Source organism: Vulpes vulpes, chromosome 15 (assembly GCF_048418805.1).
Source record: "Vulpes vulpes isolate BD-2025 chromosome 15, VulVul3, whole genome shotgun sequence".
NCBI classification, from domain to species: domain Eukaryota; kingdom Metazoa; phylum Chordata; class Mammalia; order Carnivora; family Canidae; genus Vulpes; species Vulpes vulpes.
This window is the reverse complement of record NC_132794.1, coordinates 69,305,936-69,591,207: the sequence shown is the minus strand read 5'-3', so window position 1 is coordinate 69,591,207 and position 285,272 is coordinate 69,305,936. Positions and strand designations below refer to the sequence as shown.

The 285,272-nt window shown below is 46.2% G+C and overlaps 5 protein-coding genes, 1 long non-coding RNA gene, 2 other non-coding genes and 1 pseudogene across 17 annotated transcripts in view; 6 read left to right on the top strand and 3 right to left on the bottom strand.

Annotated features, from left to right (window-relative positions):
* The window catches only part of IGDCC4 (immunoglobulin superfamily DCC subclass member 4), a 42,957-nt gene extending 11,073 nt beyond the window's left edge, over window positions 1-31,884 (top strand). For 3 of the 5 annotated variants that reach the window (XM_072738833.1, XM_072738835.1, XM_072738831.1), the window contains 19 exons: window positions 1,020-1,367; window positions 2,033-2,174; window positions 8,678-8,814; window positions 10,193-10,333; window positions 14,073-14,228; window positions 14,889-15,302; window positions 15,843-16,007; window positions 16,551-16,688; window positions 17,589-17,759; window positions 18,960-19,196; window positions 19,347-19,448; window positions 21,374-21,557; window positions 22,289-22,416; window positions 23,959-24,129; window positions 24,382-24,519; window positions 25,796-25,901; window positions 26,379-26,607; window positions 27,348-27,509; window positions 28,877-31,884. In XM_072738833.1, coding sequence (XP_072594934.1) covers window positions 1,020-1,367; window positions 2,033-2,174; window positions 8,678-8,814; window positions 10,193-10,333; window positions 14,073-14,228; window positions 14,889-15,302; window positions 15,843-16,007; window positions 16,551-16,688; window positions 17,589-17,759; window positions 18,960-19,196; window positions 19,347-19,448; window positions 21,374-21,557; window positions 22,289-22,416; window positions 23,959-24,129; window positions 24,382-24,519; window positions 25,796-25,901; window positions 26,379-26,607; window positions 27,348-27,509; window positions 28,877-29,287 — 3,680 coding nt within the window. In that variant the 3' untranslated portion in view covers window positions 29,288-31,884. Of the gene's footprint in view, window positions 1-1,019; window positions 1,368-1,603; window positions 2,175-8,677; window positions 8,815-10,192; window positions 10,334-14,072; window positions 14,229-14,888; window positions 15,303-15,842; window positions 16,008-16,550; window positions 16,689-17,588; window positions 17,760-18,959; window positions 19,197-19,346; window positions 19,449-21,373; window positions 21,558-22,288; window positions 22,417-23,958; window positions 24,130-24,381; window positions 24,520-25,795; window positions 25,902-26,378; window positions 26,608-27,347; window positions 27,510-28,876 lie in introns of all 5 variants that reach the window. The other 2 variants (XM_072738834.1, XM_072738832.1) reach the window with 2 other exon arrangements.
* Window positions 31,885-33,857: 1,973 nt separating this feature from the next.
* IGDCC3 (immunoglobulin superfamily DCC subclass member 3) lies at window positions 33,858-74,965 on the top strand. Of its 4 annotated transcripts, none has more exons than XM_072738827.1 (14): window positions 33,858-34,055; window positions 36,955-37,260; window positions 67,503-67,647; window positions 67,997-68,127; window positions 68,557-68,694; window positions 69,972-70,130; window positions 71,238-71,403; window positions 71,684-71,931; window positions 72,119-72,283; window positions 72,539-72,730; window positions 72,885-72,989; window positions 73,439-73,577; window positions 73,700-73,919; window positions 74,170-74,962. In XM_072738827.1, exons 2-14 carry the CDS (start codon window positions 36,987-36,989, stop codon window positions 74,389-74,391), a joined length of 2,304 nt encoding a protein of 767 aa, XP_072594928.1. In that variant the 5' UTR covers window positions 33,858-34,055; window positions 36,955-36,986; the 3' UTR covers window positions 74,392-74,962. The 4 variants fall into 4 exon arrangements, with proteins under 4 accessions (XP_072594928.1, XP_072594925.1, XP_072594926.1 ...); XM_072738824.1 differs by lacking the exon at window positions 33,858-34,055 and adding an exon at window positions 34,536-34,744 and having other exon boundaries at window positions 74,167-74,965; XM_072738825.1 differs by lacking the exon at window positions 33,858-34,055 and adding an exon at window positions 34,537-34,744.
* Window positions 66,227-84,486, bottom strand: LOC112927191 (uncharacterized). 2 transcript variants are annotated; one of them, XR_011997428.1, is made up of 4 exons: window positions 83,667-83,993; window positions 77,502-77,604; window positions 75,008-75,132; window positions 66,227-67,940 (listed from the first exon to the last, which is right to left on the bottom strand). It is a non-coding gene; the product is annotated as an uncharacterized lncRNA (long non-coding RNA). The 2 variants fall into 2 exon arrangements; XR_003236479.2 differs by lacking the exon at window positions 66,227-67,940 and adding an exon at window positions 84,267-84,486 and having other exon boundaries at window positions 83,667-83,884.
* A 15,983-nt stretch (window positions 84,487-100,469) lies between these two features.
* Window positions 100,470-100,929, top strand: LOC112917258 (prefoldin subunit 5-like; annotated as a pseudogene).
* A 7,707-nt stretch (window positions 100,930-108,636) lies between these two features.
* LOC112918291 (U5 spliceosomal RNA) lies at window positions 108,637-108,752 on the bottom strand. The gene has a single exon (XR_003234659.1). It is a non-coding gene; the product is annotated as a U5 spliceosomal RNA (small nuclear RNA).
* Window positions 108,753-115,682: 6,930 nt separating this feature from the next.
* On the bottom strand, window positions 115,683-115,800 carry LOC112918296 (U5 spliceosomal RNA). The gene has a single exon (XR_003234663.1). It is a non-coding gene; the product is annotated as a U5 spliceosomal RNA (small nuclear RNA).
* Window positions 115,801-127,082: 11,282 nt separating this feature from the next.
* On the top strand, window positions 127,083-202,769 carry CILP (cartilage intermediate layer protein). 2 transcript variants are annotated; one of them, XM_072738823.1, is made up of 14 exons: window positions 127,083-127,401; window positions 139,319-139,456; window positions 141,827-142,033; window positions 145,365-145,536; window positions 146,963-147,104; window positions 148,418-148,496; window positions 189,833-190,001; window positions 192,108-192,200; window positions 192,869-193,138; window positions 194,285-194,464; window positions 194,855-195,169; window positions 195,951-196,059; window positions 196,751-196,908; window positions 199,939-202,769. In XM_072738823.1, the coding sequence occupies exons 1-14, from the start codon at window positions 127,228-127,230 to the stop codon at window positions 202,248-202,250; spliced, it is 4,518 nt and encodes a 1,505-aa protein (XP_072594924.1). In that variant the 5' UTR covers window positions 127,083-127,227; the 3' UTR covers window positions 202,251-202,769. The 2 variants fall into 2 exon arrangements, with proteins under 2 accessions (XP_072594924.1, XP_025864144.2); XM_026008359.2 differs by lacking the exons at window positions 127,083-127,401; window positions 139,319-139,456; window positions 141,827-142,033; ... (1 more) ...; window positions 146,963-147,104; window positions 148,418-148,496 and adding an exon at window positions 187,893-188,379.
* Window positions 202,770-214,848: 12,079 nt separating this feature from the next.
* CLPX (caseinolytic mitochondrial matrix peptidase chaperone subunit X) lies at window positions 214,849-259,827 on the top strand. Its single transcript, XM_026008269.2, has 14 exons — window positions 214,849-215,218; window positions 227,148-227,308; window positions 228,874-228,991; window positions 237,466-237,620; window positions 239,224-239,383; window positions 240,775-240,816; window positions 246,129-246,305; window positions 246,920-247,084; window positions 247,896-247,984; window positions 248,976-249,140; window positions 252,766-253,065; window positions 254,697-254,789; window positions 256,567-256,673; window positions 258,079-259,827. The coding sequence occupies exons 1-14, from the start codon at window positions 215,140-215,142 to the stop codon at window positions 258,167-258,169; spliced, it is 1,902 nt and encodes a 633-aa protein (XP_025864054.1). The 5' UTR covers window positions 214,849-215,139; the 3' UTR covers window positions 258,170-259,827.
* A 3,593-nt stretch (window positions 259,828-263,420) lies between these two features.
* PDCD7 (programmed cell death 7) lies at window positions 263,421-277,098 on the top strand. Its single transcript, XM_072738829.1, has 5 exons — window positions 263,421-265,592; window positions 268,487-268,625; window positions 273,657-273,893; window positions 274,170-274,257; window positions 275,949-277,098. The coding sequence occupies exons 1-5, from the start codon at window positions 264,456-264,458 to the stop codon at window positions 276,070-276,072; spliced, it is 1,725 nt and encodes a 574-aa protein (XP_072594930.1). The 5' UTR covers window positions 263,421-264,455; the 3' UTR covers window positions 276,073-277,098.
* Window positions 277,099-285,272: the final 8,174 nt, after the last annotated feature.

The window sequence follows — 285,272 nt, the reverse complement described above, 5'->3', positions numbered from 1 at the left end:
ACATCCCCTTCCTCCTTTTTCCCCTACTCATCCCTTTTATGGCATGGGGCCATGTTGGAGCTGTAGGTTCCTCTGGGGCCCCTGGAGACAGGCTCTGGCGTGCTGAGTGACCTCAGGAAAATGAGCTGTAGAAAGGAAGGCTTAGCCCCTCCTGTCACCAAGCAGAAGTAGGTGGGGTGCTAGTGGTCAAGATGGTATGTAAGGTTCCAGGGAGGGATGAGGGATGACATTACCGAGTGCCAATTCTCTGCTGGACCAGACACGGTGGAGTATTCCTTTCCTACCCCTGGCTTACAACAGCACTATGAGGAAGGAATTCCTGTGTCCTTTCTAATTGAGATACAATTCACACACCACAGAATTCACCATCTACAGTGTACACATCAGTGGTTTTTAGTATGCTCACATAGTTGCACAACCATCACCACTGTCTAATTCCAGAACATTCCTATCACCCCCAAAGGAAACCTCATATCCTTTCACCATAGCTCCTCATTCTTGCCTCTCCCCAGCCCCTGGCAGCCATTAATCTACTTTCCGTCTCTGGATTTGCCTATTCTGGACATTTCACAGACATGAGATCATATCATATGTAGCATTTTGTGATTGGCTTCTTTCACTTGGCGTAAAGTTTTTCAAGTTCCTCCATGGAGCAAGTATCGGTATTGGTACTTCATTTCTTTTGATGGCTGAGTATGATATTTATCCATTCATCAAGCGATGGGCATTTGGGTTGTTTCTCCTTTTTTGCCTATTATGAAGACTGTTGCTATGAATGGTGTTTTTTGGTGGATGAGGAAGCTGAGCAGCCAGGGAAGGTGAGCATGGAGAAGAGCGGCAGATTGCCCAAGATCCCACGTGGTAGGGGCAGAGCCAGGATCCAGACAGCAGTCTCTCCATGAGACCTGTCTTTCCGTGAGCCGCCCTAGCCCCTCGGTGGGTGACTCAGGACCTGGAGGCTGTGGGAGGTGGTGGGAAGATACCCGCTGATGGCCCTGGTGTCCCACCTCTCTCTGCAGGGGAGCTGCCGTGGCCTCAGGAGACCACCGTGGAGCTGAGCTGTGGTGCAGGGCCACTGCAAGTGATCCTGGGTCCAGGGCAAGCTGCAGTGCTGGACTGTAGTCTGGGGTCTGCTGGACCCCCCACCAGCATCACGTGGAGCAAGGACGGAGGCGCCCTGCCAGAGCTCGACCACCTGCGCTTGCTACCCAATGGCTCCCTGTGGCTGTCCCAGCCACGAGCACCACCAGACGACAGTGATGAGGGAGCCCCTGGGGCCGTCGCAGTCATTGAGGGCAGCTATTCCTGCCTGGCCCACGGCCCCCTTGGAGTAGTGGCCAGCCAGGCTGCAGTGGTCAAGCTTGCCAGTAAGTGCCTGCATCGGGGGCTGAGCTGAGACCCAGGAAGCCTGGGGTATGGGAAGTGGGATCCCCATTACCTCCTTGCACAAAGCCTGTCTCTTGACCCCACTCCCCTTTCCCTGCCTCTTGTCCCACTCAATAGGTCCCTTCCTGGTCTGGCTACCTTCTTCCCACCTCTCCTTTTCTTCCTCCTTCTTTTGTTCCCCTTTGAGTTTGAGAGTCTAAGTTGTGTTCTCCCCCAGGAAGCCTGCCAGAAAGGCTGGTAAGAGACTGGGGCACTGGAGCAGGTGGACTGCCTGGAGTCAAGCCCCATCACCCTGCTCACCCCCTCGGGGTTCTCAGGAGGCACAGATCCTCATGAAATAACTTTAGGCCAGAAGAAATGTGCTTCTTACTGCAGGCTGACCATCATGGTGATGTTGGCGGGGGGGCATTGCAATTCATTCTGACACAGTGTCTGACCAGTAATCACCACTTCTCATCCCCCTGCTGCCTCTTCAACTGTCTGTGGGCTGGGACTTGCCCTGCCTGTGCTTCTGTCTCCCTGTGCTTCTGTGTGTCTGCACGTGTGCATATGTGCATGTGTGTATGTGTGTTTCACTGTCTGTGCCCCCTCTCTTTCCCGTGCTCCTCTGCTGTCCTTGCCCATGTCTCACCGACCTCACCCCCAGCACTCGCAGGCTTCTCTCTACACCCGGAGTCTCAGGTGGTGGAAGAGAATGGGACTGCTCGGTTCGAGTGCCACATTGAAGGGCTGCCAGCGCCCGTCATTACTTGGGAGAAGGACCAGGTACCAGTGGCTGAGGAGCCTCGGTGAGTGTCCTATAGGGGAGTGGGGAGTGGGTGGGCCAGAGAGGGCCCTGGGATGAGCTCTGGAAGCAGGATACTGAGGGTCACGGTGGCTCCATTTGTCTAGACTGACGTAGGAACAACCATGGCTGGACTCTCAGCTCACTTAGGCCCCAAAGAGAAGCTGGGCAAGCACTTTTTGTTCCCTGCAAAGAATGCCTCCCACTAAGCTATGGAGCTTGGATAGAGAGCAGTGATAGAGTCCTTCAGAGCTTATCTAGTCCAATCACTTGCCTTATTGAGGAGACTAAGGGCCAGAGAGAAGCTACCTTTATTCCACACAGTGAGTCAGTGGCAGGAAGTTTGTTCGTTAAGAGCACAAACACTGCTGGGAGGCTTTTCTCTCTGCCGGGATCCTCTGGAGGTGCTACCCAGGATGCATAACCTTTTTCCTCTCTCAATTCCAACCCGTGGGGTGCAGGATCTGATAAATAGGGTGGGGGGTTGGTTGTGGAGACCCTTCCCATTTTAACCTGCTCCCTCTTCATCAAGGTAGTGGGTAGGTAGAGTGATCCCAGGGAAGAGTTTCTTGGGTGAAAGAGAAGCAGAATCTAGACCCAGGACTTCTGTGGCCTCCTGGGAAGGCCTAGATGTACCTGCAGCACGAGCAGGAAGCACGAGGCTCATTTGCTTCTGTGGACTTCAAGCTGGCATCACAACAGGATTGTCGCCCTATGGATTCTTACATCTTTGGAAATGTAGCTCCAAGGCCTTTCCCAGCATTCCCCACCTCCCCAGCTCTCTAGCTGTAGTTACCAGCTTGCTCTCTCCTTCTCTCCTGGTGGACGTAGGGCTCCTTGGGCTCAGAAACACTGGTTTCCAGGTCTCCTGCCTTGAGACTCTGTCTTGAGTGTGTTGAGTTGTCCCAGCTCCTCTGACTTTTGCTCATATCTACATAGGGGTGGAAGTGAAAGAAATTTCTGGGTGGAAAAGTGACAGGGCACATCCCTGCAACAGTTGTAACAGAGGAAGAAGGGTAGGAAGTCAAGCTGCTGATGTGGATAATTGCTTAGCCTGTTGCTCTTCACAGAGTCCCTTCTCACTCAGCTTCATCCTCCCCATGTATAAAATTAAAGGAAAAGAAAAAAAATGAAAGCGTTGGATTAGGTCACTGTTCTTTGTAGAACATTAGTCACTAAAGGTGCTTCTTGAGGAAAAGTATTCTGTGGTCAAATAACGTTGGGAAAACTGCCTCTAAATCCCCCCCTTGGAGTTGACAAGGCTCTGAGAAGCCCTGTATGGAAAGCCTGTTAAGCTCATTGAACCCCGCACTTCCTAGACTCATCTGCCCACAGCCTCTCTTGCTGTGTTAACCCGGTTAACATCCCATGAGTGAGCATTCTAGGGAGCGACACCGGAAGTGCTGACCAGCCTTTGTAGCGCTGGCTGACGCTTTAACTTCTGTGCCTTCCAAATGTGGGGGTTGCTAAGTGAGAACCAAGGGAGAGCCTACTCTTGGCAGCCCCTGGAGAGAGTAGGAGAGAGCGGAGAAATTGCTGCATGTCGAAAGGCATGATAGGCCCCATTTAATGAGAGCTGTTTTCTCCCTTAATCCTTCCCATCATCTTTCAAGGTAGGTATTTCATGTTTTCCATATTTTCCTCTATTTACTTTTAGGTTATATTCCTGGAAGATGGATTTTTCACATTCACATATGCAAAACAGAAGAAACACTTACTGTGCATAGAAAGGCTCTATTAGTTTTGGTGGCTATCCTCTGGAATTTTTATAAATATCCTCTTTTATTTATTTTTTAAAAGATTTTATTTATTTATTCATAGGAGAGAGAGGGGGTGGGGCATAGACACAGGCAGAGGGAGAAGCAGGTTCCCCGTGGGGAGCCCAATGTGGAACTCCATCCCAGGATCCCGGGATCATGACTGGAGCCGAAGGCAGATGCTCAACCACCTGAGCCACCCAGGCACCCCAATATCCTCTTTTAAAATTTGTGTCTTACTGCACATACTGGTTTTTTTTTGTTTGCTTATTTTAAGTAAACTCCCAATGTGGGGCTCAGACTCACGACCCCTAGATCAAGAATCACACATTCTACCTACTGAGCCAGCTGAGGTGCCCCCATGCTGGATTTTTTTGCTCATTCACCTTTTTTCCCAAAACAAAAATGGAATTATAGAGCAACTTCTACTTTTTCTTCACTTAACACACCATGAGCATCCTTCCTGTGGTCTACACATATGGTTATGGCAGATATTATTATCTGGATTGTTTAGTGAGAGAATTGAGGACCAGAGACAGAAGAAACTCGGCCCAGGTCACAGAACTAGGACACAGAGTGTGGGATGCCAGAAACCTGGCACGGATGACACACAGGCCCCTTGTGATTTGGTGGTTGGGGTGGGGAAGCTGCAAGGTCTGAAGAAGTTCATGCTGCAGATGGGCTTAGAAGTCAGGTGGTCCAACTGTGGCTCCGAGCAGAGAAGTGACTTCCCCCGAGTTTCTCAGCAAACAGTAGGCCTCCCTTGCCTCTCAACATCTAGTTCAGGCATCATTCTACGAAGCCACAGGCCTCTCCCAGAAGTGTGGAGCTGCCAGTTCCTGGGCTCTCAGAATGTTTGCCCCCAAGTCCTCTGAAAAGTGATCCTTAGCTATAAATAAGCCAGGCTAGCATGTCCTAGCACATTGTGTGGGGGAAAAAAAGAAATGTCTAAAACAGCAACTTGATTATGCCCAAGGTATGTATTTTTACACATGCCCAGATATAGTACATGTACAAATATGCTATTCATAAGCTCAGCCCAGCGGTTTGGAGGAGACCATATGCCTTGGCGTTGGGTGCACACATGTGCAGTTAATAAACACACTCTGCCAAGGTATATATGCATATTTTTGGAGCTGATGGTGAAGATTAGACCCGAAGGCAATTCACTGGTACTTATACTAATTTCTAATGATAGGGGATAATTTTCTTTCCATGGGAACCAGTAATCAATGAGAGCAATGTTTCCCAAATCCCAGGAATTCACAAACCCCCTTTATAAATTTGGCCATTCTGAAGCCATTTATTCAATCACTTACTTAATACATTTCTTTAAATCGGCTCTCTTTTGTAACTTTAACACGTACTAAAAAGGAACATTATCTCACTGCAGTAAAATGGAAAACCAGCAAGACTTACCATAAATATAAGGTAGTCATAAAAATAAATACGCAACCACTGGGATAAAAAAATGTGTGTCTGGATCCACTTGAAGTCGTTTTGTTATCACCATTCACTCACACTTAAAAACAGAGCATCAATGGACCTCAGTACCTTAGGCTTCCCGGTCCAGCCTTCCACCCTACCCATCTCCCAGTACCCAAGGTGTCTGTCAACCCCCTGTGACCCTCAGCCAGGGTCCCTTTTCCCTAGGTGGATCTCTGAAGGGCTTGGGGTGGGGGCTCCTTGATCTTTCTGAAATTCAGAGCAGCTGTGTAGTTTCTACTGTGTACTTCTTCTTATTTATTTTTTTTTAAATAATCTCTATGCCCAACCTGGGGCTGAACCTCATGACCCCAAGATCAAGTGGCTTATGCTCTACCCACTAAGCCAACCAGGTGCCCCTTTGCTGTGTTTTTTTTTTTTTTTTAATTTTACTTATTTATTTGACAGAGCAGGAGGGAGCACAAGCAGGGGGAGCAGGGAGAGGGAGAAGCAGACTCCCCACTGAGCAGAGAGCCCAATATGGGGCTCAATCCCAGGACCCTGGGATCAGGATGTGAGCCCAAGCAGACAGATGCTCAATCTATGGAGCCACCCAGGCGCCCCCCTCTGCTGTGTTCTTGAATCCCTTTTGGGAGGCGGGGCAGCAGGCTCAAACTCAGGCTTGGAAAGGGAATGATCCTTTCCTTTTGGAGAGAGGTCGCTTTTCATTTTAGAAGTAGTTATTTTGTTTTATTTGAGGTTTGAATTAATTTTACAATAATAAAACATACCAATTCAATGGGAAAAAATTCACCTACCAACTGGACACAGACAGTTGTTACTGTATTGTGATTTTTCCCTTCCCAATCTTTTAAAATATGTGTACAGTTTATATCATTGTAAATGTGTGTTTAGAATCTGCAGTTCTTAGATAGTGTTTGTGTCCATTATCTAATGTGAGCTCCTAATACATTAGGGTTGGGATTTTGAATTAGGCAGGACAGAATTATTTAACCCATTTTTCAGATGAGAAACCCAAGGCTCAGACATGTGATGTCGCTTGGTAAAATCACATCTGCTGAAACCAGTTCTCTCCTCTATGTCACAGCTTCTTTTGTGTGAGAGCTGGGAGTTCCACAAAGTGTTCAAGGGCATATGCCTTTTTCAGTTTCAATTTTTAAAAGTTTTGTATTTCCAACCTAATAAATATTCAAGAAAAAAAATTTTAAACACAACAAATAAGCATTCCCGGTGATCGCACTGCCAGAGAAAAACCTCCCTGAATGATGTGAGCTTTACTGCCCTTGACTTTTTCTGTGCATATCCTAACATATCATTTATCTAGTTTCCAAACATAGAACTGCTTCATAAACACTGTTTTGTGACTCCCCCCGCCCCCACTAACCAATATATCTTGGACATCTTTCCAAGGACAGAGCTTCTAAAAACATATTTTAACAAAACAAAAGATTTTAGATGAATAGGGAAAGTGGTTTCATCCCACTTCTGTTGGCTCAGTGATGACCACGTCAGAAGAGAGCTATCCTTTCCTCCCTTTCCTCCCTCCCTCCCTTCCTTCCTTCCTTCCTTCCTTCCTTCCTTCCTTCCTTCCTTCCTTCCTTCCTTCCTTCCTTCTCCTTCCTTCCATCAAAGTTTCCTGGCCCAGGATTTTACCTCTAGCCACCCTTTCCTCCATGTGCCTTCTCCCCTGCTGGCCCCAGCACTGAGGCAAGCAGCTGCTGGAGCTGAGAGTGAGACACCAGGGCCATAGATGGGTTTGCCTGTGGGATGAGGGAGGGAGTGAAGCAGGTTTATGCTCATTCTCTAAGTCTTTGGGCCATAGCAGTTACCAGGTCTGTGGCCAGAATTTTCTCCCAATACCCCTGAGCTAGTTCTTCTCTCCTGTGTTTGGGTTGTTTCATACCCCGTTTCTCCATGAGCCATGGGACCTTCATCAGGCACGCTACTGCCTCATTCTCTCTCTGACCTTGGCCTAGCCTACATCCAGGGACCAGCAGCGTTTGCTCTATTGAGAAACTGGGACTCTCAAACATGGGCTAATCTTTCAAGGATCATAGATGGAGGATTCAGGAAGACCCACCACCCACCCCCTCCACTTAAACCAGAGCCCACTCCACTTACCATCACCCCAGTGTCCTCTGCAAGGATACAGCCTTGCCTCCATTGCACTATCTCCCAAGCAAGGGCTCCAGACCTTTCTAACCTGAGCTGCTTTCCAACCCTTTAACCAATAGGGCAGAGAATACCACCTTCATCCATCCTTACCACTCCTAGGTAGTGTGTGTATTGACTGGGGCTTCCCAGGGACCCCATCCCTTCCCTAGCCATCTGATGGCTGCTGAGACAGGCAAGTGGGAAGAACATGGGATTTGGCACCAGAAGACCTGGATTCAAGTTTCAACCCTGCTCCAGCTGTGAGTCCCTGGGAAAACACCCTAGTGCCTCTGAAACCTTAGTTTTGTCACCAGTAAAATGGAGGTTGTGATGCCTGCTATCTCTTCAGACTGTTTTGAGGGTCAGATGACATTGTGTGAATAAAAGGGATTTTTATCAGGGAGGGAGAAGGTAATATAGGCAGGGGATAAACAAGTTCATGTTGTATAGAAGGCTATATGATAAAAAGTAAGTCTCCCACCATCAGCCCCAGGATCCCAGGTCCCCTCCCCAGAGACAACCACCATTACCAGGGACCTTCAGTGCAAGCGTACAAGTGCGTATATCCCCACACACTGTTCTGTACCAAACATACTTTGGAAATTGTCCTGTTTCAGGACACATGAAGCTGCCTCCTTTTTAACAGCTGTCTAGCATTCCATTGTATGAATGTACCCAAACCGATTTAGTTAGCTCCCACCCCGCAGATGGACACTTGGATTATTCCCAGTCTTCCACCATTGTGTAACTGTGCTCTAGTGAATATCATTAAACATGTTTTTGTGTACATGCCTGAGAATATCCGCGGGAGAGAGTCCTCAAAGCAGTGTTGCTGGGTTGAAAGGCACGTGCAGGATTGATTCGGTTTCCGGCTTGCCCTTGCAGGCAGGTGTATCGATTGGCATGACCACCAGGACAGGGGGACCTTCCCCCATTCCCTCATCCACATAGGGTGTCCTTAAACCTTTTGATCTTTACCAACCTGATAGGTGAAAATGGTATCTCACAGCTTTAGTTTGTGTTTTTTAGTATGAATGATGCTTGAAAGTGAGATGCCTTGGGTAGTTCAAGCTGGAGGGGGAGGTGGGCCCAGGACCGCTCCCTGCGGAGCTCCTGCCCATCTCATAGGTGCCCTTTCCCCCTTCCCAAGGCTCATCACTCTTCCCAACGGGGTCCTCCAGATCCTGGACATTCAGGAAAGTGATGCAGGCTCCTACCGCTGCGTGGCCACCAACTCAGTCCGCCAGCGCTTCAGTCACGAGGCCGTGCTCAGCGTGGCCCGAAGAGGTATGCGGGCAGGCTGGGCGGGGGAATGGGGTCTTCTGACATCAGCCACGTCAGAGCTGAGAGGTACCTCCTGAGGCCCAGGCTCTGCCTTTAAACAGGTGACAGTGTAGGAGTGCTATTGGACAGGTGCGGTGAGGAAGCCCAGAGAGGGCAGTACCACCTAGCAAGTCAGAGATAGAGCTGGAGCTGGAACCTGAGACTTCAGACTCCCAGGCCTGGGCTCTCCCAACAAGATGCTCTGTGCTCCCTAAGGTTGAGTGGGGCATCCCCAGGTAGGGAGGGAGGAGGGAGGGAAGGCATCCGAAGAGGTATCAGTGCCCTGAAGCCCTGGTCTCCGCCTTCTGGGCATGAGCAGATTCACCCCTTGCTGCTGGCTGGGCACTGCAAATCCAGTTCCCTGCAGTCTGGTGCTCCTGTTCTTTCCATTTCTCTGAAGAGCTCTTGTCTTGGCGTGATGCAGTAGAAAGGGCACAGGCTCTGGGGTCAGAAAGATCTGGTTTGAATCCTGGCCTCTCTGCTTACCATCTGTGTGACCCTGGGCTGTTATCAAATGTCTAGCTCAGGGAGGTTGTGGGAATAGCTGAGATAAGAGTAGAAAGTGCCTGGCACCTAGCAGGTGCTCAATAGATCTCATCACAGGCCTCCCCCAGCGGCGCCTCACTTGCCTTCCTCTGCCATGACATCTCCCCCCATCCCTGCCCTTCTGCACATCTCTTCGCATCCCCCTCCTCACCCCTCCCACCTCCACTCCATCCTACTTTCCTGTGGTTTAGCTGGTAAGCAGGTCTCTGAGTCCGGTTCACTCTCCCTCCTGTGCTGGAGCCCTTATGGGGGGATGAGGGGGTCTCTGCCTCCACCTGCTGGACAAACCAGGTATTCACCATGCTAACCCTGGGGCCTGGGTCATGGGGAGAACTTGGCAGGGAATCCCTGCTCCTGGAGCTGTCAAGTGGAGGAAACTCGAGCCTACCTCCTCCTTTTCCCACAGGGGAGCCCAAAGCCCTTTGGAGAAGGGACTTGCCTAAGGTCGCACAGTACATTAATGGCAGTGCTGGAGCCAGAACCTATGACTGTAGACTCAAAATCCAGGCTCTAAGTCTACCCAGGACCCTGATGGTCCTCTGCCTGAAGGGTGGGTTCCATTTGGTAGGGGAGATTGGGGGTGGTATCCCAGAGGCCAGGTTATCCCTCTCCTGGCTCCAAGAGAAAGAGCTCTGAGTTCCAGTCCCAGCTCTGCCAAACTCTGCGGCTGCTTTTCCCATCTGTCCAATGAAACCCTGGTTGTTCCCCACCCCATGTGCCTCACCAGCTGACTGTGAGCATCAGGTGAAGGACACCTAATGGTAAGGCTGCTTGCTTGCCTGCCATCTCTCTCCAGGGTCCCTGGCGTCCACCAGGGGGCAGGACGTGGTCATTGTGGCAGCCCCTGAGAACACCACTGTGGTTTCGGGCCAGAGTGTAGTGATGGAATGTGTGGCCACCGCTGACCCCATCCCTTTTGTGTCCTGGGTCCGACAGGGTAAGTGGAGGGAGGTGACCTGAGGGCTTGGGAAAGGAGGACGTGGCATCTCATGTATCCTCGGGTTGGGAAGCTATAAGGGTGATCACTCCATGTCACAGGAACTCCTCTCCCAGGATTGAGGAACACCCGGACAGACTTAGTCCTCAATCAGTGTGGAGTATGTTTCCTTTATGAAGCACTTTGAGTCCACTTATTTAGAGTGGTCTTAATGGTGTTGCAAGTGAATGTGGGAGACTTAGAGTCGGGTGAGACCAGACCCCACTGCTGGTCCACTCGGATTGCTACTGCCTTGTGTGCTTGGCTTCATGCTGGGCGCAGTGAATTAAAAAAAAAAAAAGTCAGGTGAGAGAGACAGGAATCCTGCCCTCTCCTCTCATCGTCTGGGTGAGGGAGATAAGATACATACTTAGGAAGAGAGATTTGACAGTATCAGGCAGCAAGTGATAAGTGCTGGGGGGAACTGCGTTACATGAGATGCCATCAGGGTAGTGAGGATGCTGGTCACACAGCACCCTGCCGCCTATGGAGCGCTCCACCCAGCCTCCTGCCAGAGCCTGGAGGAGCCCTTTGAAGGGGGTAGGAGTGAGGACTCTTATTCCCAGTGGACAGATGGGGAAACTGAGGCTCAGAGAGCTTAATGCCCAAACTTTAGAGCTTGTTCTGTTTCTGGTACACCACTTTCTACAGTCCTGAATGGAAGAAAAGCAAGGATTTTTAAAAGATTTTATTTATTTATTTATTTGAGAGAGTGTGCTGGGGGGGAGGGCCATGCAAGAGGGGGAGCAGAGCAGAGTGGGAGGGGAGGGACAGGCAGGCAGACTCTGTACTGAGCAGGGAGCCCAACCCCTCTGAGATCATGATCTGAGTTGAAACCAAGTGTCAGACACTCAACGCACTGAGCACCCAGGCGCCCCAGCAAAGATTATCTTTGTTTCCTTTGTCAATGAGAAGTGACTTTTCCCAAGTTGATGGAAAAAGTAAGTTTTAAACCCCACTTTCTTTACCTTTCCTCTTTGCCTCAGTCTATTAGCCTACACTGTCTCCTTTTCGTAAGTTTTATCTCACGTTCAAAAGGGTATGTAATGATTATGTAGAGTTTAAAGAAAAAAAATTAAACTGAACAACTTCCCACTGAACTGATGAGATTGGACAGTGCTGGTATCTTTGGACTTCCCTGACCTGCACACCTCATTGAACTTGTGACACTTGCGTAGTTAGGGGGAGTCTGGCACCAGCAAGGCCCTATTATTAGGGTAGGTGATGTTGCCCAGAAATTCTGAGTGTTTCTCAAATCCTGACCTTGCATCAGGATGTTGCAGGGAGCTTGTTAAAACTGCAGACTCCCTCCCTTCGTGCCTGGACAGTTTGTGAGCCAAGAATCTTAATATTTAAAACTGCCCTAGGTCCTGCTACTGAAATTGTGGTCTTTGCACCCACCCGCTGCAGCTAGTTAGAAATGCAGAATCTGGGGCTTGCCCTAGGCCTCTGCATCTTAACAAGGTCCCCTGAGAGACTCTGTGATTCGAGTGCACACTGAGGATTTGAGAATTGCTGCCCCAGAGAATCCTGACACTGGTGGTCCTGGGAGCTCCCTCGAAGAAAGTCTGCTAATAGTACTCCTGGACAGGGACTGGGAAGAGAAAGCCTGGAAAAGGATGTCCTTCCTGATGCCAGTCACTGTTCCTTTTCTAGAAACTTACTCCACCAAGTCAGGGAAGAGGCATGGCTTTTTGTTTTGTTTTCTTCTGGTTACGAAGGTCATGTGTGTTTGTTGTAGAAAACCAGGGAAAAGCAGAAATTCCACCACCCAAAGAGATTAAAATAGTTAACATACAAGTGTATTTTCTTCCAGATTTTTTTTTCTTTTTTTGCCTTTTTAAAAGATTTTATTTGTTTATCTGAGACAGAGAGTGAGTGAGCAAGAGAGAGGGAGAGAGAGAGAAAGAGCAAGCACACGCATGAACAGGGAGGAGCAGAGGAAGAGAGAGAAGCAAACTCCCTGATGACCAGGGATCCTGGTGTAGGGCTGGATCCCTGTACCCTGGTATCATGACCCAAGCAGAAGGCAGACACTTAACTGACTGAACCACCCAGGCACCCCTTTCCAGATTTTTTCTATGTACATGTACATTTTTCCCAGAAATTGGGAGCATGCTATATTTACAAGTCCAAGTCTTACTTTAATTCAACAGTATATCATAACCATCTCTAAAACTGTCTCTTTTTTTAAAAAAATGTTTTATTTATTTATTCATCAGAGACACACAGAGAGAGGCAGAGGCAGAGGGAGAAGCAGGCTCCTTGTGAGGAGCGTGATGTGAGACTCAGTTCCAGGACCCTGGGATCACGACCAGAGCCAAAGGCAGATGCTCAACCACTGAGCCACCCAGGTGTCCCTTTAAAACTTTTTCAAAAAGCGGTTTTAATGACCATATTCCATCATTTGAATATAACTATAATGCAATCTGCCAGTTCCTACCGTTGAATTTTGAAGTCCTTTCCCAATGCCCACTATCAACACCACAGTAATCAGCCCTGTTCATACCTCCCTGGGACAGGTGCCCACAAATGGAATCCCTGGGTCATAGTCAAGGTGGAGCCCCTCTCAGCATTTACCCTTTCTCTGGCAGCTTACCCTTTTTATTTATTTTTATTTTTATTTTTAAAAAGATTTTATTTATTTCTTTGACAGAGAGAGAGCACATGTAGGGGGAGTGGTAGGCAGAGGGAGAGAGAGAAGTAGGCTCCACAAGGAGCAGAGAGCCGGATGCGGGGCTCCATCCTGGGACCTCAGGATCATGACCCAAGCCAAAGGCAGATGCTCAACCGACTTAGTGACCCACGTGCCCCAGCTTACTGTTTTTAAAAACTTTCCCAATTTGATAGGTGAAAATTAATATCTGTGTTTTGGTGTGCATTTCTCTGATTATGTGAAACTGAACACTTTTTTGTGTGTGTTTCTTGGCCATTTGCATTTCTTCTCCGGATTTTCTGTTCATGTTCAGAAAGCAGGGGCTTTAAAAATGGTTCTCAGTTCAGATTCAAGGTAAAAGTCTTGCATATATTCAAATCTTTGGTTCTGGGCAGACCTCTCAGCCATTAGGATAAGACCATACAGGAGGAGTGCGTCCTTTTTTTTTTTTTTTTTTTTTTTTTTAGATTTATTTATTTATTTATTTATTTATTTATTTATTTATTTATTTATTTATGTATTTATGTATTTATGTATTTATTTATTCATTCATGATAGAGAGAGGCAGAGACATAGGCAGAGGGAGAAGCAGGCTCCATGCTGAGAGCCCCACTCAGGACTCCATCCCGGACTCCAGGATCGCGCCCTAGGCCAAAGGCAGGCGCCAAGCTGCTAAGCCACCCGGGGATCCCCGAGGAGTGTGTCCTTCTTAAGAGAAATCCATTTAATCATAAGGGTAATAGTAATAACTGACTGGTGTACTGAGCACCTGTTAGGTGGCCGCATTGGGCCTGGCCTTCTCACAAACCTGGGTTCCATCCGCACGGCATCCCTCCAGCAAGGGACTCCCCTCTCCCCATTTCACAGGGGGAGACAGGAAGGCTCAGAGAGGGTCACTCCTCTAGCAAGTGGAGGAACCTGGCATTCAATTAAGGACTGTTAGCGGGTGGGAAGCCCCCCACCCCCCCATCCAGGGCGCAGTGGAGTAGATGGAGGGGCAGTCCTCTGGGCCCTCCTCCACCGCTCTTCCGTCTCCTCCCCCAGATGGGAAACCCATCTCCACGGATGTCATCGTCCTGGGCCGCACCAACCTACTCATCAGCAGCGCGCAGCCCCGGCACTCGGGCGTCTACGTGTGCCGCGCTAACAAGCCCCGCACGCGCGACTTCGCCACTGCGGCCGCCGAGCTCCGCGTGCTGGGTGAGGCGCGGGGGGGGGTGGGCACCGGGCAGTGGGGGTCGGGGGAGCCGGCGTGGGGCGGGCCAGCAGGGCCGGGGAACGGAAGCTGGGGACGGGGGATGGGCAGCTGGGTGTGTTGGGAGGACTGAGGGCCCACCCTGGAGGATGCGACAGGGCCAGCGCTAGGGGGCCGGCACTCAGGGGAGGCGGCTCTGCTGGGGGTGGTGGAGTGGAGGAGGGCAGGTGGGGGAATGGATGGGTGGGATTGGGTGCGGGTGGGGAAAGTTGAGACGGGGAGAGAAGAGGGGTGATCAGGGTACGGCTTGGGGGGAGGGGGGAGGGGGGGAGGGGACCTAGGTCACGGGACTGAGGGCTAGGGGAGACCGTGCAGTGGTCCGGGTGACGCTCGGGGACGGGGTTGTGCAAGGCTGGGCTAACAGGGCGGAAGGGTAAGTCTCTCGGGTGCGGGTCGCGGAAGGACACGAGAAGCAGGTCACGGTGCCGGCCGGGAGCGAGCGGGGGAAGCCCAGGAGGAGCCAGGGGGCTTCGGGGCGGCTCCGGAGGCCTTGGGGACGCCTGGGCGAGGAGCAGAGGTGGATTCGGCGGCCGGGGGACCTGGGGCGGCCTAGCCCCCGCGGCCCGGGCGCGCCGTCAGCGTGTCCCCCCATCCCCCGCCCCCAGCGGCCCCGGCCATCTCGCAGGCACCGGAGCCGCTGTCGCGGACGCGGGCGAGCACCGCGCGCTTCGTGTGCCGGGCGGCGGGGGAGCCGCGGCCCGCGCTGCGCTGGCTGCACGACGGGGCGCCGCTGCGGCCCAACGGGCGCGTCAAGGTGCAGGGCGGCGGCGGCAGCCTGGTCATCACGCAGATCGGCCTGCAGGACGCCGGCTACTACCAGTGCGTGGCCGAGAACAGCGCGGGCACCGCGTGCGCCGCCGCGCCCCTGGCCGTCGTGGTGCGCGAGGGGCTGCCCAGCGCCCCCACGCGGGTCACGGCCACGCCGCTGAGCAGCTCCGCGGTGCTGGTGGCCTGGGAGCGCCCCGAGCTGCACAGCGAGCAGATCATCGGCTTCTCCCTCCACTACCAGAAGGCACGGGGTACGTCTGCTGGGGACCCGCGAGGGGGCGCCCTGAGGGCGGCGCAAGTTAGGTGGCGGAAGGATTGCCGGGTGGGTACTTTTGGGGGTGGGGTGGGACGGGAGGGGGCGGGGTGAAAGCCTACGGGAGAGACCCGCCTAGATATGCCCTAGGCCGCAGTCTTCGAGGCCATGCTGTTAGGGTTAACGTGTGCGTGGCCCGTTTCCCCCTCAGCCACAGTCTGTTTTGATAGAGGGGAAAGAGGATGCCTTTCCTCCCAGGGAAAATGCCTTGGCATTCCGGGAGCCGGTTTATTAACTGCAGTAGGAGTCATTTCAATTAGACACGAGAAGGAACTTCCTAATTGGTGGAGGAATTAATACAGTGAGACTAGAAGCCAGGGAAGTCTATACTCTCCAGCTCATGTGATCTGGTGATTTAGTTATACACAGACTATTCTGGAGCCTGGGACAATATGAAGGATCCCTAGATAGCCTCCAGCTGGCAGACCTTTGGGGTGGCTCTCTGACAGTCCCTTTGTCCCCTGTGTCACTGCCCCAGGCATGGACAATGTGGAATACCAGTTTGCAGTGAACAATGACACCACAGAGCTGCAGGTTCGGGACCTGGAACCCAACACCGATTATGAGTTCTACGTGGTGGCCTACTCCCAGCTGGGGGCCAGCCGCACCTCCACCCCAGCGCTGGTCCACACCCTGGATGATGGTAGGGCCTCTAAACCTGCAAGAGGCACCTTGGGTTCCAAAAAATTCCCTGGGGATGGTAGCTCGCTTCTTTTTACCAGCATATGCCAAGGCACGTTTACCTGCCTCTTACCATCTTTTGTGCCACGTAAGGGGGTGGATATGGATTCTTCCCAATTTAGAGTTTGGGAAACTGAGGCCCAGAAAATGAGAGTGACTTGCCCAAGGTCAGTAGTACAGCTGGGACTTGAGTCCAGGTCTTGATTCCCTATGTCATATGGCCCTTTTCAATACCCATGTACCATCCAGTCAGGCAGGGGCCGGTGACGTGAACCCACTGGATGTAGAAGATTGTGCCCCAAACCTTTTTCTGGCTTTGGGGTGGGAAGGATATCCCCTCATATCCAGTTTGGGGCTCCCCTGAGAGGCTCCCTTTCCTCCCTCAGATCCTGGTCCTGGGCCTCCTTCTGACTTGCTGTGTGACCTGGGCAAGTCTCTGACCGCTCCTGGGCCTCACCTTCCACGTCGGTGGAGCAGAGCTCACCCTGATGTTCTTCTGTCTCAGTCCCCAGTGCAGCGCCCCAGCTCTCCCTGTCCAGCCCTAACCCCTTGGACATCAGGGTGGCGTGGCTGCCCCTGCCTCCCAGCCTGAGCAATGGGCAGGTGGTGAAGTACAAGATAGAGTACGGTTTGGGAAAGGAAGGTAAGTGGAGGCAGGGTGAGGGCTCCCCCTAGCTGGGCATTGTTGATAGGAAGGGCTGACCAGAGTAGCTGCGGACCCAAGCAGAGGTCAGGGGATGTCTGAGGCAATGAGGCAGAGCTGTGGAGTAGAGAAATAGGAACCTGGACAAGAGGAGTAAGAGAACCTGGACAAGGTCTGGGTGTAGGGAAGCCAAAGAGGCAAAGCTCCTGACAGAGGGAGGTCTGGGTTGTAGCCCCACCTCCTCTACAGCTATAGTGGATAATGCTGTTAAGTCCCTGCCTCAGTTTCCTCATCTGTGAAATGAGGCGAGTAGCCTAGGTAATCCCTGGAGTCCCTTCCAATTCAAAAAGCAGATAAGGGATGGGCAGTGGAGGGCATGCTTGCAGGTTTGAGGAAACAGCATTGGGGAGGATGTGTTAGGGCAGATGTAGGTGATTTAGGGGAGAGGATATGAAAGGTATAAAGAGTTAGGGGAAGACAAGTGGCTGGGGGCTAGGGTGAGAGTGAAGAAGGAGGGAAGGGTGAGGAAGGGGGCTTAGGGTGGTCACCAGGGTTCCAGAAGGTGGTGCCTGATGGCCTTCAGAGACAACCCCTTGCGCCTGCGGTCTAGTGTGTGCCTAAGGGGATGATGACAGCTCAAGGGGAAGTGTGCAGTCCATGCCATGGTTCTCTCCACTCTGAGCTGAAGCCGATGGCCTGCGTCAGCCCAGGCCAGAGGCACAGGAGTCAGCTCTGGAGCTGTGGAGTCCGTCTAGGCACCAGGGCTTCAGTGCTCAGAGGGCCTCACGCTCTCATGGGCACTGAGGAACTGGGATCTGGGGTAGAGTAGCTGGTATGGGGACGTTGAGGAGTCATGGTCCTAAGGTAGCCACCCTGCAGCCATATTTTCTGTCCCGGCAGATCAGGTTTTCTCCACCGAGGTGCCTGGAAATGAGACACAGTTTACACTGAGTGCACTTCAGCCCAACAAGGTGTATCGAGTCCGGATTTCGGCTGGCACCGGGGCTGGCTACGGGACCCCTTCCCAGTGGATGCAGCACCGGACGCCCAGTATGCACAATCAGAGCCACGGTATGGGGTTTGAGGGGAGAGGAAAGATAGTGTGTGTGACCATGTGGGTGTACATGTGCCTTTGGAACAGAGGCCCAACCACCCTCTCCAATCAGAGACCTTCCATGGCTCCCCCTGTTTGACGGGTAAGGGAAGCAGGTGTAGAGGTGAAGGCTGGCCTTTACAGACAAACCTGGCCTCCAGTGTCCCTTCTCTCTGGTGTGTGACCTTGGACAAACCATTCACAGCTCTGAGGCTTCCCTTTTTTTTTTTTAATTTTTATTTATTTATGATAGTCACACACAGAGATAGAGAGGCAGAGACATAGGCAGAGGGAGAAGCAGGCTCCACGTACCGGGAGCCCGATGTGGGACTCGATCCTGGGTCTCCAGGATCGCGCCCTGGGCCAAAGGCAGGCGCTAAACCACTGCGCCACCCAGGGATCCCTCTGAGGCTTCCCTTAATGCCAAAGGTGGCATGAGGATTAATAATGCATTGTAAACACATGTTTAGTACTTAATAAGAACTTGTTAAATAGTCGTTGCTTCCGCCAATTCGGATTGTCAATTTTGTCGAGAGGCCCAATAATGGAATGATTAAGGGCAGATAGAACCTGGCACCCATACTATCTGTATGACATTGGACAAGTTAATTAACTTCTCAGTTTTATTATCTGTAAGATGGAGACAATAGTATTTTTGTCATTTTATGGGTTTCTGAGAATATAGTTAAAACACACATACAAGGTCCTTAGAACGGTGTCTGACACATAGCAAGGCCCCACTCTTAGGCTCCACGTAGGCTCCTGACACCCATGGCTCCTTTCCAGCCTCAGCAACCCCTGTGACCCTCCCTTGCCTGTCCGTACCCATGCATTCATTCATTCATTCAGAAGAACCAGAGCCCTGTGCTGTGCCATATACTGTCACTCCTACCCCAGGGGTGCTCTTTGCTAACCTCTTTGCAAACACCCAGGAGACGTCCCTGCATTCTCAGCACTTGGCATGTAGAAGAATGAGTTCACCTCTAGCCTGAGCCCAGGCCTGGCACTAAGGGTGGTGGCTGAGTGCCGACGCACTGGGAGGAGGTTGGCAAGGCTCTCACTCAGTGCTGGCTTCCTGCTTTTGGCTTCTTCCTGCCTCATCCTCTTCTCCCATCCCTGCCTTCCTTCTCATTCCCCATTCTCTCACTCCTTCTTCCCATCCTGCTCCTCTCCCCCAGTCCCTTTTGCCCCTGCAGAGTTGAAGGTCCGGGCAAGGATGGAGTCCCTGGTGGTGTCGTGGCAGCCGCCCCCCCACCCCGCCCAGATCTCTGGCTACAAACTCTACTGGCGGGAGGTGGGGGCCGAGGAGGAGGCTGGTGGTGAGAGTCCCCCAGGGGGCCGTGGAGACCAGGCCTGGGATGTGGGGCCTGTCCGGCTCAAGAAGAAAGTGAAGCAGTATGAGCTGACCCAGCTAGGTGAGGAGGGCTGCAGGAGGGAGTGAGACAGATTTAGCCTTGGGTGGGACCTGGGCAGCTGGGCATGGGAGCTGGGAACGGGACGCTCTCTGGGATGAAAGGGTGGCCTCAGAGGCCCCTCTAGCCAATGACCCCCATGACCTTCCCCAGCCCCTGGCCGGCTGTACGAGGTAAAGCTTGTGGCATTCAACAAACACGAGGACGGCTATGCGGCAGTGTGGAAGGGCAAAACAGAAAAGGCTCCCACGCCAGGTGAGGAGGCTCAGAAAGCAGCGGGAGGAGGGCTCTGTCGAGGGGTCTGTGTGCTACTGCCTTCCCCTTTCCTCTGGGCCAGTCCTAGTGGTCAGCCATCCAGTACCTCAGCCTCCCCCAGTCCCATTCTCCAAGGCTCAAAGGGCCTCTTCTAGCCCCAGAAGCCTCTGCTGCAGAGAGAAGTTTCAGTTAGTGCAGTGCCTTACAGGCGTGCCACTGGATTTTCATCATCCATGGCAGTGGTAATTTGGAAGGTTTGAACAGAGAGAAATCCCATGGTTGATCAGTAACTCCTGACCCTGTTTGACCTTTAAACATTTTTAAAAAACACATCCACCTACATTACTATCTATCAGATTATCCCTCCACTCTATGCTGGGAGAGTGTCCCTCTGTGGCCCATCGGGAAACTAAGCCTCAGAGAAATAAAGGGATTTGCCCAAGGTGGCACAGAGCCTAGACTAGAACCAGGTCTCCTGACTGCCTGACAAAAGTCTGTCCGCTGTAGTATGCTGCCCCGTGGCTCTGCATGGGCTACCCCATTTGCCCATCATGACACCCCCTCACCCCTTACTTCCCAAGGCTGATTTTCAACCATGTATGTGGTTTTGCCAAAGGAGCACTCAACCAGGAACCAAGAAACCTAGCTTCTAATTCCAATTTGTTCACTCAGCAAATATTTTACTGTCTACTAACCGGTTCTGGAAATTTAGTGATGAACAGTGCAGATAAGGTACCTGCTGTCATGGAGTTTATTTTATTCTGTATTGATGTAATAAACACACCATCCTATAATATATAATACTTACTATATGTCTTAGTTCAAGCTGCCGTTAAAAATACCCTAGATTGGGTGGTTGAAACAAGCATTTATTTCTCAGAGTCTTGGAGGAAGTCCAAGATCAAGGCATCAGCAGAGACAGTGAATGGTGAGAGCCCACTTTCTGGTTCATAGACCATAAGGCATCTTCTCACTGTGTCCTCATGTGGCAGGAAGGGCTGGAGAGCCTTCTGGGGGGCTCTTCCATAAGGGCACAGTTATGGGCTGAACGTTTGCACGCCCTCCTTCCCCCCAATTCATACATTGAAACTACTCTCCAATATGGTGTATTAGGAGATAAGTAGGGTTAAATAATTATGATCTGGAGGGGGGGGGCCCTTAGGAAATTACACCCTTATAAAAATCACAAGAGAACTCGCTTCCTCTCTCTGCTCTCCTCCATAAGGTCATACAACGAGAAATTGGCAGTCTGTAACCCACACATGGGCTCTTTACCAGAACTTGAGCATGCTGGCATCCTGGTCTCAGACTCTGGCTTCCAGAACTGTGAGAGATAAATTTCTATTGTTTGTAAACTACCCAGTCTGTGGTACTTTGCCCGGAGGGACGAAGATAGGCACCAGTCCTGTTCATGAGGGCTCCACCACAGATTCCAGTCTCAACAGATGAACACAAACATTGAGTCCATAACAATGTGCCACACACTTTTCTATATCCTTAACAAGTATTGGCTAATTTAATGCTCATCACAACAGTATGAAGGAGGTACTGTTAATCGGCCCCACTGACAGAATAGGGAATGGAGGCATAGAGAGGTTAAGTAGCTTTTCCCAAGTCACACAGCGAGTCTGTGACAGAGCTGGAATTGGAACCAGGGCAAACCTGGCTCCAAAACTAGTGCTTTTAATCACCATAATTTGCTGCTTCTCTCTAGTACAGTTTGCTGTACATATGACCTTGGCAAAAATCTCTTTAATTCTTGGGAGCCTCAGTCTCCTCATCTGTGAAGTGGGAATGTTGCTACTCAACCCACAGGATCAGAAGACAGAGGGTGAAAAAAAAGTGCCTTGGAACTGTGAACCACCACCCATATTTCGGGATGAGTGTCCTTCCTCCTTTTCATACGCTCTGTTTTCACCTTCCAGACTTGCCCATCCAGAGGGGACCACCCTTGCCCCCCGCCCATGTCCATGCTGAATCAAACAGCTCCACGTCCATTTGGCTTCGGTGGAAAAAGCCAGACTTCACCACAGTCAAGATTGTCAACTACACTGTGCGTTTCAGCCCCTGGGGGCTCAGGAATGCCTCTTTGGTCACCTATTATACCAGGTGGGGAAGCCAGGGGGTTGGGGGCAGCAGATGTTGATGCGGGGAGGGACCTCGGGGATTCAGGAACCTTTCATGGTTTGCATGTTACCCTGGGGCACACAGAGTCTGATGCCCTGATGGTGCCAGGTGGAAAGGGGAGTCCATCCTATCCCATCCCCTCACAACAGAGCCTCACACTCAACCTTAGGGAACGTGATGCACAATGGACCATTTCTTCAATCTCAGAGGCCTCCTGACATGACAGGGAAGAGACAGCCCAGATGCTCTCCTGAAAGAGCCCCCCAGTCAGATGGAGAGGCACAGCCTCTGCCCTGAGGACCTGCTGGTTAGGCAGAAGAAAAATCACATAAAAGTATAATCAAAAACACAATAAAGCAAATAAAACAGAATATAATAGAGAAACATGGTAGATATGTACAACTGCAGCCAAAGTACATTAAGTCAAGGAAAAGATGCATCAGAGATGGATCCTTGGGTGGACGATGACTTGGATTAATCCGGGAAGGTTTCCTGGAGCAGAGGGCCTAGTCTGCAGATTGGACAGACTGCCCTGGGAGCAGCATGCATCCAGACTTCTCTGTAGGACTCTTGGGTGGTGTCAGTGGCCTCCAGGCCAGTGAGTAGATTCCCCACCCAGGGTAGGGGCTGGGGCTGGGCTGGGGTGGGCGAGTGGATTTGGACGGGCCTGCCCCGCTAGGAGGGTGTGCTAGTCACGTTTCTCACCTCCACAGCTCTGGAGAAGACATCCTCATTGGTGGGCTGAAGCCATTCACCAAATACGAGTTTGCGGTACAGTCTCACGGTGTGGACATGGACGGGCCCTTCGGTTCCGTGGTGGAACGCTCCACCCTGCCTGACCGTGAGTGGCCCTCTTGCCACCAACCCCCATCTTTTACCCCACTCCTTCTTACCCCAGTGGCCCTCTTTTCTAATTTGTCCCTCGGAACCCCATATCTCTCTACCCTTGGCTTTGCGTTTATGTAGGCCAGTCCTGTGCTGGTCTTAACCATTTCCTCATACACATAATGAGATTTAGAGGAGTGGCTTCTTTTATAAGACTGCCAAGACCTCACTGAGCTGGTGAAAAGGCACCAGGTTAGGGAGGCAGAGGTCCTGGATTCTGCATTTGGGTCTCCATCCTGTCCTTGGCACACAGGGAGGCTAGGGCAGGTGCCTTCCCCCTTGGGCCCCGTGTCCCCACCTGTAAAAAGAAGGGATGGAGCCATTTGTGGTGCAAGTCTGTGACTCTGGAACCTCTGAAAATGGCATTCCAAGACAAATGGACTTTTGTTCTCATAACAGAGGCTCTTTGGTTCCACCAGCCCTCAAACTGTCCACCTTCCCATTGACAGAAGACCTTGGTCTCAGGATCCGAAATAAGAAGATGTTTGGGGGGTCGGGTGTGAAAGCCCTGCACTCTGATGAATTTGCTCTTTAAAATACTGCTTACAATTTGTCTCTCACCCACTTCTCACTTCAGTTATTAGGGTCTTAAATTGCATAGGGAATTTAGGGGCTCCTGGTGTTTCATCAGAGGAGACTTTATGACCCTGGCTCCCTAGCACAACTGGCTGTGCTACAGACGGGGGATGTTTTCTCCTTTTGTAGATGGGGGGACTAGAGCTGAGATAGCTGAGAAGCAAGGAGGGTTCCGGCAGCCCGTGATCCTGTGGCTGTCTTATGCCTTAGAGCCCTGGGTCCCCATCCCACCCTCCGCTGGGCCTTGAAAACCTGAAACCCCAAATCTGTCCCTTTCCAAATCCCTAGTCATCTGGGTCCGTACTTCGTCTCACCCTTCCTCATTCACCCCTACCCCCAGGATCAGCTTCCTCTCTAAAAACAAAATACCAACAAAACAACAAAGGTTGTACTTCTTGTACTGGGATTGCCATGACCCTGAGGACCTGTGTCCAGGGCAGACATAGACAAAGGCTTCACAAGGCATCAACTAATTTTACTTGGATATTTGGAGGTAGCCAGGTGAGTTAGGAACTTTAAATGATAGTTATAAACACGATTTTTATGTTAAACTTTACCATGGAATAGAGGAGAAACTTAGTATGAGAGTTTGAAATGAAATTTAAGCCTTCCAGAAAATTCTGAACTCTGCCCCCAGGTCTCTGGAATCCCAGTCTCTTCCACCTTTGGAAGTATTAGGGTGTGGATGTTTGAGATCTGCTCCAAGGAGTAAAGAAGAGTTTCTGGGAGGGGGGGATGGTAGTGTTTTCCAGAAACTCCCCAGTTAGAGATCAGATCTCATTTTGCTTTGTGGTTTGTGGTTTGTTCCAGTGAAGGAGGAGGAAGGGAGGCCACGTCCTCATGCCCTGTCTCCCAGCTGCCCCCGCTGGAGCTGAGGCTCTCAGTGACCATACTTTTCCCCATCTCCTCCCCTGCACCCCAGGGCCCTCGACACCCCCATCCGACCTGCGCCTGAGCCCTCTGACACCGTCCACCGTTCGGCTGCACTGGTGCCCCCCTACAGAGCCCAATGGAGAGATCGTGGAGTATCTGATCCTATACAGCAACAACCACAGCCAGCCTGAGCACCAGTGGACCCTGCTCACCACGGAGGGTGAGAGCTCCCACACCAGGGTGTCTGAGCAAGAGGTTCCCCACCCTCTCTCCCTTTTCCACCCTCTCCAGTGGCTGGGTTAGCAGTGAGAGTGTGGCTGAGGGTTGTTCCCGGGGATCCTAGGAGGAGCAGGCAGGAGCTAGTGCCTGAGTGGGAGAGCAGACCTTCTCAGTCCTGCTTTCCAGGCTATCCCAGCACCCCACACCCACCCAGCCCCCTAGCCCTGCTTTCCTTGCTTCCCTCTGCCCCCAGGAAACATCTTCAGTGCTGAGGTACACGGCCTTGAGAGCGACACCAGGTACTTCTTCAAGATGGGGGCACGCACAGAGGTGGGGCCTGGGCCCTTCTCTGGCCTGCAAGATGTGATCACTCTCCAGGAGAAGCTCTCAGGTATGAGGGCAGCAAGGGAGTAGTGCGTCCATCCTGGGGGCAGCCTGAGGTCTTCTGAGACCCTTGGAGTTGACCTTTTTTTTCTTTTTTTTGGAGTTGACCTTTAACGCTAAAGTCATCTCTTCCGGGGCCCTACCCCTGGGCACAGATCCCCTTTCATCGTTTTGGACAGCTGGCTTCATGGTTTGGTGTGGAGAGGACAAATTTGAATGGGAAATGGGTGTAGTTCAGTGGTGATTCAGTCTAAGAGGTCAGATTTATGGGAGACCAACTTGGTTCTCTGGGAGATGGCTTTGATTGGAGGATTGGCTTGGAGAGGTGATGAGCTTTATAGGGTGGAAAGGGGTAGCAGGACTGGCTATATAATTTGCAGGGCCAACTGTGAAATGAAAATGTGGGGCCCTAGGCAGCCCGGGTGGCTCAGCGGTTTAGCGCCACCTTCAGTCCAGGGCGTGATCCTGAGGACCCGGGATCGAGTCCCACATCAGGCTCCCTGCATGAAACCTGATTCTCCCTCTGCCTGTGTCTCTGCCTCTCCCCGCCCCCCAAAGAAAATGTAGGGCCCTTATTAAAAAATTAGAATTTCAGCCTGGGTGGCTCTGTCTGTTAAACATCTACCTTCAGCCCAGATCATGATCCTGGGGTCTTGGGATCCAGCTCTGCATTGGGCTATTGGCTCAGTGGGAAGTGTGCTTCTCCCTTTCCCTCTGCTTGTGCTCTATCAAATAAATAAATAAAATCTTTAAGGGCAGCCCGGGTTGCTCAGCGGTTTAGCGCCACCTTCAGTCCAGGGCGTGATCCTGGAGACCTGGGATCGAGTTCCACGTTGGGCTCCCTGCCTGGAGCCTGCTTCTCCTTCTGCCTGTCTCTGCCTCCCTCTCTCTCTGTGTCTCTCATAAATAAATAAATAAATAATAAAATATTTTTTAAAATTAGAATTTCAAGATGGTGATAGCAGAGTCTTAAACCAAGCATGGCGTCCTTCTAAGTGTGGCCCCCATGTGACAGCTCTTGTTGCACACCCATGAAACCAGTCCTATTGTGTTTCACTGAAAGGCCAGGTTGATAGAGAGGGATCACAACTTCAGATGTCCAGTGGGAAGGACAGAGAGAGAGGTAGCAGTGTCCAGTCCTCCTTGCATCAGAAGATTTTGAGTGTCCAGAGGGTGACACTCAGACCAGCGGTCTCCTGAGGAAGCCACAGAAATCCTGACCTATGAACCCTGGACCTTCTCTTGGCCTTGACCTGTTCTGTCCCCTCTCTCTGCCCCACCAGACTCCTTGGACGTGCACTCGGTCACAGGCATCATTGTGGGTGTCTGCTTGGGCCTCCTCTGCCTCCTGGCCTGTATGTGTGCCGGCCTGCGCCGCAGCCCCCACAGGTGGGTGAAGGAGCCAGTCTGACTGCAGACAGGAGAGGTTTCCAGGAGGGCTGCAGATGAGAGGGCAGGGAAAGTGGCCATGACTTGCCCAAGGCACTCCCAGAAGCTCCACTAAAATTAAGACTCCGGGAAGGAGGGATTGGAGGTGATGCCCTAATGAGAATGGGAAGTGGGCTTAGGGGAGGCCCCCAGCCTACCTCTTCAGTAAGGGCGAGGCTGGGCAGAGGTGCCTTGTCTCATTGCCTCTGTAGCTGCCAGCATCTTGGAAAGAGGGACCCCAAATCTCAAGATACCTGGAGCCTGGGGAGGAAAGGTGCCATTTGCAAGGTCACAGCTGTTTTGAATGTAGTTTTTTAATCATCGCCCAGACAGGGAAACCAGACTCCCGCCCAAGGACACAGGCGGGACTAGACCCCAGGCCTGCCTCCACCCCTCACTTTTGGACCGCTGTGCCTGACTCTCTGTCTTCCCTTCCAGGGAAGCCCTCCCAGGCCTGTCCTCCACGGCCAACGCTGGGAACCCCGCCCTGTACTCTCGAGCCCGCCTTGGCCCCCCGAGCCCCCCAGCTGCCCATGAACTGGAGTCCCTTGTGCACCCCCGCCCCCAAGACTGGTCTCCACCGCCCTCAGACATCGAGGACAGGGCTGAAGTGCACAGCCTTATGGGTGGCGGTGCTTCAGACTGCCGGGGTCACTCCAAGAGAAAGGTAAGCCTGGAGCCTGGGTAGGTCAGAGCCCCACAGTACAGCTCATTCCCAAACGGGGCACCAGGGGGCGCAAGAGTACAATGCCTGACCCCTCCACTGTCCCCACCACCCCCCTCACCTGCCCCTCCTCTTTCCTGGGCCAGCTGCAGAAGAAAAGGCACTCCCTCCTTCCGCTGAAAAGGTTGGCAGGGCTGGGAAGCAGATGGGCCTTCATCCCTGGCCGAATAGGTCAGCCTGGTTCTCACGGAAGGAGGGAAGGGCCCCTCCGTGGCCACAGCCCCCAGACCCCTCATCATCCTGGGAGCTGGAGCAACCTCTAAGACCCAGCCTTCCCCAATAGGAAGACAAGAGGCTGGGCAGCTTGGCTGTGACCAAGAGAGCCCAGGACCTGGATGAGGTGGGCCCACGTAGGGCAGGTCTCTTCATGCCAGCAGGGGTGGCTCATCCTGCGCTTTTCTGCGAGCTTGCTCAAACCCTTGGGTGCTGCACCCCTCTTTGCCTGTGTGGCGAAGGAGACCCTGCCCTGCTCGGACACCTCTAGGTGTTCCCAGAGCCGGTGGTATTGGGCTTTTCTGCAGAATTTCTCTATCCTCACATTCACCTCCAGACTCTTGGTTCCTCCCCACAGCCTTAGTTGGGGGGGGTGGCCAGGAGGCCAAGAGCCTCCATCTACTTCCCTCCTTTACGCTCCCTTCTCCCAGCCAAGCGCCTGATGCTCTCATATCTTTCCCCCCTCGCAGATCTCCTGGGCTCAGCCAGGTGGGCCAAGCTGGGCAGGTTCCTGGGCGGGCTGTGAGCTGCCCCAAGCAGGCACCATGCCATCTCTGACCCGGGCGCTGCTGCCCCCTGCTGGAACGGGGCAGACGCTGTTGCTGCAGGCTCTGGTGTATGACGCCATAAAGGTCAGTGTCCTGGGAGGCAGGGGCAGGAAAGGAGAGGAAGGGCTCTGGGCTTGTGAAGAGCAAGTAGGGAGTTTTCTGGTGACCCCTGATGGTAACTTCCATGGGGATGGAAGTCCAGCTAGGAGGCCCCCTGGAACCTCTAAAGGCGTGTGGGTGGAGGGCAGACAGTTTGCAGGAATCTGTGTCTCACCAGTTGCTCCACTCCTGACACCTAAGTGGGCTCCAGCAGAATTACTATGGATCGGAGGATGGGCCTGGCCTGAGTGCAACCTGCCCTTCCCCCTATACACTGAGGCTCTGACTAAATCTGGTATTTCTGGAACTCTGGGCAAGGGCAAATGGGTAGTATTCTATTTTCCCCTGCCTTCACATGGGCCTGGTCATCATCTCTTGTAGGATAGTCATTATGCTCTAGGGCTTGGGGGAGTGGGTCAGTCCTTCTCTGCCCCAAGTATATTAGTCATTTTTTAAAAAAGATTTATTTATTTATTCATGAGAGGCACAGAGAGAGAGAGAGGCAGAGGGAGAAGCAGGCGCCATGCAGGGAGCCCGATGTGGGACTCGATCCTAGGACTCCAGGATCATGCCCTGGGTCAGAGGCAGACGCTCAACTGCTGAGCCACCCAGGCGTCCCTGTTAGTCGTTTTTTTAAGGTTTATTTATTGGGGCACCTCAGTGGCTTAGTCAGTTGAGTGTCTGCCTTCAGCTCAGGTCATGATCCCGAGGTCCTGGCATCAAGCCAGCGGGGAGCCTGCTTTTCCCTCTCCCTCTGCCACTCGCTTGTGCTTTCTCTTTTGCTCTCGCGCTGTCTCAAATGAATAAAATCTTTAAAAAAAATTTTTTATAAAGATTTATGTATTTATTTTAGAGAGAGAGCAAGAGGGATCCCTGGGTGGCGCAGCAGTTTAGCGCCTGCCTTTGGCCCAGGGCGCGATCCTGGAGACCGGGATCGAATCCCACGTCGGGCTCCCGGTACATGGAGCCTGCTTCTCCCTCTGCCTATGTCTCTGCCTCTCTCTCTCTCTCTCTCTCTCTCTCTCTCTCTCTCTCTCTGTGTGTGTGTGTGTGTGTGACTATCATAAATAAATAAAAAAAGTAAAAAAAAAAAACTTTAAAAAAAGAGAGAGAGCAAGAGAGAGAGAGTGAGGGGGGAGGGGCAGAGGGAGTGAATCTTAAAGCGGCTTCTCCGCTGAGCACAGAGCTGGAATCTGGATGCCAGTTCCGATCCCAGGAGAATCATGACCTGATCCCAGACCAAGAGTTGGACTCTTAGTTAACTGAGCCATCCAGGCATCCCTGTTGGTCATTCTTCTGACGGTCACTCTCAGTGATGGTCACCTTGTCTTTCTGTTCTCTGCTGTGACCAGGGCAATGGCAGGAAGAAGCCGCCCCCAGCCTGCAGGAATCAGGTGGAGGCTGAAGTCATTGTCCACTCTGACTTTAGTGCATCCAAAGGGAACCCGGACCTCCACCTCCATGACCTGGAACCTGAGGATCCCCTGCCTTCGGAAGCTCCTGACCTCACTTCGGGAGTCGTGGGTCTCGGGCAAGGGGTAGACTGGCTGGACAGGGAGCTGGGCGGATGTGAGCAGGCAACCACTGGGCCAGACAGACTTACCTGCCTGCCAGAGGCAGCCAACGTGTCTTATCCGTACCCAGACCTCCAGCCCAGTGAGGCTCTGGAGGAGACCCCTGGGAACAGCTGCCAGCCAAAGGCCCCCTGCTCTCTAGGAACCAGCCCGGGCCTGCCCAGAGCCCCAGTCCCCTCCTCTGCCTAGTTCCCCTAGGTGGTGCAGTTTGGGGCAGCCCAGTATGGATCATGGGACATGGCACTTGTGGCCAACCAAGTATGTACACATGTGTACCTGCAGTTTCTGAACACTATCAAGCCATCTGGAGCCTCCTGGGGTGCTGTGGCCGTGGGGAGAGGAAGAAGTGGAGTATTCACTCCCCCCCACACTCTGTGACACATGTTATATGTGAGGGACCTGTGAGGCACAGCTATACATGATGTACACATGTATGTGTGTTAGCTGGTGAGCTGGGAAACTCTGGCTAGGTAGTGGTCACAATGGCCTGATTGATCCTCCAGGTCAGGACGGTGCCCCAGAGTGGTCAGTCCCCAGCTCTGCAGGCCCCCCCTCCCCCTCCACCCCCCCCCCCCCCCCCCGCCTCCATCACCCAGCCGTTTATTACACACTCTGAGAGTGTCTGCGATGCCCTGTCTGACAAAGACAGCCCCGGCCCATATTCCGGTCCGGCTGGGTGAGTGCAGTAGGCTCTGAATGCCTAGAGTCTTAGTTGCATCACTACCCATCGCCCGGGGCCCTGTTGTCCAAACTGAGAGGGTGACTTGGGCTCCCCTCAGAGCAACTCTGCATTATGTCATTTTGTCATTTGGGAAGTGCCTGGTTTTGGAAATCCGCTTGCTCTGGCTCTCCTCTCCTCCCTTCCCCTTCACTACCCTTGTGCTCCGTCTCTGGGGTCAGGGTCAGCCGAGCTCCCAGTTCTTCTGCTCTTCCTCCCTGGTACTCTTTCCTTTCCTCTCGGCTCTTTCTCTGTCTCCTATCTCTGTTGTCTCCCACACCTCTGCCAGACCATGTGTCGTGTGGTTCACCTGCCTGGGTTCAATCTCTGCATCCTTCCCTAACAACATGACTACCTCATGTCTGCTTTGAGGCCATAGCGTGACTTCTGTGTCCGCCATTCACTTTACCGGCCATCCTCCTGCCCCTCTCGGCTCTGTGCTGCCATATGCCCCCTCCCCCAGGCACACTACCTGCCCCCAGTGTGGGTTCGGAGATCTTCCAGCTCCCCTGGCATTTTTCTCCCTGAGCTTGAGATCGGAGGGCTCTCCTTGGAGTTGATGGATCCAAGTCACACAAGGGGACTTCTGAGACAGGGAAAGAGGAATGTGACCCCCTCCCTTCAAGGCAGGGAAGCAGGGCTGCTGGATGGAGGGGGTTTGGGACCTGCCTCCCCCTGGCTGAAGCCAAATGGAGAGAGAAAGAGTGGGGATTAGGGGCATCACAGCCCAGCAGCTTCCCACTCTGTGTACCTGGAACAGGAGCTGATGGATGGGGGTAAGAGGAGTTTCACCCTCTGGGAGCTGGGACCGAAGCCTTTGCACAGAACAAGGGTAATTGGCTCATTTCATTTCATTGTTTCTTTTTTTTTTTTTTCCTTGAAATTCAATCCTAAAGTCATCTTCTGTTGACCTGTCACACAGGGACAAGCTGGACTTCTATTACCTGTGTAGAGAAGACAAGGTCATTTATTTGATTTTGCACCCCAGGCTCTCCTAGGAGCATAGCATATGGGAGCTTTTTCTCCCTAAATGTGTCTTTTTAACCAATTGGCACATCAATGGTTAACTCCGGCTTCTGGGCCAAATTAGAAATAACCAGTCTATCCTTTTTCTTTTCTTTTCTTTTCTTTTTTTTTTAATGGTGACATGTCTCTCAGCAGAGTTGCAGCTCCATCAGACCCTTTCAGCATCTGTGTTTATTACACTCGGGTGTCACTCCCGTCTGACATCCGCACCTACATTTCCTTCCCCTCCCCTGCTTCAGCCAGCCCGTGATAGCGCTACAGATTATTAATGCTGGTTTGTATCTCGTTTAAGATGGAATTGTCACTTGTACTCTTTCTGTGGCATCCAGCATCGCCGTGGCTGACGCCACTGTATGTGTTTTGCCATTGCTCTGAAGGTCAAAAGCCTCATTTTATTTTTGCTGGTTTGATTTCTTTCTTTTTTTTTTTTTCCCGAAAGAAAGAAAACTGCCCTGAATCCAATGGCTGTTTTAACAGTAAAGCTCTTAGCATTACACCACATAGTCATTTTTCATGTTCTTGTTTAACAGGCACTGAGGCTCTGGTTTAAATTAAATAGCTGCAAATGAGACAATTTATAACCCATTAGGTTGGGTGGAAAATTGTTTCTCAAAAGCAAATAAGTAATAAATCTGGTATCTGCCTATAACTCACAGTTGATAAGAAAGTGGCCATTACTCACTAGCATTATATATGATTTGGGCTCTGGGTAATTTGGAAGTGTTAGGTTTGTGTCTTTGTAGCAGTATTTTTATTAGAAAAGAGTCTGTTGGCCTTTTACAGGGTATTAATCCCTTTGTCACCTACCATCGATGCCTTACGTTTTTTGAGTCTTATTTAGAAACCTTCCTTTTCTTGATGCATGACAAGTGTAATCAGTACTGCTCATTTATTTGTCTGTATTTAGTTTATGCTATATTATTTAATTATTTTTCCAGCATTTTTTCTTCCTGCTCACAAATATGATATTTCTTTAGTGTTAAGCCAAGGCATTGATCATGTATCTGTCCCTATAATGAATTAATAAACTATTTTCCAGAAACGTGGAATGACTAGAATTTCCTCAGCCTCTCTGCCTTAGAGAACGTATTTCCTGCCAGGATGGGAAATGCTGGGTTTTGGAGGGCAGAGAGCAGGTGGGCATGGGAAAGAACTGGACCATCTTCTTCCCTTGACAGGCACTTAGGAAAAAGACTTAGGAAAGATGCTTTCTTTGACAGCACTCTTTTAGGCTGTCTGGGGATCTCTTTCAATCTGGGCACACCTTTTTTTTTTTTACCTTTCTTGGGTGCAAGGGAGGGGTGAATGAGCAACTCCAGAGATTTGGGCTTAAACGATTGTTCTTTTTCCTTTTTTAAAAAGATTTTATCTATATTTGACAGAGAGAGCACAAGCAGGGGGAGCGAGAGGGAGAGAGAGAATTAGGCCCCCTGCCGAGCAGGGAGCAGGACTCTGGGATCATGACCTGAGCCAAAGGCAGACACTTAACCAACTGAGCCACCCAGGCTCAACTACTCTGCATAAATCTGGTCTTCAGAGTTCCTCATGGCTGCATATTCACACATATGGGCACTGTGCCTACAAGCTTAGGGACCCATGCATGCACGCCCACCTTCTCAAACACCCTGTATCCATTAACTCAAACATGGGCACACAGCCACACGCAAAAGTCCACACCCACACCCCACATGCATCTCAGGATGAAGGTTGGCAGATGCTCCGCTAAAATCTTTACAGAGCCTGGTTGGTGCGTGCTTTTCTACGGAAGGAACCAAGAGCCAGAGGCTGCCCCTGCCCGGGACCACCCCTAAAGCGGCTGATGGGCCAGACTCGTGTTAATTGACAGATCACAGGGAGAGATACTGCACATTTTGCATGCAGCAGAATAGCCATTATTTGCATATCACTCTCAGACCAAGGGTTGCGTTAAAGAAGAATTAAACACTTGTCAAAATGAATTTAAAATGACAGCAACTCAGGACACCAATTTGACCTCTCTGAGTCTAGGACAAGCCACGAAGGGATTGTTGAGAATTCAAGCCCTGCAGGAGGGAGTTCCAGGACTTTGGGCCCAGGCAGGGCCTGCCCCCACTTCCCTCCCTTTCCTATGGCTAGTGGAGGCCCCGTAATGCCTGCCCTTCTTCACAATGAAATCAGTTTGGGGTTTCTGTGTGCATCCTGACCCTGAATTTCTCCACTGCCTCCCATAGCTTACTCATATGCCTCAAATCTTGCCTCTCAGACTCATCTTCTAGTTGCTACTGTAGAGTAAGGAGTCCCTGGGCTATGCAAACCCCATCAATAGTAAACTTCTCTGATCTGGAGACCTGCACTTTTTTACTCATCTGCACCAAAGTTAGGTTTATGTATGGTTAACACCCCTGATTCCAAGATTCTATAGTTGGTATCATAAGCGGGATGTAGTTATTCCTCTGTCATCCCAGTCCAATGCCAGAGGAAGAAAATAGCTGAATGAGGAAAAGACTAGCGTCTTTAAATGTCCTGCTCCTAGAACTTGGCAGATGGACTAGCTCACCATGCTGGACTCAACGGAAGATCATTTAATAACGGGTGGCCAAGGCTCAAGATGTCTGAGAGCTAGCCTGGGTACGGATCCCCAAGAAGTAATACATGCCTATCTTCCCTAAAATTCATGTTCGCCTTGCCTCGTGTGTCCTCTGACATGGAACGTTGGCAGCCTTCTTTGTGACAGAAATGTCACCGAGAATTCTGACTTTCAGTTTGCTTTCCCAGATACCAGGTCGTTTGTTAGGACCCGTGTCCTTTTAAATATCCCTAGCGGTGAGCGGGAGGGACAGGATTATGTTGATCTTTCGGATGAGCTCGGAGTGGCTGCCTGGGTTAGCTGGGCAGGACTGGGGTGGGAACCCAGATTCCTTTAGCGTTCTCATGGTCCCGCGGGGTTTGCTAGCTCAAGGCCCCCGAACCCGGGGCGGGGTGGGGCGGGGCGGGGTGGGGTGGGGTGGGGTGGGGGGAAGCTGCCCTTCGACCTCCGGTCCATCCCAGCGCCAGAACTCTGCAGTCTAGAGAGGCCAGCCTTGCAGCTAAACGTCCTAGCCTTTGGGTGGCAGGATCAGAAACCAGGGAACCCGAACCTTTGACAAGTTTGTGAAGCTTTTAGGGAATGATCTCGAAGATGCACACTTGGCGGCGGCGGAGGAGGGTGCAGCGGAGCGAGGCGAGGCGGTCGGGGCAAGTGCCACGGCTGCGAGTCTCCCTGCAGGGCGCGGGGTCTGCCCTGCCGCAGCCCCCCGCGTCCCAGGCCGGCCGCGGGCGGGGGTGCGGGGGTGCGGGGGTGCGGGGGTGCGGGGGTGCGGGGCAGCAGCCCGGGACGGCGCCGGCCGCTCCAGCCACAGTTCAAAGCGCAGGGGGCGCGTCCGCCGCGCAGCCGGGAATGTCCGGCCGCTTAAAGCGCTCGCCGGCTCTTTTGTTCCCCAGACCGGGCCTCCGGGGAGAGGGGCTGGGGGAGGGGACCGGGAGGGGCGGGGAGGGGGCGGCGGGCGCGGGCGGAGGGCGGGGCGGGGCGGCGCGGCGGGGCGAGTGCGAGTGCGGAGCGCGCTCCCCGGCGAGGCTGACAGATCGCCCGCGAGGGTGCAAGATGGCGCGAGCGGCGCTCCCCCCGCGCCCCCGGCGCTCCTAGGCCGGCATGTGGCCCCAGCCCGCCGCCGCCCGGGCCCGGCCCCGGCCGGAGCCCCGGCCCCGGCCCCGCCGCCGCCCCCGCGGGACGCTGTGAGCCCCCGAGGCCCCGCAGCCGCGCTCGCCGAGCCCCGCCGAGCGGACCGAGAGCCCCATGGCCGCTCCGCGCGCCGCGCCGCGCCGGCCCCGGCTCCTGCTGCCGCTGCTGCTGCTGCTGCCGCCGCTGCTGCCCGCGCCGAGCGACGGTGAGCGGGCGCCCCGGGCCGGGCCGGGCGAGGGCGAGGGCGAGGGCGAGGAGGGACCGGGTCCCGCGGGCGGAGCGGGCGGGGCGGGGCGGGGCCGCGGGGGCGGGCGGAGGGCGCGGCGGCGAGGAGCGCAGGACGCGAGCCGGGCCGGGGGCGCGGGGGCGCGGGGGGCGCGGAGGGGGCGCGGAGGGGGCGCGGGGCAGCCGCGGAGCGCGAGCCGGGACCCGCCCCCGGAGTGCGCGGCGGACCCCGAGGGACCGCGCGACCGGGGGCGCGGGGGCGCGGGGGCAGCGGCGGGGAGGGCGCTGCCCGGCGCCGCGGCACCCGCCCTGCGCGGGACCCGCCTCGCGGAGGGGCGCAGGCCGGAGCGTCCCCTCCCGCCCCAGAGGCTCGGCGGCCCCGCGTCCGTCTGCGCGCTCCGCGCTCGGCGCTCCGCTCGGCTCCGGGGCGGCAGCACCTCGCGCCCGCATCCGGGAGAAACTTTATCCCCGACGGCGCTGCGGGGCCGGGGCTGGGGGCCGAGGCTGCCGAGACGCAGGGGGCGGGCGGGAGGGGCCCAAGGTTGTGACCCTCGAACGTCCTAAAACACTACCTCTCCCTGGGACCGGCGCACTCGCCCGGCCCCCGCCCCGCCCCCCTCCTCCCCACCCACTTTCCGTCTCCCCCAACCAGGGAGGGCGCCGGCCTGCTGGGGCGGGGCCGGCTCCGGGACCGCTAGTGCCCTGCCGAGGGACGAGGGGTCTGTGGCTGCCCTTCCAGACCAGGTGGGCTCATGCCGCCCGGAGTGAGGTTGTAACTGGTCTGGTGAGTTGCTCGTGGCAGAGGCTGGGCCCTTGGCACCACGCCTGGCATCGGAGCGCGCGTCCTTTCGGCCGGGCTTCCGCCGGTCCCGGGATCACCCTCTTCCCTTTCTCTTCGCTCCCCTGCTGTTCTTGCGGCTCAGTTTTCTTCTAGGGAGCGGTGGGGTCGCTGGGAAGCAAAGATTCTAGAAACCTGCCCCTTCCTGAATTTGGGGAAATCTGAGTTGACGATTGGTACCCCTCAGTTCTCCTTATGACAAAGGCAAAAACAACCAGAACAAACCAAAATCCAGAGCCTCTTAGCGGGGAGGCAGTGGGGCTGGGCCGTAGCCTAACCCCTACCTGCTACTGGGCCCACCCGTCCCGCTCCCTGCCAGGCTTCAGACCAGGCCTCAGCTGGCTCTGCCAGCATAAAGAAGCAGTGGTTTATTACTTTTTCACTTTATCTTTGTTTAGAACTTCTACCTTTTTATAGTGACTTTGAGTCTGTTCATCTTGTTCAACAACTCTACCGCATAAGCCACATTATGTTTCTGACTTAAACAGATGTGGATGGGAAGCTAAGACAGGCCGCACACTTTACTTAAGGTCATGTCCCTGAAAGTCTGCGAAGGCTTCAGCATTTAGCCAGAGTGGTCACAGAGGTGGCAACAGCCATGTTGGGATCAGTTTTACTTTTTTTTTTTTTTTTTAAGATTTTATTGATTCACGAGAGACACACAGAGAGAGGCAGAGACACAAGCAGAGGGAGAAGCAGGCTCCCCGAGGGGAGTTGGATGCAATGTGGGAGTTGATCCAGGACCCTGGGATCATGGTCCCACAGGGAGATGCTCAACCACTGAGCTACCCAGGTGTCCCCAATCTTACTTTTTTGGATCTCAGATTTTTTTTTTAAGATTTTATTTATTTATTCATGAGAGACACACACAGAGAAAGAGGCAGAGACACAGGCAGAGGGAGAAGCAGGCTCCATGCAGGGAGCCCGACATGGGAATCGATCCATGGTCTCCAGGATCATGCCCTGGGCTGAAGGCGGCGCTTAACTGCTGAGCCACCGGGGCTGCCCCTGGATGTCAGATTTGTAACTATTAATTGTGACACCCTGGACAACTTGCTTAATATTTCTGGGCTCCCTTTCCCTTATCTGTAAAAAAAAAAGAAAAAGGAAATGGTACAAATAATATCTCCTTCTGAGATGGTCTGCTGATTGAGAAAAATACTGCATAGGACAGCACTGAGTTCTATAATACATTGAATTCTATATATAATAGAGATTCCTATTAACAGTATAGAAAGATGGGGTGGGTGCACAGATCCAGGGGATTTGAGACACCTGTACACGGAGTTCTTGCTGCCTGTTCATTCCACACTAACCTCTCCTTTTCCTCTCATCTCCCCTTCTCAATACAGGTCTTGGCCACTCTGCCGAACTGGCATTTGCTATGGAGCCAAGTGATGATGTTGCAGTCCCTGGGCAGCCTATAATGCTGGGCTGCAGGGTGGAGGGGACCCCTCCAGTGAGAATCACCTGGAGGAAAAATGGGATGGAGCTGCTGGAGAGTACCCACTCCACCTTGCTGGCCAATGGGTCCCTGATGATCCATCACTTCCAGCTGGATCGGGGAGGCAGCCCCTCAGATGAGGGTGACTATGAGTGTGTGGCTCAGAACCGCTTTGGACTGGTGGTCAGCCGGAAGGCTCGCATCCAGGCTGCAAGTAAGTGGACACCCCTTACCTTTTTTTCCCCCCAGACCGGGGGTCCAGGGTCAGCCCAGGGGTTGGGGGCAGGGAAAGCAGTTCCATCTTCTGTAGCTGCAGCCTTCTGGAGGACTAATTTCTCAGCCTGGGTCAGTTGAGAGGTACATAGTAGTCATTTGTGGTGGTGGAAATGTATCATATACTCATTTAATTGATTGGAATGTCATTCAACAAGAATATAGCCAAACACTGTTGGGGAGAGAGGGAGAGGATGAACATCTAACTCTTAGGTCCTTGTGTCTGAGTTTCCATATGCCTGTATACTGTATGCATCCCAGTCCATTGAGTAGGATTCTTGTGTCTCAAGAAAAAACTGTCATACTTTATGGGTGATTTAAGAGAATTTTGAAGGCTAATTAGGCTATATGCAGTTTTAAATTATGGGCTGACTTTCAAATCTTTTGGGTAGGATAATGATATTCTGAAGCTTGCCAACAATTTGTTTTACAAAAAATGTGGTAGGTTAACTTCAAGGTTATCACAATAATGACATTACTCCCACCCACCTTCATGCTAATGTGCCTTTTTAAAAAATTTTTTCGCGTTTATTGAGGTGTAATTGACAATAAAATTGTAAGATATTTAAAGTGTACATTGTGGTGACTTGATATCTGATGTGTCTTGCATGGGAGAGAAAGGGCCAGGTGAGGTGTGTCAGTTCTCGAATTGTGCTTTGCTTACACTGATGGACCACCAGTTGTGATGAAATGATGATTATGTTCTACAGCCCTGTCCTGCAAAAATTCTGTTGCTCTTTAATTTGTGCATGTTTGTGGGTGTGTAAACCAGAATTATCTATGGATCTTGAAGGTGGCAGGCCGGGGGTGGGGGTAGGGGGTAGGGGTGCGGTGTGGGGTATGTGTAATGGTTAAGAACTGCTGCTCTTGAGAGAGGGTAAAAGTTTTAGCAAGTGCTAAAGTGTTCTCTACCTCACAGCTTCCTACTTCTTCTGGAGGGGGTATTCCTTAAAGAAGCTGCACCTGTTTTTTTTTTGTTTTTAAAGATGATATTTATTTGACAGAGAGAGAAAGACCACAGGCAGGGGGAGCAGCAGAGGGAGAAGGAAAAGCAGGCTCTCCACTGAGTAGGGAGCCCAATGCGGGGCTCAGGCCTCGATCCCAGGACTCTGGGATCATGACCTGAGCCCAAGGCAGACAGACACTCAGCCGACTGAGCCACCCAGGTGCCCCAAGAGGCCACACCTTAAAGGTATTGGTGATAATTCTAGCGAACACTTACCAAGCACTTGCTGTGTGCTGGGTCCCCTGCCTAAGTGTTTTACATGAGTGATCTTGTTCAGTCATCACAATGACCCAAGCAGATAGGCAGTCTTTGCCCCCCTTTGCCAGATGAGAAAACTAAGACCTAGAACTGCATTCTAGGCAGCCTGAACCCTACCCCTCCTGCTTAACTCCTACGGCATTCTGCTTCCCCCACTGATGGGGGACAGTTTTCTTCCTGGCTCTGAGGGCATTTGCACAGTTGCTCGGAATGGCTGGTGAGTGATGAATCGCTCTGAGGCAGGAGCCCTCTCACTGAGTTTAAGATCCCCCTTTGTTCTAAAGAAGGCTGACTCAGGCCCCCATATGGAGCTCTCTGGGAGGCAGCCCTGGACCTTGAGACCGAATCACTTCTGGCTCAGCGACCCCTCAACCCCAGCCTCGGCGGTGTGGGGAAGGCTGGGGCAGCCTCTGAGCAGATGGCCGGGTGTGAAGTAGAGGAGCGTGGCCGTGGACACAGGGTGGGGCCCCCAGGAAGATTTGCCGATGAGAGAAATGAGATTTCTAGGGGAGGGGACCCCCACTCTCTCCCCACCTTACACCAGTACTGACCCCTGCGTTGCCAACCTAGAATTCTGGGAGATAAATCCCAGGTGTTTATATATAGCTAATTGTAAATGTACTTTTCTATAAATGGTAATACCTTCAAGATGTTTGGTTTCCTTAAACTCTTATGGTGTAAGAAACTGAGCTGTGGGCTGTGGCTGGGGGTAGGGCCAGTGGGTGAGGTCAGCCTGGTTAATCCTGTGGGGTCCTGGGGACAGCTCGAGGGTTGCCTCTAAGCACTGGCAGTCTGATATGGCCTCTCTGTTCACTGCAGGACTTGTGACCCCATGGGAGAATGCTTGGATACCAAGCAACCTGGTGGCTAGATCTCCTTTTCTCACTTCACAAGCTGATGTCCCTAGAAACCTCCAAAGCTGATTAGCTGCCTGAGTTTTCTCCTTTGGTATTAACTCCTGGCCCATGTGCCTGCAGGCACTGCAGATGTTGTGTGACATGGGAGGGTGCCTTGCTGAAAGGTGTGAGGAGCCCTCTGGAGCCCCCTGCTTCTCCTGCCTGCTCCCTAGGGGCTCACGGGGAGGGGCAGGCTAAGCACTGCTCACAGACATAGAGTCCAGGTGGATCTACCAGTGGGGCAGACAGGGGTCCAGGTCTGTGGGGGCAGCCCTGTGGGGCATGTGAGCTCTGGGCCAGAGGCAACAACTAGGAATGCCCCCTCTTCCCTCCCAGTGGTCTCAGATGCTGTCATTGAAAGGTTGGGCTGTACTGCAGGCAGATTCCTTGGAGGCTTTGGTTCCAAATATCTCCTTTTTAGGATGGAGCGACTCAGGATCCTAAGAATATTCATGCTTCTAGCACGTCTGCTTTCTCTGCCTTGCAGTTCCATGCGCTTGTAGTTTGGAAGCTGCAAATTGAGACACTCGTTAATAATGAGACAGAGGGATCCCTGGGTGGCGCAGCGGTTTGGCGCCTGCCTTTGGCCCAGGGCGCGATTCTGGAGACCCGGGATCGAATCCCACATCGGGCTCCCAGTGCATGGAGCCTGCTTCTCCCTCTGCCCCCCCCCCCCGTGTGTGTGTGTGACTATCATAAATAAATAAAAATTAAAAAAAAATAATGAGACGGACCCTGGACAAGTTAACCTCTCTGTGGCGCAGTTTTCTCACCTGTGAAATGTGCATATACTCCTGCGGTCGTGGGATGGATGTAAGAACTCACACACCCCATGAGCTGCCTGCTTCATAGGAGGCACATGGGAGCCAATACTTTATTCTTCATTTAAAGGTGATTTTACTGCCGTTGCCAGCAAGAACAAACTGCCTGACTCTATTCCCAGCCCCCAGCTTTCTCCCTCACCCCAGCTTTCTCCCTCACTGGGATTCAGTTAGGAAGCACTCCAGGGAAATCTACCAGGGAGTGGAATTATTGGAGCCAGAGTGCAACGTGGTTTGTTTTAACTCCTTCCTCGGAAGGCCTGGGGATTCTCATAAGCTGCGGAGTAGGGGCTGAAGCTGGGTTGGCCTGTGAGACCCTCTGCCATCCCCCTGGAGGGCTCCGGGTTGGGGGAGGGCATGGGGGAGAGGGTATATGCATTTCGTGACCCAGTGGGAACATGTGCATTGACTCACCTCTTAAGGTCTGTGCCCCTGGATGACCCCAAGGAAGGCTAGGCTATAGGGCATCTGGCTGGCTCAGTAGGTGGGGTATGCGACTCTTGATCTCGGGGTTGTAAGTTCAAGCCACATGTTGGGTATAGAGATTACTCAAAATAAAATCTTTTTTTTTTTTTTTTTTTTTTAAGAGGGAGGGATGGAGGAGGGGCAAAGGGAGAGAGAAAATCTTAAGCAGGCTCCACCCTGGGCTGGGTCTCATGACCCTGAGATCATGACCTGAGCTGAAATCAAGAGTGGGACATTTAACCAACTAAGCCACGCAAGTACCCCAAAAAGAAAATCTTAAAAAAAAGATGGTCTAGATACAAGGAGGGGAGGTGATTGGGAGACCCACCCCTAGGTCCCCTCAGACAGATGCCCTTAGTCCCTGTGCTTCACTTCCTGGTGTCAGGCCCCTTGGAGAATTGGAGCAAAGATCTATGGGATCTTTGAGCAGGACTTCTCAAATTCTGCTGTGCCCATGAAATACCTGGGGAACCTGATAAAATTCATATGGTGATTCAATAGATCTAGGCTAAGGCCTGGGGTTCTGCATGTCTAACAAGAGCCCAAGTGACTAAGTGGTTGAGCATCTGTCTTTGGCTCAGGTTGTGATCCCGGAGTTCTAGGATCAAGTCCTGTGTTGGGTTCCCTGTGAGGAGCCTGCTTCTCTCTCTCTGTCTCTCATGTATAAATAAATAAAATATTTTTTTAAAAGATTTTATTTATTATAGAGAGAAAGAATGAGCAATGGGGAGGAGCAGTGGGAGAGAGAGAAGCAGGCTACTTGCTGAGTGGGGAGCCCAATGTGGGGCTTGATCCCAGGACCTGAGCTGAAGGCAGACACTTAACGGACTGAGCCACCCAGGCATTCTGAGTTAATAATCCTCTTGAGTCTTTATGCCCTCATCTGAAACAAATGATCATAATTTCATCAGCCTATCAGGACTGCTGTAGGATTAAATGAGGTGATTGATATGAAACACCTGGCACAGGGCTTGGTTGTGAGGGTGGACTGCAGAAGCAAATATACCCCCACTGGATGGACTTGGGCAAGTCACTTAACCTCTTGAGTCTTTATTTTATAAATATATATAATATATATTCCTTATCTTTTTAAATTCCAATGCAAGTCATTTATACTTTTTTTTTAAGTTTACTTATTTATCTTCTAGTAATCCCTGTATCCAGTGTGGGGCTCGAGCTCATGACCTTGAGATCAAGAGTTGCATGCTCCAACTGGCTGAGCCAGCCAGGTGCCCCTTTAACCTCTCAGAGTCTTTAAAATGGGAAAACTACTTCTTACCAACAAACAATGCTATAAGGATTACCTGTGATGGTCTGGGTAAAGAACTTAGCCCAGTGCAGGGCACCTAGAAGGTGTTCCTTAAATAGTAACATTATTATTCTGAGAAATGTGCAGTTCTAAGCTCCTCTAGTTATGGTGATTCCAGAAAGGCCCCTGGTGAGCCCAGACTCCCAGAAAGAGGCTGTGGGGTATGGCAAGAGGGAGAAAGTTCAAGTCTAGTCTGCTGCCTCCACCTCAATGAGTCACCTATTTCTTAGGCCCTCAGGTACTCACTTCTAAAGTCCAATTCATTCTTAACCCGTCTGAGGGAAAGTAATTTAATCAGTTACTCTGGAACCCACTTTCAATAGCAAGATCCATGGTTGTGTGAATCTGGGATCAAGGTCTGGGCATAGATCTGTGGAACCGGGTTGGAGGGGGGTTGAAGGGGATTGGCAGGAGAACCATGGGCTGGGGTACAGTTTGTGGTGGGGCGGTGGCTCAGTGTATTTACGGGACCCCAGAGTGTTTTGGGGTAGGGCAGTGGGCTGTGGAGGGAAGTGGTTCCTGGTGCAGTGGCTGGTAACCCCAGAGGCCTATGTCACCTGCAGGTTGTACACTGAGGCCTAGTACATGGAGCCCAAGCTTTTCTCTTCTTGAAAGGCAGCTCAGCTGAGCTAGCCCTGAGGAAGTCTCCCCACTGTCTCACACATACACCTATCTACCCAGTGGAGCAGGAGGCAGGTGTTGCAGTGGAAATATCGCTGGTGTGATGAGTGGCTGGCACTGCCGAGGCCTGCTCCCCTGCCAGGCAGCTCACCCGTATGTATGCCAGAGTCAGGTGCAGGTGGGTGAGGGTCAGGCCATACCCCACACTGACACTCCTGAGCAGCTGTGAGGTGTGATGGAAGGGCCCTTGCCCGGACACCAGGGGTCCCATGTGGCTCTGGGCAAGTCACTTGCCCTCTCTAGGGTTTGCTTTTCTCATTGTAAAACTGGGTGCTTGGACTCCGGTTCTTCTCTGCTCTCAGGTGTGAAGGCCTGCTTGCCATCCAGCTGGTCCTCGGGACGTGCTTGCCTTTGCTGGGCCTTTCCCCAGTCTCTCGTCGTCCCTGTTTGTCCCTTAGCCGGTCCCTCCCCGAAGACCACTTAAGGGACAGTAATTTCTCCTGCCCCTTCCTAAGGCGGGGAGTGTTTGCGGTCTGCGGCATTCAGGATCAGCCTCGTCTCAGCGACGGCTGCTTACATTGTTAAGTAACTGTTTTGTGGCTGGCTATTCCATCTGTCTCCTCAACTAGATTTTAAGCTCCTAAAGGGCTTCTCTTTTGTATTTCTCACATCCTTTGCCTGTGGAGCTTGGTAAAAACTAAATGAACATGTGGCCCTCCGGGTGCAGAGCTGGGTCTCTCTTGTTTCTCTTGCTGTGCTTCTCTGCTCTGTGTGTATGTGCGTGTGTGTGTGTGTGTGTGTGTGTGTGTGTGTGTGTGTGTTCTCCTGGCTTTGTAATTGATAGCATAGCTCAAAGGAACAGAAGCTTGGGAGCAGGGCGGATTGGCAGGGGAATATAACACACTCAGGGCACGATCATGGGGTGGCGGCTGCTGCGTGTTTATCTCCAGAGAACTAAGACTCTTCCTCGCCAGATGGGGTGTGAAGCAGAGACCAAACTGCTTGGTACCCTTCATGCTGGGGTCTCGGGGTCTCTGGGTCTCCTGCCTCGGACTTTATTCCCTGGCTGGCTGAGGCCCCGTCCCTAGCCGCACTGGCCCCAGCCGAGGGGGGAGGGCCCCACTCAACTCCCACCCGCAGGACTTGAATGTGGAAGTCGAATGCTTCTGGTTCCCACACCTTGGCTCCGCTGTCGCAGGCAGCCAGCTGGCCCCTTGAACACAATGTGCAAATCTCCTCTGTTCCTGTTCCCGGCATTGTCCGTGGCCGGGCGCCTTGGCTGGGAATGTGGGCCCGTGAATAGGAGAGGCATTTGCAGCCTGCAAATGAAACAGGCCCCCAGCCCCCCTTAACCCCCTGTCCCCTCCCCACCCCCAGGGAGAAAGGACTTTTTCACTCCTGGCTTTCTTGTATTGCCTTTCCCTCTCCTCTCCAGAGTCCCTGCTGGAGAGAGAGAGAGAGAGAGAGAGAGAGAGAGAGTGAGAGTGAGAGTGTGTAAGAGAGAGAGAGAGACTTTTCACAGCAGCTCGAAGGCTGTTCTACACAGCCTTCAAAAAAGTAGAATGGAACAGAAGGGCACCCAGGATGGAAAACCAAACAGCTCACTGCTGTCTTTGTTTAAACTGGACCAAGTGATTCCAAAAATGTCTGTCTTGTACAAATAACCTATGGCACCCTAGATCCTGTGGCCATAGCCTTATTGCAACAAGGAATGTAGAGGCCAGTAGTGTATGAGTGTTGCCCCGTAGACCTGTGTGGCTAGCATACAGGTGTGTGCCTGAAGGATGTGCATGGGGCCCAGGATGGGGCTCTATCTCTTCTCCAAGGGCTTCCCTTGGGCACTGTGGCCAGACTGGAAGGCGGGAGTGGACAGAACGGGTGCAGGGCAAGAGGCAGTGGTGGATGATTTTTAGGTCCTGCAAGGACTGATACTTAATACTTGCCCAGCCAGCTGAAGTGAGAGAAGAGAGAGCCAAGCCCTAGGTCATGGGGGGGGGGGGGGGGGGCTTACCTCCTGGGCATGTGGTCATGGCCTTGGCACCTCAGGAGTCTATACCATGTTCTTATTTATTTATTTATTAAGTGGTGGTCAGCAATCTGACTGCAATCCGAGCCCGCTGGCCCGTGCCGCTCCATACCCCCACAAAGGACCACTCTGATTTCTGAGCTTGCTCTCACTTCACCCAAACTTGTTCACCGTGCTCCAAGAAATGCTAACTATTTGTGACTGCCCTCAAGTATAAGGGAAGAAGAGACGACAGACTGGAGTGGTCCCAAAGGCTTCCCAAGGAGGGGTGCCTGGACATGTGCTCTTGGGACCAGTAAAAGTGGAAAGGCAGGAGTTGAGCAAATGCCCGAAGAGAGGCAAGCAGGAGGACCTCCTGGTCAGACTCCAGACCCTGGGGAGATGGAGGGAGGGGGAGTATGGGCTTGCTACCAGCCAGCCACTCGATTCAGGCACAGGCAGGAAACCATGATGCACAGGGCTCACATCCCAGCTTCTCCCACCCACTTTTCTCTACCTCATCTCTGGATCTTGGTTCCTTTGACACTGTCCAACAAACTGGCCTCCACCTCTGCCTTCTTGTGAGGCCACACTTTAGGGTCTTTGTCTTTATGGCCCTCAGCCCTTGTTTCTCCTGCCCTGCCCAGGCCTTTCTCCAGCTCCTCTCTCTGTTGTTCTGTCCTTCCTCCTAACTGTTTCTCCATTGTGGCAACTCCTATGTCCACCATCCTCTGCTGTGCTGGAAGAGAGATCCCTCTGTTTGAGGAGCAAAAGTAGGTGAGCTCAGGCATGGGCACAGAGCAAAGAGATGAAGAGAGGAGAGACTGGGAGAAAGATGACCTCCCCAAGGGAGTGGTCCATGGCCTCCCCAGCAGCCTGGAGCCCCCTGGGGGGAGACCTTTCATGGGAGGAATCTGAGAACACTGGCCCCTGCTTGGGGCCTGTCTCTGAGCCCGGACACTGACCATGGTGGGTGGTGGGGGCAGCCCCAGGCCGCTCTCTGGAATGCTGGTGTTGGGTTGCAGTACAGATGCGAGCAGTGATAATGGGCAGGAACTGGACTTTCTGGTCTGGCTGCTGCCCCAAGGCCATTGGAATGTGAGGGGGGACCAGCAAGAGGCTCCAAGGCCTTAGGGTGGGCGGACGGAGACCAGACCACCTAAATGGAGAGGAGGGGCAGACCACCGTGAGAGAGAACCAAATCCTAGCCTTTTCACTGAGTGAAAAGCAAAAGACCCTCATATCCCAGCCTGGCTAAGACCTTGGAGGGCTTCCCAGCCTCCAGCAGGACCACAGGCAACCAAAGCAGTGGGACAATCTTTGGAGCTTCTCATCTGGTCCAAGCTTCTCATTTTGCAGACTTGAAAACTGAGTCCCTGAGTAGGTAACCTGCCCAAGGACATGGCTAGTTCTTCAGCCTTGGCAGGTAAGAGAGCCTCTTGGGTGTGTCACACCTCTCACCTGCCCTGGTGCCTCTCTGGTTGGGGAAGGGAGGGATCTTTTTATGTTCCCCACACCAAGGGGAAGCTGGTACACATGGACATAAATTTCTGCTTCTCTTAGCTGCCCCAGGCTTTCTCTGTGGTTGTAGTTGTGGATGTGAGTGTTAGCCAGCATGCCTTGAGTGTGGGCTCCTGACATCCAAGGAGTTTCCAAAGCTCATTGGATGCTGAGCCTGATGATTTGAGGGCCACCTACGTGCTGGCACTTGAAGTAAACTAACTAGTCGAAGTCTTCCTAGTAATATGGGGCTGCACTGTCCTAAGCCCTTTATGTGTCAATTTACTTAATTCCCACTACATTTCCTTTTTTTTTTTTTTAAAGATTTTATTTATTTATTCATAGACACACACACACACACACACACACACACAGAGGCAGAGATACAGGCAGAGGGAGAAGCAGACTCCACGCAGAGAGTCCGACATGGGACTCGATCCAGGGTCTCCAGGATCACGCCCTGGGCTGCAGGCGGCACCAAACCGCTGCGCCACCGGGGCTGCCCTCCCACAACATTTCCATTAATAAGTATCACTAGTTCTATTTTACAGATGAGTAAACAGAAGTCCAGAATGGTTAATTAACTTGCCCAAGGGCACACAGTGTAAGTAGAGAAGGTGGGTTTATACCCATGTCTTCCTGACCCATAGTTCAATGGCCTGAGGATCCTTAGAAGGGGTTAGAGTCCCTTGGGAACATAACCAGAATTAATGCCTCAGAAATAGAGCTGGGTACCTGAGCACATACAGGGTGGAGATGAGGAGTTTCTGGAGCAGAGCCTTGAACCCTGGCCAAAGTGGGAGCCACTTCCAGCTGGGCCAGGTTGGGCTCCATGCCCCCGGCCCCCGGCCCCCAGCTGCTGCTGGAGGCCCACGATGTGGAGGGCCATTTAGGCTGGGAGGTTCTGCAGAGAGATTTGTCCTACCCTGAATGCAGGGTACAGGTTCCTGGCAGGAAAGGAAGTTGGATGGGTCAGCAGCTGCGGCTGCTGTTGCTGCTGGTAGAGGTAGGTGGGAGTTGTTTCTTCCTGAGGAGGAAAGACAAGTTCCCCTCCCCCATGGGGCCCCCTCGGCTCCCTTTCCCTTTCTTGTTTCCGCATAATGACGCTGATTGCTCCACATCTGTCATAATTACTCTTTGTTTGAAAATTCAGAACAAATCACAGGAGAGGAACTGGTGTGGCTAGAGAAGGATCCTTCTCCCCAGGGGTCCTGTGGGTGGGGGGAAGAGGAGGAGGAGAAGAGAAGAGGCATAATCAGCCTACAGGAGCCAGGCTGCTGATTGTCCTTGTGCTGTCCCCTTGCCTGGGCAAGGTGGCCTAAGGCCTCATGGGGTTGCGTGCCTCTCCCCGTGCAACCCAAGGCTGCAGTCCCTGCCTGCTGTGGTGGCTAGAAGAATCTGCTCCCACCCCAACCTGGAGGAGGGGTCTACGTTTGGGCCTCTGCCCTCCTGGCCCCACTGAACAATGAGTTGGATGGCAGGCTTCATGAGGCAGGCTTCTTGGTAACCGGAGCAGCACAGCAGGGAGGGGCATGCTGTGTGTGCTAGAAGGGTGCAGGGGGCCTTACTGGCAAGGGGAGTGGATCCAGTGCCTTGGATCAGGGCGGGCATTGGGTCTGGGGTGACAGCCAGAAACAGGGACTAATATTTCTGGGAAGCACAGAACAGATCCTCTTGGGATCCAGTAGCAGCCCTGGGTGCTCAGTGCTTCCTATTAGTCAGTCCCCAGGAACCTGACTTCTGCTGAAAGTCATGCTCCTGCCCCCATGCCCAGCCTGAAGGCTCTTGGTTTAAGGAAGCTCATAACTCCTGGGGCATGTGCTCTGGCCCTGGTCATCCTCACCTGCCTGCCATGGCCATGTTTCCATGTCCCCCCTCCCAACCTAGCCCCTTCTCACCTGGGATTGTGTCTGCAGAGCCTCTGCACAATTTTGTGGGCAGAAATCAAGGACAAGCTGGAATTTATCCCCCCTCTACTTGCTCTTGCCATGGGGTGGTGGTGGGACTACAGACACCCTCAAGGAGCAAGAGCCAGTGAGCAATGAAGGTAGACTTACACTGAGGATTGGCTCTGGGTTCAAGCTTTCTTTCTCCCTTAAAGCTGCTGGGCCTCAGTTTGTCTTTGTGGGAAATGTGAGGGAGCACTGACTGCCCTGGCTGGCCTTTGGAGGAGAGAGAATGAGTAGGACCCAGACATTTGTAGGGTTTAGGGTCCTAGCTGCCCCCCAACCCCTAGCCACCAAAGGAGGCCCCCTTTACTGGGGCTTTAGTGTCAGCAGGGCAGGAAGCTGGAGGGAGGGAGAGACCTGAAGACAGGGCCCCACACGAGGTGCCTGGTTTGGACTGCCTTGGAGTAGACACCTGCGGCCCCACCACTACTAGATGAGGGCCATGGAAGGTGCGTGGATTGACGCAGATGCCATCATGCTTACTTCTGTGCCTTCCCCGGATCCCACCTCTAGCTTTTACAATGTAAAAGTTCAGCTCACCCTTGTGTGACTTTGGATTCAGCAGTTCGCCTTGGCCTCAGTTTCCTCATAGGTGGAAGGTAGTGTGAAAAGCACCAGATTTTTAACAAAGATTTTGTTTATTCATGAGAGACACACACAGAGAGGCAGAGACACAGGAAGAGGGAGAAGCAGGCTCCCTGTGGGGAGCTCAACAGGGAGCTTGATCCCAGGACCCCGGGATCACAACCTGAGCCCCCCCCCCCCCCCCACTTCCTGGGCAACGAAAAGCACCAGATTTAAAAATTCCTCAAGTCCTTGTCACTTCTAAGGTTCAAGACATTGACTGGCTTTTGTCTTGCACAGCGTCCCTCCTCCCAACCCTTCCCCTCCGAGCCTCTCTCCAGGCCCGCTCCAGGTCTCCAGCATCTCTCTTTTCTCTTCTCTCTTTCTCTCTCTGGCTCTCCTGGCACGCTGGGCTCGGCCTCCTCCTTTTTTTAAATGTCAGGATCAAAGTTTGGCTAGAAAAGCTCCCTGGTCGTGGTCATCCTCACCGTTTTTTGCCCCCCGGCCCTGCAGGTGCCCCAAGTCCGGGCCTGTGTGTGGGGGGGGGTTCCCGCGGCATTCCCGAGAACCCCCGCCACCAGCCCCCCAGAAACCCGGCTCCCAGCGGTGTCAGGAGGGACAAGCCCCCGCCCCCCCCCAGGCCCCAAGCGTGGCCAGCTGCAGAATCAACGTGCATTCAATTAACCCCGCACCCCGCAGTCGCTGGCTGGCGAGGCCGGTGCTGGATGCTTGGTGCCTGGTGCTGCTGTGGGACTGAGCGAGGACCCGTGTGCAAGTGTGTGAGTGTACGTAGTCTGTGAGTGCAGGGGGGGGGGGGGGGGGTTGTTCCTGGACTCTGAGCCTCACCCACCCCGGGGCTGCGCTGGCCAGGGTGAGAAGGGACATTTTACCGGGTTAACTTGGGAACTCACCCCCACCAACCCGGAGCCTGAAGCTGCTCTGGGGAACTAAGATGGAGCAGGAGAGCGGAGGGCTGGAGGTCCCCTCTCCTCGTCCTCCGCATTAGTTTCGGGTGCAGGCCAGGGATTTCTGATGCAGGGCTTAGAGCTAGGCCATAGTTTGTGGGCAAATCTTTAAACAGGCTAGCTCTAGGAGGAAAGGAAGCAGAGAGGGTCCCAGAGAGGGTGCCTTAAGGGGAGGGCAGACTTGAACACCACCGGGATGAGTGCTTGGCACCCTGTGTTGGGGGTGTTCTCACCCCAGGGCAGACAGGAATGGAGAGTGGAGGAGCGGTCCAGGTGTTGCTCATTCACCCTGACCCCACTTTCCCCTGCTCCTCAGCTTCCTACCCATGTTTCTCATATCACTGATGCTGAAATAGCCCCAGAAGAGAGGGCCTTGCCTGCCACCCCCCCCCCCCCCCCCCCCCCGCCACCCAGTCCTGGGTGTCCAGAGCTGGGACAGAAGGGGTCTGATGTTCTTTCCAACATGCTGATTGGCAAAATGGGATTTGGGCTCTAACTCAGCCAGGATCTTAGGGAATTGAAATCCAGTTTTTGGCTGGTGACAAACAATTCTTGGACCTTTTTCTGCCATCTTCACATCTGGTATGTTGTTTCCTCACCGCCCTTTTGGTTATTGTTTTGCCCCTCACATCCTGGCTTATCTGGAACGTCCCCCTCTTTCTGCAATAATTCCTTTCAGCCTAATTTTTGAGGTCTCTTAAAATGGTATTTCAAACCTCAAGCACCTTAGAGAAGCCCTAATTTAGTCTCCCTGGCAGATTGGATTAGAATATTCTTGATTCCATTATTGTCAGATCACCAGTAATATCACAGAGAATGAGCCTCACGATTGAGCCTATTTGGTATTCCTGCTCTCTTGTGTTTCTGGTTTTGCTTCTCAAATCAGTCATTTTCCCATCAAACTGTGACAAAAATCAAGATCATTGCAGGCAAGCTGGTAAGTGTAACGTTGATGGGATCAAGGCTTTCCTGAAATGAAACGATGTAGTTTTTATTACATCAATTAAAGAAGCATTCATGGGGCTGTATGCCCAGCTTTGTTTTGGGGGTGAATTCAGAGGCAAGCCCCTTTCTGGGACAATGAGTATATAGCTTGTCCCTCCCACTGGTCTGCAAACTCTTTGAGGGGAGGGACCAGCTCCTCTGTACATCCTCAGTGCTGGGCACAGTGCTTGGCCTGGACTTGGTGCCCGATGAGGATGAAAGAATGGGGAGCCGCTCCTGCCTGCTGGGGTCACTTTCCCTCTGAGGCTCAACAGCCTGGATTGGAGAAAGGCAGATATGTTTATGTCGGAGATTCCTCCTCAAGGGCCTACAGGTGTGGTTTTATCTATGCTATCCTCAGATAGCTTCCAAGTTCCTACTGTCAGGAGCAGACAGTGGGCATTTCTGCATCTAACTGTATCCCGTGTCTCCCATACCAGCCTCTTCTGGTCTTAAAAAGCACCCCTTTCTCCCTATTGTGTTTCTTTCCTTGAAAGATCCTGCTTCCAAGGTCCCACCACTAGCCACCTCAGGGAAGGGAGGGATTTGGCTGAGCCACCAGTGATACTCCTTAGTATTGGGAGGGGCTTGGCCTGGCAAATTCAGACCCTGGTCTTGCCATCACAGGCGAGGTGGCTACCAGTACTATCATCGCAGGGTGGGACACCCTCCCAGGCAAGCTGGAGAAAGTCCCAGAATGCCACACCAGTGGCCTTACCTCCAAAAGAGCTAACAGGCTAGGCCAGTCTCCATGCATCCCTCTGCCCTCCAGGTTCCTGTGATCCCCTTTGGAAGAACATTCCCTGCACGTACATGCCAACGTTCCTGTTATCTAGAAAATCATAACCATGATAACAAAGCCTCCCGTGAATATTCACATGTTGCTGTGGGAATGGATAAGGAGGAAAAAGCACACTATCATTATTATACTCCTTATCTTTCTATCAGAATTCTCACCCATGGAACACTTTTTAAATTTGCTTATGTTGTTTGGGGAAAGGAGAGAGATTAAGAGAAATAGGCTTCTTTTAAAAGCACTTTTTCAGGGATCCCTGGGTGGCGCAGTGGTTTAGTGCCTGCCTTTGGCCCAGGGCGTGATCCTGGAGACCCGGGATCGAATCCCACATCGGGCTCCCGGTGCATGGAGCCTGCTTCTCCCTCTGCCTGTGTCTCTTCCCCTCTCTCTCTCTGTCTGTGACTATCATAAATAATAAATTAAAAAAAAAAATAAAAGCACTTTTTCAGTTAAAAGTATGAAGTCTCTAGTTTGGGCCTGGAGGATCCTCTTGGTTTTTGAATAGTGGTGGATCATTTTCCAAAGTATAATTTATCTGGGGATTAGACATTCAGGTACTCGGACTGAAATCCGGGCAAACGATAAAGGCACACATATAGTAATAATTATATTTGTAGTTTGGTCATTTTAGTCTTTTAAAATGAAGCTAGTGGCCTACATAGCATTAGAATGATCTTTGATGTGCTACCTACCTTTTTTTCTTTCTTTCAAGTTTTTAATTCCACTTAATTAACTGCTACTATCTTTTGTTCCTTGGATAAATCCTTTTTTTCTCTAGATCAGGGGACTTTAAGCATCACTTTTTTTTTTTTTTAAGATTTTAGTTATTTATTCATGAGCGGGGGGCAGGCTCCACGCAGGGAGCTTGATGTGGGACTTGATCCTGGGACTCCAGGATCACGCCACGCCCTAGGCTGAAGGCAGGTGCTAAACCGGTGAGCCACCCAGGGATCCTCTTAAGCATCATTCTTGAGAGTCCCTGGGTCCTTAGAGTCCCTTTCGAGTGGAGGGGGCACAGGGGCTGGAGATGGGGAAAGAGGGAAGCCAAATTTGTGGGGCTTCAGGTCTCCCACTTTACCCCATCCACAGCAGCTCTGCTTTATTTTTGTGTTTTGTTGTTCTCTAAACCAATTAACTAGGCAGATTGGCCTAAGCAGGGAGTAGTTCAACAGCAGCAGGTGCTGTGATGCGCCTAGCAAGCTTGAGGTTCTAGAGCCTTGGGGTGTGTGTGTATAACCCTAAGATAAAGATTTAGGAGAATTATAAAGAAAAACATTATGACCACATCTGAAGGTAAGACCAGGGTTTAGATTAAAGCTTGTTTCAGGATTGAGTCAGAAAAACAATGAGCTATACCTAGAATTTCCTCTCAGAAAAAGCATGCTTTTTCTGTATCACTGTTAATAGCTACTGCTGGTTACCATTAAATATGGTTGGTTGGTCAGACAAGGCACAATTGTGGCTCAACAAGTGTTTTCCATTTTTTAATTTTATTCTCAAATAAGTGGATGAATGGGTAGGTAGATGGCTGGTCCTATTTAAGAGTCTGGCTATGGGCTGCCTATAATGGGTTTATAATCTAGTTGTGGTCACTCAGACATTAGAAGACTGTAGCCTTGGGGCACTGGGATGGCTCAGTTGGTTAAGCATCTGCTTTGGGCTCAGGTCTTGATCCTAGGACGCTGGGTCCTGGGTCCTCTCCCTCTGCCTGATGTTCCCCCTGTTTGTGCACACATGCTCTCTCTCCCAGGGAGGGAGGGAGGGAGGAAGGAAGGAAGGAAGGAAGGAAGGAAGGAAGGAAGGAAGCCTCAGAAAGAGCTCTACAATAGGCAATCAGTGATGCTAAGTAAGGGGTACTGATTCAGCCCAACAGCCTACTGTTGATCAGAGCAACAGACCAGACCCTTTTATCATTTGATAAGCCTGATAGAGCATTGGAACATATGTATAACATTCTTCCTTTAGGCAGAAAGGGTCAATCGGAAGGGATTAGGAAGTGTGTACTTCCAGGGAAAGGATATGTAGAATGGAGGGATATTAAAGCAGCTCAATTCTCAAATCAACAAATCTCAAAGAGCATCTGTCCTGTACCTACCTGCCTCTGACCTAAAGAGTCAGGGATAGAAAGGTAAGACACGCTTCCTGATATTGAAGGATGTAATCTCCTGCTCCCTCCCCTCTAAAAAGCAAACAAACCAAAAACCCCAACAAAACAACAAAAACACCCCACCTTATTTGGTGGTGATAGCAAAGAGCAGGCAGCCTGATAGAGCCCACAGACTGTTGAATGCATAAATAGTGTGCTCATCAGCCTGTCCATCTGCACAGTGATTTCCTTTAGTTCTGCTTCCCTAGCTGAGCGCTCCTGCATCCTTCTGCGTAAAAGGTGGGGGGAGACCGCCTGGGGCAAGAAGGATTTCTGCTGCCAGCAGGTTCCCCAGGCCTGTGGTTGGAGCTGCAGGTTCCGCGCCCGGCCCAGCGCTCTCCTCTCCTCGGATGGGAACGGCGGCCTCGCTGCTTGGGCGCCCGCTCTGACAGCCGCCCCGCCCCTGCCCCCCATTTCCCTCCGCGTCCCCGGGGAGGAGCCGCACAGCTCGCCCGCCTTCCCCTTCTTCCCGGAGTCCTGCCTCGGGCCTGCCGTCCCCGCGGCCCCCCAACTTCCCCGGGCCCGGGGGTGCTGGCACGCGGCTGGGCGCCCGGGGCCCAAGCTGCGGCTCCCCGCCAGGGGTCTCACGCGTCCCTGTCGGCGTCTCACGGGGGGGAGCCCCGTGCGCGCCCCGAAGGCCCCGCGGGGGGAGAGGGCAGGCGGGGAGGGGCGCGGGGAGGGGGCGCGCGCGGCTTCCTCAGTTTCCCCGGGCCGCGGCGGCCGGGCCCGCGGGGTGGGGGTGGGGGCGGGGAGCGGCGGGAAATGGTGCCTCGCTCGCCCCAGCGACATCAAACCCTCGTTTGGCGTGTGAGGACAATGGCTGTCTTATTTTCTCCATTCGCCGCGCACAATGCCGGATTCTCTCATTCACCCGCGGCGGTGCGAGCGAGGTAATTAGCCCGCGCCATTCAGCGCGGACACTGGCGCTATGCGGGGGGGCCGGGGCGCCCGCCCCGCGGGGATTAGCGGCGGCCCGGGGTGTGCAGCTGCGGCCACTTCAAAGGGGCCCGGCCGCCCGGCCGGCGGTGGGAACCGGCGCGGCCTCCCTCGGGAGCCGCCCGGCCCGGGCCCCGCGCCCCGGACCCCGGACCCCGGACGACGGACCCCGGACCCCGCGCGCCCCGCGCCCCGCGGCCGCCGTCGCTCCCCATCACGCCGCCACTTTCATCACGACCTCGAGGGCTTCTTTCTTTCTAGTCCCGGGAGTCAGAGGGCACGGGGGGGGGGGCGGGGAGGAGCGAGGGGGATGGGAGCTTGACACAAAGCGCTGACCTCCGCGGAGGGAGCAGATGGTCCCACTTACCCCGCCGCCGCGAGAGCGCCGCTCGGGGCCCCAGGCTCGCGGCGCTGACCCCGGCCCCGGCCCCCAGGACCGAGCCTCGAGGCTGCGCGGTCCCACCGCCTGGACCGGCGGGGCGGGCGGGGGGGGGGCGGGGTGCGGGCTGGGCTGAGACTCTGCCCCCGTGGGACGCCGCAGCCTTACGCGGATCACACTCTCAAGAACCTGCCAGACCTGGTTCCCGATCCTGGCTGTGCATTTGAGACGCCCTGCTGAGCTCTAATGGAGATCCAGATTCCTGAGCACGCCGCCGGGACGAAGGCTGTGAATCTCTGCCAGGGGAGTCCAGAGATCTGCGTTGTTGCCCAGCATCCTAAATTATTCTGCTCCGCAGCCAAGTGTGAGAACGGTGGCCCAGTCTAACTGCTTCATTTTCATCGCAGAAGTTAGGTAGAAGAGTAACTTGCCCAAGAACAGACACTGAATTACGGTGGGGTAGGGGCTTGCGTGGAAGATGGAAGAATGGATGAAGGGCGAGGATTTCCCCCCACCCCAACCCATTTGATCCTTAAAGTCAGCATTCAGGCAACAGTGCCTGAGGAATTATTATTTACCTAGTATTTGTTCCAGGTGCTCCAGGTAGAAAGGCACAGTAGGCTGTTCTCTGCCAGTAAGGGACTCCTAGGCTAGTAGGTAGATTGACGTGTGAACAATAGACTGTAATACAGATAAGGACAGGGAGAGAGGCGCAATACATCCTGCCTCCTTTGGGAGACCCGGAGGATGGATGTGCAACTAGAGAAAGGAGCAGAATGTTCCAGGAAAGGCAAACTTGTCTCACATGGTCAGAGTGCAAACCACATGAAAGCAGAATTAGCTGGGTTTTGAGGCTAGAAAGATAGAACAGGATTTGATAATGAAGACCTCAGATGGCATCCCAGGGCATTTGTGCCTTGATTCAAGGCAATGGAGAACCACCAAAGGTGTTTAATGATCATCTTGGGTGGTTGGGAAGATAATTATGGCTCTGGGATGGGGGAAGAAAAGGGAGGGAGGACTGCAGGTGCAAAGGCTGGAGAGGGGAGGCTCTTACAGGAACAGCTGAAAGTGCTAAGAGCCTAAGCAAAGGCGGTGGAATGCAAAAGAGACAATACACCAGGATTTAGTGACCAGTTAGTTGTGGGAGATAGGGAGAAGGATAGGGCAGTGAGCCCTTGGTTTGTTTATAGCTTGGGCAGCTTTTCAAACCCCTAAGGAAGATGATTCCTAGGGCTTTGGGAGACCTCTGACAACTAGAGGGCAGTAGTGGGGTTCCACAAAGAAGTATACTTCCAAGAATTGGCCCCATACCAACCAAGAAACTCTGTGATCCTCCTATGGAATATACTCCACCCTCTTCCCAGACAGTTAAGGCTTCTTCAGGAATATTGTTGGGGTGGGGGGTCTACAGGCCTTAATCTGTTGTGGTTTGGTGTTGAGCCATCAGAGATTCTGTAGAGCCATGAAACCTAAAAAAAAAAAAAAGCAGATCAAGGTTTGAGAATAGGAGAGGGTCCTTTCATGGATGCAGAGGAGACCACTTTACCCAGTTATCCTAGAATCTTAATGTTGATAAGGGCCTTAGGGATTATTTTGTCTATCCTGCACCACTCCCATTTTACAAATGTGAAGAACTAAGATCGCAATTGAAAGGCCACATAGAGAGTCTCTGACAGAGGCAGGCGTGAGCCCAGGTCACCTGTCCCATTACCTGACCCTGCCATATGAGTCTCCACAAATCCTAATATGTGACTCTGGAAATTTGGGAGAAGTATCTGTTTTTGTTGAGTTGTCCTCATGGTCATGTGAAAGCAATTTACTTAATAGCTCCAGCCTGGGCCACCTAACCAGACGCCCTTCCGGGAGGTGAGAGAGATCCGGTGTCTTGACCAGAACGACGGGAAGTTAAGGATGTTGTGGGCCTGGGCAGGTTTACACAAGGAAGATTGGTGACCCGGACATGGGCAGAGACGTGCAGTCTGTGGCGAGGGGCTCTGCTGGGCCTGGACATTCTCAAGTCTAAGAGAGGGATTCGCCAGTTGGCCCCCAGCCCCTGACCCTGTGCCCCTGGCTGGTGCACTTAGAAGCAAATGGCCTCAAAGGCTGAAGCTGGGTGAGCCTTTACAACCTGTCCAGCTCAACTCCCTCATTTTACGGAGGAGGAAACAGAGCCCCAGAGAGGGGCTCTGGTTTTATCAAGATCATCCATCCAGTTATGAAAAGGACTGAGTCCGGCTCACAACTCTTCCTCCCTTTTACATTTCCTCCTCCCTGCCATCCATCCCACAGAAGCCACTGGTATTTCATGGTGCTTTGCCCTCCTGCCCCAAGCCAGGAAAATAAGTTCCTACTGTATTGTATAAGGTACAATGGACAATGCAGGCCCCACCCTCTCCGGGCCCTGCAGGTCGGGGTCCTGGATTGCTGATTTGGAAATGCTGCAAGGAAGAGCTCTCCTGGGACGAGCATCTGGGTTGTTGATACAACCGTGTTCATAGAACTTAGGAAATGTGTGGGCCCAGGGATCATTAGTGAGTGGATAACATCACCTTATCATGGTGCTTATCTGCATGAGTTATACTTAGTAAAACCTGCCCCCAAGCCCTTGGAGGAGTTCCCTCCAGAGATACCTGCCCTGCTCTGCCATGGGTATCTCTGAACTTGAGTAGGCATGATGCTCATCAGAGTCTAGGATGTTGCATTTTTCTGTGTCTGCAGGAACCCCTGTCCTGTCTGAGAAGCATTTGAATAGGTGTGCCCACACCCCATCCCAGCCTAGTCATGATGCAGGGAGAGAGCACCTGGTGTGGGGTTAGACCACTTGAAGTTCAAATGCCTGCTGTAACATCAGTAACTGGCTATGTCACATAACCTCCCTGAGCCCAGAGGGGTTGCAGTCCTCATTTCTCAGGCTTATGTGATGTCACATGTAGCCTTTGACCATCAGTGGCTTCTGCAGGGCTGTTTTTCAGGGCTGTGTTATTGTGATAGTATCTGGGATCCTGGCCCTGTACTCTCACCCTTCTAATACTTAGGAACTGGGGTGGGGACAGCTAAGGACAGGGTCTGTGGGATGGAAGGCGTTTGCTCCTGGGGTCCCAGAACGTCTTCTCTAACATGTTAGCAGTCAGTAAGTATCTGTCAAATGAATACTTAGAGTTGATTCAGTGGGTCTGCTGTGTACACACAACAGATGACTGTATTTCCCAAACCCCAAACCAGGACACATCCTCTGACTCGTTGCCTGACCTATGAGATGAAAACTGGGCAAAATATTTGAAATGGGGACTGCTTTTGAAAACCTAGCAGTGGGGCAGGTAGGGTGGTCACAGGAGGTAGGTGACACGTCTCAGCCTTTCCCCGTCCCTGAATGTGCCACCAGTGTGAGCAGTAGGCACCCCCACCCAGAGGTCCATCCGCCAGGTTGTGTAAAGCAGGTGTGTGCCTGTCCCTCCGCATACTCTCCACCAGCGAAGGCTGGAGGGTGCAGAGAGGAGGACCTCATGGCTGGAGCTGGAGGAAGAACCGGATCCCTGCATTATGGGCAGAGTCATAAAAGTAGGGCTTTGAGAGGTTTTATTCTTCTTGGGTTGTAAAAGCTCGGCCCAGAGATGCAGAGAAGCCCCAGATTGCCTCCCCTGCAGCTGTGTCTTACAGTCCATTGGACTCAAAGATCAGGCCATAAAGGTTCGATGCTCCCCAGTCCTGCAGAGGCCAACAGCTGGATGCAGGGGCTTTCCCAAGCTGAGGCTGGCCTCCCACTGCTCCCCACCGCTCCCCATCCAGGCCCCCATTTGTCAGAGGTGGCTGCCAGGAGGGAGGGGAGAGATGTGGATTTATGGCTGCTGACTTGAAAGACAAAGTTGCCTTTTGTGTTAGAACTGGGGCTGGGGCGGGGGGTGGTGAGCTGGTGTTGGAGTTGCACAGGCTGGGGTTCGGGGCTGAGGCAGGGGGTAAGGGGCTTGAGGAGGCAAGGAGGCAGACAAAGGGATCCAGAGGCTTCTCAGAGCAGGGTCACCAACCAAAGGCCTAGAGGAATCAGTCACCGCTGGCGAAGCTGAGCACGCCCTCTGAGATGCTGCAGTCCTCTGGGGCTGTTTGTAAGCAGACACTGTGCACCCATACCATCTAACACGAAGTGCCCCAAGGTCCAAAAACATACTCTTTGGATTCAGAACCTTAATTGGACTCTCAGATTTCCCTTTGGAGGCTCAGAGAAGTAAATGCAGGTCTTCTAAGCTCATACTTTCCCCCACCCAAAATGGCAAGGGCTAATCAATGTGGGAACTGAGACAGTAGGACAACAGGGATAGATTTCTGGGGAAGGTAAGCCTGGGCCAGATAACCCCGAGGACAACACCAACATCCCGCTGGGGATTGTGGCCAATCCTAAGGACTCAAGGTCCTCTGCTACCACCTCCCTCCTTCCCATGGAAGGTTAGAGATAGGACATTCATAAGTGCTTTGAGGAGTTTGAAGAGCGTTTGAGGTGGGACTTGGCTGGCCTCCTTGCCCTCCAAGGGTCACTCTGCCTGCTGGGTCTGGGTGGAGACCAGAGTAGCCCTCGGGTGCCTGAGTTCAGCAGGTGCTTTAACTACACCTCAGAGAGCCACATCCATCCCCCGGAATGAGCCTGGCCAATAAAGGCATGAGTTTATGGGCTTCATAAACATTTTACTAGAAAAATCAAGGCCTCAATTACCCAATGGCCTCTTCCAGCTGACAGCTTGCCTACTGGGGCCTCTGTGAAGCCCCAGGCAAGAGTGAGCTAGAATGAAGGTAAGCTTGGTTTACACCTGGCTGCCCCGTCCCCTGGCACTGACACCCCCTCGCCATTCAGGCCTTACAAATTCTGTCTTTATTCATTTCTCCAGAGGACTTGAGGACCTACCACTGGCTCTCTGAGCCCTAGCCTCTCCGAGGGAAGATGGCTTCTTCTCCCTCTCCCCACAAGCCCACTGTGCTCTTCTGTAACTTCACAGCTCCCTTTAACTCCAAATTCTACTAGTTTCCCTCAGCAGTTGCTAGCAAGGATTTATTACGTGCTAAGCACTTTACAAGTATATCTCATTGGGTCCCCTGGTACAGCAGCATAGCAACATGAGCTATTATCCTCCCTGGTTTATAAGTGAGAAAGTAGAGGTTCCGAGAGATTAAGTAACTTGCCCAAGGTCACACAGCTGAGAGCAGTGGTGTAGGGTTTTGAACATTTAGCTCTGTATGACTCCAGAATCCATGCCATTTACTGTCCCACTAATGTCAAAAAGCTCTTAGCAACTATTTCCCCTTTAGGAGCTAAAATCTTGCTGTGTGAGGCCTTCTGTGTCACGCAGTGTGCTAGCCCTAGGGTATGATCAAATAAGGGCCCTGTCATTGGTCTGAGTCTGCATGGCCAAGAGGGGAGGGAGCCAGCGGGAGCACTGTGAGGCTGGTGCTGAAGGTGGTGAGGAAAGGAGGCTCTCAGCTGGGGGTCTGAGGCCTTCTAGTGGATTTAGACCAGCACTGTCCCATAGAATTTTCTATGATGCAAATATTCTATTGGTTCTGTCCCATAACGTAGCCAGTAGTCACTTGTGGCTGTTGAGCACTTGGAAGGTGGCTAGTAAGTCATAGGAACTGAATTTTTCAATTTGATGTAATTTTATTTATTTATTCATGAGAGACACAGAGGCAGAGACACAGGCAGAGGGAGAAGCAGGCTCCCTATGGGGAGCCTGATGCAGGACTCGATCCCAGGACCCCAGGATCATGACCTGAGCTGAAGGCAGATGCTCAACCACTGAGCCACCCACATGCCCGTCAACTTGATATAATTTTAACTTAAATGGCCACATGGGGCTAGTGGCTACCAAACTGGGACAGCACAGGGATATTCACTACAGTGACGGCTGAAATCTGCTCAAGATCCCTCGGTGATAAAAGGACTAGACCATCCCCAAGGGGCTCTGGCCATTTCTAGATGCCACACTTTAAGGGGGCCTTGCCCACCTAGAACTTGGCTAGATGAGAGTCTCCTGGCTCAAGGCATCTGAACATCCTTTCACATCACAAATGGCTGAAGGAGTGAAGGGTGTTTCACCGCAGAAGATGTTTCTCAGGGAACAACCCAGACCTCAAGTATTTGAAGGGTTGCCTATGAAGAACAAAACTGTCTTCTAGAGCAACACTATCCGTGGAAATATAATGTGAGCCACATAGGTAATTTTAAATTTTCTAGAGGTCGGTCACATTTACTAGAAAAAAAAAAGGAAAGAAACAGGCAAAGTTAATTTTAATAATTTTGTTTTACTTAACATATCTAAACTACTATTCCAACATATAATCATTATTTTTATTTTTTAATTTTTTATCATTTATTTATTTGTATTTTTTTTAAGTAATCTCTACACCCAAGAGACTGGTGGGGCTTGAACTCACCACCTCAAGATCAAGAGTCACGTGCTCTATGGAGTGAACTGGCCAGGTACTCCAATATAATCGTTATTTTAAAATTATTAATAAGGACTTTGGATTTTTGTGAACCAAGTCTTTAAAATATTATTTGAACTTGTAATCAGTATTTGAAATTATTAATTACTACTATCAATTACAATTTTTCCAATTTTTTAATTGTGGCAAAATACACATAAAATTTCCTGGGTTTTGTTTTTTTTATTTTAATTTTAATTATTTTTTTAAAGATTTTATTTATTTTTTCATGAGAGACACAGAGAGAGAGGCAGAGACACAGGCAGAGGGAGAAGGAGGCTCCATGCAGGGAGCCTGATGTGGGACTTGATCCCAGGTCTCCAGGATCCAGCCCTGGACTGAAGGCCAGTGCTAAACCGCTGAGCCATTAGGGCTGCCCTTAATTTTTATTTTAGAGGGAGAGCACACTTGTGGGGAGGGAGAGGCGGAGGCAAGAAGGGGCAAAGGGAGTAGAAGAATATCAAGCACACTCCTCTCTGGGCTCAGTTTCATGACTCTGAGATCATGACCTGAGCCAAAATTAAGAATCAAATGTCTAAGTAACTGAGCCACCCAAGCATCCCTAAAATTTAATATCTTAACCATTTTTTTAAAGATTTTATTTATTCATGAGAGACACAGAGAGAAACAGAGACATAGGCAGAGAGAGAAGCAAGCTCCCTGAGGGGAGCCCAATGAGGGACTTGATCCTAGGACCCCAGGATCACGACCTGAGCCAAAGGCAGATGTTCAACCACTGAGCCACCCAGGCACCCCTTTACCACTTTTGAAAGTATACAGTTCAGTGGTGTATTGATATTATTGTGTGAACCATCACTACCATCCATCTTCCAAAAGTGAAACAACTCCCATTTCCCTGTTCCCCCAGCCCTTGGCAACAACCACTTCATTTTCTGTCTCTATGAGTGTGGCCACTCTAAGTACCTCATCTACATGGAACCATCCAGTGCTTGTCTTTTTGTGTCTGGCTTATTTCACTTGGCATAATGTCCTCAAAATTTATCCATGTGGTAGCGTATGTCAGAATAGCCTTCCTTTTCAAGGCAGAATAATATTCCATTTTATGTATGTACCACATTGTGTTTATCCACTGATGGACACTCCAGCTGCTTCCACCTTTTAGCTATTAGGAATAATGCTGCCATGCACACAGGGATACAAATATCTCTTCAAGATCCTGCTTTTAATTCTCAGGTCTGTACCCAGAAGTGGAATTGCTGGATCATATGCTAATTCTATTATTTATTTTTTGAAGAACTGCCATACTGTACATACTACACCATTTTACTTTCCCACCAACAGTACACAAGGGTTCCAACTTCTTCATATGCTTGCCGACACTTGTTATCTTGTTATTTTTTTGTTTTCTATTTTTGCTTTGACAGTAGCTATGCTAATGGGTGTGTGAGGTAATATCTCACTTTGGTTTTGATTTGCTTTTCCCTAATGCAAGTGTCTTTTTAGTTTACACTCAATCTTTGAACTCCAGGGTGTATTTTACACTCACACCCCGTCTCAGTTTGGACTCGCCACAGTTCAAGTGCTTAATAGCTGGCTACTGTATTGGAGTCTGTGATTCTAGAGGAGATGAGGTATTGAGTAGAAGCAGTGGGGCTTCAGGCATGTCTGTAGTGTAAGGAAAAACATTACAGTCACCTGAGCTAGGCATCCAGGGTGATCCGGATCCTTGGGATCCTTGGCAGGAATGGATACAAGGAGGGGATTGCCTTGGTGGCCTTCAGAAGCGGCTGTTGTTTGTGGTTGTTCCTTTTGAATGGCTGGGGCAGGGGAGGGGAGGAGGTGGTGTCTCACACCCCTAGTGCCACCCGCTCTGTAAAGGCTGTGTTTTGAATTCTCCATCCCAACATGCCCACTGATCTTTTTGTCATCATATATATCAGATAGGAATGTGGCCATAGTCAAAGAGTGGGAGGCTGGGCTTGGGGGTTGCTGCCTCGACCCTTCCCTGCCCCCCAGCGTCCCCCTGGAGCCTGTCTAATCAGATCCAGGCCTGACCCTGCCAGAGGTCCTGGACCAGGAGGAAAGTCCTCCCTCCCCTCCCCAAGCTGGTCTAGATCTGGCTCTCAGGAGACCCCCTCCCCTTGGGTGATTTATAGGGGGTGTCCAGGAGCTGTTTCCTGCCTCTTCCCGCTCCCTTCCACCCCCAAGGATTGTTGGGCTCGCTCTGCCCATCTTGCCTCACCCCCGGCTGTACCCGCAGTGGGGGCAGAGAGGGACTGGGAGAAGACAAAGGTGCTTTCTCCACAATGGGCCCCAAGCAGGCCTTTGTCCGCCTGTCGCTCTGTCTGGCCCTCACACTGGAAGGGCCTCCAAGCCACTGCCCATTACCCAGCCTGAAGTGAGGTACCCGAAGCAGTTCCTGCCTAAGGTGCAAGTTACAGCACCCCCTTCATGGGTGGTGGGTCCCGCCATGGACACGATACTACCAACACTGGCCACAGTGTCTCCAGCTGCACCAGTAACCTGTGCACGCCATTACCCATCAGACCGTGGCCTCCAGGATGACTTGTTCAGGGCTCAGCATGCCTCCAAGCTGCCATCCTCAGGCACGTGTGCCCATGGTTGCCCAGAAATCCTGTCCCCAGAGAGACATGATAAAGGACGTCTTCCCTCTGACTCTGTGGCCTGCTAGCACAAGCCAGGGCAAAAACCAACTTGTGAACCAAATCTGCACCACCTCAAGAGGTGGGAGGAAGCCTAAGTGGCCCCTAGAAACTTTCTCCCACTTCCTAAAGAAAAAAAAAACGTTGCCTGTGAATGAGGAGTGGCTGCAAGATTGTGGGTGCAGACAAGGGCCTGTTCATGGAAGCAGTGGGAGTCCTGGCTGGAAGGGCCCTGAGGAGCACCAGTTCCCCTTTCTTTATAGACGAGTAGACTGGTGTCTGACACTGTGTACCCAGGGTCTCATGGCAACCCCCTTGGACATCTCAGGAAGATATAGGGCTGACCAAAGGGCTGGGTAGGGGTGTGAGGAAGGTGATGCAAGAAGGAGCCTCAGGTAGAGAGGACCACCCCTCCTACTGCACCCACCTCCCCCAGAGTACACCTGTGCACCCAGCTGGATTCCAAGGGGTGGGAGCCCCTCCAAGGCTTCTTATCTACCCTCAACCTGTAACATGGTGCCAACTCCCAACCAGTGAGAAGAGATTGGTCTGACCTGCAGTCCACTCTGGGGTTACCTGCCCTTGGAGAGTGACAAAGTGACAAAGTTGCCAGAGAGCTAAGGGACCCCTACAGAGGGCCTGGGCCTCAGTGGCCCCTTCATAAGATGAAGGGGTTGGCTTTCAGATGAGTGGTTTTCAAGTACTTTTTAATTATTTTTTTTTTTAAAGGTTTTAAATTTGGGGCAGCCCGGGTGGCTCAGCGGTTGGGCACCACCTTCAGCCCAGGGCGTGATCCTGGAGTCCCGGGATCGAGCCCCACGTCGGGCTCCCTGCATGGAGCCTGCTTCTCCCTCTGCCTGGGTCTCTGCCCCTCTCTGTGTGTGTGTGTCTATCTTTTTTAAAAAATCTATCTTTTTAAATTTTATTTATTCATGAGAGACACACAGAGAGAGAGAGGCAGAGACCCAGGCAGAGGGAGAAGCAGGCTCCATGCAGGGAGCCCGACGTGGGGCTCGATCCCGGGACTCCAGGATCACGCCCTGGGCTGAAGGTGGTGCCCAACCGCTGAGCCACCCGGGCTACCCTCAAGTACTTTTTCAAAGGCAAAGCTGCCCTTCAAATGAAATGTTTGGCAGTTAAATAAAGCTGATAGACGGTCTGGTGGGGGGCTGCTCTGGTGGAAGGGAAATGTAGAGCCCTGGGCAGAGGGGGCTCAGCGGCATCCAAGGGCCTCCCAGGGGACCCTTAGGAGTCCTGTTGTCCACTGTATGAATGTGGGCTGGCTTCTTACCTGTGCCCACGTCCTGCTTGAGCCTTTCCCTCCCAGCACACCTTCAACCCCTGCTGTTGTCCCTGTTTAGTTTTAGGGGGAGGTGAAGGGGGTGAGGCGGGGTGAGGCGGAGGAGCCCAGACTTTCTCCATCCCCAGCACCCTGCTAAGAAGCAGCTCTTCCCCTAGTACTCTCCTCAGGCCAGCCTCTGGCTCTAGGCGCCCCTGGGGAGCCTAGGCTGGGGCTAGAAACACAAAAGGAGTCAGTTCCTTAATGAGTCGGCATCTGCAGTCAGCAGAGCCATCAGTCCCCGCCCCACGTCCCTGGGGGGCTGCAAGCTTTTCTCCAGCTGGAGTGAGGAGGGGGAGGCAGCTCCCCAGCTCCTGAATGGACAGAGCCCAGGGCGCACAGGCAGCCAACCCGGGAGCCTGGGTGCCCTCTCTACTCCTTGGGCCCACCTCCAGCCCTGCCCTCCTGGAGGTTGAGGCCTGGAGGCAGCAAAGGGGACCCGCCAGTGCCTTGGCCCCCTCTCCCAAGCCCCTGGGCTGACCTGCAGGTCCTTGGCCAAACACAGCTTTGGCCTGAGACAGAGCAGGCTGACCTCACAGTGCTCTCTGGGGGATCCTCTCACCAAGCCGGATGGGGACACCAGCTAGGGTACTTGCCTCACCTCCTGCTCAGACAAGGGCCCCCAAGGTACACTTTATAAGGGCTGTACCTACATGAGGACACGTGTGATTATCTGCACAGTCCCAGATCATACACTAGCCACAGGAGGTGAGAGATACAAATCCCCATTCACACCCAGCCACAGACACTCAGACCACATACATGCAGACAGCCACATCCTCCCAGGAAACAGCCCTGCACACATGTGCAAGGACCTGCTCACACCCATCAGCTGCACTCCCAGGAGGCCCTGAAAGAGGAGGAGGCAGGGCGGGGGATTTTTATGCATGTTTATATTTAATGAGCCACATGCAAATGAGATGGAGAATGCGCCACAAAAGAGTCAGCCCCCAGAGACTCTGAGAGAGGAAGGGCACAAAGGCTCGGCCTTCTGGGGCGGCCTTGGAGTCCAGAACAAGCCGGTGGATTGAGGGGGCCTGAGACGGGTTGTGCCCACCCACACCAGGGAGCCAAGGGCAGGAGCCAGGACGGGCTCCAGTGCCCGTGCTACCATGGGGGGAGGGCTCCTTCTGGGAGGGGACAAGTGTCCCAGTTGATGGAGTGCCGGAGGGGAGGGGCTGCCTGCCTGGACAGATGGTGAGCCGCCTTCCCGCACTTGAAGCAAAGTGGATTTTAATGAAATGGCAGCCCTGGTGCTGAAGCTGGGAACCGGAGTGGGAGGGGCGCCTTCCCTGGGCTTATGGGGTGGGGTTGGGGATGGTGGGAATGACAGTGGGTAGGGACACTTAACCAGCCTAAAATGGGGTGTGTGTGGGGAGGCTGCACCACAGCCCCTCTACCCCGGCCTCTTCAGACCAGAGTTCAGAGCAGTTCAGATCCCCCAAAGGGTGGGGAGGGGTCCCTGAATATTTATGACACATTGAAATGTAGATTGTAGGTCTGACAGTCTTCTGAGAGGCTTGTCACCTTGGACGGATATACCACCCTCTCCGGGTGCGGGTGCGTCGAGACGCTGCGGAAGAACTGGGGATGCGGGTGCCCAGGAAAGGCAAAAAGGCTGCTGGGCACGGGTAACCAGGGTCTAATGACTGGTGTCTCTGCTGGGCGCCACTGGACTGACTGCTTCCCCTCCCTGGACCTGCTTCCTATTCTGTAAACCACGCAGCGCAATACTCGGGCCTTCGATACCTTAGGGGGAATTTATACAATAAATCTGAAAGCAGCTAAAACAGTGAGGAGTCGGACTTGGGGACAGGGTTTTCTCTGGCCTTTGTGGATCACCAGCCCAAGATCTCCTTGTTATGGGCTTGTTGTCCAAGAATGTGTCCAGCCAGACCTTTCTCAGAGTGTCCCGGCCACATAACCACCCCTTAGCGGGAGAGAGGCTTCTTATGGTGGGAGGCGGGGTAAGCGATGGTGTGTCCTCACAAGCTGTTGCCCAGCATGTGCCAGCTCCAGGAAAGTTCTCAGCCCCCTGGGCAGATGAGTTCTGGGGCTCCAGGACATGGGACCGTGACACCCTCCCCGCCACCCACCTCATGCCTCAGCAGTGTGCATCTTCCATACACACGTCCCTATTCTTTACCAGCCATGTCGGACTTCCACGTGCACCCCCAGGCCACTGTGGGCGAGGAGGGCGGTGTGGCCCGCTTCCAGTGCCAAATCCACGGGCTTCCCAAACCCCTGATCACGTGGGAGAAGAACAGAGTCCCCATCGACACGGACGATGAGAGGTGAGCCACGCGTGGGCAAGCTGCAGGGAAGCCAGAGAGGCGGGTCAGTGTCTGGGCCGGGAAGGGCTGCCCGCGGCCTCCAGGGTGGTGCTTCTGTAACGGCGTCGAGATCAAGCGTCCACGTGGCTGGCGGGGCCCAGACTGGAGGCTGGCAGATTCATCCGCAAGGACTGTGTGTGACTGCGGTCAAGGCTGAAATCGCCAGTTCCCTGGTGTGTGTCTGTGATGACGATGGTGACTTCGGGACAGCGCCTGGGTACCGGGCTGGGTCTGTAGCGTCAGCGTCCGTATGGCTGTTGGTGCAAGGGGTTGTGCTGGTGGTCAACTGTGCCCCTCCCCTCAAAAACAGGTACACACTGCTGCCCAAGGGGGTCCTGCAGATCACAGGACTTCGGGCCGAGGACAGTGGTGTCTTCCACTGCGTGGCCTCCAACATTGCCAGCGTCCGGGTCAGCCACGGGGCCAGGCTCACTGTGTCAGGTGAGCGTCTCCTGCTCTGACTAGTTCTGCCCCTAACCAGCCTCCCGACTTCTCCCCTGTTCAGCCAAGCCCTGGGGATTTGCCAGCCAAGTGCGTAGAGCAGCTTCGGAGCTTCGGAGCTCAAAGTCTGCGTTCCTTGCAGCGAGGGTCCGGAGGGAACGAGGCGGCTCCCTGGCTCCGCTCTACCTGGACCAGCCATCCTCTGCCTACCCTGGGCTCTCCCATTGCTGGAGGGCCCTGCGAGGCTGGGAGCAGAGGGCTGGCTGTGTGCAGGCCCTGGGGCCCCTAGCATCTCCTCTCTGCCCACAGGACTTGGTTTCAGGGCTGGATCTGGTTTCCTACCCCCCTTCCCCGTGTCCTGGCTTGTGGGTGGGATGAGGTGGGAAGGGTCACAGCTGAAGTGAAAGAAACATGGCATCTTCCTCCCAGGCTCGGGCTCTGGGGCCTACAAGGAGCCAACGATCCTCGTGGGGCCTGAGAACCTCACCCTGACGGTGCACCAGACTGCGGTGCTTGAGTGTGTCGCCACGGGCAACCCGCGCCCCATTGTGTCCTGGAGCCGCCTGGGTGAGCCTCATCCTACAGACCCTGCCTCTCCCACCCCATTCCACCCCCTGGGAGGGCGGTCTCATCACCCAGCTGTGGGGGAGGACTTTGAATCCTGTTTGTTCTCCATGGGGGTCCGTGCTCTGTGAGGCCTTAGGGAGGGGGTAAGTTTCCCTTCTTGGCAGGACTGGGGAGGTCGGCCTGCCCCCTACATTCTCCCTCCCCCTGCTCAATGGCTTAGCTCCCTGGGTAACCTCATCCCAAGCGTGGTCCTGCCTCGCTGCTGTCCGGCTCTCCTTCCCCGGGTCCTTCCTCCTGCGTGTCCCTGGCCTCTCTCCCCGGGCTGTGTTCCCCAGCAGCGCAGCTCCAAACCCCGCAAAATCTCAGCCAGTTGTCACACCCTGTCCCTGGGCCCCCCCAGTCTCTAGCCTGGCCCCCTAAATCCCCAGCCTAAATCCCTAGGCAGCTGAAGGAGAGAAAAGAAAGGGTGCAGATGGGCCCACATTGTCTGAGCGGAAAGGTCACTAGGGGAAGGAGAGTCTGGAGGGGATGGGGTGGGGTCGCATTCACAAGGAGACTGTGCCACATTGTAGCAGCTGAGTGATCGGGAAGGCGGGGGCAGCAGGCAGGATAATGGAGTAGATTTCACCACTTCAGCCACTGAATGGGGAGCTGTCTCCTTGCATTCTGACTGTGCTAATCTGATCCTGGAGTGGGGGGAGGGCCCAGTCCCTGGGAGAGGCTGGAAAGAGTGGCCTCACCATTAGGAGGAGCCCATAGGCACCGCAAGGACCATCTGGTCCAGCATTTCCCAAAGGGTGATCTGCAGGGAGGAAAGAATGGCTTGGTGGTCTAACGTCTAACAACTTTGGGAAACAGATTTAACCAGCTTCGTTTGCTGCGGGACTTCTCAGGGCCTTTATATTAAAGAGCTACATGACAGTCCCCAAGAAGAGTGAAAATTTGAATGTGGAACTTTTTTCAAGAGAGACAAACCAGCCTGGGAAACACTCATCTAATCCACAGCCCTCACTTTCCTGAAGGGAAGGGACTCGAAGGTTGTCAGTGAATCCGTGAAAATGCTAGACTTAGAGCCCAGGTCTCTGCTGCTAGGCACGTCTTCAGCACTGCTCCTGCTTCTTCCACAACGCCCTGATGCTTGGGCGGAAGGGTGCAGAGGCGCAGACTGAGGTTCCCTGGACACGGTGGAATGTCCATCAATCTGGGTCATTCACTTGCCCTCTTCCACGCTTATCTCCATGACCTCCCCCCTCACTCCTCCTCCCCTTCTCCCTCAGATGGCCGCCCCATTGGGGTGGAGGGCATCCAGGTGCTGGGCACCGGGAATCTTATCATCTCAGACGTGACCGTCCAGCACTCCGGCGTCTATGTCTGCGCAGCCAACAGGCCAGGCACCCGGGTGAGGAGAACGGCGCAGGGCCGGCTGGTGGTGCAAGGTACGAACTGCCCCAGCCCCAGCCCCAGCCCCGCAGCCCTCTCCCGGAGCCCTGTTCCTTCCTTGCTTCATCAACATCCGTGGCCCAAGCTCAGGGGCCTGCACTCCTCCTACCCCTGGCCCCTTGGTCTCCCCAGACCAAAAGGCAGTTCTCACCTCTCCCCCAGGAATGCGTGTGCTGAGAATAGGATCACATTCTTGGCTATTAGCCCCCCACATGTCCACCCCCCCCCAGTCATTCCCATTTTATAATCTCAGTTGCTTCCCCCAACCCCGTGCTCTTCACTTGTGTCCCTCTTGCCCACGTGCTGTTTTCATTCACACACATGTGGCACCTGCATGCTCACACCTGCCTGCACGCTCTCAGGTGTTTGTCATTCTCACACTCACACCCCAGCTCCTGCTGTGCATGCACAGGCGCAGCTGGTCTCTAACGCACAGGGTGGGTGCAGGGCCGAGGGGTGGTAGGCCAGTCAGGTGGTTCTGTCCATCCTCCTGCCCTGGGGCTCCACTGTCCTCATGAACTGGGCTGGGATCCTAGTCTTGGGTTTTCTGGGGTGGCTCCCCCGCAGAGAGCTGGGGAAGGGGTGGGAGGTAGGGGAATTAGGAACTTAAATGCCTGTTTGTTTAGCATTCCATGTGCCGTTAATCTGTCCAAATGAAAGTGATGGAGCATTTCATTTCTCTGGTGCTAATGGAAGCTGGAGGCTGGGGATTGGAGGAGGGGGGAATTGCATGTAGAGGCGAGGGGAGCTGGTACCAAGGGCCCATCCATCTCCTCGTCATTACGCGCCTTCGGAGGTGCAGCCAAACCTATTAGCACATTTATTTATTTAACAATTTCCTGAACAGGGAGCTCAGCTTGATTGCTTTCGGATACAAATGTCAGTCTTTTAAATAGTCATTAAAATGGAGTCCTCTCCTGGGTCTGCCTCTCTGGGGCCAGCAAGGTGGGGCCTGCCATCAGCTCCTGGAGCCTGGGCCAGGGCTCAGGGTGGGCCCCACCTTGAGGACTCTAAGGGGTGGACATGTGCATCCCAAGCCCACGCTATCCCCATACCCACCCGTTGCTTCACTCACAGCTCTCTTGCCCTGCCCCGCCCCCCAGCCCCAGCCGAGTTTGTCCAGCACCCCCAGTCCATCTCCAGGCCCGCCGGGACCACGGCCATGTTCACCTGCCAAGCCCAGGGGGAGCCACCCCCTCATGTCACATGGTTGAAGAACGGACAGGTGCTGGGCCCAGGAGGCCACGTCAGGCTCAAGAATAACAACAGGCACGTGTGTGGTGTGGGCTGGGGTGAGAACTGGGAAGATGCGGGCGAGGGGCCTGAGCAGGCTGTGCCCCTCCTGCCAGGAAAGAGCGCTTAATTAGCTCTGGAGACTTGAGGCAAGCACCAGCTCCGCTGCTGCCCTCCCAAGAGACCTCAGACTTGTTGTTTATCTTCTGGAGGGGGCTCAGTTTCTCCATCTCTCAAATGGGGTGGTTTGGCCAAATTGCAGGGACACGCGGGGAGGAGGAGGGGACCGGACCTGAGGCTCTCCCTGCCCCTGCAGCACCCTGACAATTTCTGGAATCGGCCCTGAAGATGAGGCCATCTACCAGTGTGTGGCCGAGAACAGTGCCGGCTCCTCGCAGGCCAGTGCCAGGCTGACCGTGCTATGGGCTGAGGGGCTGCCTGGGCCCCCCCTCAATGTGCAGGCGGTCTCCGTGTCGTCCACCGAGGTCCGCGTGTCCTGGAATGAACCCCTGGTCAACACCAAGGAGATTATTGGCTATGTCCTGCACATCAGGAAGGCTGCTGGTGAGGGGGGCTCTGTAGAGCCCCTTCTTTTTATTCACAGTTGATCATCTCTTTCAATTCTGCGTGTCCTGACCCAACCCCTTCCCTCCTGCGTCCGCCCGCCCCCTGCACCCCGATGCCCTCCTCTCACCAGTGCTGGTGGGACTCCCTCGTGCCCCTCACACAGCCCTCCCCTTCACCTCTCCAGACCCCCCAGAGCTGGAGTACCAGGAGGCACTCAGCAAAAGCACCTTTCAGCACCTGCTGAGCGACCTCGAACCCTCCACCGCCTACAGCTTCTACATCAAGGCCTACACATCGAGGGGGGCCAGCTCAGCCTCTGCTCCTGTGCTGGCCAGCACCCTGGGTGAAGGTGAGGCCCGGGCCTGGAGCGCGCTACCACATAGTCTAGGAGTTAGAGCAAAACACCTGCATACTTGTTCAGGGTGGGCCTACACCACCCGGCACCTGTCCCCACCAAGCCCACTTGGAGAAGGGCACATCCTTTTCCAATTCTTCATGCAAGCGGCGGTGGCCAGAGACCTGCCAGGCTTGTGGGGTGGGCAGGGCACAGGGTCACAGGTGGCAGGTGGCAAGCCCCCCACATCTCGGCCTCCTGTGCCCGCAGCCCCCGCCCCACCCCCGTTGTCGGTGCGGGTCCTGGGCAGCTCCTCCCTGCAGCTGCTGTGGGAGCCCTGGCCCCGGCTGGCCCAGCACGAGGGCGGCTTCAAGCTGTTGTACCGCCCGGCGAGCAGGGCCTCCTTCACCGGCCCCATCCTGCTGCCTGCAACTGTCTCCTCCTACAACCTCAGCCAGCTTGGTGAGGGGGACGCAGGTCGCGCTTGGGGAGCCGGGCAGGGGTGCGGTGGCTGGTGCCAGGCGGTGGGGCACAGGGGTCACCTCTCTCCCTGCGGCAACAGAGCTACCCCTGGGGGCTGGGGAGGGCACTCAGCACAGCGCTGCCTTTCCCTCAGACCCCACTGCAGTATATGAGGTGAAGCTGCTCGCCTACAACCAGCACGGGGAGGGCAATGCCACAGTCCGCTTTGTGTCTTTGAGGGGAGCATCTGAGAGGACAGGTATGTCGGGGGAGGGGCTGCCGGGCTCCTGCGGGGAGGCCAGGTGCTGAGGGAGGAGGGGGAACAGGGATGGGGAGAGGAGGAGAGTGTGATGGTGCATGCAGCCCTTGAGAACACAGGCTTACACCTGAGTTGGAAGTTCGGCAGTAAAGCACCCTGGCTGTGTGGCCATGGGCAAGTTACTCCACCTCTCTATAAAACAGGGATAATAATACCTACTTTACATGGACCATCTCATCCTTACCACAGCTTTATAAAGTGTCATTTCCAGTATCTGGCACAAAGGTGGTAAAGAGACCCAAAAAAAGTCAGGCTGGGGTCCCATAAGACAAAGGCAGTGCAGACATGGAAGTGGGTACAGCTGAGGAAGGAGGAGCCCCCAGAGGCTGGGTGTCCAGAGGTGCTGCAGGCCAGGAGAGCCACAGCTCCCAACCTGCCCCTGCCCCTAGCCCTGAGCCCACCCTGTGACTGCCGGAAGGAGGAAGCCACCAACCAAACGTCCACCACAGGCATCGTCATTGGCATTCACATTGGGGTCACCTGCATCATCTTCTGTGTCCTCTTCCTCCTGTTCGGCCAAAGGGGCAGGTGGGTCTGGGGCAGGAGGGTGGGGGACAGCGTGGGGAGAGAGAGTTGGGGGCTCACTGCATCCATCCTTGTTTTTGTTCCTCCCCCTGAACCCTCCCCCTAATTCTTGGCTCACCCCTTAGGGTCCTCTTGTGTAAGGATGTAGAGAACCAGCTCTCCCCTCCTCAGGGCGCCCGGAGCCCAAGGGATCCTGGCATCCTGGCACTGAACGGGGCGGGCCGGGGAGAGCGGGCCCAGCTGGGCCGAGATAAGAAGCGTGTGGATGCGAAAGAACTGGAACAGCTGTTCCCTCCAGCTGGGGCAGCAGGGGGGCCAGACCCCAGACCTGACCCCAGAGCCATGGTGAGTGCCCCCACCCCGAGCCGGCCTCCTGCTTCAGGCTCAGACCACCACCTCCCAATCCTGCGTTCCCTTCACCTTGGTCGTCGCCCTTCACCAAGCTCCAGGCACAGAACGTATGGCTGGTGCTGCCCTAGGAGCGCCTGAATCAGGCAGGGGGGCCTGGAGTCCCTGGGGATGGGGCCCAGGGCCTGACCCTGTGGCTGGGGGCTCGTGGGCTTGACGCCGGTGTGACTGGCCCTTTCCCTAGCAGGATCCTGGGGCCCCTGCGCTGTGTGAGGAGACCCAGTTCTCCAGGCTGCCGCTTGAGGGATTCAGCCTTCTGGAGGAGATGATGTCAGAAGCCAAGGCCCCCTGCCCAGGCCCGGCGGCTGCCCTGCCACCCCAGGATGCGGGCCCCAGCCTCCTCAGTGAAGGACAGGCTCCCCGGCCTTCCACAGCACCAGCTGCCCAGCCGACTTGCTCGGGACAGTAGCCAGTGTCTGGCAGGTGCTGGAGGGGGTGACCCCCCCACCCCATTCTCAGGTCAAAGGCAAGATTTCTCCTGTCATGTGGGACTCAGATGGGGGCTTCCCAGCATTTCTGTCCCAACTGCCCCTCAGGTGGTCAAGATCTAAAGTAGCCTCAGCAGGGACCCCCAGGACCTGGAGGGGTTCCTGGAGGAGCCCGTCCCCCCTCACTTCTGCTTGGTGTCCACATGACTTGGAACTGAACTAATGTTTTCCTTTAAAAAAAAAAAAGAAGAAGAAGAAGAAGAAGAGAGGACAGTGAATTAGACTTCAAAAATACGCCCCTGCTGTGGCTGGGCCCCTGACACTATCACCCTCCACCACCTTGTTTTCTCAGGATGGATTTTTGCTGTTTGGCTCTCAGTACCTACCTCAGCCGGAATGAATGTTCTTGGGGGAGCTGGGCCGTGGCCTCAGCCCCCCCACCCCACAGAGCCCCAAATGCACTCCTACCTCAAGCCCCTGTAGGGGCACCCCCTCTCCCTCCCCATATTGTCATCTAGAGTTTAAAAAAAAAAAAAAAAAAGAAAAGAAAAAAAAAAAGGCACTTCCCCATTTCCAGGTGTGAAAGAAAACCTCTACCTCAAGGCTCGCCGTCTGTCCGGGCCTGTGTTGTATCACTGGACCCTCCTCCTGCCCGCAGCCCTTCTATCGCCCCCCAGAGAGGAGGCCAGAGGCTAAGTCACCAACGGTGGGCCTCTCAGGACCTGCAGAAATAAAGATGGGATGAGTCAAAGAAAATGTGAAAAGAAGCCAAAAATTAGAGGAAAAGGTGTTCCTTGAAGTATAAATCGCTCCAAACCAGCCACCTTCCAGCACGCTGCTGCTGCCCCACCTGGTCTCATCTGTCCACTCCCAATTCTGACCCCTCGGCCAACTGCTCCTTGACTGGGATCCATCCCGATGACCTTCTCCCTGCCCAGGCCTTGGGGGTGGGGTGTCACCCCACAGCCTGCCTCCTGTCCTGCCCGGACACAGAGCCCTGCAGCAGGCTGGGCCCCGGCGGGCACCGTGTGTGTGACCGGTGTGCACGTGTTGGATCGGGGGGTTCCCTGGCAGAGGTGGCCCAGCCCTCTGTCCCATGGGACACAGCCTGCTTGACCCAACCCCTGGACAGTGAAATGACCGCTGAATGCAGATGTGGCTGGAAGATATTTTTATACAAGGTGTGTTTAAAGATTTATGTTCTTGTGACTTCTTGTTTTTCTTTTTCTGTCGTGGTGTTTTTTGAAATACTTAAAGTAGAAAGAAGAAGAAGAAAAAAACAACCAAGGAAACAAATACCTATTTTTGGTTAACTCATTTTTTTAAATAGAAGGAAAACTTTTTTTTAAAGGAAAAAAAAAAGTGTATCCCTTAAGTATGAGATTAGACCATAAAGTCCCTGACCCCCAACCCTCTAGGGAACCCCCCCCCTTAAGTTTAGTTAATTAGATAAAGAAGGTAGGATTTGTGGTGTTTTCCTAGAAGACTGGAGTGTCCATGTGGACTTGGGAAAAGGCAGTCCGCCCCTCCTCCCAAATGCTGGGCCTATGCCAAAGGCCCTCAGAACTCCCACTCGGTGCCCCCTGTGTCCCCGCATTGGCCTCTGTGCCCCCCCCCCCAATCCTGCAGACCCCTCTCCCATGGGAAGAGTGGTCTGGGGTAGGAGCGGGATGAGGAGCCACCTGGCCTGACTTGACCTGACTTTTGTCACATTCTACTCATTTTGACTGAATAAAAGTCCTGTTGCCAAAGTGAACCTTGAGTATTTTGGTGGCTGTGTCAGGTGCTGGGGTTAGGGTGGCCAGCGGTGGGCCAGGCCGACCCTCACAAATTCAGAGCCCAGAATAGAATAACAGCAGCCCCCCACCCCTGTCTGGCCGGTGTACCACTTAAGGCACCATGCATCCTGGGCCCTGCACACATATGGAGGTCCCCTAGGTCCCCACGACCTTTCTGGGGGGGTAGTCTAGTTATTATCACCTTATTCTACAGATGATGAAACAAGAGAAATGAAGGCTATGTTGAAAATCTCACAGCCACTCGTGGCAGGATCAGAGTTTGTGTCCAGACCAGGCCATCGGGTTCCAGGGTCTGGGTGCCGACCGCCTCTCAGCACCTCCTTAGCCCGCAGTGAGAATCTGAGGCCAGTCCCTCGGCTCTGTAGTGACAGCTCACCCATACTGAGCCAGGTACTCTTCATGCATTGTCTACCAGGAAGGACTATTTTCATCCCCAATCTAAAGTTGAGGAATGGGATCTGGCTGAGTGTCTCTCTCCAGGGCATACAGCCATAATCCCCATCCGGGCGTCTCCATTACTCCCTGTCTGCTCCTCAGTCCAGGCTCCCGAGCCAGGTCTGGAGCTGCCAAAGCTCGGGATAGGCCGAGAGAGACTCGGCTTAAAGGTGGTTGTGCTGACAAAGACCCGGAGGCCTCAGAGGGCCTCAAGCTTAGTAAAAGGCAGTGGTGCAGTGCAACTGCTAAGAAGGTCGGTGTTGCCTCTACCGGTGTTGCCTCTACCGCAGAAACAGAGTCAGAGCTCCCCCTGGGAAGCTCTAGGGGGCTGGGCTCCATACCCAGAGGCAGTTTTTTCAAGGAGCAAACCAAAATAGTGATTTGCAAGCTGGGCTTCTCCAGCTGTGGAGAGGGTATGGGGGTGAACCTCTCTGCAGGGGGATTCCACTCTCCCTGCTCATACTCAACGAGAGCAGCTCCACTTCCATCTGTCTTATATGTTGGGCTCTTCATGAGATTTCATTTGAAAACAGGGTTCTGGGGGTGCCTGGGTGGCTCAGTCAGTTAAGTGTCCAACTCTTGATTTCAGCTCAGATTCTGATCTCAGGGCTGTGAGAGAGAAAACAGAGTTCTGCTCCTAAGAGAACATTTGAAAGCCCCTGGCCTGGCACTTCTGGAAGAGGTGTGCAGGGGCCATTGGGCCGAGGCCAGGCCAGAAACAGTGATGGTGTGTGGACGCCAAACTGAGAAGCCTGACGCACCGCGGAACCTGTCCTGAGTCTCCAGGGGAGGTGGTTGACTTGCCCTGATTTTCCCAGAGAAAAGAGCTAAACCCCAATATAGACCTAAAACCTCACCTTTCTTGACACAGAACTTTGCAACACAGGAATTCTTCGACGCCGCCAGCCATCCAAGGGCTGCCTGGGAAGGTGATGGGTTTGTCATCTGTTCAAGCAGATCCTGCAGCAGACAGGAGTAGACCAGGTGCCCCTGTCCCCTCCAAGAGTCCAAGATGCTAGTACCCTCCCCAGAGACGCATCTGGAAACATTTAGAAACCACCTAATATGACCCATGTAGATGTATGCAAATTATACACAAATTACATGCAAATATAAGCAGGGCTGTTCTAACAAGGACGAACCAAGTAAAGGTAAAGGGAAGCAGGGTTCCAATTAGGAAGATTAGCAGAAATAGGCGTCAAAGTTGGGTGGGGGGTGGCGGGGGGTGCTGACTGGAATCTGGCTCCTGATCTCAAATAGTCCCATGGCCTCAGGCTGAAGACACTCGGCCCCATACACACGGTCTTTGGGCAGAGAGCCGCCAGGGCTTGCAACCTGCTCCGATTGTTAATGCTCTGTCACAAGCCACCCCTGACTTCGTGGCTTAATATAACATTTATTTTGTTCATACACTTGCGGTTTGGGCAAGGGCTCAGGAGGACAGTTGTCTGCTTTTCCGGGCACCAACGGGGGCAGCTTGAAGCCTGGGGCTGGAATCATCGGAAGGCTTACTGGCTCTCATGTCTGGTGGCTGATGCTGGCTGCTGGCCTCGACACCCCCACATGGCCTCTCCCTGTGGCCTCGGGTCCTCAAAGCATGGTGGCTGGGATCCAAGGAGGAGTGACTAGGAGCCAGGCCGAAACTGCATCATCATCTTGAATCCAACCCCGGACATCACGTTCTGCCCACTAGAAGCAAGTTGCTGAGGCCGGTCCTACTCCAGGGAGGGGAATTACATTCCACTTTTTAAAAAAAAATATATTTTAATTATTTATTCATGAAAGACAGTGAGAGGCAGGCAGAGACACAGGCAGAGGGAGAAGCAGGCTCCATGCAGGGAGCCTGACGTGGGACTCGATCCCCGGACCCCAGGATCACGCCCCGGGCTGAAGGCAGACACTAAACCGCTGAGCTGCCGGGCTGCCCCACATTCCACTTTTTGATGGGAGTAAAGTCAAAGTTATGGACAGATTTTAAAACTCTCCCAGGACCACTTCAGGGTACAGGTGGAGAACAAGTGCGAGCTGGGGGCTCCATGGACCAGAAGCCCCCGCCTCCCCGCCAGGAGGGCAACGGCCAGAAGGGGCTGCTGCTGGGGCTGCAGGAAGACAGGGGCGCTCCCCACTCCTGCACAAGCCCCACTTATTATTGATGAAGATGACCCGGGTGTTCAGTCTCGAAGCCACGGGGAGGCGGGACAGGCCCTGGGAGCAGCACCACCAGCTCTAACCTCGTGGGTGAGGGGCCAAGAAGGTGGGTGCAAGCCGAGAGCCCCACCAGCCTGGGTTGGTAGACCCCGGAATGATGTGCTGGAGCTGACCACTGTCTCTCTCATGAGACAGATGTGCCCACATGGGGCAGGAGTTGCTCAAGGGGACAGGGAAGTTAGAGGCAGGGCCAGGGCTGGCACCCAGGACGGCCACAGCCCAGCTGGAGCCCTTTCCACTCACCTCAGTCAGACTCCCAAAAGTGGCCTGTGCTCCAGAGCCTGGAGGGAAGGGAGAGGGAGAAGAACGGTGGTGGGGGAGGGATGGGGAAAGGGGAGCCTGGATTAGAAGCAGGAAATGAAGAGGTGGGAACAACCAAGAGTGGTCCAGGCCAGGGTCACGGACAGGGATGTCTAAACCTCTGCTCCTCTCACAAAGAAGTTTATAGGGTCTGATTTGGGAACTCTGTTGCTTCCCTGGCCCTCTTGGAGTCACCTGGGGCAGGAAAGGCGGGAGGAGAGGGGAGGTGGAAAGAAGGACTAAGGGAGCCAGGCTGACCAGGGAGGAAAGAACTTGCTCCTTGGGCTCGAGGGATGTACCTGGACTTGGTTCTCCCAAGGACACCGATGGTCACCCTGTGCCATGTGCCTACTGCCGCAGTACAGGGTCTGGCGCTGGCCCTCACTCCAAAATGTCCACAACCTGAGACTCCTTCTCCCCTGAATGCCTCTCATGTTCTGTGCTGCTCAGGGCTCTGAATTTACTTCCCTGCCTCCTGCTCTGGCTCCCCACTACATGAATTTGTATCCCCAGGACCCACTTAGTAACTGCTGAAGGCAGGCCTGCAGGAACAGGACCTCTAACTGGAATGCTGGGGACACTGTCCCGGAATCACAAAGAAAAAACCCTTTGGTCCAATCCCTGGCTACTATGGTACTATCTTGGGTTAAGTAACAGGAGAGTTTTGTGCCTGGAAGCTTGGGGTCACCTCTCCCTTGACTAAGCCCCCCAGATACTCAGGCTGAGACTAAGATAGGAAGAACTGGAGCCCCAGGAAAAGGAATGATTTCTCTTCCATGCCCTGCTCAGGTGCCACCATACAGAGGACCTTCTTTAATTCCAGCTGGTGGTTCACTGGCCATAAACCCTCAGGCTTTTGCCACCTGAGAGCTGGCCCAGAGCTCATGCTCTGTTCTTGAGAATGATGAGTGAGGAGCATGGCATCCCCTGGAGCTGGTGTGGTGGTCTGAACCCTGGGCTCAGCCATTTCCTAGTCATGTGACTATGAGCAGTTGACTTAACTTCTCCGGGCCTCAGTTTTCTCATCTGTAAAACTGGGATAATATGTTCCTACCTCAAAGGGTTGTTGACTCCGCTGGCTTCTTTACAGAAACTGATAAGCTAAGCCTAAAATTCATATGGAAATACAGGGAACCCTGAATAGCAAAAACAATCTTGAAAACAAAGAACAAAATTGGAAGATTCACTTCCTGATTTCAAACCTTATACAAAGCTACAGGAATGACTATAAGGACAGACATACATGCCAATAGGATAGAATTGAGAGCCCAGAAATAAACCCTCACATATACGGTCAATTGATTTTTGACAAGGATGTCAAAACCATTTATGGGGAAGACGATACTTTTCAATGAATGGCAATGGGACAAGTGGATCTTCCCCATGAAACAGAATGAATTTGGACCCCTTCCTCATACCATGTAAAAAAAAAATCACAATGGAGCAAAAACCTAAAAATGTAAAAGCTGACACATAGAAGAAAACATAGATGTACGTATTTGTAGCCTTGGATTAGGCAAAAATCAACATAATGCCACAGGTACAATCAAGAAAAGAAAAAGCAGATACATTCAACACCATCAAAATTAAAACCTTTGTGCTTCCAATGACGCCATCAAGAAAGTACCAAGACAAGTACAGGATGGGAGAAAATATTTGCAAGTCACATCTCTGATAAGGAATTTGTATCTAGAATATATGAAGAAGTCAGATTCTAGATAAAAAGAACTCAATGATAAAAAGACAAGTAACCCAATTTAAAAGTGGGCAAAGGTGGGGCGCCTGGCTGACTTAGCCAGTAGAGCATGTGATTCTTGATCTTAGGGTCATGAGTTTGAGCCCCACATTGGGCATAGAGATTACTTAAATATTAAAAAAAATAATAAAAATGGAAAAAGGATCTGAATACATATTTCTGCAAAGAAGATATGCAAATGGCCAATAAGCACATTAAACAAATAAAAAGTAAAACCCCAATGGGATCCTACTCTGTTCCCATTAGGATAGCTAAAGTAAAAAAAGTCATTTGATATCAAGTGTTGTTGAGGACGTAGAGAACTCCGAACCCTCAGACACTGCCAGTGGGAATGTAAAATGGTACAGCTGTCATGAGAAGCAGTGTCCACTCCTCTAAAGATTGGACATATGGTTATCAGATAACCCAGCAGTTCTATTCCTCAGTGTACATTCAAGAAAAATGAAAAGACAAACGTTTACACAAAAACTTGCACTTTGATGTTCATAGCTATAAGATTAGTGATAAATAGTAGAAATTATCTAAATGCCCCCCCAGCTGATGAATGGATAAACAAAATGGGGTATATTCATATAATAGGATATTATTTAGCAGTGAAATGGACGAACCTTGAAAACATCATGCTAAGTGAAAGAAGTCAGTCACAAAGGACCACATATCAGACGGTTCCATTTGTATGAAATGCCCAGAATAGGCAAATCTATAGAGAGGAGAGAACAGATAAGTGGTTGCCTAGGGCTGGGGGCTAGGGGAAATGGGGAGTCACTGCTAACAGGCACAGGTTTTCTTTTTGGGGTGAGGAAAAGGTTTTAAAATTGGTTGTGGGGATCCCTGGGTGGCTCAGCGGTTTGGCACCTGCCTTTGGCCCAGGGTGTGATCCTGGAGTCCCGGGATCGAGTCCCATGTCAGGATCCCTGCATGGAGCCTGCTTCTTCTCTGTGTCTCTGCCTCTCTGTGTGTGTGTGTCTCTCATGAGTAAATAAATTAAAAATCTTAAAAAAATAAATAAAAATAAAATTGGTTGTGATGGTGGTTACACAACTCTCCGAATATACTAAGAACTACTAAATTGCCCACTGTAACGGATAAGTTGTATGGTATATAAATTACATCTCGATAAACTGTCATTAAAAAAGAAAAAAGTAGCTGGGGGCACCTGGGTGGCTCAGTCGGTTGAGCATCTGACTCTTGGCTTCAGCTTGGGTCATGATCTCAGGGTGGTGGGACTGAGCCCGGTGTGGGGCTCCACGCTCAGTGGGGAGTCTGCCAGCGATTAGCTCTCTCCCTCTGCCCCTCCCCCTGCTCCCTCTCTAAAAATAAATAAATCTTAAAATTAAAATGAAAACATTTCTAAAAAGAGGCTGAAAAGACTCAATGAATTCATAATGAGGAAAGTATGCAGTTTGTGTTCGAATGATCCCATTGTCACAGGCAGAGAAATTGGGGTGGGCAGGGCAAGGTGACCCAAAGTGGGAGGTGAAGAGTGGGATCAAGAAGAAAGCAAGAGGGTCACCCGCGTGGCTCAGGGGTTAAGCGTCTGCCTTTGGCCCAGGGCGTGATCCTGGAGTCCCCACATCTGGCTCCCTGCAGGGAGCCTGCTCCCTCTGCCTGTGTCTCTGCCTCTCTGGGTCTTTCATGAATGAATAAATAAAATCAAATAAAGAAGAAGAATGCAAGGTCCGGCAGCCCGGGTGGCTCAGCAGTTTAGCGCCGCCTTCAGCCCAGGGCCTGATCCTGGGTCTCAGGATCAAGTCCCACATAGGGCTCCCTGCCTGGAGCCTGCTTCTCCCTCTGCCTGTGTCTCTGCCTCTCTCTGTGTGTCTCTCGTGAATAAATAAATAAAATCTTTAAAAAAAAAGAAGAAGAAAGCAAGTTCAAGGGGACCTCTGCCCCTGGCCAGGCCTCCTACAGCGGAGGGGGTCTCTGGACGCAGGTTTCCAGCCTGGAAGCCCCCCTTCCCGGGGAGGAGGGTCGTGACCAGAGGGCTTTGCTGCCACCCTGTGGACTTGGCTCCGCTCGGCTCTGGGGACTGAGGATTGCAGCTAGCGGCTGAGGTGCCGGGCCCACACCTGAGGGGCAGACCAGGCCCTCAGCAGGGCGGCAGCACAGGCTTGAACACAGTCACTGCCAGCCAGCCCGCCAGCCTAACGCGTCCTCGGACGGACGGTGGCAGCAACAAGCTGCGGGAACAGAAGGAAACGCAGCTCCTAGGAGTCGGGATTAAGGAGGCCTTGGAGGAAGGGGAGGGGAGGGCTCTGAGGCATGAAAGGGCACCTGGGACCTGCACCTGCACCTCGGAGCAGCCAGGAAGCTCTCATCTGCTGCACGGGGCTTGGCACTTAATAGATGCTCGAGAAAGAGCCGAGTGAACGGTTATGAGATTTCCAGAGCGGGCGCTGTTTTGCACAGGCTGAGGGGTCTGAGGAAAGCTTGATGTGGCCTTCCGGGTGGAAAGGGAGCCAGCCAGAGGGCCGGAGAGCCAGGGGCTTCCTGGGGAAGGGAAAGAGCCTTCCTGGAGTCCTGAGTGCCCTGGGATAAAGACATACCTCTGGGGATCCCTGGGTGGCTCAGTGGTTTAGCATCTGCCTTCGGCCCAGGGCGTGATCCTGGAGTCCCGGGATTGAGTCCCACCATCGGGCTCCCTGCATGGAGCCTGCTTCTCCTCTGCCTGTGTCTCTGCCTCTCTCTCTCTCTCTCTCTCTCTGTCTCTCATGAATAAATAAATAAAATCTTAAAAAAAAAAAAAAAAAGACGATACCTCTCTTACTGCTTCCGGTGGCTACTGTGGAACACCTCCACGTTCCCCATCTGAGTCTTCTCAAAGCCTTGCGGTGGGCAGGCAGGGCCCCTCCGTCATCCCTTCATCTAGGGGAGGAAACCGAGGCCCAGGGAAGCAGGGTCTGGAGCTGGAGCTGCGGCTGGAACGTGGGCCTCCTGTGCTGAGGCCATGCTGTCTGCTGACTTGCTGTCTGTGTGCTGAGGAGAAGGGGGCAGGGGAACGTGGGGAGCGAAGGGAATGGTCTAAACTGGCTCAGATGAAGTCTTTCTTTCTGAACGTTGAGGAGAGACCCAGAAATGTCAGACCCTGGAGTAGGGAGGGTGGAAGAAGTTGGGCATGTCCTAAAATGCAGGTTGCATCCGGAACCTGCCATAGCTTCTCGCTGCTCCCAGGGCAGTACAGCAGCTTTGAGCTGGCATTCAGGGTCCCCTCCCAAGAGGCAGTGGCATCCAGGGGCTCAGAGCCCAGGCGTGGATTGAAATCCCCCCTCAGCCGCTGCCCTGCTACGTGACCAGGACTATCCCTGAACCCCTGGTACCACTGCCTCCTCTAGAAACCATGGATGAGGACAGCACCTACCTCGCGTGCTGTGAGCAGTAAACGTCAGCTGTGGAAGGCAGCCAAGACCATGCTTGCTCCTCTTCTTGTTCAGAACAGAGCCTAATTCTTGGCTCCTGGCGCTGAGTCCAATCCGGAGCTGGGCTCCGGGCTTCTCCAGCACACGCCAGGCACAGTGGGGCCTCCTTCAGCCTGGAGGGGGACCAACCACCGGCCCCTTCTTTCCCAGATCCCTTCCCACAACCCCCCCCCCCCATGTCTTCCCTGATCCCTCCAATTAGAACCGCTTCTGCTTTGGCCTTTCCTCTGCACCTCGCTTAACCCTCTCATACAGGACTACTTCCTTCTGCAGCAAATATGCCCCACGGGTCTACCTGTCATCCCTGCTTGGGGCCTTGGCAAGCGAGCGTCCTAAGGACGAGCCTGGTATCTTCTCCCCTTGGAGCCTAGGAGCTGCCCAGAGTGGACGCGGAGCAGCACCGACACCCAGACCCCCAGACCCCCAGGCGCTGGTGGAAAGCAAGAAGGCAGGGGAGCAAAGCTGAAGGGGGTGGTGGGGAGGAAAAGGGAGGAAGACGGGAAGCCAAGGAAGACTGTAGAGCAGCCAGGGCTGGTTCCTCCTGAAGCCTTGGGATAGGAGGCTGGAGGCTGGAGGCTGGAGGCTGGAGGCCGGCCACCTGCAGCGTGCTGTGGCTCTGACCTTCACGCTGGACTTGCTGGGGAGCCCCCACCCCGGAAGCGCCACTGCCCCATCTGCAGCACGGAGAATAATGGGACTTAATCCAATTGGCTTGTTGTGGGGATGGAGGAGAGCAATCAAAGGATCCCTGACACCTGGGCCACCGTAAGTACTCGATCAATGCCTGTGCCCGGACAGGTTGGTGGTTCTGAGAATTCCAGACAGGTCAGAATAAAAGGCTGCTGCAGGCTGCTGGGGACCAGGGGTGCTTCCCAAGCTTGGAGAGAGCCTTTTGTCCTAGAGCCCTGCCCAGGGGCCACACAGGGGTCCCATGGTGTTTGGGGCCTCCCCCCCCCCCCCCCCCCCCCGACAGACAATAAAGCCTCCTGATTGCTTGATTAAAGGAAGCGGATACACAATTAATTTCAATTTTAGGCCTCATCCTCCTGGTCTTTCAAAAAGAACCGCACACCCCATTCCAATTTACACACTGAAACAATATGGAATCTTCCACCGGGTTCTGAAGCCTTTGAAGTGACCAGACCAGACTATTGATTTATTTCAAACTAACCTCTCTCTTTGAACCCAAAGAGGTCAAGGTTAATTATACAATAAAACACCCTGTGCCCAGCTGCCCCCTGTGAGGGGGCAGGGAGCCCCCAGACCTTTCCAAGCCAGCAAATGGGGGGGATCATATTTCTGATTCCTTTTCTGCATTCATTTCCTTATTCAGGGTCCATTAAGGAGAAAAAGAAGAAAAAAGCCCCTCAACCCCCTCATTTCCTCCCTGAGAGATAAATTTTAATTTGCTGGAAACCGACAAAAGGGATCTAAACCAGGTTGCACCCTGGGTTGAAAGCGCTGGCTGGGAGCATAGCACCTATTCTGGGGGTGGCAGAGGGAAGCGAAGGGTGCAAACCACCCCCTGGTCTGCCTCTCCCACACAGGGCGAGGGACTGGCTCTGTGGACGCTGCCAGTGTGACCACGGGTTGCAGCTCCCCCTGGGTGCGCTGACCAGCCCCCAACAGCCTCGCCAGGTGGGCACCACTGAGTCCCTGTTCCCACAGCTGAAACAGGCTCCACTGGTACCAACCACAGCAGTTTGCAGTTGTCACAGTCAGGCAGTGGTAGGGCCAAGACTGGAACCCAAACTTTCATTCCCCTTGTAAAATAATGGATCCTCTTCCCTGGCATCTCCCCCAACCCTAGGGAAACCACATAATTTTTTTAATTTCCATCATTAAAAGAAAAAAAATCCAAAGCTATTCTCTAATGCATGGACCATAATTAAGCGTCCCCAGTTATCCCAACATCATCCACCTGAGCTGTGTTTCCCAGATCCAGGATCCAACCAAAACTCACGCACTCTCTTGGCTATTAGGTCTCTTTACTCTGCTGTTCCAGAACAGACCCAGCCTTCTTTGTTTTCCTGACACTGATATTTCTGAAGAGATAAGGTCAGTTGACCTGCAGAGTGACCCTCAGTGTGCATTTGTCTCATGTTTCCTCCTGACTAGTTAGAGAATCAAATAGTACCTTGAGCTGCAAATCATTCACATGTGAGGCTGCAATTCATTTCAGGGCATCACATCTGGAGTCCCATGATGTTTTTGGTGAGGGGGCCAGGGTTTTCAGCCGATGCTTGTTCTTAGCCTCCTAGAAGCTTCTCAGCATGAGGGGCATCTTTAGCATTGGCCACCAGATGAGCATGCTCTCTGGGACTCTTCCGACCCACAGACTACAACCAGAACCTTGGAAGAAAGTCCACCAAACACAGCCTGAGATGCATTTTCCCAATTCTTCTTGATGGAACATTCCTATGTTTGCATCAAGACTCAGCAACCACATCTCCACCTCTGTGAGGCCTTCATAATTCCCAGAATCAATGCTCCCTCCTCTCTGATTCTACAACCCTTTGTTGCCTGGCTCCTTGAGTGATTCATCTCAAGGTAGTAAAGGTCACTGTGGCGGTCTCACTGCCCCCTATACATTCAGGGTTCACCATAGAAGGTTCTCCATGAATATTTGCCAAATAAGGCCAGTCTGCCTTGCGAGTGATCTCAGTTTTACATTTGAAAGAAGAGCCAATATCCAATAATGAATCGAAAAGCTGTTTGAGTCTTTGCTGAACAGCCTGGAAGAGGTGCTGGAGGATTAATTAGATTGCATGTCATTCACCAGAGTCCTAAATATCCTCTCCATTCATCTTTCTCCCTGTCATCTCATGGCTTCTCCTTCACCTCCAAATCTCTCTGCTTTCTCTCCTTTCACAATCCATCTTCTTTGGATTCAATTTTGTTCTTTTTAAGTATAAGAAAAATGTATTAATTTAGGTCAAACAAGCAATACACAGTAACATTCTCCTTGTTTAAAGAAAAAAAAAATGTTACAGAAGTCCCCTCTCAACTGCCCCAAGCCCAGAGCCCTCCTAGGGACAATACCATTATCAGCTTCAGGTACTCTTCCAAGCTTTTTTTCTATGGAACACAGACTTCCATATATGGATATGCTAAATAATGTTTCCAATGTCCAGTGCCTCACCGAACCTTACAGTCTCCTTGTTCTCATCAGCATGTGTTTCTGTAGAGTAGACATGAGAGGATTTGCTGGGCCTGGGGCATGTGCATTGTGAATCTAAAGGAGCCCGCCTAATGATCCCAAGACACTGTGCATCCTTTTTTTTTTTTTTTTTTTAAGATTTTTAAAATTTATTTATTCATGAGAGACACAGAGAAAGAGGCAGAGACACAGGCAGAGGGAGAAGCAGGCCCCATGCAGGGAGTCTGATACGCGGGACTCAATCCCGGGTCTCCAAGATCATGCCCTGGGCCAAAGGCAGGCTCACTAAACCGCCGAGCCACCTAGGGATCCCCGACATTGAGCATCCTTACTTTCCACCAGCAGTCTGTGATAGGACCAGGACTGTTTTTCTTCCATGCAGCTTCCTTCTCTCCCAAGGCTGCTTTGAGGACCCCAGTGCAAGGGTGGTTTAACATTTGTAAATCAATCAAGGTGACACACCACATTGACAAAAGGATAAAAATCAGAGGATCATCTTAACAGATGCAGAAAAAAAGGCATTTGACAAAAATCAACAGCCACTCATGATAAAAATTCTCAACAAAGTGGGGAATGTGGCAACGTAATAAGAGCCATATGTGACAAACCAACAGCTAATATGACATTCAATGGTGAAAAGCTGAAATCTTTGTCCCTAAGATCAGGAACAAGACAAAGGTGCCCACTCTTGCCACTTTTATTCAACATAGTATTAGAAGTGCTAACCACAGCAATTTGGCAAGAAAAAGACATAAAGCCCATCCAAATTGGAAAGGAAGAAGTAAAACTGTCACTATTTGAAGATGACATAACACTTATATAGAGAAAACCCAAAAAAACTCCACTAAAAAACTGTTCAAAGTGATAAATGAATTCAGCTGCAGGATATGAAATTAAAATACAGAAGTGTAAGATCTTTCTATATACCAATCATGAACTATTAGAGAAACTAAGAAAATAATCCCATTTACAATTACATCAAAAAGAACTAAATACCTAGGAATAAATTTAACCAAGTAGGTGAAAGATGTGCTCTGAAAACTACAAGACATTGATGAAAGAAGCTGAAGAAGACACAAATGAATAGGAAAATATTCTGTGCTCATGAATTGGAAGGATTAATACTGTTAAATTGTCTCAAAGCAACCTACAGAGTCAATGCAATCCCTACCAAAATTCCAAGGACATGTTTCAGAACTAGAATAATTCTAAAATTTATTTGGAACCACAAAAGATCCTGAATAGCCAAAGCAATCTTGAGAAAGAACAAAACTGGAGGTTAGGAAATCACACTTCCTGATTTCAAACTATACTACAAAGCTATAGTAATCCAAACAGTCTGGTTTGGCATAAAAACAGATGCATGGATCAGTGGAACAGCATTGAGAGCCCAGAATTAAACTCATACACATAGGGCCAATTAATTTATAACAAAGGAGCCAAAACATACAATGGTGTTGGGAAACCCAGACTGTCACGTGCCAAAGAATGAAAATAGTCCACTATTTTACAACATACACAAAAATTAACTCAAGCTGGATTAAAGATTTTTTAAAAAATAGTTTAAAGATTTGAACGTGAGACCCGAAACCATACAATTCCTAGAAGAAAACATAGGTGGTAAGTCCTCGACATCAGTCTTACTGACACTTTTGTGGATCTGACTCCAAAGGTAAGGGAAAGAAAAGCAGAAATAAATGAATGGGACTACATCAAACTAAAAAGCTTCCACAAAGAGAAAGAAACCATCATTACAATGAAAAGACAACCTACTGAATGGGATAAGATTTTTCTCAAATCATATATCTGACAATAATATTAATATCTAAAATATTTAAAGAACTCATACAACTCAACAACAAAAAAACCAAACAACCCAAACTAAAAAACGGGCAGAGGACCTGAATAGACATTTTTCCAAAGAAGACATACACATGGCCAACAGACCCACAAAGAGAAGTTGAACATCACTAATTATTAGGGAAATGCCATTTAAAACCATAATCGGATATCACCTCACACTGGTTAGAATGGGTTACCAAAAAACATAAGAAACAAGTGTTGGAGAGAATATGGAGAAAGCAGAACCCTCCTACCCCATCAGTGGGAACATGAACTGATGCAGCCACTGTGGAAAACAGTATGAAGAGTCCTTAAGGGATCCCTGGGTGGCGCAGCAGTTTGGCGCCTGCCTTTGACCCAGGGCGCGATCCTGGAGACCCGGGATCAAATCCCACGTTGGGCTCCTGGTGCATGGAGCCTGCTTCTCCCCTCTGCCTATGTCTCTGCCTCTGTCTCTCTCTCTGTGTGTGTGTGACTATCATAAATAAATAAAAATTTAAAAAATTAAAAAAAAAAGAGTCCTTAAAAAAAAAAAAAGAATAGAACTACCATATGATTCAGCTTTTCCATTTCTGAGTATTTATCCAAAGAAAATGAAAACACTAACTCAAAAAAATATCTGACTTCCACGTCCACTGCATCATTATTTATAATATCCAAGACCTGGAAGCAACCTAAATGTTGATGAATAGATAAAGAAGATGTGGTATTTATATACATACATATGATGGAATATTACTCAGCTAAAAAAAATGCAATCTTGCCATTTGTGACAACATGGACGGACCCTGAAGGTATTATGGTAAGTGAAATAAGTCAGGCAGAGAAAGTCAAATTCTGTAAGATTTCATTTATATATGGGATCTAAAGAAACAAAACAAAAACAAGCTCCTAGATACAGAAAACAGACTAGTAGTTCCCAGACAGGAGGGAGAGGGAGTGGGGAGGGAAGCAAAATGGGTGAAGGGGCTCCATTGTATGCTGATAATGGTAAGTAGACCTTTAAGTGGTGATTATATATACATGTTGAATTATAAAGTCCTATACTTGAAACATACAAGTTATATAACAATTTTATCTCATTTAAAAAGAAAAGAGATCCCGGGAGCTTTTCCCATTGGCAAACACCAAGTTCAACCCCAACAAACCCCTTCTGTCAATTTTAGCTGATTTAGAAGTGATTTAATCTCTAGATATTCTTGTTTCCAGGTTGGAATTAACCTCTTGTTAAAAAACAAAATTCAGGGGTCTGGGTGGCTCAGTCGGTTAGGTGTCCGCCTTTGGCTTGGGCCATGATCCCAGAGTCCTGGGATTGAGTCCCGCATCGGGCTCCCTGCACAGCAGAGTCTGCTTCTCCCTCTCCCTCTGCCCTTCGTGCTGGCTGGTTCTCTCTCAAATAAATAAAATCTTAAAAAAAAAAAAAAAAAAGCAATAGGGGGAGGTGGGTGAGGGGATGGGGTAACTAGGTGACAGGCGTTAAGGAGAGCACATGATGTGATGAGCACTGGGTGTTGGCAAATTGAATTTAAATTAAAAAAAAAAGAAACAAAAAACAAATGAGAGCAAAATTCAACTGAGCACATTCTATTTTTTTTTAAGTAATCTCTACACCCAATGTGGGATCAAACTCCAAGAGATCAAGAGTCACTTGCTTTTCTGACTCAGCCAGCCAGGTGCCCCCAACTGAGAACATTCTAAAGCTCTTACTGGCTTTCTTTTTTCTTAAGTAATCTTTAAGCCTGATGTGAGGCTAGGCTTGAACTCATGACCCCAAAATCAAGAATTGCATGCTCAATCGACTGAGCCAGCCAGGTGCCCCCTTACTGACTTTCTTTTTTTTTTTTTCCCCTTACTGACTTTCTTCAATGATTCATGAATTGAGCAGCATCCAATCTAGAAAACAGAAAGGAGCTCTTAGGAGCTGTACAAAATGAACGGCTTTTATTATTATTTTTTATTCATTTTTTAAATGAAGGACTTTTAAAGGCAGAAGGGACTGGGAACAAGGAAGTTTATGAGCAAAGTTATGAGTAGATTGGTTGTGGCAAGTCACTTTCCTTTAGGAAATGGCAGGGGTCTGTCTATAAGGCAGATTAGTCTCTGGTGCTGATCAGGTAGTTCCTGAGTGGCTGATGAAAAAGTCCATTTCTAGGAGAGCCAAAACTGTAAATTAAGTCCTGGTTTGGTGACTTGAGGCTTAGCATAAACAAATCCATTTTGGGCTTACTGTCGTTTTTTTTTAACACTAACCTGAACTCTTTCTTGTTTCTCTCTGTCCCTCTTTCTCCTGTCCCCTGCTCCCTGTCCACCTGCCTCTCTGACCCTGCAGTCCTCCTCGGCCAGGCTGGCCAGTGTCCCTAGAGCCAGGGCTGGGAGTGAACCTGCTGCTTCTGGGACAAGTCCTCCACTCGAGTCTCTACCCTTTGCTTCTGCCCACAGTGGGCACAGGATGCATGCATGAGCCAGGCAGGGGGCACCCTAGAATGCCACCTGTCCCAGCCAGTGCATGTCATGGCAACCCAGCAAATTTTGTGCTCTGTGGGTGTATTACCTACCCAAGAACATTAACTAAACGTTTAAAAAATTAAAGTCACAGTGGTGCCTGGGTAGCTCAGCGGTTGAGTGTCTGCCTTTGGCTCAGGGCGTGATCCCAGAGTCCTGAGATCGAGTCCTGCATCAGGCTCTTTGCAGGGAGGCTGCTTCTGCCTCTACCTATGTCTCTCCGTCTCTGCATCTCTCATAAATAAATAAAATCTTTTTTAAAAAAGAAAAATTAAAGTCACAAAGCAACAAGCCATGACACGACAATGAAATGGTCACATAGTGAAACTAAAACATACACATGCAAATACTCAGCATTTGGGAAATTTTTTTAAAGATTTTATTTATTTATTCATGAGAGACACAGAGAGAGAGAGAGAGGCAGAAACATAGGCAGAGGAGCCCAACGTGGGACTTGATCCCAGTACTCCAGGATCACGCCCTGAGCCAGAAGGCAGACGCCCAACCACTGAGCCACCCAGGTGTCCCACATTTGGGGAATTTTTAAATTAAAAATAAAACACTGTCTCTCCCCTGCATCGAATCCCACGTCAGGCTCTTTGCATGGAGCCTGCTTCTCCCTCTGCCTGTGTCTCTGCCTCAGTCTCTCTCTCTGCATCTCTATGAACAAATAAATAAAATCTTTAAAAAAAACAAACAAACACTGTCTCTCTTCACATTCCTACAGCTCTTTTAACGGAGATTCTCATTTTTCTTTTGTTTTGAATCAGATCAACAGAGTGGACCAGTGGCTGACTGTAGTAATGTACACTGTAATAGTCTCCCTTGCGTGGCACGGACTAGGGGCCGAGCACCTGTGCCAACACATGTAGCATTAAACCTATGAGGTAGATAATGTTATCATCACACTTACTTCGCGGATGGAGCAACTGCGGCACAGAGAAGTTAAGTAACTTGCTTGAGGTCACACAGTGGAAAATTTGGGATGGGAACTCAGGCAGTGGGACTCCAGAGCCTGAATGGTAACCACTGTGCTGCACTGTCTTTCAGCTTTCACGTGGGCTTGCCATCCCTCCAATTAGGCAGTTTGTTTTCCAAAGCACTATCCTTACCCCATTATTTCATTTGAATCTCTTGGTGACACTTTGAGGGAAAGAAAGCCCAGTTTTAAGATGGGAAAACTGAGGCTCAGAGAGAGAGAGAGATCGCCCAGGGTCACAGCATAACAGGGACAGATTTCATCTCAAGAGGAAATAGGAAGGAAAAGAAATGTCATGCCCACAATTTAATGTCCTCACAGGCCCAACAGTGTTGGTCCAGTTCTTTTTAGTTACCATGGAAAAAGTAAAGTTCCCCCCACCCTGTCCCCACTAGGCTTATTCATCTCCCCTCCTCCACCTGCTTCCCTCCTTCCTTCCTCTCTGTTTCCTTATCTCCCTCATCTAGTTAGGCATCTATTTATCCTTTCAGGAAACATCTCTAGAGCCCAGGAGATGCCCGGTAAAAGAAGGGATGCAGATGTGAATGTTCCCAGTTCTCCCCCTGGTGGGCCAATATGGAATCAGCTCCTATCATCTGCCGGCTGTCCATTCACCCACTCCCTCGCTCCACTTTTCCTACCCATCAGCAACGTGAGCCCCCTTTTTTGCTGGCCTCCATCATCCTGTGGCAGATACGGGGGCACAATTAAGATTTGTGAGATATTAACAGATGGGAAGCAGCAGTGGAGACCCCAAGCAGCACGTTTACACAGGAAAGCCCGCACCCCTTGCCTGAGGTCTGCTCCTGAAAAGCAGGCTGCAGACCAGTGGCTCAGCCCACCCAGAGACGCTGACACATCTGGGCCAGCAGGATGCCCCATACCGAGCCTCACAGACAGACCCCCAGGAATGGTAGCTGGTGACCTAGGGTGGAGAAGTGGACAGGTGTGCAAACTTGCATACAGCACTTGGGATGAGTGCATGTGTGCATACACATGCTCATGTAGATGAATGGGCACATGCATGTTGTGCATGCATGTTCACGCGCATGCGTGTGCACTGTATGAGTGCCCATGTGTATGGGGCATGCCAGCATGTCCAACCTGGCCACCTTGGTGTGACCAGGCAGCCCTGCTTTGGCCCAACATTGTCTTTCATCCCCACAGGGAGCAGTATCTCAGACAGACCTAGTGGGCCCAGCTGCGCAGCTGAAGGCGGGGCGGTCCTGATCCCCCGCTGTGCTATTCATTTCTGTCACATTCTTACCTCCAGTCTCTGAGTCCAGGATAGAGCCCAGGGTTTACATCATAAAAGGTCAGAGCCTGGAGGGAAGTCTGGAGATTATCTCACTCAGGCCATCCCCTGACTGATGGGGAGGGAAATCAAGCCCTGGAGAGGGCACTCAAGACTGGAGGAGGTCTCCTAGCTGGGATGAGAACCCACACCACCTCACCCAGTTGCACACCCTGGCCACAACCCCACTGCCAAGACTTCTGCCCCTAAGTGTGCAACTGAGAGGCCAATGGTTTCCAGGCTGGGCCTGAGGACACAGCAAAGAGAAGGCAGTCTTGGAGCGGGGAGCTGCTTCACGTGTGACAGAGGATTTCAATTACACGATTCTGACCTCAGTCTGTACTTTCTTTTTTTAATTAAATTTTTAAAAGATTTATTTATCCACAAGAGACACACAGAGAGAGGCAGAGACACAGGCAGAAGGAGAAGCAGGCTCCCCAGGAGGAGCCCGATGTGGGACTCCCTCCCCACCCGATCCGGGGATCACGCCCTGAGCTGAAGGCAGATGCTCAACCACTGAGCCACACAGGCATCTCTAGTCTGTACTTTCTAATTGATTTCTTTCCAGTTTATCTTTTAACTCAGGCAAAAGACCCAGCAGGCAAAGCATCCCTTGATGGAACCGAAACTACCCCCTGAAGCAATAGTGACTGCCCTGAGGCAACAAGGCCTTCCCAGTGACTGATGCCAAGACAATGATCCACCTGACCTTTACTGCCCACCTGCAGGGACCCACCAACTTTTGTCTCACATTCTCTTTATATAAACCTACAAGTATTTTCAGTACTTTGGAGACAGTCTTTGAGACACTAGTCTGGATCTTCCCAGTGTTGACCTCATTCAAACAAATTTCTTTCTTGTTTCATGCCACCTGACTCTCTGACTTTGTATTTTGCCAGTGGCAATCTGCTTGAGACCTCTAGAGCCAGGTGCTCTTGCAAGCGTGAGCCCTAGTCACAAGTCCATGGCTATACCCTTTCCCGTGGCCCTCCCCAACTTGGACCAGCATTAGGCCTACTCTGGGAGAGTACTCTAATCTCCTTGTGCTGATCAGAACTCTGACTTGTGGTCAAATATGTTTTAACTAATTACAAATAGGAAATGAATAAATAAATGCAGTGGGCAAAACTCTTAATATGTGGAATTTATGAAAAAATATTAAATTGCGTTTTTGATGAAAGTCTTGACAATGTTTGTGGAATAGATGGATAAAGGATGACAGGGACTCCTGGTGGCTCAGTGGTTAAACATCTGCCTTTGGCTCAGGGCATGATTCCAGGGTCTGGGATCGAGTCCCACATCGGGCTCCCTGTGAGGAGCCTGCTTCTCCTTCTGTCTATATTTCTACCTCTCTTTGTGTGTCTCTCATGAATAAATAAATAAAATATTAAAAAAAAAAAAGATGACAGTGTGACAGAAGCCATGGGAGACTGAACTTGAGTGCTTTTTAGCCCCTTCATCAAGAGGAAAGATCACACTGGAGGGATGATGGCAGCAGAGGAGGAGGACCCTAGGCTTGCCTCATCCCATGAACATAAATAGGTAACTATCAAATCATCTTAAATACCCCAGAAATCAACCCAAAGACTGACAGGACAAACCTCACAACTAAGGGGAGAGAAGAGGCCACATTGAAGAAGGTAGAAGTGCACACATGTGGTGCTGTGGAGGGGAGGGAACCATGGTTGAGGAGAGAGAGAGGGAGGAGCACACAGGGGAACACACAAGGAGAATGTTTACCCATAGCCATTGGCATGGAAAACAAAGAGTTGAATTTTGTGATTTCTCACTACAGCAGGGCTCAAATTCGAAGTTTTTAGAAGTATTGGCAGGCTGGGCTGGGCTCCAGTGTGGAGGCAGCAAAACCCTGAGAGTACGCATTGTGGAAACAGCAATCTGAAGAAAGGCGGGGGTGGGGAGGGTGGCGGGCAGGGGGGCACACAGTGGAGAGATTATTTGCTCTTTCTGGAGCATGCCCCTGAAAAGCAGTGTTCACAGAGAAAGACCAAGAACCAAGGAGCTGGCTGGCTGGCACCATTTCCTCCCCACCCACCCCCAACCCCAGCATAAACTCAGAGTCACCTAGGAAGCAGCAAAGACACTGGTTGCCTAACTTGCTTACACCAAGTGCCATCCCTTGTGCTCTAGCAGGACTGCCCTTTTCAGTCAGGCTTGCCTCAGTCCCAGCACAGCAGGCCCCTTCCCCAGAAGACCAGCACAAACTCCTGCCCACACCACATTTCCAGATAAGAGCATTCTGCAGGGCCTCAGTTCTGGTGGAGGTGGTGATGGGTCTCATTTCACAAGCAGATCAGAGCATACCTACTTAAAACCCACCACATTCAGGCCAGGGACAAAACACTGTTCACTGTAGGCAAGTAGAGCCTCAGCATATAACTGGCTGGAGGAAAGAGTAGCCAAAATACAGCAGATTGAATGCAGCACACACCAGACACACTCCCTGAAGTGGTAGGCCCTGGACACTACATGACCTCTTCTTCATAAAGCCGTTACTTTTAGGAGCAGGAGACATAACGAGCTTTTCTAACACTCAGAAGAAGGCAGAAACTTAAACAAAACACCACAGTAGAAGAACTTATCCCAAGTGAAAGGACAAGATAAGGCCACAGGCAGAGATCTAAGTAAGACAAATATAAGTAACATGCCTAATGAAGATTTAAAGCAACAATCATGAGGTTACCCACTGAGCTTGAGAAAAGAATAGAGGATATCAGTGAAATCCTTACTACAGAGATACAAGAGGTAAAAAACCAAACAGGGATCCCTGGGTGGCGCAGCGGTTTAGCGCCTGCCTTTGGCCCAGGGCGCGATCCTGGTGACCTGGGATTGAATCCCACATCGGGCTCCTGGTGCATGGAGCCTGCTTCTCCCTCTGCCTATGTCTCTGACTCTCTCTGTGTGTGACTATCATAAATAAATAAAAATTTGAAAAAAAAAAAAAAACTAAAAAACAAACAAAACTCAATCAGAGATGAAAAATGTAATTAGCAAGATTGGAAATAGGCTTGATGCAATGAAAAGCAGGCAGGAAGAAACAGAGCAATGCATTAGTGACAAAAAAGACAAAATAATGGAAAATAATGAAGCTGAACAAAAGAGAAAGAATTATGGGACACAAGAATAGACTTAAGGAACTCAGTGACTCCATCAAACATAACAACATTTGTATTATAGGAGCCCAAGAAGAAGAAGAGAGAGAAAAAGGAGGCAGAAAATTTATTTGAAAAAATAATAGCTGAAAAATTCCCTAATCTGAGGAAGGAAACAGATACCCAGATCAAGGAGGCACAGAGAACTCCAATCAAAATCAACAAAAATCAAACCCATACCAAGACATATTATCATTACACTGGCAAAATACAGTGATAAGGAAAAAATCCTAAAACAACAAGATAAAAGAAGACAGTTACTTAAAAGGGAAAACCCATAAGGAAAAAGGTTTTTCAGCAGAAACTCTTCAAGCCAGAAGGGACTGACATAATATATTCAAAATGCTGAGTGGGAAAAACCTGCAGCCAAGAATACAGTATCCAGCAAATTTAACATTCAAAATAGAAGGAGAAAAAAAAAAATAAAAAAAATAGAAGGAGAAATAAAGAGTTTCACAGATAAATAAAAAATTAAAGGAGTTCATGACCATGAAAACAGCCCTGCAAGAAATGCTAACAGGGACTCTGAGTGGAAAAGAAAGACCAAAAGTGACAGTATGAAGGTAGGAAACACAAAAGCAGTAAAAATGAATATTTCTATAAAAAAAAAAAAAGTCAAGGAACTCACTTTTTTTTTTTTAAGATTTTATTCATTTATTCATGAGAGAAACAGAGAGAGAGAGAGAGAGAGAGGCAGAGGGAGAAGCAGGCTCCATGCAAGGAGCCCGATGTGGGACTTGATCCTGGGACTCTGGGACCATGCTCTGGGCCAAACGCAGGCACCAAACCACTGAGCCACCCAGGGATCCCCAAGGAACTCACTTTTAAAAAGGATGTCCCTACATCCTGGGTGTCCCTACACCCATGCCTGGGAACAGGCATTCTGGAACATTCTCCAGAATAGATCACATATTAGGCCACAAGACAGGCCTCAACAAATTCAAGAAAACCTGAGTCCTACCATGCACCTTTTTTTTGACCACAATGCTATGAAACTAGGTGTCAAACACAAGAAAAATCTAGAAAGACTACAAATACATAGAGGTTAAGTAACATGCTACTAAACAATGAATGAGTCAACCAGAAAATAAAAGAAAAACAACATGAAAACAAATGAAAATGAAAACACAAATAAACCCTTGTGATGCAGCAAAAGTGGTTCTTTTCTTTTTTTGAGGGGGGGGGCATATGAGCGAGTGGGGGTGGGGGTGGAAAGAGGGGCAGAGGAAAAGGGAGGGAATCCCAAGCAAGCTCTGTGTTTAGTGAAGACTCCAACATGGGGCTCCATCTCATAAGCCCGAGATCATGGCCTGAGCCAAAATAAAGAGTTGGATGCTTAACTGACTGAGCCACCCAGGTGCCCCGCAAAAGTGGTTCTGTGAGGGAAGAGAAATCTCACATAAACAGCTTAAGCTTAGGCCTAAAGAGCTAGGAAAAGAACAATGAACAAAGCCTACAGCCAGAAGAAGGAACAAAATAATAAAGATTAGAGTAGAAATAAATGGTATAGAAACTACAAAAACATTAGAAACAGGGGAGCCTGGCTGGCTTAGTTGATAGAGCAGGCAACTCTTGATCTTGGGTCATAAGTTTGAGACCCATGTTGGGCGCAGAGATTACATACATACACAACAAGAAAAAATAGATCAATGAAACCAGGAGACTGTTCTTTGAAAAAATTAATAAAATTGATAAACATTAAGCTAGACTCATCAAAAAGAAAAGAGAAAGGACCCAAATAAGTAAAATCATAAATGGGAGAGGAGAGATAACAGCCAACACTACAGAAACACAAACAATTATAAGAGATCATGAAAAACTATATGCCAACAAATTGGACCATGTAGAAGAAATGGATGAATTCCTAAAAACATAGGAATTTACCAAGGCTAAAATAGAAAATTTGAACAGACCAAAAACCAGCAAAGAAATTGAATCAGAAATCAAAAAACTCCCAATACACAAAAGTCTGCTGGTCCCCTTCTGCCCATCCCCCAACTTGTGCATGCACTTTTCAAATAAATAAATCTTAAAAAAAACAAAAAAAGAGAACCATATGATCATTCAAAAGACCCAGAAAAAGCATTTGACAAGTAGAACAACCATTTGTGGTAAAAACCCTCAACAAAGTAGGTTTGAAGTGAACATACCTCAACATAATAAAGGCCATATATGAAAAAACCACAGCTAACATCATTCTAAATGGGGAAAAACTGAGAGCTTTTCCTCCATGGTCAGGAACAAGACAAGGATGCCCATTATCACCACTTTTACTCAACAGAGTACCAGAAGTCCTAGCCACAGCAATCAGACAACAAAAAGTAGTAATAGACATCCAAATTGGCAGGAAGAAGTAAAACTTTCACTATTTACATATGACATGATACTACATGTAGAAAACCTGAAGGACTCCACCAAAAAACCACTACAATTGATAAACAAATTCAATAAAATTGCATGGGACACCTGGGTGGCTCAGTGATTTGAGCATCTGCCTTCGGCTCAGGGTGTGATCCTGGAGACCCGGGATCGAGTCCCACATTAGGCTCCCTGCATGGAGCCTACTTCTCCCTCTGCCTGTGTTTCTCTGCCTCTCTCTCTCTGTCTCTCATGAATAAATAAATAAAATATTTAAAAATAAAATAAAATCACAGAATACAAAATCGCTATCCAGAAATCTACTGTATTTCTTTTTTATTTTATTATTTTTTTATTTTTTTATTTTTTTTTTAAGATTTTATTTATTTATTCATGAGAGACACAGAGAGAGAGGCAGAGACACAGGCAGAGGGAGAAGCAGGCTCCATGCAGGGAGCCCGACATGGGACTCGATCCCAGGACCGCGGGATCACGCCCTGGGCCGAAGGCAGACGCTCAACCACTGAGCCACCCAGGCATCCCTGTATTTCTTTTTTAAAAAATATTTATTTCAGAGAAGGAGAGCAGGCAGTGGGAGGGGCAGAGGAAGAGGGAGAGAGAAACTCAAGCAGACTCCATGCTGAGTGCAGGACCCAACATGGGACTTGATCTCATGAACCTGAGATTAGACTTGACCTGAAACCAAGAGTCAGATACCCAACTGACTGTACCACCCAGGTGCCTCTCTGTTGCATTTCTATACACTAATAATGAAGCATCAGAAAGAGAAATTAAGGAACCAATCCCATTTACAATAATAAGATAGTCCTCCTTCCCAACATGGAGCAGTCAGTTAAGATGAAGCTGAACTTGCCAAAGCTATAGATGCTCGAGAACCAGCTGAGCCAGGAAGTTTAGTTCTTGTCCGTGTCCATTGCTCAGGTCAAGGGGTACAGACCATGTGGAAGCCAGAAACTGTCCGAATGTGCTGGGGAAAGAATTACTCATCCCACTGACGAGTTCTCTGTATGTCCCTGGGAAGCTACATGATGTGGAACATGTACTCATTATTGTGGGAATAGACTACTATGTAGAAAAGATATCTGAGGATGCCAAGAACTTTTTCGAGAGGAAGAGAGATTTCCTCACCAAGCAAATGGAGAAAATCTAGCAAGCTCTGTAGGAGAAGCAAGCCATGAAACAGGCTGTCATGGAGATCATGAGCCAGAAGATTCAGCAGCTCACAGCACTGTGAGCAAATCAGGCTACTCCCAGGCCTGAGAGCCTGTTTCAGAAATAGGGCAGAGGGACTCTGCTTCAGTGCTTCAGAAACCTGGGACTTTGTGGGCGTGGCTTCCTGGGATCAGGGAAGAGAAAGGTCTAGTGTTCAATGATAATAAGTGTGCAAGCTGGGCAAAATGGCAACAACAACAACAATAATAAATGAAACTAGAAATAAACCTAACCAAAGAGGTGAAAGACCAGTACTCTGAAAACTATGAAACACTGATGAAAGAAACTTAAGACCCAAAGCTCATGGATAGGAAAAATAAATATTATTAAAATGGTTATACTGGGATCCCTGGGTGGCGCAGTGGTTTAGCACCTGCCTTTGGCCCAGAGCGCCATCCTGGAGACCCGGGATCGAGTCCCACATCGGGCTCCCTGCAGGGACCCTGCTTCTCCCTCTGCCTGAGTCTCTGCCTCTCTCTCTCTCTCTCTCTCTCTCTCTCTCTCTCTTTCTCTCTCTCTATGTCTATCATGAATAAATAAATAAAATCTTAAAAAAATAAAATGAAATAAAATGCCTATACTATCCAAAGCAGTCTATACATTTCATTCAATCCCTATCAAAACACCAACAGCATTTTCCACGAAACTAGAACAATCCTAAATTTGTATGGAACCACAAATGACCCTGAATAGCCAAAGCAATCCTGAAAAAGAAAAGCAAAGCCAGAGGCATCACAGGTTCAGACTTCAAGTTATATTACAAAGCTGTAGCGATCAAAACAGTATGGTACTGGCACAAAAATAGACACATAAATCCATAGAACAGAATAGAAAACCCAGAAATGAACCCACAATTATATGGTCAATTTAGCTTTGACAAAGTAGGAAAGAATATCCAATGGGAAAAAAACAGTCCCTTCAACAAATGGTGCTGGGAAAACTGGACAGCCACATGCAGAAGAATGAAACTATTCTCTTTCCCCATACACAAAACTAAACTCAACATGGATTAAAGACCTAAATGTGAGACTTGAAATGATAAATAAAGGTCCTTGAAGGAAGCACAGGCAGTGATTTCTCTGACATCAGCTGCACTAACTTTTTTCTAGATATGTCTCCTGAGGCCAGGGAAATGAAAGCAAAAATAATCCATCGGGAAACATAAAAATAAAAAGCTTCTGCACAGCAAAGGAAACACTCAAACAAAACTAAAGGCAATCTGCTGAATGGAAGTAGATATTTGCAAATGACATATCTGATAAAGGCTTAGTATCCAGAATATATAAAGGACTTCTAAAACTCAACACCCAGAGTACCTTGCATGCCTCAGTCGGTTAAGCAGCTGCCTTCAGCTCAGGCCATGATCCCAGGGTCCTAGGATCAAGCCCCACATGGAGCTCCCTGCTCCCTGCTCAGGGGAGAGTCGGCTTCTTCCTCTGCCCCTCCCCCTGCTCATGAGCTCTCACTCTCTGAAACAAATAAAATCTTAAAAAAATAAAAACACCCAAAAAACAAATAATCCAATTATAAAATGGGCAGAAGAAATGAACAGATATTTCCCCAAAGACATCCAGATGGTCAACAGACACATAAAAAAATGCTCAACATCAGTCATCAATAGGAAAGTGAAAATCAAAACTACAATGAGAGATCATCTCACACCTGTCAGAATGACTAAAATCAACAACGCAAAACACAACAGGTGCTGCAGAGGACGTGGAGAAAGCAGAACCCTCATGCACTATTGGTGGGTATGCAAATTGGTGCAGCCACTGTGGAAGACGGAATGGAGGTTCCTCAAAAAGTCAAAAATGGAACTACCTATGATCCAGCAATCACAATACTAGGTATATACCCAAAGAACCCAAAAATACTGATTCAAAGAGACACATGCACCCCCATGTTTACTGCAGCATTATTTGCAATAGCCAAATTATGGAAATAGCCTGTGTCCATGAACAGATGAATGGATAAAGAAGATGTGGTGTACACACATGAGTATTTTTCAATCACTAAAAAAAATAAATAAAATCTTGCCATTTGCAACAACATGGATGGAGCTAGGGTGTAATATGCTAAGTGAAATAAGTCAGAGAAAGACAAATTCCACCGTACGTGGAATTTAAGAAACAAAACAAATGAGCAAAGGGGAAAAAAAAAGAGGGCAAGTGAGAGAAAGGCAAACCAAGAGCAGACTCTTAACTATAGAGTACTGATGATTACCAGGGGAGGGGAGGGGAGGAGGGCTGGAAAGATGGGTTAAGTAGGTAATGGGGAGGGATTAAGGGGTACACTTCTGATGAGCACCAGGTGATGTATCACGGAAGTGTTGAATCACTATTTGTACAGCTGAAACTGATATTACACTGTAAATTGGAATTTTTTAAAGATTGCTTTTTAAAGATTTTATTTATTCATAAGACACACACACACAGAGAGAAAGAGAGAGAGAGAGAGAGAGAGAGAGAGAGGCAGAGACATAAGCAGAGGGAGAAGCAGGCTCCCCGCAGGGACCCAGACAAGGGACTCCATCCCAGGACCCCGGAATCTTGCCCTGAGCTGCAGGCAGAGGCTAAACCACTGAGCAACCCAGGCTTCCTTTAAGATTATTTTAGAGAGAGAATGGACAAGTGGAGGGACAGAGGAAGAGGGAGAGGGAGAGAATCGTCAAGTAGACTCCTTACTGAGTGTGGAGCCTTGACACAGGGCTTGATCCCAGGACCCTGAGATCATGATCTGAGCCAAAACCAAGAGTCAGATGCTTAACCAATTGAGCCAGGTGCCGCAACTAACTGGAATTTAAGAACTTTTAAAAAATGCCCCAAATAAATAAATACCTCCTAATAAATTCCTGACTACATATATTTTTTTAAAGAGAGAGAGAAAGGATCAGAAAGTCCCCTGTGTCACCACAGGAGGTAAAATACCCTTGAGGAAACAAAGAGTCTGCTTTATTGACAGGGAAGGGGCTCCCCTAGATAGCAACCCATCTGTCTTGGAAAGGGAGTGTAATTTGAATTCCTATGTGTTCTGGAGACCCTCCAGTGCTGCCCTTAGAAAGGCTGGATGGGAAAGGGATCTTGTGGGGGGCCCTGTGAAAGGAGAGGCACCCAGCACTTGCTGGTGTGGGACCCCAGGGAGGGCTGGGGGCAGCAGTTCTGGACTGTGAGGGCACTTTCCCCGCAATGGTGCTGATTCAGACATTGAGGAAACAGAAGTGAGTGCCTGGGGTTGCTTTCTCTCCCTTCACTCTTCGAAGACCCAAAGTAAGGTATCGGGATCCCTGGGTGGCTCAGTGGTTGAGTGTCTGCCTTTGGCTCAGGGCGTGGTCCCGGGGTCCTGGGATGAAGTCCCACATCCGGCTCCCTGCAGGGAGCCTGCTTCTCCTTCTGCCTATTTCTCTGGCTCTCTCCCTCTTTGTCTCCCATGAATAAATAAATAAAATCTTAAAAAAACAAAAAAACAAAAGCAAAAACAAAACAAAGTAAGGTATCATAATTAACCGGGGGTGGTGGTGGGGGCATCCTTGAGGTGCTGTTTGCACAGTGACATGGTGTGGCCAGAGCACCATCACAGTTCTAGTTGCAGGGACTGGCTGGACAATGGAGTTTCTTCAGTGTGGAAGGCAAAAGTTACCTCAAGCCTCCAGTTTGGAGATGCTGGTGTGTGTGTATGCTCGTCTCATCTGCCTCCGCCTTGCTGGAGAAGGTTGTATCTGTCCTGAAGTCACAGGGAGGAGCCCTGCAGGAAGCCTCAGCATTACTGTCTGGTTTTAGAAGATTAGAGCAATGCTTTATTTTGCATATCGCTTTAAAATATTTTCGTTGTGTATCCATCCTCTCATCTGCTTCTCATAACACTCTGTGAGGCAGGCAGGAAGAAACTTCCATTTTCTCACAGGGAGGACTGGCTCCTCTTGAGACCACTTAACGGGAGACTGTCTTCCTCCTGCTGCTTCCTTGCACATACTATTCCATGGCCCAGACCAAGGCATACAAGAAAAGATGAGACTGAGGTTGTTAGAAGCTTCTAGTCTGGTAGGAAAAGCAAAATAAGAACATCTAGTGGGGCACTTGGGTGGCTCAGTAGTTGAGCATCTCTCTCTGGCTCAGGTCATGATCCCACAATCCTGGGATCAAGTCCCACGTGGGGCTCCCTGCAGGGACCCTGCTTCCTCCTCTGCCTAAGTCTCTGCCTCTCTGTGTGTCCCTCATGAATACATAAATAAAATGTTAAAAATAAAGAATACCAGTGGAACATGAGAAACTAGGTGTAGTAACAAACTATCACTGTGATAGACCATTTTTTTCCAAATGAATTTTTATTATTATTTTTTTTAATTTTTTTTTTTTTTAAATTTATGATAGTCACACAGAAAGAGAGAGAGAGGCAGAGACATAGGCAGAGGGAGAAGCAGGCTCCATGCACCGGGAGCCCGACATGGGCGGGTCTCCAGGATTGCGCCCTGGGCCAAAGGCAGGTGCTAAACCGCTGCGCCACCCAGGGATCCCTATTGTTATTATTTTTTAAAGGTTTATTTATTTATTAGAGAGCATGTGCAACTACAAGTGAGAAGGAGGCAAGGCAGAGGGAGAGGGAGAGAGAACCTCAAGCAGACTCTATGCTGAGCACAGAGCCTGACATAGGACTTTCTCTCACGACCCCTAGATCATGACCTGAGCCAAAATCAAGAGTCAGACACTTAACTGAGCCATCCGGGATCCCTGGGTGGCGCAGCGGTTTGGCGCCTGCCTTTGGCCCAGGGCGAGATCCTGGAGACCCGGGATCGAATCCCACATCGGGCTCCCGGTGCATGGAGCCTGCTTCTCCCTCCGCCTGTGTCTCTGCCTCTCTCTCTCTCTCTCTCTGTGACTATCATAAATAAAAAAAAAAAAAAAAAAAAAAAAAAAACTGAGCCATCCAAGTGCCCCCAAAATGAATTTTAAAATCACCTTGTTGAATGCAAGAATTTCTCTTGAAACAAAAGAAAAACTACCCAAAAAGTACAGAAGAGTATATTGAAGAGTATATATGGCCAGAAAATAGCAAGGTGGAGGGGGAGTAAAAATACACTAGAGAGGATCGTCAAACTCCAACTTTGGTTCTTTGGGAAAAAAATACTAATATAATTGACAACTTCTGACAAGATCTATAAGGTCAATAAAAGAGAAAGCACAAATAAACAATATTGGGAATGAAGAAAAGGATATTACAGATGTAACAGAGTCAAATGATAGAGAATATTATGAATAACTACCAGTACATTTTATTTTTTTAAAAGATTTTATTTATTCATGAGAGTCACACACACACACACACAGAGAGAGAGAGAGGCAAAGACACAGGCAGAGGGAGAAGCAGGCTCCACGCATCTTTTTAAGAAGTCTCTAGAGTCTACAGTTTGCGTTAAAACAAAACAAAAAACTCCCAAAATAACTAACACAAAGATTCACAATATAAGGGGGGAAATGAGCAAGACATGTATGGGCATTTCAATGAAGATAAACCATGATGGCCAAAAAAATCTTTGAAAATATATACAACCGGGGATCTCTGGGTGGCTCAGCGGTTTAGCGTCTGCCTTCAGCCCAGGGCATGATCCTGGAGACCCGAGATGGAGTCCCACGTCGGGCTCCCTGTATGGAGCCTGCTTCTCCCTCTGCCTGTGTCTCTGCCTCTCTCATGAATAAATAAACAAAATCTAAAGAAAGAAAAGAAAAGAAAAGAAAGAAAGAAAGAAAGAAAGAAAGAAAGAAAGAAAGAAAGAAAGAAAGAAAGAAAGAAAGAAAGAAAGAAAGAAAATATATACAACCAATATATACAAGTAGTAATTAGAGAAATGTACATTAAAACCACTGTCATATCATTTCATGACTCCCAAATGGGCGAAAATTAAAATAAGCAAACCAACAGCCAGTAAGGACGAGAAGCCTTGATGGATGATCAACACTAATGCCATTGATGGAAATTATTACATTTACTTGCCCTGACCTAGTGGTTCCATTCCACACTTTAGGAAAAGAAAGTCTTGCACACACTCACTGTGAGTAACATCATTCTAATAACTAAAATCTAGGGAAAGAAACCAAACCTCCATGAAGAAAGAAAAATCTATAACTGGTCTGTTCTTGCAACGTAATAAATAGAAGACCGTGCCTAATACTGTCATTAGTTTCATGTGCTGGTTGAGAGCTCAGAGCAGCTAGTCCCAATTAAAATATATAAAGTGCAAGACACATACTAGATTTAGAAGGTTTAGCACCAAAAAAAAAAAAAAAAAAAGATAATGCAGAGCACCTTTAATCTTCTTATACTGGTATCACATTGAAATGAGATCTTGGATTAAATTAAATAAAATCAACCTCAGATGCTTTGCTTCTTATTTAATCGGCTTTTAAAAACCTTCAAATCCAAAAAAAAAAAAAAAAAAAAAAAGCCCTTCAAATCCCTCTGCTTCTACTTGACAAGCAAGCCAGAAAGCCTTCCTCCTTCTTGCTTAACTGGCTTTTAAAACACTTTAAATCCGGAATGAAATCTTGCCATTTGCAAGCACGTGGGTGGAACTAGAGGGCATTAAGCTAAGAGAAACCAGTCAAAACCAGATACCATATGATTTCACTCCTAGGGACACCTGGGGGGCTCAGCGGTTGAGCATCTCCCTTTGGCTAAGGTCATGATCTCCGGGTCCTGGGATCCAGTCCCACATCATCCAGCTCCCTGTGGGGAGCCTCTGCCTAATTCACTGTGTCTCTAATGAATAAATAAAGTCTTAAAAAAAAAAAAAAAAAAAAAGAGATTTCACTCCTGTGTGGAATTTAAGAAACGAAAGAGAGGAAAGGAAGGAAAAACAGAGACAAAAACAGGCAAATCATAAGAGACTCTTAACTATAGGAAACAAGGTTGCTGGAGGAGGGGTAGGTGGAGGGGATGGGGTAATTGGGGGACAGGCATCACGCAGGGCACTTGATTTAAGGAACACTGGGTGTCATATGCAACTGGCGGATCACTAAACTCTACCCCTGAAAAAAAAAAAAAGAATACCTTTAAGGGACACCTGGGTGGTTCAGCGGTTGAGCTTTTGGCTCAGGGCGAGATCCCAGTCGGGGGATCTCCCCTCCGGGGAGCCTCTGCCTGTTTCTCTGCGTCTCATGAATAAACAAGATCTTTAAAAACAAAAACCTGGGGGGTGGGGGTGACTGGGTGACGGGCACTGAGGTGGGGCACTTGACAGGATGAGCACTGGGTGTTATTCTGTATGTTGGCAAATTGAACACCAATAAAAAAAAAATTTGTTATTAAAAAAAAATAAATGTGGGTGTCTGGGTGGCTCAGTGGTTGAGCATCTGCCTTCTGCTCAGGTCATGATCCCAGGGTCCTGGCATCGAGTCCCACATCGGGTTCCCGCAGGGAGCCTGCTTCTCCCTCTGCCTGTGTCTCTCATAAATAAATAAAATTTCAAAAAATTAAATAAATGTAAAAAGAAAAAAAATAAAAACCTTTTCAATCCCCTTATTTATACTTGACCACAGAATCAGAAACAAAAAAATAGAGCTACCAACACAGAAAATTCAAACTATTTAAACTCCCATAACTTCAAGCAAAAAGAACCCGCTAAACCTAAAATTGCAACATAAATGAGTGTAAACACAGCGAAATAACACGCTGATTCCCAAAAACCACGCTAAAAAAATAATCGTTTCTTACTAGCAACTGAACCTCCTGTACAAAGTACTTACAAGCATCCTAAAATTGTCTTTCTTTTGCGACATCACGTAGCCTTGCTGACACAAGGCCTCAAAAAATTGGCTTAAGACTCAGAGTTGTTCCTCTCCACGGAAATCTTTAGTAAAAGGCGAAAGATTTATACGATCTGAAGAGAAACCAGAGTATGCGCAGTGAACGTCTAACTCCCACCTCAGGTAAAAAGTACCCCTAGTACGCTGATGGTGTCTAATTCATGCAAGACTCCGTGCCTGAATAAAAATTTCCAGGTTACTCTATAAGCAGAGATCTAACTGTAAGATATGTAAGTAGAAGAATTTTTAGAAATGTTCTTGTTTTAAACTTGTACCGTGTGCAGTGCACTGTGGGTATGCAAATAACCGCTCTTCCGCTTAGGAAACTAGGTTAATATCCACGCTGTACCTCGGCGTCACCAGTAGGGGGCGAGGCGGAGGTTTGGCTGACTTGGGATCTAAACGCCCTATTGATAAGAGACTTGTCAATAGGGTTTTATGTTTTGTTTTATTTTATTTAAAAGATTTTATTTATTTATTCATGAGAGACACAGAGAGAGAGAGAGACAGAGGCAGAGACACAGGCAGAGAGAGAGAGAAGCAGGCTCCTTGCAGGGAGCCTGATGTGGGACTCGATCCCGATACCCCAGGGTCACTCCCTGGGCTGAAGGCGGCGCTAAACTGCTGAGTCACCGGGGCTGCCAATGGTTCTATGGTTTTGTTGTTGTTGTTGTTGTTGTTTTGGTTCTATGTTTTATATATGTGCACGCCTGAGTTTGATTTCTGTTGAGTAAAGACTTTGTCATTAAATAGAAAAAGAGAAAAATTAGCAAATGAGTGATTGATACTAGAATTTAGGTCCTTCCCTCAGTGGGGAGTGAGAGGAGCACACAAGGGTTGTATTTGTCTTAAGCTGCATGGTAGGTGCAGGGGTGTTTGTTTGTTTGCCCTTGTTTTAACTGTGCACCTTCAGGGTATACGGCCTTCAACATTCTGCATTTTTTCAGAAGAATTCTTGACAGTGTCCTGTTTAAAATTGGAGCCTGCTTGCTTTTGGCTTCGGGTTTCCTGCCCCACCTGGTGCTGCTTTAGGAAATGAAGTCTACTGCTCCAGTTTCCGACTCCGGGTGTCCTTAGCCCATGCTCTTACGTTTTTGTGTGTGTGTGTGTGTGTTTTTTTAAGTTTATTTATTCATTATTTAAAGTAATCTCTAAATCCAATGTGTGCCTTGAACTTATGATCCCAAGATCAAGAGTCAGGTGCTTGTTGGATTGAGCCAGCCAGGCATCCCACCCTTATAGTATGCTTTTAAAATGTGCTATTCTCTCCTCTGTGGCGCTCAGTTACTGGATCCGACCTGCCTGCACAGGTTCCCTAACTATTGTGGTAACTGAACAACCTTGACAAAGGACATTGCAGCTCTTTTATTTATTTATTTTTTTTTCCTGGCTGATTGTTTACACATTTTCCTTCCCAACTTTGACACCTTCTTTCTTTCTTTATTTTTTAAAGATTTTATTTACTCATTCATGAGAGACACACAGAGAGGCAGAGACACTGGCAGAGGGAGAAGCAGGCTCCATGCAGGAGGACCGATGTGGGGCTTGATCCTGTGACTCCAGGGTCATGCCCTGGGAGGAAGGCAGGTGCTAAACCACTGAGCTACCCAGGGATCCCCTGAAGCTTTCTTTAAATTGGCACTTTCCCTCCCACTTTGCTGGTTCCTTGGCTTGTAACAAGTCAATCATATGTGACATCTATTTTATTTAAAATGTATATTTAAAAAAATTTTTATTTATTCATGAGAGACACAGAGACTGAGGCAGAGACATAGGCAGAGGGAGAAGCAGGCTCTCCACTGAGCAGGGAGCCTGATGTGGAACTCCATCTGGGATCAGGCCCTGAGCTAAAGGCAGATGCTCAACCACTGAGCTACCCAGGTGCTCCTTACATTTCATATTTGAAAAAATCCAATACAATTTTAAAAGAGCTTTACTGGATATAGGATTCACTTGCCATACAATTAATCCATTTAAAGTGTATAATTCAGTGGTTTTTTAGTATATTCAGAATTGTGCAGTCATCACCACAATTTAATTTTAGAACTTTTTTTGTCACTTCAAAGAGAACTCTACCCATTGGCAGTTACTCCCTCTTCCCTGCCACACACACACACTCCCTGTTCATCAGACTCTGGAAACCACTAATCTACTTCCTGTCCCTAAAGTCCCTATTCTGGATATTTCATATAAATGGAAGTAAACAATCTGTGGCCTCTTGTGACTGGTTTCTTAATAAAACGTCTGTTAGGTTCATCCATGCATACGTTTGTTTTGATACTTGTGTGCTTGCTGTATTTCACAATGTAATGGAAGTTAGAGACCCGTGACCATGCACAGAGTGGGAACTTTGCAGCCTTTTCCCAAGGGCTGTGACGGGGTAATAGCTCCCATCACAGGCCTTGGCCAGGGGTTAAGACACTAAGGGAACAGGAAAGGAGCAATTCTGTGCACTCTGAAGAGTATTTCCCTGTTCCTAGCTTTTAGGGGATATTCACCTTCTGGACTTTGTTCTGCTTCATTATGAAAGGGTCCTGGGCAGCTTTCACTGGTTAGAGAACCACAAGGAAGGTTGGCTATTCATTCATTCATTCATTCATTCATTCATTCATTCATTCATTCATTTTAGCATCCCAGGCTCCATAGGGAATCATGGAGTTCCCAGGGCTTCTGAATCCAAAGCCTGACCCCATGTCTGATTGCAAATGTGGAGTTCAAGGGAGGGACTGGAACAATTTCATTGTTTATGATGTGGCTGGCTCTTCCATTCCTGGCAACAATTCATACTGATATTTAATATAAGATATAACCTGAAAAACAAAAAAAAATAGACCATAAAATCCTTTAATTGGAATTTTTGACTGAAATTTTTATTCTTGTCTTCTTTTTGACTCTAAAGAGAAACATTACATTTTATTTACATGTGGTGTTTCAACTGGCATTCTTCATTAGATTGGGCAGATTCCCTTCTATTTCTAGTATGTCAAGATTGATATACATTTATGTATAGTGAATGAGTACTCGAGTTCATTAAAATACTTTTTCTGCACTCGTGGGATTATTATTAAATGGCTTTGCTCCAATCTCTTCCAGTGGAGGTCTGCATTAAGATTGTTAAAACCATCCTTACGTGTTCTTGTAGGTTGTTCTCTGGTTCCTATTTGTTGTGATCAGATCCCAGGGAGCACAGCTACAAGTGGCAGGTCTGAGCCTAGGAGCAACACCTAACCCTTACAGATTTTACAGTGGAGAGAGACTCTCCTGTGAAAGATGGATTAAACCTTAGGTCTCAGCTCCTGTCCCCAGATTTACCCTCTTTCTAGGACTCCTTGCTCATTTTTGCTGCAACCTCTCTACTGGCCACAAGGAGGCGCTGCTTCTCTTTAGTGCTCAGTTCCTGCAACAAGGCCCACCTCTAAGGTCTAGGAGTCCAATGTTTTGCTCTTGGAGCTCCTGAGAGAATTCTGAAAATATATATTCCTTGTGCACACTTTAAAGATCATATGTATAGTTTCCATAAGATAACTTACACTATCATTCATTTAAATAGAAGCAGAGGTGGACATTTCGTGCATTGTAAATATTGATACTCTAAGCTATTATATCACTTTAAAATACAATCAATGGAAGATAAATGCCTTGAGAGATTTGATACCTACCATCATACTTTTTTAAAAAGATTTATTTTTTCATTTGAGAGAGAGTGAGCGTGTGAGCAGGAGGGACAGAGGGAGAGGGAGAGAATCTCAAGCAGATTCCATGCTGAATGGGGAGGACAATGGGGCTCAATCGATCCCACAGTCCCAAGATCTTGACCAGAGCCAAAAACAAGAGTCCATTGCCCAAGCAAGTGTGCTACCCGGCCCCTTATTATAAAAAATTTAAAATTTTCCTTTCTCTTCTCAAAGTTGTTTTTCTACTTCCATTTCACCAAGAATTTAATACAAAAAAATTTTTTTTAGATTTTATTTATTTATTCATGAGAGACACACAGAGAAAGAGGCAGAGACACAGGCAGAGGGAGAAGCAGGCCCCATGCAGAGAACTTGATGTGGGACTTGATCCCGGGACTGCGGGATCACGCCCTGAGCCTAAGGCAGACGCTCAACCGCTGAGCCACTCAGGGGTCCCAATACAAATATTTTTACACCAGAAAATGTTTTATTGATTACTCAATCGTATTTCACTATGACAAAATAAGTACGTTAATTGAATTTTAAAACATTTTCCACAGTGTTTGAACTTAAAATACTATGCATTAATTTTTTTCTGGATTAATTTATTATTGCGATTATTAGTACGACACACTTGACCCATACAAAATAAACATACTACAAGTTTTGGTAATTATTAAACATAAAAGTGTCATTGCATTGGAAATACATTTCTTAATTAAATGGATGCATGTTACTTATTGCTGGGAAAGACAGGGTTTCTTTCCAATGCCTTTTTGTTTGTTTGTTTTTTGTTTTTATAGCTGTAACCTAAGAAATCTTGTTCCCATAAGTCAGTGGATAGAAGGAGTTTCAACAGCGTCAGTCACTACCATACAATGAACTATTAGTGGCAAACAAATTAAGTCCTTAAATTTTGTTGAAAGAAAAGATTTGGAAATTTTTTAATTTACCAAAGAATTCTTAAAAGTTTATAAAATAATTTGTTGTCCAGATTCATTTATTTCCTCCAAATTGATGTAAATAATTTCACATTGACATTTGTTGGGAGCCCCAAAAGTTTTTGCATCCACCAGCATTGCACCTTGGTAAGATTCAGAGTGGATTTCAGGAAAATGTTTACCTTATGAAGTGGGAGAAGGGCAATTAGTTAAAGAAGGCAGGAATGGGGTATTCCATAGATCTCCTAAAGTCACTCACCTGGCCACCTCTCTTTTAAGCCCCAGGCCAGCCCAGCTGCCCTGTTGAGATGCTTTAGTAACTCCTGTCTCAGGGTGTGGATATTGGGAGCTCCTTAACTTAGGGTAGCAATGATGGAAATCATTATGTTCCAAAATGAAAGCCACTACTCCCATGTGACTATTGAGCACTTGAAATGTGACTAGTAAGTCTGAGGAACTGAATTTTAAATTTTATTTAATTAATTAAGGGTAAATAGCCAACATGGGAAGGGGGTACCATATTGGACAGTGCAGAGCTAGGGATTCAGCAATGTTCTAGGCTTGGTTTTCCACTTGATCAAGGGACTGAACTGTTGAGTTTTTGCTCATAGTGGAGAGGAGATTGTAATCCAGTCTCTTTTCTTCTGCAGTTAGATCAAAGCCTCCCTCATCCATAACCCCCACTCCATCACCTCCTCTGCTCCATACTTTGGTACAGAGTATTCCAAAGGCAAATCTTGAGATATTTGAAAGCAACATCTTAAAAAATTTTTTGAAAGATTTTATTTATTTGACAGAGAGAGAGAGAGCACAAGTAAGCAGAGCAAGCAGGCAGAAGTAGAGGGAGAAGCTGAGCAGAGAGCCCAATGCGATGTGGGGCTCAATCCCAGGACCCTGGGATCATGACCTGAGCCAAAGGCAGATGCTTAACCAGGCGCCCCTGAGAACAAAATCTTAAAGTAATGTGGGGTTGAAAGGCAGGATGGATGGTAATCCCAGATCCACCCTTCTGACTTTGTGACCTGCACCATTCTGCGTATCCATTTCCTCTGGGTTTAAATGAATCTTTTGTCCTGTCAGCCTTTGGACAGAAATATCCCAAGAAGGAAACAGTGGGCAGGAGTTATTGCCCAACGAGAGACAAGCAAGCTGAGCCTATAAAGTCAAGAGAAAAGCAGTTCAGGTGCTCTGCATCTGTGAATGGTCAAGAGAGGACAGAGGGTAGTTATGCAACATGGGGTAGTTATGAGGATGTAACTCAGGTGAAAGTGGCTGTGATGGCTAATTTTATGTGTCAGCTTGATGGGCCAAGGGATGCGCAGATAGCTGATAAACATTTCTGGGTGTACTCCTGGAAGAGATTAGCATTTGAATAGTAGAATGAGTAAAGATCACTCTCATCACTGCAGAGGGCATTTATCCAACACAGAGAGGGCCCAAACAGAAAACAAAAAAGGCAGGGGAAGAGCAAATTTACTCTCTGTGCTTGAGCTCGAAGACACATTTTTTTTTTAAATTTTTTTTTATTTATTTATGATAGTCACAGAGAGAGAGAGAGAGAGAGAGAGAGAGAGGCAGAGACATAGGCAGAGGGAGAAGCAGGCTCCATGCACCGGGAGCCCGATGTGGGATTCGATCCTGGGTCTCCAGGATCACGCCCTGGGCCAAAGGCAGGCGCCAAACCGCTGCACCACCCAGGGATCCCCAAAGACACATTTTCTATTGTCCTTGGTCTTTGGCACTCCTGGTTCTTGGGCCTTGGACCCAGACTCACAGCACTGGCTCCACTAGTTCTGTTTTTCCAGTTTGAACCGCACACCACCAGCTTTCCTGGGCCTCCAACTTGAAGACAGCAGAGCATAAGATCTCTTCTCAGCCTCCTTAATTGTGTGAGCCAGTTCCTCCTAATAAATCTTTGTATTTTTAAAAATCTTTATATTTCTATATATGTTCTATTAGTTCGGGTTGGATTACCACCAAAAGTTAGGCTAGTGTCTGACTCCGCGGGCTAGAGAAGATACTGTACTGAGAAAATACTGTACTGAGAAAATCGCTGAAAAACTGGAGTCCTGGACCCTACCCACAAAGCATGTGGTAAGCACACTGCAAATTTCAAACCCCTTTAAGTGCAGAAAAGTTACTAACTTCTTGCAAAATACAGTACTAGCATGAAATGCTAAAAGATATACTAAGCAAAAATAGAGCAAGGTATACCAAACTCCTAGTACCAGCTTATAGAATCAACTTTTAAAAAAGACTTTGCTTATTAAGAGACACAAGAGAGAGAGAAACAGGCAAAAACAAGCTCCATGCAGGGAACAGGACATAGGACTTGAACTTAAGATCCCCAGGACGACACCTTATTACCTTAACAGAAGCTCCAAGTGTCTATCTTTATACTTTATAGATAGCCCTGTTTAGAAACAAGGCCTCAAAAAATTGAGTTAAGACTCAGAATTGTTCCTCTCCACGGAAATCTTTAGTAAAAGGCGAAAGATTTATACGATCTGAAGAGAAACCAGAGTATGGCCAAGGTACTTGCTAACTTATTTTTCAGGTAGATACAACTCCTAGTACACTGAGGGTGGTTATTTATCACAAGAGTTAGCGCCTACAGAAATTTATCCAAGGAATTGGGAAAATAACATCCTTACACTTAGAAAAGTCAAATAAGAATTCTTTTTTTTTTTTACTTGAAGACAATTATACTGTGTGCAGTGTATTATGGGTATGCAAATGAGTCTGACTAATCACCCTTCAGACTCCGGAAATCTTAGTATTCAAAACGGTGCTCTGGTATATAGTAATGTAATTGACTTTTATTTATCTCCCTTGCATTCAGCAATCTTAAACTCTGGTTATAGTGATTGTAGATTCTATTGGATGTTGTATGTAGACAAGCATATCATCTGACAATGACAACTTTGTTTTTCCCTCATAAATCTATATTTTTTTATTATTTCTTTTTCTTGTTTGATTTAACTGGTTGGGAACTCTGGTAGAGACATTGAACTGAAACAATGATAGTGGAAATCTCCTTATTCTGATCATAGCTTTTTTTAAAGATTTTTTTTTTTTAAGCTATGATCAGAATCATGATATGCAAATTTCTCACTGGGGAAAGAGGCAGAGACATTGGGCTGCCTACAGGGGAAAGAGGCAGAGACACAGGCAGAGGGAGAAGCAGGCTCCCTGTGGAGAGCCCAATGTGGGACTCAATCCCAGGACCCTGGGATCCCCACCTGAGCCAAAGGCAGATTTTTTTTAACCACAGAGCCACCCAGGTGTGCCCTGATCATAGTTTTCACTGGACCACCATTAAGTGAGAAATTTGCTCTAGACAGGTGGGGCATCAAGAGCAGGCAATCTATGCAGTTGCCCTGTGCTCATATGGCCCCAGGTCAGCAGTCACCTTCATGAAATTCTTAGTCATTTTGAAAAAAGATCCTGCATGTTCATTTTGTACTGGGCCTCAAAAGGATTCTGGTAGAAACTCTTCTAATTAAGGTAGTCCCATTCTATTCCAAGTTACCATTATTTGTTTTCCTTGTACTAGAGGTTAGCATTGAGATAATCATAAGTTTTCTCTTTTAATCTATTAATATGGAAAGTTACACTCACAGACTTTCTATCATAAATCATTCCTGCAGTCATAGCCTAAACTCTATTTTGCAATTATGTATTTTTAAATAGACTTTATTGTTTAGAAAAGTTTTAAATATACAGAAAAGATGTGAAGATAGTGCAAAGAGTTCTGTATATCCCACACCCATTTGCCTCTATCACTAACATGTTAGTATAGTACACTTGTTAAAATTAATGGCTCAATAGTTTATAGTTTATACAGATTTGTTGAGTTTTTTATGTTATGTCTTTTTTTCTGCTCAAGGACCCTCTCCAGAATATTATATTTAGTTGTCATGTCTCCTGAGAGTCCTCTGGGCTGTAAGTTTCTTATACTTTCTTTGCTTTGATGACCTGGATAGTTTTGAGGCATCCTGGTAAGATATTTTGTAGAATGTCCTTCTACTGGGATTCGTCTGATGTTTTCCTTATGATCAGATTGGGGTAATGTGTTTTTGAGAGGAAAACCTCATAGATAGATTGCCATTTTCATCACCTTATTTCAAGGGTATGTACATCAACATGACTTATCCCTCCTGATATGATGATATTAATCACCTCCAGAGAAGAGACAGGGCTGAAGGTTGAATCAATGGCCAATGATTTAATTAATTGTGCCTAAGTAATGAAACCTCCATAAAACCCCAAAAAGGATGAGGTCCAGAGATCTTCAGGATTGGTGAACATGTGGATATGCAGGGAGAGGAGTGTACCCAGAGAGAGTATGGAAAGCATCTCTTCCCACATACGTTGGCCTGTGTATCTCTTCCATATGGCTGTTCTTGAGTTATATCTTTTTAAAATGTTTTATTTATTTGAGAGGGAGTGAGAGGGAGCGAGAGCGAGAGTGAGAGAACATGAGTGGTGTGAAGGACAGGGGAAGAATTACACTCCCTGCTAAGCAAGGAGCCTGATGCAGAGCTTGACCCTGGAATCGTGAGCTGAAGGCAAATACTTAACTGACTGAGCCATCCAGGTGCCTCAAGTTATATCTTTTATAATAAACCAATAATCTAGTAAGTAAATTGTTTTCCTGAATTCTGTGAGTTACTCTAGCAAATTAATCAAATCTAAGGAGGAGGGTGATGAAAACCTCCAATTTATAGTTGGTTGGTCAGAGGTACAGTATAGCCTGGACTTGCGATTGCAACAAAAATTTATGAGAGATGCAAAGAAACAGAAGAAGTATGACCTATACATTGTTGAATAAAGCAGTCAACAAAAACTGCCTGTGAAGGCAACCAGATGTTGACTTGAACAAAGACTTGAAAGTAGCTATTACAAATATGTTTAAGGAAGTAAAGTAAGTAAAGTATGAGGACAGTGTCACATCAAATAGAGAGTATTAATAAAAGGATAAAAATTATTGAAAAAGAAACAAATGAAAATGCTGGATTTGAAAACTACAGTAATTGAAATGAAAAATTCACCACAGGGATTCACAATAGATGTTAACAAGCAGAAGAAAGAACTAGCAAACTTGAAGATAGATCAATAGAGATTATGTAATCCAAAGAACATAGAGGAAAACAATGAAGAAAATTAACAGAGCCTCAGAGAAATGTGGAACACCATTAAACACATCAACATACGTGTAATGGGAGTACTGGAAGGAGAGAAGGGAGAAAGGAGAGGAAAACAATATTTGAAGAAATGATAGCTGAAAACTTCCCAAATTATAGAAAAACAATCATTTACATATCCAGGAAGCCCAGTGAATTCCGGGTGGAATACATTCAAAGAGATCCACAAACAGACATATAGTAAAAATGCCAAAAGTCAAAGACAAGGAGGGGATTTTTTTTTTATTTTTATTTTACGTAGGTTCCATGCCCAACAATGGGACTTGAACTCACAATCCTGAGATCAAGAGTCACATGCTCTACTGATTGAACTAGCCAGGCACCCAAGGAGTGAACCTTGGAAGCAGCAAGAGAATAATAAGTCATCAGTTAAAACAGAACCCAAATGAAGTTAACAGCAACAAAGGCAGCCAGAAGGCAGGGAGATAACATGTTCAAAGTGCTCACAGAAGGGGTACCTGGGTGGTGCAGTGGGTTAAGTGTACAACTCTTGGTTTTGGCTCAGGTCGTGATCTCAGGGTTGTGAGATTGAGCCCCACATCCAGCTCTGTGCTCAGCATGGAGTCTGCTTGGGATTCTCTTTCCCTCTCCCTCTGTCCCTCCTGATCATTTTCTCTCTCTCTCTTTCTCAAATAAATAAATCTTTTTTTAAAAAGTGCTCAAAGAAAACACTGCCAACCAAAATCCTATATCCAAAAAAGCGATCTTTTAAAAATGAAGTCAGGGGCTCCTGGGTGGCTCAGTTGGTTAAGCATCTGCCTTCAGCTTGGGTTGTGATCTCAGGGTCCTGGGTTCAAGTTGGGCTCCCTGCTCAGTGGGGATTCTGCTTCTTCCTCTGCCCCTCCCCCTGTTCATGCTCTTTTTCATGTGTTCTCTCTCTCTTAAATAAATAAATAAAATCTTTTAAAAAATTAAAATAAAAATGAAGGCAAATTTGCAGATAAACAAAAACTGAGAGAATTTGTTACTAGGAAACCTGCCTTACAAGAAATAGAGGAAGTTCATCAGGCTGAAAGCAAGTGACCTCAGATAGTAATGATAGTCCACACAAAAAACCAAAAAGCACCTGTAATTATGTAATTACCAGGTAATTATGTAATTACAAAAGATAGAGTAAATGCAGTTTTGTTGTCCTTGTTTTCTCTTAACTTATTTTTAACTTATTTTTTAAAATTTATTTATTCATGAGAGACAAAGAGAGAGGCAGAGACATAGGCAGAGGGAGAAGCAGGCTCTCCACAGGGAGCCTGATGTGGGACTCAGTCCCAGGACCTTGGGATCACTATCCAAGCCAAAGGCCAACTCTCAAGCACTGAGTCACCCAGGCATCCCTCTTAACTAATTTTTTAAAAAAGATTTTATTTATTTATTCACTTTAGAGAGAGAGAGAGAGCAGGGAGAAGGGGCAGAGGGAGGGAGAGAGAGAATTTTAAGCAGGCTCCATGCCCAGTGTAGAGCTCAACACTGGGCTCAATCTCACAACTCTGAGATTATAACCCTGAGATCACAACCTGAGCCAAAACAAGAGTTGGACGCTTAACTGACTGAGCCACCGAGGAGCCCCTCTCAACTGATTTAAAAAGCAATTGTAGGGGTGTTTGTGCGGCTCAGTCAGTTAAATGTCTGACTTTGGTTCAGGTCATGATCTCAGGGTCCTGGGATTGAGCCCTGCATCTGGCATCCCCCCTCAACAGGGAGTTTGTTTGTCCTTCTCTCTCTCTGCCTCTTCCCCTGTTCATGCTCTCTTTCTTACTCTCTCTCTCTCAAATAAATAAATAAATAAACAAACAAACAAATCAATCTTAAAAAAAAAAAAAAAACAAAAAGCAATCGTATAATATGTATACAATGTATTGTATACAATGTATTGTTGAGCCTATAACAGAGGAATATAATATATATTGCCAATAAAAGCACATAGAGTATGTGTGGGAGCAAAGCTGTATTGGGCTAAAGAAATGTCTCCAGATGGTAACTCAAATCCAGAAGAAGAAATAAAGACAAACAAATCATAAATAAGAAGAATACTATAATAAAAGTGATAAAGCAACAGAATACACATTCTTCTCAAGTGCACATGGAACATGCTCCAGAATAGATCACATAGCAGGTCACAAATCAGGTCTCAACTGGTACCAAAAGGTTGGGATCATTTCCTGCATATTTTTGGACCACAATGCTTTGAAATTGGAACTCAATCACATGAGGAAATTTGGAAAGAACTCAAATATGTGGAGGCTAAAGAGCATCCTACTAAAGAATGAATGGGTCAACCAGGGAAGTAAAGAATTTTTAAAAATTCCTGGAAACAAATGAAAATTAAACACAATTGTTTAAAACCTTTGGGACCAAAGGCAGTCTAAAGAGGGAAGTATATAGCAATACAAGCCTTTCCCAAGAAACAAGAAAGGTCTCAAATACTCAATCTGACCTTACACCTAAAGAAGCTGGAGAAAGAGCAGCAAATAACCCACCAGGAGAAGAGAATTAATTAATTAATTAATTAATTAATTAAGATTAGAGCAGAAATCAATGAAATAGAAACTAAAATAATAGTAGAACAGGGATCCCTGGGTGGCGCAGCGGTTTGGCGCCTGCCTTTGGCCCAGGGCGCGATCCTGGAGACCCGGGATCGAATCCCACATCAGGCTCCCGGTGCATGGAGCCTGCTTCTCCCTCCGCCTGTGTCTCTGCCTCTCTCTCTCTCTCTGTGACTATCATAAATAAAAAAAATTAAAAAAAAAATTAAAAAAAAATTAAAATAATAGTAGAACAGATCAATGAAAGCAGGAGCTGGTTCTTTGAAAGAATTAATAAGATTGATAAACCACTGGCCCAACTTAGAAAAGAGAAAGGACCCAAATAAATAAAATCCTGTATGAAAGAAGAGAGATCACAACCAACAGCAAAGAAATATAAACAATTAAAAGAACATAGTATGAGCAGCTATATTGCCACAGTAGGCAATCTGGAAGAAATGGATGCATTTCCAGAGACATATAAACTACCAAACCTGAAACAGGGAGAAATAGAAAACCTGAACAGACTCATAACCAGCAAGAAAACTGAAGCAGTAATAAAAAATATCCCAACAAACAAGAGTCCAGGGCTGAATGGCTTCCCAGGGAAGCTTCTTTTTAAAAGATTTTACTTACTCATTTGAGAGAGAGAGAGAATATGCACATGAGAGAGAGCATGAGCAGGGTGAGGAGCGCAGAGGGAGAAGCAGACTCCCCACTGAGCAGAGAGCCTAATGTGGGTGGGACTCCAAGATCATAACCTGAGCCGAAGGCAGATGTTCAACTGACTGAGCCACCCAGGTGCCCCATCTATCAAACTTTTTTTTTTTTTTAAGATTTTATTTATTCATTCATGAGAGACACACAGAGAGAGAGAGAGAGAGGTAGAGACACAGACAGAGAGAGAAGCGGGCTCCCCACAGGGAGCCCAATGTGATCCTAGATCCTGGGACCCCAGGATCATGCCCTGGGCCAAAGGCAGGTGCTTAACTGCTGAGCCAGGCGCTCCTCTACCAAGCATTTAAAGAAGAATTAATACCTATTCTTCTGAAATTGTTTCAAAAAACAGAAATGGAAGGAAAACTTCCAAACTCTTTCAATGAAGCAGCATTACCTTGATCCCAAAACCAAAGACCCTCACCAAAAAATAGAATCACAGGCCAATATTCCTGATAAACATGGATGCAAAAATTCTCACCAAGTACTAGCCAATAGGATCTAACAGTACATTACAAGATTATTCACTATGACCAAGTGGGATTTATTCCTGGGCTGCAAGGGTGGTTCAACATCCACCAATCACACTACATTAATAAAAGAAAGGATAAGAACCATATGATCCTCTCAATAGATGTAAAAAAAGCATTTGACAAAGTGAACATCCTTTTTTGATTGAAACTCTTCACAGTGTAGGGATAGAGGGAACATACCTCAATATCATAAAAGTCATCTATGAAAAGCCCACAGCAAATATCATCTTCAACAGGGGAAAACTGAGAGCTTTTCCCCTAAGGTCAGGAACACAGCAGGGGTGTCCAGTATCACCACTGATGTTCAACATAGTACCAGAAGTCCTAGCTTCAGCAATCAGTCAACAAAAAGAAATAAAACCATCTGAATTGGCAAAGAAGTTAAACTCTCACTCTTCACAGATGACATGATACTCTACAAGGAAAACCTAAAAGACTCCACCCTAAAATTGCTAGAACTCATACAGGAATTCAGCAAAGTGGCAGGAAATAAAATCAATGCACAGAAATCAGTTGCATACCTATACACTAACAGTGAGACAGAAGAAAGAGAATTTAAGGAGTTGATCCCATTTACAATTGTACCCTATACCATGAGATAGGAATAAACCTAACCAAAGAGGCAAAGGATCTGTACTCAGAAAAGTAGACTCCTGAAGAAAATCGAGAAAGACACAAAGAAATGGAAAAATATTCCATGCTCATGGACTGGATGGACAAATATTGTTAAGATGTCTATGCTATCTAGAACAATCTATACATTCAGTGAAATCTCTATTAAAATACCATCAACTTTTTTCACAGAGCTGGAACAAATAATCCTATGATTTGTACAGAACCAGAAAAAACCCGGAATAGCCAAAGGAATGTTGAAAAAGAAAACCAAAACTGGTGGCATCACAATCCCAGACTTCAAGCTCTATTACAAAGCTATGATCATCAAGACACTATGATACTGGCACAAAAGCAGACACATAGATCAATGGAACAGAATAGAGAGCCCAGAAATGGACCCTCAACTCTATGGTCAATTGATCTTTGACAAAGCAGGAAAGAATATCCAATGGAAAAAAGATAGTCTCTTCAACAAATGATGTTGGGAAAATTGGACAGCCACATCCAGAAGAATGAAACTGGACCATTTTCTTATATTATACACAAAAATAGATTCCAAATTGATTAAGGATCTAAATGTTAAGACAGGAATCCGTTAAAATCCTTGAGGGAGGGATGCCTGGGTGGCTCAGTGATTGAGTGTCTGCCTTTAGCTCAGGGCATGATCCCAGGGTGCTGGGATTGAGTCCCGCATTGGGCTCGATGCAGGGAGCCTGCCTACTTCTCCTCTCTCTGCCTATGTCTCTGCCTCTTTCTCTGTGTCTCTCATGAATAAATAAATAAAATCTTTAAAACAAAAAAAATCCTCTAGGAGAACACAGGTAGCAACCTCTATGACCTTGGCCACAGCAACTTCTTGCTGGACATGTCTCCAAAGGCCAGGGAAACAAAGGCATAAGTGAACTATTGAAACTTCATTAAGATAAAAGCTTTTGCATAGCAAAGGAAAAAAATCAACAGAGACAACCCACAGAATGGGAGATGATATTTGCAAATGTCTTATCAGATAAAGGACTAGTATCTAAAATCTATATCAAACTCAATACCCAAAGAACAAATAATCCAGTCAAGAAATGGGCAGAAGACATGAATAGATATTTCTCCAAAGAAGAAATACAAATGGCCAGCAGACACATAAAAAAATGCTCACTATCTCTTGATATCAGGGAAATACAAATCAAAACCATAATGAGATACCACCTCACACCGGTCAGAAAGGCTAAACTTAACAAGTCAGGAAATGACAGATATTGATGAGGATGCAGAGAAAGGGGACCCTCTTACACTGTTGGGAATGCAAGCTGGTGCAGCCACTCTGGAAAACAACTTACATTTGTTGATCCAACAATAGCAGAATATATATTTTTCTCAAGTGCTCATGGAACATTCTCTAGGATAGAGGTATGGTGAGCCATAAGACAAAGGTCAATAAACTAGAAGAATAGAGGTAATACAATATATGTTCTCTGACCACAATGAAATGCAGTCAGAAATCAGTAACAGGAAGAAATTTGAGATACTCACAAATAGGCAGAAATTAAGTGGCATACTCCTATACAACCAATGTGTTAAGAAAGAGATAAAAAGAGAGATTAGAAAATACTTTGAGATGAATGAAAATGAAGATACAACATATCAAAGCTCATGGGATGCAGCTGTACTGCAGTACTTAGAGGAAAATTTATATGTATAAAGTACCTAGATTAGGAAAAAAGAAAGGTCTCAAAACAATAAACTAATAGGTCTCAAAACAATAAATTTTCACCTTAACACACTCAAAAGAGTAAACTCAATCTGAAAAAGTAGAGAGAAGAAAATAAAGAAGATCGGAGCAGAAGTTGATGAAAAGACTACTAAATAAGAGAGCAAACCATGAAACCAAAGAAGCACAAGACATATACTCAGAAAACTACAAAACATTGCTGAAAAAAATTTTAAAGATCTGAATAAATGGGAAAACATCCTATGTTCATGTACTGCAAGCACCTACTACAGAGTTTCTTTTGAATGTGATGAAAATGTTCTAAATTGACTGCAGTGACAGTTACACATATCTGTGACAATACTAAAACTATAAAGTTTTACACTTTATTTTTTTTAATATTTTATTTATTTATTTATCTATGAGAGACGCAGAGAGAGGCAGACACAGGCAGAGGGAGAAGCAGGCAGAGGGAGAGGCAGGCTCCACCCAGGAACCCGATGTGGGACTCCATCCTGGGACCCCCCAGGCCCTGGGGGGATCACGCCCTGGGCCGAAAGCAGACGCTAAACCACTGAGCCACTCAGGGATCCCCAGTTTTACACTATAAATGGGTGAACTGTATGGACTGTGGATTATATTTCAATAAAGTTGTTTTTTAAAAAAATAAAAAAGGAAATAAACAGGAGCTCCTGGTTGGCTCCGTCCAAAGAGCATGTGACTCCTGATCTCAGGGTCATGAGCTCAAGCCCCAGGTTGGAATAGAGATTGCTAAAAAATAAATAAACTTTTTTAAAAAAGGGAATGAACACAATGATAACTTAGCTTGCTCTGCAGAGCGCCCGGAGTCTGAGCACTGCATCTTCAGAGCATTTCCCACATCCCAAGGGATGTGGGTGTTTTGCTATGATTCTCATTTCATGTGTGAGAAAACATATTCAGAAAAGCAAATTTCATGTTTTCATCCAACAAACAAGCCTTGAGGCCAAGGAGTTGGCCCGGCCTAAGGGGCCACAGTGAAGAAGAGGTGGAATGACAGAGGGTTCCCAGGTCTCCTGTCCCACTGTTTCCAGATCTTTCTGGGCCTGAACTTCAGCAGCCATGCTAGTTCCTGTGTCCCCTGAGGTCTTGGAGGCACTTAGTGGTCTTGTCTGAGGGCATAAGTTTCCACAACACTTGTTCCTGCGTCTGCACCAGTCTTGGCTTCATAGCAACCAGAGGTTTGATGTGGACTCCTGGGCGCAGCCCACATTCATTACCTGGCCTGGGATGCCCTGTGGTGTCTGGAGGCCCAGTATTGCTCTTCCTCCCAAAGTCGTGCGTACAATCCAAAGTCATGGACCACCTCTTCTCTGAACCCGCAGCCCAGCGTAGCCTGGATGGGGAAGGAGGGGAAGCTCCTCTCTCAGAGGATGCTGGAGTGCTGCAGTGGGGGCCAGGGTATTGAGGGACATCTTGGTCTAGGAATTAGGCAACTCCCTGTGCTTCAACTTCCATGAGGCCAAACTGGGGTTTTCTCTAGTGGGGTTGTGAACTGGGAGAGGGAATGGGAGTCTAGTCCCTCCCCTCCTGCCTCCCCCATTAATTGTCTCTCCAGGCTCTTTTTCGGAGAGGACCCCAAAGAAGGGTCTTGCTAACAACACCTCGTCTGAGAGGCCAGAGACCTGAGCAATGCAGTGAATTCTGTAAAAAGCAGAGGAGAGGTCTCTCGGTTTTCAGATCCAGATGTGAATGCCGGGGTCCATGCCCTCTGGCTGTGGGACCTTGGGCCTGCAGTGCAGCCCTCTGGGGCGCAGTTCACTGGCTCCTTGTGCTCAGTCCGTTTCGGAGGGAACCGATTCAGGAGGGAGGCCATGGGTCGTAGCAATTCCCCGGGAAGAGCCAAGCAGCTCAGCCGGCGGCGCGGCACAAAGGCAAATCCACGGGTAGGTCAAAGGCCGCCGGGGTCAGCTCCCACCCCGCGCCTCCGGCTGGAGGGCGCGCGGCCGCGTGGGCGACTCCCCGGGGCGCACCTGGAGGCCCGCCCCCCCCCACCCGGCGGGGGCGGGGCGGGCTCGCGGGGCCCCCGGCGGGCGGGGAGGGCGGCGGCGGGGCGGAGCGCCGAGCGGCGAGGGGGGGAGGTAGGCGGGGCGCGCGGCCCGGGCGGGAGTCGGCCCGGGGGGCAGGGCGCCGCGAGCTCGGCCGCGCGGCTGGCGGGGCGCCGGGGGCGCCGGGGCTTCGGCGGGGCGGGGCGGGAGGCGGAGCAGGAAGGCGCCGGCCGCGCGGCAGCCTCGCCCGGCGCGGAGAGGGGCTCCTCCCCGGCTTCCCTGGGGGTGCCCCCCCGGACCCCCGCCCCTGCAGAGGACGCGTGTCAGCGCGTTCCCGCCGCTGTCGTCTCATCCCATGTCATAGCCCCTCCCCCAGCCTGGGACACCCCCCCACGGGGCCCATTATCCCCAGCCCCCCCCCCCCCCGCGCTGACCCCAGGTCCCGGCCGGGCCCCCCTCCTCCACCGGCCGGTCTCCCCCGCCGAAGCCAGCCGCCAGCACGCCCTAACCCCTGTCATCCCTCCGCCTCGCTCCACCTCGGGCCTGGGAACCCCGGCGCCCTCGGGCCCTCGTCCCTGGGCTCGGCCGGCCCTAGCCCCCGGCCGTCTCCCCCGGCGACGCGCCGCCCCCCGGGATGCAGCCCGCAGGCTGGGCGGCCGTCCGGGAGGCGGCGGCCCGCGACGTGCTGGCCGCCGACCTCCGGTGCAGCCTTTTCGCCTCGGCGCTGCAGAGCTACAAGCGCGACTCGGCGCTGCGGCCCTTCCCGGCGGCCTACGCCCGCCACGACTGCAAGGACTTTGAGGCCCTGGTGAGTGCGCTTCCCTCCCACCCGACCCCGCGCTGCCCTCGGCGGCCGGGCCACGTGGCCTGGGGACCCGGGTTAGTAAACACGCCAGCCCCCCAGACCTAGCATTCCCAGCCTGGCCTTGGGGAGGGTTTCTGCGAACTCGGAACACTCACTCATACCCTAACAGCGACACCCCCAAGGCTCTTGGTGGCTGCTTCCTCGTGTTAATGACAAGTGACTCCCAAGAGTGAATTCAGTAGTTGCACAGGCCTCCACAGAATGTCCTAGCATGGCCGGCAGTAGGGGGCTGATCTGAATCCGATGCTTCTGGGAAGCATGGGTAGTTGGGAAGCTAGCCACCCATCCTTTGCAAGTAATCAGACACCAAGAATCCCCAAAGCCTCCCAGACCTTCATCTTCAAAGAGGTAGTATATGGGCAGCACTTTTATAAATTGTAACATAACAGTACTCATGTCAGCTGTTATGCTCTCCAGATTCACAAGGCAAACTTAATTTCTTACAGAGTTCACTTCTGGGTCAGGGTCAGCATTCCAGATAATCAGTTGTCTTTGCAATTCAAATATTTGGAATTGCCTAGAAAAAATATAATTTACCAAAGCTGATTCTGTAAGAAATAGAAAATCAAAATAGACCATAATTATTAAAGGTGTTGAATTAGTAGTCAAAGATTTTTCCCTTCAAAACACCAGGCCTGCCTGGTTTCCTTGGCGGATTCTACCAAACAATGAAGGAATGAGTGTTTCCCGTTTTATTTTGTGTAAAATTGTTCCAGAATATTGAAAAAGAAGCTAATATAACCTTCATCTAAATCTGATAAGGATAACGCAAAATTATAGGCCAGTGTCACTCATGAGTATAAATGTAGAAATTCTCCATAAAATATTAGGATCTTGAATCTAGCAATGTATAAAAGGAATAATTCCTTATTAAGAGGGTGGATTTATTCCAGGAATCAAAATTAGTTAAACATTAAAAAGAAAAAATCAATGTTATGAACCGTGTTAACAGGTTAAGGGAGATATTTAGAATCAACAGATGTTTAGAATTTTCTCTGATGAAATGGTCAGGGTTGGATTCCCTCTTTGCTACCACTAGCAAAGGAGGTCTAGGGACAAAGCCCAGCCTCGTGGCCCTTACCCTGTCCATTGCAGCCCAGGCCAGGGATGTGCTGAGGGCACCTTGCCCACAGTACACAGGCATTTCAGGGTACAGGGAGCAGGAGGTTGGAGAAAGATAAGCAAACTGACATCCCCTATGGTTTGTTCTGAAAATTCAAATAAATAGTCAGTTTTGTGAGTTTATGATATCAGAGCCTTGGGGATGAAACTTCCTTCAGTTTTGTCAGGAGATACGGAGCGTCAGCTGTGGGCCAGGTGCTAAGGATATAGAATTAGAGACCCAAGAAGAGATCAACAGTGTGCTCAGCTGTACTATATATATAGGGTAAGCCTATATATATAACATGGAAGCCCGGAGCTGGAATCCCATTCCTTGGCAGTAGACTGGGATCAAGGAGCACTAAGTAAGGGCCATGGCTGATGCCATGCTGAGGCCCTAGAGACATGGAGGAGTTTTGAGGAGCAGAGAGGAAGAAAGGGGTATTCCAGGAGAAGTAACAGGATGGGCAGAAAGCCAGAAACTTATGGAGAAGGACGACTTTGTACTTTAGTGTCAATGTCATGGGGAGCAGGAAGAGATGAGGTTGACCAGAGCATACAGAGCTGGGCATGTCTTGCCAAGATGTGTTGATTTTACCCTTGGACAGAGGAGGCCATTGGTGAGATCCAGGATGCATTTTTTTTTTTTTTTTAAGATTTTATTTACTTATTTGAGAGAGAACATGTGCCATGTGCAAGTGGAGCGTGGTCAGAGGGAGAGGGAGAAGCAGGTTCCCTGCTCAGTGGGGCTCCATCCCCGGACCCTGAGATCATGACCTGAGCCAAAGCCAGACGCTTAACCGACTGAGCCCCCCAGGTGCCCAAGGATGCATTCCTGAAAGACCCCTGGGGTGGCAGGGTGAGAGAGGGATCTGTTCAGGAGAGGTGGACAGAGGGGAGAGATTAGGGTCAGAGGAACAAAACTCACCAGAGACGGTGCCCCACCATGCACCATATTAATATTTCCCAAGAAACATCCGCATGGACAAGAATGCTCATTGTGCGCTTTTCCTGCTAGAAGGTCTTGGCAGACAGAATCAAGTTTGACAAATACGGGATAAAAGCAAAGGGAGCTTTGGCATTGTTTTTTATTTGTTCATGCTTTTTAAAAATTTATTTTTACTTATGCAAACAATGGTTGGATATATTTTTGTTATAAAAAAATACAACTGATAGCGATAAAGTAAAAAGTGTCCCTGACAGAGCTGCTCACCCTATTCCACATCCCCCCACCCAGGTATCAGTGCTCTCAGTTTAAGGCACTTTCTTCCTTCCTCCCATACCTATAATCCTTTAGGAGAGCACTGGCAACTCAGAGAACCTGAAATAGCCACTCCTTTATAGGGACCGACTATCTAGGCCTGGGGCTTATTGTGCCAGTTCTAGCCTGGACACCCTTTCTCTCAGGGGCCACTGGAGAAACATGGACAGGTTCCCACCATCCTGTTCCACCGTCATATTCCCTAGCTGTTGGGCCTGGGCTAGTTTCCCTCACAGTGGTGCCCAATAGGGAATATGGAGTATAACATAGAATATAAAGGAGTGGCTAGAAACTAGCCCAGGCCGTGCAGCTTCTTGGCTCTCTGTAAGCATGGTTTTAGTGAGCAGTTTCCTAGGAGAAGGCCACTCCCCCAGGCAGGGCCTGGCGCGATGACTGCTGGGGGTTATGCACATATTCTTAAATAAATATACTTTAGGTTCCTTTTGCCACATGTTACATGAATTATAGAAAAGATGCAGAGGACTTGGTATCTAGACCTTGGTATCTGACTTAAAGTTTAGCTTTTTATTATTATTATTATTAAGTAAACTCTACCCCCAATGGGGGGCTTGCACTCATGACCCTGAGATCAAGAGCCCTGTGCTGTACTTGACTGAGCTGGCCAGGCACCCCTCAAAGGTTAGCTTTTAGACAAAATGGAATCAGGCCTGGACTTGGCCTTCTGGATTATTTTGTGGTTACCTAAAGAAGGAAGGTATGTAGCTCTGAAAAAGTCCCTCATTTTGGGGCACCTGGATGGCTCCGTGATTGAGCGTCTGCCTTTAGCTCAGGTTGTGATCCTGGGGTCCTGGGATCAAGCCCCACATCAGGCTCCCCGCGGGGAGTCTGCTTCTCCCTCTGCCTATATCTCTGCCTCTCTCTATGTGTCCCTCACGAATAAATAAAATCTTTTTTAAAAAGTCCCTCATTGTTAGCTAAGAGCACTTGAAAATAATGTGAAACTATTATTTTCAACCCCTTTTAATTAATTTTCTCCCCACTGTGAGGTGTCATTACACACTTATAACACATGTGTTGCAGTTTCCAAAATTCAGATCTTTGGCTGAATTATTTTATTGACTGTTTTCCTGATAACATCCCCTTGCTGAACCAAGCTCTTGGCTTTAGGTGTGGCTCTGGCCTTAGTTTGTCCCAGGCCGCAAAGTCCCAAATCATCTCTCAGGTGCCTGTTTGGAGGACATTTTTATTCTGAGTCAGCACTTTAATTTTGCCCTGGGAGTTCTTTTCATTCCCGGGGCCTGGCCTGAGAGGTCCTTGTCAGATGTTTTGAGGAATCAAATGAGGTATGTGCTGATTGCCTCTGCCTCTGAGGACAGGTCTGTAACCTTATTCCTTAGGAAAAGGGTTGGCTAAACTCTTATCAGGTCACAGAATCTCTAAGATACTTGGGATGTCCTATAGCCCCAACCATTGACCCCTGAACTTCAGGTTGAGCTATCCTGGGCACAGTTTATATTCCAGAGTCGCTTTACATAGGATCTTGTCATTGGTGTCACAGCTGTTTTGTTTTTCCCCTAGAAAACATCCTGCTGTGGTTCACCATGAGCCTGAAGATCCTTTTGGGGGGTAGGAAGTCAGGGGGAATGGCTCCTTGGTATTAATTCTACCCCCTTGCCACCCAAAGTGTGGTTGAGGCCCAGCAGCAGCAGCAGCAGCACTTGGGAGCTAGTTAGAAGTGCAGACCTACCCTGGAAAACCCACTCAATACCTGCATTTTAACAAGATCCTTTGGCATTTGTGTGCAGTGTGAAGTCTGAGAGGCCCCGTATCCGGCTTCCCCCATTCCCATCTACTATTTTGGGGATGAACTATGCTGATTGACTCTTCTGGTTCTGGTCTGTGGCTTGTGCTCTCGAGCCAAGGTGACTCCCCAATGTCTGGGTTAATACATAAATAAGCTTCTCTCTGTCCTAACCCCAGGGAATGCTTGTCCTCTCCATGCTATCTCCATCTTTGTCCAGACAAACTCTCCTTAATCCTTTAAGACCTAACTGTAACCTCATCTTATTCTCTGCCTCCACCCTCTGCAGTTAGAGGAGTCTTTCCTCTGGGATCTTTCACAATTTAAAAAAATTTACTCTTATAAACATTGCTATGATAAATTACCTCCTACATTAATCGTGGTTTATATCTCTAGTTATTCTCTTGAGATAAATTCCAAAGGGTGAAATTGCTGGGTCAAAGGGTAACAAACTTTTTGAAGTGAGGCTTTTGATGCTAATTTTCAGATTAGAAATTGAATATTGACATTTGTTGGGGGAAGTCATTTTTTTTTAAGATTTTATTTATTTTTTCATGAAAGACACACACACACACACACACACACACACACACAGAGGCAGAGACACAGGCAGAGGGAGAAGCTGGCTCCATGCAGGAAGCCCGATGTGGGACTCGAATCCAGGTCTCCAGGATCACACCCTGGGCCTAAGGCGGCGCTAAACCGCTGAGCCACCCGGGCTGCCTGGGGGAGGTCATTCTTTATAAGACCGTCCACCTTGGCTCACATTAGAACCCCCTGGAAAGCTTTGAAAAATACTGATGTCTGGGCCCTCCCTCTAGGGATTCTGATTTAATCTCTGAGGTGGAGCTTGGGCATTGGGATGTTGTGTTTATGTGCAGAGACTATGTAGTTTTAAGATTTTCCTGTTGATCATTTTCATGAGCACTCATGTGCTGGGTAGTGAGGAAATGATTACAGTTATTCAGTCCAGCCCGTTAAGTGTCCATTTAGGTACATATGTGATATCTCAAGGTAAAATTCTCAGTCTTTTGGGTTACCTTTTTAGTTCCCTTCTCTCAGGAATAGTCTCTGAAGAATAGAGGGGAAAAGTATACAGATAAAAGATTTGGATCAGGCGTAGATGTGTGGCGTGACTGTGGGTGGGTATGTGGCTAGAAAGATGGCTCAGCCTGTGGGATGATGATCCGGAGACCCCAGGGATGACATCATTCTTCTAGTACAGACTACTTCCTTCCTTCCCAACATCCCAGAAATGCAGGCTTTCCCCTATTGAATTGGTGAGCAGGAGAGAGGGGGCATTTGATGAATAATAATACAGTACCTAATGCTTATATGATACTAATAGCGCTTGCTACCTGCCTGGCACTTTCTGAACTGTTTCTACATGGAACTCGTTTAATCTTCTTAACACCTCAGTGGTATCTTATCATCTCTGTCACCATCAGCTAATCAGTCTGTGCTGGTGGGTAGACCACCCTCCAGCTCCCAGATAATGGTGGCATGTAGCCAGAGAACCATTCCTTTACAGGGACCCCAGGCTTTTTGTGAAGAGTTCTCCTATAAAGTAAACTTTGCCCCCTAGTCTGTTTTAGTGAATCTGGATTTTTCAGACCTTAGGTTTGTGCAAAGCAAGGTATTCCTGTGTATAACTGGGGTGGCCACCTTTCCCCAGCTTCGTTTCCACCTGTCCCGCCCACGCCACTGTTCCAGGTGTTACTTTATCTGTTTGGCCCTGGAGGCTGGTGACCTTGGTTGTACCTTTTGGTTCATACCCTTCTAGCACCTCCACCCACATCTAGTATCAAGACCTCTGGCTTTTTTTCAGGTGTTCTTTCTTTCCTGCTGCCTGCCCTTTTAGGACAACATTGATTAATATCTAAACCTGAGTATCCCCACCTTTTCCTGATAATAAGAATCCCCTGTGGCAGTGGCTGTAAACACCGGTTCCTGGGCTTCCTCATCAGGAGATCATGATCTGGGTGTTTGCAGAGTGTCCACTGGGCTGTCCTGTCACTTCCTGATTCAAAGCAATGACGTGAGTTGTCTCCTTCCAGGGTCATTGGTCTTCTCTTTGCTCTGTTCCTCCCTTTCTGGTTCCTTGCCCTTGTACTCTCAGTCACCCGAACTACCTTTCCTGAGAGATTTCCTTTCTCAAACCCCTGGTACTGCCCACTGGTCAGGCCCTGTCTAGGCTCCTGGACCCCTTCTCCAGCTAAAAAGTTCTTTATTTCTCAGAGCAGAGGTTGCAAAAGTGGAGTCTGTTGGGGTGACAGGCTTTATTTGTTCCATTAGACTAGAAATTGGGAAGAAAAAAAAAAAGCAGCATCTTACACATTTCTTTTTAAAAGAAAAACATCTGAGGTTCCATAGCCTGGCTAGAAGTTACCCATGGGCAGAAACCAGCTGGAGCTGGGGGTTGGTGGTTGGGCCCTTTGTTCCTCAGCACTCCTTCCTGGACGCCTCCCATGCTCGTTTTCATCACCTGTCTGGCTCTGAGGGCATTTGAGCTTGGGACCACCTTTTGCCTGTCTGCCATGTTCTCTCCCACTGGGAATGCCATCTGCTCTACCTCTCAGAACCCTCTCCACCACTGTGTCCTACCCACTCCATACACCTTTCCCTCTGCCTTCTCCCAGAACCCCCAGAAATACCTGCCTCTTTCCTGAACTCTTGCTCTCCTCAGTCAAGTTTTTGGCAAATGTCTTCCACTGTAACTTGTCTACATGGAGGCTCCATACTGTAGGGTACATCTTTCTCTGTACCTTTGACAGGGCTTAGTCAGCTATTAGCTATGATGGTTGTATTATTTGGCAGAGGGGGTGGGGCATAGTCTCCAGAAACATACCTGATAAGCTTCCCAAGCAGTCGCTTAAAGTTCCACCAGAATTGCTCCTTTGGGCTAAAATATTTAGTCCATAATATATTTCTCCATTGAAGGGTGCCTGCACTCAGTCAGTGCAGCATGCAACTCTTGATCTAGGGGTTATGGATTCCAGCCCCACGTTGGGTGTAGAGATTACTTAAAATCTTTACAATAAATAAATACATTTCTCCATTGATTTGGTAGGAGAGGATAATGGAGAATGGACTTGAAATCAGGCTGCCTAGCTTCGTGTCTCTGCCCTGCCACTCAATAGCTGCATAACCCTGGGGGCAAGGTGCTTAGCTTCTCCAAATCTGTCCCCTCCTCCTTTAGCAAAGGCCAGTGCGAGGATAAAATGAGATGCACGCACAGCAGTTAGCCCAGCTCCTGGTACATGATCAGGCCTCAATAAATAGTAGCTGTTCTGAACTTGTGCCAGGTTCTAGGCCAGTTGGTGAGTCTCTGGATACATGAGGTGTGGTTGGTTCTCAGGAAGCATTTGTCCCAATCACATTTGAGGTAGCCCCAGGGAGTCAAGTACCAATGTGGGATTCCACATAGAGCACGGGAGAGCAGAGACATCAAGGGTGGTCAGGGACAGGGGAGGTGACTTTAGGCTAGCCCTGAAGACCCTGTGAAATGTTATGCTGAGCAGCTGCAGAAGCATAAAGGAAAGACACAGGGCGGGACGCCTGGATGGCTCTGTGGTTGGGCATCTGCCTTTGGCTCAGGGCGTGATCCCGGGGTCCTGGGATCAAGTCCCACATCGGGTGCCTTGTGTGAGCCTGCCTCTCCCTCTGCCTATGTCTCTGCCTCTCTGTTTGTCTCTCATGAATAAATAAATAAAATCTTTATAAAAAAAAAAAAAAAAGGAAAGACACAGGGCAGTTGAGGAATAGCATGAGGGCAGTAGATGAGAAGTTTGTGGTAAGAGGCACTGTCAGGCAGAGAGGCTGAGGCAGACCAGATATCCATGGGTTGTGTTAAAGGAAGCATTGTTAGATTTAGCAAACTAAGTATAGGCCACCAAATTAAATTTGGATTTTTAGATAAGCAACAGATAATTTTGAAAGTGCAAGTATGCCCCAAATATTTTATTTTTAAAAAAGATTTTATTTATTGATTTGACAGAGACCACAAGCAGGGGGAGGGGCAGGCAGAGGGAGAGGGAGAAGCAGACTCCCCACTGAGCAGGGAGCCCAACAAGGGACTCAATCCCAGGACCCTGGGATCATGATCCTAGCCGAAGTAGATGAAGTAGATGCTTAACCGGCTGAGCCACTCAGGCACCCCTGCCCCAAATATTGTATAGGTTATACTTATACTAAAAAAAATGGATTTTGTTGTTTATCTGAAATTCAAATTTAATTGGGCAAACTGTATTTTATCTGGCAACCCTACTTGTATGCCTGGTTCCCAAAAGGCCCTGCCAAAATGCAGGCAGGTTTTGGTCAAGAGGAAGAATCCTATTAACTTTTTGGAGCAGATTTCTTTTTTAGAGTAGCTTGAAAAGCGAAATGGACATAAGGGTAGCCCTTGAAAGGTTAAAGAGTAGGGACAAAGTGATCAGCAGGGACACATAGTGGCCCTGTTTGGGCAGGCAGCAGTGGGAGGGCCTGAGCTCTGGAAGGGGAGCTCAGTGGGGGCCTATGTCCAGCCTGGAGCTAGGAGGGATTTCTCCCATTTTCCCAGACTGAACCCCTAGAGGCAGCCTAGCTTAGCAGACTGGCCTTTTGCGGTCTCCCTCTGCCCAGGTCTGGACTATTGGCAAGGGCTGTGGCTCATAGGTGGGATTTGAGAATAAGAGTGATGGGGACAGTAATCGTGGGAGAGAAGACTTAGCTCTGGCTCTGGGATAACAAGCGTAGACCAGGAGTAGAAAAGAAAGACAGAAGCTATAGGCTGCTGGGGGCGTTCTCTGGACTGTGTAGGCAGCAGGCAGGATGGCCACCAGAGGGTACCCTCCATGGCTCTCTATAGCCTACAGAACAAAGCTGAAGGTCCCCAAGGTATGTCAAGGGTTTTCACAGACTGGCGACCCCTCCCTCACACTGTAAGCTCCAGCCACCTGGAACCTCCTACGGTTAATGATGACAGTTGTGGCAATCCCACTAACAGTAGAGTACTCAGATCCTCCTATTGTCCTAAACACCATGTTTGTTTAACCTGATTAACCTTCACAGGGATCTCATGAAGTGGCTACTATTCTCCAAATTATGTATTTGAGGAAACAGACACAGGATTCAAGGTCAGACAACTCACTCAGGTCACACAACTAGTGGGGACGTAAGAGCCCTGGTTAAGACCCAGGCTGCCTAGGAAAAGAGCCTGCATACTTCACCATGTTGCCTTTTTCTTCCCTGACTACAGGCTGCATCTTCCTGCTTCTGCACCTTTGCATATTAAGCCCAGGTCACACAGCACCTCCTCTGTGAGGCTTTCCTGACCATCCCCTATTCCCCCAGGCCCTGCCACGCAAAAGTCCCTTCTGGTCCTCTTAGTAGTTAGTATCCACTTCTGTTAATGGCAATGAGTAGGTTTCAGTTATAATTCTTTACCTTCCTGCCTTCCCCACTGTGTAGTCCCATACTCGTGGAGCATTTACACATCCACACATCCATGGCATGTATGTGTGTATCTTTAAAGATTTATTTTAGAGAATGTGTGCATGAGAACAGGGGAAAAGGGAGAGAATCCCCGAGCAGACTGCTCACTGAGTGTGGAGCTGGATCTTAGGACCCTGAGATCATGACCTGAGCCAAAATCAAGAGTTGATTGCTTAACCAACTGAGCTACCCAGGCACCCCATCCATGGTTTTTTAACTGGATCTTCATTGATGCTCCACAAGGCATGTAGAGAGCTCTATTAGAAGTTCAACGCTAGTGATTGAATCTTTGAAAATAGAGATAGGAATAAAGTAGTCTTGAGATATTTCTGAATTTCAGCTACCAAGTTAGGAAATAAAACCCCCAAGGTTAGCAACAACCAACTTTCTAGAAAAAATGGAAAAGAAAAGAAATGTACACATAAATGTGAAAGAAATGTGACCTTCTTTTATCTTCTCAGCAATTTGACATGGAAGCAGCTGGGATTCTGTGTTAGAGGAGACTGAGGTGCAGCCAAGTCCAGTGTTTTCCCTAAGGAGCACGCATTCAAACTCGGATCTCTCTGTTCTTTCCTCTACATCCAGGAAAGAGAATTAGGAAAACACCGGACAGTCCTTGGCCTTTAGGAGTCTTGGCCATACTGAGAAGGGAGTACTGGAACTGAGAGTTGTAGGTGTTGTAGGAGAGGGGTGCCTGGGTTAGGAGAGGTGCGGGAAGGCGCATCCCAGGGGACTGAATGAGGAAAGCTTGGAGGTGGTACAACCCAAGCCATGTTCACATCGCACCAGTCTGCAGTGTCTTAAATGCCGTACTGGACAGATTGGGCTTCTAGTGAGGTATAATTTCTGGGCAAAAGCTGTAGATACCTTGTAGCTATCTGTAAATTGGGGTCCTCTGTCCCTTATCAGAATTCTCAGCACCAAATGTGTTTCAAAATTCAGATTCTGTCCTATTTTACAAAGGTAATGATGTGCTATACCCATACAACTAATCCGTTGATGCCATTCACATGAGGCGGCAGCTGAGCCCGAAGGCTCTCGGACACATCACAGCTCACAACAGGGCAGCTTCAGGTGTCTGTTCCTGCACAAGTCCCTGCAAGGGCCCACACAGAGGTCCAGGAGCTTGTCTTTGCCCCCTGAGAGTGGTGGCTGAGGAGTAAGGAGATGAATGCGTGGGTGCCGGACCTGGTCTGGCCTCAATGAAGCCCCATGTGCCACAGAGGCTGGGCTCCCTTGTGAGAACACCATAGACATAGCTGCTGGGGTCCTCACAAAAAGTCACCACACTTAGGGAAACCCCAAGCCGTGAACTCCCCACTCATAGTTTCTTCCCACCCAGGTACAGTTTACCATTGTGGGTCATTTTGACCATAAGCAAATGTTGCCTGGTTATGTATATAGTTGCCATACTACTTTTTTTTTTTTTTTTTAAAGATTTCATTTATTTATTCATGGGAGACACAGAGAGAGAGAGAGAGAGAGGCAGAGACACAGGCAGAGCGAGAAGCAGGCTCCATGCAGGGAGCCCGACGTGGGAATTGATTCCAGGACTCCAGAATCAGGCCCTGGGCCAAAAGCAGGTGCTCAACCCCTGAGCCACCCAGGGATCCCCGCCACACTACTTTCATCTGGTCTCCAGGAGACAGGTTAACAGGGTGTTAACTCATGTTGAGGGGAAAAGACTTCCTTAACTCTACCCAAGCTTGTGTATATCACCTGTTTGGTAACACCTCCAGTGAAGTGGTTTCCCATCATCAGACATTAATATTACTGCAGCAAAAGGTATCACATCAGTAGTAACAGGAAGTGGGATGAGTAAAGATTAAACTAACCTCACATCAGTTCAGGCTTTGTACCAAATGAATTATGAAACAGTGTTTTAGCATTCAGAGCTTTTGGAGTTTGGAAAGGGGATTGCAGACCTGTACACCTGTCTCTCTCTCTCTTTTTTTTTTTTTTTTTTAAGATTTTATTATTTTATTTACTCATGAGAGACACAGAGCGAGCCAGAGGCAGAGGGAGAAGCAGGCTCCACGCAGGGAGCCCAACATGGGACTCGATCCCGGGTCTCCAGGATCAGGCCATGGCCTGCCTGCAGGCGGCGCTAAACCGCTGAGCCACCGGGGCTGCCCTGTACCTTTCTCTCTTAAGAAATTACTTGAAACACAAAAGACATGCGGTTTGCCGGCCTCACCATGAGAGGGCGCCGGGTTATCATCTTGTTTAGGATCCTGACTAATGGAGGTTTTTCCTCACTTCAGCTTGCAGATGCCAGCAAGTTACCCAACCTGAACGAACTTCTCCAGTCCTCTGGAGACAAAGACATACGGGCCAGGGACCTGGTGAGCTGGATTTTATCCTCAAAGGTCCTGACAGTCCACAGTGCAGGGAAGTCAGAGGTGAGACTTGACAGCAGACTCCTAGGGCTGACGGGCTCTGGGACCTCCTTGTTCACCAGAATGGCCTGGGAAGCTTGCTGAAAATGCAGGTTCCTGGACCTTGCCCTGAGAGATGCTGATTCTCTGTCTGGAGTTGGCTCAGGAACTTGCATGTGGCAATGCTAGGCTGTGTTCTCCTTGTTACCATAAACCTAGAGCAGGCCACCGGGTGCATTTCCATGTCTCCGTCTCCTCATCTATAAAATGGGGGTAGTAACAGTATACTTCCACCAGGGAACTGGCTGTGAGAATTGAATGAATTTTCCCATCTAGAAGAATGCCTTAGAGCATGTACTAAGGGCTCGGGAAATGTTGGGTATTACAAGCACCCCAGGTAAATTCAACAAGGGTGGGCCCTTGACCACACCTCAAGAAACACTGGCCTCATCCAGTTGTCGGGAAACAGAGAGGCAGAACCTGGTTCATGGAAAACTTCAGGCTCTGACATCAAATCCCACTTTCATCCAGTATTAAGTCTCCTTTTCCCTACTTGTGAATTGAGAATATTAATAGTTACAAGAGAGGGGAGCTATGGTAGAAAGTATGTAACCCCCAGTACAGTTTCTGGTGCAGACCAGGCATTCCATAATCTGGTTTCCCTTGCCTGGGCAGGATCTCCTGGGCATTGGCTGGGATGACAAGGACCAGAGCATAGATGGCAGATCCCAGATCTGGTGCTCTTTCCTCTGAACAGCAGTGTTTATCTGTATTCTTTACTTTATCAGTTTTATTTTTAAATATTTTAATTATTTATTTGACACAAGTAGACAGAGCAGCAGGCAGAGGGAAAGGGAGAAGCAGGCTTCCCACCGAGCAGGGAGCCCAACGCAGGCCTCAGTACCAGGACCTTGGGATCATGACCTGAAATGAAAGCAGATGCTTAACTGACTGAGCCACCCAGGCACCCCATACTTTATCAATTTAAATTTAAGAGCATTTCATTTTACAAGATCCTGCTAAACACAAAAATCCTCCTCAACTGGCATAGAATTTGGTATCTCAGATTCTGGTGTCTAGGGATGTCCACCTGTGTTGGTAAAGGGTCAGTAACACAGAGAACCCTGCAGTGGGAGTCAGAAGATCCATATACAAGTCCAGGCTGGGTTGCTAACTCCTAGGTTATCTCTGGGTTTCACTTTTGTCATCTGCTAAATTGAGATTTATTCATTCCTCATATGGGTATCAAGTATCTACTAGATGTTGGGTACTATAGGTAAAGTAGTTGTAGATAAGGCAGTGGCTTTTTGACTTTTAATTATAAATAAGTTAAATTTCATTAAAATATGGAGTGTTGGCACCATATGGAGTGAGAATTATCAGCTTTTTATTGTGCCCAAGTAAGGATATTATTGGGCTTCCATGTATCATCACTTTATAAAAGGATGTTTTAATACAAAAAAGGAGGATGGCCTCAAAAAAATGACAAAAGGTCAAGGCAAGCTTACAGCAATATAAACATATCTGTTACATGGTCCTTATTTTTCTCATTTAATCACAACCCAGAGAAAACTTCATCACAGACTGGCTTTGGTCTATGACTTAGTATTTAGAAATCAATGAAATGATGTGTTCTCTGCCCTGAAAAGGATTACTGCCTTTCAGGAAGAGCTTACTCTTCTGTATCAATTAGGTTTTGTTGCATAACAAACCATCCCCAAAACCTAGAGGCTTAAAACAACATTGATTGTCTCCCATGATTCGATGGGTTAGTTGGGTTGTTCTTCTGGATGGGGCTGGATGATCTAGGGTAACCTCACATGTCTGGGTCTTTAGCTGGGACGGCTGCTGTGGATGGGGCCCTCCTCCTCTATCCTACTGAGGGCTAGCAAGGCTCGCACCCATGGCAAGGAAGGGTTCCCAGCAACAGATGGTAAAGGGCAAGCCCTTTCAAGTTTCTGTTTGGTATATAATTGCCAGGGCCAAAGCAAGTCACATGGCCAAGCCCAGATTCAAGGGGTGGAGAAGTAGATGCCACTTCTTGATAGGAGTCCTGGAATTCTGCCTACAGAGTCACAAGGATTGGGGGTGGGGGATAAGGTTTTGCCCATTTTTGCAATTGATCACACCCCTTTACCTCCTGAGATTATTGTAAAGATGGAATGCAGGAAATGGATGTGACAGTGTTATGAAAATTAGAGATGGTCTTTAGTTAGGAGGAGGAGAGTAGTCCATACTTCGCAGCCTGGTATAGGGAGAAACAGTATTTGAGGAAAGCAGTCTTGAGCTATAAGCTTTCCCCATAGGCGGTAAGCCCAAAGCTTTAGGAGGCCATTTTGGCAGCACATCTTAACTACCTTCACAAATAAAACTGACTTCCTACATGTTTTCAAGTTCGAAAAGATCCAAAAGCTGACTGGTGCCCCTCACACGCCTGTCCCAGTGCCGGACTTCCTGTTTGAAATTGAATACTCCAACCCAGCGAACGCCAAATTTTATGAGACCAAAGGAGAACGGGACCTAATCTACGCCTTCCACGGGAGCCGCCTCGAAAACTTCCATTCCATCATCCACAATGGGCTGCATTGCCACCTGAACAAGGTGGGGCCTAAGCCTGCTGACAAGGGGGTCAGAACCCTGGGGAATTTGCTGGTGGGAGCTGGGGGGAGAGGTTCGTAAAGGCCTTGCCACTCAGGTGTGATCTGTAGACCAATAGCAGCACCAGCATCTGGGAACCCGAGAAAAGGCAGATTCTTGAGCCCACCCTAGACCTTCCGAATTAGGACCTGCATTGTAACAAGATCTCCGGGTGATTCCCATACTGATTACAGTTTGAGAAGTACTGATTTAAAGATGGTTCCCAACCTTAGCCTCCCATTTGGAATCACTTGGGGAGCTTTTAGAGATCCCAATGCTTGACTGCATCCCCAGACCAGTTAATGAGGATCTCTGGATGTGGGGCCCAGTTAACAGTATGCTTTAATAGCCAGGTGATTTCAGTGTGTAGCCAGTCCTCGCGACTCAGCATGGTCTCTGGCCCAGCAGCATCCATGTCACCTGAGAACATGTTGGACATGTGGAATGTCAGGCACACCCCAGACCACCTGGTCAGAGATCATTTTAACAGGCTCACCAGGTGACTTGTATGCACGTTGAAGTTTGAGAAGCTCTTGTCTAGGAGGAGACAGTCCCACAGAGCCGGTCCTAGGAAAAACTGAGGAATGCTCCAAAGAGAGGTTCTTTCTTCCTTTTTTAAAAGTCAAAACAGTGTCAAGCACCCATCTCTGCTGGCTGTGTTTTGCTCCTTAGTGAGGTATAGGAGGAAAGGTTCAGCTAGCCATAAAGACCACCTTAACAGCTCTGTGTCCTGGGCAAGTTTACTTAACCTCTCTGAGACTTAGTGTCCCCATCTGTAAAATAGGATGTCATCACCCACCTTCTGGTGTGCTGAAAGGATTCAAACAATTCATATATGCAAAGGCCTCTTCCTATACTGGACTCCAAGAAAGTAATGGTTGTTTTCATAGGTGGATGGAGAGGGAATCTGGGGTAGTGGAAGGGCTGTGGCCTTCCCCCAGTCATGCCAGCATCTGCCTCATCAGAGGGGCTGGTTCTGTGAACCATGGGCTCAGTTGTGGCTGATGCAGCCCTGGGGCTAGAGAAACTTTTCCAACACTGCTGTAGCTGATTAGTGCAGTTGGGTTTTACGTAGGATGATGGGCTTGTTTATACTGGCTCTCAGCTTATTATTATGGCCAGGCTACTGGAATCCAGGAGGCCTCTGCTTCGCAGCAGAGCTGGCCTGGAGAAGCTGCCTTCAGATTACAATCTCGTACAGCAGACCTTCACTTCATTGTTCAGGGTGTTGCCACTTAGAGGCACATTGTCAGAGTCCTTTGGTAAAGTGGATGCTCTGTTAGCCACTTCTCTCTGGGTTTTTAGTGAGGGGCTTGCTTGAGGGAGCTTACTTGCCAGTTGAAGCTGTGAGATTGTTTTCATGGTACAGATAGCCCACCTTTCCCACTCTTATGCACCTCTGCTCATAGCAATCTGGCTTGAGATTCTTGAGTCTAGGGGTTCTGTATATATGTGGCAGCCAGAGCTTACAATGGGTATGGAATCAGATCAGATGACATTCACTGTCCTTGGAGAAGGTCTGTGTCAGCTTTTGAGACATGGGGACATTGCCTAACTTGGCAAGGGGCTTCCCAAAGGTAAAACAAAGGCTTGTTTCATCGTCCCTCAACTTCACTGAAACAACTTAGAATTTGGGAAGCCTGGTGCCACTGAATAGGACATCTCTCTCATTTTGCAAGGTTAAATGTTCACTGAGCAGTTTGAGTTCACTCAACAGATATTGAAGCAACACAACTACATGCTTCACTGCCTGAGAAATGAAGAAATGTATGGTGACCAATCACTGACAGACTTGGAAAAAAGAGTGATGATTGATTACAAATAGTAATTTGCGTCTGTTTTTTATTTTTTATTTTTTTTTATTTTATGATAGTCACAGAGAGAGAGAGAGAGAGAGAGAGGCAGAGACATAGGCAGAGGGAGAAGCAGGCTCCATGCACTGGGAGCCTGATGTGGGATTCGATCCTGGGTCTCCAGGATCGCGCCCTGGGCCAAAGGCAGGCGCCAAACCGCTGCGCCACCCAGGGATCCCTGCCTCTGTTATTTGTGTAGTGGTATGTAAATTGAAGAGCAAGCAGCAGAGTTCAAACTTTATACCATTACCCAAAGTTAATATACTATAACTGAAATTTAAACTATGTGAACTGGTGTTATGTAGCTAAACCCTGGTAAATAAAATTTTGCATATAACCCCCCCCCCCAAAAAAAAAAAAAAAACAACCTAAACCAGATACCGATACTGCAGCCCTAACATAGCCATTGAATTTCAACTTGAATTTCAAATTCCATCCACTGGTAGCAGCTACCTGAAATGTGGAGAAGGATTCTGAGTCAATATGAATGAGTGCTACAATTGATATTTTTATGTTGGCCATCATGGTTGATTATTTGACCCTTTGCCATGGTCTACCATGGGCAGAAGATGTGTTTGCTATGCCTGCTGTAGCCTCAGCTTGCAGGTATGTCACCTGGGCTCATTCTCTCTCACCTGGCATGCTTCCTCATGGAGGACCTGAAGTTAGCACCTGTCACTAGGGACCTGCCTCCTAGATTTTGGATATTTTCTTGGTTGGCAGCCATACAAAGAGTAAAACTTACTCTGCTCCTAATAGAGGCCTAACTTATTACAGTTTCTGGGCTACGATTCATTTCTTTTCTGCATAATGACTTAGATTACTTCCACCCTCAGGTGTGATCCCCCTCCCTGTGCATAAGTGTGTGAATTTGCTTCTGCAGGGCCGTCAGCATAACCATGCTAAATGCATTCATTTAACAGGAATTATTGACATAATACCACATAAGGGCCTACTCCTCTCATGTGCCAGGTGTCCTGCTTAAGGCTTTAGGTACATATCTCATTGAATCCTCATCTATGATGTTGTGAAGGAGATACTATCATCATCATTTTGAAGATGTAGAAACTGAGACCCAGAGAGTTGATATAACTTGCCAGTTTGTAGTTAGGTAGTAGGAGGTGTAGTCTGAATTCAAACTCAGGTCTGTTGGGACTCTCATACCTATGTTTTTCTCACTTAACCTTGACCACTAATTTGTTAGGCGAGGCAGTCACATCCACAATCTAAAGCTAAACTGTTATCAGATAGAAGTGTGTTTAATTATAACTCTGTGATGATGTCATAGAATGACTTGATATCATATGCCTTTTACCAGGGGAAAGGAAGGCTTGAGAATTTTGTGTTTATAGTTCTGTTGAAGAAAGACCTACGTCATCTTGCTGTGCCAACGTTACATTCACCCAGCCTTGTTTCTTTTCTGTCAACCCTTGGCATTCCAGACATCCTTGTTTGGGGAAGGGACCTACCTCACCAGTGACTTGAGCCTGGCCCTCATTTATAGCCCTCATGGCCTTGGATGGCAGCGTAGCCTCCTTGGCCCCATCCTCAGCTGCGTGGCTGTGTGTGAAGTCATTGATCATCCAGATGTCAAGTGCCAAATGAAGAAGAAGGGTGAGTGAGCACTTGGCCTGGACCTGGGCTGCAGGCCTCTTAAGCGTATGGGCTCTTGCCATTGACCCATCTGTTGGGTGGAGCACTCATTGCCTACTAAGGTATGGACCAGGTCCAAAGCAATGTGGGACAGGAGCTTGTCTTCAAGGAGTGAGCAGTCTCCTTAGGGACAAATGATGGAAAAGATACATTTACTACAAAGTGGTGGGCAGAGAGTGCCAAGTGACAGGGCTGATGGGGTCCACAGGGGCAGCTCAGAGGAGGGTGCAATCAATCATTGTTGGTCTGAGCGCTTAAGGAAAGCTCTAGTGAGGAAGTGTTTCAATAGTTAAAAGCGAGTGTGTGAAGCTAGAGTGTGGGCTCCTTGAAGGCTGAAGCTGGGTTTCAGTCACTTTTGGTCTCCTGGTATTTGCATAGAGCCTGGAACGTACTTGGCATTCAGTAGGTATTTGCTAAACTGAAGCTAAAAACCAGGATCCAGACCCTGTCCCTCTAGGCTACTCTGGTGAGTGGCCGAGCCCCCAGAGGATGTGAAGGGTAACTGAAACCACAGGGAGTAAATACCCGACTCTCCCGCCCCCCACTTTCTGGGGAGCAGAGGACTAGCTAGCCCCTTCCATCCACTCCTCTGATACATTCCTTAGAGTCTCTGGCTTGTGCACCTTACTGTTCTGCCCTCCAAGGCAGAAGAGTCACGGAACTGTTATTCTTAGTCTCCAGAACTAACTTGTTGCTTCCACTGAGAAAAGGAGAATTGAGAAAACTGTCTGTTCCTGGTCTCTAATGTAAAACAACTGGAATCCTGAGGACCAGGCCCAGGTCTGACGCCACCCTTCTAAACCAGGCAGCATGAATATTTGCGTTTATAATTCTTAGGAAGTTTGCAAACTGTGACATTAAACATCAGAACAAAACCTTGCAGTGTCTGCTGTCACCCAGCTTTGGCTTTGTTTGTTGTTTTGTAAAGCTTCATCATGTTTAAAAAAAAAAAAGTTTTGGGTTTCTTGTTTTGTTTTTTAGATAAGTCTTGGTACAAAGGGCGGAACGTAAGAGTTCTAAGAAGTTCAAAAATCCGGTTGGTTAACTTAAAATGCCTGCTAAGAGGCTTGTTTTAGGTCAAATCCTGTGCCTAAGCCCAGATAATTTTTTTGTTATGACCTTCAGTCCGCTTCTTCCCTCTGCTTTTCCAACTCAGTTTCTTCCCCTTTGTATCTTTTTTATTTTCTTATTCTTTTTTTCCCCCCTCCTCTGGTTTGTCAGATTCTCCTGTTTTTTAGAGTCATATACACAGGGCATTCCCTAGCTGCTGGGGCTTCTCTATCCTCACTACCAGGAGGTTCGGCCCGTTTCTATTCATAATTTACTTCTTTTATTATTGAATTTCCACTCCCCCTCAGTGAAGCTGTCCTTAATTCTCCTTATTCAGATTCCAAGGAGATAGATCGCAGGAGAGCGAGAATCAAACACAGTGAAGGGGGAGATGTCCCTCCAAAGTATTTTGTGGTCACCAATAACCAGCTTCTGCGAGTGAGGTACCTGCTGGTGTACTCACAGAAGCAACCCAGCAGGTAAGAAGGACAATCCCTGCGAGAGGCCCAGGATAACACCCAAATGCTGCATCAGAGTATTGGGTTCTTAGTTATCAGCTTTCCTTGCCCCCAACCTTATACTTGAGCTACCCACGGTGAGGGGTGAGGAAGATGGGGCTGATGGGATGTGGTCCTGGCCCTAAGAGGACTGTATGTTCTAGTGAATAAGATAGAGACTTGTAAACACAAATGACATGCGGGACTGAACGAAGCCAAATTGGCTGCCCCAGACCATGAGGCCCCTCTGCCACCTGGGCTCCTGATTGGGGTAAAGCTGAGAGGCAGGGTGGTCCCTGGACACTAACTAGGAAGGTGTGCTGCCCTGCGTGGTCACTTCCTGCAGTGGCTGTTGATCTACCACCTGCTCCTCTCTGCACCTGAGATGCTTCATCTTGAGCTCTAAAATGAGGACATTGAACTCAACAGGAGATGAGACCTTTCAGCTCCTAAGAACCATGGTAGATTCCTCATCCCATCTCAGCAGGGTGGTAGTGGGGGTATATGCGGGATTCTCCAGGGTCAAGGGTCACTTTGAGATCCTGTCACATTGTTGGGGTCCATGACAGAGCTCTTGATGGGGACGAGCAGCAGGTGAACAGGTAGGATAGGAAAGAGGGTCACTTTTAATACTGCCCACTCCTGCTTGTGGTTTCCATGCTTCAAGATTTCATAAACCAGTAATACCCCCCCATCCCCCAAATTGGGGAAATTTGTATGAGGTTCCTAAGTGAGGAACATTATCCTTTGGTTTAAAACCATCTGGCTTTTTCTACTTGAAAATTCCATTCCTTTCCCACTTCTCCCTGGAGTGTCTCTTCAGTGCACACTTGGACAGTTTAGATCATCTCCCAGTGGGCCAAAGAGGATTTCCCCAGCTCGGACTCACATCTACATGTCTAAAAGTGAAAAGACTTTTGCTAAATAATCGGCCACCTGCTGCCATCTGGGCAGACACCCTGAGCAGGGTCATTCTTCTAGATACCAAAGTCTCGCCTGAGAAAAGACGGGTCGTAAAAAGTACAGGAGGAGCCATGAAAGAGAAGTTGAGGATGAGCTCATTGCATAGCTGCCTTTGTACATTTAGAAAATGTTCTGGTGAAAGCTGTGTCGGCGCCAGGGCAAATAGCCCCAGATTTTTTGAGCAAAGGAGCACGCATGAAGCTTCATTTCATGGCTCACTCAGAGGATGAAATTCATCATTTCATCTTATTTGAGCCAGAAGTTGTTACATACACTTTAAAAAAAAATGTTTTTCACTTCTTGCCAACATCACTTTTTTCTCCCTCCGGCAGGGCTTCAAGCCAGCTGTCCTGGTTTTCCAGCCATTGGTTTACGGTCATGCTATCGCTGTATCTGCTGCTGCTGCTTATTGTGAGTGCCATCAATTCCTCAGCTTTCCAACACTTTTGGAACCGTGCAAAGAGATAATCTCTCTGGGCTTGGTGTGGGGGCCACCTCAACCATGTGCCTTATGATAAGCTGTCCTGTACCTCCGGTGCCTCACATCTAACCAGGTGGAGCCTGGGGGCCAGTTGGGGACTGCAGGACAATTTTCATATGCCATAAATGTATTGATTGCCTTTGATGATGCTCCCAGCCACACTCTGGTCAGCAGGGACTACGAGCCCCTCACTCTGAGGTTTTGGGGGAATCCTCCTGTCTGCTCCTTCCTAAGCAGTCCCAGGGAATTGGCTTTTCTGCCAGGGCCAAAGGAAAAAGTCCTGCTGCATTTAAAAACAAAGTGTCTGGGCTGTCCGTGGTATGTTTACAATCACTCCTGGCAGACATTGGCCCTTTCTCTAATGCCTTCTGGAAGGCGGAATATGTGTAGTGGGGACTGTAAATCACTAGGCGGTTGCCTTGTTTTGACTTGAGACACCCAAGAGGAACAGTCATGTTTCTCATAAAAATCGGTGGGATCGTTTCTGAATTCCATCAGCCTTTGTATGTGAGTGCAAAACATTTTCACAGTTTTCTCAGATCCACAAACAGCCTTCTGCTGTAGCTGTCAGCTCCTTGCCCTAACATGGATGAGAAAGGAAGGAGCCAGAGACCTGGTAAAAAAGACAATCTTAACAATGAGCAACTCAAGTCATCTTTTTCTAAAAATCACCAACTGCTGATTATAGCTGAAATGGAAACACATGTTTGTTTTTCTGTTGTTTTTTTGTTGTTTTGTTTTTAAATTAGCCACTTGACAAATTCATCTTTGGGAGCTGAGTAAAAGGGGAGATTTCTAAACCTAGAGCACTCTTTGGCCAGTGCCTGTAGTCTCTTTCCTGGCTGTGTTTTAGAGAAAGGGATTTGAGCCACAGGCCTGCCTCCTGTTCTCGTTCTCACGAAGCTGCCTTGATTGTGGCCTCCCAGCCACAAATGCCACGCCACAGGCCTTCTGTGGGCTGCCGGCCTTCAGGACAGAGGCCTACCTCAGTCTGCCACAATTGTGCACGGACTTAGCCTCCCTTGGAGGGCTCACAGGTCTTGGGGACTCAACCTGGGCTTTAAAAGTACAAAGAGCACCTCTGGCTGCCCAGGGAGCTGCAGTTCTTGCTGATTCTCTCTGCCCTTCCTTCCTGCCCTGTTTCAGCCATCATGGAGCCCTGTCTGATTTGGGGGGTAGATTTCTGTAAAGAAGGTAGAAAGTCAGTTTTCTATAATCTGTGAAGTTGTGAAAAAGCCACTATCATGGTTTTTTACATCAAATATTGCAACATTTCAAAAATAATAAAGGTATTTTCCTAATTAGTAGGTTGTTTCTGACTGCTTTCAGCCTTAGTGAGAGTCTGCCAAGTATGCCCTGTTACTAAAAATCTTATCCTCGCTTCCCTTCCTTGTTCGAGGTAGTGGTTTGCTGAACAGCATGTGTCACCTGGACATCTAGTAGGTATTAGATTTCTCATCATTGATTGAACACATATGAACACCTACCAGGTGCCAAGCATTAGAAATAGGAGCTCCCGGGACCAAGGTCAAAAGGCCCCTGCCCTCCTAGAGTTGAGGTCTGGCAAGGTGGGGATATAGACAGGCATTCTCAGGAATGAGGTTGGATTATATGGTATTATTATTTTTTTAAAAAAGATTTTATTTATTTATTCATGATAGACATAGAGAGAGAGAGAGAGAGAGAGAAAGAGAAAGAGAGAGGTAGAGACACAGGCAGAGGGAGAAGCAGGCTCCATGCTGGGAGCCCGACGTGGGACTCGATCCTGGGACTCCAGGATCGCACCCTGGGCCAAAGGCAGGTGCTAAACTGCTGAGCCACCCAGGGATCCCTGGATTATATGGATTATAAAGGAGTTTTGGGAAATACTTGGCAAGGAGCCTAACATAGTCTGGGGTCAGGAAATACAGCAGTCAACATGTAGCACTGCAGAACACCTGTGGGTACTGATTTCTTTCATCCTGACAACAGATGAGATATTAAAGTCCCGGAGAGTTTCATAGCTTGCCCAAGAAAGCTATAGAAGTGGTCATTGGAAGTGGTATAGAGCTGGGAGCTGTTCTCATAACCATCATCCTCGACGGCTCCCCTGGCCTTCCAGAAGAGGTGATGTTCAACTGACACCTGACAGAGCCATCTATGTTAGGCTAAGAGATGGAGGAAGAGTGTTTCAGGCAGTGGGAGCAGCACATGTGAAGACCTAGAGTTCTCGCTGGAGAAGCTAAAGGCAGGAAAGTCACTCAGGAAGAGGCTGTGGTGAGAAATGGGGCTGGAGAGGTGGGTAGGGGCTAGATCATGAAAGACTGCCAACGCTATGGGCCATGGAGAGCCATTAAGTTTTAAGGAAGGAAATAATAGGATCGGGTTTGGTTCCCGGTAAGATCACTTTGGCTCGTGGTTGCAGAATAGATTTAGTGTGATTTTGCGGATTAAAAGAACTGACACAGTAGGGCTCGTCACAGAGCAAATATAGCTGGTGTATTTCAGCTGCTGTTATTAGTTTTTAATGGCCCCGTGGAGGGAATGAGCATGCAGAGGAGACCTAGCAGCAATGTCCAGGGAAATAGGAGGAAACCCAAACAGCAAAGTGTCATGGAAGCCAAAAGGGAAGTCTTGGTGAGTAGCATCAAATGCTGCCGAGCAGTCAAGATTATACTTCAGAGTATCCACTGGATTTACTGAGTTGGAGATTGTTGGTGAATTTGGTAGGAACAGTTTCATCAGAGCTCACCCCCGGGGGATGTGGACAAAGTCCGACTGCATAGATGTGAAATGTTGTGCACAGTTTCCAGCAATTCTCAGGCAATATCTATTTAAAACCTAGCCTTTTTTTTCCCTGAGGTTTCTGCTCTCCACCCGCACCCTCAGTGTGGAGCAGGGTCAGAGCAATACCTAATAATGAGCGTGGAGCAGGCATAGAGCATATGATGGGGACATGAGGGTGAATAATGAATGGTCCTATCCTCCAGGACCTCCTAGGCTAGTGGGGGCCGTTGGACAGGTACATTTTGATATGGCAAAGGAAATCCCTGGAGTCTGGACGGTTGAAATGAGCAGAAAGGAAGATTAGGACAGAACTCCTTTATGACTTAGTGTGCTTTTTTTTTTGCCTTCCTGGACTCCTTCCTCAATAAAAATATCTAAAATTGTATTTTATGGGGTGCCTGGGTGGCTCAGTTGGTTAAGCATCTGACTTTGGCTTGGGGCATGATCTCAGGGTCTTGGGGTCATGGAGAGTCTACTTGTCCCTCTCCGTCTGCTTGTGCTCCCTCTGTCTCTTTCTCGAATGAATAAAATCTTTAAAAAAGATTATGTTTTATGACTGTGTTGGTATAAATATGAATATATTACTATTAAATACTAAAATGTTTGCTTCTTCTTACAAGCTTGTTTTTTCCTTTGGATTTTAAATGAAATTAAAACATTTTTTATAATGCGGACTCTAGGCCCTGTGCCTACAATGCCCAATGGATGAGTCAACCCTGGACTAGGGTAATGGGTAACAGCGTGAGATCCCTGGGTCGCTGGGAATGGAGAAGTAGGCAGGAGACAAAGATTTATAGTTCTGTTTAGCTCCAACCTGACATCTAAGGCATACCGCATAGGCCAGTCAGCTCCAAGAAAGAGCTAGTTTGGGTGCTGGGGTTTGGGAGCTCAGGGGGCTCTGTTACACATTTTCGTGGAGCAGGAAGAAGCAGTCTCCTTTTTTTTTTTTTTTTTTTTTTTAAGATTTTATTTATTTGATGGAGAGAGAAAGCAAGCACAAGGAGGGGGAACCGCAGAGGGAGAAGGAGAAGCAGGCTCTCTACTGAGCAGGGGGTCCGATTCAGGGTTCCATCCCAGGACCCCAGGATCATGACCTGAGCGGAAGGCAGATGCTTAACTGACTGAGCTGCCCCGGCACCCCAAAAAGCAGTCTGCTTGCTGACAAATCCCTTCTGGGCCCCTGATGGCAGAGGAGACCAGATGGTGGTTCATTTGGAGCCACCTCACATGGGAGCCCCAGCTGCCTTGGTCTTGTGAAGTAACCCCATCAACCCTCTGTCACTAATGCCGCTGTGGGACGGGGGTGGGGTGGGGGGGGGTGGGGGGGGGTGTGTGCTTGGGGGAGGGGTGGCAAATAGAATTCTCACAGGTTAGGTCCCTGCTTCTAGAAAGTGCCAAGAATCAATGAGCCGTCAGTTTCCGCCCCACAAAGGGAAGAGGTTTTACTCTGTGGGCTTTTGATAAGTGTACATGTGTATGTGAGAGAGACATGGAGTAGGAATGTGGTTCACTGTTGTTTCTGATTAATTCATTTCATTAAACACCGACTGCCTACAAAACCAGGAGTGGGTAAGCAGTTTGTGGCTTAAAAAGACCAATTCAGATCTTTTTCTTTAGAACATGACCCCATGCATCTGAGCCCATTCCTGCCACTAAGCCCTGGAGGTTTGTGTTGGCTTGAAATCAGCTGCACTCACCCTCCCTGTTGCCATGGTGATTCCTGGGCTGGTTGTGGGGAGCTGGGTTCAGCTTCTCTCACACACAAAACCCCAGGACCATGCCCTTCCTTAGCCCCCTCCACAGCCCCTACCCATCTCTCTCCTTGCTCCCCTCCTTTCCACCCTACCCCACCTCGTGAGTTTTCCATCTCTTGGCCTTTGTTTGTTTTTGCTTTTGTCAGTCTCCCTCCTTTGGATTGGTTTCTGTTTGTTTCCAAACTGTCTGGGGCTGTGTACCAGGGAGACAGTGTCCTGGGCTGCCTCTAGCCCTGATCTGGTTAGAATAAGCCCCTCTCCTTTGTATGATCTCCAACCTGACATTTGGAACATCCAAAACAAATCATGACATTCTGAAGCAAGATAGAAACCACCATCCCCACCCACTCCTGTTGGCACTCCTGTCCACCTGGAAAGGATTTTAGAAAATTTCCAGTGTTTTCCACATCATGCAGCCCTGCGGAGGGGAAGCAGCACTTACTGAATACCTACTGCATACCAGGCACTGGTATTTTTGCGTGTTAAAAATCTGGTGGTGAAGGTGATGTTTCCTGCATTCATATTCAACTGCAAGCTGTCTGAGGGCAGGGTCCAGGCTGTCTTGGTATATCCAAGTATCTAAAATATGGTAGATACTCAAGAAAAGTTTGTTGAGAGAATAAATAGAGGAGAAGATGCAAGAAACTTCCTGCCATAGCAAAGGATAATGATTGAATGTCAGCAAAAGTGATTGAAGTTATTAGACTTGAGAAGAAATGCATTGGCAAGGTCGTGTGGATGGGCAAGCATTTCAGGAAAAGCTGTGGACTTTGGATGCTTGATTTCAGACCCCATTTGCTCTCTCTACCTTTTCGGAGTAGTCGGGCAGAGGAGTAAAGGGGGCAGGACAGAGCCTTTTATTTTACAGAAAAGGCTCAGCGTTAAAATTTTATTTTAAAGATTTTATTTGTTGATGAGAGACAGAGAGAGAGAGGCAGAGACATAGGCAGAGGGAGAAGCAGGCTCCATGCAGGGAGCCCGACACGGGACTCGATCCCGGGTCTCCAGGATCACGCCCCAGGCTGAAGGCAGGTGCTAAACCACTGAGCCAACCAGGCTGCCCAAGGCTCAGAGTTAAAATGCAAGTAGTCCCGTAGGGCACCTGGGTGGCTCAGTGGTTGAGCACCTGCCTTTAGCTCAGGTTATGTTCCTGCAGTCCTGGGATCGAGTCCCACATCAGGTTCCCCTCAGGCAGCCTACTTCTCCCTCTACCTATGTCTCTGCCTCTCTCTCTGTGTCTCTCATGAATAAACAAATAAAAAAGAAAGATTAAGCTACTGATCTGATGCGTATTCATAGACACATGTAAGTGACTGGTATTAGTCTTTTCTAAGAACAGGATTTAGGAATGAGCCGGGGAAGAGTGGTGGTAAAGAGAAAGCATCCACTGGAGGTTCAAGGGCAAGAGATATGAGGGGGGCAGTGGGAGAGAGGGAAGGCCTGAGCCACTGGAGTCAGACTTCTTTCAATGCCCATGTAGCCAAGGGAAGACCCGGGTGTCCACTAGTGGAGACAGGAAGGAGGCAAGGCCAGTCTGAATTCCTGGGAAGTATAGATTACAGATCGGCTTAAAGATTTAGTTTTACTGTTCTTAGGCAAATATCGGCTATCCCAAAAAGGCCCAGTAACACATTGCCTGTCAGAGATCTACAGGGATTTAAAACTAGCACAGGCCTCAGCCAATCCGCAGGCTGCATTCCTATGGCCTTTGTGACTGGCTCAGATGCCGACATGTGCCCCAATAGGAGACTAAGTTTTTTGCAGGGGCTGCTGGGAAAGAGGCTCTTGCATTGGCCAGTACCCCCCACCCTGCGACTTGCTACCCTTGACCCCCACCCCCAACCTACCTCCTTCCTCCATGAGAGTCTGGTCCTGGTGTTACTCTCAATGGAGAGCAGAGCCTAGAGAGGAAGAGAAACGGAGTCCTGATGATGTTGAGTACTAAGTTGGGTTGTGCCTAAAGCTGGACTTCTCACTGTGCAACCAGTAAATTCTTTTTATTTAAGAGTTTAAATTGGATCTTGTGGGGATACAGTAGGGAGAAGTCCTTAACTAACACCCTTTGCCATCCTGGAACTTCATTATTTTTGGTGTCAACCCTTTATTAAATACATAGAAAGATGAATTCCAAACCAATGAGTCAGGATTGATGAATTTTTCCTGACACCCTCCCCGCCCCTCTCCCCACACACTTGGACAAGGCACTCAGATCTGTGCAAAATGAGAAATGGGCAAAACACACCAAAAACTCACTGCATTCTGGGGTCTTCTGTAGCTTTGGCATCAAGGGCCTCCTTGGGTCAACTTGGACTATGCTCCAGAAAGGCTTCCAGCCTAAAGAAGCCCAGGGCACTCAGATCTGGGAGCATCAATAGGTAATGCGACCAGGGCAGATGTAAGCTTCACTGAAGGGGCCTGGCTCTCAAGAAGACCAGAAGTTGGGTCTGCTCCAACACAAAAAATGGGAGAGAAAGGCACTACCATTTCTCCAATGCCTCCTGCATGGTGGGTGTATTGAAAGAATTACTTAATCTTCACAGGATCCTCGTAAGACAGATACCATAATCTTTCTTTTACAGAAGAACCAGACCTGGAGGGGTGACTTGCCCAAGGTGAAAAGGCCCGAAAGAGGCCACACCAAAGCCGACTCTGGAGCTAGAGTAATAAGAAAGGCAGATAAGCACAAGGCTGCAGCTTCTACGGCCTGTCTGAGCAAGAAGGATCCAGGCTGGTGTAGGGAGGTCGGAATGGGCAATACTAAGTCTGGGGGCTGCAGAAATGAGTTCCCTTCCTAGGCCCTGCCATGTCTCCCATCTCATAAGCTGGGGGCATCTGGGGTGCTGGGAGGGGGACCATAAGAGGTCTCACCCGACAGCCACACTATTAGCAAGAGCTCAGGGTTCAGCTCCATTCACCTTCCCGCCCATTGCTGCAGGCCCAGGAGGTGAGCTCAGAGGCACATGGCATAGAATGTGGGGCAGGGAGGGGTGGGCCCTCTCTTCCACCCCTGCTGCCTTCTCGGAGCTCGGGCCATCATCCTGCTCTGATTAAGCTGACTCCTTGGAGTCCTCAAATGCAGGGGCTGCCAGCAGCCAAATCCCCCTGATTGTCTGGGATGTTCCCGACAGCAGAGAATAAACAGTCTCCCCTGTCCGGCCAGCTGTGCTGAGCAGCATTCCTGTCTCTTGGCCCACCCAGTTGGGTGGGGCTGCAGTCCTGTGTCTACCTCCAGCAGAGGCTTGGCGAACCTGGTGAGAGGGTGGAAAAAGAGAGGAGAGGTCACTGTCTCCCGGCCACACGGGACATTCTCTTGCCTGAGTCCTCATTTTGCCTCAGCATGAGGCACCTCAATTTCAAGCCACTCCTGGCACAAGCTCTGTGCTTGTAATAATGGCCCTGTGACTTAAGAGGAGGCCCACACCAGGCTACTGGCCCCAGGGGTTGGAGCCCCTCACCCTTCCCCAGAAACCGCCTGGGGAATTTGAGACTCCTATATCATTCTAGCTACATCTGAAGGCATCACACCCAAATGGTTCATTTTATGGAGGAGGATGCAGTGAGTCAGCAACAGAAGCAGGACCAGACGCTGGAACTTTCACTGCTATCCGCTGTGGATGGTGTGGCTGGAATGGCAGAGGGGCTTTGAGTGAGAGGGGCGGCCCATGTTTTTAGAGAGGAGCAGAGGTGTTTTCATCCTACGCCTGTTTTGGAGATCAGGCTTGTGGCCGAGCCATTTCCTGAGGAAGTAAGGCCTCTGGAAAAGCACTGTTCACCAGCCCCTCCTAAATCATGCTTTTGGGAGCAGAGCTGGGGCAGCAGGACCTGAGTGGGGCTCTGTTACTGTTCAGAGGCCAGTGCCCAGCCTGGGCTTGGCAGGCTATGGGCGGTGCCCGGGGACAGAGGGCAGAGTCCTTGGCAAGGGGGAGCACCCCCAGCACACACCATGTGCGGAGGCCAGAGTCCTTGGCAAGGGGGAGCACCCCCAGCACACACCATCTGCTTCTCTGCTGTAGGACTCTGGCCTGGGATTGCGGAGGAGGAGAGACAGCAAGCAACCTTTCCTAGCCAGTCTGCAGAAGGAATTCCTCTAGGAGCTCCCTCTGGCCGCAGACAGAGGGGGAAGGAGGCAGACAGTGTGGGAGCCCAGGGGTCTCTGTGGACAGGTGTCTCGCTCCCAGTCTGTCTCAGGCCTATAGCTTTGTCTAGCTGCATGTATCAGTATGAGTTTATGTGACCGTATGTCTGTCTGGCTGCATTTCTGGTTGGAGCTGGGTTCCTCGGCGGGAAAGCGTGTACTTATGTGTTTGCCAGGTTATCTGTGAGCCCACATCTCTGTGTAAACTTATGTATGTGGGTATGTGCAAAGGAATGTGGGGGCCTCTGCACAAATGAGTCAGGTCTACACCTGCCAACATGTTTCTGTGGGAGTATGCATTGTGGCATTTAGGTTATTTTGGTATAAACATGTACCCATCTTTCTAGATGTAAGATTAGGCATATGTGTCTCTGGGAGCATGGGTAGATATTTGTCGATAATGTGTGGGTGAGTGCCTAAAAGGGTGTATGCCTATTTACATTTGTGCAGAAGTCTTCATTCACTCATTCAATTCATTCACAAAATGATTTTCTCATTTATTAGCAGCCATTTGTAAAGTGCTTGCTCCATGAGCACTGGGCACTGGGAATTTAGAAAGGTTTCCAAGGCAGCACCTAACATTTGCAAGAACCAGGGCAAGAGTACAAATGAAGGCTTACATTTGTATGTCTAAATATTTAAATATTATAAGTCACAACAACAAACTGTTAAATAAGATACTTAATCCCAATAAGCCAGAGGGCTGGGTTTGATTTTGAATTCCCAACTCCTCTGACTTCTGTGCTGGAATTCAACAACACAGAACAAGGGGCACTGATCTGAGTTCAAGCCACTGTCCTATGCTCAATTTAAGACTCACTCTGTGAGGGACGCCTGGTGGCTCAGGGCCTAAGCGAGTCTGCCTTTGGCCCGGGGCATGATCCTGGAGCTGGGATCGAGTCCCACATCGGGCTCCCTGCATGGAGCCTGCTTCTCCCTCTGCCTGTGTCTCTGCCTCTCTGTGTGTGTCTCTTGTGATTAAATAAATAAAATCTTAAAAAAAAAAAAAGACTCTGTGATCTGGCCTCATTTTCCTCACCTGTAGAATGGAGGACTGTGTTACCATGTCTTTAACTTACAGGCCTTGCTTGGTTTACAGGAGTGTAATTAATTTCCTGAGTTAATTATTCTCCAGAAGTCAAATAGAGGAATGCTTAACTGTAGAATCTGTGGGTTCAGACAGAATTGAGTTTGAATTCCAGCTCTGCCGTATACCAGCTGTGTCTCCTTTATTATTTTTTTAAAGATATATTTACTTATTTTAGAGAGAGAGCAGGGAAGGGCCAGAGGGAGAGAAGCAGACTCCCTGCTGAGTGTGGAGCCCTACACTGGGCTTAATCCCACAGCTCCAAGATCATGACTTGAGCTGAATTAACCAACTGAACCACCCAGGTGCCCTGCTGTGTCTCCTTTAGAGTTACTTAATTTCCCTTAGAGTTATGAGGATTAAATAAAATAATGTGCATACAGTGTTGAGTACTGTCAGGTTCACATTAGATGTTCAATAAATATTGGCTTCTGTCCTTGTCAAGGCTCTTTCCAGCTTCCATACCTTACAAATTCTGGATTCAGTAGACATCTTGATTGATTAAAATGTTTGGGACCATATGTTTAGGGAGTTCTGGCCTTGTTGAGGGTGGGGGATGGTGGCAGGGACAGTTGGATGAGAAAACCAGTGCCTTCTAAGCTGCCACTCCAGATCTGTGTGTGAGCCATGCCTTCTGTCCCATTCTCCGATGTGGACCCCTTGACATTTTCTCAGTCTTAGGTCAAGTGCTATGAAGCGCAGGTTCAACAGCGTCTTCTCACCCGATTTTGCCCCTGAGCCCCTCCCTGGTGCTGTAGGATGCTGAGCTAAGTAGGATCAAGCTACCGGGCAGGGCTGGGTCAGGTAAGGCCTCAGGCTCCCCAACATGTCTGGGCCTGCCTGACCAGCCCCAATAGTGGGCAGATCCAGCTAGGCAGAGGGCACCTGTCTCCTGTGATTGATATTCCTGGGAGGGCATCGCTCTGCTGCTGGCACAGCTAGCCTTGGGATCTTGAAGCGCTGGGGTGCCTACGGAGCCCCCTCAATGGCTCCTGTCCTCTCAAGGTCCCTAGAATGGCTGAGTTCCAGCGGAACACTATGAAGAGAATTGGGGAGGGACAGTGCCTCTCAGCCAGGGCTGGTGGGGGTGACCATCTTGGGAATCCCCTGGAACCTGTGAAAACTGGCGGCTCTTGGGCTCTCCTGAAATATCCCTGACCCGAAGGGAATGAGGGAGGGGTCCAGGGCCTGGCCAGGGTTGCTGAATTGGGAAATGCTTTGAGTATGAGCTCAGGGTAGCTGAGGCCATGAGGGAGATGGTGAAGGAGAGGGTCTGCCCTTGAGGTCACGGCAGCCATCCCTCTGATCCCATGCACAGCGGTGCGGGAGAATTGTTTTGAAGATCTCCTGGCTCCTGGGATTACTGGGGAGGTGGGAGCAACGTAATCTCCAAAAGGTCCTCTGGGGGGGGGGAGGTCCTTGTGATCGCTCCCCCACCACCTCTAAGCCACTCAATTTGGGGCTAGAACTGGGATTTTTCCTCTTTAAAAAAAAAATGAAAGCAAGGGAGGAAGTGGTGGGTTGAGGCCAAAATAATATGTTTAAGGAAATTTCTGCTTCATGCTGGCTAGGATAGGGAATGTCTAGTCAAAGAGCTGCTGACAGCCAGGGTCCCTGTAAGTAAACAGACTACCTCTGATGGCAGCCGTGAGCTCATTTCCCTCAGCAGTGTGTGAGGAGGATGATGTCACTAGAGCAGGGCCTCCTAGTCATGGAGTTTGTCAGTGAGCGGGAGTGAATCTCAGGGATCGCTGGCCGCCTGGGTGCTGCTGCCTAGTTACTGCAAGCAGCTGCTTCCCACACAAGCAGCTGACACCCTCCTGCACATACTCATCTATGATGGGACTCCAGCCACACCAGGACCCATAGCCAGGGATGTTCTTTGGGAAACTTGGATTAACTGTGAAGTCTCTAGATTCCATGTGAGGTCTCTTCCTCACCCAGAGAGCTGGGCCCCCTCTGGTCTATGACAAGGGGCACTTAGGATGGGTTCAGTTGCAAGAAGTGGCCCCTGGAGGTACAGGCTCATGTCCTGCCCCTGTGGAGAACAGGCAAGGGCAACGTGCACCACAGAGTGTCTCCTAGGCCAGGCAGCCAGGTCCAGTGGGGCACTTTCCATGAGCAGAGGGCCAGGTCAGGGGAGGTTGGGAGGTTGGGGAGGAGGTGGAAGAAACCATAAAGCTCTCTCTGTGTCTCTTGCATAGGCTTTTCCTGAGCACTGCAGTCGCCAGGTGAGGCTTTTATGGGGCTTGAAAGGCCTGCGGCAGAGTTGATGAGGAACAGCTGCCAGCCACTGGGCCAGACTCTGTAGCCTTCCCCCACTTGCCCTGTCCCATCCCCCTTTCACCTCCTGGCTGGGCAATCGGGAGCAGGGAACCTCCAACTAGAAAAGTGGGCCAGAAGCTTCTTAGGGTGGCCCTCAGGCTTTCACTTCTTTGTGTCCCCCCAGAATCCTAGCCTGACTTCACATCAGGGCTCCTCAGACACAGATCTACTCCATTGAGCAAACAGCACACTCAGTCCCTGCCTGGCCTACTCCAGGCTGACCAAAAACCTCAGATTGACAGGCAAGCTCACAGAAAACTTACTGCCTGCCTCACTGCCTGACTGACCCACTAAGCGAGTCCACTTAGTCAAAAAAGACTCATTGAACACCTTACTTGTGCCAGGTTTCATGTTAGGTGCAATGGATACAGCAATGAACAAGATAGACAAGATGTCTGCTCTTAGGGAGCTCACAATAAGCAAACAAAATGGTGACAATGTGATAAATATATTACGGATGGGAAGTAAATAGGATTCTGCGTGAGAGAGTATCCAGCAGGCCCTACCATGAATGTAATAGTCAGGGAAGACCCCTTTGACACATAATCTGAGACCTAAGGGATGGAATAAAGAGCCCGTGGAAGAGCTTACCAGAGAGAGGGAAAAGCGATGCCAAAGCCTTGAGTTGGGAAAAGAGTTTAGCATAATCTTGGAATAACCAGAAGACCAATGTGGTTGAAACATGGTATGTGAGGGGAAGGTGCTATGTAGATGAGGCTGGGAAGGAGGGCAGGGAGAGACCAGACAGGGCTTTGTAAGCTACAGCAAGGGTTCAGGTAAGTGTTTGGAGAAACCCTAAGGGCTTTAAGCAAAAGTGTGACACATACTCAAGAAGAGATAGATAACATGAATAGCCTTATATCCAATAAAGAAATTAAATTTATAGTTAAATATCTTTCCGTGAAGAAAACTCCAGGCCTAGATGCCTTCACTGGCGAATTCTACCAAATATTTAAGGGAGGAAAAAAATACCAGTTTTATATAAAATCTTCCAGAAAACTGAAGAGAAATGAATACTTCCCAACTTTTGTACGAGGCCAGTATTAGTCTGATAGCAAAATCAGACAAAAACATTCCAAGTGGGCAGCCCGGGTGGCTCAGCGGTTCAGCGCCACCTTCAGCCCAGGGTGTGATCCTGGAGAGACCCGCGATCGAGTCCCACTTTGGGCTCCTTGCATGGAGCCTGCTTCTCCCTCTGCCTGTGTCTCTGCCTGTGTCTCTGTCTCTCTCTCTTTCTGTCTCTCATTAATAAAATCTTAAAAAAACAAAACAAAACATTCCAAGGAAAGAAAACTACAGACCAATATCCTTTAGGAACACAAATGCCAAAAAGTAAAAATAAAAATTCTAGCAAGTAAATCCAGCAGTACATAAAAGGATAATTCAATAGTTAAATGGGATTTATTGAGAAATATCAGGTTATCAGGTTGGAGAAATATTTGAATATCAGTTAATGTAATTCACCATATTAACAAACTTAAAAAGAAAAAAAACACATGATCACTTCAATGATGCAGGAAAAGGATTCGACAAAATCCAACATCTTATTCTTGATAAAAACCCTCAGCAAAGTAAGAAAAGAAGGGGACTCCTTCAATCTAAAGTCCCTCAACCTGGTATCTATGAAAAACCTAAGGCTAACGTCATAGTTAATGGTAAAAGATTGAATACTTTGGGGAAAAGATCATCTTTTCAACAAATGGTGCTGGAATGACTGGATATCTGTGTGCGGGAGAAAAATAAACCTCTACCCTTACCTCACAGCATACACAAAACTAATTCAAAATGGATCACAAACCTAAATGTAAGAGCAAATTTATAAAACTTCTAGAAGAAAACATAGGAGAAAAATCTTTATAACTTTGGGTTGTCCAAAGAATTCTTAGATATGACACAAAAGCAATAAAAGAAAAAGCTGACAAACTAAATTCATTACAAAGTTTTGATTTCTAGAAGATACCATAAAAAAAGTGAAAGACAGTCATCAGTAGGAGAAAATATTTGCAAAACATATATCCAACAAAGGACTTGTATCTAGAATATATGTATATATATTTTTAAAACATTTTATTTATTTATTTATTTATTTATTTATTTATTTATTTATTTATTTATTTATTTATTTATGAGAGACAGAGAGAGGCAGAGACATAGGCAGAGGGAGCAGAAGCAGGCTCCATGCAGGGAGCCCCAGGATCACACCCTGAGCCAAAGGCAGATGCTCAATCGCTGAGCCACCCATGTGTCCCTAAGAATATATTTTTTAAAAACCTGGTTATATACCTAGGATACATAAGAACAAAGGATTTATACCTAAAATAGATTTTAAAAGTATATGCAGCTCAGCAAAAATTTTGGACAGACATTTCTCCAAAGAAGATATACAGATGGCAAATAAGCACATAAAAAGATGTTTTCTTGGTTATCAGTGAAATGTAAATTAGAACACAATGAGACAGCACTGCACACTCACTAGAAAAGTTAAAATTAAGAAATTGACTATAACAAGCATGTTGGCAAGCATGTGGAACAGCTATAACTCTTCTTTTTAAAAAAAAATATTTTATGTATTCATTAGAATACACAGAGGAGAAAGAGAGAGAGGCAGAGACACAGGCAGAGGGAGAAGCAGGCTCCATGCAGGGAGCTTGACGTAGGACTCTATCCTGGGTCTCCAGGATCATGCCCTGGGCTGAAGGCAGCGCTGAACTGCTGAGCCACTGGGGCTGCCTTTTTTTTTTTTTTTTTAAAGCTATAACTCTTCTACATGGCTTAAGGGAATGTAAACTGTATAAACACTTCAGAGAACAGTTTGGCAATTTCTCAAAAAGTTAAATATAACACCTCTTCCATGATCCATTCCTTCCTTCCCTAGGAATTTACCATTAAGTCCACACGTGAATGTTTATAGCAGCTTTATATATGACAGCTAGAAACTGGGAACAACCCAAATATCTATCATCAGGTGAATGGTTAAACAAATTGTTGTACATCCATACAATGGAACGCTATTCAACAATAAAAGCAAACAAACTATTGATACAGTGGACAACATGGATGAATCTCAAAGTCATTAAACCACATGCAAAAAAGAGAATATACTATATTATTTTATTTATGTAAAATTCTAGAAAATGTCAACTAGTCTGTAGTTATAGAAAGCAGATAAGTGGTTGCCTGGGGATAGGAGGTGGGGGAGGGAGGGTTGGATTTCTAAGGAGCACAAGGAAACTTTTAGGATGCTAAATATGTTCTTTATGTTCATGAGTGTATATGTATGTCAAAACTTATCCAAGTCAGGATCCCTGGGTGGCGCAGCGGTTTGGCGCCTGCCTTTGGCCCAGGGCGTGATCCTGGAGACCCGGGATCGAATCCCACATCGGGCTCCTGGTGCATGGAGCCTGCTTCTCCCTCTGCCTGTGTCTCTGCCTCTCTCTCTCTCTCTGTGACTATCATAAATAAATAAAAATTAAAAAAAAAAAAAACTTATCCAAGTGTATATACTTTAAGTATACAATAAAATTGTATGTCAACAATATCTCAATAAAGTTGTTCAAGAAAACTGCAGTCTGATCTAATTTGTGTGTGTGTAATTTCTTTTTTAAAGTAGGCTCCAGGGATCCCTGGGTGGCGCAGCGGTTTGGTGCCTGCCTTTGGCCCAGGGCGCGATCCTGGAGACCCAGGATCGAATCCCACATCAGGCTCCCAGTGCATGGAGCCTGCTTCTCCCTCTGCCTATGTCTCTGCCTCTCTCTCTTTCTGTGACTATCATAAATAAATAAAAATTAAAAAATAAAAATAAAAAAAAAATAAAGTAGGCTCCAGGGATCCCTGGGTGGCTCAGTGGTTTAGCGCCTGCCTTCGCCCAGGGTGTGATCCTGGAGTCCCAGGATGGAGTCCCACATCAGGCTCCCTGCATGGAGCCTGCTTCTCCCTCTGCCTGTGTCTCTGCCTGTGTGTGTGTGTGTGTGGCGGGGGGGTGGGTGGGTGTATGTGTCTCATGAATAAATAAATCTTTAAAAAAAAAAAAAAAAGTAGACTCCCAGCATGGGGTTTGAACTCATGACCCTGAGACCGAGATCTGAGTTGAGATCAAGAGCCCAATGCTTAACTGACTGAGCCACTAAGGTGCCCCTGTGTTTTTTAAACTCACTCTGGCTGCTGTGAGAAGGGACTGTGGCGGCCTAAGTGTAGAAGCTGAGAGTCCTTAGGAGCCTGGGGCAGTCGTCTGGGTAAGAGATACTAGTGACTGTGATGGCAGTGGAAATGGGGGGGAGTGGACAGATTTGAGAAACATTTTGAGACTTAACAAGATTTGCTGGCGGTTGTTATATACAAGGCATGAGGGAAATGGAGAAATTGAGGATGGCTACAATATTTCCAAACCTTGAGCACTGGGTGGCTGAAGACATCTGGCCAGGAAGATCTGTGGGTGGGGAAATGGAAAGGGCAGAGTACAAGAGTTTTCTTTTCTTTTCTTTTCCTTTTTTTTTTTTTTTAAGATGTTATTTATTCATTCATGAGAGACACGGAAAGATAAGCAGAGACACAGGCAGAGGGAGGAAAAGCAGGCTCCATGCAAGGGAGCCCGATGCGGACTCGATCCTGGGAATCCGGGATCAGGCCCTGAGCCAAAGGCAGAAGCTCAATCGCTGAGCACCCAGGCCTCCCAAGAGTTCTCTTTTCATCTACCTGCAGAGATGGCTGGGTTCCATGAGAAGAGCCTGGGTAGAGATAAAATTTGGAGGATATTAGCAAATAAGTGGTTCTTTGATGCCAAGTGAATGGATGAGATCACACAGGGAGAAAGACTAGACAAAGAAAGCTCTGAGGACTGAGACGGGGGCATTCTAACACTTGGAAATTCCCTGAAGGAGCCTGCAAAGCCCCTCAGGAAGGAACAAGTAGAGAAGTACCCAACTATATTCATTTCCTCTGGCTGCTCTAACAAATTACCACAAACAGTGGCTTAAAACAGGCAGAAATTTATTCTTCCACAGTTTTGGAAGGCAGAAGTTCAAAAACCAGATCACTGGGCTGAAATCAAGGTGTCAGGAGGGCCACACTCCTTCTGAAGGCTCCAGGGGACAATCCGTTCCTTGACTCTTACAGCTTCTGGCAGCTGTTGGCATTTCTGGGCTTGTAGCCATACCACTCCAATCTCTGTCTCCACGGTCACATTATTTCCTCCTATTCTGTCCATTTCAAATATCCCTCTTCCTCAGCCTTAAAAGGAACGTTTGTCATAGGATTTATGGTCCACCCAGATAATCAAGGATCATCTCCTAATCTCAAGATCCTGAACTTAATTACATTCAAAAAGACCTTTTTTTCTTCTTTCTCTTTTTTTTCTAAATAAGGTAATATTCACAGGTCCTGGGGATTAGGATATGGATACATCTTTTGGGGGCCACTATTCAACCAACTATACCAACTAACTGACAGACTAATTAATAATGCAAAGGAGTGACTAATTAATAATGCAAAATGGGAAAACTTCCTGTGCCTGAGAAGAGGGTCAAGTAAGAGAGTCAGTTGTCAAAGTGATTTTTAGGATGCAGGTCTGTTCACATCATTCTAGTTAGTGACCCTACCCAACAGCTTCCTGCAGCTTTAAGGCCAAACACTAATATCCTTGCCTAGTCTACAAAGCCCAAGGGCCTGGCCTCAGCCCACCTCAGCAGGCTTGTCTCACACTGCTCTCCTCTGCTATCTTGCCTCCAGCTGCCTCTCTGGCCACCTTTCCTCCTGTCCCAGGGCCAATGGTTGTTGTTCTCTCTGCCTGGAAGGCCCTTCTTCAACCCACTTCACAGAGTTAGCATCCACTAATGCTTCAGATCTCAGCTCAGAAGTCTTTGCTTTGGGGAAGTCTTCCTTGATCCCTGGTCCATGTCATACAAATGTGTGATATAATTTCTCATGGTTCCCTGCATTCCTCTTTCATAGGACTGTCAAAGTCTACAATTGCATACATATCTGTAACACTATTTTATTAGTATGTATCTCTGCCACTAGATTGTAAATACCATTAGGGCAGGGTTTGTGACTTACCACTATCCCAAGTGCCTTGTCCAGTGCTTGGCACACAGAAGAGGTATATAATGGTTTTAAAACATATCTGCAATTTTTTTGACACGCTTCCCACCAAGAGATAGAGTCTAGCTGAACTTCCCTTAAATTAGAACTGGTCTAATGACTTGCATATAATTAACAGAATGTGGCAGAAATGATGCTTTGGGACATAGAAGGCTAGGCCATAAAAAAAGTTAATATGGCTTCCTCCTGGCCGGCTCTTTTCAGATGTTCCCTTTTAGATCCCAGTTTCCATGCTGTGAAGATGCCCGGGCCACATGTAGATGTTTCAGCCAAAAACTCCACTGAAAATCTAACCTACAGCCAGCATCAACTGTGAGACATGTGCTGAGGAGGCTTTGAGAGGATTCCAGCCTTAACCGCCTTCAGACTACAACTGCCTGAAGACACCTGAGCAAGAGTTACCTAGCAAACCCAGTTAGTCCTAGAGCCATGAGAGATAAAAATAAATGATTGTTATTATTACAGAAGCTACTAAGCTTTGGTATGATTTGCTATGTAGCAGTAGATAGCTAGAATGGAGTCCAATAGATACTTACTGAGTGAATAAAGGTGGAGAGATCTGGTTGAGGAATCTCACTTGCACTTTAGCTCTATGCCGGTGACCGCTCTCAGTTATTCCTTCCCCAGGAGGCCCTGGAGATCCCTGAAGCCCCAATTCAGAACCTCAAAGGTCTGTACTCCTCATAGCCACCCAAAGGGAGACTCCTGGAAACTCTCTGCTCAGAGTACAGAGTGAGGCATGGTCATTACAAGTTAGTTCTGGCAAGAACTTCAGAGAACATTCATTTCACTGTGGGTTCTTAATCTTGGGCCCATGCATGGTTTCAGGGGAGCACTTTTTCTCTTTCAGAAGCACTTTTTCTCTCTGTATATGTGTATTTTCCTGGGGTTAGAGTTTCCAGGCTCTAATTTTTACCAGATTCTTAAGAGGTGTGTGTCCCCAAAGTGCTAAGAACTACTGATCTAGTTCAACTATCTCAATGTCTAGGTTAAGAAACTGAGGACATTTCCTTTCGTAGTAACAAAATGGACTAGGTACCCTAAATGAGCTTCCTTCTTTTTTTTAAAATAAAGATCTTATTTATTTATTTATTTATTTGAGAGAGAGAGAATGAGCAAATGAGAGAGAGAACATTAGTGGGGGGAGAGGCAGAGGAAGAAGCAGATTCCCCATTAGCAGGGAGCCTAACTCAGGGCTCAATCCCCAGACTCCAGGATCATGACCTAAGCTTTAGGCAAACACTTAACTGAGCCACCCACGAGGTCAATGAGCTTCCTTTGGAAAACAGTTCTGTATGAGGTAAAACAAAATTTTTAATTTTTTAAATTAATTTTTTGAGGGGGGTGCAGAGGGAGAGGGAGAGAGACTCTGAAGCAGACTCTCCGCTGAGCATAGTGCCTGAGGTGGGGCTTCATCCCATGATTCAGAGATCATGACCTGAGCTGAAAGCAAGAGTCAGATGCTTAACTGACTGAGCCCAGGCACATCCATCCTGTTTTATTTAAGAACAAATTAAAGATGTTGATTAACTTTAGACTTAGACAAATAAAATATGCATGTCAGAAATTTCTAGTGTAACCACTAAACACAGCAAAAAAGGTATAATTTGCAAACTAGTTAAAGAGAAAAGTGGAATAAAGAAAAATAAGAAAACAAGAAAGAATAGAAAAAGAAACCTAGAAAATAAAAAATAACAGGTTAGAAATACATACATGCATACCTATAAATAAATACATAAATGTATTTGTATGTATGTATCAGTGTTTTAATAAATATAAATGGAATTTAAGCTTCAATTAGAAAGAATTGCCAAACTAGACAAGGTAATGAATCTAGTTATAAGCTTATATTCACAAGAGGCATATTTAAAGCATGAGAGCACAGAAAGTTTGAAAGTAAAAATTTGTCAAACATTAATCAAAGGAAGCTATACATCTATGTTAATTTTAGTCAAAGTAGACTTTCTTTAAGACAAAAGGCATTATGAGAAACACAAGGGTCACTTCATAATGATAAAAGGTTCAATTCATCAAAAAGAATAATCTTAATTTTTTTTAAAGGATTTTATTTATTTATTCATGAGACACAGAGAGAGGCGTCGAGACACAGGCAAAGGGAGAAGCAGGCTCCATGCAGGGAGCCTGATGCGGGACTCGATCCTGGGACCCCAGAATCAGGCCCTGGGCTAAAGGTGGTGCTAAACCACTGAGCCACCTGGGCTGCCCAAATAATCTTAAATTTATACACATCTAGGGGCACCTGGCCTGGCAGCCTCAGTCGGAAGAGCATGTGACTCTTGATCTTGGGGCTGTGAATTTAAGCTCCACACTGGGTGTAGTGATTACTCGAATAAATAAACAAACTTTTAAAAACACATATACATGTAATAACTTCAAAATAGATAAAGCAAAAGGAAAAAAGCAATGAAAGCAATATAAAAATGGACAAATTTAATAATACAGTCAGAGATGTTACCTTCTCTCTGTAACTGACAGAATAAGTCCACAACGAGTAAGGCTTAGGAAATTTAGGTCCATAAAGGAGAAGTAATAAACTTTCCTTTATCCTTCTGGTCATGGAGTACCTACCGTGTCCCAGAAACTACACTTACCTCTTTCCAATAATCCAGAGAGAGAAAAAATGTTTCTACTTTTATTAGTTAGGAATTTTAGTCCCATTTCATAAATTAGGAGGCTGAGGCTTAGAGGGGTTAAATAATTTGGATAAGGTACTCTTCCTTAGAAACCTTAAATGTCAAATCCTGCACCCAACATAGCCTTCCTACTAATGGACAACCTTAATCCCCCGACACTTCCTCCTTGGCTTCTTTAATTTCCCAGAGATCTCTGGTCCCACTCTTTTTGTCCCCTCCCATCACACTTCCCTCTTCCCCATCCTGGATCCCTGGAGGGTGATTTGAATCTCTCCCGACCCAGTACTGCTACCCCTGATTCCCTTGTATCCCTATCCTCTTTTTAGTTCCCCTGAAGATTTAGAGAGAGAGGGAGCACAACTGGGGGGAGGGGCAGAGGGAGAGGGAAAGAGGGAATCCCAAGCAGACTCCCACTTAGAGTGGGGTCGCAGGGCTTGATCCCATGAGCCATGAGATCATGACCTGAGCCAAAATCACAAGTCAGACCTCAACCAACAGAGCCACCCAAGCACCCCTACCCTTGTCCTCTTGAACTCATCACCATATCACACTTAGAGCCTACCTTTTCAGCTCCTGATATTGACTGGCTGGCTTGCTGAGCCTTGCAGGAGAAAGCTGCCATCTCTACAGCTTCTCCCAGTTCCTGGCTCCCATTCCTTCCATTCATTCTGGGATCTTGCTCTCTTATCTCTGCTCACCCCATATCTATAATCCCTCACTCTCTTGGCTCCATCCCTTCAGCCCAACAACTTGTGCAAGCTTCTTCCACTCCAAAGGATCTTCTCCCCCACTTTCTGGTCACACTATAACCACTTTTCTCTCCATTCAAATTTCTCCAAAGAGTGAGTAACACTGTCTCTACTTCCTCATTTCCCATTCTTTCTTCCTCATCTTTTGCAGGCTGACTACAGCCCCCATCACCCCACTGAAACTTCTCTTCCTAAAACCACCAAGAACCTATTAATTACCAAGTCTAACATATTTTTCTGTCTTTTTATAATCTGGACTCCTCCATTTATAACCTGGGGCCTCAATATAAGTGGAGCTAAAATAATATGAATAAAAATGAAACAATAAGCATTCAAATTCCATCTGTTCTTTGCAGTCTCTTGCTGAGGTGAGGTGGATAAAGAGTCACTGGAATCTCTGAAAAATCTGCCCACATATTTCTGAGAGTCCTTAGACCATAGCTCCTATGAGCTCACAAATAGCCTATTCCAGTAGGACATCAACCTCTCTTTTCCTGCCTCGATTGAGGCAAAGAGCTCTTGAGAGGCCAAAGCTGTGAGGACTACCACCGTGGAGGGGAAATGTTTCTCACTGCTTTAAAAGTTCCCAAAGCAGAACTGCTTGCTGCTTGAAATCCTTATTCTGGGGTGCCTGGGTGGCTCAGTTGGTCAAGTGTCTGACTCTTGATTTAGGCTCAAGTCATGATCTCAGAGTTATGAGATTAAGCCCCACTGCAGGTTCCATGTTCAGCATGGAATCTGCTTGAGATTCTCTCTGCCTCTTCCTCTGCCCCTCCCACAGCTCATGCTCTCTCTCTCAAATAAATAAAAATCTTTTTTTTTTTTAAGATTTTATTTACTTATTTGAGAGCGAGAGAGAGAGCATAAGCAGGGGAGGGGCAGAGGAAGAAGCAGATACTCTGCTGAGCAGGGAGCCTGACCTGGGGCTTAATCCCAGAATCCTGGGATCACGACCTGAGCTGAAAGCACTGAGCTACCGAGGTGCCCTTAAATAAATAAAATCTTAAAAAAAAAAAAAAAAAAAAGGAAGAAAGAAAGAGAAATCCTTACTCCATGAAAGGGAGCTAGATATATGCAAAACAACCTCCAAAGGCCACAGGAACCATAAGATTGAAGAAAAAGGCTGACATGTCCAGTTTGATAAGAAATATTTTATTAAGGGGACCTATGGACAGAAATGTGTCTTTGTAAACCAAAAGACAAACATATATCCTCAACTCCACCTCTCATACGACCTGCTTACCCTAGGAGCTAGGGAGTGCATGCTCTGGGACCACTAGGAGGAGAATGTTTGAAAGTAGGGCCTGTTTAGTCATATCTCCAGAGTATATTAAGGACATGAGGGTATAGTTCAGGGTTTGGATAAACAAAAAGAAAGGATATGTTTGTGGGCTTCAAGTCATGGAGTGGCCATCATGGTGGATTTGTCCAAGATGGCATCAGTCTGGGTTACACATCCTACATTGTTTTCATTACACTTTCCCCCTCCAAAGGACTCAGACATGAATGCAGACTTAGAAGTGAACTCAGATTCTTTATCCTTTTACTCCCCACTGCCTACCCCAAGCTCTAAGGTGATTCCCTACCCCCCCGGGGTGGGGGGTCATGTTCATAATACCTTCAGTTCTTTCCTCAGTGAAGCAGACCCTGCCTTTTGGCTCCCCAGTGGCCATTCCCCCTTGTACGTCCCTAATCACCTCTGACCTTGTTCAGATATCCACACTCCTCTGAGAACTACTTTCCATAAAGAGCCTGGCCCCATAAGGAAGGTCACCATTTGTTTCATCAGAGGAGTCCCAGTGCCCCCTGTTAGTGATTGTTTCAAGCACAGACTTCTCCTCCTCCTCCTCCTCCTCCTCCTCCTCCTTCTTCTTCTTCTTCTTTTCTTTTTTAAGATTTTATTTATTTATTCATGAGAGACACACAGAGAGAGAGGCAGAGGGAGAAGCAGGCTCCATGCAGGGAGCCCGATGTGGGCCTTGATCCCGGTCTCCAGGATCACGCCCTGGGCTGAAGGCGGCGCTAAACCGCTGAGCAACCCAGGCTGCCCAAGCACAGACTTCTTATTAAGTTTTGTCCCATTTCTGTGAGGCTGAAACACTCAAGCTCAAGTTCATGAAGTGCACTGTCTTCAAGGTAAAAACTGATTTCATTGCTTTGAATTCATTGCCCTCTGAATTCAAGCTTTTGTTTCTCTCTGGCCTGAGTGTTACTTATTTCACTGCCAGCTCATTAGTGTACTTAAGAGGATTTTTTTTTCTTTTATCTAGAATTTGGTGTTGTTTTCCGAAGGAAGGTTAGTTAGGGTATCTCAGGCTACTGTACTATCAGAAGTGCTCCCAGTTTCTTAGTTTATAAAATAATGTTGTTGTACTAGATCAGTGATTCCTGACTTTTTGGGAACATGCACTGTACATGCCCAAATCTCCTCAGATTCCCTTTACCATTCTTGTGCACCCAACCCTTCACTGAGCTTTGTTCAGGGATCACCCTTGGTAAGTGGAGGCTTCTTCTCCTTTAGGAGAGCAGCAAGTGCCTGGCAGTTTAGGACCGACAGAGAGCTGCAGGGCACCTGGCCCATGGCCAATAACCAAAATGAGAGTACAAAAGCCCAGCTACTTTGTCTTGAGCAGGGAAAAGCCTAGAGATATAAATAATGCTCTTGAGTTCTCTAAGGGTTAGACTGAGTATGGGGCTTCACACAAAATTATTCTCTTCCCTGGCTTCTTCCCTTTCCCCTACCATCCTGCTTCTCCTGCTCCCTTACCTGGTTTCCCCTGGGAACTTTTTTTTTTTTTTAAGATTTTATTTATTTATTCATGAGAGACAAAGAGAGAGAGACAGAGAGAGAAGCAGGCTCCATGCAGGAAGCCTGATGCGGGACTCGATCTCCAGGATCATGCCCGGGCCGAAGGCAGGCACTAAAACCGCTGAGCCACCCAGGGATCCCCCGCCCTGGGAACATTTATTTCTTTCTTCTTTCTTTCTTTCTTTTTTTTTTTTTTCTTTCTTCTTTCTTTCTTTCTTTCTTTCTTTCTTTCTTTCTTTCTTTCTCTTTCTTTCTTTCTTTCTTTCTTTCTTCTTTCTTTCTTTTTTTCTTTCCTTTCTTTTCTTTCTTTCTTTCTTTCTTTTCTTTTTTTTCTTTCTTCTTTCTTTCTTTTTCTTTCTCTCTCTTTTTTTTTTTTTTAACATTTCTTTACTAAATAACATACATGTGAATTTTCATTTCAGGATTGGCTTCTGGGAGAACCTGACCTAGAGTGTGGATTCCTTTGAGAATCTGATAAAAGTCATGTACACTGTCCCCCAAAAAAATACACTCACACACATTCAAAGTGTTGTATATACCTTTTTGCTCCCATGGACTCAAGATGAAGAACTATAGACAAAATGATCTCTGGGGTCCCTCCAGAGCTAACTTTGCCATGTCTCCCACCCTATGTGGGTTTGAGGAGTTTAGCTTTGAGTTTCTAAATTGGGGTTTCAGGGTGCCTGGCTGGCTTGGTTGGAAGAACATGCAGCTCTTGATCTTGGGGCTGTAAATCTGAACCCCACATTGGGTGTAGAGATTAGTTAAATAAATAAGTAAATAAACTTTAGTGAATAAATTGGGGCTTCCAGGAGTGTGGGATCCAATATTCTTTTTATAAATTCCTTATCAGTTTAAACTGATTAGCACTGGGGGCTCCTGGGTGACTCAGTCAGTTAAGTCTCTGCCTTAGGCTCAGGTCATGATCCAGAGTCCAGGGATCAAGTCGAGTCCCACATCTGGCTCCCTGCTCTGAGGGGAGGGCCTCTTCTCCCTCAGCTCCCCACCCCCCCCCCATTCATGCTTTTTCTTTTTCTCCTTCTCTCTCAAATAAATAAATCTTAAAACACACACACACACAACTAGCTAGCATTGGTTTCTGTTGCTCTCGACTAAGAATCTTGTCAGGAACCCTGACTGCTGCATGCTTCAGCAGCAGCTCCTGACCCATCATGCTGGTTTTGCTCACGCCCTCTTCTCCGCCTGGAGTACCCTTCCTCTTCCTTTTCATCCAACTGCTATATATATTTAATGTTACCCCTGACAACACCTCTTCCAGGAAGCCTTCCCTGAGATCTGTTTATGGGTCTATCTCTCCCTCTGTGGGTACATTCCTCAAAGGTAGGGACTGTGCTTCATTCTTTTTAGTAACCTCAGCATCTAGCTCAGGACCTGCTACAAAACATTTGTAGGACGCACGCGTGACTACAGGTTATCTGTGGTGGAGGCAGGGCTTGATCCAGTTTTTCTGGCTTCAAAGCCTGTGTGTTTTCTACCTTGGATCCCAGGAGGCAGGGTGGGGGCAGTTTTTAAGAGTTTTTAAGTTTTTTGTTTGTTTGATTGTTTGTTTTTTTAGAGAACCATTTGCTAAGAGTTTTTAAGTTTTTAAGAGTTCCCTTTTGCCTCAGACGTTGCTGAGGCTGTAGATGCTTCTCTGGAGGCCATAGCATAGCCTGGGGGGCCTGGTGCCTCCCTGTGCCCACACTTTATGTGCCCTCCGTTGGAAAACAGAAGTGGGCAGGATGCAACCACCTCCCTGAGGAGCCCCCTGAGGGAGGTGGTTGCATCTGCTTCTGTTCCCCGACTCCCCGACTCCCCGGTGTGGGGCCTAGTCTGGCAGCCCTGCCGTCCGCCCCTCCCACCTGCCTGGGGGCTGTGCGGTGCCCCTCCATACTCCCCCCATCTCCCTCCTCCCTCCCCCCCCCAGGCCGGAGCCGGGCACACCGGGCCGCGAGTGCCCCCCAGAAGTACCGCTCCTCGGGGCGGGGGGTGCCTGAGGCGAGGCCGCCGCTGCTCCCCGGGACTCGGGGTCCCCCGCTCCCCCGCCAGGCCCGGTGCAGAGCCTCCGGCCTGGGGCGCTCAGGGCTCTGGCCTCCGCGGGGGGCCTGGCGGGGCTGCGCTGCGGGCTGGAGGGAACCGGTCCGTCCCTCGCTGGGGCCTGGGCGGCGGCGGGGGAGCCCGGGGCACGGCGAGGGGGCGCCCTGCCCAGCGCCCGGCTCTCGGGGCGCCCTCCCCGGGCCGCGGGGCCTTCCGCGGACGCTGCGCCCTGGGGAGGGAAGCAGGGGCGCCCTCCGCCCCCGGCCACCGGCCCTGCCCGGCACGCGGAGGGGGGCTCCGGCTCGCTGCCCGCCCTCGGGGTCGGGGTCGGGGCCCGGGCCGGGCGGGGAGGCCGCCGATGCGCCGCCAGGGGGCCCCGGGAGGACCGAGGGCGGGGCGGGCAGGCCCGGGGCGCACCTGCCTTTTCAGCGCGCTCCGCCGCACCTGGCGGGGGGGGTCCTGGTGCGCGCCCCGGCCGGTCGGGGAGCAGGTGCAGCGGCGCCGGGAGCCGCTCCCCGGAGCTTGGAAACGCGGACCCCGCGCGCCCGGTCAAGGCGGCGTCTGGGACCCCCGCGGGGCGCACCCAGGCCCCGCCAGCGCCCCGGCAGACGGCGGCGTCCTCCCAGCCCGAGGGCCGCGCCCGTGGGAGGTCACGGCAGGTGCCCCCGCTCGGCGGAGGCCGGTCCCCTTGGCCGGGAACTCGCTCCTCCCACCGCGCTCTCCAAGCCCCGGGCCGCGCGGCCACCCCGCTCCCAGCCCCGTCCCCTCCCTGCAAAGGCGCGCCCTTCGGGGAGGGCAGGATGCATTTTTGAGGTGAAACGTTGTAGGACGGCCAGGAGTGGAAAATATTAAAAGACCACTGGCGCCAACAAGGTTCACTCGAGGGCCAGAAAGTCCAGAAAAGAGGAAGAACGCTCCCAGTGGTGAGGGCCCTAAGACTGGCAGGATCCACGGAGCTCCCACATCCTATATCCCGGGCTGTCTCCATTTTCAGGGTTAGAGCGAGCCTCTCCGGGGCCAGAGGAAGGTCCTGGAGTGTGACCCCAAGAGGAAAGCCCCATGGGTGTATTAAGTTTGGTTTACCTCACACTCCAGAGGAGGGTGGTAGGCACAGGGTCATTAGGGCCATTGAGGGTGGAATGTCTTACTGGGAGCACATGAGGCAAGGTCCACCCAGTCCACACAGAGGTTCTGAACATTCCAGATGCTGGGATGCCAAAAGAGCAGGATGTGGTCTCTTGTCCTCTAGAGACTTCACCATGGAGATGGAGCAGGCAAGAAAGCAGTGTCAGTAGAATGTGATAATCTTTCTTCTGGAAAAGTGCTCAGGGCACAGGGCTTGTAGAAGACAACAGAAGGGCAGTTAGCCCAGTGTGGGGCTATGAAGAGGGGTTCCTGGAGGAGGTGGCACCTGGCCAAGTCTTGCTATAAATAGATACTATGAGAATGTGCACAAAGCTGGTGAGGGGGGTACATGCCCTTGGGAGCCTATTTCTGGGGGGGTTGGAAAAAAAGACACTTGCTGAGACATAAGCAAATGAACTCATTCTCCCCCTACCCTCTCTCCTTTTCCATTGCCCATCACAAACCCACTTGTAGCAACAATTTACACACAAACACACACACACACGTACAAGGTAGTGGAGAATGTTCTAGAATTCTTCTCAGTGAGAGAGTTGTTCCTGTAAAATAAAGACTTCAGGAGGAACTTGGGGAAGAAGATGAGGCCCCTGGTGGCTGGGGATCTACAGGGATGGGGCTTCAGAGGCTGGGAGAGTCGCTCTGTTGAAAACAGAGAGAAGAGTCTGGAGGCATTGGTTTAAAGAGAATTGATGGGAGAGGAAGAGGAGGGAGCTTTAGAGTCAGCCAAATCCTCTCTGAGGTCTGGAGAGGGAAAGTGAAATGCGTAAAATTACACTGCGCTTGGGGATCAGAGTTAAGTGTGGGCATATATACACATCACAACACACCTGGTCAGATTTGCATGCTCCCATATGGCCACTTGCATTATAGGCACAGAGAGTTATGCACACAGCCATTCCACCGACACAGGCACTGTCCCCTGGGTTGCTGTCATTTACATTTCAAGCTGCCCTGATCCCTCATTAAGCTGAAGCAGTTGGGTCAGGCCTGCCTGCCTATTTTCCCCACCCACCCTAGCCCTCATGCATCACGAAGCCCATAGTGGGAAGTAGAGCATTCAGGAACCTGGGATCACACTGCCTGTGGGGATGCTCTAAGTATTCCCTGGAGAGCCCATCAAGCAGACAGGAGGTTCACCCCAGAACTGCCTCAGGGCTGCCCAGGCATCAGGAGTCACAGTTGGGAAGGATGCCCCAGTGTCTCAGGACAGAGCCAGAGGCTTCACTTGACCCAGAAGTGGGACAGCAGTCCCCTAGTTTCACATCTCAGAGAGATGCTAGGGAGCCTACTTAATGTAGAGAGGGGCCTAGATTTGGAACAGGAGATCTGGGTTCCACCTAGTTCTGCCTCTGCCTCCATGAAACGCCTTGGGTAAGCCCTCTCTCCTCTTTGAGATCTATGAATTTATGTTGTTGAGCCAGGTACAAGGGACACAGAGATAAGGAAGACGCAGCCCGTACCCTTTAGGAGCTCAAGTGAGGGAAGACACAGCATTCCCAGGTGGAACAAAGAACTTTCAACTCATGGTGGAGCTAAGAGGGGCTGAGCAGACTCAGAGGGAGGAGAGAAATGTGACTGAGTGCTTAGGGCATGTGTGTGCATGCTTCAGAAATGAGGACAAACCCTCATACTGCACTGGTAACCCCCATGGTGCCACCACACCTCAAATCCCCCTTTAGCTGTAACTACCCATCCACAGTCTCCTCCTTGAGGAAGCAGTACCACCATGGGGTTTGGCTAGGAGAGACCACTGATAGGCTCAGGGTGAGCATCTGACCTAGGTACAGCCCATCCATAGGCTAGCTGGTGACTGGTGAAGGCCTTCATGGGAAAGGCTTCACTCTATAGGGGTGAGGGTAGGAACTAGCTGCGTTCATCAGCATGGTTCTGCTGAGATTTGACCTATGAAAATGCAGATGAACCCATCTGGAGTAAGAGGCAAGTGGATCTGCCACAAGGAGAGAAACAGATACACCCCAGGAGGAACACCAGGCAGCCTGAGCCCCAGCTCCTGACTTTGGCTATTTCTTTAAGCTTGCCTGCCTTTTCTTTTCTTTTCTTTTCTTTTCTTTTTTTTCTTTTCTTTTCTTTCTTTTCTTTTCTTCTTTTTTCTTTCTTTTCTTCCTTCCTTTCTTTCTTTCTTTCTTTCTTTCTTTCTCTTTCTTTCTTTCTTTCTTTCTTTCTTTCTTTCTTTCTTTCTTTCTTTCTTTCTTTCTTTCCTTCTTTCTTTTTTCTCAGAATGGTCTGTTCCCAGAAGTGCATATCAGTTAAGGAGCCCTCTCATTCCCCTGGCATCCCAGAAAGCAACTAATGCTCTCCATCAACTTGTATGAGAGGCCATTGTGGAAAAATGGAAAGATCAGAGGACTGGAAATTAGGAGACCCAGCCTAGGTTCAAATTTATAAGTTTTCCCAAGATCCAGGTCTTGGCAGAAGTCTTTTTTCTTTCTTTCTTTTTTAAAGTAATCTCTATGCCCAACATGGGGCTCAAACTGACAACCCCCAGATCAAGAGTCACATACTCAACCAAGTGAGCCGGCCAGCCACCCCAACAGAAGTCATATATCTTGCACAGTGTGCTTTTTCCTTCACCAATTATGATCAGGCTAAAATGAAAATCAATAGCAACTTTGACAGGTGAAAGCAGCAGAAAGGTAAGGGTGGCTGACACTTTCTCAGGGTTTTCTCTCTCTGTTTGATGGAGACTGATTAGTTGAGTGTAGAGGACTCAAAACCTCTTTGACCAAGGAGCCTCCAGGGATAGATGAGAGTCATTAGAGAAGAGAGACAGTTCTGGACCTAGATTGTGGTTGACAGTCATTGCATCCTGGTGTGGTTCAGCAGACTCGTGTCTCAGTCCTGGGAGAGCAGAGGGGCTATAAGTAAAACCTAGAAGAGCTGTTCCATTGAAATGTCTGTGTCTTATTCAGGCATAAGCAGTCCCTGTTTTGGGATCAGATAAGAGAAGCATTCATTCCTACTATGCTACTGACTTTTGTGTAAGAAAGCTCAGGGTGCTGGCGTCAATGACTCAAAGAGCTGTACTGTTAAATATATATATATATAAGGGTTGTTCAAGAGAAAGGAGAGTCTTTTCAACAAATAGTGCTGGAACAATTAGACATTCACATACAACAAAATCATCATCATCATCATCATCATCATCATCATCATCATCATCTTGGCCTACACTTCGTACTATATGCCAAAATTAAATAGAACCATAGGTAAAACCAAAAACTAAAAAACTCCTGGAGAAAACATAGGAGAAAATTTTTGTGGCTGTGGATTAAGCAAAAATTTCTTATATCCAACACCAAAAGCACAGTCCACAAAATGAAAAATTGATAAATTGGACTTTATCAAAATTAAGAACTTCAGCTCATCGAACGACACTGTTAGGAAAATGAAAAGCAGGGGATCCCTGGGTGGCTCAGCGGTTTAGCGCCTGCCTGCCTTTGGCCCAGGGCGCGATCTTGGAGTCCCGGGATCGAGTCCCGGGATCGAGTCCCGCGTTGGGCTCCCGGCATGGAGCCTGCTTCTCCCTCCTCCTGTCTCTGCCTCTCTCTCTCTTTCTGTGTCTATCATAAATAAATAAATCTTAAAAAAAAAAAAAAAGAAAACGAAAAGCAAGCTACATATCGGGCAAAAAAATTTTTCAAAATACATATCTGATAAAAGACTTCTATCCAGAGTATATATATTCAATACAGGTTTCCCCCATTATGTGAAGGTAGAGGGATCCCATAAAAATTTTCATAAGCCAAAAATGGTGTAAAATGAAGAATAATTTACCATTAATTCATATGGAAAATAGTTTGAGCCTTCCCAAACCAAAAAGTAATCTCTTTTAGGATTTTCTGGTATCTTAGGAAGCCAGGGCGGCTTGCTGCTGAGATGCTGAGTGTAGTTTCTGGGGAAGCAGCAGGGCGGCGCCAACTCTCACTGCTCCAGTGCGCCCCGCCTCTATAATGGCTCACTACAAAACAGACGCTGAGCATTATTTTTGCTTTTTTTTGTCACTTTTTGTGAAATTGACTATTGTCTTTGGATTTCATTCGGTTAGCAAAAACAGGTACTAATGTAGGTCCTTTTGTAAAAGTGAACTGGCGTAAGGTGAACTTTTGAAAAGGGAGGGATACTATAATAAGAGAACAATTCAATTACAAAATAGGAAAATATTTGGACAGACTCTTCACCCAAGAAGATATATGCACAACAAATAAGTTTAAAAAGGATGCTCAACATCACTGGTCACCATAGAAATGCAAATTAAAACTGCAATGAGAAACAAACCTGAAACTGTATCAAGTGTGGACAAGAATGTTGAGCAACTGAGTCTCTCATATATTGCTGGTGGGAATGGAAATGATCCACTCACTCTGGAAAACAGTTGGGCAGTTTTTTTGGTTTTTTTTTTTTAAGATTAAACATATGCTTAATATTTAACCCAGCAATCTCACTCCTTAGGTATTTACCCCAAAGAAATAAGAAACATGTTTACACAAAATCTGTACACAAATATTGATAACTAAAATGTAACTGCTAACAAGTGGAAACAACCCACACATTCTTCAAGTGGTGAATGGATAGATTAAGCTATATATGGCCACACAATGGAACACTACCTGGCAATAAAAAGGAATGAGCGGTTGGCACATTCAACAACACGGATGATTATACTCAATGAAAGAAAGCAAGCTTAAAAAGCCCATACTAAAGGATTCCATTCATATGACATTCTCAAAAAGGCAAAACTACAGGGAAAGAGAGGGGTTGACTACAAAGGGAACCTCTGAGGTGCTTGGAAGTATTTCAAGTCTTGACAGGATGGTGGATTCCTGGTTGCTTGCATTCATCAAAACTCACAGAATTATGCATTCAAAATGGCAAATTTTACCATATGAAAATTATGCTTCAATTTTCTAAAATGCAGAGAGGGATTCAAATGTCTTCTTCCCTTTCTTTGCCTTTTTTTTTTTTTTTTTTTTTTGCCTTTCCGGTCGCTGACCAACATTCTGTCCTAGGAGCTCTTATTCTTCTGCTGGGGAGGGAAATGCCCCAATCCAGCCTCCCTGAGTGCTTCTTGGCTTCTGGGAACAAAAGGTCAGCCCACTAAGAATGGGGTCAGGGCCCACGTGTCTGTCTCTCTCCCGCTTTCCCACCCTATCTGGCTAAGCCTGCTCACTACAGCCTTCCTAACCTCCGTTCCCCTTCCACCCTCCTGCTCACCCTGGCTGTTGGGAGTCACAAATCTTTATGGCCCAGGTGCTGTGTGGGTGAGAAAGAGTCTGCTTGGAAAGAGGGAGGATCCTCACAGTCAACTTTCCATAGCTCTAGACCATAAAACAGCTGCGTGTCCTGGGAACTGAAGGCCAGAGAGGACTTCTACCCAGCATCCACCTCACCTCATCCCTGAGCAAGGCCGCCCCCATCACTGCCGCAGGCTCTTTCAGACTGCCAACATCTTGGTCAGAGCTGAGGCCATACCACACACAGAGCGACCTGGGCCTTCTTGAGGGAGTCATGAAAAGAGGCCTCGGGTCACAGGAAACAAGCAACAGAGTCTGGTAGATACTCGGGTCTAGTTTTATGAACAACCAGGGCAAACACGTCATGGTGAGTGTGACAAGTCAGAGGAGGGATATGTGAACACTCTTGAGAGATCACCCTAGTAGGATCACCCTAATCCTACACGAAGACTGTGACTCAAGATGTTTCTGAGAAATACTGGGGGCACCATGGGGACACTATGATGTCCATGTATAGAATATGAACTCACAGGTTCATTCAGTAAACACCACAATGTCACTGGGTACGAGCAAACAGTAGAGGTGTGGTGAAGATGCTTTGGTGACTGTGAGCACACCATGGCAAGCTTGGTGAACATCAGGAGACATAGTGGGAATCTCCTAGTCAGTGGTGCAAATAGTGGGACATGAACATATTGTGGTAAATATGGTGAACTCTAGAGACGCTGCCTGTGAACATGAGTCTGTGACAGTGGTGAATACACCATGGGAATAGAGGGGTGACCCTGTTTTAAGCTGGGGGAGCATTCTGTGGTGACTACAGTAGGCACATTAGGTAAGGTGGAGTGCTCTACTGGACATGTTTTGGGGTATCTGCTGGATTCATAGTCCATTCTGAGGGAATCTGCTCCCACCCAAGAGCTGCGCAAAGTAAGACAAGGTGCTGACAGGTTTCTTTCTCTTTCTTCCATGCCCTAAACTGGAGTTATTATGGTTGTTCGGTTTTGCTCAGCTCTTCTGGGGTGTGTTACAAGGAGGGGAGGTGTCATACATGGGAAGTTTGTAATGGAACTAATGGAGGGTAAAGTCTCTGGGTTGATAGCTGTGAAAGTGGTCTCTTGGTATCAAGACTCAACTCCTGATATCAAAGTTAGTGGTTAGACATTTTGGGTCAACTCCTCCTAGGATAGAGTGCTTGTGTTTGTGCTTGTGTTTTCAGTAGATACACGTCATTTTTTCCTTCCCCACATCCATTCTTCCTACTTCCAATGACAGCACCACAATTTTCTTTTGGGAAAAATCAGTCCATGTGACTCCAGTGGGGCTGATCTACCCCTGGCTCCAGAAAGGAGCTTATCAGAACTTTCCATCCCATAGTTATAGCGACTGGGTCAGGAATGGGTCAAGGAGGACCTCTCCTAGAACTTTTGCTGGAACAATTGGGGGAGAGACATTTTCCTTCTGCTGGAGATTTGAGATGTGCTAAGAGGGAGCCTGGAGCTTCTGGAAGATACTACATGGAAATAGCTTCTACTTTAGTTACTACTGCTGTGTAACAAACTACCCCAAATCTCAATGGCTTAAATGACCTATAGGTCAGTATTTCATGTAGGGCTTTAGTGGATAATTCTGCTTTTTGTGAGTTTATTTGAGGCCATTCAGTGGTACTCATCTGATAGATGGGCTGGTCTGGTCTGTCTCAGGTAGCTGCACTCACATGTTTGGTGCCTTGGTGGTGAGGGATGGAAGTCTGGGCTCAGCTGGGACTACTGACCAGAACTACACCAGGCCCCTCCAGGATGGTGGTCTCAGGGTAGTTGGACTTCTCATATGGCAGCTGGCTTTCCCCAGAGCAAATGTTCCAAGAGATCCAAGAGGAAACGATGTGACCTTTTGTGACTGGCCTTAGAAGTCCACCTCATTCCTGATTGCAAGCAAGTCATAGGCCAGCTCAGATTCAAGGGGGTGGAGGGAATTAGATTCTATCTCTTGATAGTGGAATAGCACAGTCACATTGTACATGAACATGTGCAATGGAAGCTATTTTTGTAGCCGTCTTTGGAAAATACAGATTGCTACACCATCCTTGAGAATAAAACCATCTCAGAGGAAGCTGTTGAGATATGAGAACAGCCCTAATGCTGTCTGAGTGCCTGGATCCAATTTTCCCCAGGACTACAGTTATGAGAGCCATTGGATTCCTTTTCTGCTTAAACCAATCTGAGTTTGTGCTTTTGCTGCTTGCAATGGAAACAGCTTTTGTTCTTACTGTGCCAGTTATCTATTGCATTATGACAAACTACCCCCAAACTCAGTAGTTCATTAATAATAGTTTATTATTTCTCATGATTCTGTGGGTTGGGTGGGCCACTCCTCGGCTGATCTTATTTGAACTCATTCATGCAACTGCTGGAGTGGAAAGTTCAAGAAGGCCTCATTCACATATCTGGCTGCTGGCTGGGAGCCTCAAGTTCTCCTCCATGTAGTCTCTCATCCTCCAGTAGTATAGATTGACTTGCTTACAGGGTGGTCTCAGGACAATGTTCCAAGAGAGTGAAGGTAGCCAGGTCTCTTAAGGCCTGAATTCCAGAATTTGTACAGCATCACTTCTGTTGTATACCTTTGCTCAAAGCAAGTGACAAAGCCAGCCCAGTTCAAAGGAGTGAGTAAATAGACTCCATCTCAAACTGGGAGAATTGCAGAGCAGAGAATTTGTGGCCACGGTATGATATATGGATTATGTTAGATGGGAATATCTTTAGAGTAGAGGAAGCAGGGTGTGTGTGCAAAGAAGGCAGAGCCAGGGTATTCTAGGTGTGTTCTCACTGAGGAGCGTATAGTTGGAATGGGATTTCCATGGTGGCTCCTCTGAGCTGAAGGCCCGTGACAAGATCTACACTAGATCACTGGTTTCTAGAGGCAACTTTGAGTTAAAACCTACAGTGTCGGGATCCCTGGGTGGTGCAGCGGTTAAGCGCCTGTCTTTGGCCCAGGGCGCGATCCTGGAGACCCGGGATTGAATCCCACGTCGGGCTCCCGGTGCATGGAGCCTGCTTCTCCCTCTGCCTGTATCTCTGCCTCTCTCTCTCTCTCTGTGTGTGACTATCATAAATAAATAAAAATTAAAAAAAAACTAAAATCTTAAAAAAAATAAAAATAAAAAAAATAAAACCTACAGTGTCTGAGTGACTTCACCTCTCGGAGCCTCAGATTCTCCTCTATAAAATGGGTGTGATCATCCCTGCCTCCCAGATCTGCTGTGAGGCTGAAGATGATGACTGTGAATGTGCTTTGTAAATTAGAGTACCAACCACATGTGACTGAACATTGTTCTAGAAGGAATAATCAGGGATGGGCCTGGGTGGTCAGAGAGGGCAAGAGGGAGGAAACTGAGATAGGGCTCTGAAAGATGGAGACATTCACACCACTGGGGAGAAAGGGCTATATTTCAAGACGGAAAGCCGAAGAGTAAAACTATAAAGGTGCAGAGACAGAACAGTGACAGACTGTACACAGGACAAGGAGAACAAGGTCAGAGAGTGAGCTCCCCCACTGCCCCGGACTCTGGGCTTCTGGGCTTCCATGTACTGGGTCAGCAGCCCCTGATGGGCACTCAGAGCTGTAGTCAGGTCCTCCTGTGCCCAGGAATCATCAGTAGCCTGTCGCTACCAAGGCCTGCAAAGCCTCTTCAGGCCACAGGGGGGTGATAAGGGGACTATGGGGGGGGCGGGTCAGAGAGCATGCTAGAGGCAGAGCACCTTCTTCTGGAACCACTAGGATCATATCAGACCCTCCTCTCACCCCCACCCCCAACCCCCAGTGTTCCCAAGCTCCTTTCTCCTCAGCAGGGTGGGGACTGTGGCCATAGCCTCAGGACACAGGTGGCCTGGCTAAACTGGGCTCCAAGGCCCTTGATCCTCTGGACAGGGGTGGGCGTGATTGATGGGTTTCCAGTGTGTTCCAGGCAGGGGCTTGGAGCTGCTACAGATTAGCCTGGCCTGCAGAAGCCCCAGATGACCACTTGTGGCTGGGGCTGACCTCTCCAAGCCAGGCCCTGACAGTCCAGATCTATGGCCACCTCCCAAGCCCTGTCTATCCTAGGGTCCTGACTGAGGACAGCAGGCCTCTTCTTCCTCAAAAGAATCCCGGGAGGGAAAGTGGGGAAAGACTCAGATTCCCTCCAGTCTAGCCCTGCCCAGCTCACAGTTCTATCTCACTTGGGACAGGACAGGGTCCTTTGATTGGGGGCTGGGGGTACAGGAGGTGGTGAGGCAGGGAGGGAGGACATGAGCTGGAGGAACACAAATGGCAGGGTTGGAACTGAAACCAAGGGACTAGCTCACAGTCCCTCAGCCCTGTGCCAACCATGACAACACCCACTGGCCATTTGGGGCTAGGGAAGTGGGGTCCTCAGTGTGAAGTCTGGGCTAAGCAAGGAGACCCAGGCAGGATTCGTGGCCTAAAGGGTTCCACTCTGCCCAACTTTCACCCCACAGGGTACTCTGGCTCCCATTACAGACAGAGAAGAGAGGGGTGCAGAAGAGAGGGAGGCTGGGTGCAGAAGGCCTCTTTCATGTACCCTTGGGTTCCATAGAGCAGAGGATGTGGAAAGCAGCTAATTACCCTAACATTGACCTCAGTCCTCTGATTTACTTCCCCACCATCCTCTCCTGTATACCTTGCTCTCTTTATCTGGCCTCAGTGGTCACATTGCTTCTTTGGCCTCCCTCCTGATCTGTGGCCTGACTTCTTGCAGCTGTCAGGCCTTCCTTTCTCTCCTCTCTACAATGTTTGTTGTTAGCATCTTATTGACCTTGCCAGCAGTACTGGGGCCTCAGAACTCGCTCTGTCCAAATTTTTGTTGCACGGTTGGGGATCCTGAGGCCCAGGGTCACTTGGATCATTGCTTGTCCAATGTCACACATCAGAATCAGCAAAAGAGCCAGCACTAGGCTTTTGTTTCCCAACTTCCTATTTTTCTCCTGTCCTTTGATCTGGCTGTTGCAGTCCAGTCTTTGTCCTCAGACTAGTAGAGCTCTTTTTAAAGAATTACTTATTTATGTGGGGGGCGGGGGGGGGGGGAGCAGAAGGAGAGAGAGAAAATCTTAAGCAGAATCCATACTGAGCATAATGCTCTATGCAAGGCTCAATCTGACCACTCTGTGATTATGCCCTGGGTCGAACCAAGAGTCAGATGCTTAACCAACTGTGCCACCAACTGCACCAACCAGGTGCCCCAGACTAGTAGAGCTCTTATGGTTTTCACTCAGTTCAGACTTTGCCTTCAAAGCCACGGCTGTAGCTACTTCACAGTTCGGCTCCAACAACAAATTGGACAAGACTGGGTCTGGCTACAGAATCTATGGGCCAAGGGGTAGGGACTAGGAGGGAGACTAGCCTCCAGGAGACAAAGCAAACCAGATCTGTGTTTTAGGTCGCTTGCGAGCTGTTGCTGCTCAACATCCTTCCTCCGTACCCACTCTTTCCCTTCAGCAGCCCATGTTTAGGGAGATGCTCAGAAAAACAAAGTTCCTAAACTCCTGCCTACACACACACACACACACACACACACACACACACACACACTCAGAGACAAAGACACACACACACAAGCACATATACACAGCTCTCTGGATGAGGATCACAGTCACTGCTCACTGTGAGATCCCTACCATGTGAGGCTCCTTTCTCTGAGAGCAAGAACGTGTCTCCTCCCTTGAGGCCTCCCAGCGCTCAGCCTAAAGCCTGCCATGGAATAGGAGCTTGATGAGGGTGCGTGGAAAGAGTGAGCCGACACTTGGTATTGATGCTGTTGGGACCAGGCCTCCATCTTCCCATCTCGGCATGAGGCAGGAAGCCTGGCCCAGGCCTGAGGAGCCTGGCCCATGAGGTGGGTCCTAGAAGCTCTTGCTCTGGGTTCCTAGTACACCCCTCCCCATCTGCCTCCAGCTGGGACTCTAATGTAGTCCATGAAGCATCAATATCACCTGGCAGTTGTTAGAAATACAGTCTCAGGCCTTACCTCAGACATACTGAATCAGAAGCTCTGTGTGGGGCCCAGCAATCAACCCTCCAGGGGATTCTAATGCATGTGAAAGCTGTAGAACGGCTGCGAAGGCCAGCCGGCAGATTCCTGCTGGCAGGGAGGCAGCTCAAGTCTAGAAGCACACGCAGCTGCTTACGCCACCTATGGGTAAGGTTGTGCATATGCCAGTGGGCCCCACACCTGAAGTCGGACACATATACACACCTATGACGGTCCGGCAAGGTCTCAGAAAGTCTAGGTGCAGGGGCTCTGGGGTCCAGTGGCCATAGACAGACCCCCAGATGGAAGTAGGTAGGAGCAGGGTAGAACTGTTCTCACCAGGTGATATCCTGTGTCCTCTAATTTCTTTGTTCCTTTCCCTTCTAAGTTTCTCTGTCTGCTCCCTCAGGGGCCAGGGAAGCTGAGTAGTCATCCAGCTCGGACCAGGCCCTACCCTCAGTTGGGAGACCAGGTTACTTGTGTGCCTAAAAGAGTTTGGAGTATGTGCTAACACCAGCAAAGTTCTCTCTCTGCATGGGCGGGCCAGGGCCAGGGGAATGTAGGGATCAGCGCAAAGCTTAGGCAAGAGCACGCTACCCCCTGAGCCATGAAATGCTGCCCAGCTGTAGAATAGCCCCTGGCCCCTTCCCAAGGCTGCTCCCCGTGCCCATCCTACCTCCCCAAATGTCTCTCTGCTCTGGCCTGGGGAGCCCCAGGCAGCTGCCCACCTGGCCTTTCCCCAGGTCCTGCAGCATCTCCCCCTGAGGATCTGGAAGGGAAATCAGGGCCTCTGGGAGCTCCAGGGGATGTGGGGAGGGGATGGGGAGGCTGAGCTTCCCCATGCTCAGATCTGGTTTCGCAGCGCTTCCCCTGGCACACTGCCACAGGCTGAGCCACCAGCCGCGCTATATAAGGCTCTGCGGCTGGACCGGAGAGCTGGAGACCTGAACCCCCAGCTGAGGAGTCCCGCTCAGGACAACGGTGAGCTCCCCTCCCATTTCCCTCAACTCCTGCCTGCATTTCACTGCCCTGTTCAGCTACTCCTGTCCTCCCCTGCATCTCCTCTCCCCCTCTGCCCTTCTACTTTGAAGTTCTCTCTTTTCCCCCATTGGTCCAAAGTCCTCCCCCACCTTCATCTGAGGTCAGGGACTCTCAGATGGTCCCAGTAGGGTCTGTACCTCTGGGTGCCTCCTTTTCTTTTGCGGTCAGCCAGTCTGCTTTGTCCGAGAGTTCTGAGGAGCGTGGGACGGGGAGCCTAACAGAGCATATGCTGAGGAAACTTCTGTGGGCTGCCAGATGGGAAATGGTTTTTCCACAAGGTGCCTCAGGCCACCTTGGCCTCCCAGACAGTTCTAGAGCCGCCTCAGACTGAATGCTGTGTAGCACTCAGCTCCCTGCTCAGAGCCCAGGAGCCTGGGGTAAGACACACAATGGGGACCCCCATGCCTCTGTTCCCTTGGCTGAGAAAAAGGTGGCGGCAGAGCAGGAAAGGGGGGCGGTAAGTTGGTATGCTTAGAGCTAGAAGATCTGCGATGTGGGATTGGTTTGTTCTTCTCTCTGGACAGCTAAGTGCTTTTGGATCTTTTTTCCCCCGGAAAGGAGGAATCTCCTCTTTCCCACCACACCCTGGACTTTGGACGTTGAAGGGAGCCACTTTTGAATCTCCAGGAACTGGTCAGATTCTGGGTTGGCCAGAGCTCTGGGGAGAGATAAAAATGAGCAGGAGCCTGGGCCACACCCCACGGATCTTTGCCCTTATCACCAAACCCACTCTCCTCTCCAGGCTCGACAGCCCCTAACCAGTTATTGGGGAGCCCTGGCTTTGCACGGGGTGTCCCCTCTGCTCTCCTTCAGGGAGCTCCTGGCTGTGTAACTCCTAGCCAGGCCCCAACAAACAGGCCAGAAATGTGTTCCAGCTGCAGCCTGTGCGCATCTGGGAATGTGTTCACGGAGGTTGTGTGTCTGAAGCATCTGTGCCCTCCAGCTTGCCTGTCCTGTGAGGGGCCACTGTAGTCAGGGCTGGGCTGCATGGTGTTAATGTGTAGCCCTATTGTGCAAGAGTGTGAGCCTCACCAAAGGCAAAACATGCCCCCAAGCCCAGGTCTTGGAAGTGATAAATGAGTCACTCAGAGGCTGCTGGGAGTAAGCCCTGGCCCCTCCTCATTGGCAAGGCACCTCCTTACCCTTGTCTCCCTTGTGCCCCATCTTGAGATGGGGTCCTGGAGCCTGGATCTGAATCCAGCTCTGCCTTATTTGAACTCAAATCCTGAGCCTCTGCACCTCCCAAGCTGCCCAGATTCACGACTTGGGCAGGTGTTATCTCCCACAAGACTTTATTCTATCCTTCTACCTTTGATAGGTCAAAAAATAGTTCTGCTCAGGCCATGAGAGCTGACACAGGAATGTGAAGCTGATAAGCTATGTTTCTTTGCAGGTTATTGGATCTGAGAAACTTCCTAGGGGACTGCATTCCGAGGAGGACCCAACTCTGAAGCACCCTCAGCCATCTCCTGCCATGTTTCTGAGAGGGCCTGGGGGAAAGATGGTGGGGACCAAGGCCTGGCTGTTCTTCTTCCTGGTCCTGGAAGTCACCTCTGTGTTGGGTATGGGCTAAGTATCTGCTCTCTTCCAAACCTCTACTTGCCATAGTGAAGTCAGATGCAGTCTGGGACCCAACTATGGGCCTCAGCACTGTCCTTAAAACCTCAGGCTGGTTTATAGACTTATTAATCATTTATATTCTGCTTGTTTTCCCAAAGAACTTTTTATTTTTTTAAAAGGTTTATTTATTTATTTATTCATGATAGTCACAGAGAGAGGAGAGAGAGGCAAAGACACAGGCAGAGGGAGAAGCAGGCTCCATGCCGGGAGCCTGACGCGGGACTTGATCCCAGGACTCCGGGATTGCGCCCTGGGCCAAAGGCAGGCGCTAAACTGCTGAGCCACCCAGGGATCCCCTGTTTTCCCAAAGAATTTGAGATAGCTCCCAATATTAACACTCACAGAATGGAATCTTTTTTTTCTTTTAAAGATTTTATTTATTTACTCATGAGAGACAGAGAGAGAGAGAGGCAGAGACACAGGCAGAGACACAGGGAGAGGGAGAAGCAGGCTCCCCACAGGGGGCTCGATGCAAGATTCAGTCCCAGGACCCCAGGATCATGCCCTGAGCCAAAGGCAGACGCTCAACCACTGAGCCACCCAGGTGCCCCAGAACAGAATCCTTCCTTTCTTAATTTCTTTCTTTCTTTCTCTCTCTCTCTTTCTTCTTTGTTTTCTTTTTTCTTTCTTTCTTTCTTTCTTTCTTTCTTTCTTTCTTTCTTTCTTTCTTTCCTTTCTTGGATTCTATTTATTTATTCACGAGAATACACAGAGAGGAGAGAGAGACACACACAGGCAGAAGGAGAAGCAGTCTCCATGCAGGAAGCCTGACGTGGACGTGGGACTGATCCCAGGTCTCCAGGATCACGCCCTGGGCTGAAAGCAGTGCTAAACCGCTGAGCCACCCAGGCTGCCCCCCCCCCTTTTTAAGATTTATTTATTTATTCATGAGAATACACAGAGAGGAGAAAAAATCTTTTAAATGAGGAGAGGGATTAGCTGTCACCCAAAGGGAGGAAAAAAGATAAGAGGGTTATCACCGCTGGGTGCTAAATTTAGCTCTGAGATTCCTGGCAGTCAAAGCAAAAGGGAATCACAAGGGATCACTGGGTTCTCAAAAGCAGGTTTGAGGTTTGGTCTGGCTTTAGTTTCATAAAAATTCTTCTAGCTTAAAGCTCAGTTACATTTAGACCGTGCAGCCAAACTTCACAGATACCAGAACCCATTCTGGTTTCCCTGTCCTCTGACCATGTCCTCTGGTGACACTGAGTTCTTGAAGGGATAGGTGGAGGCCAGATGCCTGAGCATCAGTACTCCCAGCACTGCCCCATATGCTCTCTCCCATCTGCCCTTCCTCTCCTGACTTCTAACTACATACTCAAGTATGTACTCAAGCTCAAAGCCCTCTTGTAAAGCTGCATGCACTGCGGTCTTTGTGAGTGCCCATGCGGGAACAAAGGCTGTCTCACCATCTTGCCAAATCCTGTGTGCGCCCACCTCCCACCTTGCTCTTTCCACCCCGACAGCTGCTGTTTATGAAGATGATTAACATTCAGTCATCTGAGGGGAAATCAGATTAGTTTGATTAAAAGAGCTCCTATCACCCCAATTAAGCAGCATAGAGAATTCTGATTTGCCTCCTTGCAGGAGAGTTAATTGCCTTTCAAAGCTTTTCTGTTCTCTACTCTTCTCCTTCCCCTCCCGGAGCCACCAATCCAGCAGATGGTGGGGCTGGAAGTTGCTTATGGCCCAAGGATCCTGTACCCATCTTTAGGAGTTGCTGACACTAGAGGATCCCTGGGTGGCTCAGTGGTTTAGCGCCTGGCTTCAGCTTAGGGCGTGATCCTGGAGTCCTGGGATCAAGTCCCATGTCGGGCTCCCTGCATGGAGCCTGCTTCTCCCTCTGCCTGTGTGTGTGTGTGTGTGTGTGTGTGTGTGTGTGATAAATAAATAAAAATCTTAAAAAAAAAAAAAAGGAGTTGCTGACACTTATTCAGCAAACACCATGCGAGGCATTGTTCTAAGTGGATTTCATGAATGAGCTTATTTAATCGCTACAATCCTTTGAGGCAAGAACTATTATTATCCTTATCACTTCTTGCCCTCAGGGAGGCAGATGATGCTCACCCAGTCGGTAAGAAGAGTCCAGCCTGGGAGGAGGACCTCCAACATCTTTGCCAAGCTTGTCAACTCTCTGGAAAGTGAGTTGTGGTTGGAGCAGGGAGGGTCAGGAGAGGGGTCAGGAGAGGGGCGTCTTTATTGAGCTTGGTGTGAGAATCTTTGAAGCCAGGGCATGATGTCACAGTTTCCATGGAAACCCACTTTTACAAGGCATTTAACCTACATCTTTATCCAGGCAGATAGACCTGGGAAATAGGACAGCTTAGAATGTGAAGCTCCCTGACATGCTCAGGAATGCTATGGAGCTTGCTGGGGCCAGAGCTCGGGCTGGTGAAGACAGAGATGAGGATAGAGAGACAGCAGGGGCCAGCTCACCACCGGCTCACCTTGAATGCCTGGCTAAGGGATTTAAAGCTGGGGAGCAGTGGGATCCAAGCCACCCAGAAAAAGCCCACCCTGTTTGCAGTGTCCAGGAGGCGGAAGGGTGGGTGGAGGGGGAACTCGGAAGTAGAGAGATGAGGCATGGAGTTACCTGACCTGGTACAGCCAGGCTGCTGAGAGCTGTAATGGAGTGGCAGGAGCAGAAGGTTGAAAGGCTGGAGAGATGCTGGAGAGATAGATGTGATAGGGCTGGGACCAATGGGTGTGGGTGAGAGGTATCAGGAGTGAGTCCCAGGAGTAAGGGAGGTAAGAGGGATGGAGCTTCCCTGAGGCTCCAGCGCCCCCCTGACCTGCCTCTACCTCTCAGGTCCTGGCGAATGGACAACATGGTTCAACATCGACCACCCGGGTGGACAGGGTGACTATGAGCGGCTGGATGCCATTCACTTCTACTATGGGGACCGTGTGTGTGCTCGGCCCCTGTGGCTGGAGGCTCGGACCACCGATTGGACACCTGCAGGCAGCACTGGCCAGGTGGTCCATGGCAGTCCCCATGAGGGCTTCTGGTGCCTCAATAGGGAGCAGCGGCCCGGCCAGAACTGCTCCAATTATACCGTGCGCTTCCTCTGCCCACCAGGTGAGCCGGACAGTCCCTAACCCCCTACCTCCCGCCAGCCTTGACACAAGGAGAGGCCAGGATTGGCATCTGGCCACTGGGACTCTGGATATCACACACATACACAGGCTTCGACTCCCTCAGAATAACACATTAGTGTCATGAGAGCCATAATCTTCCCAAGAATACTCATTCAGCTCACTTATTGAGAGTGCATGGCAAGATGGTGAAGACCACAGGCCCTGGAGTTGGGCTGCTTGCATTTGAATCCTGGGTCTACCGTCTGAACTGTGTTCCTTAGGCAAATTTCCTGAATCTCTCTGAGCCTCGAGCTTCTCGCCAATAGAACAGAGTAATATTAGTACTATTAGTAAATATTTGTAAATATGATGTCAGTTTTTATGAGGATTAAACAAGATAATGAATCTCCATTCATAGCATCTGGGTGCCAGACACTGTGCTAGTTATGTACACCACTCAGTCTTTATAACCCCCCTGCGAGGATTCTCCACTCTGATAAGTTACTCTAGGTTTGGAGAGGTTAGGGTACTTCTTACGATTATGCAGCTGACACCTGGAGAGCTGGGATTTGAATGCATGTCGGGGTCTGCAGAGTCCAAGAGTTCATGCTCGACATCCTCCCTCTTCATGTACAATAATACAGAGCCAGCTGCAGGGTTGCCCACTTCTCAGATGGTCACCCTCCCTTCCTGTGACTCTGCCAGTTGCCACAGCCTGACCCTGCAGGCCCAGGTGGTGGTGGTGGTCATTCAGAGTGGGAATTCAGGCTGGGCCAGGTCCAAGGTCCCCATTCCTGCACACAGGCCTCAGAGCAGAGGTGAGGGGGGAGCTTGAGGTCTGAGTCACTGAGGTCCTGGACCCTGACTGGGAGAGAGCCCTTCCATAGGAACAATATGACTGTTTCCACCTGGATGCGGAGGGAAGATGGTGCTACCCCTGCACATCCCAGGACAGCATATCCAAGTCCCAGTGCTTTGGCCAACAAGTCCCTCTCAGAGCCACTCCTGGCCCATATAGTACCTTTGTGCAAATAAGAGATGTAATCAGAGTCCCCATCTCTCTGAGATAAAACAGCCTTGGGGGCAGATTTCCTGACAGAGTCCTCTTGGGACACAAGTCAGACCATCTACTGATCCTGCTTTGCAGGGTCCCTGCGCCGAGACACAGAACGCATCTGGAGCCCCTGGTCTCCCTGGAGCAAGTGTTCTGCTGCTTGTGGTCACACTGGAGTGCAGACCCGAACACGCACCTGCTTGGCGGAGACAGTGTCACTGTGCAATGAGGCCTCTGAGGAGGGCCGTCTCTGCATGGACCAGGCCTGTACAGGTACTACAACTCTTGTTCCTGGTACTGGGAAGGCATGCAACTGAGCTGAAGCAGCCCAGGAGAGGTCAGAGGGTCAGACTGATTCATTTATTCATGCATTCACCAACTATTAAATGAGCATCTGTTATGTGCTCTGATGGGGGATGTAGAGGATAATGTGGGAGCACAGAGCAGGGTCATTTATAGCTTAGGAGAATCAAAGAAGGCTTCTTGGAGGAAGTGTCCTGGGCTAAGTCTTAAAGGAGGAGTGGGAATTAGTTATGCAGGCTGATAAGGAAAGGTAACAAAGGCCTAAGGAGGAGAAGCATATGTGAGTCCGCAGGCTGAGATGTGCCTGAAGAAGATCCAGAGTCCATATAAGCCCTCCTGATGTGGCCCCTTCTTCCACAGCCTGTGACCTGACCTGCCCCATGGGCGAGGTGAATGCGGACTGCGATGCCTGCATGTGCCAGGACTTCATGCTACATGGAGCTGTTTCCCTCCCCGGGGGCGCCCCAGCCTCAGGGGCCACTGTCTACCTGCTGACCAAGACGCCTAAGCCACTGACCAAGACAGACAGCAGTGGGAGGTTCCGAGTCCCCGGCTTGTGCCCTGATGGCAAAAGCATTCTGAAAATCACAAAGGCCAAATTTGCTCCCATCATGCTCACAATGCCCAAGACTGGGCTAAAGGCAGCCACTGTCAATGCAGAGTTCATGAGGGCAGGTACGGTTCTCCAGGATAGGGCTGGACAGGAATGCTGGACTTTTAATTAAAGAGATCATAGTGCTAAGTGCTGGCTTCCCAGCTTCCAAATCCTTACCATGACCCACAAGGCTCTATATCACCTGGCTCCTCCATTACTTCCCTGTTCTCTTCTTCTATTACTCTCCCTTTCACCCTCACTGAGTCATTCTACTTGAGCCAGAATAGCCTCCTAGCTGTTCCTCAAACATATAAGCACACTCCTGCCCCAGGGCCTTTGCACTTGCTATATATGCTGCTTGGAGTATTCTTCCCACAGAGTTGACATGGCTTGCTCCCTCAAATGTGTGAATTCGTCCCTAGCCACCTTTTCTAAAATAGTCAATTATAATATATTGTGAGATTTGGAGGGTATAGAGAGAAAGAGGCTGGGGGAATCCAGAAGTGGTGCAGAATGGCCAGCATATTCTGCTGAAGGCAGCAGAATGGGAGTATTGCACTATTCAAAACAGCCAGCTCTGTCCCAGTGGCAGTGCTTGGGAATCTTAGCTTGCATGAGGTCCCCTTGGCTCTCTACTGCCCCACCCAAATGCTGCTTGAGAGGCCACAGAAGCTGATTCTAGGCCTAGGGTGTGGAGTGGGTGGACTCCATTCTGGACCTTTTCCCTTACAGAGGAGCTAGGGGTGGGAGTAGGGGTAAAGTCATACAATTTTAACACATGACAAAAGAACTCATGGGAGCAAGGCTCTAGACAATCTGCACAAAGAGAAAAACCAAATCGTTTCTTGTGTTCTGTCCCAGAAACTCCATACATTGTGATGAACCCAGAGACAAAAGCACGGAGAGCTGGACAGAGTGTGTCCCTATGCTGTAAGGCCACAGGGAAGCCCGGTCCAGACAAGTATTTCTGGTGAGTGTCCTGCCAGTTACCTTGCCAAGTCTTTTCTTGGAAATCAGCCCTTTCTTGCATTGGGTCTGGACTTATTAATCATGACAATAACCAACAGAATAAAGTTATTAGTAAGGCCCTGGCACAGAGCCCTTAAGTTGGCATTTACAAGTGGGAGCCAGTGGGGTCGAGGCTACGCAGACAACCAGCCAGCCCTGTCATTATCCTCTTGAAGCTGGGGTCCCACAGAGCAGCTCTGGTCTCAGGGTCCTGACTTGGATATCCTTGGGACACAGAACAAGGTGCCCGGCCCTGCTTCCCCTGACACAAGGTCAGAGTCCTCGAGCACTGTGAGTCCTTTATCCTTCACAGTTATTTTATAGCCATTATCTTGTCTGATGCTCCCAACAATTCTGTGAAATAAGCTAGGGAACAACCGCCCTCATTTTATAGAGCAGGAGACGAAAGCTCAGAGAGGTGAGATGATTTGTCCAAGGATCCATAGGCAGTTAGAAGTGAGGCTGGGACTCAGAGTGAAGTCCCTTGACTCCCAGGGCAGTCAGTACTCTTGGGTGAGCTGAGTCAGAGGGGGTGTTGGCATCTGCAAGGCCTCATCCATTATCTGCCTCCCTGGCTACTTGCTCCTGGCACTCTCCCTGGGGATACCTGCCCTCCCACCGTCCCCTCAGGCTCTGCCTCTGTATTCCTTCAGGTACCACAATGGCACACTGCTGGATCCCTCCCTGTACAAGCATGAGAGCAAGCTGGTGCTGAGGAACCTGCAACAGGACCAGGCTGGCGAGTACTTTTGCAAGGCCCAGGGTGACGCTGGGGCTGTGAAGTCCCAGGTGGCCCAGCTGACTGTCATAGGTAAGCAGCCAGCATCCTGAGTCGCCACAGGGCAGGTAAGCACCCCAGTGGACATATCTGGGCAGTGAAGCTTGGGCTTTTCTGTGCTGAGCACAACACTATGCCCTCTAGGACTCAAAGATCTCACGGTCCTGAATCCTACCCTCACAGAGCTGCCAGTCCAGAAGGGGTGAAGAGATATAAATAAGAGACAATAAGTAAAGATAGAAAAATGCACTGAAACAGGAAATAAGATGAGACAAAGAGACCGCTCAGTGTGAGTGACCATGGGTGATTGCTTGAGGGGGCAGCTTTTCAGCTGAAGCTTAAATAGTGGGTCACAGCCTTGGCTACTCTTGGGATCACCTGCTGAATTTTTTTTTAAGATTTTTTATTTATTTTTTCATGAGAGACAGAGAGAGAAGAGAGAGAGAGAGAGAGAGAGAGGCAGAGACACAGGCAGAGGGGGAAGCAGGCTCCATGCACGGAGCCCGATGTAGGACTTGATCCCGGGACTCCAGGATCATGCTCTGGGCCGAAGGCAGGCTCTAAACTGCTGAGCCACCCAGGTGTCCCACACCTGATGAATTTTAAAAAATACTGATGACTGGGTCCTACCTCCAGAGAGTCTGATGTCATGGGTTTGGGATACGGTCTAGGTATGCACAGATTAAAATCTCTCCCAGTTGATTCTAATTTGCAGCCAGTGTTGAAAACCCCTCCTCTTGAATACCAGCCAGGGACTGTGTATATGGAAGTGAGGCATTCTAGATCGAGAGGCCAACATGAGCTAAGGTTTACAATTAGAGTTGGCTTTAAGAAGTAATCTGGAGGAGGAGAGACTCAAGGCCAAGATCAATCAGGAACCTGTACCTGCAAAGTGGGCAGGGAAGAAGGATATCTTAGTAACTGGCATAGGGGCACCTGGGTAGCTCAGTTGGATGGGCCTCTGCCTTTGGCTCAGGTCATGATCCCTGAGTCCTGGGATCAAGCCCCACATCGGGCTCCCTGCTCAGTGGGGGGTTTGCTTCTCCCTCTCCCTCTGCCCCTTCCTCTTACTCATTTTCTCTGTCTCTCTCCAATTAAAAAAAAAATTGGCCTAAACAAAGGAGGGAGAGAGGAAAGTTTATTGGAAGAATTCTGAAATATTTCACAGACTCTGAGAATGTTGAGCAACAGACCTCAGAGCAAATAGGACACCAGGCACTAGGGCCGCTGCAGAGGAAATGTGGAGTCCCCTGTAGAGTGGTTCCCAATCCATATTCTTGGTTCTTCCACCTGTAACAGCTATTTTTAACACTGCCTAACCATTCTGAAGTTAAATTGATAGAAAAGAGCTATATATAATTTCCAAATACATGTACACATGGCCCTAACTACGACATAAAGGAAAAATAAAATACCTCTAATTCAAAACAGTATGTATTTCAACGTATAAATGTTTTTTGGCATAACAACATCAGAAGGCTAACCAAGAGGTTGGACACTTGCACACCTGCACTTAAATCCAGTCACCATGAATGTGACAGCTACAAATCCTGATGGATACCGGTTATCATTTCGGTAGTTCACATTCCTTGGGTAATGTTGCGCAGGTATGTGGTTTTTCTGAAATAAGGAGTAATTCTTGGTATTATTCCAAGCTAAACCAAGTCCAATCTTCACTGGATTTATATGGTAGTTGTGCTCTTTAAAAATCCAAAGTATGTGGGGATCCCTGGGTGGCGCAGCGGTTTGGCGCCTGCCTTTGGCCCAGGGCGCGATCCTGGAGACCCGGGATCGAATCCCACGTCAGGCTCCCGGTGCATGGAGCCTGCTTCTCCCTCTGCCTGTATCTCTGCCTCTCTCTCTCTCTCTGTGACTATCATAAATAAATAAAAATTAAAAAAAAATAAAAATAAAAAAAAAAAATCCAAAGTATGGGGGATCCCTGGGTGGCGCAGTGGTTTGGCACTTGCCTTTGGCCCAGGGCGCGATCCTGGAGACCCGGGATCGAATCCCACATCAGGCTCCCACTGCATGGAGCCTGTTTCTCCCTCTGCCTGTGTCTCTGCCTCTCTCTCTGTCTCTCTGTGACTATCATAAATAAATAAAAATTTAAAAAAAATAAATAAAAATCTTTAAAAAAAAATTCAAAGTATGAAAAAAAATTCAACGTATGGTTAAAGCCACATAAAAATAGTAGGCTCTGATCATTTCAAACAGGTTTTCCACCAACATGAATGTCTGCTGAGATATGTAAACTTCATGCAGAGAAATTCTTTTTTTTTTTTTAAATATGCAGAGAAATTCTTAATGCAGAACAGTGCCAGACCATCACAGGACACAGAGCAGCAATGCCCATCCTCAACTCCGCCCACTACTTTTTTTTTTCAAACACAACTTAACCAATCTTATTTGACTGCATCTTATTTAGACAGCTTGCATGTTTCAAATTCCATTAAATCTCTCTCTGCAAAAGGATATGGGATGGTAGAAGAAAATTATGCAGCAATATCCAGTCATCGAACAGCAGTCCAATATTTGGAGGTACACGTGATATTTTATAGATACTGAACTCACATATGACATCAATATAATTTATGGTTATGTTTTTACAAACCTGAAAACTGTAACATGATAGCACTCATCTTAGTGATGTCATGGTGCACTGAAAAGTAACTCTGATGCACTACCAATTTGCTTTTATCTACGCTCCTGGAAAGTGATGATTTTTAGACACTGTAATAAACATACACATCTAGTCTTCTACACGTCAGCCAATACCATACCACAGTGCCAGCAGAACTCCTCATTTTAGTGGTAATTTAAAACACTCTCACAAACTTTCAAGACCCTTCTATTGAGAACCATGATTCTAATGATATAAAATGTATAAAATGAAATTAATGATGTTCACTCCATCTCCCTCAGAAGAGTTCTGTGAGATTTGGGATCATGGATGTGCAAGTACTTTGAAAACCATAAAGCCCCACAGAGAGGTGAGGGTAAGGATACCCTCTGTGTAGGACATGAACTTACTTTTAATATTCACATCATTTCCCTCCATAGCCGCTGATGAGACTCCTTGCAATCCAACTCCTGAGAGCTACCTTATCCGGCTGCCCCATGACTGCTTCCAGAACGCCACCAACTCCTTCTACTATGACGTGGGCCATTGCCCGGTTAAGACCTGCGCGGGGCAGCAGGATAACGGGATCAGGTGCCGGGATGCTGTGGAGTACTGCTGCGGCATCTCCAAAACAGAGGAGAAAGAGATCCAGTGCAGTGGGTACACACTACCCACCAAGGTGGCCGTGGGGTGCAGCTGTCAGCGGTGCACAGAGACCCGGAGCATCGTGCGTGGCCGTGTCAGTGCTGCTGACAACGGGGAACCCATGCGCTTTGGCCACGTGTACATGGGAAGTAACCGTGTGAGCATGACTGGCTACAAGGGCACCTTCACCCTCCATGTTCCCCAGGACACAGAGAGGTTGGTGCTCACATTTGTGGACAGGTTGCAGAAGTTTGTCAACACCACTAAAGTGCTGCCCTTCAACAAGAAGGGGAGTGCAGTGTTCCATGAGATCAAGATGCTTCGGAAGAAAGAGCCCATCACACTGGAGGCCACGGACACCAACATTATCCCCCTGGGGGAGGTGGCTGGAGAAGACCCTATGGCTGAACTGGAGATCCCATCCAAGAGTTTCTACAGGCAGAATGGGGAACCCTACACAGGAAAAGTAAAGGCCAGTGTGACCTTCCTGGATCCCCGGAATATTTCCACAGCCACTGCTGCCCAGAGTGACCTGAACTTCATTAACGATGAAGGAGACACCCTCCCCCTTCGGACATATGGTATGTTCTCTGTGGACTTCAGAGATGAGGCCACCTCAGAGCCGCTTAATGTTGGCAAAGTGAAGGTCCACCTTGACTCAACCCAGGTCAAGATGCCAGAGCACGTGCCCACAATGAAACTCTGGTCCCTCAACCCAGATACAGGGTTGTGGGAGGAGGAAGGTGACTTTGAATTTGAAAGCCAAAGGCGAGGCAAAAGGGAAGAGAGAACCTTTCTGGTGGGCAACATGGAGATCCGTGAAAGGAGGCTCTTTAATCTGGATGTCCCAGAAAACAGGAGGTGCTTTATCAAGGTTAGAGCCTACCGGAGTGAGAGGTTCTTGCCCAGTGAGCAGATCCAGGGGGTTGTGGTCTCTGTGATCAACCTAGAGCCCAGAACTGGCTTCTCGTCCAACCCCAGGGCCTGGGGCCGCTTTGACAGTGTCATCACGGGCCCCAATGGGGCCTGTCTGCCTGCCTTCTGTGATGACCAGTCCCCTGATGCCTATTCCGCCTATGTCTTGGCAAGCCTGGCTGGGGAAGAACTGGAAGCAGTGCAATCTTTTCCTAAATTCAACCCAAATGCAATTGGTGTCCCTCAGCCCTATCTCAATAGGCTCAAATACCGTCGGACAGATCATGAGGACCCACGGGTTAAGAAGACAGCTTTCCAGATCAGCATGGCCAAGCCAAGGCCCAACTCAGCTGAGGAGAGCAATGGGCCCATCTATGCCTTTGAGGACCTCCGGGCCTGTGAGGAGGCGCCACCCAGTGCAGCCCACTTCCGGTTCTATCAGATTGAGGGGGATCATTATGACTACAACACTGTCCCCTTCAATGAGGACGACCCTATGAGCTGGACTGAAGACTACCTAGCATGGTGGCCCAAGCCAATGGAGTTCAGGGCCTGCTACATCAAGGTGAAGATTGTAGGGCCTGTGGAGGTGAATGTGCGATCCCGCAACATGGGGGGCACCCACCGGAGGACAGTGGGCAAGTTGTATGGGATCCGGGATGTGAAGAGCACACGGGACAGGGACCAGCCCAATGTCTCATCTGCCTGTTTAGAGTTCAAGTGCAGTGGGATGCTCTATGACCAGGACCGTGTGGATCGCACACTGGTAAAGGTCATCCCTCAGGGCAGCTGTCATCGAGCCAGTGTAAATTCCATGCTTCACGAGTACCTGGTCAACCACCTACCACTAGCAGTCAACAATGACACCAGTGAGTACACCATGCTGGCACCCCTGGATCCACTGGGCCACAACTATGGCATCTATACTGTCACCGACCAGGACCCTCGCACGGCCAAGGAGATTGCACTTGGCCGGTGTTTTGATGGCACATCCGATGGCTCCTCCAGAGTCATGAAGAGCAACGTGGGAGTGGCCCTCACCTTTAACTGTGTAGAGAGACAGGTGGGCCGCCAGAGTGCCTTCCAGTACCTCCAGAGCCCCCCCTCCCGGCCCCCTGCCACAAGCACTGTCAGAGGAAGAGTGTCCTCAAGGAGACAGCAACGGGCTAGTAGGGGTGGCCAGCGCGGGTGAGAAGGCGTGGCCTCTCTGAGGTTTCCTGGGATTGCTCCTCAGCCTCTGAGCAACTAAGTCATATGGTACTTTTCTTCCCCCACCTCATGTGACAGCCATTGTGAGACTGATGTATAAACTGTCACTTGGTTAATTTAAGCACATCTGTTCTGGTGCAATTTGCTTGTTTTCTTCATGCCTTTACTTACTGTCTTTACCCCATGATACCGATTGGCACGTAGCCCCCAGAGATGTCAAAATAAATCTTTTTTGTCTTGTTCTTTAAAAGAAATACAAGAAATTGACCATTGATCCATTGATAAAATCAGTGGCCATCAACGAAAATGTCCTTCCTTTTTTTTTTTTGCAGGGTTTTGCTCACCTCTACAGTAATGATAATCTGATGTTAAAGACCAAATAACCAATAGAAAGCATATTTCTTGGCCTTGGTCTATGGGATGTCAGCAAGGCCTCTATCACAGTCCACACATATAAATGGTGGTGAAATAAAGGAATAAACTACAATATTCTTACTTGAAATGTAAATAAGTTATTTCTTTGATGAATTTGGAACTCTAGTATACATCCCACATTAAGCTGTTGAACACAGGGTAATCATAGTTCCTCTGCCAAGTCTGGAAAGACCATCTCATGACTACCACTGCAATGGGTTGCTAATTATATTTGTGCATTTCCTTTTATATTTACTTTTGTTCTTGCTGGAGGCCCAGTGTACCCCAAAGCAGATGTCAATAAATGCACATTTGGTATTTGTTTTTGAGGCCCCTGTCCTGTCTCACCTATAAAGTGAGCCAGCTGCTCAGAGGGACAGAGGTGACCCTGGAAAGTGGTCACAAAGTGGCATGAGGCGCAGTCCCCTCTTCAGGACCCCTCCCATCACTCCCCCACACCCAGGGTTGAGTAATTAGGCACACACTCGGGTGATCAAGTTTGTTCTCATGGATCATATTTTCCACTTGCAGAGAAGAGCAGAGATTCCTGGAGTTGTGAGTATGTTCTGGGCTCCTGAGCAAAGCTAAAAACATGTCCCTTTTTTTTTTTATTTCTTTCTTTCCAATACTGGGGAGCTTATACAATGGCTTGGCTCAAGGTTGGGCAAGCTGGCCAAGTGCTCCTCCGGCAACCCCCCACAGCCTGCTGCCTGCTCCAGCTGTGCTGGCTGACCTCACTCACAAATGACGGGCTTTTTTTCTTTTTCTTTTTTTAAATTTTATTCCAAGCTCTTCTAAAGATGCCCAGCTTTTCCAGATACCAGATCTCTGTTGTGCATAACAGCCCCTGCCCCTTGAGTAAAATAACTAGTCCAAATGGAAAGGGCTTTTGGAAAAAGTATTTGGTTTAAAATAGTAAATCAGAGGCCAGTGGATGGTGCCAGAGTAATCTTGGAGGCATCTAGAGTCAGGGTGGTGGAGCATGGGGTTGGATGAGACACAGACTGCCCCTTTCCCAATCCTTCCAGAATCTGTCAGGGAAGAGGCCAAGGGGACTCAGGGAGGAGAAGGCATCATTTATAATCAAGATAGAAAGCTTTCCTCTCCTGGCTGGCCCAGTTGCGGCTCCTTTTGGCCACCTCTGGCCTGGACTAGATTTTGTGCTCTTGAATCAGCATCTGCTCAGCTCCCTAGGGTTTGGTTCATAATCAATTAGAAATTTCTCTGGCTGAGCACCCTATCCTCATGACCTCCAAGAAAATGAGTGAATGCAGGGCTGGGGCCTAGTGGCCTTGTGATCACTCCTTGACCCACTTCCAAAAACACTTTCTGGGGGAGCGGCCCTCACTGACTCTTTGGGGAGCTTGACTGCCGCTGCTGAGGGGTCAAGTGTTCAGCTATCGGCAGCACAGATGCTTCACAGTTTCGGGAGCCAGTGCTTCAACCTGACCACCCGGTTCCCTTCAAACTCACAAAGAGAGGGTGCTGGAAAAAGTGGGCAGATTGGGTTCTCTCACTCCATACCCTTCCCTTTCTGTTCTCCATTGAGGGCCTGAATAAATGGACTCTAGCAGACAGTAGCTGGTACCTGATGTTTTTCTTCACTCACCAAATATCTATTGACTGCCTACTCTGTGTCAATCCATGTGTGCAATAGAGCAGCCTTTATGTGTTTATAAAATCTACTACACACGGGGCACCAGTCTTGGAGGGGTTGGGGTCAGAGAAGGCTTCCTGAAGGAGGTGACATCTAATATGAATGATAGCTAGGAGCTGGTTTGCTGAAGGTATGGCTGTCAGGTGTAAAGGCGCAAGGGCACAAGCAGAAACAGCTTGTAGAGGCTGGAGGGGTGCCAGATACCTCTCTTTCAGATGAGGAAACACTATGGAGTCGAACTCATGTGACCTAATTTCTAAGCATCTTGGTTCCAAAGACAGACACGCTCCCTGCTAGCAGTGTGATTTTGGTCTGCTTCTCCTGGACCTCATTTTCCTGATCTATAAATGAAAGAGTTGATTGTATACTTAAAACTAATATGTTATATGTCCATTCTCTCTCAAAAATGAATGAATGAATGAATGAATATTTTTTTAAATGAGGGAGTTGGTGTAGATGAGAATCTAAACCATCACTACAGTCTTTTTCGTGAGGCTAAGAGCACAATTCCCAGGATGCCTTTGCTTCACCAAACTGCTGATGATTCATCGGGTGTTCAGGGTGTTCCCTTCTTCTGTGGAGACTCTACACACTGGGTGGACAGAGCAGTCATTTTAGAAAAGCCCTGGGGTTTTGGTCTCAGCCTGCTGTACAGTGGTGGATCAGCCAGGTCCCAAGAGTGAACTGTACAAGGATGGACCCCAGATGGCAGGCAGAAAGGCCACAGGCAGATAAAGGGGCCCCATCAGGCTGCTTCTGTTTCCAAGCATGGATGTTTTCCAGGCAGAACGGTCTCTAGAGTTTGGAGAGCGTTAGCAGCTGAAGGTGATAGAGGAAAACATCACCAAGATGTCAGGACAAGAACAGTTTTGAAAGACTGAGAAGACTTAAGCCAAGTCAGAGGCAGTACAGGGACAGGTGGAGTTTCAGACAAAGGGACAACTGGAGCTGAGGAGCTGAGGTGGAATTGTGCACTGAAGGCTTTTGGTTACAAGTAACAGGGGCGGCTGTGCCAGGAGAGCTCAGGAAGGATGGAACCTAGAACTGCAAAGCCATCAGAATCCACCCCATCACCCTCTCTGGCTTTGATTCTCTCATTCCCTCTCAGGGATTTTTGCTCTCTCAATCTCTAACTCGCTCTTGCCCTACATGCTGTTTTTCTCAGACTGTCTTTCAGATTTTGTTTCTGTTTCTGTTTCTCTCCACTTTCCAGGTCCCTCTCTCTGGTCAGTCTGTTTCCCAATCTCTCTGTCTCTCTGTCTGTCTCTTTCTCTCACTGGGTGGTCTCTACTCTCTTCAGAAACCCTTAGTTCCTCTTGGTAGATCAGTTTTCTCAGCTCCCCAAGGTGAGGTGGTCATCTCAAGCCTAGATCCCTTGAAGAGAGCAACTGATTGGCCCACTTTGAATCAGGACTCCACCTCTGGTCCAACCAACTGTGGCCATTAGTGGGGGTGGGGTGGGGCATAAAGACAGAGGGGCCCATCAAGCTGCTGCTGCTTCCAAGCAAGGATGTTTTCCAGGCAGTTGGACTGGTCCTACTGTATGGTGGTGGTTGCTGGGGTGGTGTGGGACATTCTTAGAGAAAGGGGATCCTCATGAGTTGTGAAGACACCCCCAGAAGGTGAACACTTCAAGGGGATAGTGAGCAGATAGATCACTGTGAGTTTACTTCAAATTTACGGTTTTTCATTTCCAAACATCTGGGGATTTTAATTAAATATATACATAAGATCTGTGTGGTACCTGTTCTTTGAAATCTGTTGAGTCTTTCTTCATGACCTAGTACTTGGTCAGTTTTAGTGGTTTCTATTGTGCTTGGGGGTGGGAGAAGTGTCTTCTCTAATCATTGGGTGCCGAGCTCTACATAGAACCATCAACTCAAACTTGTTCATTGCTCAATTCTGTAAATAAGGAGTGTGCTGAAATCTTCCACTAGGTGGTACACTTAATTTCTGTGACTCAATTTTGGCTTTATTTATTTTGAAGTTATTTATTTTTTTAAGATTGTACTTATTTGAGAGAGAGAGGGAGCATGAGTGGGGGGAGGGGGAAAGGGAGAGGGAGAAGCAGACACCCCACTAAGCAGGAGGGGCTTATCCCAGGACCGGAGATCATGGCCTAAGAGGAAGGCAGACGCTTAACCCACTGAGCCACCCATGTGACCCTATTTTGAAGCTATTTTATTTTATTTTATTTTTAAAGATTTTTATTTATTTATTCATGAGAGACACACAGAGAGAGAGGCAGAGACACAGGCAGAGGGAGAAGCAGGCTCTATGCAGGGAGCCTGATGTGGGACTCGATCCCGGGACTCCAGGATCATGCCCTGGGCCGAAGGTAGGCACTAAACTGCTGAGCCACTCAGGGATCCCTTGAAGTTATTTTAATGGGTGCATATTAAGTATTGAATTTTTGTGCCTTCTTGCAAGTTGAATCTTTTATAATTATGTAATTATGTTCTTTGTTCCTATAATGCTTTTTTGCCTCAAAGCAAAAAAGCCTGTTTTGTTTAATATTTTTGACTTTCTGTATCCTTTTAAAGATGTGTTTCTTATAAACAGCATTATAGCTGGATTTTTGTTCATTTTAGTATATCTAACAATCTGTCTTCTAACTGGTGAGTTTAGTAAATACATATGGTGATTATAGTTATGTTTGAATTTGTTTTTATTATCTTACTTGCTGGTTTCCTTCTAAATCACTCTTTCTCTTATTGTCAACATTTGGATTGAGTAATATTTTTCTTACTTCACTTTTTCCCCTTATATTGATCTGGAAGTATTACACTTTTGCTATTCTTCTAATACTTTCTCTTGAATTTTTATTATACATACTGATTTTAACAAAATCAAAGTTAATTGCATTTCACCTCTTAAACTATTTTAGTTGTTTTGCCCCTCAAAATAAACACTTATAATTTTATACAATGTTTCTTTAGATTTATTTATGTGTTTGTCTCCTCAGACCTTGCTTTTAAGGTCATTTTTCTTGCTCCTGAAGTATGTATGTATTTATTTTGTTTTTTTTGAGGGCACTATACTCAGTGCAGAGCCCAACACAGGGTTTGAAGTCACAACCCTGAGATCAAGACCTGACCTGAGATCAAGAGTCAGATACTTAACCAACTGAGCACGGTGCCCCAAGAATACCTTTATAAATAGTTTTAGTGAAGGTTCATTGTTGGTAAAATGATCAGATTTATTTTTTTTAAGATTTTATTTATTTATTCATGAGAGAGAGGGAGGAAGAGAGAGAGAGAGGCAGAGACACAGGCAGAGGGAGAAGCAGGCTCCATGCAGGGAGCCCGATGTGGGACTCGATCCCGGGTCTCCAGGATCAGGCCCTGGGCTGAAGGTAGCGCTAAACTGCTGAGCCATCCGGGCTGCCCTCTTAGAGAATTTTATTTTCATAAGCCCATCAATGCAACAAAAAATATTTTTCAGGGTACTTGGGTGGCTCAGGTGTTTAAGCACCTGATTCTGGATTTCAACTCAGGTCATGATCTTAGGGTCATGAGATTAAGCCCTACATCAGCATGGAGTCTGCTTAAGATTCTCTCTTTCTCTTCCTTTGCCCCTTCCCCTCCCTGCATTCCTTCTCTTAAAAAAAAAAAAATGTGTTTCATTCAAGAGAACTTAATACAGAGTCCTGAAGAGTATAGTGCAGTGGTTAAATGCATGGTTCTAGAACCAGACTACCTAGGTTCAAATATTGGTTCTTTTCCTTATTAGCAGTGCAATATTGGAAAGTTATTTAATCTCTGTATGTTTCTGTTTCCTCAACTATAAACTTGAGAAAAATACCTGATGGTGCTGTTATGAGGATTAGTCAAGTTATATACATGCACCTATATTAGTTACTGGCATATAGTAACCAATATATAAATGTTTCTGTCATTACTGTGTACCACACAATATGAATTTTCAGGAAGTGGAAAAGACTGAAAACTTGTTTAGATTTAACAAGGTAATGCTTCATTTTTGTGGCAGCATAGAAAATTTCAATAGTTCTACAAAAGCAGTTTTCCAGAAAATTCAATCTTATTACCTATATTTAAGCTCTAAAATTTAACATTTTGATCTGAGTAGAAATCTTTATAAGAAAGTATCTGTTTGGGATCCCTGGGTGGCGCAGCAGTTTGGCGCCTGCCTTTGGCCCAGGGCGTGATCTTGGAGACCCGGGATCGAATCCCACGTCGGGCTCCCAGTGCATGGAGCCTGCTTCTCCCTCTGCCTCTCTCTCTGTCTGTCATGAATAAATAAATAAAATATTTTTAAAAGAAATTTAAAATTATTCCTGAAGTAAATATCACTTTTGTTATCTAATATTATAGCTAATGTAAATTTATTGCAAACTGAAAAGGACTTACAAACCAAGGGTCCAGATCCTATCTTTCATCTCTTTCAGTTTTTCTTTTTCTTTTTTTCCCCCAAGTTTTTATTTAAATTATCTTTTCCGTTTTTCATTTAAAATAAAGCAAGCTCCCTACAGTGCTAAGGTATAACGGAGTAAGTGAAGTCATCAACAAGCTGGCTAGGAAGCACAACTAAAAAAGGATTTTTTAACAGTCATAAAAGGAAAGCCATAAATTATAGTACATTGCATAGTAAAAAAAATCTTATTAAGCACTCTCGGTGTGCTATGGGTCAAAGAATAAATTATTCCTTACATTTACCCTAGGAGGTCAAGAGCACTCCAATTTGTAGTTGAAAAAACAGGCTTATAAAGTTAATTTGCCAGAAATAACCCAGCTGGATGGAATCCACATACAAGTCCTCCTACTTCTACCATCATCCCAAAATACTAAACAAGCACTGACTCCAAGCACTGTCTCCAGGATTTGGTACACCAGAAGTTCCAAAGAGATTAGTTTTAAAAACATTCCTCCCCTACTCTCACCCCCATCTACCTTATAGATTCAAAGAAGGAAACTGTGGTGAGTTACTGCCACCTGCTGACCATTTTCCTGAACATCAGGATGGAGGACTGCCCACTACTCAAGGACAAAGAGGGCCTTGTGCTCTCTGAGGTCACCACCGGCCCCCAAGGACAGCCCCAGGACGATGGTGGGCACCCAGACGCAGACCCCTTGGTCTCCCTACTATACCAAGGCTGGGCAGCAACCTCCTGAGGGAGAAAATGTTGGCAATTGGAGGCAACCTAATGAAGAGACCTTAAGAAATAAAGGCACAGGTTTCTATCTCCACAGTGCAAACGCCCCTCATTCATTTCTGCAAATAAGCCTTTGCATCTCCTGTCTAGCAATAAAAATAGATTATGGAATCCCACTCCAGACTATTTTTTCAAAACCATTAGGGAAGGAGCCTACATATATTTTTAACAAACATTCGAGTCATTCCTTTTTTTTTTTTAAGATTTTATTTATTTATTTATTAGAATACACAGAGAGGAGAGAGAGAGAGAGAGAGAGAGAGAGGCAGAGACATAGGCAGAGGGAGAAGCAGGCTCCATGCAGGGAGCCTGACATGGGACTCAATCCTGGGTCTCCAGGATCAGGCCCTGGGCTGAAGGTGGCACTAAACCACTGAGCCACCCAGGCTACCCCATTTGAGTCATTCTTAAGAGAAGGACGGATGAGGAATCACTGTCTTCATGGAATGAAGGAATTTTAGTCCCTGATGTGAGACATTTCTGGGTAGGGCATGGAGATTCTACGGACCCCTAAAATCTTACCAGATTTTGGAGAAGGTATAGGCAAGGAATGAAAGCAGTCATGGAGATTAGGATGTGAGTCCTGGTTCTGCTGTGACCTTGGACCAGTTACTTAAACCTTCTACATCTTTATTTTCTCAGCTGCCAAGACCAAAATGCAGATAATAACAGTATCTCACTGTGTTGCTATGATAATTAGATGAGAAAGTAGATGGGAAGTCACTTTGTAAAATTCTATACAATGTTGTTTTATTTTGAGTCTCACACTACCTGTAAACATAAGCCCCCACCTTTTTTTTTCCTTTTTGGTCCTTATTTTTTTAAATATAAATGTTGATTTCCTGTCCTATGCCTGGTAGGATCAATGTCTGCTAGTCTGAAGGACTGGTGTCCAGCCATGAAAAAGAAATGTCTTTATTCAGGAGATACAGTGATTCCCAATAGAATCATGGCTCTCTGAGAGGCTACACCAGAATCTCTGGTGAAGAGGGTGAGATTTTGATATTTATCAAAGGGAGTCCAGGTTTATAAATCAACAACTGAGAAACAGTTTTAAAATTAGGAGACTTGGCGCTATTTCTCTGTTTCAGACTCATTGTGTGACCTTTGTTAAGTCTTGACTTGTGTAGGCCTGTTTCCTCATCTGAAAAATCCAGTGCTAAATTGGATGACTCACTGACTCTAACCTATAAAAATATTTTTCACAGGGATGCCTGGGTGGCTCAGTGGTTGAGCACCTGCCTTTGGCTCAGGTCATGATCCTGGGGTCCAGGATCGAGTCCCACATTGGGCTCCCTGCGAAGAGCCTGCTACTCTGTATGCCTGTGTCTCTGCCTCTCTCTCAGTCTGTGTCTGTCATGAATAAATAAATAAATCTTTAAAAAATATATTTTTCACTTATTAATTCACAATGTCCAAAATCCTGACAGATAAAATCAAGTATAAAAGGGGTAAAAACAACAACAAAAAAGAATTTTACATAAAATGGAGACATAGATTGTTATATGCTTTCATCTATGTAGGTCATAAAAGGTAAATAACTCAGGATAAGAAGTCAGCTCCTTTAGTGAAACTATTTTAGCTGTAAAATTGCACTTGACTTTCTTTCTTTTTTTTTTTTTTTTTTTTAACTATCATTAACCTGTCAGGAAAGAATTGAAAGTGGGTGTGATGTGGATGCTTTTTGTTCCAAATGCTGGTAAGATGTGACCATAGGATTATGTCACTCTCCAGATAGAGGATCCATTTTATCATAGGACAAGTCTCAAATGGCTCTGTGCTTCCAAATCCAGAACTTGAAGGAATGGCCTGAGAGCAACCTGACTAGAGGTTATTCATGCAGTGCCAAGTGAGAGGAGGTCTTAGCATGCCCCCGGAGCCTCGTTGCTCTTTGCCCAGAGAGCAACATCCCTTAGCTATCTGGCCACACCTTGGAGCAAGAACACTGTCCCAACCTGTGAATTTCAAGTCACCTTGTACGCTTTCAGGTACGCTTATAAAATGGAACATGCTCCTTTGTCAAACAGCCAAGTGGTTCCTAAAGAATAACCCTTTACATTTGAACTCTTTCCAAAATAGCAGTTATTTTATTTAAACTTGACAACCTTCTGTGCTCCAATACTGAATAGGAAGTCTTGGCATGTCCCCACGGTACAAGTTCCCCAATTTGAACACCATTTTAAGGCTTACACCATTAAAGAGCCTAGCACAAAGTTACTCTCCCAATTCAGCTATGTAGGGTGCTGATCCTAATAATCCAGGTATATTCTGTCCCGTGGAGCATAATTTTGGGATGATGCACTGAAACTACCAAATTTATGTTGCCCGTGTGATGAAACTGTCACCGGTCTGACGCCAAAGCCACATGACCCTTGTACACATCGCAGAGAAAAAGTTACATTGAGTTGTGTACAGCTCCCTCTGTGTTGTAGTCTCTAGGGCAAAGTCTATACTCTGCCAATCAGGCATCTCCTGGGAATTCCTCTGGTACACTCATCAGTTGAATTAACCATTGTATAAACTTGTAGAATTTGTGTCTCTTAACACTAACCTCTTTGTGAATTATAATTTGCTCTGAACATACACAGTATTTTCTAAAGACACCACCCCAGGTTTCTGCCAAGCAAAAGCATTGTTGGCAAATGAGTATTTAGTCAAGTACTTATGATTTTCTACTGTGTATTTAGCCCAAATATATATGTATAATGAAATACCTGCCTTCAAAGAGCTCAAAGTCCAGTTGGGAAGACAGGCTAAACACAAAACATCAATCTGTAATTAAAGTTAATGCTTAATTATCCTGAGAATAATATAAGTATATATTATACAACAATATAAAGATATTCCTGTCATCATATATCTTTGTTTTACTTGCTTACTGTCTTATCTTTTCCCATTAGAATAGAAGCTCCATGGGCAGCCCCCGTGGCTCAGTGGTTTAGTGCCACCTTCAGCCCAGGGCCTGATCCTGGAGACCCAGGATCAAGTCCCACGTCAGGCTCCCTGCATGGAGCCTGCTTCTCCCTCTGCCTGTGCCTCTGCCTCTCTCTCTTTGTGTCCTTCATATGAGCCACGGGGGCTGCCTAAGAAACATTTTTTTATTCAATGCTATTTCCTCAGTGGTGCCTGGCATGTAATTGATGTTCAATACGTATTTGTTGAATGAGAAGTCAAATTCCTAGAATAGTCAGAGAAAAGGAGCCCTTCAGGTAAAACTTTACTGTGCTTTTATTCAGCTTGCAATCTACAGGTTTAAAGGAGCAACTTCTTTATTTCTATAATAAGAAGGAAATTGTATATAATTGAAATAGAAGGTGGGGTGGGATGAAAGTAATTTATATTGGGTGTTAGAGTCCATGTGATCAGTTAGCTCATTACTAAAAGAGCTTTCTACTAGAATCAATGATTTTCCAACACTGTTTTAAAGCAGAATAATTCAGGATCCCTGGGTAGCTCAGTGGTTTAGTGCCTGCCTTCAGCCCAGGGCGTGATCCTCGAGTCCCGGGATCAGGTCCCACATCAGGCTCCCTGTGAGGAGCCTGCTTCTGTCTCTGCCTCTCTCTCATGAGTAAATAAATAAAATCTTTTTTTTTTTTTTGAAGCAGAATAATTCTATTTTCCAACAAAACACCAGTAAATGAAACAGATAAAAGCAGAGCCACTCTGACTTAGGAGTGGCATGGAGAGGGATCCCTGGGTGGCGCAGCGGTTTGGCGCCTGCCTTTGGCCCAGGGCGTGATCCTGGAGACCCAGGATCAAATCCCACATTGGGCTCCTGGTGCATGGAGCCTGCTTCTCCCTCTGCCTGTGTCTCTGCCCCTCTCTCTGTGTGTGTGTGTGACTATCATAAATAAATAAAAAAAAAAAAAAAAAAAAAAAAAGGAGTGGCATGGAGAAAGAGACAGGTGAGGTTCACCCTTTTATTCCCCTCACTCTTGCCATAGAGCTATCGTTTCTGAGGGATTCTAGGAATACAGTTTGAAAACACTGGATTGAGGGAACTTTAGAGTCTCTTCTCTCACAAAATTCTATTAATACAGGCATTTAAGGAATACCTAGACTCCCTTCTGTTCCCTGTCACTTTAAGGTAAAGTAGCAGCAGGAGTCAGCTGAGAGAAAAACACAGAACACTGTGGTCTGGGCCAAGGCCAATGGCCCTTTTTCATGGCCAGTCCCAGGGAAATAGAAGCCACATTCCTCTGATCCAAGATGGATGAGGGCTAAACAACTTGTGTGGGGGGGGGGGGGCGGACCTGGGTGGCTCAGAGGTTGAGCTGCTGCCTTTAGCTCAGGGCGAGATCCTAGGATCCTGGGACTGCGTCCCTTATCAGGCTTTGGCAGGGAGCCTGCTTCTTCCTCTGCCTGTGTCTCTGACTCTGTGTGTTTGTCATGAATAAATAAATAAATAAATAAATAAATAAATAAAATCTTTAAAAAAATAAACAACTTGTGTGATTGGGCTAGACTTTAGCTTGCTCTTTTTTCATTGCCCCCCACCTCCTGCCCTTCACCTAGGCTCAGAGCTAAAGGCAACCAAATTCACCTGGTCATTTCCCTGGGCTTCGGAGTTGATTAAAATCTTATAAATACTCAGTCTGGTGCCAACCAAGATGGAAAGAGAGTCTGGTTCATTCGTCACCATCCTCCCCTGGTACAACAGGTTGACCTGCTTTAGCTGTCTGGCGAGGAACCAGCCATGCAGACAGACGTTCAAAGGCTAACAGAACTTTTTTTTTTACCAGGGTGTAGTCACCTTAAACCCTTAAAGGAGCCGACAAAGAATCATAAAGCACCCAGGGACTTGCTACAGCTGGAACAGTTATTACCACTTGGCTTGAAAGAACAAGGAAAGAGAGCTGTCACCCAACAGCTGTAGCTTGGAGAACTAGGTAAAAATACCACTTTCACGTTACAAGTGAAAAGACTCAGAAGAGGTACGTTAGAAGCGGAATCCCCGGGGGTTAGGAATGTATTGAATCTGAAGCGTGTAGCAGCAGCCAAGGGGTTGGGGCTGGGGCTGGCTAAGCCACCAGTCTCACACTTTGACCTTCCCTGCCACCAACCGAAAAAGGCCAGGAATTACTGCGACCGTCTGGAACACCGTCTGGGACTACAACTCCCGGCATGCATCACTCGAGCGTCCGCACCACCCTTTTCGAGGCTACGATAAAGGCGCTTTCGGGAAGAATTGCATGTCGGGAACTGTAGTTGTCCCAACTGGGGCTGGACGCCTGCCGTAGCGCGCTCATTGGCGCCCAGGTCACCGCCCCCTTCCCCTCGCCGCTCGTCGGTGTATCACGCACGTACACGCAGCGCGTGCCCACGCCCCCTCCCTAGGCCTAGGACGCAGGCGCGCGCACGCTCCCCGGGCCCGGTAGGCGGAGGGGGGTGGGGGGGGAAGAGGAGGAGGGGGAGGGAGGGAGGGGGTTTAAGTATCTACTTTACAGAGTAGACGGCAGTCGGGTACGAAGAGCGCGAAGGCCTGGCTTCCAGGCAGGTGAACTCTGCCCTGAGCCTGGGGCCGGCGGGACGGTCCGGAGCCAATTTAGCGCGCCCTGCGAATAGGAGTCGGGCCGCCGAGACCCGGAGGGCAGCGGGGGGCAAAGCCCCGGCCTAGGCCCCGCGGAGATGTCCGGCTGCGGCGCCTGTACTTGCGGCGCGGCGGCCGCGCGGCTCATCACCTCTTCGCTCGCCTCCGCGCAGAGAGGTAACGAAGTAGTCCCTCACCTGAGCCAGTGGCCGGCGGTGGGGATCCCGGGGAGGGCAAGAGGCCTGTCCCACCCTGCCGGTGCGACACCCCCCCTCCCGCTTTGCTCGTGGGATGGGGCTCTGCCAACCTCTGGGGCAGCTGTTTCTCTAATTTGAAGTAAATCCGTTGCGCTCCCCCCGCTTGCGCGCATTCAGGCCTCTTGACTTTGGGGCCGGAATGTGGCCGCTTAGCAGGAGCCCCGAAAGAGGCACGAAATGCTCCTCGCCTTCAGAAGTGTCCTCGGAGGTCCGCCGGCTGCTGCCACCTGCCCCGGCGGCGGCTGCTTCTCCGGAGCCCGGCCGGATTCCCTTCCGGCCTGTCGGGGCGCCGGGGGAAGGGCTGGGGCTCCCCGGGGGCCGCGGGGCGCCGCGCTGGCCGTCCCGGACGCAGGCCGCGCGACACCCACGCTGTCACCGTCATTGTGCGGCCGCTTGCACCGGAGCCTGAGCAGGGGTTCACAGCCCTCCCGGCGCCGGGAAGCCCTCGCGGCCCGCAGGGAAGCCGCCGAGGTGGTGCGGGAGATTCCCGCAGACACGGTTTCTGAAGTCCCTAAACGTCTCCGCAGTCGTTTGCCGGTTTTCCCAACTTGACGGTCCGAGAGAGTGTCTTCAGGGGTGGCGCTTGTTTACCTTTACTTTCTGTTTATCAGGAGCTGTGTGTGTGTCATCCCAGCCAATAGATTCCGGAAAAGAAACCGTTTTCCTCTTCCCCAAATCTATGAGTATCAGACGACAGGCTAGATCCTGTTACAGGCACTTTTAGATGAATTCGTTTTATTTTGGCTTGTCAACGATCCTTGGATAGGTTTTGAAAAGCCCCCCTTTGCCTGGTTTTTATGAATGCCTTGACCCGTTCACTGAAGGTTTATTTTGCGACAGTTGAGTTCACAAAGCGGGATTAAGTGAAGTAAGGTGGGCAGGAGCGTTTGTAAAGTGGTAACAGAAATGTAAAGGAGTGAATTTTGTTCCAAGACGTTGTTAAACCTGAACAACAGATGTTCTTATTCCAGGAATTTGAGTTGAAAACGCTTGGATTTGACCTTTAAGTTTATTTGACATCTTTTTCTTGCGGGTCTACTGTGTGCTGGGCTCTGTTTTGGTGCTGGAGATAGAGTGGTGGACAAGTCCTCATCCGCAAGTTTAAATCTACTAAAGCAGACAATAATATAATTTCCAGAAGTGGGTAAATGTGTGTGTGTGTGTCTGTGTGTGTGTGTGTGTGTTCTCTCTGGGCAGAGAAGTCGTCTTTGACAAAGCTCTTCAACCATTCCAGTCAGTTGTATTGTTAAATGGAATCATAGGAGGCATGTGGTAATTCATCTTTACGGAACAATCAGTGATTTTAAAATTTAATATATCATTAGGTGAAGCAACACAAATTAACAGCTTTAGATATTATCATATTTGTTGCTCTAAGTTTGCCAGAGGTTTTCAGAAATACTGAACCATTGTCTTCACTGGGAAGGAGTAAATGAAGCTTAAAATATAGGATGTTACCTCATATCCTTGTAGAATTTAGTATTTTTATATGACAGTGAAACATCAAATGGTTTTCACATTGATTTAAGACTTACTCAAGACTTCATTAACAAACTGTGTATTGTCTGTAATAGAAACTCTAAAAGTATACACTAGTCTGCAATATAGAGATATTTTCTTTAAGGACTTTTAAAAGACTCCAGAAAGGGTTTTTTAAAAAAATTTTAAAAACATTTTATTTATTTATTCATGGAAGACACAGAGAGGTGCAGAGACGTAGGCAGAGAGAGAAGTGGGCTCCTTGCAGGGAGCTGGATGTGGGATCTGATCCTGGGACTTCAGGATCACGCCCTGGGCCAAAGGCAGGCACTCAACTGCTGAACAACCCAGGGATCCCCAGAAAGGTTATTTTTATTTAGGATACTTGGAAAGAGGAAGAGAGGCAAAAGAGAAAGAAAATTCAGAATTGAACTTAAGCTAGTTTATTCTTCTAGAGTTAAGAATCTCAACAATGTAATATAGGTAATAAAGAATGTAATCAAAATCAAAATAGTCTTATAACAAATTATACAATGAAGTAAAAATAAAAGTAGAGATTTCAGTGCTCTCTTGAAATATAGTACTATTCTCTATTTCCATTTGTTGTGTTAGACTTTAAAATTTTTAAACAGTAGTTTGAAAATTATTTGGTAACTTGCCATACTAGATACTGGATCTGTTTTCTTTTCCTGGTTGGCTTATATGTATTTCCAATTTAATGTGTTTTTTCTCACTGTTCTCTTTGAATATGAAACCTTTACTAGGGACGCCTGGGTGGTTCAGCGGTTAAGCATCTGCTTTCAGCTCTGGGCATGATCCTGGAGTCCTGGGATCTAGTCCTGTGTCAGGCTCCCGGCATGGATCCTACTTCTCCCTCTGCCTGTGTCTGCCTCTCTCTCTCTTCTCTCTGTCTCTCATGAATAAATAAACGAAAGAAAAAGAAACCTATAGTAAAGTAGAAATTTTAAATATTTTTTTCTGCCCAAATTGCTGATACTTTTTCAATTTGTATACTAATACATGTATATGCAAAGTACATTATACACACACGTAACAGTTCGCATTCTAAATATGTACATTTAGAAATGCTTGACTCCATTTACAAAATTCTGAAAATCTGAATGACAGTACTTCATCTGAATTTGGCTGTGAGAATTGTGGAACCACATGTACCTCCCTTGGTTTTTCACTACTTTCTGTCCATGTCCAGTGAAAGGGTGTCACCTCATGAGGGTGTAAGTGAAGATGTGAAGATGTTCAAACATGTTGGCACCGATAATTTTCATAATAGTTGTGTAATGGGCCTACTTTAACAGTTTTTAGCTAGATTTTAAGTTTCTCTTTTTTGTTAAATATAAATTAAATAAGGCAAAGTAAATAAATGATAGAGTATCTTTATTTCTGCAATTGCAAACTATTTCTTAATAAACATTTTTCTTGGCATATTCCTTTTTATTACTTATTTACTTATTTATTTTTATTTTATTTATTTATTTTTAAAAAAGATTTTATTTATTTATTCATGAGAGACACAGAGAGAGAGAGGCAGAGACACAGGCAGAGGGAGAAGCAGACTCCATGCAGGGAGCCTGACGTGGGACTCGATCCCAGGACTCCAGGATCATGCCCTGGGCCGAAGGCAGGTGCCAAACTGCTAAACCACCTAGGGATCCCTGGCATATTTCTTTTTAGACCAGCAGACTAGCCTTAGTGAAAACTAATCAGACATTTTTAAATTTGAGGAAAGCTATTATAGGACTGATGTTCTTTTTCTTTATTCATATGTGTTCAGGGGTTCCTGGGTGGCTTAGTCAGTTGAGTATGTGACTCTTGATTTTGGCTCAGGTCATAACTTGGCAACCTGAGGTTGGAGGCCTGCATTGGACTCCCCACTCAGCAAGGAGTTGGCTTGAGATTCTCCTTCTATCTCTCTCTGCCCTCCAACCCCACTCCAAGCTCGTATGTGCATGTGCAGGCTCTCAAATCTTTAAAAATATACATATTTTAAAGCAGTATTTGGAATTCAGGAAATAATAACTTGGGCATAAAATGAAAATTTGAGACCAATAAAAGCAATAAGTATCTACTAAGTTGCTGGCATTGTTTTTGTTGAATTTTTTTCCCCAATTTTTATTTGACATTAGAGGCCAGGTGGTTAAGCAAGCATTTAATTTGAGTTGCCATATCACCAATTGTTAAGTATTGTCACTACAAAAAGATAATAAATTAAAATTTTTTATTTTATTTCTAAAATTTAAAGATCAGTTTATCTTTTAAGCTGAATCTAAGGAATGTTTTGTTTAAGGTTAAATATAGGAAGTCAAATATTTAAAAGTTGAATAAATTACTCTCCTAGTTCTTTTTTTTTTTTTTTTAAGATTTTATTTATTTATTCATGAGAGACACACAAAGGCAGAAACATAAGCAGAAGGAGAAGCAGGCTTCCTGTAGGGAGCCCAATGTGGGACTTGATCCCGGGATCCTGACCTGAGCCGAAGGCAGATGCTCAACCATTGAGCCACCCAGGTGCTCTGTCCTAGTTCTTAATAGCCCTAAAATCAATGTACTTTATTCTAGTATTTCTTTTTAAAAATAACCGCTATAAAACTCAGAATATTTTATTTGTATGACAAAAGTTTTGTAAATGGTTTAGCGTTTAACTGTCTTCTCTTGTTGCTGCCAAGTATTATTTCGAAATACACTTTACAGAAATACTTCCCTTTTTGACTTTTATAGGGGTTCTTCACTTGAGGTTCACAGACCTCCAAAGTGTCCAGAGAGAGAATTCAGAAGTTCTGTTAATCTTATTTTCATTGATCATTAACTGAAATGTAGCATTTCCTTCAGTTATGAATGTAGGCAACAACTCACAGTAGTATTAGCAATATCTGTGGACTTGTTACCAAGTAAAATCAGAAATATTTTCTTAACACATTACAGTTCATATCTCAAGATATTTTTTATACTTTCCAGTATTTGAGATCATGATAGTTACTTAAAAAGCTCTTAAAGGAGCCTCTGGATGGCTCAGTTGGTTAAAGGTCTGCCTTCGCCTCAGGTCATGATCTGGAGGTCCTGGGATCAAGCCCAGCCTTGGGCTTCCTGCTCAGCGGGGAGTCTGCTTCTTCTCTCCCCAACCATGCCCACACTCTCTCAAATAAATAAATAAGACCTTTAAAAGATAATTTTTTTAAAAATGTTATTTACTTATGATAGTCATACAGAGAGAGAGAGAGGCAGAGACATATGCGGAGGGAGAAGCAGGCTCCATGCACCAGGAGCGCGATGTGGGATTTGATCCCGGGTCTCAAGGATCGCGCCCCGGGCCAAAGGCAGGCGCCAAACCGCTGTGCCACCCAGGGATCCCTAAAAGATAAATTTTATAAATAAAAAGCTGTTAAATATTATTTAATTTTGTTTATAGAGAAGCCCATTTTATTTTATTTTGTTCTTTTTTCCAAAATAAGTGAACTCTATAATTCCTGTCACATATTTCACTGGTCTTCCTAGTTACTTCCCAGGTGGTAACTATCAAGTTTGTTCTCTATAATTAAGAATCTGTTTCTTGATTTGTCTCTTTATCTTTTTTTTCCCTTGCTCCTTTGTTTTAGTTCTTAAATTCCACATATGAGTGAGATCACATGGTACGATCTGACTGACTTATTTCACTTAGCTTAATACTCTTTAGGTCTATGCTTGTCATTGCAAGTGGCAAGATTTCATTCTTTTTTATGGTTGCATAATGTTCATCTATCTTACCTTTTCTTTGTGCATTCATCTGTAATTGGACATTTGGGCTGCTTCCATAGTTTGGTTATTGTAAATAATGCTGCAATAAATATAGGGGTGCATGTATCCTTTTGAATTAGCGTCTTTGCACTTTTTGCATAAATACCCAGTAGTATTGGGTACTGGATCATAGGGTAGCTCTATTTTTAATTTTTTTAGGAGTCTGCATACTGTTTTCCAACTGGTTGTACCAGTTTGTGTTCCCACCCAACGATGCAAGAGGGTTCCTTTTTCTCCACATCCATGCCAACACTTGTTGTTTCTTGTGTTTTTTTATTTTAGCCATTTTGACAGGTGTGAGATGATATCTCATTGTAGTTTTGATTTGTATTTCCCTGATGATGACTTATATTGAGCATCTTTTCATGTGTCTATTGGCCATCCAGATGTCTTTGGGAAAATGTTTGTTGATGTCTTCTGCCCATTTTTATTTTTTTTATTTTTATTTAAAAAAATTTTTTTAAAATTTATTTATTTATGATAGTCACAGAGAGAAAGAGAGAGAGGCAGAGACAAAGGCAGAGGGAGAAGCAGGCTCCATGCACCGGGAGCCCGATGTGGGATTCGATCCCGGGTCTCCAGGATCGCGCCCTGGGCCAAAGGCAGGCGCTAAACCGCTGCGCCACCCAGGGATCCCCCTTCTGCCCATTTTTAAATTGGATTATTTGTTTTTTGGGTGTTGAGTTGTATCAGTTCTTTATATATTTTGGATACTGACCCTTTATTGGTATGTGATTTGTGAATATCTTCTCCTATTTAGTGGTTTGCCTTTTAGTTTTGTTGATTCCTTCACTGTGCAGAAACTTCTTGTTTTGATATAATCCCAGTAGTTTATTTTTGCTTTTATTTCCCTTGCCTCAGGAGACATATTTAGAGAAATGTTGCTATGGCTGATGTCAGAGAAATTATTGCTTGTGCTCTCCTCAAGGATTTTTCTGGCTTCAGGTCTTACTTTTTTTTTTTTTTAAAGATTTTATTTTTTTATTTATTCATGATAGAGAGAGAGAGCGAGGCAGAGATACAGGCAGAGGGAGAAGCAGGCTCCATGCAGGGAGCCTGACGTGGGACTCGATCCCGGATCTCTAGGATCAGGCCCTGGGCTGAAGGTGACGCTAAACCGCCAGGCCACTGCGGCTGCCCCAGGTCTCACATTTATTTGAATTTTGAATTACATTTTGAATTTATTTTTGTGTATGGTGAAAGAAAGTGGTCCAGTTTCAATCCCTCATATGTTGCTGTCCAATTTTCTCAACACCATTTTTTTTTTAAGAGACTGTCTTTTTCCCATTGTGTATTCATTCCTACTTTGTTGAGGGTAAATTGACCATAAAATTGAGGATTTATTTCTGGGTTTTCCATTATACTGATCTATGTGTCTATTTTTGTGTCAGTATCATACTGTTTTAATTACTGCAGCTTTGTAATATAACTTTAAGTCTGGAATTGTGATACCTCCAGTTTTCTTTTTCTTTTTTAAGATTACTTTGGGTATTCAGGGTCTTTTGTGAGTCCATATAACTTTTAGGATTGTTTGTTCTAGCTATGAGAGAAATGCTGTTAGTGTCTTAATAGGGATTGCATTAAATCTGTAGATTGCTTTGGGTAGTATGGATGTTTTGACAGTATTCTTCCAACCCATGAGCATGGAGTGTCTTTCCATCATCTTGAATTTCTTTCATCGTTGTTTTATAATTTTCAGAGTACAGGTCTTTCACCTTTTAGGTTAAGTTTATTCCTAGATATTTCATTGGTTTTGGTGCAGTTGTAAATGGGATGTTTCTTTTTATTTTATTTTATTTTATTTTATTTTATTTTATTTATTTTATTTTATTTATTTTATTTTTATTTTATTTTTTATTTTTTTTTTATTGGAGTTCAATTTGCCAACATATAGCATAACACCCAGTGCTCATCCCATCAAATGCCCCCCTCAACGCCCATCACCGAGTCACCCCCAACCCCCACCCACCTCTCTTTCCACCACCCCTTGTTCGTTTCCCAGAGTTAGGAGTCTCTCATGTTCTGTCTAAATGGGATGTTTCTTAACTTCACTTTCTGCTGCTTCATTTTTTACCATTTAGGAATGAAACAGATTTCTGTACATTGCTTTTGTATCCTGTGACTTTACTGAATTCATATCTTTGGTGCAGTCTTCAGAGTTTTCTATATTTAGTATCACATAGAGTTCTACTCCTTTACCATTTTGGATGCCTTCTATTTCTTTATGTTGTCAAATTGCTAGTGGCTAAGACTTCCAGTATTATGTTGAATAAAAATGGTGAGATTAGACATCCTTATCTTCTTCCTGACATTAGGGATAAAGCTCTCAGGTTTTCACCCTTGAGTATGATGTTGGCAAGAAACAGATTTTTAAAATATTCTAATAAGTACTTCAAATTGGTTTCCTTTGTCATGTACTTTGTTCTGTACATTTAAAAAGATTATTCTAAGAAGGGGTCCATCCGTAGGCTTCACGGACTCCTACAGGGGTTCATGGTACAAAAAAGGCTTAAAACTCCTGATTAGGGGACCCCTGGGTGGCTCAGCCATTGAGCATTGCCTTTAGCTCGGGTTGCGTGATCCTGGGTCCAAGGAAGGAGTCCCACATTGAGCTCCCCACAGGGAGCCTGCTTCTCCCTCTGCCTGTGTCTCTGCCTCTCTCTCATGAAAAAATAAATAAATCTTAAAAAAAAAAAAAAAAAAAAACAGCCTCCTGATTAGATGACTACAGTGATTTTTGTGAAGATTTTATAAGATTGGTAAGTGACTAATCTTTTAAACTGACCAGTACTGTGTTTTAAAAAGTGGGGTTCCCAAGGGCACCTGGCTGACTCAGTTGTTGAGCAGCCAACTCTTGCTTTTGGCTCTAGTCACAATCTCAGGGTTATAGATGGAACCCTGCATGGGATTCCATGCTCAGCGGGGAGTCAGCTTGAAATTCTGTCTCTCCCTCTGCCCCCGACCCAGCTTGTGTGCACACTTTCTCTCTCTTGCTCTTCCTCTCTAAAATAAATCTTTAAAAAAATTAAAAATGTGTGGTCCCCAGACTAACATCAGTATAATCTGGCAGTTTATTAGAAATATGTTCTGGGGTCCCACTTCAAACCTTCTGAGTCAGAACCAGGGAATAGCCCTTGCAATCTGTTTCATTTTTAACAAGCTCTCCAATTAATTGTGGTGCATGCTCAAGTTTGAAATAGTACTTAGTATTATAGTATTAGTATTTATGGCACCTTGTTGGTACAGCCAGCCCATAGATTATAGAATGTTAAAACTGTATCAGGGCTAGCAGAGAAATTCTTAAATTTAGAAGTTTAAATGACATGAACATGTTTTTCAGGTAGTATTTTCTGTGGTAACTATGATCGCATTGGTTTCATATGTTACTTGATAAGTTATTTAAGGCGAAGGACTTTTTTTTCTATTCTATTTTCTATTCAGAAGTCTATAGACTTTAAAAGGATCATGTTCAGGGATGCCTGGGTGGCTCAGCAGTTGAGCATTTGCCTTTGGTTCAGGGCATGATCCTGGGGTCTAGGATCAAGTCCCACATCAGGCTTCCTGCAGGGAGCCTGCTTCTCCCTCTATCTATGTCTCTGCCTCCCTCCCTGTGTATCTCATGAATAAATAAAAAAATAAAAATAAATAAAAGGGTCATGTTCATAATTTTTCTCTTAAATTTTTTTTTAAGATTTTATTTATTCTCTGCCTTCAGAGAGTCTCTGCCTCTCTCTCTGCATCTCTATGAATAAATAAATAAATACATCTTTAAAAAATTTTTTTTAAATATTTTATTTATTTATTCATGAGAGACACAGAGAGATAGAGACACAGGCTAAAGGAGAAAGGGCTCCATGTAGGGGGCCTGACGTGGAACTCAATCCCAGGTCTCCAGAATCAGGCCCTGGGCTGAAGTCTGCACTGAACCACTGAGCCACCCGGGCTGCCCTGACAGAGTCTTTAAGCCATATTATATCCTTTGAAAAATATTAATGTTTAGCTTAAAATTCATGAACTACCTTAAGTCTCAGTCTAATGAGAGTAATGGCCATCATTTACTGCAAAAAATAAAATTGGAATTGTTACACTTGAGAAAATTTGAAATTCTTTTGAAAACGTCACTTAGAAGAAAAATATCAAATGTAATTTTTTAATATTATTATTCAAGTTTATTAGTATTAAGCAAAACATTATAGTCTATGGATTAGGGACCAATATGTTATAAATCTTAATCCTTTTTTAGTGTTGTTTTTGAATTTATATAGAGATGAGAATATTTATTTATATCTTTCCTGAAGTTTGATCATTTTATTTTTGTATTTTGTGGAACTGGAGATGGCCTAGGGCAATAAATAGCTAAAGAAACTAGTTCTAACAGGGTACACACATATGTTGGAAAATTGGAGTTAATAAAGTCAATTAGGGGTGCCTGGGTGGCTCAGTTGGTTAAGCAACTGCCTTTGTCTAAGGTCGTGTTCACTGGGTTCTGGGATGGAGCCCCCCCCCATCTGGGCTGCTCAATCAGGAGTCTGCTTCTCCTTCTGCCCTTCCCCCTGCTCATGCTTGTGCTTGCACATGTGCTCGCTCTCTCTCTCTCTCTCTCTCTGAAATAAATAAAATATTTTTAAAAAACTAAAAGTCACATATAACTAAGCAGTTGCTTTTGAATTGTTCAAAGGATGTTATTTTATTTTATTTTTTTAAGAGGGGGTGGGGTAGGGCAGAAAGGAGAGGGAGAGAAAGAAAATTTTAAGCAGACTCAATGCCCAGTGCAGAGCCCAGTGCAGGGCTCGATCTTACAACCCTGAGATCATGCCCTGAGCCACAATCCAGAGTTGAATTCATAATCAGCTGAGCCAGTCCCAGGTGCCCCTGGAAGGATGTAACTTTAAACCAGTTTTTGTGTTTGGGTACAATATGTACATATGTGCATGATCTCTGAAAAGCCCTAACAGGTACAGAAATAAAAATTTTAAGCGTGAGTTGAGAATTTTGCAGGGAATAAAATGAGGGAGATAAAATCAGTTTCTTAAATTTATTTAAGTATTAATTTTAACCCCTTTACCCCCTTTTTGTTATTACATGCTAACAGCACTCTGATACACTGCTGGGAAACTTCCTTTGGCAATTCATTAGGATTCATTAATGTACGTTGTACATTAGCTTATGCAGGGTTGTGAGTAGCTCTACCATACTCAATACTGAAATCTGTGGAATTTTATTTAACCTAAGACCACTGGGTTTTCTTGTGTAGGGAACACTCTTTTAAAGACCAACTTGGGAAATGCTGCCTTATAGTATGCAGTGTGGCTTTTTGCCATTGACTATAATTTATTTAGGGGTTTATTTTGTATTTATATGAGAAAAACCAGGGGTTAGCTAACAGTGATCCCATAGACCAAATCTGGCCACACCCATTTGTTTGCATATTGTTTTCATGTTACAAAGTAGTTGGAACTGAAACTACAGGGGATCCCTGGGTGGCGCAGCGGTTTGGCGCCTGCCTTTGGCCCAGGGCGCAATCCTGGAGACCCGGGATTGAATCCCATATCGGACTCCCGGTGCATGGAGCCTGCTTCTCCCTCTGCCTGTGTCTCTGCCTCTCTCTGTCTCTCTCTCTCTGTGACTATCATAAATAAATAAATTAAAAAAAAAAAAAAAAAGGAACTGAAACTACATAGCTGAGAAAGCTGAAAATATTTACTATACTGGTCCTTTACGGAAAAAGTTTTTGCCACAGAAGTCAGCGATTAACCTGTACCCTTTTTAATAATTTTAACTTCAAATATAGTAAAAGGTTAAAATGTTTGAAGGCAGGATAGCTGTTACATAGTATTTACTGAATTACATTTTTTTTATAGGATTGAAGTGTTTCATTAAAACGTGTGTTTTAATGAACATGCTTAACTTTTTTTTTTTTTTTTTTAAGATTTATTTATTTATGATAGACAGAGAGAGAGAGAGGCAGAGACACAAGAGGAGGGAGAAGCAGGCCCACGCCGGGAGCCCGATGTGGGACTCCATTCCGGGACTCCAGGATCGCGCCCTGGGCCAAAGGCAGACGCTAAACCGCTGAGCCACCCAGGGATCCCCACATGCTTAACTTTTTAAAGAATATTTGAAGTTTGTTTCCATTCTCTAGGATATTACCCCCCAAAGAGTCAAGGAGACAGATAAGAGTTTGCTTATTTTCATTGGTAGAAATACTGTAAGAATAGGAATAGGATATAAATAGCCTTTTCCCCCTAGGGGTGAGGCAGATGTTGAACTGCCTATCTCTCACACTTTCAGAGCCACTCATTGTTATAACCTGGGTGGTCTTTCTTCACTTCCAAACAACAAGCCCAGAAAGAAACATCTTTATGTACCTGGAATCTGTAAGAGGCCCATGTCCGGCCTATTTTTATGGGGACTTTGCCTCCGATTGTGTCACTATTTTCTCTACTCTTTTGTTACTACTGCTGTGAAAACTGTAGCTTTTTCAGTCTCCTTTATACTTAAGTAATTTTTGTTTTCAGGGAATTTATTGAAGGGATGTTAATAATTGATGTATAGACTAATAAATTTCATCATATTTCCAGGTATCTCTTGTGGCCGCATTCATATACCCGTTTTAGGAAGGCTCGGGACCTTTGAAACTCAGATTCTACGAAGAGCTCCCTTTAGAACCTTTACAGAAACACCAGCATACTTTGCATCAAAAGATGGCATAAGTAAAGATGGCTCTGGAGATGGAAATAAGGTATTTTATCTTTATTGGCATTTATATACATATTTGAGTTCCTTCAGGCAATTAAATGTAATAATAGTATTCTGTATCAGTTTATACGTTTTCTTTTTTTTTTTTTTTAAGATTTTATTTATTTATTCATGAGAGATACAGAGAGAGGCAGAGAGACACAGGCAGAGGGAGAAGTAGGCTCCATGCAGGGAGCCCAATGTGGGACTCAACTCCGGGACCCCAGGATCATGTGAGCCCTGAGCTGAAGGCAGAGGCTCAACCACTGAGCCACCCAGGCATCCCTGGCTTATATGTTTTCTGTAGGAAATGTGAAATATATAAAATGATAGGAAGAAGTTTATATAATTTTACTTTTAGTTTCAACCATAAAATAGTTTTATAAGCATTGCACTTAGTCAGCAGTAGTTAAGATTTCTAACACTCCACAAAGTAATAAAGAAGCTTCGTTAAATTATCTATGCAGTCAGCACTCTGTAGATTGAATTAGGAATAGCCATCATTTCTGCTTTCACACAACCCTTTTTTTTTTTTTTTAAGATTTTGTTTGTTTATTTAGTCATGAGAGACACACACACACAGAGAGGCAGAGACACAGGCAGAGGTAGAAGGAGGCTTCATGCAGGGAGCCTGATGCGGGACTTGATCCTGGGACTCTGGGATCACGCCCTGGGCCAAAGGACCCAGGTGCCCCAACACAAAACTCTTAACAATACATGATAGTATAAACCCCACTTCATTCTTTACTTAAAAATTTTTGGTATCTCAGTGACTTAATGTTGGACGATTCTGTAGCTACCAAGTAGATGATTGGTGATTGTATTGGGTCAGTGAATTATTACCAGTTTCTTTTAATATGTGAATTTTACTAAGACTTGAGTTAATGTTATATGCAAGACAAAATGTTAGGTGCTTTCCTATTCACACTCGATCCTAATAGTGACTCTCTAAAGTAGGTAAAATTTTAGAGATGAGAAAAGTTAGATTCAAGAAAAATTATGAGTCACTTTTTGTCATGATAGTAAGTCCTGATTCAGTTTCATTGAAATGTATTTTACCTGTAGTAACTTTTTTTCCTAGTGTTTATTGAGTCATGGAAAGAACACTTGATTACACAAACTCATACTATGTGAGGAAGGAATACATGTAAAATATATGTGTTTACTAGAACTGATTTTATTTTTGTGGTAAATAGATCTTTTGATACCAGTGATACTAGAGATGTAAATTATACTAATAATTCCATTCTAGAAATTATGGAAATTGGGAAGCCCCGGTGGTGCAGCGGTTTAGCGCCACCTGCAGCCTAGGGCGTGATCCTTGAGACCCGGGATTGAGTCCCAATCGGGCTCCCCGCATGGAGCCTGCTTCTCCCTCTGCCTGTGTCTCTGCCTCTCTCTCTCTCTCTCTCTCTCTCTCTATGAATAAATAAATAAATAATTTTAAAAAAGAAATTATAAAAATTGTCAGATTAATTACAACCTATCTTGCTTATATTTGTTACATATAAAATGGTTGCCTGAAAGTAATAATTGACGCTCTCTCTTTTTCTCCTTTACTAACATTAGAAATCAACAAGTGAGGGAAGCAGTAAAAAATCAGGCTCTGGGAATTCAGGGAAAGGTGGAAACCAACTGAGGTGTCCTAAGTGTGGCGACTTGTGCACTCATGTAGAGACCTTTGTGTGTAAGTATTACTTCTTCTGTTGTTCTTTTTCTCTACCTTTTCTATAAATCATAGGCTGCATAGAAATATATATATATAAAGATATATGTTCTTTCTGAACTTACATGATTCAGTCTTATGTTCACCAAATACTAAACATCCCCTGGACTGGTAATTCTTTGCACGGTGGCATAAAAAGTAATATAAGAAGACTATTTCCTTCTTTATTTTGTGTGTGTTTATTTCAAATTTTGATTTTGCGAGTGTTCTTTGATGTAACAGTTGAGCTGTAGGAGAATGAAGGCTTATTTATTCTGTATTCATTAACTGTATTCTTTGAATAACTGTTGAGCATCTCATACAGCTGGAATGGACAGTCTTTCATATATTAAGGTATTTATCCTCTCTAAGTAACAACAGGAGGAAAGCCCTCATTCTAGAAAGTATGATGATTATTAATGATTCAGACACTAAGAGCAGGGAGAAATCAGCAGTCCTGTTTTTTGCTGTTAATGTCAGTACCTCTCCCTGGAATACAGATGCTACTGTAAATCTTTTGTTTCATGAATCAGATAACTCCTTTCCTACATGATTAGAGTTAATGGTAATGATTCAAGAGTAAATTACATTGTACTTACTACATGTCAGTTACTATATAGTCAAACTGTGAAAAAGTCAGTGGTGAGGTTTGGCAGAAGTTTCAGTTTCTTGTGATTAGCTGAAGAAGATTCTCTATATTCTAATCCAAATCATTGGGATTTCAGTTACAGTTTCACATTTTTCATTGATATTAATTGGCCACTGTATGAAAAAGCATTGTTATGTTGTAGCATGTTTTTACACTTTTGGAAAGACCTTTTAAAGCAGTTCCATTCTGTAGGTGGAATGTTTGAGATTCTCTTAACATTGTTGCCTGGAAAGAGGTCAAAGAGAAGAATCACTTTGAATGAATACTAATTTGGTTGCAACATAAAATGAAAATGGTAGAGCTAGATAATGTAACTTCTGAATAATATTTGGTATTAACAAATTTTGTGTGAAATAATAAAATTGCTAAAAGGTCTGAGAATTGCTTAATTCATGATGGCAGTGTCATAGTAACACTTTTTTTTTGTAGAAACATTTTAATCAAGAATTTTATCTTTTCCTTAGAGAAAGATTTCAATCTTTGTAGACTTAGAGAATAATCCTTTATAGTAGAAAAGGAAAGAAACTAATATTTAATAAACACCAGTATATACAGTTTTATTCTCACAATCTTATTTTTGTCAGGATGGAGAATATCCTCAATTTATAAGCTAAGATTTATCAAGTTTAAATAACTCATCCATGGACACAGTGCTATGAAGATTTGCTATTTGGAAGTTCCTATCCTGTACATTTTTAGCAACTGGAATTCTTTAGGATAAAGTAGCTCTTGTTGAGATTACATTTATTTTTTATTTTACACAGTATTTTTTTTCTTTCGTTCTTTTTTTTTTTTTTTTTAAGATTTTATTTATTCATGAGAGACACAGAGAGAGAAAGAGAGAGACAGAGAGGCAGAGACACAGGCAGAGGGAGAAGCAGGCTCCATGCAGGGAGCCCGAAGTGGGACTTGATCCCGGGTCTCCTGGATCATACCCTGGGCTGAAGGTGGCACTAAACCGCTGAGCCACCTGGGCTTCCCACACAGTATTTTCAAAACTTGCCAGGTCCTATTAATCACTGAGGGTTGTTGTTCAACATATAGATTCTCTTCACCAGATATGAGATTCTGTAGATTTTGGGTGGTATTCCAGAATATGTATGTTTAACAATAAGATGAGGTGTGGACAACACTATTTCTAATGTTATATAATCTACTCAAGGCTGAGATGGTTTCTTTTAGGAATTCTAATTGAGGAGAGGAATATGGGAGTAGAGAATGGGGACAAAAAAAGTAAAAGAGTAGTAGATACTTACATATTGTTTAGTAAGCAAACATCTGTGAGACAGCCACTGCTAGGCTTAGAAAATAAACACAGATAAACATGACATTGTCCTGTCCTCTGGAATTTTACTGCATAGGAGTGATAGGACCTCAACAGTGAGACAAGGCCCTCTTGTCTTGATTTTTGCGGACCCATAATACAAGTCTCTTCAGAATGCATCTCTTTTGAATGCTGAGGATCTTCTGTGTCTGCTTACTGGAAATTCAAGAGTTTGTTGAATCTCGGGTTATTCATTTTGTTTGAATCTGTTTATTTGGTTATTGGTTCATAAACATCTTTTTATGTACTTTTTGATCACTTATAGTTCTTTTATGAACATACTGTTTAGATAATTGTCCACTTTTTTGTCATTTTAAATTGTTTTTAATTGCCTGATGAATATATGTGTGTACCCCCCCTTTATAAAAAAGTAGAGGGCCGTCTGGGTGGCTCAGTGGTTTAGAGCCTGCCTTCGGCCTGGGGCGTAATCCTGGGGTCCTGGGATTGAGTCCCACATCGGGCTCCCTGCATGGAGCCTGCTTCTCCCTCTGCCTGTGTCTCTGCCTCTCTCTCTGGGTCTCTCATGAATAAATAAATAAAATCTTAAAAAAAAAAAAAGGTAGAACTTTGTAAAGATATATTTCTGTAATATATCTTCATCAAACGTGTAACTTTTAAGAAGCATAACTGGTATCATTTTCATGTTTTTATAGATTTTTTTTTCCTACCTCAGCAATGTTTTAGGAGATATGTATGTTAAGACATACGAGTCTAGTCCTTTCCTTTTAATGTGTACGCTTCAGGGGTTTTTAGTATATTCATTAAATTGTTCATTCCAGAACATTTTTTTTCACCTCAAAGAGAAGCCCCATCCCCCTTAAGGAGTCCCTTTCCACCCCTTATCCCTGGCATCCCTGTCCCTGGCAACCATAAACCTACTTGCTGTCTCTATGGATTTGTTTATTCTGAGTACTTCATATAAAAAAATAGAATTGTATAATATGTAGCATTTTATGTCTGGCTTCTTTCACCTAGCATGTTTTCAAGGTTCATCTGCGTTGTATTATATATCAGTATTTCATTACTTTTTATGGCTGATAGTATTCCTTGTTTATCCATTCATCATTGATGGACATTTGAATTGTTTCTACTGTTATGAAAACCAGTTTGTGTGTGTACATGTTTTTACTTCTCTGGCATATGCTTAGGAATAGAATTGCTGGGTGAAATGGTAACTCACGTTTATTTAGCTTTTTTTTTTCTTAAGATTTTTATTTATTTGTTCATGAAAGACACAGAGTGAGACACAGAGGCAGAGACATAGGCAGAAGGAGAAGCAGGCTCCATGCAGGGAGCCCAATGTGGGTGGAACTCGATCCCAGATCCCAGGATCACGACCTGAACCGAAGACAAGTGTCCAACTGCTGAGCCACCCAGGCGTCCCGTTTATTTAGCTTTTTAAGGAACTACCAAACTATTTACCACAGAGGCTGTGCCATTTGACAACTTGACTAGCAATGCTTAAGGGTTCTAATTTCCCCACACATTCTTTAACACTTTTTTGTTGTAACCATCATAGGGATGTTAAGTGGTATCTCATTGTGATTCTGATTTACATTTCCCAATGACTAAAGGTGTTAAGCATTTTTTCATGGGCTTATTGGCCATTTGTATATCTTCTTTCGAGAAAAGACTTCAACTCCTTTATCCATTTTTAAATTAGGTTGTCTTTTTTTGTTGAGTTATAAAAAGTTCTTTATATATTCTGAATACTAGACCTTTATCCAGACATATGATTTAATTAATTAATTAATTTTCAGACATTTTATTTATTTATTAATGATTTTATTTATTTATTCTTGACACACACACACACACACACAGAGGCAGAGTCACAGGCACGGGTATTGATCCCAGGACTTCAGGATAATACCCTGAGTCTAAGGCAGACACTCAACTTCTGAGCCACCCAGGCGTCCCTGATATATTACTTAAATATTTTCTCTCATTCTGTGGGTAGTTCTTTCTTTTTAAATACTGTATAGCAGGAGCCAACAAACTTACTTAGAAAGGCCAAGTATATATTTTAGGCTTTGTGGGCTCTTGTGATTTGTGTTGCAGCTATTCTCCTGTGCTGTTAAAATGAGACCTTGTAAATGAATGAGGATCGTTGTGAAGTGTAAAACTATAAGCTCATGGACCTTGCTATATATATTCCCATCTCACAAGTATATTTGTCATGATTTTTATGTTCTCTTACAGTGCTATTACTCTTGACTTTTTTGAAATAAAATACCAGGGACACCTGGGTGGCTCAGTGGTTGAGCGCCTGCCCTTGGCCCAGGGTGTGATCCTGGAGTTCCACGATCAAGTCCCACGTCGGGCTCCTGCATGGAGCCTGCCTCTCTCTGCCTATGTCTCTGCCGCTCTCTCTCTCCTTGTCTCTCATAAATAAATAAAAATTAAAAGAAAAAAAAGAAAAGAAATAAAATACCATTTTTATAGGTAGCATTATGAATGCATCAGAAATCCTCAGAAATTGAAATAATATCTAAGGAATTTTTTTTCTCTTTAGAGAGCTGAGAGAGAGAGAGAGAGAGAGAGAGAATCTTAAGCAGGCTCCATGCTTAGCATGTCATGACCCTGAGATCATGACCCGAGGTGAAATCAAGAGTTGGATGCTTAACCAATTGAGCCACCCAGGCACTCCTATCTAAGATTTTTTTTTTTAAGATTCTATTTATTTATTCATGAGACACACACAGAGAGAGGCAGAAACACAGGCAGAGGGAGAAGCAGGCTCCATGCAGAGAGCCCAGTGTGGGACCCGATTCCGAGATTCCAGGATCACAGCCCAGGCTGAAGGCAGGCACTAAACCACTGAGCCACCCAGGTGTCCCAAGAAATTTTTTATTATAGGGACTAATATATACTGTTCTTTAGTTTTCTCTTGCCTTTCTAAATAGTTTATTCAAACATGAATAGTCTCCCCACTTTTTAAGGTAGAACCTGTAGCTGTTTCTTATGCATATAATACTTTTTGAAGGCTTACTGTACTTAACATGTCTTATACAATAGGAGTTAAACTTTCTGTTTGGTTTTGAGATTTTATGTTGGGCTCTGAAGAACTTTAATCAAATCTGAGAAGGTTTTTACTGAGGTAGTCTATCATTGGCATACTATACAAGCATGTTTACTGGGATTAAATTAGCATTCTGTATATAAAGAAATATACTTGTAATAATCATTTAAAGGAAAGTAGTTTAATTATCCCCTGATAATTTAACAAAATTAGATTTTGCCACTTGTCTTTAGGAGTAAAAAAGTAAGCATTGCAGTGCTTGTAGTATTTTTTTTCTAAAATAGCATTTTTATAAATAAAATTGAATTTGGGTATATGTTGATATGTTTCATTGTGAAAATGGTATTGTGATATTCCAGTACAATGTAAGCAACTCTTCTACATAAGCAAAGAGGGATGTGATTTGTTGGTGTTGAGCCTCTTTCCCTTTGACCTAATTTCTTTAGAGAAATATTTTGTTCTTGTGTTCTCAGGCCAGATAGATAATCCTGTCGTTCAGCTTGAACTAGATCAGAGGCTTCTCTCTGCCCTTTAATCCTTGCCTTGCTTACCATCAGTAACAGCCGTAAGGTGACAGTTCTTTATAAAGTTAAGGCATTGACTGTCTTTCCCGTAGGTGGGGAATGCTGATAATGTATTGAGGCTTGTGTGAATCAAAGGTGCTTGGAATAGCTTGGTCTTTTTCTTTAGGTAGGCATTTGCAGGTGATCAGGACATAGAAAACATGGATGATCTCTCTTCTAGCTTAAAAGTTGCTGCTAGAATTTATTCAGAATGTATTTTTGATTGATCTTGTGTTTAAGAATAGAGACATAAACATTAAATTGATTGAATTAATAGTTAGATTTATTTTTGAAATACAGAATTATTTTTTTAAGCTAGATTATTTTATGAAGATTTAGGTGTGCTTACTAGTACAGTTTTTCTGGTAATCTTTGTTTTTTTTTTAATATTTTATTTATTTATTCATGAGAGGCAGAGAGAGAGAGAGAGGCAGAGACACAGGCTCCGTGCAGGGAGCCCGACGTGGGACTCAATCCCGGGTCTCCAGGATCACACCCTGGGCTGAAGGTGGCGCTAAACCGCTGAGCCACCGGGGCTGCCCTCTGGTAATCTTTGGATAGGTAGTTATAATATTCCCAAAGGAGAGAGATTCTCACTTTTTTTTTTTAATTTTTTAAATTTAAATTCAATTTAATTAACATATAGTGTATTATTTGTTTCAGAGGTTGAATTCAGTGATTCATCAGTTGCATACAACACCCACTGATAAAAAAAAAACAAAACCCAGTGATCATTCCATCAAGTGTCCTCCTTAATGTCCATCACCCAGTTACCCCATCCTCCACCCCTTACCCCTCCAGTGACCCCCAATTTGTTTCCTATGGTTAAAAGTTTCTTATGGTTTGTCTCCCTCTCTGATTTGGTTGTTTTATTTTTTCATCTCTTCCCCCATGATCCTCTGTTTTGTTTCTTAAATTCCCCATGAGTGAGATCATATGATAATTGTCTTTCTTTGATCGACATATTTTGCTTGGCATAATATCTTCTAGATCTGTCAAGGTCGTGCAAATGGCAAGATTTCGTTCTTTTTGATGGCTGAGTAATATTCCTTTGTGCGTGTGTATACCACATCTTCTTTATCCATTCAGCTGTTGACAAACATCTGGGCTCTTTACATGTTTGTGGACATTGCTGCTATAAACATTGCGGTGTCTGTGCCTCTTTGGAGATTCTCATAGTTTTAAAAATTATTTTTCTTTGCAATTTTACCCATCTAGTTATATTACACAAAGGTAACACAAAAATGTATTATCCAGACCTACCAACATATCACTAATTCCTTTGTATCTTTTGCTCTGTATCTTTTTTTTTTTTTTTTAAGATTTAATCTATTTATTCATGAGAGATACACACAGAGAGGCAGAGACACAGGCAGAGGGAGAAACAGGCTCCTTGCAGAGAGCCCGATACGGGACTTGATCCCAGAACTTCAGGACCACTCCCCGAGCCAAAGGCAGACGCCCAACGGCTGACTCACCCAGGCATCCCTCTTTTGCTCTGTATTTTAGTAATCTGTGTGAGATTGTCTTCTGTGATGCTTTATACGGTCCCTGGTTACCATTAGTAGGATTAGGCTTGGAGAAGATTAAGGTGTATGTCCGTATACCTACATCCTATAGCTGGGTTTTAGAAGGAGAGAGAAAAAAAGCAATCACCTTTGGTTTAACACAGGATATTTCATAGTTGATGCATTGGAATCAAGACACCCTTTTAACCCTCACTTTTATTTATTAATTAAAAAAATTGTTTTGCCCTCACTTTTTTTTTTATTTTTTTAAAGATTTTTTTTTTAGTTTTTTTTTTTTTAATTTTTTATTTATTTTATGATAGTCACAGAGAGAACGAGAGAGGCAGAGACATAGGCAGAGGGAGAAGCAGGCTCCATGCACCGGGAGCCCGACATGGGATTCGATCCCAGGTCTCCAGGATCGCGCCCTGGGCCAAAGGCAGGCGCTAAACCACTGCGCCACCCAGGGATCCCTTTTGCCCTCACTTTTAATTGTTCCTGTGTTCTCAAAAGTTACATGATTATCTTTAAGTCAATATGAGTTGAGAATGTTATTTTGTTAATTTCTTAGTGGTTTTTAGGTCAAAGAAAAAGGAATTAGTGGAGTTTTTATTTATTTATTTTTTAAAGATTTCATTTATTTATTCATGAGGACACAGAGAGAGCAGCAGAGACATAGGCAAAGGGAGAAGCAGACTCCTTGCAGGGAGCCCGATGTGGAGCTCGATCCCCAGACCGGGGATCACACCCTGAGCCAAAGGCAGATGCTCAACTGCTGAGCCACCCAGCATCCCAAAGATGAGGTTTTAAAAATGCTCATAGCTTTAAAAAGAACCTAAAGAAAAAATACATATTTTTCTTTCTCTGTATATATATATATGTATGTATATATATACATGTATATGAATATAATACATACATATGTATGTATATATATGTATTTTACATTTTTAGGGATTAGAATTTTGATTTCTCTCTTTCAGCTTCTGTGTATATTTGAATTTTTCATAAGAAAATGTTGGAAAAATAGAATAATTTACTTGTGCTTTACTTTTATTCCACAATTTTGTCATTCAAGTATTTCAGTAAAATAAATGAATAATATTTTCATAGTGGTTGTTTTTTAATGAATGGGAAATTGAAAGAACATCAGTCTTTTCTCTTAATGAAGTATATCACAAAATGAAAGAACCTAGTGGAAATGAACAAATTGTGTTTTACCGAACTCACCTATCTTAGGTATAAATTTAAGTTGTTTGTTGTGGCTGGTGGAGTGAACTACAAGCCTACTTTTTTGTCGAATACATAGTTTTCATTTACAGTGAGTCCTTAAGGTTAAACACTATTTAAATTATTATTTTCCACTGCTGACCTTTCTTTTCTTTTACAGCATCAACCCGTTTTGTGAAGTGTGAAAAATGTCATCATTTTTTTGTTGTGCTATCTGAAGCAGACTCAAAGAAAAGCATAATTAAAGAACCTGAATCAGCAGCAGAAGCTGTAAAATTGGCATTCCAACAGAAACCACCTCCTCCCCCCAAAAAGGTATAGGTCTTAGCTTAGTTCTTTAAGTACTTTATCTTGAAAACACTTCATTGTCCCCCTCTTCCAGTTTATATTGGATCTTAATACTATTACCTAAACAAGTATTAAAATTTTAATATGAACTACATCTAGCTAAATTCTTTTTGATATTTGATACTTGGAATTTAGGTATGGGGTCTATTGCTCCTTTCCTATGTCATGATTACTGCATTCAATAGCAATGAAATATAGTTGGATGATTATTAAAATAGTGTTAATACTAAATCTAAAATGATATCCATAAAATTGAGCGGCTATGGATTTATTTTTCTTAGTTTGGACCCCTAAATAACACCAGCTTGCAGTTTCTCCCATAAATCAGTCTACTCTATGATAAAGCAGCCTCAGTCGAACAATGGAAGCAAATGATTTTTTTCATAGCCAGTGTGCCAGGGCTATCTTGTATAGCACTATGGCTTTTCTGGTGTGGGCTCCTACCAGGAGTCTCAGGTTGTACTCAGCCATATGAAATATGGCAGAGTGTATATCGCCTGCTCCGTTGGGTACTTGCATACTTAGATTATTTCTCATCCTCTGCCTCAGTGTAGCTTTTTTCTGCTGCATTATGACACCAGTGCAGTTATCTCTACCTCGAAATGTGCTATGACAGATTTAATAATACATGGATATAATTCATGAGGAATCAATAAGATCTTTAAAAACCATGGTAAAATGTGTATGGTCAACAACTAAAGAATTTGTTGTGTAAAAACAAATAATGTAATGAAAAATACAACTATTGACGTTTTATCCTCCACTAATTTGTGTAGACTTTAGACATCAGAGTTCAAAGATAGGCAACTTTATTTTTAGGAATTTGTATTAACAGTGAATTTCTATTTAGTAAAAGCCAGAATTTACCCCAGGTTCTAGGCTGTTCGCAATATCCAAGCCTCAAACAGAGCTTTAGTTTCTAACAGTAAAGTTTTTTGATCACCATCTAGATTAATGAGTAGCTTTAAAGTTAATGTCTGAGAAAAAAACTTTGTGAATATTCAAACATATAGATGCTGGTAATGGCTTTGATTATATAATGCCTTTTTAAAAAGGTAATTTTAAAAAAAAGGTAATTTATTTTTTTAAAGGTAATTTTATAACATGTTATCTTTGTAAAGAATATTATTCCTATGATTGAAAGAGGTATAGAAAGAATTTATTTTATTTTATTTTATTTTTTTTAAGAATTTATTTTAATGATGTACATTAATGGTGATATCTTTAGACCCATGGTGGCATATATAGGTTTTCTAAGTGACGTTAATTAAGTTTTAAAAATTAGGATTAGAATTAATGGCATTGTTTATAGAATAGAAAATGACAGAGCATTAGGAGAGTACAGTGATACTTTGTTAAGCTAAAGAACCAGTGAGTTGTGTTTTGTCCACTTAGGTTTGTAGCCTCTGAATCATTGCTACATAGGTATCATATCATTGGCATTTTGTTTTTGATGAGTCTTTGTTCAAATTTAAAACTGTAAGCAAATATGCTCAGTGTATAACTTCTTAATGTGTGTGTTTTTTAATGATTGCTCATAGTAAATTTTTCATAACTAATCATTTTTCAGATTTATAACTACCTCGACAAGTATGTTGTTGGCCAGTCATTTGCTAAGAAGGTGCTTTCGGTTGCTGTGTACAATCATTATAAGAGAATATATAACAATATCCCAGCTAATCTGAGACAGCAAGCAGAGGTTGAGAAGCAGACATCATTAACACCTAGAGGTTAGTGTTTTGATAACTGATCAAAATAGAGGTTACTGTGCTTAGAGGTAATCTTTATTTGCAACTCCTTGCTTTTGTCCTGAAATGCTTTTAGCTTAGTACAGCATCTTTCAAAGTACAGGCCTCTTCCCATTAGTGGATCATGAAATCATTTTGGTAGGTTAGGTTGCCAACAGCATTTTGTAAACAAAGTTAATAGATGTAAAGAGAAAATACCAGAGTACATTAACTTGTAGTTATGTATTCTTTTCATAAAACTTTTGTTTTCAGTTATATGTGCATGCATTCAGAGTCAGAGAGTAAAATGTATTTCTTATCAAGGGTCTTAGTGAAAAATGTTTGAAAGTTACTGGAGTAGAGATTGAGACATCATCTTTGAATTGTAGACTTGATCACAGCTAGTTCTCTATGACTGGATCATGTGCCTTGGTCAGAGATAATGTGAAGATAGATGGTAACTGTCATAGAACATATCTAGCATTCTTTCCTTTTTAGGCCCCAGCTACAGAGTGTAAGGTTAAGGGCAGACTTGTATAATTCATTTTTTTTTTAATTTTTTTTTTTTATTATTTATGATAGTCATCAGAGAGACAGAGAGAGAGGCAGAGACACAGGCAGAGAGAGAAGCAGGCTCCATGCACCGGGAGCCCGACGTGGGATTCGATCCTGGGTCTCCAGGATCGCGCCCTGGGCCAAAGGCAGGCGCTAAACCGCTGCGCCAGTTAGGGATCCCAGATTTGTATAATTCCTATTAAAGATAGATTCTTAAAAAAAAAAAAGATAGATTCTAATATACCAAACACTATATAATCAATTTACTGTAGACAATGTGTATTTTATTGATAGAATGATATTATTTTTAAAAAACGGAATAAAATGGAAATTTTTAAAGATGTTTTTGTTTTTAATTGGCTGGGATGCCCTGATTTCTTACTTAGGCCTGTAATCTATCATTTTATATTCTTTTAGTCATCATTTTACAATTTGAGGAATAAAGTCCAAGTAGTACTGTCTAGTCATGAAGCAAAATAGATTTTTTTCTGGTTTCTTCAGTCAGCAAATGAATAGTTAAGCCATTGTAGACATTGGGAAAGCAAATGGTTATATGGTATTAATGGCATGGGGGTTTAAACTTTTTTGAAGACTCAAATTAATACTACCCTTTTTAAAGTACCAACTTAGTATTTGGCAAACATGAATGTTAGCAACTGGATGTCCATCATTAACATGTTTGGGTTTTTTTAATATGGGGTTTTTAAACTAATACAAAATGTTAATGGACACAGTCTTTACATATATTTGGAAGAGGGCAAAAAAGTAAGATATTCCTTCTTTGTTGCTCTAAGCTAAACAAATATATATTTTCACATAATTTTATCCTCTTTTCTTAGAGTTAGAAATAAGAAGACGGGAGGATGAGTACAGATTTACAAGTAAGTGACCTCTCCTCACATCCTCCTCTGTAACCATTCTTCCTTTTGAGATTTACCTCATTGAAGTATGTCAGCAGTAGTAATGGTAGACGTGTATTTATTTATGTATTACGAAGAAAGATATTGTATATGAACATGTTTATGTATATGATACGTGATATATTTGGAACAGTTTTTCATAGCTAGTTTATTTAGTTTGTATATATTCAAATATTTGATTTTTCTGTTGTGATATTTCTTTTCTTTCTCTTTTTTTTTTTTTTTTTTTTTTTAATTTTTATTTATTTATGATAGTCACAGAGAGAGAGAGAGGCAGAGACATAGGCAGAGGGAGAAGCAGGCTCCATGCACCGGGAGCCCGATGTGGGATTCGATCCCGGGTCTCCAGGATCGCGCCCTGGGCCAAAGGCAGGCGCCAAACTGCTGCGCCACCCAGGGATCCCTCTCTTTTTTTTTTTTTAAGATTTTATTTATTCATGAGAGACACAGAGAGAGGCAGAGACACAGGTGAAGGAAGAAGCAGGCTCCACGCAGGGAGCCCGACATGGGACTCGATCCTGGGTCTCCAGGATCAGGCCCTGGGCTGAAGGTGGCGCTAAACTGCTGAGCCACCTGGGCTGAGCCACCCCGGCTGCCCTCTGTTGTGATTTTTCTTTTCTTTTTCTTTTTCTTTTTCTTTTTCTTTTTCTTTTTCTTTTTCTTTTTCTTTCTTTTTCTTTTCTATGTTCTTTTCTTTTCTTTTCTTTTCTTTTTTTTAAGGTTATTTATTTATTTATTTATTCATGAGAGACACACAGAGAGAGGCAGAGACACAGGCAGAGGGAGAAGCAAGCTCCATGCAGGGAGCCTGACGTGGGACTTGATCCCAGGTCTCCAGGATCACACCCCAGGCTGCAGGCAGCACTAAACTGCTGTGCCACCAGGGCTGCCCTGTTGTGATATTTCTTAAAGCTCAATGTAGAGAAATAAAATATATAGTTTTTCTCTATAAATATAGACCTTGTGCATGCTAACAGGAATTATATTTTTAAAAATCTGTAGCCTGCTGTTTTATATCCTTTTCCCCCCATACAATTGGAATTGCACTGCTTATATGTGACAGAAATTTTGGGGGAGGCAGATTATCTTCCAGCTTCCCTTTGCCAGACACACTTTATTTTTTATTTCTTTGATGTTTATGAAACTTGGTATAACCTTGCAAATTATGAATAAGCCCCCAACTCACTGTTTCCAGCCCTGGATGGCCCCTGTAAGCATCAGATGGTCTGATGGAGGGTGTGGAAGTACCTGATATTCCAAGAACTGTGACCATTCTGATGTCTTGCACCCATTCCTTTGGAGGTGGATATATAGTTGCTGCAGAGATGGTAAAAGGTTCATAAAAAGATTCACATGACCTTTTGTTTCAGTAATTAAAATAACAAAAGAACAAATAATAAACCATTCTAAATACTTTTCACTTCTAAGTTTGGTACTTCTACATTTGCCTTTGAACCAAGATATTTTTTTTAAAAAAATTATTTACTTATTTAGAGAGAGAGAGAGAGCACAAATGACCAGAATAGCTGGGAGAGGGAGAAAAAAGCTCAAGCAGGCTCCACACCTAGCATGAAGTTCAAGGGAGGGCTCGATCTCATGACTCTGAGATCATGACCTGAGCCAAAATCAAGAGTTGGACATTTACTTGACTGAGCCACCCAGCTGCCCCTAAACCAAGATATATTATATACCTCCTATTTGAAGTATACTATATATGCAGGATGGGCCAAGAGAATTAGTTTATCAACTGACATGAGATCTATTACATGTAATAAAATTGTATTCTTTCTAGTTACTTAAATTGTATGCAAATAATGATTATATCACATATGGTAAGATTAAATACAGTGCAGTAGAATTAGGTTATATATAAGAATGTGAGCTCTAAATAATAAACTTTAAGTCCATGTATAATTTGCTTTCTGATCCAAAGATATAATCAAATATGCTATTAATACTATATTCATAAATTTGGACAGAAAGCTAGTGAAACTATGAATTAGTAAAGGAAAGTCTATAGTGAATGTTTGAAAGTAATGCATGTAGTGATTTAATGTAACTTAAATGTTAACAAGTAACACTAGGAACTTGGGTAAAAGCAATTTGTGATTATATATATATTGATTGACTTGGTAAGTAATATTTTGAAAGCTTAAATAGAATTTATTTTCATGTATAGTTTCATCTTGTCCTTCCTATAGTTTTAGTTTCTAAAGTTAGGGCATTAAGCCAAAATGATACATAATCAAAATATTCTTTAAAGTTGCTGTTGGAAAACACATGTCAGAGATCAACATAGTACTCTCAGGAAGACTGATGGGTTTTTTTCCCATCACTGGAATATGTTTTTCTTCAGTTGAGCATGAGATGAAACAGTTGGCTTAATTACATTTGGGCTATGATGTAGAAATACTTAAACATTAGGAAAATAGCAAAACTGATAGCAAATTCTTTTATAACATTTATAAAACTCTGCCAGGCACAGTTCTAAGTGTTTTATATATTTTAGCTGGTTTAATCTTCCTAAAACCTGTGAGACTGAAACTATTATTTTCACCCCCATTTTATAGATAACATAACTAAAGTGCAGGAGTGCGTGGGTGGCTCAGTCAGTTGAGCACCTGCCTTTGGTTTAGGTCATGATCGCAGAATCCTGGGATTGGGTCCCATATCTGGCCAGGGAGCCTGCTTCTCCTCTCCCTCTCCTGCCACTCCCCCTGCTTGTGCTATCTTTCTGTCAAACAAACAAACAAATAAAATAAAATCTTTATTTTTTATTTATTTTTTAATTTTTATTTATTTATGATAGTCACACAGAGAGAGAGAGAGGCAGAGACACAGGCGGAGGGAGAAGCAGGCTCCATGCACCGAGAGCCCGACATGGGATTCGATCCCGGGTCTCCAGGATCGCGCCCTGGGCCAAAGGCAGGCGCCAAACTGCTGCACCACCCAGGGATCCCCCAAAATAAAATCTTTAAAAAAAAAACTGAGGTGCAGAAATTTTAAGTAATTTTTCCAGGACCACATGGTGAATGAGCTCCATGGAACATCTCAGAGAGATTATAGAGATTATAGAGAGCTGCTCATGCATTGAGAGAGATGCAGAAACTAACTGAAAGGACAGGAGAGTGATCTCAAGTTTACTTTGGAGCATATTTTTATGAAATGGAGTGACAAACATCATGTACTATTTAGATTATTCCTCTTTTTAAAATTTAAATTAAATCAGGGCACCTGAGTGGCTCATTTGGTTAAGTATCTGCCTTTGGCTCAGGTCAACATCTCAGGGTCATAAGATCTCAGGGTCTTGGGATTGAGCCCCTTGTTGGGCTCCCTGCTCAGCAGGGAGTGTTTCTCTCTTTCCCTCTGCTCCCCCCCCCCACTTGTGCACACTTTTCTCTCTCAAATAAATAAAATCTTGAAAAAAAAGCTTTTAACTTAAATATCATGTGTTAAGTACATTTATTCTGTGACTCCACTATAGTTCATATGAACAGACTCCTTGCTGAGTACAAAGCTCCATGACTGGCTAAATCTCACAACTGCGTGATCGTGGCATGAGCTGAAACCAAGACGACCAGGCGACTTACCGACTGAACCACCCAGGCACCCCTACAGTGCCTTTTTTTTTTTTTACAATGCCTATTTTTTTTTTAAAGATTTATTTATTTATTCATTCAGAGAGAGCGAGAGAGAGGCAGAGACACAGGAAGAGGGAGAAGCAGGCTCCATGCAGGGAGCCCGATGCGGGACTCGATCCGGGTCTCCAGGATCACACCCCAGGCTGCAGGCGGCGCTAAACTGCTGCGCCACCAGGGCTGCCCAACAATGCCTATTTTTGATGACTAGAATAACCATTTACTTTAACCATGACCTTAAGATATTTTGAAAGTGCCAGCCAGATGGAATAAGACCATAATAATAGTTATATGTGCTTAACATCTATTGGTTTGATTAAGATAGTAGTACATTGAGAAGTAGTGATATTCCTTTTTTTTTTTTTTTTAAAGATTTAGAGTGTGCACATGCATGTATGTGAATAGGGGGAGGGGTAGAGGGAAAGAGAGAATCCTCAAGCAGACTCCCGGGTGAGTACAGAGCTAGATGTGGGGCGATCCCAGGACCCTAAGATGATGATCTGAACCGAAATCAAGAGTTGGCTGCTCAACTGATTGAGCTACTCAGGTGCCCCAAAAGTACTGCTATTCTTAACCCACTCATTAGAAACAACCTAAAAATAAATCCAGAAAGCCTAAACAAGTAGGATATGAACATAAATACATTGCTCTTGAGAACCAAGAGCAATGTGGATATTTATAAATCTTGATAATTGAAAAAGACTGTTGGAATTCTTTCCTTCATCCAAGAGGGTAAGAACAAAGTTTGGCTTTTAGGCAACCAGTTGACAAACTGATAGTTCACCAGCAGTATCATTCCCATTTAGCTAAGTATTGTGTCTAAGTATTGAGAGCCTATAAAATAAAAAATTCAGATAGAGCCAAGGAGTCTTACCATATTTGTTTTCTCAGACTCACAAAATCATTTTTAGATGTGAAAAGAGACTGTAGAAGTCATATGTATTGATATTTTCACTTAATAGTTAAGGAAGCAGACCCAGTAAAGTTAAATGATTCACCATGGACCTATAAGTACACAGTGACAGAGAAAGACTAGAACCCAAGTTCCTCATTTCTCTGTTTTAGTCACTGTGTTCAGTGTGTTCAATGTTTTTCCCTTTATAGTCCTGCTTCATTTGTACTGAAAAAAATCTATATACATTTGTCTGTCTTTTAAAGTGCCTCCAAATCAATTGCATTTTATTCTTATACCTTCTAACCATGTATTTGAAATTGATAGGACAGGTATTATTTGCATTTATAGGTTAAGAAACAAAAACACAAAGTTTATATGACTTGCCCAGTATCATACTGCTATTTAGGCATAATAAAAAGACCAAAGTTTTGTGACCTCTAGCACTCTTCTTTTCCTTATACTGCCTTCTCATAAGTGAAATAGGCATTCCTCATGCAGATTTACATAAATAAAGAGGGTGAAAAGAATCCATTTACTTTGCTTGAGGTTCCCTGAATAATCGTTGTATGTTGTACATTTGTTACTAGACAATTTAAGGTTTTCTTCCTTTTTAGGTAAGACAATGTCAAAATATTTAAGTTTTTCTAAATATGTGATTGGTCTTAGATTTAGGGTTCTATTAGGAATTTTTTCAAGTAAAATCAAATGACACTCTAATAATTTCTTTGGCATTCTTTCAGAATTGCTTCAGATTGCTGGAATCAGTCCACACGGTAATGCTTTAGGAGCATCAATGCAGCAACAGGTAAACCAACAAATGCCTCAGGAAAAACGAGGAGGTGAAGTATTGGATTCTTCCCATGATGACATAAAACTTGAAAAGAGTAATATTTTGCTGCTTGGACCAACTGGGTCAGGTAAATAGCTTCCTGAAAAAAATACTCATTAAAAAAAATAGAATATAAGTGATTCTGTAACCTGTGTCTTAAATTAGGGGATTCTGGGTCTTGAGAAGAAAATCTAAGGCCAATTTTAGGGATACATTATTAGTATTTCTATATAGACTTCAAGCTGAATTTGAGGAATTGATACTGCCCTTTAGGCCAATCCCTTATGTCTTTTTTGTTTGTTTGTTTTAATTTAATATTTATTATTTACTTATTTATTTTAGAGAGAGAATGTGTATATGCACATGAGTGGGGGAAGGAACAAAGGGAGAGGGAGAGATTCCTCAAGCAGACTCCCCACTGAGTGCAGGACCTGGCTTGGTCTTGATCTAGATCCTGGGGCCCTGAGATCCTGACCCAAGCCAAAATCAAGAGTCAGAAGCCCAACTGACTGAGCCACCCAGGTGCCACCAATCCCTAACATCTTAATGGGAATAATAAAAATAACATAGCATCTAAATAATAGTAAAGATGTACAAGTAATTTTTTATTATCTACTATTTGGATTTAGTTTTACATTTTTGTAGGGGAATTGTATATCAACATCTTTTTAGTAAACTTTTAGTTGCTGTTTATATTTGTAGGTAAAACTCTGCTGGCACAAACTCTAGCTAAATGCCTTGATGTCCCTTTTGCTATCTGTGACTGTACAACTTTGACTCAGGCTGGATATGTAGGTGAAGATATTGAATCTGTGATTGCCAAACTGCTCCAAGATGCCAATTATAATGTAGAAAAAGCACAACAAGGTATGTTTTCAGTATAGCTTATCTTTCCCCAGATGTAGTCTATTGGGGAAGCATCTAATATTAAGAAATACTATAATTCTTGTTTTGAGTCAAAGAGTAAAATTCTGTAATTGTATAATGATGGCTATGTTAAACATTTTCCGCATACTAAAGGGCCACAAAGTTTGCTTTGTCTTCTTGTCATAAGATGTCAACTAGGGTGAAAACAGGCCAAATTACTATTCCATTGGATTCTTATGCTAACATTGTTTTTCCTGTTCTGACTCTCCTCTAGACTCCTAACCCTGGGGTAGGGTGGAAGAGGGGGCAAGGACAAGGGTAGGAGAGTACAAGATGAATCTAGAAACACATTTGCTTATTGACCTACAAGATGTCATAGATTCTGCATTTCACCTTTCCCCATCTATCATATGTTCTTGTTTACATGAAAAGCTTGACAGCCTGTCCAAATCCTTGATAAGAGTATAAATGGGAAAGAGCAAACATTTGCTAGTACCAGCACTGCATGTATTTCCTACTTCCCCACTATACTTCTGTCTTAGCTTCCTAGAGTAAAGAACCTGAAAACATTAGTAGATAATTAATATCAGAGAGAATTGGTTATTATACCCAAGTGATTACTCTAAAAATGAATTATAAAACATTTACACAAAATGTTGACTGAGAGAGTATATTTTTATGAAATTAAACTTGTATATGTTAAATGTGAAAGATTAAATAACCTTGCTCTCTAGCTACCTAGCCTTTTAAAACTGAGGTTATCTGTGTATATCTTTTTCATATTATAAATAGAATCCTCCTTAAATTATAGGAATTGTCTTTCTGGATGAAGTAGATAAGATTGGCAGTGTGCCAGGCATTCATCAGTTACGGGATGTAGGTGGAGAAGGCGTTCAGCAAGTAAGCAGTTGAATATTTTGTTCAAGCCCACTAAAAGGAAGGGAATACATCAACCTCCCAAATATTGTACGTTTGGTTTCACATTCAATTAGATTCTGTTTTGTTTATTTCTCCCACCCCAAACTCCACATACCATTTTTAAATAGTTCAGACCCTAAGAGAAAGCTGTTGGTGATTTTAAGTACCAAAATACTTTTCTTATGAAATTAAAAATAGTTGAAAGATTAGAAAAAATGAAATTTGATTTTTTTTTGTTGATTTTATTCTTTAGAGGCCCAGGTAAACATTTCTAGAAGACTCTTGAGAGTTCTGGTTCTAACTAGACATAAATGAAGTATGTACCAAGTACCTTATTCTTTTCACTTAGACAATCAGATAAAATTGTGGTTCCTCTATGTAGAGTCATAATTGAAGGCTTAATGATCTATTGGCCAGCTTTTTATTGGTAACTAATTATGATATAAACTACAGGGTAAGGAAAATTGCGTTCATTTTCATTTTGACCAAGACATAGAGATGTCACACTTATTAAATGTGCTGGATAATTTTTATAAAAGCATCTCAAAAAAATAAAATGAAATAAAAGCATCTCAAAATATAGGTAGTCTCAAAGTTTAACACTAGAAATAGAATAGAATTTTAATTTATATGAAAGACAGATTAACTATATTCAAATTTCGAATATTCCCACTGTGGTTGGCAACCATCTTACAGAGTCATAATTCTGACAGAATTATGTCTTTACCATCAAAAGCAGCCTTTTAGGTTGACTTTCCTGAGTGTATCAGGAGTCTATTCCAAATAAATTTACAAATTATTTATGTAATAGTACTTTAGATTTTCATGTTAGTTGTAGAAATGTGGGAGTTTTCTTTAATTATGCTCATTTACCATAACCACATATTATTTTCCCCTTTGAATCCCATTATCTAAAGTGTAATAAATAATACACTTATACAATGATGCTATAAATCATTTGTTCTTTATTTAGGGGTTATTAAAACTACTAGAAGGCACGATAGTTAATGTTCCAGAAAAGAATTCCCGCAAGTTACGTGGAGAAACAGTACAAGTTGATACAACAAACATCCTGTTTGTTGCATCTGGTGCTTTCAATGGCTTAGACAGAATCATCAGCAGGAGGAAAAATGAAAAGGTGAGTTTTTCTGAAGGGTAATAGGGTAGAGCACATTTGAAGTTATAGAGGATGGTTAGTCTTTTTTTTTTTTTTTTAAGATTTTATTTATATATTCATGAGAGAGACAGAGAGAGAGAGGCAGAGACACAGGCAGAGGGAGAAGCAGGCACCATGCAGAGAGCCTGACGTGGGATTCGATCCCAGGTCTCCAGGATCACGCCCTGGGCTGCAGGCGGCGCTAAACCACTGTGCCACCAGGGCTGCCCAGGGTTAGTCAGTTTCTATTTTCATGCCTGTTGACAGCCAGTTGTGGATTTTTAAAGAGTTAGGTTTCCTTAGAGCATACCAGAAATATATTCCTAGTTATATTTTTAATTTCAGAGTAATAAATTGGAAGATTTCTAAAGATACTTATTTAAAGTTCATTTTATTATTTAAAAAAAATTTTTAAAGTGCATTTAAAAAGACATTTTTGAAGTGTAACTTGATTATTTCAATTTTATTTTATTTTTTTAATATTTATTTGTTATTTATGATAGACATAGAGAGAGAGAGAGAGAGAGGCAGAGACACAGGAGGAGGGAGAAGCAGGCTCTATGCCAGGAGCCTGAGCGGGACTTGATCCCGGGACTCCAGGATCGCGCCCTGGGCCAAAGGCAGGCACTAAACCACTGAGCCACCCAGAGATCCCCCTCAATTTTATATTTTTATCTAAGGAGTTCTTTTGTTATTTGAAGTATCTGCATCACATCAGTAAAATTTCCATTTATGCCTTTTGTCGAGTTCACTGGAGACCAATAAATAAAGTTTGTCTCCATTGCCTCCACCCAAGAGTCTTATCATAGATTACCTCTGACATTCACAAAACAAGGGAACCAGTTTGGCGATTGGGGGAAGGGGTTGTTATCCCACCTAGTTTTATAGATGTTTTCTTAAACATTCTTTTTTTTTTTTGAAGATTTTATTCATGAGAGACACAGAGAGGCAGAGACGTAGGCAGAGGGAGAAGCAGGCTTCCCTGCAGGGAGTCTGATGTGGGACTCGATCCCAGGATCCCGGGATCATGACCTGAGTCAAAGGCAGACGCTCAACCACTGAGCCATCCAGGCGCTCCTAAACATTCTTGATTTTAACTTAAATAGCCTTGATTTTAACTGGAATTTATTTCTTCATATCTGCAAAGTACTTGTCCAGTACCTATTTGTTGATTGATTATAATAAAATGTAATGTCAACATAGTGTCAGGAAGCCCAAAACATACCAGTATTTATAACATAATATTCTACCTAAATGAATATTTCATAAATCAACTCTGCTACAGTTGTTTGCTTTAAGTCTCCTTGGTTTTGCACCCACTAGTTTAAATAGTTTATTAGCAGTAAAAAAACAATACTGCTAATGGGATGGTTGCCTATGATAGTTCCTTTGCATAGCCTAGATGAGAAAACACTCTTGTATGAGCCACATAATGCTGTTATTCCTTAGTACCCGACATTACTCAGCATGGATTAGGTTAGATTTTAATTTTTCATATTAGCTAATTTGTTATTCTTACTTTTGAAATTCTGCATAAATTACCCTAACAAATTAGAAAGAAGAAATTATTTCTTTGTGTGTGTGTGAGAGAGAGAAAGGGAGGGAGGGAGGGAGGGAGATAACTTTATATTTAAAATTCCGGGAGCACCTGGCTGGCAACTTTTGATCTTGGGATCATGAGTTTAAGACCCACATTGGGAGTAAGAGTTTACTTAAGTTTTGTAACCAAAGACAAGAACCATGTTCTGATACTTAAAATTAGTACTTTGAAAAATAATTTGAAGGTAGTAGAAAAGGACAGTTAAAAGTAATGTCAAGAAAGAGATCAGAAACATGTAGAAAGAAGGTTTAGTCCTAGGTCATTTGAACTTCTTAATGAAAAGTAGGGAGAAGAAAAAAAAAGAGAGAGAGAGAAAAAAAAAAAAGAAAGAGGAAAAAAAAAAGAAAAGTAGGGAGAAATCAGGGCTCCAATCAAGTAGGGCTCCAGTTCTCATTACCTGAAAGAGGAAGTATATGAGGTCTTCAGGAGAGACACAGTTTAAAAAAGAGTTTGTCATATACATCTTTATGGAAAAGAGACAGAGATGTAAGAAAGTCTTCAATAGTAATTTTATAGAAGATTAAATACGTTCATGTGGCTATTGTTTTTATCAGCCCTTGTTGGAAGCCAGGGGTACAATATTAAATAATACACCTGTGTAGTAACCTATCAGACTGCTTGTTCTCCTAATAAGTACTCTTGCCTTCCCTGGTGCTCTCCCTTACCCAATCCAGTTGGCAAATCTGTGTTCATCTTTTAAGACTCAGTGAAACTTTCTTGATGACCTCCTACCGTCCATCCCTCCCCAGTATGTGCCTCTTTCTCTCCTTTCTGCTGCTACAGTTTCCTGGATAGTTGTCCTTCATTGCACCTGTGATACTCTGATTCCTTTGTGGGTTCTCACTCTAAATAAACCCTTTTAGGGTAATGGCTATCTTCAGATTTGTGTTTGCAGTGTTTTATAATAATGCTTTGTAAATGTTTATATAAATTACATTAAATAAATATTTATTTTTTACTATATATGCTTATATGTATAATAAATGCTTACTAATGTTTAAAATACTGAATGGAAAGTATTTTTTTTTCTGATATACTGTTCATGTATACTGCTTAGAGAATCAGAGGAATGAATTTTTAACTTAGGCTATTTTCTCAAATACCATGTTCTCTTTTGGACAAAAGCTGTATGACTTATCAAAATTAAACTTTCTGACAATTGCCTGGAGTATAATTCTTTTATATTGAGTATTATTCTTTTATATTCTTTTATATCGAGACCCATACACCTTAGATACTCAGCACCCCCCCCCCCCTTTTTTTTAAAACAATGGATGCAGGGTTTTGTTGTGTTTTTTTTTTTAAGATTTTATTTTATTTTTTTAAGTAATCTCTACATCCAGTGAGGGGCTCTTACTCACAAACCCAAGATCTAGAATCATATGCTCTACAAAGTTAGCATTCTCATTTGATATCATTCTTATATGTTTTTTATAGAATCAGAATTATTCTAACTTATAGGTTGATGTGTGCAACCTCAAATCATTTTAATAGAATGCTTAGCAGTGATTTAAGATATTTGTGTGTAATTTTCTTATAAGGCTCCTTGTTCTATAGGCACTAGTACTATTTACAATGTTACAAAATTAATTATGATTACAAAATAATTATTGTCTCTATTTTTACAGTTCATAACACATTTTAGAAACCACACTAGTGTAGAAGTCTCAGAAAAACCCTGCACCATCATTATCTGAGTTCTAAGGTACCTCCCTTCATAGTTTTTACCTATCTACTTTTACTAGAATTCATTCTTTGAGAGTTAGTTACTAAACGATGATTTAGTTCTCCATTCTAAAGGCAGATAAGCCTGAGTTCGAGTCCTGACTTCACTGCTTACAAGGAGAACTTTGTCAAGGTACTTAACCTTTCAAAGCTCATTTTATTCATTTGTAAAATGTGAATGATAATAGAACTTTCATCTGTTGCAAAGGTCACGTGAGATACTTATTCAAAGTACTAATTCAATGCAACATCATTTTATTTACATCTGTCTTTTCTTGGTAGTATCTTGGATTTGGAACACCGTCTAATCTGGGAAAAGGCAGAAGGGCTGCAGCTGCTGCAGACCTTGCCAATCGAAGTGGAGAATCAAATACTCACCAAGACATTGAAGAAAAAGATCGATTATTACGTCATGTAGAAGCAAGAGATCTCATTGAATTTGGCATGATTCCTGAGTTTGTGGGACGGTTGCCTGTGGTAGTTCCTTTGCATAGCCTAGATGAGAAAACACTTGTACAAATACTAACTGAGCCACGTAATGCTGTTATTCCTCAGTACCAGGCCTTATTCAGCATGGATAAGGTTAGATTTTTATTTTTCCTAGTTAATTTATAGATTTTTGCTATTGAAACTCTGCGTAAATTAGCTTAACAAAAAGTAAAAGCAATCCTGCTTATCTGGAATACCAGACTATTCCTTACTAAATCCAGATTTAGGCATCAGGGAAGGCACATTGTGTTGTATTAGACATTTAGGAGTTGGCTTTGTTTTTTTCCTAATTATAAATTGTCACTGAGGTTGAAGCCCAAGGATATATTGAGAGAGAAATTATGCCAGCAGCCTAGTCCCAACCCCTTGGGTCAGACACACGGGATTGTTCTTTCAGCCTTAAAATTCTAAATGCTTTTGTTGCAACATACTGTGTGTACTTTCATTTACTTTTGTCTAAAGTTCTATCACCTTCCACATCTATATTTCTGTAGCCAGACATTCAATCCCACAAGCCCACACATCTGATCATATAGCATATGTTTTGGGTTTTATGAACTTAGTGTCTCTAAATATTAGTTTCCTTCTCTTCATTCCATTGCCTCTACCTCACGTCAGTCTCCTTTATCATTCTTTACCTTGGCCCATGCATTTGGCTCCTAAAAGGTCTCCCTGTCTCAAGTCTTTTTCTGACCACTACCACCATTATATTCCATTTTACTTCCAGAATGGATCATTTATATTATTAAACATAGTGCCCAGCAAATAGATAATAAGTTCTTAATAAATATGTAGTGAAGGAATAAACACAAAGCTAGTTCTTTTACTCCTCTCCTTAAATCCTTCAGTGGTCCCCTTGCTTTGTTTAATGCCCCTACATTGGTGCTCCCTTAGCACCACATGCATACACTGCTGTAAATGCTAATTTGCTGATTTGTCACCACCTAGTAGACTTAAGTTCCTTGAGGGTGAAGATGGTAATTCCTCATTCCATCTGTAGTATGTACACACACAGGGGCCAAATAAATGTTGAATAAAGTCCTAGAAAGTCCATATTAATCTAGAAAACCTCTTCAAGGACTAATGACAAACTTGTGATTCAAAATACTGTTATCCCATAAAAAAAAAAATACTGTTATCTTCTCATAGGCTAATTGACAGAAACAAGTGGTTAAAGGCAAGGCTGTAAAGTACCATGAGAGATAATTACCTTAAATTCTACATTTTCTAGAAGTAGAAATTGATAACCAAAATTACCTTAATACCAAGATCTTGTGAAGTCTGATGTTCCAAAGTATTTTGGTGGCTTTTTTTTTGGTATGTTAAAAATCTTGTGATTTTTAAAAATTTGTCGTAATTTAGAGAGAGTTGTCTAAAGTTTTGCCTTTGTTCTTTAGGATAAGAGGTTAGTAACACTCTTTAAAATGAATAATGAGTGTTTTCTAGGAGAAAGTGATGGTCAAAAAATGCTTTTAGTCTGAAAGGGAATAAGGTCAGTCAAGATGGAAAGATTCTGACTCCATGTTTCTAAGTATTAGTGAATCAGTGTACTTAATCTGCTTGAACTTATTTCTTTGTCTGTAAAGTTAGGGCATTAGTCCCTTTTTGTTCTACAAAGACTAGAGATGATGGTAGATAGTTAATACATCAAAGGCTATATGGTTATATTAGGAAAATATAATGAATTATTATCTAAGTTCTCATTTCTTTTTATATGTTTGTAGTGTGAACTGAATGTTACTGAGGATGCTTTGAAAGCTATAGCCAGATTGGCACTAGAACGAAAAACAGGTGCACGAGGTCTTCGGTCCATAATGGTAAGTTGGTGTTATTATACAAAAACTAGATTATTTTCTTGGTCTCAGTTTTGCAAATATTAAGCCTCCGTGTTATTTCTTTGGACGTATATCCAGAGAATTGGCCTGATATTGTTTCTTGTGATTTTTTTGTTTTGGTCTCAGTAGATTATATTTTTATTATAAAAAAGGAACTCTAAAGTGTTTGCAACAGGGCCATCTGGGTGGCTCAGTTAAGTGTCTGACTTAATTTCAGCTCAGGTCATGATCTCAGGTTGCCTATTTAAGATCCTCTTTCCTGGATGCCTGGGTGGCTCAGCAGTTTAGGGCCTGCCTTTGGCCCAGGGCGTGATCCTGGAGTCCCAGGATTAAGTCCCACATCGGGCTCCCTGCATGAACCTGCTTCTCCCTCTTCTTTGTCTCTGCCTCTCTCTCTCTGTGTGTGTCTCATGAATAAATAAATTAAATCTTAAAAAAAAAAAAAAGTCATAATACCATTAATGAGATAGAGAAAATCAGGATTCTGGGAAGGAGAATTTAGAAAATTTTACTCAGGCCTTTTATTTTTATTTTTTAATTTTTTTTTACTCAGGCCTTTTAACTAACATCCCCAGAGCACCTTCTGAGACCCACTGAAATCCTCATTCTTGTCTGTTTGAAATTAGGTGGCAGATACCAAGATATTTTACTCTTAAATTCATTATGATAATGAACTATTCTTTTTTCCTTTCTCTTTCTCTCTCTCTCTCTCTCTCTCTCTCTCTTTCTTTCTTTCTGAGAGAGCGTGAGCAGAGAAGGGGAGAGGCAGAAGGAGAGGGAAAGAGAATCTTAATTAAACAGGCTCCATGCCCAGCGTACAGCCTGACTCAGGGCTTGATCTTACCACCCTGAGATCATGACCTGAGCTGAAATCAAGAGTCAGACACTTGATCATCTGAGCCACCCAGGCACCCTGTGAACTCAATATTTTTTACTCCATTACAAATTCTAGAGACTCAGTCTATTTTCTGCCATCACCCACTTTTTTCTTTATAGTGCTCTCTTCCCTACTGTACTGCTCTGGCTGTACAGTGGGTTACTGTTTTCCTGTCTACTCCCAAAGCAAGCACGTGTTCCTATTCTCTTTTAAGGATTTCAGTGTTAGTTATTACTTCTCTTATCTCAGTAACACTTTTTGATTGGAACTACACATTTATCACAGACAGTTTGAAATTATATTCTCTAATGAAGTCCTGGACTTCAGGTGTTACTGATTAAGAACAGATTTATAAGAATGCAAAGTAGAAGAGTATGTGATATAGTTAACATTTTTGAAGAAATTTTATGCACTCAACCAGTACTTTCCTTAAGATCTACTGCAGCCCTGTTGAAACACACACTTATTTGAAGTCCTAGTTCAAATTAAAGAATTTGGTAGAGATGGTTTAGGATTAAATCATTTTCAAAGTAAAGAATACCAATTGACTTCTTTGGTAATAGAATATGTAAAGAATTCTGAGTAACACCTGAATCCAGAAGGATAGTCTTATTATATGTGCATGGTGATCTAAGAAGGCAGAACTACAGAGAAAATAGCTTTCTCTTATAGAATGAATTCTCTCTGAATTTAGTTAACAGCTGCTTTAATATGAAAAATATGAAATCTTTTTATATTGATTTTTTTCAACATTCAGTTCCTGTACAAATTAGGGATTCAGTAATACTTGAGTTAATGAATTTGATTGGTGGCCTATAGAACCTAAGTATTTTGTATGTAATCTGAGTTTTCCTTGTAATTCATTACTTTATATCTCTTTAGGAAAAGCTGTTACTAGAACCAATGTTCGAAGTTCCTAATTCTGATATTGTATGTGTGGAGGTTGACAAAGAAGTAGTAGAAGGGAAAAAGGAGCCAGGATATATCCGGTAAAGTATATTATAAAGCTTGAACAAATCTAAAACTTAAATTCACCTCTTTATTGCTATGGTTTATTGGTCTGTCACAAAAATTGCATAAACATTTTTCTATTCATAAGAGAGCAATAATCTCATAAATTTTCTGTAGAAAAAATGTTCTAATTTTGGTTTATAAAATAACAGCATTTTGTGAGTCTTTGAAAATGATCTTCAGAATTAGCCTGCACTTTTTCCCCCTAAGGAAGAAGTATCAAAAGAGACATAAAAGTCAGTCAAATAAAGAGATTTAAATGAACTTTGCTGCTAATTGTCATTTATGAATGACTTGTTTGATGTCGGTTGACATATCTTCCACTGCTTCATTTATTTATACCAGGAGTCAGCAGAGTTTCTTGTAAAGAGCTAGATGAATATTTGAGGACCATACAGTCTGTATTGCAGCTACTCACCACTGCCCTCAGAGCACAATTGCAGCCCTAGGTAATTGTAAATGAGTGAGCATGTTGGTGTTCCATTAAATCTTTATTTATGAAAACAGATGATGGGCTTTATTTGGGCTGCAGCTGTAGTTCACTGACCCCTGATCTATTCAATGAGTATTTGTTACACAGCACTTGACATTAATGTTACATACCAGAAATTAGATTTCTGTTTTAACTAAGTCACAATGTATCTTATGTTTTATGTTTACTTATCTTCTGGGATAACTTAGGAGTTAGTTGATTGATTAGTTATTCAGAGACTGGGATGACTTAGGAGGTAGTTGATTGGCTATTCAGAGACATAATCTTTTATTGGTTATGTATAAAGAAATTGTGGTTTGATCGTAATTTTGGCTCATTTGAGTCAAATCGGATTTGGTCGGAAGCTATTGACTTCTTTACTATAGTTATATGCTAAATGTCAAGCCTTTGAGTTGAAATAATAGATTCATACTTTTTTGGTGGAGAAATGGATTTTTTTTTTTAAGATTTTATTTATTCGAGAGAGAGAGAGAGAGGCAGAGACATAGGCAGACTGGGAAGCAGGCTCCATGCAGGGAGCCTGCTGCAGGGCTCCATCTTAGGACTCTAGGATCACACCCTGAGCCGAAGGCAGACGCTCAACCACTGAGCCACCCAGGCATCCCGAGAAATGGACTTTTTAAGACTTTGCAGTTGAAGCCTTGTCAATTTATTTCAGTAATAAATCTCTTAGGGAATATATTGGGAAAATTACAACTCTTGGTTATGTGGTCTCAGTGTTTCCCATATTTCACCACTAAGCAATTTGATTATTAAAAGCGCTCACAATATTTCCTTGTTTGTGTGTTTTTTCTAGCTATGTGGATTAATTTATTATTTTGAGTCTAGAAATCATGTTTACCCCTGATTTTTATTAAAAAACAAAACAAAACAACTGCTGTTTATTATAGGGCTCCAACAAAAGAATCATCTGAAGAAGAGTATGACTCTGGAGTTGAAGAAGAAGGATGGCCTCGCCAAGCAGATGCAGCAAACAGCTAAACTGTCAGAGACTTCTGTCTTGTATATAAAACTTTTCCTTCTTTTGTTTAGGATCATAACTGTCTCTACAGTCTGACATTAAAAGCATTGCATCTATCTTGGATAGCATACATGGTCAGAAGCCTTTAGGATAAAAATCAGATCATGTATATTATGTAACATCACATTGATTTATACAGAGGACGTTACGTGGACTTTAATGATACAGTGTTCAGAGATAAAATGTACATTATTTTGGTTCAGTTTTTTTTAAATATGCTTTAACAAAATACTTAGGAGTTCCTTTAAGCAATGCAGGTGTTGCAATAACTGTGGATTTTACAATAATGTTACTCTACAAATGGGAAAATAAATTCTTTAAAATTAAAGATTGGGATACCATTTTTTAGTTTAACCTTTTTTCTACCCATATCTATTACCTGAAAATATTGGAATTTTATTCATCTTAAAAATTGGAACAGGTAGTCTCCAAGTATTTAAAAATTTCATGGAAAAAGTACCCTTAAGAACCATATTTTGCTGATTTATTTAGCTATGTTCTTAGTCTTATCTGCTAATGCATGATACCAACAACCCAGTTGGTACTATAGAAAAGGCCATTCCCTTGCTGCCTTGTCTTGATTTATTTTCCATCTTTAATCCATTTCAGTATGATGAATGTGCAGATGGAATTGAAGTCTGACTTCAATCTTCAGGAAAAGACCATCTAATTCTAAAAGTAACATGCAGCATCAATCATAGTAACAGTCATGTGCTAAACTATTCTAATATCCACTTAGCTTAAAGTGCTCAGCTAATTCTGTTTTGTTTTGTTTTTTTTGGTGCTAGGTATGTGTCTAATTCCCATTGAAGAAAATCTGTGCTTTGCTATCAACAGAAATGAATGTGTTCACGCTAAAATATACGTTATTAACTCCATTATATAACAAAACTAAACAGTGGGAGAAATTTGGAGGGGTTTAATAATGAAAGTTATTTCATTTGATTCTATAAATATCAAAATATTTGGGTACCTTTTAAGCTTAATGATGATATAAATTTCCATACTATTCATTCAGTTCAAACTCATTTGAAATTGTTACATTAAAAAAAAAAAAGAAATTGTTACATTTAAATATTTGTTTTCATTATTTGGTTTATAGACGCTTGAATTTTCCTGTCACCCCCTTTTTCTTAGGAAAAGAACTTTAAGCTATTAGCAAATTCTAAATCCTATTGGTGAAAAATTGGGCTTTCTATGATAATAGATGTGACATATGTATTTATGGCTGGGTAGGACCAGAAATGCACTTTTGCAGAGTCTTTAAGCTTGGTTGCTATAAAATGGAACAGAAACAGGTATTCTTCTTAGTCTTTATTAATGGTTAAAGTTCTTCTCAGGAAGTCTTTCATATTATAACTGTTCATTATCTTTCTTTTATAGTATCATCATTTCCCTTTTTGTAGAGTGAAAATTGGAGTAGCTACTAAATATATTAAGGTTAATCCTCCAGAAATGGACTGGGAGACATTTTAGTCACAACAACTTACATTTGGTTTTGGAAGTTGTTAACAAAGCATAATTGATGTTTTTAAATCAAACAAACTGAGTATAACTACGATTTGTATCTTGAAACTTATGTTTTGGCATTTGAATAAAACAGAAGTACTAAATGAAAGTCAGTGTGGTAGTATGTCCATATGCAGTACCATTTTAAAAAGGACACATATCACGAGCTGCTTTATTCTAGTGACTGGTTAATCTTGGCACTTTCATATCCTTCTAATAAATTCTCCTAGTTGTAGATTCCACAAAGTTCTGTTATTAAAGTTTATGTTAAATATTTATTGAAAACTTGCACTTAAATGTCCTGCATGGGCCCCACACTAGATAAATAAGACCAAGTTTTTCAAGAGGATTACTAGTCTATGAGGAGAAGCAAACACAAATATCTGTACATCACAATAATGGAAGTGAGATAGGTACCAGATGGGGTGACACAAAAAGTAGGTGGCCCAGATGGATGTGGAAGATCAAGTAGGAATTTGCCAGAAAGAAATAATGAAAATTAAATCAAAATCTTGACAAATGTAAACAATAGAATATCTTGTATGCCATGTTAAGTTGTAATTTTATGCAGAAAATAGTAGGGTATTGTTAAAAGGGTATTAATCAGGAGAATTGTTCATTAGATGTGTATTTTAGATTGTTGGGAAGGGAAGGCTCTGAGGAAAATGGAGGGAAACATGACTAGAGGCCTCATTGTGGACACTCCTCCAGCACTTGCCCCTCTATCTCTTACCTGGTTGCCTTCCTCCTGTTTTTCAAATCAGTTTTCATCATAAACAAAACTTGGAATTCACATCTACTCGCACACAGTAAACTAAAAAAGTGGGTCGTCCTGTTTCAGGTTCCCGTTCAGAGTTTGATTCTGGGCCAGGTGAGAAGCTATTGGAAAGTTTTGCACAGAGAAATGACATAATCTGACTTAAGTTTTAAAAGACTATTCAGAAAAAAAAAAAAAAAAAGACTATTCAGGTTACAGTTTAAGCAAACAGACTACAGAGGAGCAAGGATTGAATCAGATACCCTCAGGCCTTCTTAATTTTTTTGAAAGAAGATAATGGATTGAACTAAAGTGATAGTGGAAGAGCAGATGGGTAGGTATTTTTGGATATCTGAAAAAAAAAAATGTATTCCATGTCCTTCAGTGGGGAAACTCAGTATTATAAAGATGTCTATTAACTATATTAATTTATGAATTTAATATTGCAATAAAATACCAATAAGTTTCTTTTCTTTTTTTTTTTAACTTAACAAAGATTTATTCATGAGACCTAGGCAGAGGGAGAAGCAGGCTCCCCTGCATGGAGCCTGACTGGGGACTCAATCAAGACCTTGGGATCAGGACCTGAGCTGAAGGCAGACGCTCAACCGCTGAGCCGTACCTGGTATTAGCCAGGCACCTGAGCCATACCTGGTATTAGCCAGGCACCGCGGTACCAGAAAGTTTTTATTTTATTTTATTTTATTTTAAATTTTATTATTTTTTTAAAGATTTTATTTATTTATTTATTTATTCTTGAGAGATAGAAGGAGAGACAGAGCCAGAGACACAGGCAGAAGCAGGCTCCATGCACCGGGAGCCCGATGTGGGATTCGATCCCGGGTCTCCAGGATCGCGCGCTGGGCCAAAGGCAGGCGCCAAACCGCTGCGCCACCCAGGGATCCCCCAAAAAGTTTTTAAATTGAAAGTAGGCATGGACGCCTGGGTGGCTTAGTTGGTTAAGCATCTGCCTTCAGCTCAAGTCATGATCCCAGGTCCTACGATCCATCCTGGCACTGGGCTCCCTTCTCAGTGGAGAGCCCGCTTCTTCCTCTCCCTTGCCACCCCCCCCCCACCATGAGCACTCTCTTTCGCTGTCTCAAATCTTTTTTTAAAAAGTGATGCAAGTAAAATATGGAATATTATTTAAAATTTAAGAAATATTACAGGTCCCTTGGGAAGTGGGGTCAGGCATTGATCAGTTCTCATGGTATATGATGTAGTTTTGGAATGCTGGTAAGTTCCAGACCCACTGGCCAAGAAAGAATTCCTGAAACATTATGGGTGCAAAAAGATGATTTTATTAAAAGCATGGGGACAGGACCTGTGGGCAGAAAGAGCTGCAGCACTGGGGTTGTGAGGAATGGCAGATTATATTTGGGAGTTGGGGGAGGTAAGTAGAAAGGGAAGTGTCAAAAACTTTGATATGCTAAAGAAGACTCTCCGGATACTGGAGGCCTGGCTATTGTCGAGCTAAGGTGGTTTTTCTCTCTAGCAAAGCATTAACATTAAGACAGCGGGAGTTTCCTGGAGGGATGTTATATTCTGCTTGCCTAAAGTATTTGTCAACGGGCTTCATGTTATAAGGAAATTTTATTTTATTTACATTCCCTTCTACCTTTGTTTCCCACTTCACTATGGAGGGGAAAGTGATGTTAGGGCTCCAGGACATTGAGTCTATGGGGTTTTGAAAATTAGGTTATTGAGAAGATGCTTTTTCTTTGTAAATCACTAAGACATTTGTTCACTGAGGGATGCCTCTGTGGCTCGGTCGGTTAAGTGTCTGCCTTCTGCTCAGGTCATGATCCCAAGTTCTGAGATCGAGCCATGCATTGAGCTCCCTGCTCGGTGGGGAGCTTTCTTCTCCCTCTGCTGCCTGCTCCTCCCTCTGCTTGTACTCTGTCAAATAAATAAAACCTAAAAAAAAAAGACATTTTAAACTGATGGAGACTCAAGGCTTGCAGGACTGTGATCTCTCTTAATCCCTTAGTTTTAGGGCAGTCAGGAGTGCCTGAGGAATGTCCCATATCCCACCTGAGAGTGGGGCGGAGGGCGGTTTGTGGGGTGTCAGCTTGTGCTTTGTCCTCAGCTTGCTTTCTGCTGTACTCTGAACCAAGGAGTCATCCATTATTGCTTTGAAATGTAAAAATCGAGTCATGCGATGCTGCAGCAATTGGACATGGGGGGGCGGGCGGGAGGAGAACCTCAAACTAAGTTTCACACCTTACACAAAAATTAACTCAAAATGGATCACAGACTTAAATGTAAACCTACAAAATTTTTAGAAAAAGCACAGGAGAAAATTCTCAGGATGTAGAGCTAAGAAAGCGTTCTTGATCTGACTCCAAAAGCATGATTCATAAAGGAAACACCAATAAGCTGGGCTTCATTAAAATTAAGAACTTTGGGGATCCCTGGGTGGCTCAGCGGTTTAGCGCCTGCCTTTGGCCGGGGGCATGATCCTGGGGTCAGAATCCCAAAATGCTATGTGCTGTATGATTGCATTTATATAACATTCTTGAAAGGACTAAGTTATATAGAGGAGAACAGGTTAGCTGTTGCCAGAGCTTAAGGAAAGGAAGTGGGTGTGGCTATAAAGTAACCTGGAAGCAATGAAATGGAAACATTCTGTATCTTGACTATATTAATGTCAATGTCTGGATTGTAATATTGTACCACACTTTTGCAAGCTGTTTCCACTGGGAGAAACTGGATGAAGAGTACACAGAATCTCCCTGTATTATTTATTAATATATATATTTTAATAGATTTTAAAAAATATTTTATTTCTTTATTCATGAGAGACACAGACAGAGAGGCAGAGGGAGAAGCAGGCTCCATGCAGGGAGCCCAATGCGGGACTCTATCCTGGGACCCCAGGATTACACCCTGGGCCAAAGGCAGGCGCTAAACCGCTGAGCCACCCAGGGATCCCCAGGTTTTATTTATTTTTTTTTTCTTTGTTTATTCATGAGAGACACCGAGAGAGGCAGAGACAGAGGCAGAGACAGAGGCAGAGGGAGAAGCAGGCTCCATGCAGGGAGCCCGACGTGCGACTCGATCTCGGGACTCCAGGATCGCAACCACAGTCACCCAGGCGTCCCTATTTCTTACAACTGCACAGGAATCTACAATTATCTCAAAATAGTTCAATTTTAAATATCTAATCATGTGGCATGGCCTCTCCTTTCCCCCCAGCTTAAAACCCTGCAGTGGTTTCCCATTGTTTTTAAGATACGAGCTCCTGGAATGCTAGGAGATACTCTCTCAGTCTCCCTCCAGGCTTTCTGTGCTCCATCTGACCTGTAGAAAAAAAGGCAAAATGAATCGTAGATCAAATTAAATTTCCTTACACCTTGCAGCTCAGTGACAAATACTTCAGACAGCCAGCAGAGTCGGGCATTCCTCCAGGAACTCCCAATTGTCTTAAAGTCAACGCTTTGCTAGAGGCAAAAATGCAACCTTAGCTTGACCACAGCCAGACCTTCAGGATCATGCAAGTCTTCTTTCACATAGGAAAATCCTTTTGGAAATTTCCTTTGTTTCTACCCCCACCGTGACATAGAAGTATATAACCAATTCCAGTGCAGCTCTTTCTGCCCATAGGTCCTGTCCCCAGGCTTCAATGAATCCACCTTTTATGCGCTGAAAACGTCTCGAGGATTCTTTCTTGGCTGTTAGCTGCGGGACCCCAACACCCCATCACCTCCGCACTGGTAATCTTTCAGTTCCCGGACTAGACCTACTATCAAGAGTTTTTGCAAATGCTGTTCCCATCCGAACTGTGCTCCGCTCGCTTCTAGTTAACTCCCCACTTATCCTTCAGGCCTCGGAAGGCTTCAATCCTTGGGACAGCCTCCCCTAACTTCTTTGACTACGTCAAAATCTCCCATACGCTCCTCTTGCCCAGGGTTTTCCTCTTTGGTAGTACTTCCATTCGCCGCGGCACCTCGCCATTTGATCGCTCGATTACGTGATTGATGTGTTTTCTTTCCCAGACACGTAGTTTCACCAGGGAGACTCTATCTGTTCGTGACAACGTTCGCAAAGCAGCTGGCGCCGCAGCCAGGACGCTCAGGAGGAGCAGGGCTTGGAACTGGAACCGAACCAACGCCCACGAAGGCGCCGGGCGCGCCTCGGCGTCGCGCGAGTACTACGTCACTTCCGCCCCGGAAGACCCTCTTTCTAAGGGAACCGCTCCAATTCCTGTCACTTCTCAGACTCCCTCCGTCGCGGATATGGCTCTGCCGCCCTTCTTCGCCCCGGGCCGCCCAGGCCCGCCGCCTCCGCAGCCGCCGCCTCCCGCTCCCTTCGGCTGCCCGCCACCGCCGCTGCCCTCCCCGGCTTTCCCGCCGCCTCTTCCCCAGCGGCCCGGCCCCTTTCCGGGGGCCTCCGCCCCCTTCCTCCAGCCCCCGCTGGCTCTGCAGCCCCGGGGCCCCGGGGAAGCCTCTCGCGGCGGCGGCGGCAGCGGCAGCGGCGGCGGCGTCTTCTACCCAGTGCCGCCGCCGCCGCTGCCGCCGCCGCCGCCCCAGTGCCGGCCCTTCCCGGGGACCGACGCTGGCGAGCGGCCGCGGCCGCCGCCGCCTGGCCCGGGGCCGCCCTGGAGCCCGCACTGGCCTGAGGCGCCGCCGCCGTCTGACGTGCTTGGGGACGCGGCCTTGCAGCGCCTGCGCGACCGGCAGTGGCTAGAGGCGGTGTTCGGGACCCCGCGGCGGGCGGGCTGCCCGGTGCCTCCGCGCGCGCCCGCCGGGCCCAGCCTGGGCGAGGTGCGCGCGCGGCTGCGCGGGGCTCTGCGCCTGGTGCGGCGGCTGCGCGACCTGGGCCAGGCTCTGCGCGAGGCCGAGGCGGATGGCGCGGCCTGGGTACTGCTGCACGCCCAGGCCGCGCCGCTGCGCGCCGAACTGGCCGAGAGACTCCAGCTGCTGACCCAGGCCGCCTATGTGGGCGAGGCGCGGCGGAGGCTGGAGAGGGTCCGGCGCCGCCGGCTGCGGCTTCGCGAGAGGGCCCGGGAACGCGATGCCGAGCGGGAGGCCGAGGCCGCGCGAGCCGCGGAGCGCGAGCAGGAGATTGACCTCTGGAGGGTCAAGTGCGTGCAGGAGGTGGAGGAGAAGAAGCGGGTAAGAGCAGCAGATGCGCAGGGGCCAGGGGTAATGAGGTTTTGCGCTGTCGTTTCCCAGGGTTAAGCCTCTTTTTCCTCGTCCGTAAAATAAAAAGTCTTTCCGATCTCATATCTCCATATTGATTGCGTGTTAATGATACAAATAGTACAAAACACAAATGCTCTTAAGTGCACCGCGAGGCCTGTAAACACAAGATTACACGGTGGCGTTGCAGAATGACAGACGTCCTGTCTCCTGCTGCAACGTCCTGTCCGCTTACTAACATTTAAGGCAAACAAGAATCTGGGTCCTTGTTTCTTCTGTTGGCCCGGCAGATTTTATTTTATTTATTTATTTATTTATTTTAAAAGATTCATTCATTCATTTGTTCATTCATCCATTCATTCATTCATGAGAGAGGCAGAGACACAGGCAGAGGCAGAAGCAGGCTCCATGCAGGGAGCCTGACGGGGGACTTGATCCTAGGTTTCCAGGATCAGGCCCTGGGCTGAAGGCAGCGCTAAACCTCGGCGGATTTTAATACAAAGTATAGAAGCTCTTAGTGCCTTTTGCTAGTTGGTTTATGAGGGCCTTAGTGAGGAGTTCCCCAGGATTCCATTGTTGAGGAATTTTACTCATTTTTTTAATTGTTACTACTTAAGGAAAAATGTATTTATTCGACAGAGAGAAAGCACAAGTAGGCAGAGTGGCAGGCTGAGGTAGAGGGAGAAGCAGGCTCTCTGCTGAGCAGAAAGCGGGTGGGAGGCTCCATCCCTGTCCCTGGAATCATGACCTGAGGTGAAGGTCATGATTATGGTGAACCATAACCAACTGAGCCACCCAGAAGCCCGTTTGGAAATTTTAAACCACAGATCCCCAGGTTAACAGTGGTGTTTGGGGGGTACTTGCTGCATATTAGGTGCTGTGTTCAAGACCTTGCATATACCAGATCTTTAATCCTTGTAACAACCCTAAACCGTATTCTCACCAATTTACAGATTAGGAAATTGAGGCACAGAGAAGCTAAGTTTCGGACAATCACACAAGTGATTTGTAGTAGTTTTACTCCTGATTTGAGCCCATGTTGGCTGATTCCGAAGCCTATTGATCTTAACCTCTTAAGTAGGGGCCAGGGTGAAAATGGAAATTGGTCAGGCATTCTCATTACTCCTGAGGGCCTCTGGGGTCCCCCCCCTTCACAACCAGCTTGTGTTTCCTCCCTCCTCTTCCTCCTTGTGTCTGTTATTGCCCTAGAATCTTTTTTTATTTTATTCTTTTATTCATGAGAGAGGCAGAGACACAGGCAGATGGAGAAGCAGGCTCCATGCAGGGAGCCCAATGTGGGACTCAATCCTAGGATTCCGGATCACACCCTAAGGCAAAGGCAGACGCCCAACCGCTGAGCCACCCAGGCCATCCCCCTAGAATCTTAAAAGAAAAAAGAAAAAGATGTATTTATTTTTGTGGGAAAGAGAGAGCACAAGCCCAAACAAGGGGAAGGGCAGAGGGAGAGAGAGAATCTCAAGCAGGCTCCATCCCCAGCATGGTGCCACACGTGGGGCTTGATCTCACAACATTGAGATCATGACCAGAGCAGAAACCAACAGTCAGTCACTTAACTGACTGAGCCACCCAGGTGCCCCAGCCCTAGAATGTGATATAATTCCTGTCCCCATTTGAAATGTGATGGCAAGGAATATCATGCTTTAAAGGAGAATAGTTGGAGGCAACACCATGATCTAAGGGAGTCTGCATCAGTTCATTTAATAAGGACCCATTATTTTCCAGATCTGATGCTGGTGATAGGGATGAATAGGATATAATGCTTTCCTTGAGGGGCTTAGAGCCTCATGGGGACCATGTCTATACAGCATGGTTATGTGTTAGAGTTTCAAGTGCTGTAGGAACCCAGAGGAGGAATATCCAGTCCATTGCAGGTTGGTGTAAGGGAAGGCTTTGTGGATGATATAATGACATCTGAACTGTCTTGAAGGAAATGTCAAAGCCAAGTGAAAGCAACAGGTGTAGTTCTGGGCAGAAGAGGGAAGGAGTATGGTGTGGTCTTAATGGTAGGATTATAGGCATTTATTGGATAGATGGAAAGAGAGCTTTAGGTAAAAGGATCTTCCTTACCACCCACAGTAAGGGGATTGGAGACCAGATCCTGTGAGTGGTGGTTTAAGGAACCAGAGTCATTTTGTCTACATGTGAACCAACTTAAGAAGAACGTTCAGGATAGGATCTTAGTGTTTGAAAGGCTGCCATGGCAAAAGATCTAGGCACCTAACAACACTGGAGTCCGAGCTATGTGTGTTGGGTGTCACTGACAAATTTTGTAGAGTTCTGGGCCCTTCCAACCCCATTTCTTGTCTTCTCTCCTCGTCTCAATCTTTGGGTCTAGGAGTCTATGTTTTTAATAAGAGAGCCCCAACTTAAAGTTAGATGCAGATGTTCATTGGACTATGCTTGAAGAAACTCCAAGGAAGAAACAAAAATCAGCATCCATGTGGAAACTTCAGAGAAGATACTCCCTGGCTGGACCAGTGTGGGAGAGGAGTTGTGTACAGCCCAGGAACTTGGAATGGAGATCCAGTAGAAACTCAACCCCAGAACAGTCTGATCTTCTGAAATCTCACTGCTGGGCAGCTGTTCTCTGCTTTAAGACTGTTCCTAGGGCAGCCTCGGTGGCTCAGCAGTTTAGCGCCGCCTTCAGCCCAGGACATGATCCTAGAGACCCGGGATAGAGTCCCACGTCAGGCTCCCTGCATGGAGCCTGCTTCTCCCTCTGCGTCTCTGCCTCTCTCTCTCTCTCTCTCTCTCTCTCTCTCTCATGAATAAATAAATAAAATCTTAAAAAAAAAAAAATAGTGTTCCTAATACTAGGTCTGTCTCATGGACTCGGTCTTTTCCAGGAACAGGAACTGAAAGCTGCAGCTGATGGTGTCTTATCTGAAGTGAGGAAAAAGCAAGCAGATACCAAAAGAATGGTGGACATTCTTCGGGCCTTGGAGAAATTGAGGAAACTCAGGAAAGAGGCAGCAGCAAGGAAAGGTAACCATGGCTTTGCATTTCTACTTGTATTTATTCCTCTATTGCCTGTTCCTTCCCTTGCTTTACCCTAGTGTCCACCCTCCCTCAAAATTTTTGAAGAAAAAAAAAAGTTTGATTATATTTAATTTTCACCCAGTAGAATAACAGCTTGTCAGCCCCACCTCAGAACTTTTGAAGCAGAAGCCTGACTTTGTTTACTCCTTTTTGACAGGGTTGAAAAGAGAGGCAGGTGTGGGAACCCACTGTACTGCCTTTCCCTTGACTCATCATTCCCACAGCAAGTGTTCTGGCCACGCTTTTGTGAGTGAGGTTGGCGTGGCTCATCACTTTTGCCCATGTACAAAAACAAAAGCTATCCTTTCTTTACTAGGTGCTTCAGAAGATGTTGAAAACTTGGCATGCCCTTCGGATATGTTTCAAACCTGAAACATTGATATTTAAAAAGGTGTGAGTGGTTGGACAGGGCAGGGAGTGCCTTGCAAACTGCATGGGTGTCCACTTCTGTACTTTGGGATCAGAAAACCTGAGTCCTCTCCTCTTGCCTCTAGGGGGAGCACTAGTTTTGGAGAAGCTACCTAGTTGTGCTTTCAACATTTGCCTGTCTTGATCTTTGCTCTTGCAAGTCTTTTTGTGTGGAGGGCCCTCAGTTCCATCTTTTCCGTTTTAAGCTCTCACTATCCTTCAAAACTAAATACAGATGCAACATCCTCCATCCTCCATCCTTCCCTGATCTGGATTGAGGTGACCTCCTTCTTACTTGCACCGGTTTGGACTACAAGCTGCCTTATTTAGTAGACTATAGGTCATTGATACCAACCAGGGATATTTGAGACTACACAAATTAGCAAGTACTGTGATAGCAAATGACTTCCCCTGTGTGGTTTAAAATATAAATGAAACCTGTGAATCAGACCCTTAATAAAGTTCCATTGGGATATGACCATTGTGTATTCAACCCAGCTCACTCACTAGCTAAATGATTAGCTTCTGCATGCCACGCTTCAGAATAGCTAGTTCAAATTGAGGCCTCAGAAGAATATGACCCCATAGTGCATTCATGAGTCAAAGGGTAGTTTGCATCTACTATGTCTACCCTTATCTCTTCCTTGGGGAATGAAAACCTGAGGGCTGTTATTTAATATTCTTCTACTCATGTCCTCTGTGAGGAGAGTATTCAGTAAACTTTTGCCAAGTGAATTTCGTAGCATAATTTCTCACTATTTGTCTTCTTTATTTTGGTCCAAAAGAAGAAGGAAATTTTGGAGGAATTGTGATCTATAAAAATAAGCAGCCTCTTTGGAGTTAATGGACTTGAATATAAAATGATTTGGTAACTAGCAGCTAGTTGCATCATATACTTAAAACTTTTCTCTCAAGGTGTGTACACCTTCAGCTAAGGGCTGAGAGAATGAGGCCAGATATGTAAGCAGGGCCACATTGCAGTGCCTTAGGGGCCAGACTAGACTTCTTACCTATGCTTAAAACTGAGCGGAACCATTGAAAGATTTTAAGCAAAAAGTGAAATGGCAGCAATAATCAATGCTGGTCCAGGAGAGAAAGGAGGGAGCTCTAGGAGGGAGGGAGAAAAGGAGAGACACTGAGAAGGCTATTTAGTAGTCTGGGCACAGATAATATAGGAGTGTGAACTAAGGGTCAGATGGTGACTTGAGAAAAGTAAATGAACTTAAGAAATACAAATAAAGGAGAGGGGGAATGTGTAAGTAAATAACTTGGGGAACAGACTTGGGGTTGACGAGTTCAATTTGGGTTGTGTTGAGTTTGAGGTGCCTGTGGTACCTCTTGGATAAGAGGTCATTGGCATGTAGCCACAAATAGACATGACTTTAAGAAGGTTGTATAGTGCGAGTTGAGGGCCAAAATGACAAAATCCTAGGGAATGTCAAAATCCAGATGCATAAAGGGGTGGCCACAAGAGAGGTCAGAGAGATAGAAGGAGAAAGTAGGTCCCCTACCTCCTTCTGGAAAGTCCCAAATGCTCAGAGAGATTGTGTAATCTTGCTTGGGGAGGTTACCTAAATGCCTCTCTGCCTTAGTTTCCTCATCTGTAAGACTATGGGTATTTTATTTAGGTGTTATTAGGAATAATGATAGTACCTAAAAATTGAGAAATATCTGTGGGAATTAGTACCCAATAGATCATCAGTGAGCTATGCTAGGTGCAATTCACAGCAGAATGGTATGAGTAGAAGCCAGACTAGACTACAATAAAGAGGGAATAGAAGATAAGAAAACCAAACAGTGAGTTCAATTTATGAGAAGTTTGCCTGTGAAGAAAGGAGAGAACTGATCAGTATCTGGCAATGCGGAAGGGCAAAGTGGTAATCTTAGGGTCATGGGAAAAATTTAAACATATTTCATTGCCAAGCAAAGGAATGAGTATAGGGAGAGTATCATAGAGAAGCAGGAAGGATAGTTGATGGCTTAAGGTCCTGCAGGAGGTAGAGAGACTGTAGGTGGAGGGATTAACTTAAGTGTCTAGAAGGATCCATCTTCCACTGGAATGAAAATGAAGGAGACAAGGATGGGTAGTCACACAGATGAGCAAAATCGGGGGTTGAAAGTTAAGAGATTTCCTGGCTACTAGCCTGTTTTCTCTGAGATGGGTTAGATTGTTTGCTCAGAGCCAGTAGAGAAGGAAGGCTTTAGGACAGCAGTAAAGGCTTGAAATAACTGCTGTGAAGAATGAGTATGAGCCAACTAGAGATCTGTGGGAGTATGGTTGTAGGGAGAGGTGCTCTGGGCTCAGCTGATGTAGTTCTATACTGACACTACATCACATAATCAAATGATTTCTTCCAGGAGTGCTCTGCAACTGGCAGATGAGTGCAGAACACAGGGCTGTTAGGGTTTTTTGCTTTATGAGTGACCCCAGTTTTGGTGAGGATGAGTAAAAGAGGGGATAGATTTGGATACATTCAGTTGGAGGTTCTGGTGAAGCCAACCATTTCCAGGGAAGAGATAAGTGCACTGGGAGACTAGAAAGTCCTAGTCAGAGAAGAGAATTGTGCTTAAGACTTTAGAGGTAGCGGGGTTTTTCTTATGCGCAGGTACAAAGACTGGACAGGGGGCAGCCCCCGTGGCGCAGCGGTTTGGCGCCACCTGCAGTCCAGGGCATGATCCTGGATACCTGGGATCGAGTCCCATGTTGGGCTTCCTGCATGGAGCCTGCTTCTCCCTCTGCCTGTGTGTCTGCCTCTCTCTCTGTCGCTCATGAATAAAGAGATGGAATCTTTAATAAAAAAAAAAAAAGACTGGACAGAGCTCAAAGGTGGCTGGCTGAAGGGAAAAGGAGAAGGCATTAGTTATGTAGGAGTTGCAGGAACTGGAGGAGTGAATGGTAGAGGTGGAGGGAACCAAACCATGTAACAGTATGTGGGCTCAAGAGAAAGACTGGATGAGGATTGCTGTTCCCGAGGGAATGTGTCATGGTGATCAGAAGTGATAGATGAAAGTTTGAGGGAGGTATGGATTCATGGTACAGGTCCAGCAGCCTGAGATAGGCTACCATTCCTCATGGGGTCTGTGGGCACTTTGGAGCTGATGGAGTGTTTGTGTTTCACCATACTGGTAGATTTAGTACTCTGGCTCTTTACAGAAGTTGGCCAATTCCTGGTTTAGGTAAAGAAATGAAGCAGTCAAAAAAAAAAAAAAAAAAAGAAATGAAGCAGTCATGGAATTGTTACAAAACAATGTAGTGACAGCTTGAGCTCAGTGCTTAAGAATTTTGTGGTTTTTTCGGAAAATAGCTGGCAACTTAGTAGAAGAGGGATTTGAATCATAGGGTTTCCATAGTTGGGAATGAGTGATTGTAAACCTGTTCAAGCAAAGCAGTCATGAGAAAATGACCTAGAGAAATGTTAGCTTTGGAGGTGAGGATAAGAAAGTCGGTTCCACAACCACTTAGTGGCAATGGTTGAAGGAGAAAAGAATCAAACGTCCAAAGGCCTTGATCAGCTCTTTTAGGAAGCAGTTTACTATCACATTTAGTTAATCCTGGAAGCGCCCCTAAACATTTCTTCTCTTGAGAATTTATCTTACAGAAATAATCTATAGAAGGAAAAAAGTAACATGCCTAAGAGTAACATTTCACTCGTGCACAAAAATAGAACACCTAAATAAAATACCCATAGTCAACTATGATGCCATTATCACTAACAAAATTAGTAATAATTCTTTGATATCACCTACTAACTAGTCTGTAATCAAATTTTCCCATTTGTGGAACTAGTTATGTTGCCTATCCTATTAGCTGACTAACCATCCCAGGCTTCCCAGGATGCTGGGTTTTCAATGCTAAAACTGAGCAAACTGAAATACTTGGTCACCTTATACCAAGCAGCAGACTGTGAGGGCAGTGTGATTAGTTATGCATATTTCTTCTTCATTTTCCAAGTGTGTTTTCCCAGAACTTCAGATTCCATCAGTAGGAGAATTGTTTATTAGTTGGTTCTGAGAGCCTGTGCTGTGGGGATATCACAGTGAAGAAATATAAGATAATTCCTCTCTTTAGTGAGCTTACAGCCCAACCAAAACCATTAGAAATAAAATTAGGTTAAGTGGTATGATCGAGAGAGAGAAAGAGAGAGAGAGAGAGAGAGAGAGAGAGAGGAGGGAAGTCATGGTGGGGTCAGATTAATTGGAGACTCAAGATCAAATTGAGCCTTGAGGGCAGCCCTGGTGGCACAGTGGTTTGGCGCCGCCTGCAGCCTGGGGTGTGATCCTGGAGACCTGGGATTGAGTCCACATCAGGCTCCCTGCATGGAGCCTGCTTCTCCCTCTCCCTCTGCCTCTCTCTCTCTCTCTCTGTGTCTATGAATAAATAAATAAAATCTTAAAAAAAAAAAAAATGAGCCTTGATGATTGGTTAGAATGTACAAATTCGAAGCAAATTTATAATGAAGTAGTACTTTGAATCTGCTCATTAGAACACAGATTTTGAGATAAAAAGTTGCATCTAAAATGCCTTTAGAAAAATAAAATAAAATAAAATGCCTTTGGATCTCTGCCTAGGCGTCTGTCCTCCAGCTTCAGCAGATGAGACTTTTGAACATCATCTTCAGCGACTAAGAAAACTCATTAAAAAACGCTCTGAATTATATGAAGCTGAAGAGAGAGCCCTCAGAGTTATGTTGGAAGGAGAACAAGAGGAAGAGAGGAAAAGAGAATTAGAAAAGAAACAGAGGAAAGAAAAAGAGAAAATTTTACTTCAGAAGCGTGAAATTGAGTCCAAGTTATTTGGGGATCCAGGTAAGTTCCTCTGTAAACCAGAGGAGAAAAGGAAAATACTCGATTGGCTGCTCTTTTTCCTCATGGATGGTCTCAACCTAAACTAAGAGGTGGTAGGCAGCAAATGGCACTTTCAAGACTTGAAATTCTAAACTGTGTACTGGAAGTCACAGGTAAAGAGGAAATATTTGATCACATTGTTATACTGTCATAGTCAGAGGCTCAGTCAGCTTGCATTGAGAAATATACTCTAGATATGAAGCATGATGATGTGGTAACATGCCTTTTCTTTTTCAGATGAGTTCCCACTCGCTCACCTCTTGCAACCCTTCCGACAGTATTACCTCCAAGCTGAGCACTCCCTGCCAGCACTCATCCAAATAAGGTCAGAGTGGGAATCTCTGTGTCATCTTCCCTTTAGGTAGCAAGAAGCATTCGAGGTGCTTGTGTTGTTGAGGTCTATTGCTATATCTTTTTTTTTTTTAATTTCTTATGAGTTTATTTAAAGTTTCTAAGTTCTCAGGATGCCACACATACCTTTAGCCCTCAGTCCTTGAGAAGTAGATGTCTCTGTTTTAACAGGTGAAGAAACTGAAACTCAGGTTGTGATTTGCCCAACAAGTATTGTCTCATGATATAGCTGTTGTGTTGGCTTAAAGCACTGACTTCCTTTTCCTAATTGTCTTCTGCTACTAAATAAACCAAGGGCAGGAAACCCTTCCTGCCACTTGCCTGTGGAGACTGTTTAAGTCCCATACCAGCTTGTCAGTTCTCACAGGTGAAAGCTAGGAGAGCTAGGAACGAGGAGTCTCATCTCAATATGCAGTTACTAATGAGCTGGGTCAAGTTTTCAGCTCTCTGGGTCTCACTTTCCTCACCTATAAAATGCAAATGGGTGGACTAGAATGTGGCCTTTAAACTTCAGCAGTAGGGCTCTTCCCAAAGGCAGTCTTCTGAGAAATCCATTTGTGAAAATAGTTTGAATGAATGGGTTCCGTGAGCAGTTCAAATCTCTTATTAACTGGAAGCACTTTGTTGTTTTCTAGATTGCCCAGAACATTTGCTTGAGGCCTAGGGGTCTTTAAAGCTTAATTTGAAAATCACTGACCTAAGTGATCTCTCAGGTTCCTTCCAAAACTGTAAGGATGCTTGTAGTATACCAAGTTTGTGTTCTGGGAAAAGTATATTTCTGGCTAATATGCAAGTTTTAGCTTTTAAATATAAGTACAGTCGATTCTCATTATTCGTGATAGCTATGTTCTATAAAGCTGCAGGTACTGAATTAGAGAATATTGGACTGCTAGCCCTCAAGGAAATACAGGGTTGGGTTCCTGTGAGCCTGGGCCCATACCATTTTCATTAACCGATCAATACATAACATTGTTTTATGTGGATTTCTTTTTAAAAACATCTTATTTAATATATATTGATTCATTAACATTGAACTCCTAGCGAACAGCATTGTAATGCCTGCATCAACATAGCTTCTCTCACATACATGTATTCGCTGTAAGGCATACTCCAGCCTTCTCATGCTAGCCAGCACTACAACAGTATACGTGGGGGCCATTTAAATATAAAAGCACAAATATGTGAAAAACGTGGCACTAAATAGACTGCAGAAAGGACACTTGTTTATAGTATGAGGCTGAAAACAAGAAGACAGTGTCATCTTATTCAGTTAACCTCAGTTGGGAATGTACCTGTCAGGGACTCAGACTTTTCACTGCCCTGTGCGTGTTGGCAAGTGACATGAAAGCGCCACAAGTACTGATTGTGGTGTCACAAATGAATTTTTGTGAATAGGCAAATTTGCAAATATGGAACCTGCAAATAATGAGGATCAACTGTATATTCATTATTTGGTTATCCATAAGAGTTCTTTGCAGTTTTTGTCCTTTATATGTACATTTAAGAACTATTGTCTTTTGCATACTGCTTAGAAGTCAAGTTCTTTAGTGTACTAGTACATACAGTCATTTGAAAGCTAAGTCCTGAAATAGAATATTTAGTTGCTGAACATCTTGCTTGGAATAGAACAGAAATAAACAGTTGTTCTACATTGTTCTTATTAAGGCATGATTGGGATCAGTACCTGGTGCCATCTGATCATCCCAAAGGCAACTCCGTTCCCCAAGGATGGGTCCTTCCCCCGCTCCCCAGCAACGACATCTGGGCAACGGCCATTAAGCTGCATTAGTAAAGATGCTACAGGAGTGTGGTCCGGCCAAGCCTCTTTCCAGCTCTAAATACTAGTGATGCCACCATCTTCTTGTGCTGTAGACTAAACCACAACCTCTAAACTCCATGTGGCATTGCCCTACCCAGAAGTTACGTTTTCCTTGCATGGTCTGTCCTGGCCAGAGGTGCCTCTTGAATCAGGAGATTAATATGGTTCTTCAGGAAAGGACCTAGGTGAACTGGGGTTATTACCACAGGCAGTGGCCGTGGTTCACCAAATTTGCCTCTGTTTTGAAGAGGCTTGGTGCAGAGTGACTTGTTAATTTACTCTTAACTGCCTTGGTGGTGATGGGTAAGTACACTCCATACACTCAACACAAGTATGCACTGGGTAGACTTAGCAGCCCTTCCGCCAGTACTGAGTGTGAAGGCAGGCTTGATGCAAAACGTCCATACCCTTACTACCTAGAGAACCCTCTGACTTCTAAGAGGAAAGGTCAGAGATGCCTTATCTTTGGTTTTGTGAATCCCACTTTTGGTGCAGCTTAAGAAGCTGCAGGCTGAGCTGCCAGAAAAGCTCATGGCCTATCTGGTAGTCCTGCGGTTAACTTGAGAAAGCTGTACCCATATTGGATCGTGTTTTAATGGATAATGACTATATCTTCCCATGTTAGAAGGATCATAACAAAAACACCTGTTTTTTACGTTCCTATAGGCCCAGTTGTTCAGAATCCCCAATGATAGAAATCTGTTTCCCTATGGGAGTGGGACCTTAACCTCACTCAGTCACATTGGTAGGTGCCGGGATAGCTGTGGAATTTTCTTAGGAACTTAAGCTCCCCAAAACACCATGTAGTTAAAACTGGGAGGAAAGCAGATAAAAATGAAATTGAATTTATTTTTTTATATTAATAAATGCTGTTGTGCCTGGAAATGATTGATCATATAACATGTCAGGAGTTTGTTTTGTTTTGCTTTGCTTTTTGTCACCTATTGTATTATTTATATTTCCAAAAAGCTAAATAAATATCATTTTTATTTTTTAGCTTGAGCCTTTGCCCCCAAATTTGTTGCTTACCAAATCACTACACACACTTTCACATTGATGAAACACATTTTCACTTCAAAAATACAGATTTGTCAAATTGACATTTGCTGTATAGGGAGGTGAGTGAACCTCAAGCACCACACTCTTCTGGAATCCAACTCTAGATAAGCAGGGAAGGACACCAGCTTTGGGGATGATTCATGTGGCAGGAAGCTCTGGGCAGCAAGATGCTAACACCTTTGTTCTTTTTCTGTTTAATCTGCACTATTAACCCTTAAATGCATAACATATGAATTTAACAGAGAGGATATGAGGACTAGCACTCCAAAGTGTATCTAAGCTCATAAACCTTAAAATCTAATGTGATTAGCCTCACATAACCCCATAGGCCTGGGTGTCCTTTTGTTATAAATCTCTACCATTTGCTCTCTGATGAGATGGCAGGAAGAGTAGAAATAAAAGATGAATTGTGTGATGTGTTTAGTGTCCAGGCAGCCTGTCACTAACATATCTGCATTGGTGGGAGCATGAGTGAAGCAGGGATTCAAGAAAACTCAGCAGAACCCAAGGGAAAGGCATGTAACCTCAGGTTGAAAACACCATTCCCTCTTTCTTCAATCAGCTTCTGCAAAGTTTAGTAAAGTAGACATTATTCGTGATTGGTTTTGTTTTGTTTTTCCTAGTTTATTGCCTTGTGTGATGGGTGGCGGCAACAGCCACTGGTGATTTATGGGTTTAGAAAGAAAGACCTAATGTCTTTTTGTTTGTTTGTTTTTTAAGACTTTATTTATTCGTGAGAGACACAGAAAGGCAGAGACATAGGCAGAGGGAAAAGCAGTCTCCCTGTGGGGAATCCACTGGGGGACTCCATCTCAGGACCCCAGGATCATAACCTGAGCCAAAGGCAGATACTCAACCACTGAGCCACCCTAATGTCTTTAATGAATTATACTTCTGAGAATATGGATGGTGTCATTGTAATCTTTAACCACAGTCTCTTTAATTTATTGTGGAAAATTTCAAACATCCCAAAGTAAATAGTCATAATTTTTTCCATGTACCCTGGTGGTACCCTGGCTTCAAATAATTGTCAATTCATGTCCAATCTTGTTTCATCTGTATCCCCACCACTCTGGATTATTTTGAAACAAATCCAAGACATCATAAGTGTTTAGAATGTAGCTCTAAAAGATACTTTAAAAACTTAACAATAGTGCCATTATTGCCCTGGAAGAAATGAATGACTCCTTAATATCAAGATTTCTTTATTTCATAAATGTTTTCCACTTTGTTCAAATTAAGATCTAGATGCAATCCATACATTGTTACTGATTGATAATGTCTCTTAACTTTCTGATAATCTGTAGGCCATTCTCACTTCTGTGTACTCTTGTACTCTGTCTCTCCCTTGCAGTTTATTACTTGAAGAAATTGGGCCATTTTTTTCCTGAAGAGTTTCCAGTCTGGATTTTACTAATTGCATCCTCATGATAGTGTGTTCCTCATTCCTCTGTTTTCATATTTCCTATAATCTAATGGTTAGAGCTGTACTGTCCAGTAGGGTAGACATGTATGGCTATGGGGCACTTGAAATTGAGAGTTTGAATTGAGATGTGCAATTATATATACAGATCACATTTCTACTGGACAATTCTGACCAAGAGCACACCCATTTCTTGACCACATACAGATTTGAATTATCTGACAAGTATTTCGTAGACCTGGTGTGTACTCCATTCAGGACTAATGTCTAGTTGTCTCTTTTTGTGATCTTAACAGCCATTGATAATCAAGGTCTAAATTCATTCATTTGGGGTTGCAAAAGTGATAGTTTCTTTTTTTTTTTTTTTTTTTTTTGATAGTTTCTTTTTTTAAAAGATTTAATTTATTTATTCATAAGAAACCAAGAGAGAGGCAGGCTCCCTGTGGGGAGCCCTATGTGGGGCTTGATCTAGGCTTCTAGGATCACTCACTCCCTGAGCCGAAGGCAGATGCTCAACCACTGTGCTGCCCAGGCATCCCACAAAAGTGATAGTTTCATTCTGCCATTCTTTCTTTAGTTATTAGCTGGAATATTTGTAAAAAGAAATATCCGAGGCAGGTAGCACTGCTGTGTTATCTTTATTTTTAGAGTTTTTATTCTTATTTTATGCACCTCCTTCTGTTTTATGGATAAGAAAACTGATATTCAGAGAAGTTAATGACTCACTCAAAGTCACACAATGAATCCGTTTCGGGAGTCAGGATTCTCATCAACCATTTGGTTACCCTAGGGTACAATTTGTAAAGGAAAGGCAAATAAGTATTTCCTTTATTTGCTAGTTTTCAAAGTAATGAGCTGGTCCCCTAGCATTCTCCAAAGGTGACCAATGAATTTTAGGTATCATTATGAACTCAGATCTAAACATATTTGTCTTCCAACTGGTTGTTAATATTTTCTTCATCAATCGCCTCTTCTCTGGCCGGTGGGAGCCTCTTTAACTAAGTTCCTGAATTCCCACTCAATTCCAGTATTCCATTCCAAGTTTGTCATGCACGTTTCCTATCCCAAACCTGGAAGCAGTCATTTCTCCAGTGACCCCTGGTTCCTGGTCAGTGGTAAGCATATTTATCTGCCACATGCTGCATGGCATGGGTGGTCAGTTCTTGTTGGTCGGTTTTTATGCTTTTCAGTTAGAATTAGGAACTATGGTTCTGTTGAGCCAACAGACCTTTTCTCAATCATGTCTTTTTTATACCTGTGTTCTTTTCATGTTGAACATAGATTGGAAATAGAGAAATAAACTCATACAAAGATTAACCAGAAATGTGTTGATTCATCATGTCCTGTATGCAAGAATATTGTCTTATTTCCCAGTAGAAGAGACCTTGGATTTGTAAAATATTCTAACAAAAAGCATTTAAGATATTCATGGAAGATTAGAAAATGAAATAAAGAGATTAGTTATATGTTAAGTACTAAGTGTTCAGCACAAGTGGCTGAGTTGATGACGTCAAAGAATTTGCTACAAGCCAACAAACTTAATCACTCTAAGCCCATTCATGTTCCTGTGTTCATGTGACTTGTGCAAGGGTGTATCAAGAAGCTTTGCTGGGATTATACCATCTGTTGTAGCAATTCACTTCTACACGTTTTGTCCACAGGGAAGCTATCCTGGGAATCACAAGGTAAGTACAAAGTATGTCTTGTTCCATTCAAATAATAATACAAAATATATAGAAGGAATATGAGTGCTATGAATTGTTAGCAGTGATATAGAGACTAGAGATTACATGAGGCATTTCCAACTAAATGTTTGTTTTTCTTTCATTGTTTACAACCAATAACTATGCTTGTATAACTAACTTTTTAATTTAAGTTTACTATTTATTTGAGTAATCACTACACCAATGTGGGGCTCAAACTCATGACCCCAAGATCAACAAGAGTCACGTGCTCTTCTGACTGAGACAGCCAGGCATCCTTGACTATTAATTTTTGAGTGTGCCCATACAGTAGTTCCTGAATTAGCATGTCTGGCTATCTATGAAGAACCTGTTTCTAGTCTCGGTTCCATTTGCCTTTTGGAATCAACTTGAGTTTCTCATAGTCTCTGAAATAAGAATCAAAGTCCCTGAGGTAGTTGGTGCTAGAGTGTATAACTGTGCAGAGCAGTAGGCATCTCTCAACTTTATTAACTCATGCTTGCCGGAATATGGATACCAGGACTTGAACTGTGTTCTTGGGAATTGTTTTATCATTTGCTGGAAATGATATTAAATGCTAGAGACCTAAAAAAGCACAAAAACACAGGGCTCCTGCCGTCCTGGAGTTAGAATCTAGAGTAGAGAAGCTTATTATACAGATAACTAGTCTGTATATAGTTATAATTGTGATATGTGCTACAAAGAAAAAGTGGTTAGTCATGATTTATATTTTCCATTGTTCAAATATTTATTAAATGCTTGTTAAGGCTCAGATTAATTAAGATTAACTCAGATTAAGTACAAGGGCTATAATGGTGAGCAAAATACCAAATACTCCGTAACATAGGTTTTGAAGGGGATAGATTAATATCCAGTTAATCCAACAATCGTAAAAAAATGTGCTGAATGCTTTGAAGGAAAGGTATAGGCCCCCCTCTTTTTTTATTTTTCAAATTGAGGGTTGTTTTTTTTTTAAGATATTATTTATTTATTCATGAGAGACACAGAAAGAGAGGCAGAGACACAGGCAGAGGGAGAAGCAGTCTCCCCGCAAGGAGCCCAACACAGGACTTGATCCTGGATCCTGGGATCATGCCCTGAGCCAAAGGCAGATGCCCAACCACTCAAATTGAGTTCTACAATGCATTTAGATGAAATAGAAAATAACTATATATCATATAGTAAGGGTAAGAATTGTTACTCAGTTTACATATGTCTATGCTAGGTTACAAAGTCAAATGTATTTCATACTATGAGTCACAATGAAAAAAAAATGTCTTAAAAGCCAGCTTGCTGGGTAGATCTATCCAAGTTTGGGGGTGGATCAGGAAAAGCTTTTTTGAGGAAATGATGTTTCAGCTGAGCTGTGAAGAATGAACAGCTATTAACTAGTGCAGAAGAGACAAGGAAAAAGAAGGTAGCTAGAATTTGGGATAGCATATACAAAGGCCCTGTGTTGGGTCAAGAGACCAAGGTAATTGAAGACTAGCATGGCTAGAGTTAAGACAGGAGAGGAGAGAGTAGGGGCCAGACAGGGCAAGGCTTTGGAAGCCCTAGTGAGGAGTTTGATTTTTATTCTGAGAGCAGCTGGGAATCATTGGAGGCTTTTAAGCAGGGGCACTGCCTTGGTTTGCTGTTTTGAAATGATCACTTTTGTTGCAATGTGTGAAACAGAATTGTAATATTAGGGCATCAGAGGATATGTGGACACCAGCCGTCCAAGTGAGAGATAATGGGGGCTTGGACTCCCGTGTTAGCAGTGAAGGGAGCTTGAAATGACTGTATTCCAGAGATTTAAGAGAGAAAACGAGGCAGGGATTTGAGATGGGTGATGGTGAAGAAGAAAGTGTCAGGCAGGAGTCCTCAGTTTTGTATACCTTTAGACATTCCTTGAAACAAGGAATCCAGGGGGAGGAGGAACAGTTTCGGGGAGGGGAAAATCAGGAGTTCACTTGGGATATGTAGAGTCTGAGACACTCTTGAGACATCTCGAAGGAGATGCCTTGTAGGCAGTTGTGTTTATGAGTTTAATCTCAGAGAAGAACTGGAGAATTCAATGTGTGAGTCATTGGCACATAGATTTTTTTTTTTTTTTTTTTTTTTATTTATGATAGTCACAGAGAGAGAGAGATACAGAGGCAGAGTCACAGGCAGAGGGAGAAGCAGGCTCCATGCACCGGGAGCCCGACGTGGGATTCGATCCCGGGTCTCCAGGATCGCACCCTGGGCCAAAGGCAGGCGCCAAACCACTGCGCCACCCAGGGATCCCCCATTGGCACATAGATTATTGATGCTGTGGACAAGGATGAAGTCATTTAGAGACTAGTGAAGCTTTTTAAAAAATAATACTAATGTCAGTGCCTGGGCTCCACATAGACCAGTTACCACAACCTTGCCTCTTCCCCTGCCTCTCACCTAGGCTCTGATGCAGCCAAACCGCCACAGACCCACCGAGAAGTCCCAGATAATGCAGGCACAGACTGGCTTTGCCAGTATCCCCACTCCCATACCCTCAGCCCAAGCCTTCAGACTCCTTCAGAGCTTTCTTAACTGCCTACTGAGTGGAGTTGGTATTCAGTATTCAGGGCTCTCCCCAACTCCACCCCAGTCTACCCCTTGTCTTACTGCAGGCTACTTCCCAGCATAATCTACTTGGGTCATGCTGCTTGTCTCTCCCTCACTCTGCCCTGTCTCTGCTCCCTGGCTCAACCTGGAGTTACACGCTCTACCTTTTTCCTGCTCACAGGCCATTTGTTCCCTTACCCTCAGGGTCCAGGTGAGGGTCCCATCCTTCCTGAAGCTTCCCCAACCCCCCTAAGGACTAGAATACTTTCTTTCCTTTGAAGAATTTCAGCACTTGATCTGTACTTCTCATTTTCTGTATAGCAGAGGTAATTGTCATTTTAGAGTATGTTCGAATTAGATCATGTCTTGCACTGTAGCTCTTGTTATTCTAAAGAGAGGTGTTTCCAGAATCCTCACTCTTAAATTACTCCAGAAACAAGTATAGAGCTGAGTAAAGAGTATCTATTAGGTTATGGATGCTCGGTCAGAGGTGAGGGAGGAGGACGATGGCCCTGTACCTGCTCAGCTGACAAGCAGTTCACATGTGAGTCTCAAACTGTGGCCCTTCCCCATAGCTGAGAATTCTAATGATAGCTGAAAATGTGAATGAGAAATCTGAAAATGCCAAAACTTGTGAACTTTCCTATGTCCCCTGCAACTTCCTATGCCTCAGAGGCCCCTTTTTGGAACAGGCTGATGGGACAGATAACTTACTGATCACACTAGGACTTGTCTGATCCTGTAGCATAAAGAGTTACTCCCAGTATGCTGGGAAGCTGTCTCTTGGCATGGGGTGGAGAAGCCTTTTGAGTCTTACATACAGTAAGACCCAGACAAGAGTGGGCAGACAGTGGAGATGAGGGAATTAAAGGATTTGCCATCTGGCCTCATTTGACCTCTCTGCTCTCAGATTACTTACTCTGCCTCTTCTCATGATGTTATCCTGTGGGCATGGGGATGACCCCGGTGACCCCTCGGGGCTTTGCAACATCCCAGTAGGGATGACGTTGTATTAACCCAGAGATGCTCCCGAATGCAGGCTCCCTGATAAACCCTGATTGTTTGCAGAATGCTAGACTGTGGTCAGAATCTTTATTTAATCTGGTTTAAAATACATTAACAAATGAAATCCCTGGTTGTTGTGGCTATTATTAAACTAACAGATACATACTTAGATCTTAGCCAAAAGGCTCAGAAGCTATGTGTGAATTAATTTTTAATTCTTAGATTTCAGCTTTAGTAGATGCTGTTGACTAATACTAATTGACTCTCACCAACAGTGCAGGAGCGTTCCAGATGTTCTACATCCTCATCAACATGATATCGTCAGGCTTTTTAAAATTTTAACCATTTGTGTGTGTCTGTTGGAATCTCATTGTTTTGTTTTGCATTTTCCCGGTGGCTAATGAGGTTAAACAGCTTTGAGGTTTATTTGGATATCCTTTTTCATGAAGTGCCTGTTAATGTCTCTTGCCGGTTTTTGTACTAGGTCTTTTTCTTATTGCTTTGTAGTTCTTTGTATATATTGGGTATGGATCCTTTGTCAGATATATATGCTGCAAATATCTTCTCCCACTCTGGTTTGTGTTTTTTGTTGTTTGTATGTTTGTTTTTGTTTTGTTTTTGTTTTTTAAATTTATTTATTTATGATAGTCACAGAGAGAGAGAGAGAGAGAGAGAGAGGCAGAGACACAGGCAGAGGGAGAAGCAGGCTCCATGCACCGGGAGCCCGATGTGGGATTCGATCCCGGGTCTCCAGGATCGCGCCCTGGGCCAAAGGCAGGTGCCAAACCACTGCGCCACCCAGGGATCCCTGTTTGTTTTGTTTTGTTTCATTGTTGTTTTACTCCTTAATGATATCTTCTGATGAATGGAAGCTCCTTAATGTAACCCAGTTTGTCATGTTTTCCTTTATGGTTAGTCTTTCCTGCAAGCTGCCTAAGAAATGTTTACCATGAATATATTTTTCATGTTAGTACCACACTATCTTAATTCCTGTATCTTTAAAGTAAGTGTTGATTATCTGATAGTATAAATCTTCCAGTTGTGTTGCTTCTTCAAGATTGTCTTGGCTCTTCTTGATCCTTTGCATTTTATTTAAATTTTAGAGTTAGTTTGCCAATTTATCCCCCAAAATGTAATGGAATTTTGATCCATGGGATCTATAAATCAATTCAGGGGAAAATTGATATCTTTACAATATTGAATCTTAACAACTCATGAACATGGCATATTCCTCCATTAAATATCATATTTTATAGTTTTCTGTATAGAGGCTTCACACATCTTATGTTAGGTGGAGTCCTAGGTGATTTATGGATAATATGAAATAGCATCTTGTTTAAAATTTCATTCTCTAACGACATTTTTATTTTTTTTTTATTTTTTTTTTCTAACGACATTTTTAAAAGACAACATTT

Coding starts and splice junctions, on each gene's coding strand:
- IGDCC3 (XM_072738824.1), top strand. CDS start 34,654: ATGGCCGCTCCGCGCGCCGCGCCGCGCCGGCCCCGGCTCCTGCTGCCG. Junction 68,128..68,556: donor GGCCAGGCTCACTGTGTCAG/GTGAGCGTCTCC, acceptor TCTTCCTCCCAG/GCTCGGGCTCTGGGGCCTAC. Junction 73,920..74,166: donor GACCTGACCCCAGAGCCATG/GTGAGTGCCCCC, acceptor CCCTTTCCCTAG/CAGGATCCTGGGGCCCCTGC.
- CILP (XM_072738823.1), top strand. CDS start 127,228: ATGCAGCCCGCAGGCTGGGCGGCCGTCCGGGAGGCGGCGGCCCGCGAC. Junction 145,537..146,962: donor GTGCCAAATGAAGAAGAAGG/GTGAGTGAGCAC, acceptor CTCCTTATTCAG/ATTCCAAGGAGATAGATCGC. Junction 148,497..189,832: donor ATCTGCTGCTGCTGCTTATT/GTGAGTGCCATC, acceptor GTTTCTTTGCAG/GTTATTGGATCTGAGAAACT.
- CLPX (XM_026008269.2), top strand. CDS start 215,140: ATGTCCGGCTGCGGCGCCTGTACTTGCGGCGCGGCGGCCGCGCGGCTC. Junction 237,621..239,223: donor CACCTCCTCCCCCCAAAAAG/GTATAGGTCTTA, acceptor ATCATTTTTCAG/ATTTATAACTACCTCGACAA. Junction 246,306..246,919: donor GCTTGGACCAACTGGGTCAG/GTAAATAGCTTC, acceptor TTATATTTGTAG/GTAAAACTCTGCTGGCACAA.
- PDCD7 (XM_072738829.1), top strand. CDS start 264,456: ATGTGTTTTCTTTCCCAGACACGTAGTTTCACCAGGGAGACTCTATCT. Junction 273,894..274,169: donor CAAGTTATTTGGGGATCCAG/GTAAGTTCCTCT, acceptor TTTCTTTTTCAG/ATGAGTTCCCACTCGCTCAC. Junction 274,258..275,948: donor CCAGCACTCATCCAAATAAG/GTCAGAGTGGGA, acceptor GTTCTTATTAAG/GCATGATTGGGATCAGTACC.